This window comes from Odontesthes bonariensis, chromosome 16 (genome assembly GCF_027942865.1).
Source record: "Odontesthes bonariensis isolate fOdoBon6 chromosome 16, fOdoBon6.hap1, whole genome shotgun sequence".
Lineage (NCBI taxonomy): Eukaryota > Metazoa > Chordata > Actinopteri > Atheriniformes > Atherinopsidae > Odontesthes > Odontesthes bonariensis.
In genome coordinates, this window is record NC_134521.1 from 10,564,944 (window position 1) to 10,789,909 (window position 224,966).

The 224,966-nt window shown below is 43.7% G+C and overlaps 9 protein-coding genes across 21 annotated transcripts; 6 read left to right on the top strand and 3 right to left on the bottom strand.

The window, feature by feature from the left end:
* The first annotated feature begins 7,418 nt into the window (after positions 1–7,418).
* Positions 7,419–38,236, top strand: klhl13 (kelch-like family member 13). Of its 2 annotated transcripts, XM_075487793.1 has the most exons (8): positions 7,419–7,729; positions 14,849–14,920; positions 19,782–19,923; positions 21,047–21,179; positions 22,767–22,963; positions 23,240–24,035; positions 26,581–26,694; positions 37,173–38,236. In XM_075487793.1, exons 1-8 carry the CDS (start codon positions 7,632–7,634, stop codon positions 37,658–37,660), a joined length of 2,040 nt encoding a protein of 679 aa, XP_075343908.1. In that variant the 5' UTR covers positions 7,419–7,631; the 3' UTR covers positions 37,661–38,236. The 2 variants fall into 2 exon arrangements, with proteins under 2 accessions (XP_075343908.1, XP_075343909.1); XM_075487794.1 differs by lacking the exon at positions 14,849–14,920.
* Positions 38,237–47,110: 8,874 nt separating this feature from the next.
* Positions 47,111–69,456, top strand: LOC142402227 (uncharacterized). Of its 3 annotated transcripts, XM_075487797.1 has the most exons (3): positions 47,111–47,198; positions 61,720–64,749; positions 66,341–69,456. In XM_075487797.1, the coding sequence occupies exons 2-3, from the start codon at positions 64,023–64,025 to the stop codon at positions 67,273–67,275; spliced, it is 1,662 nt and encodes a 553-aa protein (XP_075343912.1). In that variant the 5' UTR covers positions 47,111–47,198; positions 61,720–64,022; the 3' UTR covers positions 67,276–69,456. The 3 variants fall into 3 exon arrangements, with proteins under 3 accessions (XP_075343912.1, XP_075343911.1, XP_075343913.1); XM_075487796.1 differs by lacking the exon at positions 47,111–47,198 and having other exon boundaries at positions 61,259–64,749; XM_075487798.1 differs by lacking the exon at positions 47,111–47,198 and having other exon boundaries at positions 61,260–64,734.
* On the top strand, positions 48,013–57,953 carry LOC142401926 (uncharacterized). Its single transcript, XM_075487377.1, has 3 exons — positions 48,013–48,186; positions 48,397–48,962; positions 49,156–57,953. The coding sequence occupies exons 1-3, from the start codon at positions 48,013–48,015 to the stop codon at positions 52,469–52,471; spliced, it is 4,056 nt and encodes a 1,351-aa protein (XP_075343492.1). The 3' UTR covers positions 52,472–57,953.
* LOC142402226 (LRRN4 C-terminal-like protein) lies at positions 54,338–56,640 on the bottom strand. Its single transcript, XM_075487795.1, has 2 exons — positions 56,525–56,640; positions 54,338–55,756 (listed from the first exon to the last, which is right to left on the bottom strand). The coding sequence occupies exon 2, from the start codon at positions 55,741–55,743 to the stop codon at positions 55,129–55,131; it is 615 nt and encodes a 204-aa protein (XP_075343910.1). The 5' UTR covers positions 55,744–55,756; positions 56,525–56,640; the 3' UTR covers positions 54,338–55,128.
* Positions 69,457–73,179: 3,723 nt separating the features above from the next.
* On the top strand, positions 73,180–120,297 carry ltbp3 (latent transforming growth factor beta binding protein 3). Of its 3 annotated transcripts, XM_075487799.1 has the most exons (29): positions 73,180–73,869; positions 92,494–92,772; positions 92,855–93,012; positions 93,092–93,197; positions 97,258–97,344; positions 97,497–97,613; positions 97,726–97,881; positions 99,799–99,906; positions 99,991–100,004; positions 100,082–100,148; positions 100,378–100,455; positions 101,288–101,416; positions 102,748–102,879; positions 102,972–103,100; positions 103,461–103,580; positions 103,845–103,967; positions 104,062–104,184; positions 105,889–106,008; positions 106,107–106,235; positions 108,773–108,943; positions 109,033–109,113; positions 109,300–109,428; positions 109,528–109,665; positions 109,761–109,901; positions 114,511–114,639; positions 117,343–117,504; positions 117,593–117,682; positions 117,797–117,925; positions 119,232–120,297. In XM_075487799.1, the coding sequence occupies exons 1-29, from the start codon at positions 73,632–73,634 to the stop codon at positions 119,381–119,383; spliced, it is 3,735 nt and encodes a 1,244-aa protein (XP_075343914.1). In that variant the 5' UTR covers positions 73,180–73,631; the 3' UTR covers positions 119,384–120,297. The 3 variants fall into 3 exon arrangements, with proteins under 3 accessions (XP_075343914.1, XP_075343916.1, XP_075343915.1); XM_075487801.1 differs by lacking the exon at positions 114,511–114,639; XM_075487800.1 differs by lacking the exon at positions 100,378–100,455.
* Positions 120,298–129,700: 9,403 nt separating this feature from the next.
* On the top strand, positions 129,701–176,496 carry sptbn2 (spectrin, beta, non-erythrocytic 2). Of its 5 annotated transcripts, none has more exons than XM_075487802.1 (40): positions 129,701–130,190; positions 137,483–137,670; positions 154,319–154,470; positions 154,709–154,882; positions 155,191–155,282; positions 155,420–155,500; positions 156,366–156,481; positions 156,938–157,050; positions 157,199–157,386; positions 157,476–157,593; positions 157,759–157,917; positions 158,010–158,312; positions 159,287–159,440; positions 159,534–159,928; positions 160,013–160,276; positions 160,359–160,570; positions 160,833–160,970; positions 161,085–161,304; positions 162,011–162,547; positions 163,172–163,374; positions 163,459–163,549; positions 163,630–163,776; positions 164,128–164,391; positions 164,525–164,749; positions 165,674–165,763; positions 165,931–166,209; positions 166,309–166,439; positions 167,050–167,254; positions 167,349–167,723; positions 167,813–168,057; positions 169,011–169,149; positions 169,248–169,332; positions 169,674–169,870; positions 169,948–170,075; positions 170,171–170,246; positions 171,266–171,343; positions 172,354–172,532; positions 172,802–172,975; positions 173,076–173,118; positions 173,227–176,496. In XM_075487802.1, exons 2-40 carry the CDS (start codon positions 137,514–137,516, stop codon positions 173,437–173,439), a joined length of 7,140 nt encoding a protein of 2,379 aa, XP_075343917.1. In that variant the 5' UTR covers positions 129,701–130,190; positions 137,483–137,513; the 3' UTR covers positions 173,440–176,496. The 5 variants fall into 5 exon arrangements, with proteins under 5 accessions (XP_075343917.1, XP_075343918.1, XP_075343920.1 ...); XM_075487803.1 differs by having other exon boundaries at positions 171,269–171,343; XM_075487805.1 differs by lacking the exon at positions 171,266–171,343.
* A 1,110-nt stretch (positions 176,497–177,606) lies between these two features.
* dpf2 (double PHD fingers 2) lies at positions 177,607–193,072 on the top strand. Of its 3 annotated transcripts, none has more exons than XM_075487809.1 (12): positions 177,607–177,685; positions 179,501–179,661; positions 179,999–180,106; positions 185,976–186,154; positions 186,242–186,334; positions 186,410–186,488; positions 186,942–186,983; positions 189,094–189,231; positions 189,335–189,466; positions 189,564–189,676; positions 190,779–190,860; positions 191,010–193,072. In XM_075487809.1, the coding sequence occupies exons 1-12, from the start codon at positions 177,654–177,656 to the stop codon at positions 191,090–191,092; spliced, it is 1,242 nt and encodes a 413-aa protein (XP_075343924.1). In that variant the 5' UTR covers positions 177,607–177,653; the 3' UTR covers positions 191,093–193,072. The 3 variants fall into 3 exon arrangements, with proteins under 3 accessions (XP_075343924.1, XP_075343926.1, XP_075343925.1); XM_075487810.1 differs by lacking the exon at positions 177,607–177,685 and adding an exon at positions 177,719–177,879; XM_075487811.1 differs by lacking the exon at positions 186,942–186,983.
* On the bottom strand, positions 180,234–185,126 carry LOC142402234 (uncharacterized). The gene is made up of 2 exons (XM_075487812.1): positions 183,787–185,126; positions 180,234–180,437 (listed from the first exon to the last, which is right to left on the bottom strand). Exons 1-2 carry the CDS (start codon positions 184,816–184,818, stop codon positions 180,435–180,437), a joined length of 1,035 nt encoding a protein of 344 aa, XP_075343927.1. The 5' UTR covers positions 184,819–185,126; the 3' UTR covers positions 180,234–180,434.
* Positions 193,073–193,143: 71 nt separating the features above from the next.
* Positions 193,144–222,571, bottom strand: LOC142402231 (sodium/potassium/calcium exchanger 3-like). 2 transcript variants are annotated; one of them, XM_075487807.1, is made up of 17 exons: positions 222,062–222,571; positions 214,686–214,796; positions 206,050–206,126; positions 205,845–205,919; positions 205,663–205,747; positions 204,457–204,560; positions 204,144–204,218; positions 204,028–204,053; positions 202,094–202,147; positions 201,837–201,979; positions 199,293–199,459; positions 198,985–199,222; positions 198,707–198,873; positions 198,475–198,589; positions 198,271–198,383; positions 198,113–198,178; positions 193,144–196,491 (listed from the first exon to the last, which is right to left on the bottom strand). In XM_075487807.1, the coding sequence occupies exons 1-17, from the start codon at positions 222,162–222,164 to the stop codon at positions 196,381–196,383; spliced, it is 1,830 nt and encodes a 609-aa protein (XP_075343922.1). In that variant the 5' UTR covers positions 222,165–222,571; the 3' UTR covers positions 193,144–196,380. The 2 variants fall into 2 exon arrangements, with proteins under 2 accessions (XP_075343922.1, XP_075343923.1); XM_075487808.1 differs by lacking the exons at positions 214,686–214,796; positions 222,062–222,571 and adding an exon at positions 206,236–206,436.
* Between the last annotated feature and the right edge of the window lie 2,395 nt (positions 222,572–224,966).

Here is a 224,966-nt window from a genome sequence, read left to right on the forward strand (position 1 = left end):
TAAAGTGATAGTTCGGAGTAGATTCATCCTGGGGTCATTTGAACTGTGACATCCAGCCAAGTAGCCCACCCGAAGTTTTTTCGATCTTGGCTGAACATCAGCTGAGTTACTGAGTTATCCCGAATAGCTTAGTAGCCTACAAGCGATAATGGAACCTGGCACTATCTCCAAAATTACCACACTAAAATCACATGTCATGACACCAAACTTCTACAGTAGTACAAATATGGTCTATACTCACAAAACGATGCATTTTGAAGTTTGTACATAGTCCAGGAGTTTATTATTATCAACACAAGCCTGATAGCTTCTCTGCTGCTAAAGCTGCGTCGACGTCACTTCCTTGATCTGGGAGTTTCAAAGTAAGATGAGGGTTGCTCTACTACTGTAGACAACAAAGTATATGCTATATTCTACATGTTTTTTTATGTTGTAGAGTTGTGCATTTATTTTATCAATTGAGAAATTGAGCAGCCTTGCTGCTCAACTCACTTTTTTTAATCAGTGCGCCTGTTGATCAATAAAGAGCTTGCATCAAACTGGTGACTGGATGGCATGAAAAGGTGAAGTTAGACGAGTTAGCAGTTCAAAGAGGCTCATTTTTAATGAATGGAGACTTCAGAGAGCCCACTCTCATCTGGACAACGCATGGCAGCGCTGAGAAGATCATATTCTTTTATTTATTTCTCCAGTCTAGTTTATAAACAATTTAAGAGTATTCTAGATGGATGTGATTGTCTTGAAATTGCCTACATAGACTGGTAGTTGGGTTTCATGTTGAACACTTTGTTCTTCTGCTGGAAAATGGATGTAGATTTTAGTTCTGGTATACAACAGGACTGGAGGGTAATAGTATTCTGGTACTCTCAGCTTTATATCTTCTCTTTAGCAGTTACTTGGTGAACACATTTCTTGTGACCCTGATGGCGTTGTAATGGTGCGTTTGCATTAATCGTACAAGTTCTACATTTCTTTACAAAAAAAAACTTCATAAAAAAATTCCACACTGTTAACAAAATTGACGGTCATGATTTATGCTAGTGTGACCATATTTTCATTACCGAATTGAATTATTACTATTATTATTATTATTATTATTATTATTATTATGCTTGAAGTTGTAGTAGTGGTTTTCCACCGATTTTTTTCAGGTATTGTTTTCTGCCCCCCCAGATGAGCTAACTGCCCACCCACACATGCCATTCTGGTCACACCTCTGTGAACGCCTCTACAATTCCCATGATTCTTGACTACCAGTCCAAAAAAGAAAGTCACAATTTGTGAGATTGAAGAGTTGCGAGTCACCCAAAATAAAGAATGGTTTGGGAAATCATTAAAGACCATTAATGCCACATCTACCCAGCTATTTATAAAAAAAAAAAAAAGCACTAAGGGAGAGACCATTTTGCTCAAAATGTATAATTATGCAGTTAAGTAACACGTGTTTGGGGTACAAAAAGTACCCTACAATAAACTGGGTCAAAAATGATGAGCATACCCACTTACCACTACATCACTGTAGTCTTCAGCCAACTCTGAAACCCAAAATCATGCTTATGGTTTAGGCTGCTTTTTGTGACAGGCAGTAACACTGAGGTTTCTATGTGGGTGCATTTGTCCAAATATAACTCCGCTATTACAAGGTCACCCAAACTAGGTTGTGGTTGAGGCTGTTAGATACCTCTCTTCATACAGCTGTGATAAAATCTTGTAGATCACATTAAGAGCACCAGGAGGAGCCAGAGGAACAAAGTTATTTATCACAGTTCATAAAAAATCAGCTTTATGGTGAGCGTAAGTCTCCAGGGACTGTCGCTGTAACGTCCTCCTATGAATACACAACTGGGTGTGTGTCCAAAAAAAAAAAAAATTTACACTAATGGGGTCTGACAAGTTTATGGGGCTCAACATATTGGACCATAAATGCTGAGGTTCTAACTAAATGTGTTACTTTTGAGTGAAATTTTCAAGCATTAATAGTTCCCCATTACCTCACTGAGAAATTTCTATTTCAATAATCCATGATTTCCTGCAGAAAATTCGCACTTTTGCATCATCATAGGTTCAGATAAAGAATTTAAAGAGTGACTTTGCTGTAAGTGCGTGTCCGTGAGAAACACGTCTTACCGTGTAAATGGAGGGTTTAGTTATAGGAGTCTATTGCCTCAATGATCCCAATACATGTTAATCACACTTATGTTAGATGGGACAGTTAAGTAAACTGTTTTAAGATGTTACTTTACTCCCTAACCTTAATTTATAATCATATGAAAAGCTAACTTAGTCGCTATCTCTTTTTCTCTCATTGAATTTTATGTACAGTAAGTTTTGTATGATATCATTATTCAACTTTAAAATGACAGATTATAGATTATAAATCTTCAACGTTTTAAAGCAAAATAGTACAGGGTGTCCGGTCGCTATATGCCTCATAGCAAAAGGACTCTTCTTAAAACCCCTTTATTTAGTAACGGAAGTTTTGAGCCAATGATAGAAGATTGCCATACTCTTCCACCAATGGGAAGTTTGGATACTTCCGGTGTCCTAGTAAGCGACAACGTCATTGGATAAAATGTGTGAGGGAAGGCGGCTTCAGGAGAGTAAGTGGATTTGTGGGCTTGGAAGGAAAACAAGGACGCTAGTTAACGTTATCGCGTTTTAAAAGGTATGGAATCTGCTATTAAAAAGTTTACAGAGTACATTTAAGACACCTAATCGGCTGAAATGGCTTTGTAGCACATTAGGCTAAACAAATACAAGGTTGATAAATAGTCACAGGCATCTGTTGGTGGTGGCATATCAACCAGTCAACCAGCCCAACTTATAACTAAACCGACTAACTAATATGTAGACCCCGCTCATTTATGCGGTTGTAAGTTACGCCAATTCATGTTTCAGGTTTTGGTTAAGAGTAACCAACCTGACAGCCACATAGTCGAGCAATGTAACGTTATTTTAAGCTAGCCACTGTGAACGTTAAGGTTAGCTTAGCTTGTTAGCTCGAGGCTGATCCCACTGGAGAATGTCAAGACAATGTGGAGTCAACATGGGCTGAGGAATCAGTTAAGCCCTGGTTTGACAGCGTTGCTTATTATAGCAGCACAGACGTTAGCCTCCCAGACGTTACCCTAAACAATTTGCTGCAATGAACAGCTAGTTTAAAGAAAAACAAATGCAGTAGGACCACTAAATTTTAAAAGAACACCGTTTCTGTCAGTGAGCTCATCGTACAGCACTTTGCGGAGACATACGTTTATCCTGCTTGTTTTGCTTGCCGAATTGTTACCTAAACAGGTGATAACAACATGAACCCAACTGTGATTGTGGGATGGATTTTTTTCCTTTAAACAAACAAACAAAAAAAAAAAATCATTGAAGTTTCGTGATCGTTGTTTTTTCACCATTTACGATTTAACCTGAAATTCGTGTAACTCGACACTTAATCGGTCGAGTTACACACACGCTGTCGCTATTTTTTTGTTTAAATTAGCTTCAAGAGCAACAAGTTAGAGTCATGATGCAGCTAAAAACATTTCGGGAGTGTGTGTTCACTTTTCGTCAACATTTGTGGGAGGTTTTACAGTAAAACTGGGCATGATAAGCATATTTTCACACTACTGAGCCCATTTTTCACATAGTGTAAAGTTGCTTTTAGTGTGACAGTTTTTAAAAACTTAAAACTTTTTACTTAACTAACTTGTAATCGCTTGTACAGAAACAAATATTTTAATGTTTTGAAATGATTGAGAGTCTTAATCTTGGTTGTTGTTTGGAGAAATCTACTTTGTGGAGGCACTGAGACGCCTCAGAAGGTGTTGTGTCCAGACTTTAAACATGAAAATGACCTCTGAAAGCCTCATTAAATCTCCTGGAGATGAGTGAGATTAAATTTTGATTGATCAATAACTGAAGATGGACTGTTGAAACGTTGAAAGCTTTTTTTTTTATTTGTTAAGGTGTGGTTTTGGTGAGGGTATGGAGCACCCTGCACACAGAGGGGAGACGATGCCCATCGGACTGCATGACAGGTAATATTACGTCCCTCATTTCTAAACTCATTGTGAATATATGTACTAGCTAATTTATGTCACGCCCTGAGATGGAAATGATCATACATGCTTTTATTTCACCACATATTTCATTCTATATTCACTTGTTGGAGTGTAAAATCAGTTGTACAGAACGCTGCAGGGAGGCTTCTAACAAAATGTTCAAAGTATTCTCATGTTGCTCTGTTGCTAATTCAACTGCACTGGCTCCCCCGTCCACTACAGAGTGCATTTAAGAGCTTTGGTTTTAACATTTAGAGCTTTACAAAGACGAGCACCAACTTACATCAGAGAATATGTCCCCAGCAGGTCCCTGAGGTCATGTGATCAGGGCTCCCGCTCTCTGGATCTCCCTTCCTCTCGGTCTGAGATCCGTTTAAAAAGCAGCTGAAAACCCATCTTTGTAAACTTGCTTTTGAGTAGCTTTTTGTATTTTTCACGTTTCCTGTATTTCATTGTGAAGCACTTTGTGAGTTTTATCTTGAAAGGTGAAATTTGACTTACTTTTCAGCTCAGAAAGCTTGTAATATATCAGGAATGGTTAACATACTGCTTTGAGAGCTTTTGGGAAATTTCTTTTCACTCTTTAGATAAATGGAACGAGGCAGAATTTCATTTTCTTTTTTTCTTTTTTTTTTTAAATGGCTCGCCATCCCTCCTGTGTTGGACTATAATGCAGCACTTAGCAGGCTTGGCATCAGCCCATGTTAGGACGTCGCTTTCACCTGGAATCACACGTGTTAAACGTGACAATCCCTGATTACGCTGCGAGAGAGAAAAGCAGAGGAGCTGTGCCACACATGGACCAGGGTTGACAGCTAATGCTAAGAGTCTTATTTAAGTGTTTCCCAATGACTTTGAAAGATACAGTGTTTGTGCTTCTGTAATTCACCCGTGGGAGCCTTCCATACTTGAAATGCCGCTGCATGATAATGGATAACTTGTCACCATTTGCTGGTAGTCGCTCCAGTGTTTGAACAGTGTTGCCGCAGCTCTTGACTTATTGCCACAACCCTTGCCACACAAAGACTGAATGGTGTTATTCAACTGGAGCCAATGTTGGTGATATCAGACGGACACTTTTTTCTTATAAGCTGTCGTCCTGTCTCTACCAGTTAGAGTCAAATGGCTCAACTTGATGTACCGCTACATATAAGTGAGGTCAATTAGGCGCTTTGCTCTCAAGTCCTAACAGACTGTTGGCAAACGCAGTAAGTGAACAGAATAAAAACACACTGGTCATCTTAATTTCTGAGTAGTGTACGGTTGCTTTGGGGGAATTTAGCGCATTGCCTTGTGATCGGAAGAGTTTTGTAGATTCACAGCTTAATGTCTTTAGTCACACATGGATAAATATTGTGTAGTCAGTCAAAGCCACATTTACAGAACATTATCCTGAGTTTAAAGTTATGTAGGTGTATGGTGAGGTCTTATTACCGTATAAGCTATCAACATCTGATCCAAGAATAATCTCCAGGCAGGTGTAAACGACTAAAAGAGACAGAAACCACCATGATGTCAGTTATCCTTCTGCTTTCGCATGACTGAGCTGCTTCCTGCGCATGAAGCTCGTTATTCACAGGATAGGTTTGGGGTTATTTAGGTTTATTTTTTGGCAATATTTGAAAAGGATGATTTTAAAAAAGGGGTTTTGCAAGTTTGGGAGGAGAGTCGTTTTGGAGATTTGAGGAGAAATGGTGTAGCTTTGAGTCTTTAGGCAAAGAAATGATGGAGTGCATCCCTGTGGTTTAGCTGCACTTTAAGACTGGAGGGAGAGGTTGTTAAGACAAGATAATTATGTAGATAATGCTGCAGGTGATTTTATATGGAGAAAAGGTTTGAAATGTTTATCAGCTTTCAAAATGTATGAGGAATACCTTTTTTCTTTCCAGATATAGATTAATATCCGTAGCCTACGTATTCAGTGACTCAGTAGCTGAGGCAACTGAGAAGTTCATGTAATATGCTGCTTTGTAGCAGACCTTTACAAAAAAGATGTGATTAGAGAAATGGGGTGCCTGTGCTCCAGAAGAGCTTTCTGTAGCTGCTGAGTGTGTGAGACTGCTTCATGCTCTTTTCTGCCAGCTTCTGTAATGCTTTCCATTGCTTGTCACAGTTGCTTGGCCATCTGTGTGACTTCATACATGGTGACTATGTGGGGGCATTACGATGATGATTCACCTTGTGATGCCTCCCAGGCATCAGCGATGGATGACGGCGTGGTCAGCCGGCCCGACCGTAATGTTCTGCCTCCTCTGCGCCATACCCAGGTGGTATTCCAGAGTATTCCAGAGGGGAAAACACTTTGCACCTGGAGAATCGCCTGCTGTGAAGTGCATGTATGAAAACTACTTGGCAGAAAAAATTCAGACATCCTCATATTTTCATGTAAGAATACAGTGGAAGTGGTTTAGAGGATTTTCCTATTCATGGTCTGGGAGTATTTCTGTGTACATTTTGGCAAACTTGTCCATTTAAGTGAGAAATGACCGTGTCTTTCTCACTTAAAATGTCTGGCTGCTTGGACGGAAGAGCTAGCTTACTGTCGTGCTACACAGGTTCTCTCATGTCTACAAAAGGAACTTTGGAACTCTTTCATGTTCAACAATTGGTTTATTGGTCAACTGCTTCACAAAAGCCCATAACCCACATATCCTCCGTTTGCCTGGGTGGTAAAGTCCTTGTGGTGATTTAAAAGTTCTTTCATTTTTAAAACGGTGCCAGCTACTCTGCTTTTGGGCTCTTCCAAAGCTGCAGAAACTGTCTGGTATCCTTCACACGACTGTCTCATAGGTGTGTGAACAACTTTGATTCTTTACTTTAACATACAAATATATATATGAGACCTTGTATTTGTCTTCCTTAATTGTGCCCAGTCATGTCCAGTCCATGGACAGTGTCTTCCTCACACCCATCAGCCCTCTTGAGCATCGTTTTTTGAATGATGGAAGGCAGAATTACTAAATGATCCGAGCCGAGTATGAAAAAACATTTGTTTACGTCCTCAAAATAGCTGCAGAACTACTTGTTGTGATGCAAAAACTTATACAGAAATGATCCTCCTTTTATCTATTTTTTTAAACACTCTGCATGAGTCATTAAATAAATGCTGTTTTTTTTGTGTGTTGTTAAACTGAACTGTGCCTATTTAATTATAGTATTTGTTTTCACTATAATGTCCCCTGTTTGCACAGCAGTCCCAGAGCTGTAATTCTCTTTTCTCCAACAAGGGGGCACTGTTGCTTAGCTACTGGGGCTATTCACAGATCCTGAAAGAGTGATGGGAAGGCAGGGCTTCTGCCCCCCCCCCCCCCCCCCCCCCCACCGCCTACCACGAGACAACTGTGAATGCAGTAGGGCAAGTAGTTGCGGTGGATGCACTCTATTGGCTTCTCATTGCTGCCCTGACTGTAGCCTGCGCCGTGTGTACCAGAGTATTTCTGTAGCTGCTGGTGTCGCCGCTGCCCTCCCTCCCCCTTTAATGGTGTGGGCAGAGTGGGATGGAAGACTGCATTGGGAACCTTTTCATGGAAATGGTCTTTGCTGTTGGTACTGCTATAGCACCATTCTGGTGACAACAACATGCCGTTGAAATGGAAAAGCGGTTCTCCCGTCAGCTGGAAATTCCCAGTGCCAGTTCTTAAGACATCCAGGTCCTCACCCCTTTCGCCAGCCTACATGTGAGTAACGGCTAAATGGCATTCATGGTATTTGGAGATTGTATTTGTGAGTTGTTGTTTTTTTTTTAGTTTCTCTATTTTTCATACATTTTTTTGTGAATCAGTGTAACTGTATTTTTATTGTACCTTCAGTCAGGCAGAATGGGACTGAGCCTCGTACTGTGTCATGAGAATTTCCTTGTCCAGCATGAATTTTATGGTTCCATGGCAGAATGCCTTTTCTTAGGCAAAAGGGCCGATTTATTTATTTATTTTTTCATTTATTTCTTTGGCTGGCCCGGACATGGCGAGCTCCACATCCCCGACTCTTGCCCCTCTCCCCTGTGGCTGTGTTTATTTGGGAGCTGAGACTCAGCAGCTTGGGAGGAGCCTGCCTTTGTCAGGATGTCTGGCGTGTCCTGGTTTAGAAGCTATTGTCATCCGCTACTGTTCAGGAAGGGGGAAGGGTAGAAAGGGTGTGCTTCACGCAGCTTCTCGCCATCCTCTTTTCACCCCTCTCCTCGGGCTCTCTTTGACTTTTGAACATGTCTTTTTCTTTCGGTGAAGGAGGAAGAAAAACCTCCTCGAGCTAAACTGAGCTTCCAGCCAACAGGAATTTTCACCGGCTAGATTTTTACTGAATGGGATCTCATCCTGTTATGTTATGTTGGGTTTTCTCTCTTTAATTGTACAGAAATGTGGATCACAGTAAGGGAAATTTATGCTCCCGCTGCTGTTTTTGCGAAATGGGAGATATCTACAATATCGTAAAATGCTACGTCAGTACAAACCTTCAGAAACTAGACACGTCTCGACTAAAAGGTCCCCCCCCCCCCGGTGGGTTTAAGATGCACAAAGTTGTCACTCTTGACACTATTCACTCAGTGATTAATAGATTATATATTTTCCTTCTTAACCATCCATCTCAGCTGGAGCAGCTTGGGGTTCAGAGTCTCGTCCAAGGTCGTCTCCGTGGTCGTTGCGTTTGATTCAATGATTGTTAATCACTGCTTTGGGTTCTTGGGTGAAGACGCCACTTCAAAACACAGCAACATAAAGTTAAATTAAACCTCCGGGGATCTCTAATCTTGATAATATGGATCATCTTCCATCTATTAATTTTGACTTGGAGGTGGTTTAATGTGGAGTAGCGTCCATTTCCTTGAAAATGAATAAACAACCTCGCCATGCTGGTGAATTAAAAGACGCTTTATTTACCCAACGCCGTCCAAGAGTTGCTGCCACAGAAATAATGAAGACCTTGTCAGAGCCTGTAAGGATTGTGTATACTCGGCATTCACATTCTTTTTTTATCACTTGACACTGAAGAAATGAATGGGCAGTCTGTAAAAACGCCTTCTATGAAGTCCACTGAAATACATCGAGCGGTTGCGTGTCTTTACAGCAGAGCTCACACACACACTCTGGAGTATACTCAAGCATGGAGACTCCACCTTACTCTGCCCACGGTTACTCAGCTCCACCAGACCACTTACTATTTTAAAGCACAAATATAGTAAGCTGTGTTTTTAAGCAGGCTGATATTGGGCCCCCAATTATAGGGCGGCCTGTGGTCAGGGAGAAGTCACTCTTTATAGGCTCGCTGTCCGTTTGGCTCAAGACATTTTTAACTTGGTTGGTAGGGTAATCTCTGTGTTTTCCCAAGCAGCACGACACAGAGGCGTACATTTTCAGAGCAGGTGACGTGCGCGATAACTTAAGATTTGTTTGCATAAGGTGGTTAGTCTGTTTTGAAACCGCACTAATCTATTATATTAACCCGTGAACTTCCTACACAACAGATGTCTGCACGCAGTGGTTAGTGTCCACTGCCAGCACGGCCCAATGGAGTAACCCATCGGCTTTGTTTTTTATCTATTTATTTTCCAAGATTCCACAGAAACGTTAACTGAAATGTCATTCCTGATAATGCCAAACACTTCATATATGTGCCCGCTGCCTTTGGCTGTCACCTCTCGGAGGCTTTGTGATGAGCCAGTAATCTGAAGGCAGTTTGATTCCTGTCAGGACCCTTTAGTACATGTCGTCTCCCTTTTCTCTCGCCATGAAATTGTCGCTCTTTGTCAACTATTGAATCCACGAAGAATGCAGCCTTCACTATGTACGTTATCTCCTGGTAAAATGGCTTTTTAAAGACAGTTTTACATATTTTATTGAGGAATATTTTGAATTCTAACGAGTGTTAAGAACACAGCGCTATCAGATTTAGTTCCACCGAGAGACTGTGCAGATATATGTGAAAGGGAGGCTTTGGAAGTCTGTTGAACAGATTGTTGTAAGTGAAGTTGCTTCATGTGACTGTAAAATCCTTCCACTGCTGATAAAATCTCCTGCGCTGCTGCTATGTGATGATCTTTGCCGTCTCTGAGGTAAACGGCTCAATAGTTCACGTGTACGCACTTCTTCGGAATGGGGTTCATTACCATCTGAAGTCATTTGTTTAATAACTTGGAGGATGAATCCATTTGAGGGTGATCGCAGCATATTTGATTTGACAACTGACATCGGATAAAAAAAAAACAACTGGGTTTTCTTCTTTTCATGGTTAGAAATACATTAAACGGGAGATTTTCTCAGGGTTCTCACCAGATATGGCACGCCATGTGTTAATTAGCATCAGTCAGGGTCAGGGATGAAATGCCTGCATTGAGATGGAATCTATTAAGCTTTTCATTAGCAGTGAGATTGTTCTCCAAAATGTCTAACTAAAAACAACAGATTATTATATATAATGTCTTGATTAAGAACTGCGTTTGGAGTTATGTTACTGAGCTTATTTGTTGGCTTCTCCGTGGAATAATAACACCCCGCACATAGAAAATGCCATTATGTGTGAATGATTAGTGTGCTTTCTTAAGCCTTACGAGATGAAATTCAATGATTTTCTCAAAGTACTTTAGATGAACCTGCGTGAAACCCACAGAATATTAAATGCTGCCCTCCTGAGGGAAGCATCTACCCCAGCTTTCAAAGGACGACAGTGTTGTTTTTGTAGTTTTGGTGCATACACATCGTCCTATTCCTTTTGTGCGTGCATTCAGTGCAGCTTTTAATGTACCTCGCCCTTTGGAACGGACATTAAGTTCCCGCTGACTTGTGGCCACTTTGCAGAAAAGGCAGCGGCCACCCAGGGATCGTTTTTTTTTTCAAATTTTTTATTATTGAAAGTCCAAGTGGGAGGCGCAGGCCGTCTGGCTGGCAAAGCACCAGGCGAGTTCACTCAGGTGAAACTGTCACATCTGTGCTCAACACACACACACACACACACAAAAGTCAGTATCTATCATTTCTGATGCGTTGCAGAAACCTTGTTACCTCAGATTCGCCATTTAGTTGTGTCAAAGCATGCAAAAACCTTTTAAACCCCCCAAAATAGTAGACTGAATAGTAGCACTGCCAGGCTGTAGGTAAAACAGTTTAGCCCTCTCAGAACATTTGGCCCTTTAGGTTCAAAGACTTCATTGGAAAACAAATCGGGAGCTAGTTCACAGCAGAGGTTCCCAAAATGCCCATCCAAGTAGAAAGCTCTAAGCCTCGACCCCATCAGCGGGTCAGCTCGTAGCTGCCTTAATGTTTGCCAGTTCCCGTCTTTTCACGCTTTGTTGCTCCGGTCTTTCACCAAGGTGTAAAGTTTCCACCAAAGATGACTCCTTTGGTGGCTAAGCTGCACCTGTAATGCATCTGGGATAATTAAATGTGGAAATAAACGATATTATTGCTGACTTCTGCGATTGTGGACGGATCTGCCATCCATCAGGCATCCGTGTAGGGATGGTGACGGATTAAGCTGATTTGTATTCGCAGCCATGCCTCCACTCATTTAAGTTGAAGCAGTATATTGCTGACGCTTCTAATTTCTTTATTGCTCTTACAAAATCTCTGGCCTTTTTGTCCAGAATCTGAGTTCAGCTCTTGAGGACACGTGCCTTGCTTGGGCCTACGTGCACTGAATGATATTACAGAACACAGCTCAACCTGTTTTTTTTTTAGGTATTCTTTAAAAAAATGATGCAAGCTTTCTGGAGAAAGTGCTGTAGTTTTCTTTTTGTCAGCACATCTTGCTGGGTCGTGCTCTTTTATTCGGCTTGACTGAGCATTTGTTACATGTTGACAAGGTGGCAGCTTCACCCACAGATTAACATGGAAAAATGAAGGTCGCTTGGTTTTACCACTTGTGGTTGAAAGTTTCTTTTTGTGCACGGTGACCTTTAAGTGCTTTGATTACCGACTCGTTTCTACACACAGAGACGGCTTATGGTATTTGGACTGAGTGGAACCATCATCTAAAGATTGTAGATAGTTTTCTTCTGGCAAAGTGAACAGCAAATAGCTATCAAAGGACCTAATGATTGATGCATTAAGTCTATTAATTTTCAGTTCTTATTTAATTACAGCCTTCAAATGCAGTGGCGTTTGTGTTCTTAAAATAAGTCCCATCTGATTTCAGATATTAAGAAGGTGTGACACCACATCGTAGAGATTTAATCTTTAGGTTATGGTGAATGGGCGAAGCTTGTTGGGCAGAGTAAAGAAGAAAACTGAGATTATATCCGCAGATTATAGATCATTTTCCTGTTTAAATCTATCCACCACATCCATTATTGCTATTTAGACCGACCTCAATAGGCTTTTGCTAAAGGTAAAGGAACAAAAACTGCACGATTTTCTTAGATGTAAAACTTTCTTGGTCGTTTTCGGTTTCAGATGAGCTCATATAAAATGACACAAGCTTGTAAGATCTACGGCAGCTGATCCAAGCCTGTTCGTATACAACATCCGGCCCGAGCTGTCCTCTTAAAGCTTACAAGACGACATATGCCTTGTTAGAAACCTTTAATGCTGTCCATGTGTCACTGTATCATTTCTACCAGCAGTGATGCTGCTCTGTGGTTACATTTAAAGGCATTTTGAAAACCATCTTGCTTTTTAGGACTGAAAATCAATCCAGCACTTAAGAAAGTGAAATGCTTTGCTTCATGCACTTTTCCCCCGGGACCAGGGGCCGATCAGCAGGCAGCTTTACTGCATTTCTCTGCTCAGTTATTGAGAAGTCTGTGAGATTTCCCCCTCACTGTCTCCAGAAGTTCTCACTTAATAATATTTCCTAGGATTTAGCTGCTGGATCGTGTGTTCTTGTGATCGCTTCATTGGGACGTGCATGTCCACAAACCCTCGCACAGTAATATGTGATACTTTCAGTTTTCAGAAGCTTTTCCTTTGTTTTTGATTTAATTTGGACACTCGGTAACTGTTTTGTTCCATGTAAAAACACTTTGTTTTATTTCTCCGGTTAAATTCCTCCGTACCTCAGCAGATTTCAGTATCTCAGTTTCACTCTATCATGCGGAGGGTTTGCATACAGTTTATTAGATGATTTCATGGTTGGTTCTAGTCCAAATGTGCCAGCTGAACTGTGCGGCCTTGACAAACAAACAGGAGTTTTTCTTTCAGAACGATGTCCAGTCAGTTTAGTTTGACGAAGATGGACTCAAACCGAGTCCTAGATGTATGACAACGACCTCAGGCAGTCACGATGATGCGTTGCTACAGCCGAGGAGCTGAATATTCGTGTAAATCTGCTGCTGCCGAGCTTCAGCTGCTTCTTTTGCTTAAGTATGTTGCCGTCAAACTAAAAGTTGAAAGGAATGAAACTTTATTTGTTTTATGCAGTTTGTAGAAGCATTAATCTGAAGGTGCTGCAGTCAATTCTCCATGAGCTGTGCATGTGAATTTTCTGGCTGCTTTTTACCTACCGACTGTGAGTAAAACTGTAAAACGTAAGCCAGGACTTTTCCCAGTAAAGACTCAACTGGATAGATGGTTTGATTTAAATTTTCTTCAATATTTACAGCGGATTAAATAGCTTGGGTGCTCGTTGTTATATTTTCATCGTGATAACATTGAAATATGTATCGTTTAGCATCTGTTTCAGCTGTATTTTGCTCAGGAAACCACGTCGTAGCCTTACAGAAGGTGAGAAGCTGAGTTGTTTAAGGTCTCCATCAGTTCATGGCTGAGCATAATGTAGCAGTAAAGCTATAGCAGCCAGTTATTTAAGACCCTTCCACTGTCATCTCTTGTAAAAATCCCTCTGGCTTTCTGAACTGTCACTTAAGATTTCCACCGACATGAAGCGACTTGAAGCGCTGCCACACTTCAACCCTTCAACTTCCTATGACTCGGCCCCACATAACTCGCATAAACTAATGAACCTGAAGGTATCATCGCAGCTCATCCAAATTGGATGTTTGAACCAGATTGTAGGGCAGAGTGGTTGCTGTCCGCACAGCATACGAAAGCAAAAGATTCCTTTTAACCAGTAATTGTGATTCTTCTCTAACTGAACTGGTGCCATCAAGCTGCTGGGGATGTTCTGGATTTAAGAAACAAGCAGATTTGAATTGAGTATAAGTTAAAGCATCGATCTCCTGATCACTTCAGACCCAGCATGGTGTATTAATAGAGAAGTTTAATGGAAAAACACAGTAAAATCCACCTAATTCAGGGCACCTGACTTCATGGTGGGCCTGTAAAAGTCGGGCAGTTTGTAGCAGAACCGGTGTTACGTCCTGAATTCATCGGTCCTCCAGTCCAAACTCGTTTTGTTGCGTTTGAATGTGCTTCAATATGCTGTTAAGTATTAAAATAAGCTATGAAATGTGTGTATCAATAAACTAATCACATAATAATCAATTGGACTTTGGTAACATGTATTTTACTGGCTTATAGTTTGATATAGGGATGATAAATGTTAATATTGTGATGACTTATAGTTGTTTATCAGATGTTCTACAGCTAAGTGAAATGCAGCCTTCACTGAAACCTCATTAATTGTCTGATTTCAAGCCAAAATGTCTTTACAATATTGATTTTTCTCCTGTGACGTCGACATTACGCAATAACGATACAATTTCTATGTACTGTCCAGCCCTGGTACGACACATTCTCTTGTGTTTTATAGGTCAGCGCTGAGCTGTGCTAATGCTTCATGATAATTAACTTGAACCTCTCACTGGTTTCTGATGCAACTCGACATTCAGTGTCTTTTCTCCTGAAGAAGAACAGAACCTTTTTATGTTGGATGCTGTAGCTGTTGTCTGCTTTGTTTCGTTCCGGCAGCCACCGACACTCCTTTATGGTTTGGACAACCCACTCTCTCCTGGCTGCCTGTCCGACTTACCACCTGACGGGGTAAATGTACAAGTACATTGCCTGTGCTCTGTGTCGGTGTGACTGTGAATGCTGTTCGAGCCATCAGTGTTATAGTGCTAATGGTGTTCACAAACTCCCGCTAGATGTGGTCCATTATCACCTCCTTGTAAATTGTGTCTTTTATTATCAATCCCACCCTTTTTGTCATTTCAAAAATGGTGTTTTATCATTTGAGGTTTGGTTTGTAACAGACCTTAATCACATGTAGTCCGGTTGTGTAGTTCTATTTAGTTTTCTTTACCTTCTGTGGTTGTAGAATCTCCATCTTTTTTTGCTTATTTTGTTTGCTCACAGTGTATCCTCTAACTGTTCCTCAGTTCAGCATGTGAGTGGAATGATGGGCAGATTCATCCCGATCTTCTCCCAGTGTTTACCCAAGTATCTTTTATCTGTTGATGCTTGAAGTCTTGAAGAAGTTGGCTCAAGTTTTCGCTTTGTGTCAAAGTGCAGAGATGTGATTATTCAGCACATGCAGGCTGTCCACAGTTCCTGGTCGTCCAACATTGATTGTAGAGATTTAGACTTAAAAGTTGACTCTGTTTCTTTATTTTTTAACATTTTGTAGAAGAGGCACGACTGATGTTTCTGTAGTTTATGAGTTAACTTTGCGGTTTTTTAACCTCCAGGTGATCTTAAACAACGGTTCCTCACATCGTGGTAAATTACCTATAATGCAGATCCAGCATGCTTCTCCATTAAAGGATCCCTGTTAAAGTTTTACATCATATATACAGTTAATCTTAAAGGGATAGTTTGCCTCTTTTGACATGAAGCTGTATGACATCCCATACTAGCAATATAATTTATGAACATTTTCTTACACCCTGCTGCGTCCTGAGCCGAGTTCCAGCCTCGTTTTGGCGTTGACGAAGGTAGTCCGGTTAGTTGGCTGGGGTTTAAGAAATAAAGCATTTTGCTTCTCAAAACAATATGCGTTCAAAAGAGTAATACATTTGCATCACAACATCGTTCTCCAGGAAAAAGTCAGACCTCACAATCGCTGTGTGCTGTGCAGACCGAGCAGTCCCCTGCTTCCGAGCAGCAAACACCGTAACAGGCGCGGCTGTCGGCAGGCGGCAGCGCGCAGTGATACGAAGGCAGAGAAAATAGCGCCAAGCGATTGTGAGGTCTGACTTTTTCCTGGAGAACGATTTTGTGATGCAAATGTATTACTCTTTTGAACGCATATTGTTTTGAGAAGCAAAACGCTTTATTTTTGTGGCCCCAGCCAACTAGCCGGACTACCTTCATCAACGCCAAAACGAGGCTGGAACTCGGCTCACAGGACGCAGAAGGGGGTAAGAAAATGTTCATAAATGATATTGCTAATATGGGATGTCATACAGCTTCATGTCAAAAGACGCGAACTATCCCTTTAAAGTTACTTTGATCCAACCAGCAGACAATGATAAGATAATAAGACGATGTACGAGAGGCATCATTGTGGGGAAAAAAATAATTTCTCAGCTTTTATTTACATTTGAGCAAAAAGTGGAATGGGGGTGTTTTCCAGCCGATGCACCCAATCACAGTAAAACGGCACCATGAAAATAAGAGCAATACATCAAGATTCTCAACAACAACATCAAGCAGTCTGCAGGGACACTTGTCCTTGGACATCAGTGGACATTTTCAGCACGACAGCAACCCAAAACACACAGAAAAAGTGGTGAAGAAACAAAAACGGGAACGTTTTGCAGCCAGAGTCCTGACTGAATCTGAGGATCTGTGGAGGGAGCTAAAGATCAGGGTGATGGAGAAGGAGACCCTCCAACCTGAAAGAGCTGCAGCTGAAGATGAATGGACAAAAAAACCAGTGGAGACATGCAAAAAGCTGGTCAGCAATTATAGGAAGCGTTTGATTGCCATTTTCTATTGATTACTGAGAAGGGTTTGAATAATTTTGGACATGCAACTTTTTGTTCAAATGTAAATAAAAGCTGAGAGGTATTATTTTCCACAATGGTGCCTCTTGTACATCGTCTTATCTTCTGGGAGACGCCTGTGTCATTTCCAATCAAGAAAAAAACGGTTGAATAAAAGTAACTTTTAAGTCAAAATTTGCCAGGGGTATGAATAATTTTGGGCTTATATATATCATAAAATACTTTCTTTTTTTTTTTTTTGCTCCTTTAGATTAGGTCTGTTCACAAACGATGCCGATTCAAGGGGGTTTAACTCCCATTTTGCTTACTTTATTTAATCCCACAGCAAAGTATAACAGAGACATTTGGAGAAATCAAACTTTTGTTTCATTTTGTGGGGAAGTAGGACGTAGTTATGAAGTAACAGGGTTGTAATGTGTTTAAAAGGGATTAAAAGATGAGAGTAGATGTGCACACCCCCACTTTTTATTCATTTGTATCTTGCTCTGTTTGGGAGGAAAGAATAAAGTGAAATAGATTGGAATACGGGATCATATTCTGCAACATTGGTAAAGAAATGCAGCTGAACTCTTAAGATTTAAACTAAAATCAGTTTTATTCAAAAAGAAGTTGAATAATATCCCTTCAAAGCTTACGGAAGTGTTGCATACAAATGATAAGCCGAGGAAGGGCTGCAATTTACTTCATTATATAAAAGGTCCATCCAACAAGCATCAGTTCCTCCACATCTGATGCGCCGCCCGCTCGCGTGTCCGTTTGAAGAGCAAATTTACTGCTGAGGCGGACATTTTTTTCTTGGAGAATATTTGTTAAAACCAGGCCAATCTTCACATGAAGATGAATGCTTTTTTTTATTATTTATTTATTTATTTATTTTAAGTATCCAGTTTTTAAGTATTCATTGACTGTTCTGTCGTCTGCTTGTTCCGTGGAGGATAGTCGTAGTAATTTAAGCCAAGTTTTCATTCAGTATTCATAGATCTCCTCCGTGAAAGCAGGCGGGTTAAGACTCTCTATGCCAAAGATCTCCACCCTCATCACTATTAACTACGTCTTACTGAACAGACTCGCCTACGAGCCTCGGCTCGTTTCCTTCTGCTTATAATGCTTTAAAACGTGGGTTATTTGAGATTCTTTTAACAGATTACACAGCTGTTTTCATTTCACAGACGCTTCGTTCTGTTTAAAATGGTCCACGAGGTTTATTATCTTATACCCAAATGAATTTCAATGTTTAATGTCAGTTTTGTCTGAACAAAATGTACATTTATACAGGGAGTTGTATCCATCTTTACACACTCGGTCTCTGTGGGGCAATTAGAGACTTTGCACCAGATTACATCACATAGTTGTGTGCTTGTGCTGTCTTAGAGGACGAGGATGTACGATTCAGATGCAGATAATGAGGAACGCAGTCCAGCGTTCTTGGTTTATTTTCCTAAAGTCGAGGCCGGTTTAAAGACTCGGACGCCTGGATTATAAAGTAGTTAAACCTTTTTGTTTACTTCAATTATTCTCAAGAATTTTTTTTAAGCTCGCTAGTCATTTCTCTCCGCGTTCTGGAAACTTGCTAATTACAATTCGTGTGATGCGGTTTTAGTCACGGAGATGCGAAAAGCTAATGATCTTTTCAACGCCATCTCAAGCTTGTTTCTCCATTTCATTTTCCCATTAACCTCGGAGATGGTTCATCAACACGATATGCGGTTTATTTCAGACGGGAAAACCTACACTCTCATTAGTTCCCTGCTTCAGTCGGAGCTCTCGCCACATATCTCTGTATTTATCGATGTGATATCTGCATATTTCATGCAAGACCAAAACTTTCTTTAAGCATCAACTTGAATCGGGCTGTTTCAGCTTCCTACTTTAATATGTTGGGTTTTTTTTTGTTTTTTTTCTGTCACGTACTTCAAGTCCTCGGCCATAAAACCTTGCTGGTGGGCCCTAGAGGTCCATCACAACTTTTAATATAAAGTTGTTTGATGTAGCAAATTAAAGTAAAAGGTGCCAAACTGTCCACGAGTGTCGAGTCAGATCTCTTCTCTTTGCAAAGTTTATGGAAAAATCTCTTTTATTATGTTGCACTGACAGATCTCTGGACCCCCGGATGAAAATGGTTTCCTAAAGGATGATTCCACCCTTTTTTTTTTTTACCCTGAAAATGATGGTTCTGTCCCATTTGGTGTGCCACCCAGTTCTGATCTGGTCAAAGGAAATCAGTCGCTTCATTTTACGCTCTTTAAACCATCCAAATGGAGGCACTGTCATTCGAATTGTTCAACGGTTTGTTTCCTTCCCTTTGAGAGGACTTCAACTCAAACCGTGGTAACAAAGTGGCAAAGCTCCAGGGTTCAGGTTTCACCTTTAATTTGTAGTTAAACATTAAATTACTCTCCCACAGCCACCTGAGTGGAAAGAGTCAAATTGTGCCTCAAATTTAATAATCAGACTTAATAAAATAATTGATTCTGAAGTGGATATGACAAGCAATCCACCACATCAGAGGTGATGGATTGCTTGTCATTTTCTTCCGTTCAGCTAAGTTGGATCACAGAGGCCACAGATATGTCACACAGGGTTTTATAAAATGTTATTAGAATTGGTAATTACTGATCTACAGCCTGGAAGGTTTGAATTGAGTCTCACATTTTTTTTAACCTGCTATATATTTAATATTAGCTTAGCTTTCATGTGCACTTCTTATGTGAGTGACCCTGGCAGACTGGAGTTCTGTTGGTAGCCCAGAGGGAATATATCATGGTTTCTACCTGCTGCTTCACTCTTGCAGACCTACAACTTTTTAGGACTTTTAGTTTGTCTTAGAATCAGGTTAGCACCACCTAAATGTCCCCGTGTGGTGTCACTTTGGAAACTTATTTGTCCTACTTTCTATAGACTAAACTTAGCAGGAACCAGGAGTGCTTATGGCCTTTTTTTTTTTTTTTATATAGATCCCTCGTGGAGGACGACGACGCTCACATGAAAGTCGCTCTGGGCTACGGTGATATGGGCATCTCCGCTCATCTTCAGGCATCGAAGACTGGAAACACCCGATTTTTCACAAGCAACACACACAGCTCAGTGGTTCTTCAGGTGAGAGTTTACCTTCTTCCTCTGTGGTTTTGTGAGGAGGCGCTCCGTCTGAACGGGCCGTTTCGCATCACGACGATGATTATTCATGAAAACATCAAGCTCCGCCCTGATCCTTGCCTTCAGCAACACTAAATCTAAAAGTTATTCCCCTCATTGTCAGTGGGGATTTAGTCTTTATTGAAGTTTGACACACACAGCAAAACCATAACAGCGTCTGAGAGCCCATAGCATGAATTATTGGTTAACATTTTTAATATGTTGATTAATATTTTAGTAGTTGAGTAAAAGCATTTGGGATTTGGTGTCTATTTAAGTTGTTTTAAAGCGCGAGCACAGCCTAAGAAGCAGAATACTCACTGTGACCACTTTTTTTTTTTAAAGAAAAAAAAAAAAGGGTCGACTTGCAAGTATTTACTGCTAATTTTATTCATTTGAGTTTCCTGCGGTCAGAAAGAAGCTGAAACGCTCGTGGTTGCTTTAGGATGTCGGCTCTGATTGGCACGCAGCAAGGATCGCCCTGAAAATGTGGCAGAGGGTGCAGCCTTTATGTTGTTTGTCCTGCCGTTGGCTGCTTTTGCTGCTCATTAATCTTTTGCTGTCGCAGCACAGTAACAGAACCGGAATGATTGATTTTTTTTTTTTATATTATTTATTTATTTATTTTTTTATTTCACATCCTGACTGAAGAATCTGTTCATCTGAGTTTTGTTTTCAAGCAGAACTCTGCTCTTGATACTGTCAGTTTGAGTTGTTGTTAACAGTAACAGCTTGTTGCTCTTTGTGTTTGGTCTGCATGTCATAACCTTTGTTAGACATCCGCTTTCTGTAAGCTGGAACTAACCGCCATGTTGCCATGCCTACAAGCGAACAATACAGCTGTTGCTCAGATGTATAATTTCGACCCAGACGGTCAAGAGAACCTGCAGGTACTAATCAGTCAGACGACTCAAGCACATAAGAGCGCTGTTGGATGTAATTTCAGGTCTATGAGGTCATTTCTGATGATACTTCAGATACCTCGTTTAAGATCTCCGGTGATCAAACACAGTCTCCTTACTCTCGGGGTGTCTTAAGCTTAAGCTTTCATGCTTGACTTCTGCCTTTGCTCCCTTTTTGAACTCAGGGATTTGACCAGCTGAGGATAGAAGGTTTGTTATGTGACGTCACGCTGGTGGCTGGGGATGGCGATGAAGCGTTCCCCGTGCACCGCGCCATGATGGCCTCCTCCTCCGACTACTTTAAAGCCATGTTCACAGGTGGGTCCACCAAGCCAGAATATCCACTCGTCTGCATAGTGGCATCAGTTAAACAGAGGAAATCTATTGATTTATCATCGATATATTAATCGCGCGTTGATTTACGATGGTGTGGTATGTGTGACAGATTTACATTGTGCCTACATCCTTCCAGTATTAGCCATTATTTTGCATTCGTCTTCATGGTCTTTTGTCCCCACATAGCAAATAAATGTAGGGGAGACTTAAAGGGAAGTTTTAGGAACAAGATACTATGAAAATGAACCCAATTCTGTGATCGATGCCACAAAAATGGAAGCAAAATTAACTTTATTGCTTTTAGTGGCTCTTGCATTAACCTGTGGCCTTAAATTAATTATATTTCTGAGCCCCATAAAAGACCTGCCGTCAGCTGTTTCTTCAGCTCGGTTGTGTGTGAGTAGCTGCGTATGTGACATATATTTCACAATACAGTGAACACGGCAGGTTAAATCAATGCTCAAAGCCCTTTTTTTGTGACAAGGGTCCTGATAATCCAGCTCACTAAAACTTCAGTATGTTCCTACAGATTAGCAGCTGCACCTTAAAGGGATAGTTCGTCTCTTTTGACATGAAGCTGTATGACATCCCATACGAGCAATATCGTTTATGGACATTTTCTTACCCCCTGCTGTGTCCTGTGAGCCGAGTTCCAGCCTCGTTTCGGCTAGTTGGCTGGGGTTTAAATAATAAAGCGTTTTGCTTCTCAAAACAATATGCGTTCAAAAGAGTAATACATTTGCATCACAAAATCGTTCTCCAGGAAACAGGACGCAGAACAGCAGGCAGTGATACGAAGGCAGAGAAAATAGCGCCAAGCGATTGTGAGGTCTGACTTTTTTCTGGGGAACGATTTTAAGATGCAAATGTATTTTTTAAACTCCAGCCAACTAGCCGGACTACTTTCATCAACGCCAAAACGAGGCTGGAACTCAGCTCACAGGACGCAGCAGGGGGTAAGAAAATGTTCATAAATGATATTGCTAATATGGGATGTCATACAGCTTCATGTCAAAAGAGGCGAACTATCCCTTTAATGCTTAGAGTTGGGTAAGATTGTAAATATTGGAAAATAAAGCAAGCATTATTACTTAGTTTGAGCATATTGGAGCTCTCAGGAGTTGTTTGAGATCTTTAATAACCATCAATTATTTTTGGATATCGCCCAGATAAAACATTTAGAGTAAAAAAAACTACAGTCATAAAGTCAAGACTGATATAAGAAATCAGTGTGTTCAGATGTCTGTAACTCAATTCTAGAAACACTTTGAGCTACTCTTACCAAAAGAATCCAAGAGAGACCGAAATCAAGGATTTACTGCTTGTGGTTCTGAAAAGACTCCAAATTTACTTTGGGTTTGTCATGGATTTGGCATTTTTGGCACATTTACTGGAATGGGAACGGCTTAACTACAGCTTCTGCGCCGTAATCGAGCGAGAGGAAAAAAAAGCTACTTTATTTTAGGCCAGAAAACGGGTGGTTAGTTGGTGGAAGAGAATGCAAGTTAACCGTGCGACCACGTGTAACCGTCGGCTCTCTGTCCTGTCACCCCCTCTTTCCTGATGCAGGTGGAATGAAAGAGCAGGATTTAATGTGCATCAAGCTTCATGGAGTAAACCGAATAGGCCTGAAGAAGATCATAGACTTTATCTACACAGCAAAGTTGTCACTCAACATGGAGAATCTGCAGGACACACTTGAAGCAGCAAGCTTTTTACAAATCCTCCCTGTGTTGGACTTTTGCAAGGTCTTTCTCATTTCTGGGGTAAGGAGGCAGAAGCATGGGGCAACGCTGCACATTACAGCACAGCTCTCCTTTAGTCCTCAGCAGCACTGCGGAGATCTGAATATCTAGTGGTGACTAAGGAGTGTGTTATCATCATCATCTTGACATTTTAAAGATCCAGCTTTATCTCCTTTATTATTTATTAATACACAAAGGTTTTGTAATGGGATATGATCCCTTGGCGCACGAGTTAAGAAGATGCAGTCTTTGTTCTTTGTTAGATTTCCAAGATTTTTGACCTCTTTTTCTTCGTAGGTTTCCCTCGATAACTGCGTGGAGGTGGGGCGTATCGCTAACACGTACAACCTGACTGAGGTGGACAAATACGTCAACAATTTTATCCTGAAGAACTTCCCCTCTTTGCTGGGCACGGGTGAGTTTGTCAAGCTCCCGTTCGAGCGCTTGGCTTTTGTGCTGTCCAGCAACAGCTTGAAACACTGCACCGAGCTGGACCTGTTTAAGGCTGCTTGTCGCTGGTTACGTTACGAAGACGGTCGAATGGACTACGCCCCAAAACTCATGAAGAACATCCGCTTTCCCCTCATGAACCCACAGGAACTCATCAATCACGTTCAGACGGTGGACTTCATGCGCACGGACAACACCTGCGTCAACCTCCTCCTGGAAGCTAGTAATTACCAAATGATGCCCTACATGCAGCCGGTTATGCAGTCGGAACGGACAGCCATCCGCTCGGATAGCGCCCACCTGGTCACGCTGGGCGGCGTTCTGCGCCAGCAGCTCGTTGTGAGCAAGGAGCTGCGTCTGTTTGACGAGAAGGCTCACGAGTGGAAGGCGCTGGCACCCATGGATGCGCCTCGCTACCAGCACGGCATCGCAGTCATCGGCAACTTCCTTTACGTCGTGGGTGGCCAAAGCAACTACGACACCAAAGGAAAGACGGCAGTGGACACGGTGTTCCGGTACGACCCTCGCTACAACAAATGGATCCAGGTGGCGTGCCTTAATGAGAAGCGTACCTTCTTCCACCTCAGTGCACTCAAGGGACACCTCTACGCTGTCGGTGGAAGGAATGCCGCCGGAGAGCTCGGTAAGAGTTTACGTCCTTTCCCTAAAAGCGGCAACAGGAGGTCCTCGGTGGTGTGTGAGATTTCACGCAGAAGAGTTTTAACATGTTGTTGAATTAAGCTTGGAGGACAGACACAGTCCCAAGCTGATGTGAGCCGTTACAGAAGCAGTTCGACACGTGCAAGTTCGGTTTCAGCTGTATGGAAGTTTCTCTGTGCCATGAGTTTGTATACGAATTTCTAATATTGAATTTTTACAGCATCAAAATCAGACTTTGAATTTAATTAACCAATGGTGTAAAAAAAAAAAAATTTTTTGAAGTTGAATTTTTTTAAGATGAATTTTTTTTCCACTGATTTTTGTTTTTGGAAATTTATTTATTTATTTTTTTTACTGATTTTTGTTTTTAGAAATTGATATATATATATTTTTTTACACTGTTGGTTTTTCAAATTCAAAGTCTGATTTTGATGCTGTAAAAATTCAATATTAGGAATTCGTAGTCAAACTCTGATGGCACAGAAAAACTTCCATACAGCTGCCGTTGTCTCAGGAGTATGATTTCACGTTGCGTGCAGCTTTGCAGCGAGTTGTACGTCCTGAGGACAGGAACAGTACCGAGCGCTGCAATTTTAACTTTTCATAAGGATGTCGTGTCATATCCCCCAGACTCGGTGATCTCATGCTCCTCATAGTAAAAACATCGTTTTACTACTCCTGAGTTCACAGTTCAGCCCTCTGATAAAACTCCAAACGGATGTATTATGTATTTCTATTTCTTCCTCGCAGTCTTTCCCTGTGAAGCTGACTTTCTGATCTGGAGTCTCCGCACCCGTAAACTGTAGACCGCATATAGGTGCCACCCGCTATTTAAATTCAGCCGTAAAACTCGAACAGACAGAAAAAAGGAGCCGTCTTCTCTTCGGGGTTATAATTAGCCTGAAGCACACAGCCCCAGTTCACCCGCCTGCCTGTTTCCAGCTTTACATCGGGCCGCCTGCTCACTGCATGTGGTTCCGTCCTCGTGTATTTCTGGACGTGCCCCGGCCCGCCATCGTGTTTATTTACTCTGGATGGGTCATACGGGTGTGGTTTTTTTTCCTTTATTGTCGCCTCAGATTTGAAAAGAAGAGCCCAGCAACGCTGAGACGTATATTTACAGAGGGGAGCTTTGAGTCTTTACGAGCCCATGCTGTGTGTTTCTGCCTGTGTAACCACTGTTACCCTCCAGGCTGGTTAATCTGCTCCAAACGAAACAACAAAGACGTGTGGGGAATGAACCGGTGCGATCAAAAGGCACTGAGGTTTGTTTTTAAGGCTGCGTGCCTCGTCATTGTTCACCGGTGAATAAAAGACTGCAGATTGGTCAGGGTTCTGTGTGTGTGTGTGATTGCTCGTGTGATTTTAGCTTTTTAAACTCCCCATTTTCTAACATCACCTGATGTCTTTTAACGCTGTATGAGCTATTTATTATTTTGTAATATTTGGCTCACTTATTATTTAGTTATCTTTTGTTGGGGGAATACACCTTTTTTGGTTTTTTATGATATTTAGTATTGTTTGAGTTAATTTGGGTATTTAATTATGCTTTTATTTTGAAAGCACTGGTTTAGCTGGGGCGCACTGGGAGAGTTTACTTAGATGGGCTGGCAGTCACAGGTGAGCAGGCACCTGGGAGGGCTAATGGTTTTTTACCAGGGCAAGAGAGGCGGCAAAGGCCATTGTTCTTTGTTCGTTTGCTTGGTTGGAGCAATAAACCTAAAGAAACCTCATTTTTTGCCTGGACAATGGACTCATTTTACCTGCGTAAACTCACTCCCTAGGTGTCTCAGTGGCCGTTTGATTTAATTTAGTTCATTATGGTTTTGACATTTTTTTTTTTTTTTTTTAGCTTTGATTATTGACACAAGAGGACGAACAGCCATTATAAACGCGTTTAAGCACCATTTATCATTTGGCTTTGGACAAAGAAAACAACATTTTGTGCATTACCTCATGTCCTGCTTGTGGTAAAGTAGGAAATAAAGTGCTTTCAATCCTGTAATTATAGGCTGCCGAACAACGGGAGTACAACTCGTGCGTGCAGCACAGCGTGTGCCCCTCCTTACGTTTAGCCACGGCGTTTGAAGTCTGTTTCTCTGACATGAAGAGCTGTTGATATCCATGTTTGTCCAACTTGCTTCGGGCCCAGTCACATCCTCATCCCGAGCATGTAATGAGCTCACGGAGCTGGTTCTGGGGTCTCTCAGCCACCATCCGCCCGTCTGTGATCATCACTCATGAATCCCAGAGTCCCTGTTCTTGGCTCTCTCGGATTTTTTTGCAAAACCATCCCTGGGCGTCTTAAAATAAAGGATGTAGCAGTCTCCAGTTTTTCCTGTGCAGTCGGCGCCATCGGGGGGTTGTGAGGATGCGAAGTCTGTATTAAAATCTCTGTTTTAGCTCCCACGCAGAGACCCTCCAAGGCCTCATTTGCTGCTGTTTGTCCTCCTTAGTTGTGTCTTGACCTACTTTCTTCTAATACAGTCTCTTCTCTTTTTTTTTTTTTCCATCTTTCTTTCTTGAAGCTACCGTGGAGTGCTACAACCCAAGAACAAATGAATGGACGTATGTTGCCAAGATGAACGAGCCCCATTACGGCCACGCTGGGACGGTGTACGGCGGTTACATGTATATTTCAGGTAAGCTGGTTCACGGTCAGCTGACATGAAGAGTGACTTTTAATGTTTAAAAGTTGCATTTGCTTATATTTATATATGTTTATATTATATATTTTATATTTATATAAACTTATATTTGCTGAACTTGCTAGATTATATTGAGTGAGAGCCTTTCACACTCCATACACTCTTCATTTATCCGTGCAGAGCGTGCTTCTGAAGCATGTTAGGGATCCGGTCCTTAAGGCCCACGGTAGACACTGAGATTGGACCGTTGGGCAGTCTCTATTCGCTCTTAAGACATCACATCAGCGCTTGTTCACTTCCTGCGATTGAAAACAAATCCTGCGGTATGGAGATGAGCCCTAGTTTCATAGCGTGACTAATCCAGAGGGATGCTACAAAGGAGGGGAAGGTTGGTGGTGGTGGAGGGGAATTGGAAGGATTGAGCAAAGTAGAGGACTGAAGTCTGTGTAGGAGGTGTAACACTGTTAATCCCTTCTGGCCATGGGCACAATCATCCTCCTGCAACACATGAGCAATAAACAGTGTTGTTCAAAAACACAGAAGAAGAAAAACAAGATCCTGAAAGTCTGCAGCAGAGGAGAGAAGAGGCAAGAAGCAGTTAATTTTTAGTCCTACTCTGAATTTGAAAACTGTACAGCAGTCATTGTGCGTGATTAAGTTGCCTCTAAGCACGTGGGCAGAATTTAAGCTTAATTGAATAAAATGGTAAACAGTTCTCTGCTGGTTTCTCAGTTCAAATCGATGTAAAAAATGGACAAAAACTGACATGTAGACACAAATATAGACTCAAAAAAATCATTAAGAGGCCCTCCAGGACAAAGTGCACACTCATGCAGTTTGTGAACTGTAACTTGGTTATAAGTAGGGCTGGGCAACGATTGAAATGTTTAATCTAATTAATCACATGATTTCCCTGATTAATCACGATTAATCGCATTTGTACGCAAAATCCAAAAATGAACTCAAAAGTAGTGTATAGCTTTTAGCATTTAGTTTTATTTTAAATGTGCTGCCATATGAATGAAAGTGCCATAACATTTGTTGTGCAAACACACTTTTAACATCAGCATCTTTCTGTAGTTTTTATGTAGAAGCCTCGCTCCACTGTCTGTTTCCTTGAATGACTTGCTGCTATCAGTTGTGTGTTTTGCCTTTAAGTGATATTTTAGACTGGAACTACTACGGTGAGAAGACAATTCAACTTGGCTGTGTTTACAGATGACTTTGGTTCTGTCGACTCCGCCGTCTGGAAGAACTTTAAAATGAAAATGGTCGAGTAAAAGTTCCGTACCCTTCTCCATGTTTGGTGGATCCGCCGATTACTTTCTTTTCCGGTTCCGCAGCAGACGGCAACAGATTTTTACAAAATAAAAGCCTGTGAGTAACATACTTTTACAATAATAAAATAAATAATAAAACCTGCGTTAATGCGCGATAAAATAATTAGAGTTAACGCGATAACAACGAGTTAACTCGCCCAGCCCTAGTTATTAGATTATTATTTATTAAATGATATAGCTGTGTTTTACATTCCTCTGTCAGCTTTCACTTGCTCTGAAAAGGTGGGCTGTCGAAGGGTATTAAGAAAGAAAGAAGCGGATGCTCCCGTGCATCGCCCTGAACGCCTCCTTTACCTCGCTGGAGAGCTTCATGAGGTCAAAGAGAGATTGCAAGAGGACCTCAGAGAGACTTAAGAAAAGACAAGCGCAGCGCTAAGATAATCTGCCTGTTCGTGAGCTCAGCAATGATGAAACAGCTGCTCCAACCTCGCCACAAAAGGCCTGTTGCTTATATGCGTTTTACGTGTCGATTAATGCAGGTAAGATAGCTGCGGACGTCCCTGGAAATGCTTTAAATCATTTCTAAGGTTTGTACTTTCAGTAAAAAAAGAATCTGATAAAGGATTCAAAGCCCAACAATGAGGATATTGTCGCATAGAGAGCAGCTTCTCACCCTCCTCTTTTCATTCTTTTACACGAATCCTAATTAGTCGAACTGCATGAAAATAATTGGTGTTGCGTTTAAGGTCGTGTGGGATTGTGGGAAGAAAGCAGTGAAGCATAGCACCTATGAAACTGACGCCTTACTTCCGAGTCATTTGGCTCAGCTGGAACATGTAAGAAAAAGGGATTTTAGATCTGTTCATACATTTAGGGAACAAAATCCGGCTTTTAACAATGAATTGTGTCCATAAACTGGACATTTGTACCGTTGTTAATATACTTTGGGATATTACTTTGGAGACTTTTGCAAAATGAATATAAAATATTCAAAAGCTGTTCGGCCGCAACATTCACGAATATATACCAGAAACCACCTGAACACATAATTGTCGTCATCGTTTATACAAACACTTTAAATTGGATCATTTCTGCACCACAAGCACAAGAGAAAGGGCGCATTTAGACCCCCAGAAACCCGATATTCCAGCAGAATGGAGATGAAACCGTATTTTCACATAATATTAACACAACTGCATTTATAAATGATGATGTAGACGCAGACTGAGCTGAGCTGAGCTGATATTTTTGCCTCGAGCTGCGATCAGCAGAACTGGGTGTTCGCTGCTTATTTTCTTTGCACTTCCTCGCTGAAAATGGTGCGACGTGCTTCCCTGACGCAGTCAGTTTTGCTTTTCTAACAGCTGTTTTCGCACCTGTGCCATCTAAAAATATCCAGGTGAAAATGAAGTGTTGTCGAGCAGTTTCTCTTTAGCATCAGAACCCACGCAGCTTACATGGAAAGTTAGCTTGAAGATGCTACAGGTACAGGAGCGTTGCAGCTCAGAGGAGTTTAGCTGCTGTGAGGGTTCGCTGTTCCCGCTCAGAGTCTCAGGGGTTACAGTCTGAGACGGTCTCGCTGTGCAAGGTGACCCGTGCTGGAGTGCACTTCTGTGTGCGTCTGTCACAGCACATCAGGTCAGTTTCTCCAGCCGAGCCGCTGCGCTGTCTGAAGGTATTCTCTCCGCTGGATGAACCTGACAAGTGCAGTCAGCCCACAGATCATCACAGCTGAAGTAGGGCAGCAGAGTTCAGACCCAAGAACCAGACCAGTGCAGAACCACACAGCCTCAGGCCCGCGGTCTTATCCAAGAGATAAAGACCCCTTAAACAGTATGAATTAATCTTAAATATTCCCCTGACATAACCACTCAGACCCATTTGTTGAATCATCTTTGGCAGCAGTTACAGTCTCGAACGTTCGTGGGTGTGACGTGACATGATGAGCTTTGAACAGCTGGATTTGGGGGTTCACTTCAGATCCTTTGAGCTTTGAACAGCTGGATTTGGGGGTTCACTTCAGATCCCTTTGAGCTTTGAACAGCTGGATTTGAGGGTTCACTTCAGATCCCTTTGAGCTTTGAACAGCTGGATTTGAGGGTTCACTTCAGATCCCTTTGAGCTTTGAACAGCTGGATTTGGGGGTTCACTTCAGATCCCTTTGAGCTTTGAACAGCTGGATTTGGGGGTTCACTTCAGATCCCTTTGAGCTTTGAACAGCTGGATTTGGGGGTTCACTTCAGATCCTTTGAGCTTTGAACAGCTGGATTTGGGGGTTCACTTCAGATCCTTTGAGCTTTGAACAGCTGGATTTGGGGGTTCACTTCAGATCCTTTGAGCTTTGAACAGCTGGATTTGAGGGTTCACTTCAGATCCCTTTGAGCTTTGAACAGCTGGATTTGGGGGTTCACTTCAGATCCCTTTGAGCTTTGAACAGCTGGATTTGGGGGTTCACTTCAGATCCCTTTGAGCTTTGAACAGCTGGATTTGGGGGTTCACTTCAGATCCTTTGAGCTTTGAACAGCTGGATTTGGGGGTTCACTTCAGATCCCTTTGAGCTTTGAACAGCTGGATTTGGGGGTTCACTTCAGATCCCTTTGAGCTTTGAACAGCTGGATTTGGGGGTTCACTTCAGATCCCTTTCAGCTTTGAACAGCTGGATTTGGGGGTTCACTTCAGATCCTTTGAGCTTTGAACAGCTGGATTTGGGGGTTCACTTCAATGTGTAACGGTGCTTTGGTTCCTCCACACATGATGTTGAGATTTAAGGAGAAACTCTTCAGCCACGTTTCATTTGCAGCGTATAATTTGATATTTGAATCTTGTGGCATAATTATAATCATGTTTTAGAGTTTAATTGGAGCTCATCGGGTTAAAGAAACATCTCGGAGGTTATATAGAGGAAGGGTGTTAAAGCGAAGGCTTTCATGTGGGCTGTGAATCGACATTTCCTTAAATTTAGCTCCATCATTGTTGGAAGTTGAGGGTAAAAGTCAGGTGATGGTAAAGGCTGCACAGCTGAGAATGTTTTTCAGAGTGAGACTCACTCAGTGCAGTTACATGGAACTGAAAGGATCAGATAATTGGCTAAATTACAATAAGAATGAGTTGATCGAGGGTAATTCTCCTTGGATATATGGCGGAGAATGAATCGGATCAGAGGCACAAAGCGTGTCATACTCCGGTATGATAGGTGGCGCTGTACCCATTTTAACTATTGCTAATAGAGCCACTTCCTGTTGACCTCTTCACCACCAACAACAACAACAAACTCAGGCATTGCAGAAAGATGGAGAACGAAGAGCAAGATGAAGCTACGTCCCTCTACATTTGGTCTGTGATGAGCTGCTTGTTGCACAAACGCGATGCACAACGGAGCATTCTCCATCGCGTTGTTTGTTTCTTTCTGACGGCGACAACAACAGGAATATCGTCTCCTTTGACTTCTGGGTCACGACCCCGGGAAAAAATCTCAAGCATGAACAGAACGCAAAGTCTAATTCAGTCTACAAGCAGGTTTAATTTGACTTTCAACCGAGTTATCTTGGGGTCTCAATCCGATACGATCCAATTTCTTGTCGGATTAAGGCAGTGCTTCTCAAAGTGTGGGGCGAGCCCCACTGGTGGGGAACAGAGACATGGCAAGTGGGGCGCACACAAACGGGAGGAAATTTTAAATGTTATGCCCATCTTAAATGCTTTTTTTTATTGACAATAAAGATAATTCACTAAACAAAACACCCACACACAAACAAAGTAATAATGAACAGCTAAAATTATGAGAGAGCATTGGGAGACGGGGAGAGAAACGTAACCTGGAACTAAAGGGCAAAAACAATGATTGACGTCGGGTTGTTAATTGCAGCGGGACAACAAGGTAGCAGGTAGCGTAACTGTGAGCAACATGTATACATTTGTGACTCGGACCAAAAAAGAGCACCAGCACCATCACAAACACACAAGACGGAGGGGCCAAGTCAACCAAAAACCCAACCGAAAAGAAAAGAAAATATGATGAAAGCTATCTTGGTCTAGGATTCACGGTTGCAATGGTCGGTGCAGAGGAGAGACCGATGTGTGCTCTGTTAGCAGCAGACAGCATGAGGCCGATCAAATTAAGGAGACACCTGGAGATGACACACCAGTGACGTGCGATTCGTGAGTCAATCGTTCAAAACTCGAGATTCTTTTTACTGACTCGGGAGTCATTGTCTCCATTAACTCGTTCACTGACTCACCGCTGCTACTGCCAGCTAACTGTAAAGAGGAGACATGCCACACAACAGTTATTCTAACTGCAATTGCGTAAATGTATAAAGCTAATTGCTGTATTAGCTCCGTGGCTGAAGCGGAGCAAATACAGCTCCCAGCTCGTAGAGCCCCTCCCATACCAGAGAAACTCGCCAGCTCTCTGCTCCGCATGATTCAGGACTCATGATTCAGGACTCATGATTCAGGACTCATGAATCAGGACTCATGATTCAGGACTCATGATTCAGGACTCATGATTCAGGACTCACGATTCAGGACTCACGAATCAGGACTCACGATTCAGGACTCACGATTCAGGACTCACGAATCAGGACTCACGAATCAGGACTCACGAATCAGGACTCACGAATCAGGACTCACGAATCAGGACTCATGAATCAGGACTCATGAATCAGGACTCATGATTCAGGACTCATGATTCAGGACTCATGATTAAGGACTCATGAATCAGGACTCATGAATCAGGACTCATGAATCAGGACTCATGATTCAGGACTCATGAATCAGGACTCATGATTCATGACTCATGATTCATGACTAACGATTCAGGACTCATGATTCATACCCGGCTCACAGCTCACTCTCCCTCCCGGCTTTATTTTGAAGGAAGCGGGAGTTCATTCATTCTGTACATAATTATTTTATTCTAATGGTGCAGTGTTGACGGTTAAAATATTATTATTTTTGCGCTATTGTTTAGTTTATTTAAATGTTCTATTTGTGCACAGTTTCATACATTTTATTATAATTTTGCACTGTTTCGCACTGAATGTTAATTTATTGGCTATTTGGGTTATTAGAATTTATTTAGAGAGAAAGAAAGAAAAATAAATGTTTGGAGACTTCTGGATTTTTAGCCTTCTTCACAATGATTTGGGACGTGGTTTTTACATTCCGTGGCGCACACTCTGGGTGATTGATTCAAGTGACTCGAAAACCCGATTCATTTTAGTGAGTGACTCATACAAACTCGAGTATCCCATCACTATAACACACCCCTGTCACGTTAACAAGCCACTGGATTTCTTTGAAAGAAAATCGACAGCAGGAGCAACGCATGGTAAAGGCTGCGTCGGTTAACAGTCAAGCACAAATGGCCTCATAAAAAGTTACATACAGAATCCCGCAATGCAACCACATGCTTTTCAGCTGTGGCGTCTCTGAAAACAAAACACAGATCTCAGCTCAACATTGAGCATGACTTTGAGTGGCAGTTTCAAGCCTGCAACCACGTTTTGAGAAGTTGTGCAGAGCAAAACAGGCTCATTGCAGCCACTAATGCAGGGATAAATTTGAGTTGTTTTTGTTTTTTGCACAGATTACAAATGAAACACTTTTATTTTCTCTTTTTGGACTTTGTGTTATTTGATGTAATTGATTTTGATTCATTATAAAATATGATGTTACTTGGTGTTAGTTCAATAAAGTTGAAATATAGTTTGTCAATATTTTTGTTGGGGCGACAGGGGCAGGTGGGGCTTGGAAATCCCCACTTGTTCAAAGTGGGGAATGACCAAAAAAGTTTGAGAACCACTGGATTAAGGTGACTACATGCACTTAATAACTCAATCTTATTGTAATTTAGCCAATTGTCTGATCCTTTCAGTGCCATGTAACCCCACTGACTGAGGATTAAATGTTCTACTGGATGGTAGTTCATCATCTTATTCCAGTCTAATGTGTCAGAACTCTGTAAACTGACAGTATGAGATGTGCAGGTTACTGCACCGCAACCCCAAAATGTTTGATTAGTCTGAACCGGTTCATGTAAAAGCAGAAATGTCCGATTCAAATGGACCACGCTTTGCTGAGTTTACCCTTCCAGCGCTTTAGTTTTAGGCCTGAGAAACAGCTGAATGTTCCCATGAGTGCGTAGAGCAGCTTATTCCCTGGATGATGGCGTGCGTGCTTATAGCGGTTGCTGCTTCCTCCTTCTTTCTCTGTGCTTCTAACTTGCTTTGCACCTGTTTGGCCGCGTTGCTTAGCGGCGCACGTACAGATACCGACAACAAAACGGTCATCATTGCAGATAATCCTTGGTGGTGCTGTGAACTGAAACATTTTCCCTTCTGCGCTCACCACCCAGGTGCCACTCTGGACCATTTCCAAGAGAGAGAACTCATTTCACACGTAGAATCTAATACCGGCTCGTGCATGTGTGAAGTGGCGACGTTAGGACCTGATTCTCCAGACGTTCTCCGGTGTGCATGTGTGAAAACTGCTTTCACGCTTCCTCCATGACAAGGGATCTGAGATGAGAGGCGCTTATGTTTTTATATTGCTCTGAACAGTGAAAAGCGTGTGTGGGGGAAAAATCGAATCCATATCCTTTTAGCTCCCTGCATATTAATGCTGATCCATATGTTCCCTGGTCATGCTATTGTGAAACTAATCAATATTTGGTGCGGATGGGTTGTGTGTCCCTGTGGAATTTAACTTCAAAGACTCGCTGTAATCGTTAGTGGGTTATAGTTATAAAGGATTTCGGCTCTCGGGCCTGAAACTTCAACGCTCTTAATCATTACGGGGTATTTGTAGAAAGTGCTGAGCTCCCTTTTTTTGGCTCACCCTGGTGTCTGTTCGTGGCCCCTCCAGGTCCCACATGATTCAACCAGGTCACTGGCTGCATGAGGCAAATCTGCTTTTATTTTGTGTCCACATGGCTGCTCGGGAAAAAAGTTAGGAAATAGACACATATGGCCACATGTATTAGAGGATCCAAACAATAACACAATGAAGGGCAAAGACTTTATCTCGGCTATAATCAGGCTGCTCTTAGTGTCCCACTAATGGCACGATTAGACTCTGAGATACTGGGATACCGATCAGACATCATTGTATCAGGGAAAGGCCAAAGCCCTTGAACTGAATCAGAATAGCCGCATGGCCCCGCGGGAGGGATTACAAGGACCCGCTTTGACCCCAGCACTGTTCTCTTGTCAGGATTTAAATAGCAGACTCGCTGCGTGCAGCTTTTGGATAAAGAAAACGGGCAGCCCGGCTATCTTTTGCGTTTGATGGGTTAAGGAGGTGCAGCATCGCAGATCTGAGTCATGGCGGCTGAATACACAGCTTAGGCTCCAACAATGAAGCGAGCGCACGATCACTGGGCACGAGCTAAAGAGGGATTCTGCCTGTATACGGCGCGCTCTGCAAATCTTCACTGCATTTGCTCCCAGTCACTCAGCCGTGGGGGGAGGGGTGTGCTGGCTGCCACCCAAATGCATGCTGGGATTGTGTTCCTCTTTATTTTAAGCCTTCCCTGTAGACATGTCCTGTTTTTTTTTTTTTCCCTCTCCACTTTTCCTCGGCTTTCTGTGTCCCACCGTCTGCAGTCTGTTTGTGCATATGTTAACAGAAGCTTTGTAATGGTATTCCACTTTGTAGCGAGTGCTCACAATCAGCATTATTTCCCTCTGTAGGGAAGCAGGCTGAGCAGCTGCTGATATCCCTCCACTTTGCATAGAGTGGCTCTAATCTCTGTATTTGGTGGTTGAATTCGTTTCAAATATGAGGATCAGGAGAAAAACGAGTTTTCAGAATGTCGAGCCTTGTATACATACAGTAAATGAGACAGTTGGCGCTCTGCACGGCCCGGATGAAGAGAAACGTTGACGTGGGCCAGTGATACTCACTATTTTTTTTCACAAGAGCCACATTGGCAGAGCAAAATCAAGGGAAGAGCCACTTTAACGACAACATACTAAGTCCCCTTTGCAAATATGCATTTCTACATATAAAACATCCCACAAAAAAAGAAACAACACAGCCAATACATTTTCAATTAAGACCATATTTACCTTAATACTGGGATGAGCGGAAGCTGGCATGCATGTCCTTGACTTTCTTCATGTTGTATTTGTAGTTTGTTGTTGTAATCATAGTGAGACATTCAAGATGAGCATGTTTTTGTGCTGGTTTTTACCCTTTTTTTTAAATTAAAAACCGATCCATTGTGCCTGCATCTCGCGCTGACTAAAGGAGCTAGCGTGCGCTGCGGTCAAGTGTGAGGTGGTTTAAGCGGGCTGCGTTGCCAGGTTTAACAAAGCCTTTAGGAAACACCATTAAGCCTTAATTAATACTTAATAAAAATACTTAATGTTGTGCAGTATTTGCTGTATATTATTTGAAAAAAAAATGTATTGTTATTGTTACCATATTGTTATAAGCTACTCTATGGGCTGTGTTCGAAACCGCATACTACATACTCATCGATCAGACAATATGCAAAGCGTTTACCCACAATGCATTTCGCTCCTACCCGAACCGAAATCAGCCGGCTTGAAGCTGATTTCGCTTAAGCTCTAAACTCTGTAAACTTTAGCAACATTTGAAACATTTTCAGGCGAGAAAGTAGTCGTTTAGATCCCCAACGTGTGGAAAATCTGACAAAATACCGGCTATTTACAATTTTGTTCCGACGAATTCGGCACTACTAAAGCTAGTCGTAGTAAGCAACGCACCCCCGGTTATTTTCACAAAATAAAATACCCGTTATCATAGGGAAAGCCGTTAAGATACAATTGGTGCTTTTGTTTTTAACACAGGAAGTGAACCTACCCTCGTTGTAGCTAGCTTGAAACTGCCGTTTTGACAGGAAATGACGATCGGTGACCTCACGTTACGTTGTATCTTGGGTAGTTTGAGAATGAGCAGTAACCTCATGATGCATACCCAACATTTAGGCGAATCTAGTATGCATCCAGGAAAAAAGTCAGTATGAGTAGTAGGAGAAGTATGCGGTTTCGAACACAGCCTATGCGAGTACGAGCCACCAATTAAAGCTTAAGGAGCCGCATGTGGCTCGCGAGCTGCGCAATGAGTATCTCTGACGTGGGTGAATAATTGACGAGTCCAAAGAGTGAATTGATCCGTTTCGAGGCTGATTTTCATCCTTTCTTTTCTCTCTTCTCGCCGCAGGGGGGATCACTCATGACACTTTTCAGAAGGAGCTGATGTGCTTCGACCCAGATGCGGATAAATGGACTCAGAAAGCGCCCATGACGACGGTGCGCGGCCTCCACTGCATGTGCACGGTGGGCGACCGCCTGTACGTGATCGGGGGCAATCACTTCCGCGGCACCAGCGACTACGACGACGTGCTCAGCTGCGAGTACTACTCCCCGGCCCTGGACTTGTGGACGCCCATCGCTGCTATGTTGCGAGGTCAGAGCGACGTGGGCGTGGCCGTGTTCGAGAATAAGATCTACGTGGTGGGCGGCTACTCGTGGAACAATCGATGCATGGTGGAAATAGTACAGAAGTACGACCCCGAGAAAGACGAGTGGCACAAAGTTTTTGACTTGCCCGAGTCGCTAGGCGGCATCCGAGCCTGCACACTCACAGTTTTCCCCCCCGAGGATATCTCGGGCTCGCCCTCCAGAGAGTCGCCACTCTCGGCACCTTGATGAGTAAACGGGGGGTTTGGCCCTATCTCGCTCATACCCCCTCGCCCCTTTACTCCCCCCAAACCTCCTTAACAAACACACCTTACAGACACTGTTTGCACTTCCTCTTTGGACAACCTCTGTACTGCATCCCCGAGCATCCCCGAGTCCTCGCCCCCCTAAAGCTGTGCAGAACCCCCTCCCTGAGTGATTAAACCACATAGCAACATGGTTGGCAACCTAATTACGTGTTAATGTTGCGTACTCGGTATATTTTAGCAGGAAATACCTTGACTTGAAACATGACTTTGCAAATCAACTTTTCTACCTGATGTCTACAAAGTTTTCTTACGTCTCGTTTCCTCCGGTGTTCCACCTTGAGATGTTGGCCACCGTGCGACTCTCTTTTAGTCTATGCCGGGTTAAACGCAGGTGACCCCAGAGAGACGGACGAGCTTGGAAACAGATGGCTTTTAACTCAGGGGTTGGCCCAGGCCCCATCTGCGTCTCTGACAGTTTCACTTCTTTCCTGCTGTTGGTATGAAACTGTTAACAAAATGGTGTTTTCTAAATTTAATAAACATGATTTTGAAAGTATTTGAAAGTTGTCCTTTCTCAGGCTGACCATCCGACCCCCTGAAAGTGGAGGTGAAGGCTGTGCATCCTGCAGAGGTTGGGCAGAGCTGCTTGGATGTGCTCTACGGTCCTTTAAATGACTGGATTCTTGTCACTGTGATGTCAAAGCCTTCTGACCCTGGTTCCAGATGCATGCTCGTTAATCAGCTGTGAGAGGGAGGTTGGCTTCCTTTATCTTTGTGAACATTTCTCTAATGAATGAGGTGAAGAGAAATCAATCAGCCCGAGCGCTGGGGAGCGGTTATTTTTGCTTAATTATTACAAACGACGCAGTATTTGATGAGCGTTTTCAGATCGATCCGTTTCCCACGGTCAGAGAACGTCCTCCTCGGTGCATTAAAGGTGCCGCTGCCCGGGAGCCGGCCCCCTCCCTCCGCTGTCACCGCAACAGACGGTAATGTTGCCCACAATCTGCCCACCTGCTCCCGGATGATTAAAGCCTTAATGGCAGCATATGGTGTCCGAGGCGCTCGCCTCACACCGCTACCACGAACAAAAGGGTTTGTGTAATCATCAGGTGAGCTCGGTCCTGGGCTTTAAATCCTCATTATTTTCTCATTATCCGCTGCTAATGAGATGCTGCAGAGGTGCTTCTGATTTCACATGTTAATGTGCGCTCCTCACCGCTGTTATTTCAGCTTGATGAGCTGGATGTTTTGATGCCTTTTTTGTTCAAGCACAGACTTTTTGAACTTCTTCTTGTCCTTTCTCTCGGTTTAATATTAGAACTGCGCGTCTACGGGCTGCGCTCGTTCTCGTCCATCTTTCCTCGCTCCTCCAGATTGTTTTTGTGAGGAGCTTTGTTAATAACCTGTGACATTTCAAAAGCTCCGGACGCGCAGGCGCTGTTTCTTGCTTCGCTTTTGATGGAGCGGCCTGCATCGGTCTTCTAATTTTAAAAGCAGGCACTTCGTGTAATCCTTTAATGGAAAGTCGCAAAATAAACTGAAGGGCTCGGACGGAATTGCCAGCTGCTGGCAGAGTCACACGTGAACGGAGGAGGCCAAAGAGTGCAAGTCCAGGGCAAATGTTGCCTGGACTTTCTGCTGAAAACAAATCCTGCTTTTTATTAACCGTCGCCTGAATCTGATGGGATTTGTTGGGATGAGGGACTCGGTTAAGACTGCAGAGTAAAATCCTCTAACGAGACCAATTTGTTTGTCTGATCTCTCTCCACAGACGGCTAACCTTATCCACATCATGCAATGATAGTATTTGCTGTAAGTAGTTACTTTCTGAAGGCTTTGCTCTGTAAGCACCTCTTAAAAAGAGACCATAAACCATAGTTGGAGCACAGCTTCATCAGTCTGTTGGTCTGCCACTGCAGATGTCCTTTATGGGACTTCAGAAAGCTACCAGGTGTGACACAGAGCAGCAGAATCTCACAAACACACTGACCACGCAGCCTCTGGTCTAATTCTTCTTTTAGATAAAGAACACATTGATTATTCAGACTCGTGCACCAACACACCAGCTCACATCTAATTGTTTCTCGGCCATTATTGGATTATCTTGCTGTGAAGGTTGGTGTAGATGTCCGTGGTCCTCGCAGGAGGAATCCTGCTCCACTTTATCGACGGTGCCACCAATGTGTTGGTGTTCGTCCTTCAGAATGAAGTCTGTCCCTGCGGTGCAGTCACACAGATGTTCATCGATCAGTCGGAGAATATTTACGGCTCATTTATCTCATTTTTGATGAATTAAACAATGTTTTCTTTTAAAATCCAGAGATTAAAGATGATTTTCTTTCATGTAGCAAGTCATTTTGGTTTATGACACACTGAGCAATGACGAGACGCTTGGTGAGCATTGCATCCACATGCTGGCGGTGCCACTCTGAGCATGACAGCATGCTGATGTCTGCGTTTGGCTCATCGAGCTGCTGGGTCGGCTTCAAATTCCTCGTCCTGCAGCAATGGAATACATTTAAATCCAGCTTTTAATTCAGTTTCTTTATGCTATGTTTTCATTTTTATCACAGTATAGAGCTACTCCTCTTGTGATGGAGGGTTTTCTCCACTTTGCTCAGGCTTGAACCGTGTTCCAGCAGTCAAACCTTAAGAGCACTCAGCTGCTCTTAGACGTGTCCTCAGGCATTGACCGACACAAAAAACATTCAGTTCTACATCTTTCAGCAGGAGTCAAAAGAGCACTTTAAAGACGGATTAAGAGGAGACTGAAATGGCGATGGAAATGCAGCACATTATGCTCCACATCCACGTTGTTTTTATTGTTTCCTTGTGTTCGTGTGAGCCGAAGCTTTGTGTGTCCTGAAGACCAAAGCCGTGGATATTAATGAGCAGTGAGAGAGAACTGGAGCAAGAAATTACAAGTGCTCGGCCTTCCTCCTGCTCCTCCTGCCCTCCTCCTGCTCCTCCTGCCCTTCGCCCCCTACCTGCGCTTCTCTGTGGATTCCATCACCACTGGAGGCATGTTCACTTGATTCATGAGGCAGATAAAAGTGTGTGGATTACGGACCGACTCTTGACTTATGAACACAGCACACATTTGTGGGTCTCCAGACATCTCATCTCCTCTCATCTCATCGCGGGCAGAGAGTGACCCAGTTTCCCCGGCTGCTGGCTGTGTTTACACACCCAGAGCACTGATGGCGTTGTCGGTGAGGGGGCATCTCCCTCAGCGACCGGGGGCGGGATGCAGCTACTGTATCTGAAGCTCCGGCCCACCTCCCGTAACCATGAAATGTTCTGCAGAGCTGCACATCCTGGCTGTTCTCTGACTGCACGTGTGATGGTGTTAATGGTTATTGATCCTTCGGCTGGCAGGCAGCCAACACATCCTGATGTTTTTTTATGTTGGATACATTTCTTTTTGCTGGCTTCTGTTGGACGCCACAAAGGTTTTAGGTCTTTAAAAAAAGGTGAACATCTCTCTTTTCTCTCTCGTCATGAATATTCAGAAAAGGTCAGGTCCTTGCTCCCCTTCTGAGCTTTCCATCCCCCGTGACTGTGTCCTGAATAATCTGTCCCTGATTCATCTCTTGTTCCACAGCTTGTTCCTGCCCCCGCAGGGGTGGGAGGGGCAGGCCTAATTGAAATGGGTTTAGTCCTGGATTTTAGCTTCTGGCATCAGTGACATCTCATATCTAAAAACATCCTCTATTCTCTTCTCTTTAAGCTGTTTATCTGTGCTGGATTACAGCGTGTATGACTCTTTTTCCTTCACTGAATCCGCTTCTTGGGTTTTAATGAACTCCCATTTCTGAGCTGTTCATTCTTCTGACTCTTCAGTTCAGTCTGCACCTTCTCTGACTTTTTCTTCAAAGTTTTTCTTGCAGACATGACACACGGGAAGCCTGTCAAAGTTGTACCTCCTCCTCCAACCCAGTGCTTGCTGGGAAATGCTCCACTGCCCCCCGACAATGAAAAGGAAACAGGTATTGAATAGAAATCGGTGGTTATTACAGACAGTTTGCATGCTGACAGCCTTCAGCTGTGGAAAATCTCCTGTCAAGCCACGAAAATCACATTATATAAAGTCTATTTATTATTGTTCTAACGTAGCCCAATGTAATAAGATCATCCACACGCAGAAATGATTTAAGAGCCGCCTCCTCTGGACCAGCTGACATTGGTCGTACTAGTAAATATTAGATCATTATCTAGTAAATATTCATGAAAAGATCAAATTTGGCAGTAGACAGCACAGTTTCAATGAGCAGCTAGTTGCAATACCTACTCTGGCCACCATTTTACACAGTGCACCTTTAACTAATGGGAATATTGTGAATATTGTATTTGGTTTATTTTTTGTATACATTACAAAGCGCACACACACAATAAATGGGCCCACTTGGAATGAAACAACATAATAACTTTGTATTCTTTGTAGACCTATGGTTGTGTCCCTTCACTGAATTTAAAACAAATATCATACATTTTGTATTTTAATATTTTCTTTTTGGTGCAATAATAATAATGAGCAATTCATGCATTATAAGATATTAATGAAAAATGTGACACTAGGCTGGCCTTACACCTTAAGTTCTGGAAAACAACCGAAAAACAACTAAGCATAACGTTGTTGGTTGGTAGCAGTGTAACTACTGGCTAACGTTTCATATGGGTGGTTCCCTAAAAGTCCAAGGAACGTCATCTTTTGTTTGGGTTTCACTGTACCCAAAGGGAACGTTTTTAAGTGGTAGATTTTGGTTTGGTTATAACCAAACCTTTAGAGAACCAAAGTCATACGTTTTATTTCCGTTCTCTGTTACTAGGGACAGAACTGGAGCAGTTCAGGCGCTCCGGGAAAACAACTCGACCTCGCAGGGTTAAATACAGCCGCGGCTTCACGTCCCAGCAGGTTTCTCAGCGTTAGAGATTCAGCTGACAGCACCTGAGCTGGAAGGAAAGCTTACTGGTCCAACAAGTAAAGCGCGCAGTGCGCACGCTGCAGGAATGCGCCAGTTGGATGAGGCGCGAGAATAATCTGTATGTCGGCTCTGAAACTTTAAATGCTGTTTATCATTAAGCATTATAACGAATTTACTGGGAAAACCCTCCAAGGGGGACATATAGAAAACATTCTGATACATCTTTGTATTCTAAACACAATGAAGGAGACAGAAAACGCATTCAAGCGAAGGATAAACCGAACAGCATTAGAAACATCCTGCAATCAAAAGGCTTCTAAAGTATAATGAGCTAAATCCAAGCATTGTGTGAGCAGTGCTGGGCTTTTATTGCCGTGTCCACTTATGGATTGTGTCGCAGTTAATCTGAGGGTTTGTTGGATGATTAATCAGAGACCAGTTTGATTGAATCATTTCTTCAGTTGAATCTAAAACATGAGGGGGGGGGGCTGGTAGCTTTGAAGGCTCTAAGAGTTTTAATCTTCTTAAATGATCTTAATTTGCAATTTAGCTGCTCGTTGTGTCTGTTAAGTGACTGATAAGGGCGAAGAAAAGCCTTTTTAAACTCTTTATTTGCTCTTTATTTTGTGTTTTAATGCGTCCGGATCTATGGGATGCTGTGCAATGACGGGATGGATTTGTTTTTGTTGTTCTCTGATGAAAACAATGAATGTGCGCGTGTGCGTGACGAGGCTGATGCCAAATTGATTGATAACCCTCCTCTCCAAGTTGAAGCGCAGTCCTCAGCTCAGTCCTGTGCCATGCCAGGTTGCCATGGTTATCCGAGGTCTTCATACAAGGAAGTGAGAGGTGGGGAAGCAGAAAGGTTCTCTCCTCCTGTCCTTTATGGGATGCTTTTGGACGGCCTTCCCGGTGAGTTTACAGCAGAGTGCTGACCCGCCTGTCGAGCAGAGGGTGAAAACATTTTTTTTGGAAATGTAGCAGACGCAGAAAGCAGCATGTAGCCGTCTCCTCAGACTCATCTGTGATGTGAAGCTGCAGCTGCACAGATTACCACTGCAAACTCATTTTCTTCCCTCTTACAGCTCCTAATTTCTATTTCCATGACATGATCAGTGACTGGATGCCAGGGCTGCCCACTGTGCTCTTTGCAATATTGACCTCTAGTGGCAGCTCTGACTCACGGTGCCTGAACCTGCTCTGAAAAGATGTCTGGATGGTGAAAGATGTCACACTCTTTTCTTCTTCATCTGTGACTCTGCCTGAAGAAGACGTGCGATCTCACATGCTGCATTAACATAAACCTAATCACCCTGCCGGTGACATCACACTTCCACTTTTATTTACAAGGTTGTGGTTTGAGCCAAGACAGACAGACAGACACAGGGGTAAACAGGATGAGATGGGTTTAAGCAGAGGGGGGGGGGTTCAGTTTCTACAGCCACCCACATAGTTTGCACTGTCGAAGGCTGCTTCAGGGCCCAGAGTCGCATCATAAAAAGCTGTTTATGAAGCTCAACTCGTCTGCACTTTGCACCTTTTCTTTTAATTCTCTGTACTGCCGATAAAGTGCCGTAAAGACCGAAGAAATGGAGACTTCTGTTTATCAAATAAGAGCGTCATGTGTTCTGGCTTTCATACTGCAGTTGGAATAATGGGCACTGATGGATGCCTGACCTACTTTGAACATTTTATGCCCCGTTAAAGCTGACCCCGGCAGGCAGAGAAAGCAGCCATTAGTGGTCCTGTTGGTTGGTTACCTAATCCAAATGAATTCTTTCCTGAATGATTAATCGCATGAAAATGAATGAATATCCGCCGGCATGATTTTACGAGTTAAATATAACAATAAAACCAACCAACCAACCAACCGACGGTTGCTTTCTATGCAGAAAACCTCTTAAAGTAAACACTGCTGTCGTGGAAATGAAGCAGCAAAAAGATCGAGACAGGAAATGAAACGGAGATGGTGGATTTAATCATGAAGAAGAGATTGAATTGGGCAAAAAGCTACTTGGTAAAAAAGGGAACTTCCTCTCCTTCCTCTCTTTTATCCATTAAGATCACAGATGCTCACCAGAGACGTATTGTATCCGGTCTTAATGGGATTATATGAGATGGAGCAAATATACAAATTAAACCTCAAGTTGATCTTTATTTGAGAATTTATCCCAAATGTGTTTTAGTTTGATTAAATACCAGAGCACTAACAACAATCACCTCATGTTAAATGTAACTGTGATGAGCATTTCCATCCTGAGACCAGAGGTCAGATACTGATTGAAATGGAAACGTTTCACCGAGGCAGTTTGCAAGAAGGACGGAGCAGACTGTACTCATTGAGTTCTTCGGTGTCAGCAGCAAGACGTTACATATCTCCTGTAAGTCTGTGGTGGAGGCCACAATCTGTTGGTGCAGCACCGTCAGAGCCAGTGACTCAAAGAAACTGAGCAAACTGATAAGGAAGGCCGGCTCTGTGCTGCACAACATCTCCATAATGTTCCATAATATTCCATAATGCTAATGAATGTCACGCCAGGTCATTCCTGCCCACAACAGCAGCCCTACATGATGTACTGGAAGTATATTATTTCCCTTCAAAGGGTTAATAAAGCAACATTCAATACAGTAAGAAAAAAAATCTAAATATGTTCATATCTTACAGAACAATGCTGCTTTACTGAGGCTGTTGTTACTGTTGGCAGCAAGAAGAAACGTATTCTTCATTTTCTTTTTTAAATGAAATGTTCTGTAAATCAGGCTGGAATGCTGTATGAGATAAACCCGTCAAAATGTTTCTTCTCTTCACTATTTCAAATAAAAGACACATCGTGCGACCTAATAGTCCCAGAAAGTTTTGCCCCTGTTCTTCCTCTTTGTCATTTCAGAGTGTTTTATTATATGTTGGCATCGTGTTCTCACTGACTCATTAAACAAGTTGGTGCGATGCTGGTCCTCCCGCAGTGTTTGAGAGCAGGTTAGATGAGGGTAACTTTGGTCCCATTTTCCTTTGAAACCTGACTTTTAGGCACTGAACTTAATGTGGTTTGGGTTTGCAAACAAGATTGGTATTTCAATAATGTTCCTTTTGCATTAATAACCTTCTCTGCCCTCCAAAGCAGACATGCGCGAGGCAGGTTTCAATGTGACCAGCAGAGGGCAATGGACTGACTTTGCTTGTCCGACCCTGAAGGCAGCTCAGGTTATTATAAGGGCTGCTTTATTTGGCCTCTGTATTTAATACTTAATACCTCTTCAGTCCTAATTAAATACTGTTAATATTGTTGTTTAATAAAATGAAAATCATGACGGAGGCAGAAAATATGACCACATTTCTGGATTTCCAGCTAAAGTTTGTATATGTGAGTATTATCCAGTGAGTCATTTTCATGCGTCACATTATGAAACCTGCAGGTAAAATCCCAAACTTCACAAAAATTACGCGCAGACGCCACAGAAACCTGCTCTGACCACATGGTTGTTAGTCACTCAGTAACTGTAACAGTTTGCAGATAGATGGACACAAAGTCTGTCCTCACTGAACACCACAGTCAGCCGATTCATCACTTTACATTCAACCACTGAACCGGAAAAGTTCCATGAGTCACCAGACCACCGAATGACCACATTACCGTGACTCGACGTGAGTTGTCTGCAGTCAGAAGCATCCTGTCAGCACGCATCCCTGCTGTGACCTGAAATTCACCTGCAGACCACAGCTCATCAGGGCTGTTTTCTTTTTGCCTGAAATACTGAAAATAAAAAGAACAACTCTGACAGAGAGATGACTTTCTCCTGCTTTTCTTTTCTAAATTATCCTCCACTTTGTTGCTGCTAACCTTAGAAATGTTCAGGAGACGTCCCGTCTGCCGTTCTGGGAGGTGAAAAATGTGGAGTCATCAATCAATAGCGCCAAATATGTAGACCAAAATCAACAAATGGTGTGAGTCTGTGTGTCAGAAGGCCGTTTGTACGTCTTGTGTTTTGCTTTGAGCAGAAAAAATAACAACTTCTTTATCTTCAGATTTATTTTTCTTCATACGAATCTTCCTTTGAGTGAGTCTGAAAGCAGCGGGAAGATTATTCAGTGCTGAAAATCAAATAACTAAATTCACAGCACAGCATTGTAATGTATTCACTTTGAAAAGCTTAAAGCACAGTACATCCTCTCTGAGATTTTTCTCCTTTTGTCAAAGGCCTCCATTGAAGAGAGTTCTCCTCTCCCACAGAACTCTGCCACCGAACTGCCCGAAATGGCTCATTTGTGGAGTTCTATTTCATCCTTACTGACCGCCAGAGGCGGTGCTTTCAAGCACTGGATGATACATCTTGCGCATGCGCAGGTCGAGTGTTAATACCAACAACGTCACTCGTGACCCCCTGCTGACCCCGGAGAGCCTATATACTTCCGGCAACATCAGCAGGTCAGTCCTTTTTCATCTTCTCGCTGCGCAAGGTAAGTACTGCGTTTGCATATGAGACGATTTCTGAAACCAATTCTACTTCATCGTTCGCTGCTGGTGGTCTCGCGACGTCCCGTCGAGGCTGCGAGCTGCTCGCCCTTCAGAGACCGCGGCGAACTGCCGAGAGGTATGTAACCTTTTTTTCCCTGGCTGATGAAGTTTACTGCCAGCTGTTACAAGCGCCGGTCTAGGTAGCATGCTCGCTCCTTCTCCCGGTGCTGTGCGCTGCACGTGAGTAACAGTCTGTTTACAGTTGCATTGTCGGTGAAGCTACATTGCTAGCCCTCTCCCGGCATCTGTAACCTACTTAAGCTAAACGGCCAACTCGGTTGTGCCGGTTCTTTGATTTTGTTGCTGCTATTGTTCTGCCCCTCTCCTGGTGCACGGCGGCGTGTGCGCCCCCCGCTCCCAGAACAGGTGGCCTATAGTGGTTGTCGGTGAAGGCACCGTTTGCGGCTCCCGCTCCCGGCATCCAGCTATAACTAATAGAACTTGCACTAGCCCCTCTCCTGGTGCACGGCGGCGTGTGCGCCCCCCGCTCCCAGAACAGGTGGCCTATAGTGGTTGTCGGCGAAGGCACCGTTTGCGGCTCCCGCTCCCGACATCCACCTATAGACGGTGTATAAATACAGCAATAGCCCCTCTCCTGGTGTATGGCGGCGTGTGCGCCCCCCGCTCCCAGAACAGGTGGCCTATAGTTGATTGTCGGTGAAGGCACCGTTTGCGGCTCCCGCTCCCAGCATTCAGCTATAAGTAAAGAATTTTCTTCTGAAAAAAAAAAAAAAAAAAAAGAAAGACGAAATATATAAATAAGAATTAGTACATACGTACTATCGGCAAATATACTGTGTGTATATATATATATATATATATATATATATATATATATATATATATATATATATATATATATATATATAGGAACCAGAGGTGGTCCCGACATGGATCACAACCACTCCTGCTCGGCCTGTATGACTCCTCTACAACTTGAGGATGGCCATGATCTGTGTCCTTCGTGCCTCGGCCTCGGACATCTGAGGCAGGGTCTCTCAGACGAGTCCTGCATGAATTGTGGCATCCTGCCTCACGCTGTCAGGGCTGCAAGGCTGGCCGAGGTACAGCGCCTGTTGGGCCCTCCCTTGTCTCCCCAGTTGACCCCTGACCAGCGGCTGGCCCCGTCTCGGTCTAGCCGACCACGGCGTCGGCCTGCTGAGACTGCAGGCCCCACCTCCGGGAAGAGGGCCAAGGGGTCCGGGCTTACCTCTAGAGTGGATCAGCTGACAGCAGAGCTTGACAGCATGAAGTCCCTCCTCCTGGCTCTCCAGCCTGGGGCTGGAGCAACCCAGCCGGGTGCCCTTGTTCCTCCAACGGCCTCCTTCGGTCCGGAGGAGGATGCGTTTTCCATAGCAGCTTCAGCTACTATGTTTCAGGACTACGCTTCGGACGTGCTCCTGGGAGACGAAGCCTCCCGTCCCTCTGCAGCGGGCTCCCTTTCTTCAGCCCGTAGCCCGGCGGGTGGCAGTGAGGAAGGCTCTGTGGGAGCCGCCATTCGTACGGCTCTAGCCAGGCTGCAGCTGGACGTGCCGCAGGCTCAGCCAGCTTCGGCCAGTGCCTTTTTCAGGCGCTCCTCAACCCCCGCTGAACTAACTGTACCTCCATCAGAGGAGTATCTGAGGGAATTACAGACGTTCTGGAGGGACCCTAGGGCCCCTGCCCGTCCGACAGCCGATGCTCGGACCCTGGCAGCCATGCAGGACGCATCCAAGTTCGGCCTGGACCGCATGCCAGCGGTTGAGCCCACTATAGCCGCCCTGATCGTGTCACCCGATGAGGCTCTGAGACGGGAGGCGAGGTGTCCTCGCCCCCAGTGCCGGGTAACGGATGACTTGCTGTCGAAGGCCTATGAGGCGGCAGCACGCATGGCTCGCATGGGTAATTCCATGTCCCACCTGCTGCTCGCCCTGTCATCATCCCTGCAGGAGACCGAACTGGACACTTCTGTCCACAGTGTTACTGACGCCTCTCTACAGGCCTTTGCATTGATGTCTAGAGAGTTGGGACGGGTAATGGCAACTCTCGTTCAGGCTCGCCGCCAGGTTTGGTTGGCGCAGTCCCCTCTCTCGGAGGCCTGCAGGAGAACCCTCCGCAGTGTTCCGGTGGAACCGGGGGAGCTGTTTGGCTCCGCGGCTCTGGAAGCCCTCGAGCGCACGGTCCAGGCTGGGAAGACCCGACAGCAGCTGTCTGAGCTTCACAGAAGCGCGCCGCCGCCTGGCGACCCTAGGGGCCGTCCAGCTGCCTCGCAGCGCGGCACCCACTCACGGGCCAGGGGCCTCCCTCGGCCCCAGTACTCACGCCCACAGCCTGCTCAGCGGCAGGCACAGTCCTTTCGGGCGCCTGAGCGACTGCCCCCTGGGCAACCTCAGGTCTCACATACTACCCGTCGTGCCCCTGGAGCCCCTAGAGGTCGGGGGGCCCGACGCTGAGGCCACGGGGCCGACCGTCGGCCTTTTTTCCCAGCAGCAGCTCAGCTACTGGGCTGCTTCCACCAGGGACCCGTGGGTTCTTTCCACCTTGACCCACGGGTACAAACTTCAGTTCCGACGTCGGCCCCCGACCCATGGCCGAGTCAGGATGACTGTCATCCGCGACCCGGCGAAAGCCCGAGCCCTCGCCCAGGGGCTGTTCGTCCTCCTGGGCAAGGGTGCCATCGAACCGGTAGACCCCCTGTTGCACCCCGGGGGGTTCTACTCGACTTACTTTCTGGTAGCAAAGAAAGATGGCGGATTTCGACCTATCCTCGACCTCAGGAACCTCAACAGGTTCCTGAAGGTCTTGAGGTTCCATATGTTGACCACTGCAGAGGTTCTGCGTACGGTCTCCAGAGGGGAGTGGTTTACCTCCATAGACCTGAAGGATGCCTACTTTCACGTTCCTGTGGCGCCACACCATCGGCAGTTTCTGCGATTCGCCTTTCAGGGGTGTCATTTCCAGTTCAGGGTGCTCCCGTTTGGTCTCTCCCTCTCCCCACGGGTGTTCACCAGATGTGTGACGGCAGCCCTCTCGCACCTACAGTCGCGGGGCATGAAGATCTTGCCATATCTGGACGACTGGCTCGTCTGTGCGCCATCCCAGTCTCAGGTGGCCCTCGACACGACGTGTCTTCTTTCCCATGTGGCCCGTTTGGGCCTCAGGGTGAATTCTACAAAGAGTGGCCTGGTCCCATCACAGAGCACAGTTTTTCTTGGGGTGACCCTCGATGCGGTCACCATGATGGCCTGCCCGTCGCCACGGCGGGTGAGCGACATCCTCCGCCACCTCCTCCCGTTTCGGGAAGGCAGGCGGTTCCACTACGTGGAGTTCTTACGCGTCCTGGGGAAACTGACAGCTGCGGCTGCTGTGGTCCCCTTAGGACTGCTGTCGCTGCGTCCCCTCCAGAGGTGGTTGCACAGCTTTCACCTGGACGCCAGGAGACACCGGCACAGGAGGCTTGCGGTGTCACACCGTTGCCTTCTTGCTCTGGCCCCGTGGAGGAAGCGTTCGTTTCTCCTCCAGGGCATGCCCATGGGCTCCATTGCATCCCGTCGCGAGGCAGTCACGACGGACGCCTCCCTCTCGGGGTGGGGCGCCGTGTGGCAGAACCGGACGGCTCAGGGGCTGTGGCCGGCGCGGGACCGCTCACAGCACATCAACGCACTAGAGCTGCGGGCTGTACACAGAGCGTTGCAGGCTTTCCTCCCTTTCTTGAGGGGCCGACATGTACTCGTGCGGTCGGACAATGTTTCGGCCGTCTCCCACATAAACCACCAAGGTGGCACCAGGTCTGCACTGCTACTGCAGGCATCCCGGGACCTCCTGCTGTGGGCAGCACCACGCTTAGCCAGCCTAAAGGCAATGTATTTGCCCGGGGAACGCAACCAGACGGCGGACTTGCTCTCCCGTGGCAAGCCTCCGCCGGGGGATTGGCAGCTCCATCCGGAGGTGGTGCTCAATATCTGGGCCACCTTCGGCAGAGCAAACGTGGACCTCTTTGCCTCAGAAGAGTCGACCCATTGCCCCCTCTGGTTCTCCCTGACAGAGGAGAGCAGTCCCCTGGGACAGGATGCTCTGGCCCACGACTGGCCAGAGGTTCTCCTCTATGCTTTCCCGCCGATCCCTCTGATAGCCCCTACGCTACAGAGGGTCCTCCAGCAGGGCCACAGGCTGCTGTTGGTAGCCCCCTTTTGGCCAGGGAGGACGTGGTTTCCACTGCTGCACAGGCTCTGCAGCGGTTCCCCATGGCGCCTCCCCGACAGGAGAGATCTCCTGTCTCAGTGGCAGGGTCAGATCTGGCATCCCGTCCCGCCTGCAGCTGTGGGTCTGGCCACTGCAGGGCCCGACCCGATGCTGACTGAGTGCTCTGGCGAGGTATGCCATACCATCCTAAACGCGAGGGCGCCTTCTACCCGGGCGCTTTATGAACAGAGGTGGCGGCTGTTCACTACATGGTGCTTGGACAGGGGTGAGGACCCTGTGCACTGTCCTGTCCCTAGGATTCTGGAGTTCCTCCAGTCACTCCTGGATGACGGCCGGTCCCCCGCTACCCTGAGGGTGTATGTGGCGGCCATTTCCTCCCGGCATGCTCGAGTGGATAACGGCACGGTGGGAAGCCACAGGTTGGTGTCCCTTTTTCTGAAAGGTGCGCGGCGGCTGCGCCCCCCACGAGTGCGGCGCACCCCGCCATGGGATCTGCACCTGGTGCTCAGCGCCTTGTGCGCGCCTCCCTTTGAACCCCTTGCTCAGGCAGGGCTGAGGTGGGTCTCCGCTAAGACCGCCTTTCTACTCGCTATCGCGTCAGCGAAGCGCGTCGGGGAGCTGCATGCTCTGTCGGTGAGCGACTCCTGCATGAGGTGGAACTCGGATGGCTCAGGGGTTTCCCTATGGCCGAACCCCGCTTTTCTCCCGAAGGTGCTGTCTTCATCTAACAGACCTATCCACCTGGCACAGTTTGTTCCCCCGGAGGGGGAGGACAGGTTACACCTACTGTGCCCTGTGCGGGCTCTGAGAGCCTACGTGGCCGCGACTGCCGGTATCAGGCAGTCGGACCAGCTCTTCCTCTGCTACGGTGGCCCTCGAAGAGGCTGTGCGCTCTCCAAACAGCGACTGTCTCACTGGGTGGTGGACGCCATCACCCAGGCATATGAGGGAAGTGGGCGCCCCCAGCCAGCTGGGGTGAGCTGCCACTCCACCAGAGCTGTCTCGACCTCATGGGCAGCCCTACGGGGCGTCCCCCTGGAAGACATCTGTGAGGCAGCGTCATGGGCGTCACCGAGTACCTTCTCCAGGTTCTATCGGGTGAATGTTGCCACTCCCAACCCGTTGGCTGTGGTCCTGCTGCCCGACTCGGCTGCTTCCTCTCAATAAAGTGAGTAAGGGCCGGATTCCTCGTGACTCTTCTGGTATTAGTCATCCAGTGCTTGAAAGCACCGCCTCTGGCGGTCAGTAAGGATGAAATAGAACGAAAGTTACGTATGTAACTACGGTTCTATGAATCCTGGATGACCGCCAGAGCGTTCTGTCACTCAGAATCCTCGTATACTCGCGAGAAGATTCTGTAAGGACTGACCTGCTGATGTTGCCGGAAGTATATAGGCTCTCCGGGGTCAGCAGGGGGTCACGAGTGACGTTGTTGGTATTAACACTCGACCTGCGCATGCGCAAGATGTATCATCCAGTGCTTGAAAGCACCGCCTCTGGCGGTCATCCAGGATTCATAGAACCGTAGTTACATACGTAACTTTCGTTTTTCCCTCTGTTTCATAACGACATAATGGGCTTAATGCTTGCAAAGCAGCTGATTTAGACCTGAAAGAATGAGTGTGTGATGCTCAGTGCACCGTCTGAGGATGTGTGATCGGGTCTGTCAGGAAGCAGGCCCTTTAAGGACCAGGGGCCCTGCTTTATTATCCTTCTTAGCAATTTATCCAAGCAGCAGGTGTGATAAGAGCTGTTTGAATTCCCAGAACATTAAGAAAAAGGAGCTTCTGTGCTTCCTTCATCATCTCCTCTTCTGTAAGAAAAGATGGCGAGTTTGAGCAGCCCTTTTTGTTGTTGTTGAACATCTGTAGTTTGACTGCTACAGACCCACATCTCAGCTTTGTGTGGGTGGATTCTCCCAAGTCCTTCAAAATCCCCCCCCATTATCTTCCCTTAACCTGATGTTTCCCCAGTGAGATCAAGAAAAAAGGGGGTTTTAATCTTTCTTTTGTAAAACGGGGATTAAATCTTCAGCTGCTTTTCAATTCAAGTTATTACCGACAATTTTTATGCTTTGGGAACAGATTTCATGGTTTTCTTTAAGAAGAAATGGTGGCTCACGCTCTCCAAAGCTCTCATTTGTGATATCGGTCTTTTAGATTTACATGCTTTTTGTTCTTGCTTTTAAAGTGCTCGGAGGCCTTTAACCTCTGCAGAGAAGATCCACACATCTGCTTCATCTCTCCATCAGCAAAATGACAGGACGCGGTGCTCATTTTAAACTTTTTAACTTGGATTTACACGATTTTTTTCAGTTTTTGTGTCTGGAAAAAGGCCTAATCGCGTCAGTTTTAAGATAAGATGCATCTTTGTATTTCTTCTTCTAAATTGAACATCTTGTATGCACCGCTAAGCTATCTTTATATTAGCTGAAGTACACAACATCCTGGCTTGTTTTAAAGCCACCTGACACCAACACTTGATACTGTTCACCCATGTGTTGTTTTCCCATCTCATTCCGTCTCAGTCATGCACAGATTTCCTCTGTTTCACTCTGAGAGCAATCTGTGTCATAAAAGCCACATCTTGAGACCATTTCAGCCAAATTCCAGGCGCTCTGCTTCCATAAAACCACTATGAGATGTCAGTGGTGCAGCTGGGATAAAAAGGAGTGGTGCAGCAGCACTATGATGGCAGGCAGAGCAAAGGGGAAGGGAAGCATTGCTGCCAAACATGCAGAAACTTGAATATGAGATAAACCGGCAGGATTAAGACATTAGACTTTCTTCTTTTTTCCATCGTGGCAGAATAGCCCGAGGCTCCTCGGCAGCCCGCTGCCACAGTGCTGACTGGATGTCTCAGCTGGAATAAGGCAGGCCTCAAACGATCTGTATCCTCTCAAAACAGCTATTGTGTGACAGCTGGAAAAACAGCATCTGACGCTACATCCGATACCAGAAGAGAAGGGAAAAACACACCCATTCAAAAGCTGTTACAAAGCGCCACCTTTGTATCACACCAGTGCAGCCGAGGCAACGTCTTACTTGAGTTTAATGAGAGTTTTTAACAAACATACACAGCTGCTCAGCTCATAAAAAGGGACAGTAGTTCCAGAAATACTGTCCAGGTGTCAAACTCAAAGGCAACAAACCATAAATATAGAAACTATCATTCACTTTTACTCTCCTAATGCCACAATCAAGCCGTCCACACAGGAATTAAATACAGAATGCAAACAACTCTCACAGAGAGTTTGAAAGAAAAAAAACCCTTTTGAATAAAATGTATTTTACAGCATCACCTCTGCGACGTCCGGCCTTCTGCCACCTGTCTTTGTGGCAGATTTTCTCACAATTTTCAGAAATATTTCAACTGGTTTTTGTTTCCATCTTCGTGTGGCCGTTATAAAAAACTTATATTCCGTAACAAGTAGTCATCAACAAGAATGTTTTAGCTCAGAATGAAGCACAAACTTTGAGTAGTTGTGCTTTGTGCTGCTCAGTTTAACAGTTTAATGTTGGGGCCTTATGCCGGGGTGTGTGAGAATTTGCTACTTTTTCGTTTGTCTGCTTGTTTTACTCGTTATTATTTTTTAGCTGATGGTTCCAGGAGCTTCCCTTGAAGACTCCGTGGGGTTGCACTTAAAGCAGCAAAAAACAAAACCAGTTCTATGTTATGATAAGTCGACGAACCCTGTTTCCTCCTTTTTTTTTTTTTGAGAAAGCCTCTGGGCGCAGACGTTATAATGAGGATGAAAAGTCTCTTTGAGCGTCCAGCCTTTGGAGTCTTTTCCTTTCGCCGTTGTTCGTAGAGATGCTGGCGTCCTATTTCCTTTGCCTCCTGCACCTCCACAGGAGGACGACCAGCAGAAGGAGCAGCAGGAAGCCCAGGGCCCCCCCGATGAGCCCCGCTGTCAGAGCCCAGTTATCCTTGGGCTGGTACATCATGCACGACCTGTCGCTTTCTCCAGCCTCGTTCACGGCCATCACACAAACCTCGGCGATATCGTCTATCTCGCCCACCGCACCGCTCCTCTGCTCTCTTGTGAATCTCTGCTTCTCTTGCCCTCCCACCGTCACAATGTAGGACGTGACGTGTGAGTATGGCTCGCACCACCGAAGCACAACATCCGACCCGTTCCAGGACACCGATTTAAGGTCGGGGGCCCCTGGCGGCTGGTGGTGTAAGGTGATCCCCGGACACAAGCAGCGGTCAGAGGCAGACAGCTCCTCACAAGGGATCTGACTCTCCCGACAAGGATTGTAGTCGCACCTCTGAAAGCTGCCTCCGCCTGGAGACAAAGGGGTGACTGTGTCCTCGTAGTCGTAGTAATCCCCCTTGGGATACGTCCCTGGGACTCCGGATGTTGTGGGCAGCGGACAGTAGCCTCTGATGGAAACCAGGCACATGATCACGAGGGGAAAGGGAAGATTCCTCATGACGGACGTTGCGCTGGAGATCATAAAAAGCAAAATTTCATCAATTAGGTGTAAAATCTGTTTGTTTTGGGGTTTTTTTTCCCCCCATATAAATGAAGTAAATCAGCCTCTTGGGATTCCAGTTGTATCTGTCTTGGATGAAAGAGGCCGTGTGAGGGCACGCTGTGCTGTTGTTCCTCCACTGACTGCATCACCAAATTACTCAGATATATTTGCTCCTTTTGCTTAATTGAAAACAAACTCCTGAACTCGGAGGCAACATTTTCTCCAAACCAGACCACGCCGCTTCAGAGTAAACAAATGACTAATTGTGGACACTTAATCAGCTGACATGCATTCCCCTGTGGCTTTTTGTCAATGATTTAGAGCCCTGTTTACAGAACTGCTTGGGATTATTCCTCGTTTGTTAGGATTTGGAGGTACTTCAGTCTGCACCAGCATTCCAGGCGGTATTGTGCAACAGGTCCAAATGCATACACACCCAAGACGGAGCCCAGCCCGGTCAGCTGGATCTAGTTACAGAGAAAATGCCTGAGTGATTTTTTTTTCTTGAGGATCCACGCAAATGAACCTGAAAGTGAGATCTGAGGTGAGCACACAGGGAGAAATCCCAATGAAGCCCATTCAAAGCAAGTGTCCCGTGTGTTTAAATTCCCTGAAAGCAGAGCAGGCGCCCTCTTGAACACTAACTCACTGGGATTTCTTTGTTTCCACCAGCCGAACTCTCTTAACGTGCACAAAAGCTGCAGCTTTAGTGAAACAGAAAAGGACGTAAACGTACCTGTTGCTTCAGTTTGTAATCTTTATCAGAGCGTCTCCTCGTCTTTCCTCTGCTTGCTCCCTCTTACTCTTTTACCCCCCTTTATATGTTTTCCTCCTGTCCAACAATCACCTCCTTCTTTCTGCCCTCCCACAACCACCCCCCCCCCTCATTCCCGACCTCTCTGCACCAGCTCCACCTCCCTCCCTGCTAAATGCTTAGGCAATGTGACTGTGACTGAGTGACACAGCGGTATTACTGCAGTTAGTTAGATCACCGCTATCCAATGCAGACCGAGTGAACCACATGAATTCTTGTTGCGTTCCTTCATAATGAGCAGGTTATTCAGAGTGTGTCTCACTTGTTAATGAGCACTTGTTCTTCCTTTTTAGGTGGTAAATGAGGTTTGGAAAATCCTGCCAGGGCCTTGGTGAGTTGAAACTTGTCATTTAGGTGAAAGGTTTCCCGGAATCAATTCAAGCAGCTAATGTCACAAAACTTTTCCTGAGAAGAGAGGAACTGAACCAGACAGCTGCAGCCGGGAATCCAGCTGTTCCCTCGCATGTCTCTTCAGAAAGAAGCAGTGATGACAGTCGTGTTCTCCTCAGCCCGAAGAACAGATGAAGCAACCGACTGAACGTCTCAATGCAATGTTCCTGTCTAACCGAACAAAAGAACTGACTTATTATTATTACTATTTTATTAAAAACTAAGCTAAAACGCTGAGAAAATGTGGAAAGCACTCCAATTCAGCAGCCACCATCAGCAGAAATGCCATCAAGCAATTGTTTTCTTGATGTTTTCAGTCTCTCACATCATAGAGAGACATGTTTTTTTCATTTTTATGGTCATTAGTGTGTGAACAGCTGTCTTCTGACAGCGCCCACCACAGCACTTCCACCAGGTCGAGCTCTGGACTTTGTCTGGACCTTTTTCAGCCATTCCCTTCTGTGCTTTGGGATTATCGTCCTGCTGCACGAACCAATTTGAGCCGAGCTTTAGCTGTCACGCAGATGGCCTCGCATTTGGTACGCAGAGGAGTTTATGGTTGATTCGATGACTGAAGGGTGTCCAGATCCTTTGGCTGCAGAATAAGCCCAAATCAATGGCCCTCCACCATCGTGTTTGACATCTGAATATGAGCTGTTTGTGCCGCTGACGTTTGGTTTTCTCCACATGTGCTGCTGTTTATTAAGGGTTTTTGTACCCAGAAGATGTGTTTATCTGATATAAGACCCAGTGTGGAACAGATCATTCTTTATGTGCCGATCCAGAAATAACTGGGTGTACCATGAACATCTCTTTCCCTTTCTATTCTCATGAAATTAGATCAAATTAGAATGTTTGTTCGTCACTGTAAGTGTGTCTGGCTGTGGGTTTTGCACATAAAGCAGGGACTATGTTTATCCGAGTGTAAAGAAGACGCACGTATTTGCAAGCAGGACATGTGTGGGCTTTGTCATATATTGTGTAATATGGATTTAGCTTATGTGGGCTACTTCATTTTACTGTAATACCTTTAAACAATATTTCCTCACCCGCTCGGTTCACGATTGCTTCACATTTCGCAGAGTGAGTCAGATGTGGGTTCGTGGAGACTTTACTCACAATGTAACCCAGGAAATATACTGCCAGGCACAGATGTTTATCTAACAAAGATTAAGTGACGGGTAAGTATGAGCTATTTAGAGACAGAGGTGATGTTACACAGCGAGAGATGTTTCTGTGGATCTGACACTTATTCAAGCAGATGGTAACTGTTAGACGGGTGGTTGCACAACACCACGCCGCACTGCCCCTCTCTGCCACAGACGCACCAACATCAGTTTTTCCCCTGATGCTGCAGCTGGTTGGGATCTTGGGACTGCTGTTCACATCAGAAATGAATTAATGAGGAGGCAGCTCCCCAAATGAACACCACAAGGTCCCTTTATGACACGACAAGAGGATCTTCAGAAGAAATGGGATGTCTGACTTGAGACGTAAGCTACAGTTACGACAGATTTTTGGCAGAATAACGCCGCCTCCTTCTCTTCCCTCACATGGTTGTTGGCCTACGGGAATGGGCGGTAAGCTGAGGCACCAGAAGGGCTCACTGACTCCTTGGATTGGGAAAAGGCAACCCATAAAACAAGAAAATGCCACTTACTGTAAAAGACATTTGTCCTTTTAGAAACAAGCAGTGTTCAGGCTCATATTCCTGATATTAATGTGATGAGTTTGCTTGCTCAGACAGTCGTCTGCGGTCGGATGCACCCAATGACTCGCCTCAACTTTGTGACCAATCTCTTATGAAATCATAACAGAAAATATCAATGGGATTAAGCATGAGAAGATACTCAGTGTTTCATGTTTGGAAGGAGCGTGATTCTGATGTGATTTGATAGATTTTATTTATTCTGAAACACTCCGCGGTGCCTCTGTGATGGCCACACACACCAACACTTTTTCATTCTGAGTTTACATATACACGTTTATTGTAGCACAAATATATGGGTTGTTTATTTTCATTTTGATGATATTGAAATACATTAGTTCTATTTGTAGCGCGCACATTTAGTTAGCTTTTGTATGTTTAATTTTGTCAAATATTTAATTTGTTGTGCTTTCTGGTTGGAACACTCCAATCCCAGATTGATTGGGTGATACCATCTAGAGTTCCATGGGGGAAGACCATGGATTCGTCGTTCTTTTTGCATTAGTTCTCTTTGCTTTTGTGATTTGCTTATTTTGTTAACTTTGTTTAGTTATTAGTCATTTTAGTTACTTTTGTTAGTTAAATTTGTGTAGATGTTTCCCTTCCCTCTTCCTCAGTTTGTCACTATGGTCTGATCAGCCAGTATTTAAGTCCCCTTTGTTTGTTCAATTCAATTCAAATTCAATTCAAAAATACTTTATTTATCCCAGAGGGAAATTAAATGTTGATGTAGCTCAATTAAATCAAGGAGTTATTATAGATGCTGATGGCTGTGGGCAGGAAAGATTTCCTGTAGCGGTCCGTTTTGCATCCAAACTGAAGAAGCCTTTGACTGAAGAGACTCTGTTTTCCGATAACAGTCTCATGGAGAGGATGTTCAGGGTTGTCCATAATTCTCTTGATTTTATGCAAAATCCTTCTTTGCATTATTGTCTCCAGAGGTTCCACAGTCGTCCCCAGAACAGAAGCAGCCTTCTTTATCAGGTTGTTGAGTCTTTTTAGGTCCCTGGTTCTGATGCTGCTGCCCCAACAGATGACGCAAGAGGAAATGACGCTCTCAACAACAGACTTGTAGAAGATCTGCAACATCTTGTTGCAAATCTTGAAGGACCTTAGCTTCCTCAAGAAGTACAGTCTGCTCTGTCCTTTCTTGTAGATGGTTTCACTGTTGTGTCTCCAGTCCAGTCTGTTGTCCACATGAACACCAAGGTATGTCAGTTTTGTTTGTTTTTGAACCGTTAGCTTAAGGTTATGTTAAAATCTTGATTTTTGGTTTTGAGTTTAGTTCTTCATTTGACCTCTTTTTTTTTGTTATTTTTGGGGAATAAACCCATTTTTCTTGAAAATTATTTCTGTGTCCTCGTGCTTGACCGGCTCGGTCCCTCACAGCCTCCAAAAAGGCATGAACGTAGTCACAGGCAGCAGTGGAAATAAGGGTGAATGTGGAAGACGTGCTCAATGTCTTTCAGCTGCACTGGGTGTGGAGGATCCTAATTAGGTTTCATGATGTATTGCACCGACGAAGGACGGGTCATCTGTGAACTATCAGAGTTTAAGATATGTTTGGCCAGTTTCCCCAACTTGAAATGTTGCTCTTAAAGCAAAGTCTGCGGCACATTGTGGAAGTGAGAAGAAGTGTTTATCTTCTTCCCAGAGTCTGCTCAAGCAAGAGGTCAATGTCTGGTGTAGAGTTTGAACCCTGAAAGCATCATATTGGAATATTTTTCTCCCCAAATGGCTGCTGCTGCTGCTGCACTGCCACATAAATGGAGCCAGCTTCTCCCTGAAGCTTGACTTTCAGGCTGACAATCGGGATCACTTTGACTCAGCCCTGGCTTTGTAAGAAACCCTTCTGGCAGACAAACTTGCATATACGAGACAAGTAACTACTTAGGTCAGCTCAAAGCTTCACTAATAATGTGTTACTGGCAGCCTGTTAACTAGCGGTGCAATTAAGGTGATGTTAATCTGATATCTACGTGTTCTTTTGCCTAAAATGGACATTGTAATATATCAGAAAACATCATTTTAAAAAAGCACAACATGAGGAATTATAGAGAGCGTGAAGTTGACATCAGTGTCTGTTTGTCTGAAGGCTGCGATGTATTCCTGCTTGTTCTGAGGCTGTCTTTTTTATGAATGAGCCCTGATTCCAACTTCAGGATATTGTTTTGCACAGTAGGATCAGCTTCTAACATCATGTCTGTCCATTTCCACTCCTCATAACAAATACTGAATGTAACTGTCTTCTATATATAACACATCTTTACTGTACATATAATGAGTCATAAAACTGCTGCGAATGTCTCTAAGAAATAAACTGACTGCTGAATATATCTGGAGGCTCCCTGCGGTGCAGACGCTCAGGGGGAATCCACCTGGCGGAGAGCGGACACACTCTCCGCCAGGTGGAGAGTGGAAATCTCGGCAGAGCGATCATCAAGGCTCTTGATGATCGCTCTGCCGGCTGATTTCAGGGCAACCATCCCGCGGTGTGTCCGCTCTCCGCCAGGTGGATTCCCCCTGAGTGTCCACACCGCAGGGAGCTGAACACGGCGGGATGGCTCCGGCTGATTTCACCAGAGAGGAGACAGGCGGACAGGGAGACACAGACACAAGACCGCGGGTCTCTCTGCTTCCTCTTCTCTGTGAGCTGCTGCTGCTGAGGGCAACACACGCACTTCGTACATCTACTCGCAATAAAAACTGCACTGAACCCAACGTTTTATTGCCTTCACCACTCAACAAGCATAGGCTACTAATAGCGGCAGCCAGGAAAACCCATGGCGCCTGTGACGTCACACGGAAGCCCCGCCCCCAGTCTGGAATTCCAGGAAGGATTTCCAAGCGGCAAATTCAAAATCGCAAATTTCATGCGTTTATGAAATGTTCTGGTCCAATGATCATTATTGTTCCTCTGTGTATGTATTATCATTATGTATTGGGTGTAGTGTCAGCTTTCTGTAGGCCTTTAAATTTCTCTATTAAAGGTCCATCTTCTTTTTTCTTTCTCCAGCAGATTCGACAGATTTTACGGTCGTAAACAGAGGTAACAGAAGATGGCGCTCCTGGCCCAGCATGCAACATGGCGAACGGGGGTCGGCTGAACTTGCATTCAGGGTTTGAGGGGAGTGATATGCTGAAGTCTGCCATGTGAATGACAGCAGAAAGTCCTTCTGTGTGTAAAAAATTGTCCCAAACATCCTCTATAAAGTAAAACATATACATATATTTTTTAAATACTTATGGGTAATCAGTGTCTTACTTGAAGTAGAAAGTGGTAAGATCACTCTGTTTGGAGAAAGAGATTTAGCTCAAAGCCTCTTTTCATCACTAAAATAACTCTTTTTTTTATGGTGGTTCAACTCACTGTTTCATGGTGGAGTTTTACAACTTGTCACTAAATGTGGAGAATGTCGCCACACGCTGTTGCAACTGAGGGACTGTTTAAAGAGTGTGGGGACTAAGTAAAGGCTGTTAGATGCTCAATGATCCACAATGAAGCATTTGCTCAAACCACTGTGAAATTTCTGAGGTTTTAGTTGTGTAAGGTTGCAAAAAATGTGGTCTTCTGTGACCCACATCTGAGTAGCTTTTAGCTTTAGCTCACCTTTCATGAAACTGAGTGGAGGTAAGACATATAAAAGTCAAAATGTAAGGATTTTTTGGGCACTGGTGGCCTTTAATTAAAAGGTGCTTGTCAGGTAAAGGGGATGACCAAAGACTGTAAAATGTATGCTGACAACCTGCAACAAAGGGACTCAAACTGAGCTGGTTGCATGAAGGAGCCTCAGTCTCTGTGCATGTTGTCCATCCATCCATTCTCTATACTCACTCAACCTATACCTGCTTAATCCAGTTCAGGGTCGCTGAGGGGACTGGATCTTATTCCAGGTGTCATTGGGCGAGAGGCGGGGTTCCTCCTGGAGAGGTTGCCAGTACATCACAGGGCCACACTGAGACAAATGGGATAAACAACCATGTACGCTCATTCCTGGGGTCAGTTTAGAATCACCAATTAACTTAAAATGCATGTTTCTGTTGGATGGTGGCAGGAGGGCGGTGTACCTGGAGAGAACTGTGAAGAATTTTGTATGGAGGGAGAGAAGCAAAAAAAAGAGAGCCACTTTAATGTCCCTGACTGCCTAAATCAGTGATACTCACTATTTTTTTCACAAGACGAGCCACATTGGCAGAGCAAAATCAAGGGAAGAGCCACTTTTACGACAACATACTAAAGTCCCCTTTTGCAAATATGCATTTCTACATATAAAACATCCCACAAAAAAAGAAACAACACAGCCAATACATTTACCATATTTACCTTAAAACTGGGATGAGCGGAAGCTGGCATGCATGTCCTTGACTTTCTTCATGTTTTATTTGTAGTTTGTTGTTGTAATCACAGTGAGACATTCGAGATGAGCATGGTTTTTGTGCTGGTTTTTACCCTTTTTTAATTAAAAACCGATCCATTGTGCCTGCATCTCGCGCCGGCTGAAGGAGCTAGCGTGCACTGCGGTCAAGTGTGAGGTGGTTTAAGCGGGCTGCGTTGCCAGGTTTAACAGAGCCCCCTTTAGGAAACACCATTAAACCTTAATTAATACTTATTAAAAATACTTAATACTACAAAAACGTTAAACTTAATAAAAATACATAATACTGTGCAGTATTTGCTGTATATTATTTGAAAAAAATGTATTGTTATTGTTACCATATTGCTATAAGCTACTCTATGCGAGTGCGAGCCACAAATTAAACCTTGAGGAGCCGCGCAATGAGTATTTCTAGTCTAAATGCATCTCGAAGACGCTTGAGTGCCTTCGAGTCTGAACCCAGGGTGAGGCGACAATTCGTTTAGCCTGTCTTTGACGTCATTTAAACGCGACAGGCCTCTGCGTTTACTGTGCAGCTCTGCAAAGGCGGCTGGATATGGGTGAGTCGCTGTGTAGGGTCGCGGTAATAGAGTTGTTGAAGAATAGATTAGAGGTTTAATTAACGCAGGTAAAGACCACCAAGTCGTTCCTCCTGCAGCGTTTGCAGGAAGACGTTTTTGACCGAGTGCCATTGTTGGTGTTCAGCAGGCTAATGTTGGCGAGCGGAGCCAGGCCCAGCAGAGAGTCGCAGCTCCCTGTGACCACTCTGTTTTTACCAGCAGCGTCCGTTACACGGCTAATCTGGCAATAAGTGACATTTCACATACTACAGAAACAAAAAACCCGCGTTGTATACACTTCCTCCAGACTGCGCACGGCTCACAGTGGCGCAATAAATAAATAAATCCGCTAACTGTGTCTCAGTTTGCAAACTCCAGCTTAAATAATGACTTCCAGACGAACTGGCTACGCAGGCGGCATGGACCCCGCTTCATCTAACAGTGGCAGCGGGGCAGTCCACGGTGGAAACCGGAAACAAAGCATAATCAATATTCCCGACAGGCTCGAGTCCTGCTACGACCGCAAAACGGACAAAGGTGGATACGGAGCGTCGCAGGGCAGCGTGACAGTCACATCCCTGAAGTCGCGCCTGGCTCCGACCATCCAGACCGCCATGTCCGCTGCAGTGGACACCCTGCTCGGCGAAGTGGTGCTCGTGCTCAACGAGACTCAGCAGGAGCTGCTGAATAAGGAGCAGGAGAACGAGAGGCTCAAAGTGCGGCTGGAGGTGTCCGAGAGGGAGCTGAAGACTCTGCAGGAGTGTCTGTGCAGCGCCCAGAAGCTCATAGACCAGCTCCAGGTGTCCTACACGGGTCCTCAGGCTGTCAGTCAGTCTGTTTTTGCCCCATCGCTGACCTCTATGGCGTCAATGGCTTCCGGCTTGGACCGAAATCACCAGAACCCCAGAAATGTGAATGGATCGGGCGTGGATTTGGGTCTGGGCGGCTCTGTGGAGGAATCTCTTCACGGTTTCGAACCAAGAGATGATTATAAAATGTGCCAGCTGTCAATCCAGCCGGATGGCTCTGTGACGAACCACGCTCTGGACTCCTTTGCATCCAACACGCCTCACATGTGCTCTGATTCCAGCAGACCAGGTAATAAGTTAATAAGTAAGTAATTAGTAAGCTGTTGATCCCTATTGTGCACTTTATGATTTTTTTGCCAGTGTATTTTGTCTATTTTTAAAATATTATGGTCTGTATATTACTTTTATCTGTCATATTTTACAATCTTAATCTGTTCGTACCTTACGTGCCCAGAGGGACTGCAGGTGGAAATTAGCAAATGTTGCTACAACCTGGCACAAGGCATCTCTTCTCTCAAGATTAATGCTTTTGTGCATTGTCCCTGTTTTAAATAAATAACAAAATGACAAGTTCAAAGAAACAAATTATTAAATAAGTTAATGACTGTGTTCGAAACCGCATACTTCTCCTACTACTCCTACTACTCGTACTAACTTTTTGAGTTAGTATGAGAGTTTGAGTAAGCGAGAAGTTCCCGGATGCATACTAGATTTGCCGAAATGTTGGGTATGCATCATGAGGTTACTGCTCATACTCAAACTACCCAAGATGCAACGTAACGTGACGTCGCCGATCGTCCTGTTTTCAAAACAAAAGCACCAATTGTATCGTAATGGCTTTCCCTATGATAAAAGGCAACGGGTATTTTATTTTGTGAAAATAACCAGAATTGCGTTGCTCACTGCGGCTAGCTTTAGTAGCGCCGAATTTGTGGGAACAAAATTGTAAACAGCCGGTATTTTGTCAGATTTTCAACACGTTGGGGATCTAAACGACTACTTTCTCGCCTGAAAATGTTTCAAATGTTGCTAAAGTTTACAGAGTTTAGAGCTTAAAGCTGCAGTCTGCAAGATTTGTTGTTGTCATACGTAAAGTCCTACTTTTTGGGATTTTAAGAGTTTACATGATCTATCAGAACGCTTGAAGTTGAAAACGGTGACCTCCGTAGTCGCAAAATGCAAGAAATGCTTATTTTTTAACCGAAAAATAAAAAGTTATTCAACTTCCTGTCCCGCCCCTTCAAAACACATGAGAACTCGTGCACGTCTACGGGCATGCCAGATGCGCTTACACGACTCCTCATTCATCAACTCACCTGTCATTTGCGATCATGGAAGACACAGTAGGTAGACTAGCCCGTAATGAAGTTCATTAGTCCAGATAAATAAGCGTGGGGACGAGCCTACCTTGTATCGCGCGTGCACAATCGGTGATTGACAGGCAGCAGAGCCCAGCTCGTAAACCTGATTGATTACCTTTTACCGGTCCGGTCTGCAATTTTGTAAACAAACCTGCTGGCTTTGGAGGGACCTAGCGGGACATATAGGGGACCTAGAGAACTCATTTTTTTTTGTATTGGGGTATTTAATGTACCACTTTCAGAATCCCCGGACAGTTCCAGGCATTATGCTTGAAAAAGAGTTGCAGACTGCAGCTTTAAGCAAAATCAGCTTCAGGCCGGCTGATTTCGGCTCGGGCAGGAGCAAAATGCATTGTGGGTAAACGCTCTGCATACTGTCTGATCGATGAGTATGCAGAATGGAAGTATGCAGTTTGCAAGTATGTAGTATGCGGTTTCGAACACAGCCAAAGTCTCGCTTTAACATCTACATTCATTTCGGTGTTTGAATACTATGAGTGAACTGTCTCTCTGTGTCTTTTATTCGGTCTTAAGATGAGCGGCAGCCTCAAGGACCAGGTGGAGGTTCCAGATTTGAGATCAAAGAGGAGCAGGGACAAGCGTCGGGCTCTGGTCAGCCCGGAAGGAAGGAACCTGGGTTGCGTAACGACAGCCAAGATGGGGAGAGACCATCCCATAATGTGGCGGACATTGGTTTTGGACAGTGTGGAGGGGAAGGAAGCTCCCAGCGTGCTTTCACCCACCCGCTGCGTCACCAAAGGCCGGGTGGGCTGGATGCACAGAAGCCTCTGCAGAGGACTTCAGGAGCGGGCAGAGGAGACACGGTTTCAGCGGGCCGAGCCGACGACTCAGCGGGACCTTCTGCCCCTGACGCGGCGGCCGAGCCCCCCGCGGATCGGCCCCACCACTGCTTGGAGTGCGGAAAGACTTTCCGACTCATCTCCAGCTTAAAGAAGCACATCCGCATCCACACGGGAGAGAAGCCGTACCCGTGCGGCGTCTGCGGCCGCCGCTTCCGCGAGTCTGGGGCGCTGAAAACGCACCTGCGCATTCACACCGGTGAGAAGCCGTACTCCTGCTCCGAGTGCGGAAACTGCTTCCGCCACCTGGACGGTCTGCGCAAACACCGGCGCACGCACACGGGGGAGAAACCCTACGTGTGCGCCATCTGCGGGAAGCGCCTGAGCCGCCTGCAGCACCTCAAACACCACCAGCTCATCCACACCGGGGAGCGGCCGTGCTGCTGCCCCTTCTGCAACCGCACCTTCAAAGAGCCCGCCGCGCTGCGGAAACACGTCCGCACGCACCGCGAGGAAGGCGGCCACATGGGGATCGGCCCCAGCGATGAAACGGACCCAGACGCCATGGATGACATCAACAACCTTCATCCTGCGGCGCCGTCTCCTCAGATGAGGTTCGGGGAGTGGGGGGCCGAGGAGGAGGACGGCTCGGTTGTGAACTGCGTGTAGGGGGCCACGTCTAACCCAGGCTGATTTTTAACCCCAGATTATTTAGTCTGAAACTTTTTAACGATCCACTCCACATTCTTTAGCAGCACATATTCGTCTTTTGGAGATTTATCCACAAGCAGAAACGGTGAATAAGTTCTCAGAGTTTCAGGTCAACTGCCCAAAAAGAAAGTTTGGAGAAGACCGGCTCACGCTTCATGTGGAAGATGAACCAACTGACTCGCTTATTATTTTTCTTTTTTTTCTGTCAAGTCAAATCACCTTTTTTTTCACGTTGCACATTTAAAAACGACAGAAATTGGCCCAAAGTGCTTCAGATTTGGGGAAATTTTAAACTTTTAACGGTGTAGTTTGTTAAAAAAAATCAAGAAAAAACATTGACGTTACCCCTCAAATGTTTAATAAATCAAATCAAATTTATTTGTATAGCACATTTCATGTACAAAACAATTCAAAGTGCTTCACATAAAATAAAAGCATTGCAGCAGGGAGTGGAAGAAGCATTAAAATACATAAAAGAATATAAAGAGAAACAAATAAAATAATTCAAATGAATTTACAAACAAGCAACAGTCCAGATAAGTTCAAAGATATCGTGCAGATTTCATGCATAGACACATGAGAAAAGAAATGTTTTTAACCTGGATTTAAAAATGTCTCCATTTGGTGAAAGTTTAATCTCCACTGGCAGTTTGTTCCACTTGTTTGCAGAATAACAGCTAAATGCTGCTTCTCCGTGTTTACTCTGGACTAAACACGGTATAATCAAATGTTAAAAGCCAACGCATTAATGTGACTCTTTAAATCTGCTTTAAACTCACCGGTGATAAAGAAAGATTTAATGTGTGAGAGAGAAATTTGCTCCAAAGAACGGTGAAGAAAAGTTCGTTCTGATGACGTCTGATGGACCAGATCTATTTATTTCAGTCTTACCTTCATTCATTTGAGAAATTACTTCTCAGACGGCCTTTAATGTCATCGGGACGGCTAAATGTTTAAGCACAGAGCTTTAACTTCTTAAACTAAATTAAACAATCTAAATCAGCTGTGAGTTGTTTTGTTTCCATGGACACGTGGATAAGTTTTATCCTCTGTTTCTCACAGTCTGTGCTCATTTTTAAACGATCCTTAAAGCTGTTAAAGCCTCTTTTTTTTTGCCGATGTCACCGTGCATCACTGTTCCTGTAACGCTGCCTCCTCTGTTTCCAAGTTGATGACACGTGTGAGTCATAAACCAGAAGAAGCACTTATTAAACCACATCAGAAACTGAAGCTTTGGGCCACATTTACACTGCTGTGCGTGAGAGAATGTGTGTGTCGGTCTTGAAGCATGAGCCAGCGTTACTCCGCCTTATCTCATCCTTTTCACTCGCAGAGCCCTATCAAGCTCGAGTTATCTATAACAAGGACTTCCTGCTTTAAGAATATCAACACGCACACGTGTTGGTGAACCAAAACAAGAAAGATTAGCTAAATAAAGAGCCGTTTCTCCCAGATCTGGACCAGATCTTAGCTTTTTTTTATTTGTATCCTTTAAAGCTGCTACTGTACGTCTAGAACGCCTTTCCTTTTCTAGACTGGTATTATTGTTGCTGGCCTGTTGCTAGCTGACGGACTTTGGTGCTTGCATGTGAATACCACCTCCCACACTGACCGTGTGTCATTTCTGTACAAAAGAATGTAGTTTTAGCTATTTTATTTTATTTAAAGGAGGTTATTATGTGTGGAAAAATGAGTGATGTGCTTTTGTATATAACCCTGTAACATTTCTTCCTAATGTTAAGATGTGCTGTCTGCCTCTGCAGAGCGTTATTCCTCTCAAACTGTCCGCCGCTACTTTCCACGTATACTGAAATATTGATCTCCGTGTAACTACTTCTGTAAGTGTACATTTTACAGGTGAATTTCTGTCGCTGTGTATATCCTGAAAACAGTTTGCCAAAGTACTTTTTTCCCCAGATAATCGTGTTTCTTATTACTTTTCTTTCTAATTCCACACTTTGGGGGGCCTCTGCATGTAGGTTCAAACACAAATGGCATTTACACGTTAGGAAGTTTATGTTAAATGTGAAATGAATTTCCTTTTTTTTTTTTTTAATGTTTCTGTGTTCCAAATGTAATCAAATTCATCCTGTTACCTACTGTAGACGTTACTATATTAAAGGGCCCTGTTTACACTTCCTCTCTTTGTGTGATTGGTTGTTTGTTTCCACCAGAGGCGTAAAACAGTTTTTAACTCGGATAAGGTCAGAGTTTAACTCAGTCGTCTGGATGCAGGACTTCCGGATTCTCCCTCTGAGGACAGTTTTCCACTCCACACAGATTGTGGTGACACGGTCACGCCTAAACATGGAGCCCAAATAACACGCTGTGATCGCTCTGTTCACACACTCAAACTACTATTTCAGGTGACTTTGGTATCGTTGCAGAAGCTTAAAGGGATAGTTTGCCTCTTTTGACATGAAGCTGTATGACATCCCGTATTAGTAATATCATTTATGAACATTTTCTTACCCCCTGCTGCGTCCTGTGAGCCGAGTTTCAGCCGAGTTTTGGCGTTGACAAATGTAGTCCGGCTAGTTGGCTGGGGTTTAAAAAAATAAAGCGTTTTGCTCCTCAAAACAATATGCGTTCAAAAGAGTAATACATTTGCATCACAAAATTTCTCCAGGAAAAAGTCAGACCTCACAATCGCTTGGCCCTATTTTCTCTCCCTTCGTATCACTGCCTGCTGTGCAGACCGAGCAGTCCCCTGCTTCCGAGCAGCAAACACCGTAACAGGTGCAGCTATCGGTAGGCGGCAGCAGGCAGTGATACAAAGGGAGAGAAAATAGCACCAAGCGATTGTGAGGTCTGACTTTTTCCTGGAGAACGATTTTGTGATGCAAATGTATTACTCTTTTGAACGCATATTGTTTTGAGGAGCAAAACGCTTTATTTTTTAAACCCCAGCCAACTATCCGGACTACCTTCATCAACGCCAAAACGAGGCTGGAACTCGGCTCACAGGACGCAGCAGGGGGTAAGAAAATGTTCATAAATGATATTGCTAATATGGGATGTCATACAACTTCATGTCAAAAGAGGCGAACTATCCCTTTAATGAATGAAGCGACACTTAAATGCAACAGAAGACTCGTTGGGACCCCTGGTTCGTCCCTCAATGTGTTTATGCCAGATATTGGGTCCATGCTCAGTGAGCTGGACAAGCCTTTGGTCCCAGGTAGTGCATCTAGAATGCGGCTGTTAAAATGATTATACTTAACACACTGTTCTGTACAGTGCACTGCTATTTCATGCGGGTAATTATACTTTTTCCCAAATGCAATTTTTAACCTCGATCCTGCTGTACAGACTTTAAAAAATGAAGTTGTCTACCAATGCAAGAGTCGAGGTGGAGGTTATCTGTTTGTTTGCTGTTTAAATGAAAGCTTATAAAAGGCACCGACTGGCAGAAGGTGACATGTGGACTTATAGCCGTAAATTGCATCCTGGTGGTCCTAAAGGATCATGACAATCCCATGAATTCGCCCTTCTGGAGACGACGTTCAAAATCAAAATGATGCTGAAATACTAATCTCTTAAGAATGTGCAGCCGGTGTTTTTGTAGATTGAAATAATTGCAGTCTTGGTGAGGAGACAGGGGCGGGCATGGGAAAACAAACACACCTAAAAACAAAGAAAAGATCAACGGAAAACACACAGACACACAAAGCTGCATAAAGCGTTTGGAAGGAAGATCCAGCCTCTTAAATCTCAGGGCCAGCGGCCCATCAGAAGCAGATTAAGCTGTTCTGCTGTTTCCCTTCAACATGGACACTGAACAGAAAACTGCAGCCAGTCGCCGTGGAAGCACAAACAGGAGGACGCAGTCCAATAAATAAAGGTTGTGTGATAATTACTGTTGTCGCTACTTTGCTCCGCCTTGTTGCGTTGCAACTTTTACTGGAGTAAAAGTTTGAACTTCTGCACAGAGCTGTCTTTATTTTTAGGTTTCGCTCCTTTTTTTCTTCTCTGTTTTTCTCATCACCCTGCGGTGCGTTGCGTAAGATTCAGGTCTCGGTTTCCATAAGGGAAGTAATTACATTGTACCAACAAATACTCAGGGATGGCTTTTGTATGACCTACAATGTGTTTACAGTTTTGTGTGTGCGTGTGTGCGCGTGTGCGTGCGCGTCTTGGCAGCCGATGACGCGCCTATGGCGAGCAGCTCGGGCGGAGAAATGTGAGAGCGGCCTGTGAACTCTCTGCAGGCCCATGCAGTCATATCCTCAGCGCCGGAAAGTAAACACACTCACTTTTTTTGCTGAGGTAGTGACTCAACTTTCATTCTGTCTTTTACTCTTTGTTGCTCTTTCACTTTCAGCCCACGTGACCCCCGGACTCTGACTCTTACGCGTCACTTTTTTTTATTACTCGTCCCAGACGAGAGTCACAGCTGAGCGGGTCAAGTCGGATGACGTGAGGCGTTAAAGCAGACAGTGTGGTGTCACGTTCACTGTCTGACTTTTACCGGCTTCAATGAGAGGATATGGCCGCGTGTTTGGTGTTATGTGGTCTCACGGGACTGTGTCGTAGTGGTTGGCAATGCCGCTACACCAAGAGGGTGTTTTTCATGTCCTCACTGTGCCTCTTTTTCCACGCGCCCAAGTTCCCTCCCTGTGCGTGTCTGCGTCTGTATTCTGGACTGGTGAAATGTCTGGGCTGCCTGTACCCTGGCTCCCACCCAGGGTCAGTAGGGACAGATTAGAGCTCCCACAACCCCGAGCAGGATAAAGAAAGATGGATGTCTGCAGAGAGATAAACCTCAAGATGCATAGAAAAATATAGATGCGCAATGATTTAGATAAAGAGATGAAAAGGTCGAACAAAAGGAACCATAAATAACTATACAGTGATTCAGAAAGTGAATAGGTAATAGATTTAATACAGGAACAAAAGGATACACAAAAAAGATTAACGCAAAGATAGAAAACAACAAGAGATGTAAATGAAAAAGGAGGCAAACAGACTCAAAGACACCGAAAAAAGGCAGCGAACCAATGCAAAATGGCCCCAAAGACACAGAAAATGAGACAGAAAGTGACTATATCAACAGAAACCCAACAAGGGGGCAGAAAACTACAGAGACAGAACAATTTTATGAAGACTAAAACCATCTACATAAGACAGAAAGACATCAAAGCGACAAAGTGATGAAAAAAGAAAATAAAACAGAGAGGTAGAAAATGGCTATTAAAGACCCTCTGTCTGCCCGCCTGTGCCAAGATGGACTTAAAACCCTTTATATTGTGTTTATTTTTCTCCAGGTTTCACATATTATATCATTTATGTGGATTAAAACTCAAATCTAAACCCTTGGATTCAACCTCATGTATCACGTGATTCCACAGCTTGTAGGCAAGACTAAAATATATTTAATTTGTGTAGCCTATTTGTTTAACCTTTATTAATCCAATAAAAGGGCAACTCTTTGCATATCTCCACTGATTCCGTGTTTGTGTGAAAAGTCAAATAGTCACCAATCCGAGAACAAAGGGAAGATAAGAACACCGCATCTGGAACTGCTGGTTCAGTCCAGCCTGAAACGCGACTTGCTGCTTATTGCTTCCATTCTCAATAATGTAAGGTTAGTTTATTTATCCCTGTCCACAGCTCAGCCGCATTCTTCATATCTCAGCAGACAGACACAAAGGTGTGTCGGGTCATACATTACAGGCCCCGGACGGTTTTTGTGCGTCGGAGTGACACGCACAGCTGTGCAGCTGTGATTTGCAGAGTGGGGTCTGTGGAGGGGGGCGCAGGGGAGGAATGACCAACAAGGAAACCACTCTCAGCTTTGCTCCTGCACCGCCTGGCTGGCCCGCAGCCAGGTTTTCTTTAGAGAGGGTTGGCTCACACCCCTTCTCCTCTCCTCCCTTCTTTCTCTCCCAAACCCACATACGCACCACTCTCTCCAACTCTCCAAAGCAACAGGCGAGAAGAAGGAAGAGAAGAGAACAGAAGAGAAGAGAACAGAAGAGAAGAGAACAGAAGAGAAGAGAACAGAAGAGAAGAGCGACTTAAGCGAGGACAACGAGAAACTCCCAAAGATGCCAAACGTGGCGCTTTCGCAGACGGATCATTCGGGCACGCGAAGGAAGTGAATATATATATTTTCCTGAAGGAGAAAAGTTGATGGTGGACGCGCTTCCCCCCCCCCACCCCCTTTTTTTTCCTCTTTTTTTTGTCCACCGTATGAGACGTCAAAGCTATCTCTCGGTTAACAAAGCAGGCGCCTTTGAGCTGGAGCTGAAGCCCTCCGCTTGTGATTTAATGTCCTCGGATCTCTGCAAAGGGCAGTGAAGGATGCCAGGATGCCCTCTATGATCTCCCATCTGCTTGTCATCTGGCTCAGCGTCCACAGGCTGGTGTGGTGCGCGGAGCGCTCCTCCACGCCGGAGCGCTTCAAGGTGGTCATCGCTCCGCTCATCTGCAAGCGGATCTGCCTGAAGGGCCAGTGCCAGGATAAGTGCGAGCAGGGCAACAACACCACGCTGATCGCGGAGAACGGGCAGGCGGCCGACACGCTCATCGGACCGGGCTTCAGGGTCGGTGAGTGACGGAAGCTGAAACAATGCGGTTTATTTATGCAGCGATATGAATAGGCCGCTGCGATCAGCGCTGCCCTGACCTCTGGGGTTTATAGGTTGTGGAGGGGCGAGGGAGGCCTGTTTGTTTGCTCATAAAACGAGTCTTTGTGGACAGTGAAATTGCTAATTACAGCATTGGAAGTCCATAAAATTAGGCTGGATGACAAACTCAGGCAGCCAATTTTTTAATGTTACTACAAGACTGTGGTGGAAAATGATCAGCTCCACAGTAGGTGGAGGGTTCCACTTGTGCTGCACTGCAAGGAAAACTTAGTTTTAGCAGTTTGGTGTCAGCAGAAAAGTAGAATGAGTGGTTCAGTGAGACCTTTCAGCTTCTACAAAACATGTGCGTCCGAGTGTGAATGACTAAAGTTAGGTTTAGAGAAAAATAAAAAGTATCTTAAAATGGATAAAGTCTGCCAGTGTAATGTATAATAAAAAATAGGGGTGGGCAAAAAAAAATCGATTAATTTACATATCGCAATTTTTTATGGGACGTTTTTAAAAATCGATTTTTTCTCCCCTGAATCATTATATTACGTCATTGTCCAGAAAAACTTCATCAATTCATTACATTAAGTTATGTTAAAACTAGCCCACATTTGTGCTGTGTGGACATTTCGATTCATTTGAAACTGTAAACTTTAAAAAAAATGTTAAGTTAATGTACATGTTAAGTACCTCTTTTTGTCTCGGTTGAAATAAATGTCAGCTGCTGGACTGACTGACACAGACTGATGTGCATTGTTTATGGGAACGACATTCATTCTAGAAGTGTATGATTCAACTTGTTTGTTTTTTAAGGAGGACGAAAATTGCAATTACTGATTATATCGAATCACAATACTTGTAGAATCGCAATTATCAAGAATCGTGATACAATCTAATCGTGACCAAAGCATATCGTCCCACCCCTAATAAAAAACAATTATCTCCTTATCTCCTGAGAGATTATCACCAGGGCTGCCTCAAAAAGATAAATGTTCCTTTTTAAAGGTTGAATCAAGCTCTTGTGATCAGATCTGAATGATTCCTAAAATCAGAGGTAATATGCAGCTCTTTTTATCGTTATAACCTGTGTACAGTATGTCAGCTCCATCAGATTCATTCATGGCTTCATTCCGTGAAAAGTCCTTTTCTTGTGTCTGACCTAATCCACAGTGAACCCATGTCAATAAGACCCCCTTAAACGAGGCGTGAAAGCTGCCAAAAAAATAGGTGTTTAAGATGAGGAGAGGTGGGGTTTACCCTGGAAAATAGTGCAGTGTTGCACTTTAATTAGTAAGGCATGGCTCATTACATAGCTCATAAATGCACTCCTACGATCTATACTTTTTCCCTCTTACTCCAGTGTCTGGTTGGCACAACTGGAGCCTTTTCAGTGCTGTATCAGATCAGCTGTGGTGAGACATGGAGCCTCGCAGTCTATGTTAGTATCCGGCCCAGAAATGGATATAACCGATCCTCTGAGCCCAGAGCAGAGCAGAGAGTGAGATGGTTGATAACAAGCAAACTCAAGTCCCTTTTTTTAGTTGATATTAATTTGTTGTGTCAATGTAATGAAGCATTGGTTGCTGCCATATTGGTGATAAAAAAGAAAAGGAAGCACAAGCCAGTAGGGACATTAGCTGTTATCATATTTCAGCAGACACACATTGACTCCGGATCTCTCTTCCATTCATTCCTCAAAACTCCCATCTTTCCCTCCTTAAACCCCACATTTTCCCTCCAAATTCTATGATTTTGTCCAAGGCTTTACGGCCCCCCTGGATGCGTACGCAGGAGAAGAAACTGCCTTTTAAAAAGTCAGCAGCATAGTCGGTAAGAATAAATCAGGTTTTCACAGAAAAGTTGTAGTTTTGAACGTGAGCATCCTGGACTTTGTTTCTTTTTTCCTGAATCCTGCTTTTATAGCGCCGTGACAGCGTTCTTCCTCTCTGACACCGCGTGGAGTCAGAGCTGGCTCAGACTCGAGTGTTCCCTCTTTTCTCTTAATTTCCATCTGGTGCGTCATGTTTTGGAACTTCTGTGTCAAATAATTCAAGAGAGGCATATTAGATTCCTGGAATACCTCACACTGCCTCACATTTGGTGTGGATCATGAAAACCGCCGTGCGCTCGGCTCACCTGCCTCCTGGGTTTCCCAGAAAAGGGTCTTCACTGAGGGTTCGACTTCAGCCTGGAGACGTGTGTTGTTCTGAGCGAGCGCTGGAATGTGGTGTGGACAAGTGGAAATTTCTCCCTCCTGTGTTAAAACAGCCATTGCTATAACAGCAACAATGAGGACTTTTCCATATTTGAGCAGTCGTGATGTCAGTGCGCAGCGAGTCTGAGGCTCAGAGTGAACAAACCCAACTAAACTTTTCCTCTGCTGGAATACATTTACTCTTTTATGACTCATAATGTACGAGGAATGTCAAAGTCGGATTGGTGAAGAAGCAGGTCGAGGACCGTGAAACACTCGAGTTTTACTCGTGAACCGGTTCAGGGACATCAGCCAGCAGAACATGTCTACCAGTTATAAGCAAAGCTCTGAAAGGAGCAAAGAAGTATGGATTTTTGTTCATCTCTGTTGGAGAAATAGGTGCGAGAAAGTGAGTGAAAGCAAGAGGACAGCAAGCTCAGGTTCTTGGTTCAAACAGCTGGAGGACATATCAGTGTTGGCAGAGGTTTTAGCTTCCATGGAGGAATGTTTTGAATCTTATAACTTTAAACAGTTAACGTTGGACACTTCTCTAGTTGGAGGTGTGGCTCCATGGATGTTGGTCAGTTTGCCGCCTTCCTGAGAAATTCATGCTCCTCTTGTTGTCAGACCAGAGTTAAATGTTACCATTCTTATAGGCAAGGCAAGGCACATTTATTTATATAGCGCATTTCATACCACAGGCAACTCAATGTGCTTTACATAAAGATAAGGCATTTAAAAGAACAGCATAAAGCAGCATAAAAACAAGCAATTTAAAGAGAAAAAAAAATTAAAACACAGTTAAAAGCAATCAAAGAAGAGGGGGGAAAGAAAAATATAAACTCAACCATAAGCACACGGAAAGAGAAATGTTTTAAACCTGGATTTAAAAGTGCTTACAGTTGGGGCTGATTTCAGTTCTGCTGGTAGTTTGTTCCAGTTGTGTGCAGCATAACAGCTAAAAGCTGCTTCACCGGGTCCAGTTTGAACTCTGGGCTCCACTATCTGACCTGAGTCAGCAGATCTCAGAGCTCTGCTGGGTTTATACTCTACCAGCATGTAATTCATGTATTCTGGACCTAAACCATTCCGTGATTTGTAGACGAGCAGCAGAACTTTAAAATCTATTCTGTATCTGACCGGGAGCCAATGTAAAGACTCTAGAACTGGGGTGATGTGATGTGATCTCTTTGTTCTGGTTAAAACTCGGGCTGCAGCGTTCTGAAGGAGCTGCAGCTGTTTGAGACTCTTTTGGGGGAGTCCAGTCAGAAGACCGCTACAGTAGTCAAGTCTGCTGGAGATGAAAGCATGAATCAGCTTCTCCTGATCTGTTTGGGACATGAAACCCTTCATTCTGGATATGTTCTTAAGTTGATAAAAGGCTGATTTGGTGACTGATACTGTATATACTATACTGTATCATTGAAATGGTTCTCAGCCCAAAGAGTTTCTCATCGCACAGCAACACAAAGGTTGTATTTAATGCCAAAGCATGATCTTTTCCTGTATGAATGAACCAAGTTATTAACTAAATGAGTGACAAAGTTTTTTTTTTTTAAAAAAGGCAGAAACAAAGCAATCAAATCACATGAGACTTGAACCACATAACAGTCTGGATCGGAATGACCCGACGCCGAACCAGTCAGCTGAAGGATGCCAAAGTGGTTTATAGAGCCGTGGGGGTCAGATGATGATTCACAGTTCATGTTCTCGCCAGATTAAAAATATCTGATCTCTTACTCGATAAATTTAACCTGACCATCACTGTAACTTCATTTCAGATATTTCAGATATGCTCCGGTCATGTTTCCCAGGAATCCACGTGTCATTCATGGATTCTATAATTCCTCCCGGGCTTGTTAGCAGGCAGACGAAACTTGACCCTTTTTTTCACAGAATTCACAAAAAAAAAGGGGGGTGAAGAAATTATATTTGACTTGTTGGTCGTTTTTAAAGCACAAAACGTTTGTATGCTGATCACATCTTCCACGTCTCTCCTGTTTATCGGTAGTTAAGTGTTTTCCTGACTCCTGAAATCTCCAACAACCAACTTGCTTTTGTGATTGTTCAAAACGAGAAGCGTTTTTCCAGCGAGAATTTAGTCCGAGTCTATTTTTCTCCGGGCCGTGGCTGCAGCCAGAGGCATCCCATACATCAGCCGTACCGACAGCAGCTGCGCGCCTCCCCCTGCGCGCGTCGCCTCTTCTCTTCATCTCAGTGGTATCTCGTCTTTATTCGAGCACCAGACATCCAAGCAGCGTTTCCCAAGATGCGGTGTTGTCATATTCAAGCCTGGGCTTGTCTCACCCTAAAATGGGCATCATGAGAAGTGGAAACTGCTATTCCACGCTTTCCCTCGTGGTTTCGTATTCAGAGTAAAGCGACAGTAGTAGCCTTGTGGTTTGTTTTGGTTTTTCCTTGGCGTGGGTCAGAGGTCCATGGGAGCCAGAGAATGAAGAAAAGTCAGTTAAATACAGCAGACGAGGTTCTGCTTTCTCTCTAAGTAGGGAGGTGAGTTTATTTTACCTTTCAAAGCCCTTTGCTCTTACCCACGCACTCCTCTTTCTCTCGTGCCAAACTTTTGGAGAAGGCGGTCTAACACAAGGCAACCAAAAACCTGCAGCCCTCCGGGCTTCTGCCACAGGTTGGACCGAACTCTGAGGCCAAGCTTGGCACGGCTCCCACGCTCGCAACTTCTCAAACACCCGCGGAGACTCCAGCACATTCATTTGCAGCTTATTAATCACAAAAAGGCTTCTTATCTGAGGCAAAATGTGGATCGTGCAGGTTTGCGGCCTGAACAGTTTTGATAAACATGGCTGCACATTCTGTCACCTCTCCCTGTCTATTTATGCCTGTTGAGAGGGCAACGCATGAGGTTATTTGAGGGCTGTACTCTCATGAATCTTTTAACACGGTTACACAAGCGGGATCGCTGTAGAAACACACACACATACACACACACAATGTCCAAGTTACGGTTGTAACAATCCCAACTGACTTCTTTTTCTTTTCTTTTTGCTGCTACCACTGAAAGAATGTCGGTCGTTAAAAGGGTTAAATCCACAGCCGGCTCTCTCTGTTTCTACTTTTGTAAGGATTGTACCACCCCATTTGTTCAGAGCCTAAATCCACATAATCTCAGCAGGAATTTCCCATGAAATTAGACTCTTGCATGTCATCAATTTCTCTGGAAAAAAAAAACAAAAAAAAACTCCAAAACAAACACTTTCTGCTGTGCACGTTGAAAAGCAGCATCACATTAAAAAATGAGTTTGGATAACAGAGCAGCAATCAGAGGCTTTCTTTTTGCACTCGTCACCGGGGGGAACAGTGTGTGTGCGCGTGTGTTTGCATGCGAGTGTGCGCGAGAGCAGAGTGCTGAACCCAACTCAAACAAACAACCCTCTTTACCATCTTTAACACTCTCCTCCCATTTGCGTAGCAAGGGAGAGAAACGCAGCAGTTATTTAAAGCCACTCGGAGGAATGCGAGCGCTCGGGACTGCACCCACAGCGTGCAGGACCCTGAAAGCTGCAGCGATTAGCCAGGGTAAACAGAAAAACACGGGCCCTGCCAGCACGGCTGTGACCGCGCAGCCTGCAGCCGTTACCTGCCACGCGCTCTGCTGCTGAGAGGCCTGCAGGTATCTGACATTATCCCCCCCAGAGCACCGTCAGCACTCCTCTACCTGCCTGCCCTCTGGTCCCTACAGCCGAGGCTTCTGGATTGTCATTATATGACATCATTTACGCCAGAGCCAAGATTCTGTCTGGCTCTCTTTTCATAAACATGTCTGCCAGAGAGGAGGGACAGATATGGAGCTTTGTAAAACACATTTTCATATTTCCATGATGCGTTAAAGTCACATCATGCAACACAGAGTCTGATTTAGATTTAGAAAACCCTCTTAGTTAGATCCCAGATAGCAAAACTCTTTTGGCCCATATCCGGCCCACATACAGCATGGAATGATGGCACTTGGGCGATCTGCTCATGTTTGCCAAAAGTGGGCCTCAACCAAGCCATCACAATGCCAGACGTCGACCAAATACAGACCAAATAAACCAGCACTCAACCGGATGTGGGCCACTGTGCATTTTAATTCTGTCCAGAACTGGTTTACACTCTATGGCCTTGACTAACTTGCACACTTAAGGGCGGATTATACTTCTGCGTCTATCGTCTTGACGTGTTGCTTTGCTCTGGTCGCGAACAACTTTTCATGTTATGGTTCTGCAACCTCAGTCTGGAATTTCTCGGGACGCACAGCAGTTTCCCCTCGCGAGAATTTCGGTGGGCGGTGACGAGAACTTCGGCGGCGCTGGCGGAAGTGTTTGTTTTTACAAAAAAGAAAAAGTGTATGCAAGATATGGATTTGGAGTTGCTCGACATCGAAGAAGAACAGCTTTTTTTTTTGGAGTTGGCGAAAATGCAAAGGTGGAAGCCACACAGACAACCGGAAAGGCACACCGAGGACCAATCACAGCCGCTTTTGTCTGCGCACTTCCGTTGGTGGTCTGCGTCCGTCCGACGTGTAGTCAGGATTTTTCTGAGGTGCACGACGACGCGCGCAGAGCCTCTGCGTGGGGGAGTGGTCAAGATTTTGACGCTCGCAGAGGCTCTGCGTCCGAGCGTCAGAGGCTTTGCGCCTGAAGCATAAATCAGGCTTTAGGGAGTCACGACCATGATAAAATGGTATGTCAAATATGAAAACATAGAATAATGGTCTGAATTACCCCCAGATACTGTTTGAATGGTGGCATGCAGTGGTCCAGTCTTGTTGAGACTCATCTTGCGGTCTAAGATGAGGAAACCTACTAAAAAAAATTGAAGAAATGACCAAAACGATGCTGGTGTGATTTTTTTATTTTTATAACTTGAAAAAGAAGATGGCAAAACAAAACAAACTCCAGGCCAAAGGAACAGAGTTGTTGACCTACAAAAATCCAAATCCGTCTTGTGGCCCTTTAAGAAATACACAAAAGAACAAATTTAGTTGACTCAGTAAAGCATTACTGTGGTTACTGTATCAGAATCAGAATCAGAATTACTTTATTAACCCCTTGCAGGAAATTCCTTTTCTGCAGTGCACTCGTTTACAGAAAAAAAGATTAAGTCAGGAAATACAATAGAGCAAAATAAATATAATACAATAAGACAAAATAAGATAAAGTAAAGAAAGATAAAGCAAAATTACAACCCCATACAGTAAAATAAAATTACACCTCTCCCATATTAACAGTGTAAAAATAAGATATAAGAAGATAAGGAAAATCTCAGTATATACAATAAACAGTATTTACAATGCTGCTCAGTACCTAATTATTATTATCATTGCACATGACAGGGTTATTGCACATAGTGAAGTAATGAAGTGCAAAACATAAAACCTCATCAGGAGACCAAATATCCGTCCGGACCTTAATGATGGCTGCCCCAACCTTTCTTGTTTCTCTCATGTTAACAAGCTGTTGTTTTATGTCGACAGTGAGAAATAATGAAGGCCTCAGGTGACGGTGCCAGACTCTGGCAAAGGCCAGTCCTGCTGTTTGGATAGAGTTTCTGGGGGTTGAGGTGGGGGTGTTTTCTAAAGCCACTGATGAAGTCATTTACTTCAACTTCAGACTTAAACCGACCTCATATGTGGCTTCTCACAGCCCATGTGGTGTGTGGCGTCACAGTCCCGGTTGAGGGTCGGTGTATTTGGGGACGTGGTTTCCTGCTTTGGAGCTGATGATGAAGGGAAGCGCGTAATGTGATGGTAATCTTTTCCTGCTCTCTTTTTATGGGACCCATCGTTGGCTCGTTGAGGCTCTCGCAGGTCATTTGAGTAGAATGAGACTTGGAAGACGAATATTCATGTAATGACTGTGAAAAGCCCGCAGTGCCCATACCCACTGAGAGTTAACATCTGTCCCTGGAGCTTTGTGCAGCTTTTAGCTGCTCGAGGGTTATTATTTTGGTTTCTCGCTGACCGTAAGTTGAACCTCACCGTTTTCTTATACAGTGCTGGTCAGAGTTACTGGAACGGTGTAGATATCTTTAGAAGTAACTGGTTAAACACCATCAGATTATGTCAATAAACTGTCTGGAGTCACTGAACAACAAAAACATGGCTCACGTGATTAGACCAGAAAAACAAAAACCATTGTAGGAGCAACAATTTCTTAAATCTGGACATTTTTTCTTTCAAGCACTTGGATGCAGGGTTGTCATAGTCCATCCATCTATTATCTATACCGCTGAATCTGTCGGTCGGGTCACGGGGGGGCTGGAGCCTATCCCAGCAGTCAATGGGCGAGAGGCGGGGTACACCCTGGACAGGCCGCCAGTGGGTTGTCATAGTGAAACTTCTAACTTTATTAGAAATGAATGCAGGGAGCATAACTATAACATAACATAACATAACGAAATATGTCTCTAAACAATACTTTCCTGAGGCGGTTAACTTCATCAAATGGTGGAGGACAACGTGTAAATGTGACACTTTTCAGTGTTTTTCCCAGCTGTTTTCGTCCAGGTGAATGAAGGCAGTTATGAAAGACCTTCAGATAAAGCCCAGTTATTGACACTGGGTGCACGATTAGCTCCCATTGTTCTTAATTCATTGTCCCTTTGCTACTTTCAGAGCCTTCAACACCAGAAGCAGCAAAGCGGCTCAGTCTGTGTTGCTGTAAATACGGTCGCGTCCAAAAGAAAGCATTCCTATTATTCTCTTCTAAGTTGTTCTTATCTGGACATAATGAGAAACCATCTCGTCTCTACCAGCTCTAGAAATGAAGTAAATACATCCTCAGATGACCAACAATACCTGACATATTAAACTGTGTATGAAAAACCAAGTACACCGCATGATTCAGTGTCCCGTACAGACACATTTAGTTTAAATAACCTGCAGTTATCAGTTTAATGTAAAACATTTTCAGTGTCTTTATAACATTGCTTCGGTTCATTGACCTTTGTGCATATATAGTTATATATATTATATAGAGTCATGTGAAAGGAAAGCAGTCTATTCTTTGGTTTTATGTATCAAGACATGTCGAAAAAAATCCCCTTGTCCTGCAGCATCTTAATTCTTTGCTGCTGTGTTTGGGATCATCGTCACTTTGCATGAGCCAGTTTCAGCCGAGCTTTAGCTCTCAGACAGACGGCCTCACCTCTGACTCTAGAATACTTTGGTATCCAGAGGAGTTCATGGTGGACTCAATAGCCTCGTTTCCACTATGCAGTCCGGTATGGGTCGGTTCCGAACGGTTCGCTTATTTCAGTGTTTCCACTATCACGAAAGCGTACCGGTCCCATGGTACCCGTCACCATTTTTGTAACCCTTCTGCTTGGGGTACCGAGCACACAGGACCGGTTCCAGGCTCTGCTCTCCGTTGTTGGTGAGGAGGCTGTGCAGCGGGAGCTCGATGGCGAAACGAAAAAGTTTTCTAGCTGATTGCCGCAAAAATGGCAGAGAGTGGTTTCAACCGGACCGGGAGCCAGTGTCGCATTAAGCTGAAGAAGCTTCGGAGCGATTACCGACGGATCAAGGACCACAACAGCAGGAGCGGCGTGGACCGAAAACACTGGAGGTGGTTCGAAATTATGGATGCTATTTACGCTTCGACACGCACTCCGCCCACCCCTGAGGGTCCCCTTTGTACAGTGGGAACGCAAAGATGACTCCAAAGCGACCCGACCCGTACCGTACCGATACGAAGTGACCCGAACCGCACAGACAGTGGAAACGAGGCTAAAGACTGCAAGGTGCCCAGGTCCTGTGACTGCAGAACAAGCCCAGATCATCAGCCCTCCACCACCGTGCTTGACAGCTGGTATGAGGTGTTTGGTTTCCTCCAAACGTGCTGCTGTGCATTATGAGCAAACATCTCCACTTTGGTCTGGTCTGTCCAAAGGACATTGTTCCAGAAGTCTAAGCTGTTCTTTTTAGAGAGAAGACACTTTCAAACAGGTCATACTTGTTCAACAGCCATGAACTTTAACTTTTAACATGCTAACTGAGGCCTGAGGAGTCTGAGATGTAGCTCTGTAGAGTTTTCAGTTTTCCTGACCTCGGGTTGAACTTTCTTGGAAGTCCACTCCCGTTGAAGATTGTCAGCTGTCTTGAATGTTTTCCACTTCCAATTGTTTTTTTGAAATTGCTTTATAACCCTTCAAAGTTTTGATGGGCATCAACAGTTTCTTCTCTAAGATCACTGCTGATGTCTTTCCTCCTTGGCATTGCGTTAACACACACCTGAATGCTGCAGACCGTAGAGGTGCTTACTCTTACTGATGATCAGTCGATCGAGTATATTTAATCAGCAGCACCTGGTGGCTTCTTACCCTCTTGATTCCTATAGAACCAGCAGGGGAGTACTTAGTTTTTCACTCACTGCTTCGACATTTTGCCTTAAAGGGGAACTCCGGGGCATTTGAAGCGCGTTTCCATTGCTAGAGGTTGTCAAATACTGATAGTAGGACACAGAGAGGTGCAAATCTGCGCTCCCTGTGTGGAGATCGCTCTGTTCGCACACCCTGTCATGCGAGGCTAATACGTGGTGGCTAAGGGGCAAGCGCTAACCCTTCCACGTAAAACAACAACTTGCACACTGCAGAAACGTCACACCACTTTATAACCCATCCGACAATAAAGTCACAAGCCTTACCATCAAAACCATATGCATGGTTCTCACATTACTGGCATGGGGACGTTACAAAACAACTTTATAAGCAGCATGTAACTCACCGGCTGGTTGTAGGCTCGCGCATGTGAAAGCCCAAAAGAGTCGATGGAGAATAATCCCATATACAAAACAATTATATTCTCTAGAAAAACTGCGTTCAAGTATTTAAAACATTACAACAATACATGCCCAGTAATATTGTTGTAATGTTTTAAATACTTGAACGCAGTTTTTCTAGAGAATATAATTGTTTTGTATATGGGATTATTCTCCATCGACTCTTTTGGGCTTTCACATGCGCGAGCCTACAACTACCCGGTGAGTTACATGCTGTTTATAAAGTTGTTTTGTAACGTCCCCATGCCAGTAATGTGAGAACCATGCATATGGTTTTGATGGTAAGGCTTGTGACTTTATTGTCGGATGGGTTATAAAGTGGTGTGACGTTTCTGCAGTGTGCAAGTTGTTGTTTTACGTGGAAGGGTTAGCGCTTGCCCCTAGCCACCACGTATTAGCCTCGCATGACAGGGTGTCCGAACAGTGCGATCTCCACACAGGGAGCGCAGATTTGCACCTCTCTGTGTCCTACTATCAGTATTTGACAACCTCTAGCAATGGAAACGCGCTTCAAATGCCCCGGAGTTCCCCTTTAAATTTCCCTAAATAACAACACTGTGTAATTTTAAAAGTATTATTGTTTATCTGAGGTTGTAAGTGTCTAAATTCAAGACCTGACAAGGACCCGATTGTGTTTCTTTTTGTAGCGTCCTGATATGTATTACCATAGAATTAAAAGAGGGCGTCCTTTTTTCTTACATCACCGTGAGGTTGTTCTTATGGTTTTATTTTGCCAGCCTACAGAAATAGAGCTCTCCTTTGTTTGCTCTGTCCATAGAGCGTTATACGGGGGCGACTGTGGCCTGTCTACGAAGTTTTTTCAGACATTTATCTTGGCTATTTTTGTCTTTCTTTTGATGGTGGTGTTCTCCTTGGTCTTCACTCATTCAACCCTACTTGGTCATGTCTGCAGTGAACCAGCTGAAGCTGCTACTCTGGATCTCCTACAAACTTCTCTGATTGGGTTTCTTCTCAGTGCCACACTGTGCACGCATCAAAATTATTATTATTATTAGCTGTTGGAGTTAAAGATTATTATTTTATTAAAAGAAAAGCATTCTTTTAATAATGATGTTTCTGATGCTCTCAGACAGCTTTCGTGTCTTTTCCTTTTGCTGGAAATAAACTGGAAAGAATCATCCCAATTTTTTTGTGCTTCGAAATGACAATTTACAGGTTGATTCGGGTCATTAAGATTAAACCATCAGTTAACTTGCTGTTATTGTCTAAGATGCTCCCAGTCAGGGATGCCAGTAGCTCTGTGCCATACCAGACCCTGCTTGGTGGAGCTGGTTAGAAATTTACAGTAATGACATCGTGAATGTGCTCAGCAGAAAAGATGCTTGTGGAAATATTTGGGAATCTACACCTTAAATTTAAATTTAATTTAATTTGTGATCATTTCTTCCACTGTAACGTAAGAAGTCTGCATTCGTGCCATGTATCACATTTGCATTATTGCAGTTGGAGAACCGCCGCAGTGGAAACACGACTCGCGGAGTAATCGCCCATCGAGATCATGGAAACTAATGAAAGTTGGCCCAAACATTCTGGCGTCTGAATCTTGCAGACTTGCTTTTTGTAGTGCTGCCAGAAGACTCCACTAAAAGAAAGGGACAGATCAGCCATCTGCATCATCTGTACGGTCGGAGATCATGAGCGCAGTGGCTTTTTGACTCCAGCGAGCTGTGATTTGTAGAACTGTAATTTGTTGTTTTTGTGCTGGGAGGGTGCGGCTGCGGCTGGAGGGACGATGTGACGAGGGAGGGGGCTGCCGATGTGTCATCTCCAGACAGACAGACACACAGCGGTGCGCGTGGGTGGGTGGATGTGCTCTCGCAGGGCGCTCAAAGGACAACTTTCATGCTTTTTTTTTTGTCTGTTTCTTTCTTTTATTTTCTGTTCAGCTTAAAAAAAAAAAAAGCACAAGTCTGTGTGAATGTCTCATTAGTTTTGACCTGTTATACCTTAAACATGGTTAAACATTTGAAGAATGCTGTATTCTTATGGACATACATGGCGTCCTTTTTGAGTGTTTCCTGTTAGTTCCACTAGGCTCTCTTGCTTGGCAGCTGAGGAATGCACATGTTTTTTTTTCTTAAAGGGGAAAAAAGTGTCAGAAATCATTATTCCAACAGAAACTCCTTCTTTAAAGCTTCGTGTTGCTTTGTTCCCCTTTTTAACCCAAATATGACGACAAATCTGTGTTCCCTCTGCCCTTTTGTACTGTGAGGAGATCTAGCATTTGAAGAAACAGCTCTCATTATGTCATGAGAAACACTGACGATAAGAGCTTGAAGACAAACAGACTCCCCTTCTCCCGTCTCTTTATCCACTTCCCTTCACTCTTCTTGTTGAATAAGTGCTACGTGGGAAGATTATATGTTTCCTCACTCTTGGAACATACCTGCATGCCAGCACTCACTTACTAAATTAGTCTCATCATTGAAAAGGAGAAAATATGGAACAAATATTTAGGTTTTCACGTCTTAATTCAGATTAATTGCAGTGAATAAAGACTCATGTAAAATGCCACAGATGCAAAAATAAGTCATTGTCCTGGATTGTTCCCAGCTTCCCTGAGCATGTGGAAAATTATGTTCATAATAGCTTAACTGTTTCACATCCCTCCTCCAAACTTCAGGCAGCCCTGTTCATACCTCACATTCATTTAGACCACCGAATAACTCTTAGGCACGTTTGATTATTTTAATAACATGCCACCTCTAGACTCAGGAATGTGTTAGAACTGCAAAGACAAAGGTGTGGTACAAAGCAGCCTGGCTGCACCTAAGACTCTCGGTGTGGGATTCAGGATTATAGATTTCCCTAATGAACTCCAAGGTGATGATTTGATAGGAGATTGTGCTGCAGAGCGAGATATTTATGATCTCAGCTTTTAATCTCTCTGCTCTTTTCAGCATATGATGTGGCGCAGTCAGCTAACCACAGCGGCTCTCGGGGAGACGGTACACCCTCCACTTAATGGCACACGCAGACACAAACACGCCCACTTACATGCAAGATCTGCTGAAAACATTAGCCTGTGCACTGCAGGCGTGACTCAAGCTCAAATGAGGGGCCAGAAGAGTGAAGGAGCGGTTTCACTGCGTGTTATTAGAACATACAAGTCATTCAGTCCTCCCGGGGCTCCGAAGACAAACAGACACAACACAGATTATTTCAACAGAATGGCATTCAGGGTATAGTTGTGAGGATATTGGTGTAAAGTGCAGCTGTAAATCCAGCTGTTGTTGCAAGCTCTGTCTTGATGCTGAAATGTGATTATCCAGGGACCTAATTCACCCCTATAATTAGAGCTTAGCTTGCCTTAATTATGATAACAATGCAGTCATTCAACTGCTACATAACACAACTGTAAACTGCTTGAAAACTGCACCATGATAAGATTTATTGTTCTTAGAATGTGTCACCGTCAAGGGATATTTTCCAATAAATGCAAACAGCAGCAAGGCCCATGTAGAGAGGATGAAAATACACAGGGGTGCAACACACACAGACAGGAAAAACCTAGCTTAACTAATGCAACTTATTGTTTCATAACATCTCCAAACAAAGTTTCCCCTGTTGTTGCTTTTAAGACACGTAAAGGGAGACTTTCAGGGTCAAACCTGTGTTTAGGATTTTTATACGACACCAAAGATTCGCAGGTTGTAAACTACTAAAAGCTGCCATCCCATTTTCAGACCCAAGTGGGGCGGAGTTTCATCCTGACACAAACAAGCAACCACATTTAGCCAAAACAGGTCTATCTGTCACACCACGGCTGCATAAAAATGGTATTTATGTATGCTGGGAATAGCACATTCTGTGTTTTTTCCTCTTCACCGTTTCCTGTTTGAGTTTAAAAATTTAAAATAGTATAAATCTGACCTGTCACACAGACGATAGGGATGACGTTGCAATGCTCCAAATTCACTTTCAGAGATCTCTCCATCCACTTTCACATCAGTGTTATTCTGAGAGTTCTAACAGGAAGTGTTGTCGTATGCCAGATATGTCCTAACTGATCATACCTCCAGGTCAGTTCTCGCTGTCATTTATCCCAGTTTTGCTTCCAGAATACATGAATGACATGCTAGCAGAGTATAAACCCAGCAGAGCTCTGAGATCTGCTGACTCAGGTCAGATAGTGGAGCCCAGAGTTCAAACTGGACCCGGTGAAGCAGCTTTTAGCTGTTATGCTGCACACAACTGGAACAAACTACCAGCAGAACTGAAATCAGCCCCAACTGTGAGCACTTTTAAATCCAGGTTTAAAACATTTCTCTTTCCATGTTCTTATGGTTAAGTTTATATTTTTCTTTTTCCCCTCTTCTTTTATGTTGTTTTAACTTTCATCCTATTTTTTTATTCTCTTTAAATTGCTTGTTTTTATGTTGCTTTATGTTGTTCTTTTAAATGTCTTTATGTAAAGCACATTGAGTTGCCTGTGGTATGAAATGCGCTATATAAATAAAGATGCCTTGCCTTGCCTTTCATGATACTGAACATAAAAGTTTTGGCTCTGCTGTTATTTACTTAATTTAAAGACACAATCTGTACGACTGCCCAACCTTAGGCCAAAACAGGAATCAGCTCTGGACCTGCTGTACCCTTCATGGCACAGCTGAGCAACACTGGACCCAGTTTTCAGTCCCTGATGTGAAGTGCACTTTCTCTTTAATCAGAACTGAGTGTGTCACATCACACTGGTCTTACTTTACAACTTCAAACGGTCTCATTCACATGACCCCCTGCCCTGTCTCCACCCAAGAAATGCAACCCAAAGTATGAAACAGGATCCCTCCCTTTCCTTTGTGTTCATTAGCGTAGCTCCAGCTACATCAGAGCGCTCGCTCTCAGTCAGACACTTTCGCAGCCAGAAGGAGCCTCGCTCCAGACTCTGCCTGCAGTATGTCATCTTCCCCGTCTTTGTTGGTTTAGATTGTGTAATAACATTTGGAAAGAGGTGCTTTTGCTTTCTCTCCATGTCTGTAATCTCACTTTTCCACCCCCACATCTTTCCCAGTTTTCTCACACTCTTAATTCAGAACTGAGACAAACTTTGAATCATGGAAACTTATGTCAGAGGGCGTCTGACGGAGTTGAGCAGGCGGTCTTCAGTTCAGTCTGTGCTGCTTTTTCCTTCCAGCTTGACTCTGCATGTTGTTGCCTGCGCTCAGTCGCTGTGGTTAAAGACCGCCGTCACATGTTGTTATAGGTAGTCAAAAGTTGCTCCAGAATTATCCATCATGCTTTCAGTTTCAACTAATTTCACTCGTCTGATGTTTGAGTGAGGCTCTTTCATTTTATCTGCCAGACTTTCACTATGTGTGATGTCCCAGCTGTGCTTAAATTGATCTTGTCCCCTAATTATGCTGCAGTTCAGACTCTTTGGCAGTCCCCATCTGATTGCTTCCATATGTAGAAACATGGCACATTGGAGGAAATGAGGCCCCCTCATCTCTCTTCTCCTGCCTCTCCTGGATAAAAACGGTGTTTTAATAAGTATTCGATTAAGACAAGCTGACCAAGGGGAGATGAAAAGCTTTGAGTCACATACCAGGTTTCCATTGCCTTGTTTGATGCCCATTTAGAAGGTATGCCAGGAAAGCTGAAGGTGGTTTTAGCCTCTTTTAAAGAAGAATTTATGCATATATTCAACTTTACAGTTTTGCCTCAGACTCCGATTCAAGTGACAGCGAAAAAAGAGATGAAATGAAAGGGGAACCAACACTAAATGTATAAAAGCCTTGATCTTGATCGGTCTATTTGATGTGGTACGGTTCAGAAAAGAGGCAGAGTAATCAAATACCTCCATGCCAACAACAGCCATGACTGGAGGCATCGTGTTTTCCAGTTATCCATCTGGCAAACTGTAGGATTTACATTAGGTGTGGCACAAAAATCCTCTTGATCTAAAGAATAAACTGGTCAAAGTTCACAGGTCTTCAGCTGTGAGTTATTTAGTTAATTCTCATAAATTAAGTCATTGCAGTTTTTATTGAAAGGTTAAATCTGATCCCTGACATAATGGAGTCCTCAGATTCAAATTTTTATTTTTTGGTGGGGGGTAGGCTACCACATTTCGCCAGTAAAATGCAGTGTTTTTCCTACATTTCCACAGCCCTGGTGAGCCAGAATAATCATTATTTTACTTTAAATTAGCAGTGAAGTCAGCCAAGTAACTTTGTTTTTAACACAAACTTCTTGGATAGTCCTCAGTTTTTCTGATACATATACACTGATACAAAATAACTGAAATTTTATTTTCAGTTAGTTTCAGTATTTCAGTTGTTTTACCCTTTTTACGCAAAATGAGCTTTGCATGCGCGTAGCGCTAATTGTTGAGGATGCGCACAAGGGATGCTCCAAACAAAGAGGCAGCCGGGATAAACACATGTATCCATAATCAAAAGCAGGTATATTTCTGGCCTAAGAATCAATTAATAGAATCCCTGGACAACAAGCAACTCTTTGCAGCCTTTTTCTAGGTTTACATGAAGCTTGTGACACAGTGAATCCTACAATGTTAAAAGTTATTCAGACCTATTGATGTAGGACTGTCTAAGGGCTCAATGCTGGGACCACTGCCATTCATCACATATAATCATTATACACTCACCAGCCACTTTATTAGGTTCACCCGTTCAGTTGCTCGTTAACACAAACAGCTAGGGCTAATACAAAACGGCTACAGCTAATACGCTTAATGCCTCTCATGATTCATTATTTGTAGGCTAATTGATTAACATCCTGCCGCTGAATATGTGTTAAAAACAATCAATCAGAAGGAAACCTGCAGAAGAAAGTCTTCTAACAGCTGTCTCTCTGTGTTTATTTGGATTTAGTGGTAACATTGATACATTAAGTGCTAACTGTTGTTCAGATGTTGTACATTTTGTTGCCGGTCATGCGTCTGCATACCCTTCAGAAAGTAGGTAGTTGCGCCCCTGACAGAGACACTGACACTGAACCGTCCACCATCCTTAATCTCTCTGGATGAATCTCTGCTTGCTGTTTTCCTCACAGTCCTGCTTTCTCCCTTTATCTCTTTCCTCTGATTGTTCCATTGTGCCCTTAAATAAGCACAACGGGAGACCCAACAGGACTGCAGTGCATAGAGTTTGTGCCACGAACCACCGTTTGGCCAGCAGCTTTCCCAGAAGATCTTCAAAACTTCTAGATCTTTCCCATATGTCAGAGTAAAGCCGTTACACAGATCAGTGACTTTACCTGCTGTACTGCTCGGCCGACTGGCTGGAGCAAGCGCTCGGTCCTTCATGCTGATGTGATCTTTACAGTTCTACAGTTCAAAGTGAATACTTTATGTGGCCCTGCTTAAGTCACAAGCCTTTCAGCCTGTCTGCCATATATATTGTATGTATATTTAATCAGACACTAAGTACTGGGTGCACTAAACCATATGCCCAATCATCAGGCTGTTCACATGAACATAAATATCAAATAAAAGTGTCTGAGGGGTTCTAAATCACTGGCTAAATGTCACTGGATTCAGAAACTCTTTTACAGCTTGTGTCTTGCTTGTCCCGGTGGTGTTTGTAATTCTAACTGTGTGGGAAATGTCTCTGGCTCTTTGCAGTTGTTTGTCCCCTGACGTGCATGAATGGAGGAGTGTGCAGCTCCAGGAAGCACTGCCTGTGCCCTCCCGGCTTCACCGGGCGACTCTGCCAGTTTCCACTCCAGCAGACGCAGCAACCTCAGGCAGCGCGCGGCAACGAGCAGCCCGTGTACCCCGTGGCCCTGAAACCAGACGGGCAGAAGTTTGTGGAGCATTCGGGCATAGGCCGCACCCAGCTGACACAAACGCACTCGATTTTCAGCCTGCCGATGTCGCAAGGGGGGCACCACTCATCAGAAGGTATCTATCGTTTGCTCCGTCGCGTTTCATTCTGTGATTGTGTGTCAGTCCTCTGATATGTCTACCTTCTCTCTGTACTCAGTGCAGATTAACGTACGTGTTCACCACACGCCGGACACCTCTGTGGTCTTTCAATCCATCGACCAATCAGATGCCAAGCCTCCTCACAAGACAGGGCCGCGTCTGATCCACCACAAACCGAAGGGGCGTTGCTTCCAGGAGACCACGCCGAAACAAGCTGTGAGTTTAGTCACGTCTGACCGCCGTCAGCACGAATCCTGCCGGACGTACCGACTGATGACGTTTCTCCATCTTTTAGTGCAACAGCACGCCACTTCCCGTTCTGACCAATCAGGAGGAATGCTGTGGCAGCGTGGGAAACTCGTGGGGACAAAACAAGTGTTATCAGTGCCCCAAATTACCAAGTGAGTTATAAAGTACCAAAAGGTTTTATTCCTGTTTTAAATGGCTCTAAATCCAGCTTTGCAGATGTCAACCATTTATTTATCAGTTAATTGCATCTAGTGCTAATTTTCATATGTGAAAGTGTGAAAAAAGGCTTTCTTACAGTGTTCTACAGTAAAATTTATATCCAGTCCTGGGAATTATTCAGCCAAAAATGTCAGGCTTCACACTGGAAAAAATCAAAGTCTTACCATTTGTCTCATTTCTAGTCAAAATATCTCATTACACTTAATATAAGACACAACTGCCTAACAAGTACTATTTCAGCCAGATATAGGGACTTGTTTGAAGACAATACATCTGGAATGTCTTGTTAAATGAAAAAATCTTGAAAACAAATAGTTTTGAGTCGGATTTCATATGAAGCATTTGAAGAGGTTTTTAAGCTAATTTCAAGATCACTTTTATCTCAAAAGTCCTAAATATCACATCTTATTTCAAGAAATCTTAAGCCGATTTTCACTTGTTCCATTGGCAGATATTTTTTTTTATTTCAAGCAAAAACGTCTTGTATTTGCTGTTTTTCTTACTTATTTTTGGAGGGGCATTTTTTCCAGTGCATATTTATATCTTCTACAGTCCTATAAAACAGTTTGAATGTGTGCATGAAAGTTAGCAGCGAGGATTGTGCTGGGAAAGGAGAAAATGTAAGAAATGATGTGACAGTGAGACAGAGAGAGAAAAAGTGGAAAATAACCCTCGACTTGAGCGTGTTCCTATGGGCCTGCCCAGTGCAGGACTGTCATGAAGATTGAATTTCATGAAAAATCTTGGCTACTCACATTTTTCCACTCTGCTATTATTCCATCTTTCAGTTCTGGCTCAGACAATACAGCCTTTGACTAAACTTGATACTGTACGTCTGGTTAGTCTGTAGAAGACAAGGTCCTTGCCTGTCAGTTTTCTTACACATGTGTCTGTTGTGAAGCTCCTCCTATTTTCATGAAAATAGCAAAGATAATCCCTTTTTTTTTCTCCTTTCTTTTTTTTTGTCTGAACCTGCTTTCACGATGTGTAGCGTTCCCACAGCTCTGTAATAAAGCTGCCTCACGTGTTTTCACTCCCTCGTGGAGGACAAAGCGCTCCTCTGGGTTAGGGGTTCAGAATAGGACCAAAAAAATGTAGAGTTTGAGTCAACTTTTCTGGTCTTTCGTTTGTTCAAACCTCATGAAAGACGTCATCGTGGCATTGAACTAAATCTGCGGTTAGAGTTATAAAGGAAAAAGCTGAGAAGGCAAGGCAAGTTTATTTGTATAGCACAATTCAACAACAAGGCGATTCAAAGTGCTTTACAGATACATTAAAACAGTAGAAATAAAAAGCATGATTTAAATTTTAAACAAAAAAGGAAGAAATAAGAACAATAGATAAAATCAGAAGTTAAAATGTGATTAAGTTTTGAAACTCATGCTTCAGTTTTGGAGCTTTATTCAAACGCAGCTGAAAATAGGTGTGCCTTCAACCTGGAGTTAAATACACTGAGTGTTTCAGCTGATCTGAGGCTTTCTGGGAGTTTGTTCCAGACATGTGGAGCACAGAAGCTGAATGCAGCTCCTCCATGTCTGGTTCTTACTCTGGGAACTGATAAAAGACCGGATCCAGATGACCTGAGGGGTCTGGAAGGTTCATACTGGGTCAGGAGGTCCTAGACCATTCAGAGCTTTATAGAGCAGCATCAGAACTTTAAAGTCTATCCTCTGATGGACAGGCAGCCAGTGTAAAGACCTCAGAGCTGGACTGATGTGGTCCACTTCTTTGGTCTTAGTGAGGACTCGAGCAGCAGAGTTCTGAATGAGCTGCAGTTGTCTAACTGACTTTTTAGGTAGACCTGTAAAGATGCTGTTACAGTAGTCAAGCCGACTGAAGATGAATGCATGGACTAGTTTTTCCAGGTCCTGCTGAGACATCAGATCTTTTAACCTTGATATATTCTTAAGGTGATAGCAGGCTGACTTTGTTTCTGCCCTAATGTGTTTTTCCAAATTTAGGTCTGAGTCCATCACCACACCCAGATTTCTGGCCTGGTTGGTAGTTTCTAGGTGTATAGATTGAAGTTCTGTGGTGACCTGTAATCGTTTCTCTTTGGCTCCAAAGACAATTCCCTCAGTTTTGCTTTTGTTTAGCTGGAGAAGGATGAAAATAAAAATCCGACTTTGTTCAATCCTAAAACTGGGTCAAAACAGTATTATTTTTATATTATTAGAACACGTTATTTAGTTTTAGGTTGTGGGAAATTAAAACAGCAGGTAATATGACACAGAAACGCCTAAAATAGGTTTGTTTTGTAATAAGGAATAAATTGGTGAGCCTCCAAAAGATTTGCATCCAAAAGATTTTTGAGGGTTCATGTTATTTCCATGATGAATTCTTTAGCAGGTAACTTGAACCCATCACATTGCTGCAACACTTCCTGTCCCTCTCTGTATGAAATGCTGTGTTTTAGTTCCTGTCTCTTTAACGCGCATCGATCAGACGATGGATCAGAAACGGTGAAGTGCCAGGCAGCTGCTCATCGTTTTCTTTAAGGCATTTCAAACTGATATTATGCACATTTGTTCTGTGGAAATATAGATGATTTACGGAAGACAAAAGGCTGGACTATGAACAACCCATTTCATCCCGTGTCTTTGTAAACGAACAGATGTTTTAGATGCGCAGAAAGCCATAAAACACACCGAAGGGAAAAACCCAAAAGCACAATATGAATGTTAACTTTGGACAGAATTAGCTAGCTTAATGCTAAGTTCTCTCTTGGTACTCTGTGTACTGACATAAGAGAGTTAGAAGTGTTTCCATTTAAAGGAAAATGCATTTAATTTAGTCTAAGTGGGGTTGTGTGTGGTACTTATGAGTAATCATTGTCTTATCTTAAGCAGACAACGGTCAGAGCATTCAGAGATCGGAGAATAAGAGGGTTCCTTGGTGGGTGAGCACCATTTTGCCTCACATTGTTCTCCAGTTGAGAAATTATAGCGACAAAGTGAACAGCTGTCTGATGCAGAACCCATCAGTGTAAAAAATATCACAGTGTAGCGTTTGCACAGATCAGAAGGACATTTTGTAGGTTTAAGTTGTTTTTGTTTGCAAAGCCGTTCTGAGTGCTGCCGACTGCAGGTAAAACTCACAAGTGCTACACACAGCCCTGCTTAGAAATAAGAAATAAAAGGATAAAAGGAACTATTTCTGACAAAGTACTCCCTGAGGTTCACCTCGTCATGCTTCAGATGAGATCAAAAGCAGAACTGTCATGCTGCATTTCAATGTACAAATCAAAAAATCTGATATTCCCACTTCTGCTCAGGCTTATCCCCCGAAGCTTTGATAAAATCAGGGGAAAAGTGCTGGATGCAGATGTGCATGAGAAAGAGAAAAGTTCAAACCTCACTAAGTTTTTACACCTCAACTCTCAGCCAGCAGCTGTATGACTTACATGTAGAAAACATTCAAAAACTGCAGCGTTTGTGGATTCAGGAAGCATTTTGTGACTCTTAAAGGTTGTTGTTGAACACGTTTCCACATGCTTTTAACATTTCTGCTTGAAATGATTCCCTTTTCACAGCCTAAATTGTCACCAGTCAATGTTCTACAAGGTGTTTGAATTAATGTGATTATGCTGCGCTCCTTCTGCCGTGGAAGTTGGTACTCTGAGGTGGGAATGAAGGCGTAAACAGGCTAACAATTAGCTTTAAATGTTGATAACATGAGATTTATACACATACAAACACAGCAGCAACACAGGCACTGATGGAGGTTGGAAAGAACTCTGCATACAACTGATTTAATGAGACACAAACTGATTGGAGTTGCTCAGAAGCAGTTTATTACTGCAGCTGTCACCACTTTTATTTCTCTGGACAGCCATGTTTTTAAGGTCAGGGCTGCCGAGGTTCCTCTGAATCTCAGTGAGAAATCTGGCCTCCAGGTTAAGATGGAATGCAAATTTAAAACAGATTTACGCTAAAGATTTTTTACAGTTTTATTTTATTTTGTTTCATTCCCCTGTCTCTCCACTCCCCTCAGATGCATCAGTCAAACAGACCATTGTGGAGGAGTACGGCTCCACCTGTCCTCAAGGCTATAAAAGATTCAACACCACTCACTGTCAAGGTAGCACTGGACAAGACTCAGCTCAGCTTTTTTTTGTTGTTTTGACCATTATTCAGCTTTAGATAAAAGTTTTTATCTTAAAAAAAAAAGCATCCCTTGTGTTTTAGCTGCTCTATTGCAATCTTTTTATCCTTTTTCATCCAACCTTGAAGACATCAACGAGTGCTCCATGCAGGGCGTCTGTCAGAACGGAGATTGCCTCAACACACTGGGCAGTTTCAAATGTTCCTGCAAGTCCGGTTTTGTCTTGGAGAGGAACCGATGTGTCGGTGAGTGAAAAATGCTCTTCATTGCATGTCCAGTGAAATTGAAGGCTGTTTTTCCTTCCAAACTCAGACATTTCTTTTGGTCAAATTAAACCCTGATGCGTCCTGTGTTAAGATTCTCCGGCTGAGCAGGCTCAGTGCTTCCGGTTGGTATCCGAAGCCAGGGGCTGCGAGCACCCTCTGTCAACCAGAATCACCCAGGAGATGTGCTGCTGCACGGTGGGAAAAGCCTGGGGCCACAGTTGTGAAAGATGTCCTCAGGTGGGCACAGGTGAGTGATTTTCAAAGAACAAATCATTCAGTTCTAACATGCTTCAACTCATCCTGCCTTGGACATTATGTTCTGTTATGTAACAGGGACGTTTATCTGCATGTAAGCACATTTTGTGACTCATATAACTTGGGATTTCTTAAGTTCATATTCAGTCATCAGTCTGATCATTAATCCAGTTTGATATGTTCCTAAGATCTTTATATTGTTCCTCATGTGAAGAGCTGCTGGCTTTTCATTTCTAATGACCGTCCACTGACAAACAAGAAATGCTTTCGCTATAGACCGAAGATTTTGTAAACACGTTGCACAATAGTTATGCAGAGTTTATCAGTAATTCATGTGTGCTGCTGTTGGAAGGTGTTTCCAGTGAATCGATCTTTTTCAAATGGAAACTTTTCCTGATTCCAGCTTCTCAAAATGTGAAGATTTGCTGCTTTTGCTCACTCTGATGCGATAACAAACTAAAAACTCTTTAACCGTTGTGTTGAAATGGCAAATAACATATTGAACAAGCAGTTAGTTAATCAAGTAAACAGTCAACTGATTTGTTTGCAAAAACATTTCTCCTGACAGTGCTTACAGCCACACTGTCAACATGATCGGATCACGTTGCCACGGTGACAGGGCCCAGCTAAACTTGACCTCCTTTGTGCTTCTTGCTGCTTTTTTTTCATAACATAATTTGACAGTTTGTTAGGCAGGATGAAGGTAAATATATTTCACAAGCTATTCTTTTTTTATATATGCAGTCATGGGAAAAAGAAACCAGTCAATTCTTTGGTTTTATGTATGTAAGACATGATGAAAAAAAATCACTTTGTATGAGCCAGTTTCAGCCAAGCTCTTGTGGCTGCAGAACGAGCCCAGATCATCAGCCCTCCACCACCGTGCTTGACAGCTGGTATGAGGTGTTTGTGCTGATATGCTGTGTTTGGTTTTCCTCCAAACGTGCTGCTGTGCATTATGAGCAAACATCTCCACTTTGGTCTGCTCTGTCCAAAGGACATTGTTCCAGAAGTCTTGTGGTTTGTTCAGATGCAGCTTTGCAAACCTGAGCTGTGCTGCCATGTTCTTTTTAGAGAGAAGAGGCTTTCTCCTGCAGCCCTTCCAAATAAGCCATCCTTCTTCAGTCTGTTTCTAACTGTGCTGTCATGTTCTAAAATAGAAGACTTTCTCAATTCAGGTTTTCTCCTGAAACTCTTCCAAACAAGCCATACTTGTTCAGCCTTTTCTTATCTTTACTATGATGAACTTTAACATTCCACATACTAACTGAGGCCTGCAGAGTCTGAGATGTAGCCCTGTGGTCATTTTTGAGCATTGCACAGTTCATTTGGTATCCACAGAGTTAAAGTTTCCCACTTGTGAATCATTCTCGCTGCAGAACGATGGAAGCGTCCGTTTAAATCTTCCCAGATTGATATGTAGCAACATTTTCAGACCCCTGTTGATGTCTTTCCTCCTTGGCATCGTGTTAACGCACACCTGAATGCTGCAGAGCAGCAAACTGCCAAAACTTGTGCTTTTATAGAGCTGCTCACACTTGACGATCAAGTGGAATGAATTAGCAGCACCTGGCTGCTACTAAGCCGCTTCATTTCTATGGAAATAGTGAGGGAGCACTTAGTTTTCCACAAACTGCTTCTACATTTAGGCTTAGTCCTTTTGTTGGATAGATAATAATGCAGTGCAATATGTCATGTGTTGTTGTTCATCTGTGGTTGTGTTTACTTAAATTTAAAAGCTATCAAAGTCTAGATTCTTTTTTAAATAACATCCTGATACGTAAACATTTTCACATGTTTTTATGGCCCTTTAGATAGAAATAAAGTTGTTTCTGCAGCATGTTGGACACTAACAAAGTTAAATAAAGTAACAATAAGATCATCTTCTCTTTTTCCGTGTGGTATTGAGTGGCCTTCACTCAGATCTGTCCTGCTGGGAAAGGATACTTTCTTCAAAGTATAACTGAGACCGTGGCTTTCCCTCCCATCATCTTTTCCCAAAGTTATGGCAAAGAAGGTGAGTCCTCGAACACTTCCATTTGTGAGTCTTTAGCACTGATCGCACGAGTTACTAATTCCTTTCTATCATTTTGCTTTTCAGAACAAGAGAGGGTGGTAAGACTCTTCTTCTGTTTATGGTAATATCTGTTCCTTTTTGTTGCTGTGAGATCATTTTTTTTGCTTTAACCCAGGAGAAGCCTGCAGAGACATACACTGTGAAGCAGACTCACTCCAACACCAGCCGTCCTCGTGTGCCTGGTAAAAAACGCACCTTCTCTCGCACTCACAAATAACCCCAAATGATCATTTAATCCCTAGTGTTACTAAATGTTCTTCAGAAGGCACAATAAAAGGGAAAATTTCCCTTTTTTGCTGCTGACTGGCAGAAAAGTGTGGGGTGAAGACTAAAACATCAGGACTAAAGTTCAACATGTCATAGTTCCTCCTGAAGTCTGTCCACTTCATTTCTCCTCTGTTGGATCCACAGTTGTTAAACCCACCCCTCCAACAATCATCCGAATGAACCCAGGCAATGACCCCCTCGAAACACAGATAAAAGTCTTCCGTGAGTTTCACACAAATTTTGTTTTTCACCTCGCAAAAAGAGTTGCATTTGTAAATGCTGGTTCATGTTTCATGCGCCTCCGAAACGGTAAATCCAGCTCCGCACATATCCCAGTGAGAGAGGATTTTGTCACGAGCTTTGGGTCCACCTCTCGTAAAATGACATGTTGACTTTCTCCACGGAGTAACCGGCAGTTTTGACTGCTTGCATAAGAGTGACGACACGTTTTTTTCAACACTTTGGGGCAATTCATGATAGTAGAAAACACTAAATCAAATCTTTTGCATGCTTTTATTGTCTTTTAAATGATTAACTGATGCTTTTGGGCACCGTGCATGTCGTGTGCAATCAACCGTGAAGCATGAACCAGCCTTAAGGCTATGTTCACACTCATTCTTCTTTTCTTTTTTTTTTATGGAAGTTGCTGCATTTATTGATTTATTCTTTTGTAGCACTGCAATTCCATAAAAAGAAAAAAGGTTTTTCCAAAGACATCAGCAACCAGATTTAAGTGATAAAGCATAGATGAGACCTCCTCTTTGACTCTGATTCTGTCTTGTTTGATTGTTTTCCCTAAGATGTTCAGTACACCTTCTCTCCCATAGCAGTGTTTCCTTTCTGACATGTTTGGACAGTAAAAGGTGGAAAGCATTTTAAAAATCTAAAGTGGTGTAAACATGGCCAAGACAGATTATTTATGCCATCGCATGCCAGTGGTCCTGCATATATTTTAACTGATACATATACTGCAGAGGCACTTTATATATCTCTATATAGAGGCGTGTGTATATATAAGTGTGACACCGGTGTCCTGTTTATTCCCTCCTTGAAGCGGAGACAGATGAATGTGGGCTGAGCAGAAACATTTGTGGTCACGGAGAGTGTGAGAACAGCCCGAATGGCCGCATCTGTCACTGTCACCCTGGCTACCATCTCAGCTCACTGAGGAACATCTGTGAAGGTAAGAGACGGGGGCAGAGACAGCATTTATATGTATATATTTCATATAGTTTCTTTCATTTTGGGCAAACTTTTCCCCTCATTGTGATGAAAACCTGCCTTATGCCACTGAATGTTCTCATTATGACACAAAAACAATGTTAATGGATGAGTTTGGCACTGAAACAGTGATAATAAGCGATCAAATCGTTCTTTATGGCTCATTTTATGACCCCAACTCAGCAAAAGTTGTGCCAATATGGAACATTTTAAACAAAAACGGAGCGAATCTTCCATTTACTTTGACTTTTATTTCACTGTAAACAGCACAAACAAGATATTTCTTGTTTAACCTCATGTACTGTTTTTCATTTGTTGATATGCATCTATTCTGTGCCTGCAGCACATTTAAAGACAAGTTGGGACAGTACAGCTATTTCCACTTTTTGTTTTTTTTCTCATATTGAGTTGTTATTTTTGTCCCATTCCTCCTGCAAACACACACATTCTGTACTGGAGGCGGGTTGGCAGTGCAGGCGGACCAGTCCAGTGCCTGTACCCTCTTTTTTTACTCATTCATGCAGTAAAATGGCTGCACAGGGTTTTGCATCGTCTTGTTTAAAAATGCACGGATGTTCCTGGAAAAGATGACGTCTTGAGGGCAACATATATTGGTGTTAAATCTCAACGAACCTTTCTGCATTAATGCTGCCATCGCTGGTGGAAATGAGCTTTTTTATTATTTTCCTTTTTGGAAAAAATATAACAGTTTTGAAGATATCAAGTAACATTTACTTAATTACATCTAAGTTTTAAGTTATATTTATTTAAACAAATTAAGTAAAGTCTACTTGTTTTTCATAGGCAGGAACATCATTTTACTCAAAATTTTAAGTAAATTTCATATATCTGTAGTATTTGCTGTTATGAAGTAACTTAGTAGATTTTAACGATACATTTTCAGAGTAAAGTTTATGTAGTATTTCTAGGTTTATGTACATACAACTATTAAACATTTAAATTATATGAGGAAACTTAAGTAAAACTTACTCTTCCCCATAATTCATGTATTACGTTCATAAAATGTTTAATTTTACTTAAGAAGCTCTAGTTCTTACTGAATCTTAAAAATACAAGGTAGAAATTACTCTAATAGAAATAGAAAAGTTACTCTAATAGAGTTTACTTCACCAAAAAGTCACTTTTTGCAGGGATGTGGGCGTCGTTTTTTATAGAGAAAGTTGTGACATTAGTTTGTAAGACCTAAGACGTGACACATGACCCAAACTGACACTGATCTATAGCCTTTGGCACTAATCAGCACTGTTTTCATCGTGTGACTTTATTGAACAGATGATAACGAGTGTGAGTCGGAGCCATGCGGCCACGGCAGAGGCCGCTGCATCAACACAGAAGGAGCGTACAAATGCTTCTGTCGCCCGGGCTATAAACACATGGTGCAGCATGGAAGACTCAAGTGCGTAGGTGAGTTGGACTGAGTGATTGCTAGGTTGAAATGTTTTCTTCTCCCACAGGTTATCAGACGCAGCATTTCCTCTCATCTCTGTGTTTTGCAGATATGAACGAGTGCGCCGAGCCAGACATATGCGGCGTGGGAGGCATCTGTCGAAACTTGCCCGGTTCTTATAAATGTGAATGCCACAGTGGCTTTAGGAGCAAATCCCACCGTCATCCCGCCTGTGAAGGTACAAAGACACTGATTATTATGACTTTAGCCCACTTAGACCGAAGGCTTTGTTTAAAACAGCCTTGTAAAACCTGAGGGTTTTCTGGAAAAACTCTAAACTGTCCTAAAACCTTTTATTTCTCAGCCCCAGAAGATACTAGAAACATTCAATAAAAACTATTTGAAAGGTTAAACATCCGATTTTTATTGTTTATCATGTTTATCAAAGATGCAACGGGTTGAAAGAGTGAAACAAAGATATATATGTTGCTCCAGGTCATAATGGGTTGAAGATACAAGTGTTTCCATGGACTTTGTGAATATATCTATAAATCCGAGCATTCAGCAGCCATATGAAACTTTCACTTGTCCATTCCAGACATCAATGAGTGCTTGAATCCCGACACTTGTCCCAATGAGCAGTGTGAAAACACACCAGGCTCTTATGAGTGTGTTCCCTGCCTGCCCGGCCATGAGGCCCATGCTGGAACCTGCTACGGTGAGTAAAACACAAGTTTATTAGCTTTACTTCCAAAAGAAAGGCAAGTGGATTTGTTACGGTGAGGAGATATATTAGGTAAGTACTTTGGAATCATGTTGTTGTTGTGAATCTGTCCTGTGTTGATGATAAAAACAGATGTCAAAGAGAGCTGCAGCTAAAGTTAGTTTCTGGGGGGAAAAAAGCACTTGGAGACAGTTCATGTGAGTTGGGTCCAAATAACAAATCTTGCATGTGTTTAATCTCTCCTTCATTTATAACCAGATGTTAATGAATGTCAGAAACCCGGCATCTGTCCAAACGGCCGCTGTGAGAACCTTCCTGGTACTTACCGTTGCCTGTGCAACGAGGGCTTCCTCCATTCTGCAGACAGCAAAAGTTGCAGGGGTAAAAAATGATCACCTCCCAACATCACATACACATGGATGGATGTATTTTTGCAGATTTGAATTATTACATTCAAGCAATATCTTTCAAACAGACATTGACGAGTGTGCGGACGTTCGGCTGTGCGCTTATGGCCGCTGCATCAACACGGATGGCTCCTTTAAGTGCCAGTGCTACCCGGGATACCAGCGCACACAGGAGGGCAGCCACTGTGAAGGTGGGAAGGCCTCAGGAAGCCATTTATTTCCAAAGTCGGTTTTAGGTGTTTCCCTGCTTAAACAAACCTGATTCAGATGAATTGGATCTCTTTAAAAGATTGTTAAAGGGATAGTTCGCCTGTTTTGACATGAAGCTGTATGAAATCCCATACTAGCAATATCGTGCATGAACATTGACTTCATTTTGGTATTGAGAAAGTAGTCCGGCAAGTTGGCTGGGGCTACAAAAATAAAGCGTTTTGCTTCTCAAAAAATGCGGCAGCACGCAGTGATACGAAGGGAGAGAAAATAGGGCCAAGCGATTGTGAGGTCTGACTTTTTCCTGGAGAACGATTTTGTGATGCAAATGTATTACTCTTTTGAACGCATATTGTTTTGAGAAGCAAAACGCTTTATTTTTTAAACCCCAGCCAACTAGCCGGACTACCTTCGTCAACGCCAAAACGAGGCTGGAACTCGGCTCACAGGACGCAGCAGGGGGTAAGAAAATGTTCATAAATGATATTGCTAATATGGGATGTCATACAGCTTCATGTCAAAAGAGGCGAACTATCCCTTTAAGTTCTGCACAAGCCTGCTAATGATGCATTGATCTGAATCAGGTGAGTTGAAGCAGGGAAACATGAAGCAGGACAGCGGCCCTCCAGGACCGAATGTGGACATCCCTTATTTAAAGGCCCATATGCAGCTATCACCTGGGAATATAAACGCACCACTTCTCACAGAAAACTGTTGCAATTACAAATTTACTGAGGATGGAGGAGTAAAAGAAGAGCAGAAAGTTCGAGAAACCAAAGGCTAATCTCCCTGGATGTGGGCAAAAGAGAGAAATTGATGAAAGATTGCGACAAAGAATTGTCCAAATGGTGGAGGAACACCATCGATCAACTAACTTCCAAACAAATTCAAGCTGACTTGCAGGCACACGATGTCAGTTTTCTCTATATGTCGCCATCAGAATGAAAAGGAAAGCTATGGCAGAGGAACCATTGCGACCGAGCCACAGAAAAGCCAGTTCAGGGTCTGGCACAACGCACCTTAGGAAGCCAAAAAAATCCTTCTGGGAGAATCTCCTGTGTTCAGATTAAACTAAAACACAGCTTTTTGGGTAAAGCACGATCGCTACAGTCAAACATGGTGGAATTTCTCTGATGTTGAGGGATTGCTTTGTTGTTTCAGGCACTGGACGTCTTGATGAGGTCTGAAGACTACCAAATATTTTAGGGATCTCCATCAGAAATCATGGCTCTGACAGCAGAACAGTGACCCAAAGCGTACCTCCTACCCAGTGATAGTCAGACAGAGGTATAAGAAGAGTAGTTTTAGGGTGGGCTACCAAATATTAAGCTGATGGCATCAACCTCATACTTGTTCTCATGAATAAGCATGATAGCATCAGTTTTCTGGAGGAAGTGGTGTGTTATCTGACAAAAATACAAGATCTTTGGCCTGGACTCTGTACTTTGAACCGTGTTTTTTGGTTCTTTGTTGAGCTTCCATGCGTTAATTACTCTATATTACATCATATTGTTATTTATAATTTAATAAACCCTGAGACTGATGGAAAAAATGTGATTAACACATTACACTCACTGGATGGTCAGTTTAATTTAGGTTAATGTTAGTTAAGCTTTGACCCGTTCAGGGATAATTCAGAGCTGCAATTTCTCACTAGAGTCTTTACATTTTTTCCTTCCATTTAGATATCAATGAGTGTAAGACACCATCGAACTGTGTGAGGGGCCGTTGTATTAACAACATGGGCTCATACCACTGTGAGTGCCAGAAGGGGTACACACTGGTCGGAGGCAGGGAATGCCAAGGTCAGTGGCCTGTGACATCATTCCCATATGTTTTTTTTTAATCATTTTTTGTTCATTAATTCTCTTCTGATTCATTGACTGTGTGCTCTCCCTTTCAGACATAGACGAATGTGCCACCGACAGAAGTCTCTGCCAACCCTACGGCTTTTGTGAGAACAGACCGGGCTCGTATGTGTGTGTCTGCAATCACGGTTTTGTCCTCTCAGAGGACGGACACTACTGCGAGGGTAAGGCCCACTGTGGTGTCAAACAACACGTATTCCAGTGCATTCGATGCCCTTATGTCTCACCTGGAGCCCTGTGAAGGCGCTGCATTCGAATGGTTCGGGTCATGTCAGAAGCTTTTCCGTCAGCCTGGCTGACTCAGTTTCTTCCTCAGTCCCCATCTCTCGTGGAGTCCCCCAGGGTTCTGTACTCGGGGCCAGTACTAGTCTCCCTTTACACGCTCCCCCTCAGCCCTCTTGTTTGGTTAACATAGTGGTAAAAAAAGTCCTCTGTATTTGTGTCCCTTCAGCAGCTCCCTGTACTTTTTAGGATTGATTTTAAGGTTTTAATATTAGTTATAAGGCACTTTATGGGGTTTGTACCATCCATCCATCCATCATCTTCCGTTTGTCCGGGGATCGAGTCGCGGGGGCAGCAGCTTGAGCAGAGAAACCCAGACGTCCCTGTCCCCGGCCACTTCCTCCAGCTCTTCTGGGGGGACCCCGAGGCGTTCCCAGGCCAGCCGAGAGACATAGTCTCTCCAGCCTGTCCTGGGTCTTCCCCGGGGCCTCCTCCCAGTGGGACGGGCCCGGAACACCTCACCAGGGAGGCGTCCAGGAGGCATCCTAACCAGATGCCCGAGCCACCTCATCTGACTGCAGCTAAGCCTGCAGTGGCAGTTTTTCTAAATGGGTGCCAGCCTGATCCATGCTGCCTGTTTTTAGATCTTTTTTGTTCCTTGGCTTTTAGTTCTGTATCAGTGTTGTTGTCACGCCTCTGCAAGGAACCCAAATGTGACACCAACTGACAAAGAACAAGTTTATTGATAACAGGATGGTGTGGGAAGCTGGGGCTCTGGTCCAAGGGGGTATGGGTTGGAGAGGGGGTCCAGGGGCAGGCGAGCTGGCAGGCTGGATTGCAAGCAGGCTGGCAGGCAGACTGGTGGGCTGACAGGCAGGTACACAGGTAGATCCGGAAATTGAACAAAACAGATTTATATTAGCAACAGATATTGTACTAGACTGTGCTTGGCTAGAAGTCACGTCGACAAACCGTGAGACAGAATGTCTATCCGGCAGAGACTGAAGGTAGGACAGGCACTAAATACAGACTGGGTGATGAGCTGATGGGCACCAAGGTGGCTTGATTGAAGCAGCAGGGCAGGTGTGGAGTGGCAGGTAAGCAGATCCAGAGGTGACAGTGCAAGGGGAAGGAAAAGGTAACAAACATACAAGAGACAAAGACAAAACAGTACAAACAAGCACAAAAACTGTCACGACACTGGCCTTGTGACAGTTGTTATTTTATTAGGGATTCATTTCTGTGTTTATTGGTCTTTAATCTGCAGCTCTTTGGTCGACGGCAGTTGTACTTAAATGTGTTTCATACATACTTTAAACTTGACTTCAATGTTTAAGCCTTGTGTGCTGCAAAACTACAAAAGGCCTGAATCCAGCCCATCATCATTATGAGTAACATATGACCATACTCTGTATTTCTATTAAACAGGGCACACACGTTAGAGCATTAAGATTAGCAGTCATGGGATGGGCACATTAAGCCCTTTTGTTATGTGGCAAAGAGCGGAGTAAAGGATGAAATTGTTAGAGCCAACAACGCCACCTGGGGACTTGCACCCCAGGATATGACAACTGAAACCCAAGTGCTGTAAGGACACAGAGTTGTGACTGAGGAGGCAGAGATAGTAGAGTAAACAAAATCTATTTATTGAAAATAATATTTATGAATAAAACTTAAGTAAACCTGCTGCTGCGAGGAAATGAGAGAAAAAGGGTTAAAGACCAGACGAATTTAGTAAAGTATTTTTTTTAACAGAAGGCTAAAAGGCCGGCTATAACAATACTAAGAGCCAAATGACAGGAAATTAAAATCAGTGGGCCGAGGCCTCAGTGGAAGGCATACTACTGGATGTGTGTCCCTCCTTAAGCTGGGGTACAACACTACAAATGAAAAGCCACCACAAACACACTAAAAAGTGCCCAAGTGTACTTGCATGCCAAAACGGAAGTGAGGTCCTCACCACAGTGCCTCGCCTCCCACCTGATGACACCCAGGACACACTGAAACTCAAAGAGGAATGACAAAAGGTTAACAAACCTAACACTTAATCAAATAATCAAACTAAAAGACAAAGAACTACACAAGCAAAATAAAAGTAGAACGAACCAAACAAAACTGCACAGCAGAACTGTACAAACAAACTAATAAAAAAACAGCACAGCAGCAAGTAAACCTAAAAACGTTTTAGGTTTACTTGCTGCTGTGCTATTTTTTTATTAGTTTGTTTGTGCAGTAAAAAGACAAAAACACATGTTAGTAGGAACCAAGGGTTGCAAGACACATGCAGATTGAAACTGGGACCCTCTTCACCACCTGGATTAGGTGACCAGCTCAGCAAGAGGCTGAAGGGAGCCATTTTGAGGCTTTATATACAGCATGGGGAGGAGCTAAAGGAGGTGCTTACAGGTTGACTACCTGGGTTATGTTCAAGACCTATAGGTCCACTACAATCACATCTTCACTTGGGTTTGTCCTGCAGCAGTTCGAGTGCCGACAGATGAGAAGAAAGAGTGCTACCTGAACCTCGATGACACTGTGTTCTGCGACAGCGTCCTGGCCATCAACGTCACCAAGCAGGAGTGCTGCTGCTCCATTGGAGTGGGCTGGGGAGATCACTGTGAGATCTACCCCTGCCCCGTCTCTCACTCAGGTACGTCTGCACCGTGTCGTGAATACAAATGGAAGTTCTCCTGTCCTTTTTATGTACCGTTTATTGAACTCCTTTCTTCTCTAACCCAGCTGAGTTCCACTCGCTGTGTCCAAACGGCCAAGGCCTCTACTATGAGGAAGGATTCCAGTACAGCCTGCCTGCCTACCACGGTACACATCGTGTAACTTCTCCAAAGATGCTGCACAGTGATAAAAGACAACATCTATCATCTATACTCAGATTTTAAACCAACCTAAAGTTGCAGTAGCACCTTCAAAACATTTGTACTTATCCGAAGGTATTGATATTACCTCATGCTTACAAAAAGAGTTTGTCCTTTTCTTTGTTCTTTGCAGATATCGACGAGTGCTCTTTGTTTGCCGAGGAGATCTGTAAGAAGGGTCGCTGTGAGAATACGATGCCAGGCTACGAGTGCTACTGCCAACAAGGCTTCTACTACGATGGCAACCTTCTCGAGTGCATCGGTGAGCGCTACGGTACACGGCTCAAAATGGCACCTCAAAAAAAGAGATGTTTGGTAACAGATTAGTGTCGTTGTTTTGTGGTCGCACGCTCTCCCTCAGATGTGAACGAATGCCACGACGAGTCCCTGTGCACTAATGGTCAGTGCGTCAACACTGAAGGGTCCTTCTACTGCATCTGTAACCGGCCCTGGACCCCGGACTCCAACAAGAAGAAGTGTGTGATGGCCACAGTAGCAGGTCTGTCAGCTCTTTTCTCTGAGCTTGAAGCGCTCGCTCATACGGCCGCTGCTGGTGGGGATTTAATCATGAACACTGATGTTTTTGTTACACAGATGTGAATGAATGCGAGGACCCAGAGAACTGTAAAAATGGTTTATGTGTGGACACTTTCGGGTCATACTACTGCGTTTGCACTCCACCCTGGACCCTGGCCATTGACCGAAACAGTTGCATAACTCCGGAGGAGCAGGCCGGTGAGTGCAGACCCTCGACAACAGTTACACCTGACAGCCAGTTCGGGGGGCAATTTGACAAGTTTGATACTCGGCTAACAGCAGACGCATTTAGACCATTAGTACCCACAACTTAATACAGGGAATATTGTCAAGAATACACTTGATATGTTGATATGATACCCATTAAAGCTGCTCTCATTCGTTTCATTTGTCAGCCGATAAACACTACAGAAGAACTTGTGGTCGCTTAAAGTATTTCCAGACTCTGATAAAATCCTGTTTTTTATAACCGCAGCGTCATCTGACAAAAATCCCCGTTAACTTAAAGGCAACGTCTATGCAGTGGATTTAGCCAAACTTACATGCACGATGATCTTCCACAGAGGCAGCAGAGAGTCTTTACTCTCACATACCCGAGCATCAAAGCTGTGAACATAGCGCTTTCCCCTCCTGAACACGTGTTCTGGGACAAGGATGGTGGTCCAACTCAGTGGCCTAACCACACCTCAACCTAACTGTGCACATTATCATTGTGACCGGAGTCTAAAACGAAGATTAGCCATTTAGTTTTCTTAAGTGTGAAAAATCAACATCCCTTTTTAGCTTCTGTATCAGGGCTAATCCTCAGACACTGAGCAGTGAAAAAAGGAAGTGAGCTTCAGCTGCATTTACTCAAAATCTGTAGTGTGACAGCTTGAGCTGTGAGTTTTTTTAGAGTGTAACGGCTGTGAAACAAGCATTTTATTTCTCCGATTCACTACTTTGTCGTTACTATCTTGTACGTGTCTCTCTGTCGACACCCACAGCTATCGCTATCTCTTCCGTACCTATTGAAGTGGCCAAGTTTAAATGTTTTATACTGTAAATTAAACAGATTTTACAACTTTTTCATCAGGGTTTGAATGTGAGATGATTGAGACAGAAAAGCAGAAATGAGATGCTGTAAATAAACCATCAATCAGACATGTTAGGTGCTCAAAGTCCCACCCTGAGAGTACTGGTCCTCTCAAAAGCGCTGCCTTCAGACCCAGGCTTTTATATAGGATGAAAAACCCCCAAAGCTATGTTTAGCCCCTGGTTACTGTGGTGGAAATGCAAAACTCAGGACAAGGACTCTCTCTAAAAGTCCCCCGATCCCTCAGGAAAGTTTCTGTGGTTGAGCTGTGGCTAAAAATAGCCCAGCAACAATGTTTTATCAACCTATCTGAGCTTAACCACACAAAGAATCGTGTCTTTTTGCACTGTGAGGAAAACCAACTGGAAGCTTGGATTCTTAATCAAGTTGCAGATAGTAAATGGACAAACTGTTCACATGGAAGTTACAGTATCCATTCATACAGGATATCAAATGTGATGGGGAAAAAAACAGTTATAGTCTGGTTTAAGAAGGCTCCTACAGGAGAAAATCTGCACTGTTGTGAAGACGTCAGACAGTGTTGTTTTTCACATGTTGTTCGAATTCAAGCTCATAAGAAATGTGATCATTTTCATCTCATCAGTTTATGTTTATGTTATGTTTATGCATTTAGCAGACGCTTTTTATCCAAAGCGACTTACAAATGAGGATATAACATTACAGCTAGCATCAAAGCTACATACAGTAAGCTACATAGAAGTGTAGAGATAGAGTGCAGGTATAGAGGCAGGTACAGGGTAGGAGATGCTTTTGCAAGAGTTTCTTGAAGATATTCAGGTAGCGCTCTGTAGGTCATCCCACCATCGTGGAACACATGAAAAGATTGTCTTGAGCGTGGTGTAGGCACCGCTAGACGACAATCCTTTGCTGACCGGAGTGACCGAGTCATGACGTCAGCCTTTGCGAGAGCATTGAAGTAGATGGGAGCCGTTCCATTTAGCACTATGTAGGCTAACATCAGTGTCTTGAAGTTTACGCATAATTCTCCACATAACTGCTCCAAAGCAAAATCAAGTTATTGGACTCTTTTGTAGATTTGAAAAGGACTTGCATTCAAGTTAAACCCCAAACTTTGTCACAACTCATTTCTGATGTGCTCAACCTGTGGTGCTTGCTTTTATAAGCTGACCGAATTCACTGGACATGCCATAGTTAGTGTAGTATTGACAATACTCCTGTATTACTGTAAAAGTTTCACAGATGTTGGGGTTAGACAAGGCACAGCAGCATCCATCATTTTAAAATGGAAGAAGTTTGAAACCACAAACACACGTCCTTTAACTGGCTTCCCAGACCAAATTAGGTACAGGGGACAAAGACCTTGTTCAGACAGGTAACCATGTGTGAGGGACTATAGTTACATACCATAATTTACAGCAAACTCAGAGCTGAGCATCACCTCAGTAACACCATCGGTGGAGTAAAACACGGTGATGGCAGCATCATTCTGTGGGATGTTTTTCTGCGACAGGTGCTGGTAGAGTCGTCAGGATAGAGGGGAAAGTGGATCCATAGAAATATGAAGTAATCTTGAGTTTTCAGGATCTCGGGCTGGGACTAAGGTTCTTATTCATACTGTGACCATCAGCATACTGCTTAGAAAACACAGAATCTCTCCGGGAAAACTCTATGGAAGTCATGAAGTGGCCCAGCTAGAGTCTGGACCTCACTTTTAATTTGCCATCATGGGGATTTGTGTGCAGATTCCTGTAAAAAAGATCCATGTTCTGTTCTGCTTGTTAGCCTCACTTCAGGAGGTCACAACTGTATAGTTCCTGAAGTGAAAGGATCAAAAAGAAAGAATTGGGCTTTCAGCTGGTCTTGATACTGAATCTAAGCTGTCTAATATCTGGTTGAGAGCTCTGCTAAACCTGGTTGTTCATACAGTTAAATTGCAACAGTACTCACAAACCGGCACATAGTCTATGATTGTTTACATATAAACACAATCAACGTAATAATAAATTATTATATAATTACCTCAAGCTTGGGCCTGTGATTCTGTCCTGCAAAAGGGAGGATTACACCTTTTAAGGGGCAGAGGGCTCAAAGGGATAGTTCGCCTCGTTTGACATGAAGCTGGATGACATCCCATATTAGTAATATCATTTATGAACATTTTCTTACCCCCTGCTGCGTCCTGTGAGCCGAGTTCCAGCCTCGTTTTAGCGTTGACGAAAGTAGTCTGGCTAGTTGGCTGGGGCCACAAAAAATAAAGCGTTTTGCTTCTCAAAACAACATGTGTTCAAAAGAGTAAAACATTTGCATCACAAAATCGTTCATCCAGAAAAAGTCAGACCTCACAATCGCTTGGCGCTATTTTCTCTTCCTTCGTATCACTGCGTGCTGCCGCCTGCCGACAGCCGCACCTGTTACAGTGTTTGCTGCTCGGTCTGCACTTCGGTCTGCACGGCCTACACAGCACACAGTGATACAAAGGGAGAGAAAATAGGGCCAAGCGATTGTGAGGTCTGACTTTTTCCTGGAGAAAAAGAGGGCTTTGGGTAACTGGATCTTAATCAGAATCGTGGCGTTGCTCTCTGTTTGGGGCACTGGCTGTTGTAAACTCTTTACAAAAGACACAAGTGCTGGTAAATCTTCGTTTACGTTCACTAGCTTTTGGCTGGGACTCATATCACAAGCAGAAATAATGGACTTAATGGTGTTTTGCCACAGTGAAAGCATCTTTATATGAAACTGCTGCATGAGGGCTCTGAAACCAGCTACTTGCAGCTTCTGTAGAGTCTCTGCAGTTAGTCAATGACTGACATAGAGGAGATCAGAACAGAGAAAAGCTTCCATGACATGAGTAGATGACATGGAAATGGATGGATACTGTCAACCTTGTAAGAAGCATGGATGCATGCTTTCAGTTTGAGCCTGGAACTGTCACTCTTGTTTTAAATTAGCTCAGTTCTGAGGAATGAATGAATGTTGTACAGCTTGTATTGTAATTGATATCTATTTTCAGCTTATTCTGCTGCTCAATAGACCCTCATTCTCCTTGTTTCTCTATATTTTGGTTTAATTCAACCTTTAAGAGAAAAGCAGAGAGCATAAAGAAAGCAACATATATAGACTTTATCCACACAACACAACTACTAACAGCTCATACTGGCCTACACAGCAGCTTCTCTTTCCTTTTAAGATGCTTGCAAACATGTCGGAAGCCTGAAGTCCAGCTGAAACCAAGCTTCTTATTTAACTTTAAGACACAATGTAGTGTGTTGTCACTGGAAACCAGCTGCGGTACTGTGCATGGCTGAATAGTGTCATAAGCAGAACGTTGATGGTTGAACAGAACAAAGAGGCAGCCTCAGCAACACTGTCACTTTATGACTCATATATACATCACTGTATAAATCAGTAGGGTATCACTGCAATGAATGCTACATTTTAAGCTAAAAATGTTCAGTTTTTGATGGGACTGTCAGAGTTATCAATATTCAACGCCCTGTTACACGATGAGGTGAACTGAAAAATTTAAAGGACACCTCGCCACGACTTTAACAAATTAACTGGCACGGCATTGAACAAAAAACATCTGTCACACAGAATCACACAGAAACTCAAAGCTGTGCAGGAAACATCCCAAATTGAGCATTTATAGCAGGACTGAATTATTCTGAATTTCATGATGCAATATAAAACTAAGCGCTGGCCCCAAGCAGATGTTCATACTGTAACCAGTGTCTGTGGTGCCCTTTGCAGATGTGAATGAGTGCCAGGACCCCTCGTACTGTAAGAATGGGAGGTGTGAGAACACGCCCGGCTCCTTTCACTGTTTTTGCGACCCTCCCCTCACCTTCAGTGCAGCGCTGAAACAGTGCGTCTATGACGGTGGGTAAAATCAGCTCGCCTCAGCCTGAATGCTCAAATTTAGCTTTGGCTTCCCTCCACATCTGCCAGTAATGTTGCCCTTTATGATTCCTCCCAATGTGTGTCCCGTCTGGCCTGTATTGGCTTTATGGTAAAAATATTTCCCCTTTTGCCCGCTTTATAGAGACATTTTTATAGTTTTTTTTTTGGACATACAACATTTTTGTAGTTCAGTGGGAGGAAAAACTAATCACTTTTTGGTAGTTTCTCCTGCATGTTTATTTTCCAAAAGCAATTCATGTCTCCTTTGTGTGTTTAATTGATAAAACTGACTCAGACAGCATCTGAAAACTGCTCATTTTAGTGGAGATTGTTACTACTGATAATGATAATGTATGTAAAGTATATAGTTTACGGTAATTCTTATGTTTAGGAGTTACGGATATAAGTGATATGGCTGGTGTCATGTCTTTATTTAATGCAACAGGACAACTGTGACACATTTCAGACACTGTAATGTTCATTTATTCATAATTATATTCGATATGGAAGCATACTGACACAAATGAGCTAATCATACTCAACTGCAAACATTATTTACTATCAAGTACAATCTGTGCAGTTTGGATAGTAGTAACCATAAGTAATGCAGTGAACTTCCTAAAGCACATTGATGTCGTAACCAAACCTCTCTCTGATGTGAAATTGATCCTATCTGTAAGCAAAGAGATACGAAACGTTGGTGTGCATGAAGTGTGACGAACTTTGCTTTAGTTAAAGATGAAAAAGACGTATTTATGGAAAGAAAGCAGACGCTCTTTCATGTATCAGGACACAATAGGAGAAAATGTCTGGTCCCTACAGGGTCTTAAAATGAAGGAAATACAACCTCAGATGAACAACAAGAAGTGACATATTCCTCCGTGCCATTATTCATTCACCAAAGCTAAAACTCAGAAGCAGTGTGTAAAAAAATAATAAACACACCCATGATTCAGGCGCTTGTTGAATATTCTTTGATAACATTTACTTGAAGTGTTTGTTTTCCGTATGATGTTATCAGTCCCTTGCTTCTTTCCAGCGCTGCTTCAGCTCATTGGGGTTTGCAGCATTGGTTCATGCACAGCTCTCTGAAGGTCCCACCACAGAGTTTCAGTCGGGCTGAGCTCTGGACTTTGGCTGGACCATTGCAGCACCTTGATTCTCTTCTCTATCAGACATTCTGTTGCAGATCTGCAGCTGTGCTCGGGATCATGTTCCCGTTGCAGCCTTTTTCTAACTGTGCCGTCATGAACTTTAACGTTTAACGTGCAAACTGAGGCCTGCAGAGTCTGAGATGGAGCAAATTCTCTTAGTGTTGCACAGTCTGAACTGGGGGTGAACCTGCTCAGACGTCCACTTCTTGAAGATTATCGGCTGTCTTTGTGAACATTTCTCACTTTAGAATGATTGATTAGAAATAGTGTTTGGAAATTATAACCTTATAACCCTTCTCAGATTGATGGGCAGCAACAGTTGCTTCTCTCAGATCATTGCTGATGTCTTTCCTCCTTGGCATTGTGTTAACACACACCTGAAACTGACCAAACTTCTGCTTTTATGGAGGTGTTTACAGTACTTTGATGATTGACATCATCTTTGGACTGTACAGCACTTTGGGCAACTGGAGTTGTTGTAAATGTGCTATAAACACAGACTTGACCTCAACAATGCAAGTGTAACATGTACTTTGTTGTTGTTCATCTGAAGTTGTATTTACCTTCTTTTAATACCTGGTAGGATAAAATATGTCCTGATACATAAAACTGTAGAATTAAAAAATGACAATACGTTGAAACGCATGACTTTAGAAGACTATCAGTCACTATCCTCCACCACGAAATGGTGCCGTCAGATTTAATTGATTTGAGAGTCACAGTGTAAACCCACAGACACATCATGGAAATCTGTGACCCTGCTTTAGCAAGGTTTTTATGCTCAGCATCTTTTATGACCTAAATGACAGCATTTAATCCATTCATGTGATGCTATTTAAGGATACATTTAAGAAATATTTTCAGACCCCAGATGTTAACATTTTACAAACAGCCCTCTTGGTTTAATTCTGATGCATGTTGTACTGAACAGAGGGAATAAACTGCATGTCACAGCGAGCTGAAAAATGTATAAACTCTCTGTAATATGACACCGACTCATTTGTGTCTGATGGTTGATTCTGTAGACGCTTGGACAGGCTTCCTAACTTCGTCACTCCCAACCGTGGTCTGTGCTGATTTTAACATGGACTCTGAAACACTGGGAACTGATCATTTCCCTCGCAGACTAAGATATATGCAAGATGTACATGTTTGAGGTTTTATATTATAATGAAGTGATGTTTCTTAAAAAAAGAGAACCCAGAAGACAACAGTATCACATAGTTTCTCTTATTTACTGAGGTGAACGATTGAAAGTTACAAATCCATCATTTGCTAAATTATTATCGCAAACCGGACCCAAACATGATGAGGCTTAGGTCCTTTTTTTTACACCCAAATATGAACTATTCCACAGGGTTCAAAGACTTTGAAGCACCATTATGAATATCAGATATAATCACTAAATCTGTTATCAAACATTCGAATCGTGGTTCTCTGATGACTTGTGATGCTTCAGTGCAAATGAAGGGAACCTGTAATAGAATCGTTCTCATGTCTGTTTCTCTTCTGTTTTCTTCTGTTCTAGATCGCACGGCAGCACACAAGGATGTGTGTTTTGTGCAGGTCGATGAGGGCCTCATCTGCAGTGATCCTGTGAAGGACCTGGTGGCGACCTACTCGGAGTGCTGCTGTCACTTCGGTCGCGGCTGGGGACCCGAGTGCAACACCTGCCCGTCCAGAAACTCGGGTGAGCTGAATGTTGACTCGCAGCTTCGTCGCCCTTCGCCACTTTGCTTTTCTTCTGAGCTAAAAAGAAGTGTATTTCTTGTGTTTAGAGATGTTCAGTCGTCTGTGTGAGATGCATCTTGACACAGAGTCTGATGGGGAACCGGATTTCCTGCCAGCTTTCGCCAACTACAACCCAGGTGAAACCATGCACTTAGTTGTCATTATACGGCCATGCCAGACACACGTCTGTGAGCCTTCAACCGAGCGTTATTTGCACCCTCATTTTCTCTTTTCCGTCCGTTTATAAAAAGGTGACAGTTCAGAAGAGGATTCAGACGAATGCAGCTGTGCAAATGGCCGCTGTGTACGCTCCTATCTGGGCACCATGTGTGAATGTAACCCAGGCTTTAGGTTAGACCACTCCCGTGCCCGCTGTACAGGTTTGTATCCTTTAAGTTTACAGAAATATATATCTTTTAATAGATGTACTTGCATACTTGTATTAATAGAGTCGTGTGAAAAAAGTGTACCGTCTTTCAGTTCTAAGGTTTTAAATATCAAGACATAGTAATAAAAAACATCTGGTTCCTACCAGCTCTTAAGGTTATGCAAATAAAACCTCAGACTGACAATGATGCGTGGCTTTTGAACAGGGAAAACTAAGTACATCTTCCTGCTTCTAGAGGAATTAAGAGAGTAGCAGCCAGGAGCTGCTGATCAAATACAGTTGATTAACTGATCATCAGTCTGTGTGAGTAGCTCTAAAGAAGCAGAAGTTTGGTCAGTTTGCTGGTCTGGAACATTCAGGTGTGTGTTAGCACAATGCCAAGGAGGAAAGACATCAACAAATTGTTGCTGCCCATTAATCTGGGAAGGGTTATAAGGCCATTTCCAAACTATCTGGAGTCCATCATTCTACAGAGAGAAAGATTATTCATCCATTTTCTATAACCGCTACACCTCATGACAGCACAGTTAGAAACAGACTGAACAGGTATGGCTTGTTTGGAAGGGCTGCAGGAGAAAGCCTCTTCTCTCTAAAAAGAACATGTCAGCACAGCTTAGGTTTGCAAAGCTGCATCTGAACAAACTACAAGACTTCTGGAACAATGTCCTTTGGACAGACCAGACCAAAATGGAGATGTTGGCTCATAATGAACAGCAGCACGTTTAGAGGAAACCAAACACAGCATATCAACACAAACACCTCAAACCAACTGTCAAGCACGGTGGTGGAGGGCTGATGATCTGGGCTTGATCTGCAGCCACAGGACCTGGGCACCTTGCAGTCATTGAGTCCACCATGAGTCCACCAGCTCGATTCAAATTGGGCTCTGCAACAGGCCAATGATCCCGAGCACAGCAGCAGATCTACAGCAGAATGACACGAAATGGTCCAGCCAACCTGTGGTGGAACCTTCACAGAGCTGTGCATAAACAACTGCCTGCAAACCTCAATGAACTGAACAAAAGCTGTAAAGAAGAGTGGTCCTAAATCCTTCCACAACGACGTGTCGGACCGATGCTTCATGCTATCGCTGCTACAGGTGGCACTACAAGCTAGTGAATCATGTTGTAATATCAGAAGCATTGTGGGACAGCACGGGTGCATAAATAATGACACTATTACCTTCCTCTGAGACATGATACGTAAAATCTAAGGATTGTATGTGGATTTTTTCATGTTTCCTGTGTTTTTACAGCTCACACTAACAAATAAGTGTTTGTGTTTTGGATTTTTTTCAGACATTGATGAGTGTGCAGAGCGAGGCGCCCGCGTCAATCCCTGCAAGAATGCTCGCTGTGTGAACACACTGGGTTCATATAAGTGCTTCTGCAAACACGGCTTCGTGGCCACGCGCAGGCCAAATGTGTGTGCCCGTCGCAGGTCTCGGTAACCTCTGTGCGCCGCCGTGTTTATCCCTATCTGTGCAGCACACACCACCAAACATGCCGTACGCACACTTCTCTCTCACAGTACAAAGGTGGGGCTGTGTGAGTTTGCAGCGGACCTAAGATCCCGGTTCAGCAGCCACGTCATAGCAGTGGCTCACACAGAATCCACAGAACACATTATGGTCCGCTCATCTTTCAGCTGCCATTCACCTTTAAAAAGCAGTCGGAACGGACAAGAAGATGTCTGTTCATTAGTTAAACATTATTGTAATTATTGTTTTTTTAATCTGTTTTTGTGGTTTAACTTTAAATTATAAATTGTTGTGATTTTTTTTCATTGATATCCCCGATGCATTGATCTTAATTTGAACCTCTGGTCCCAAAGCAACTTCTTCTTTTTTTTTTTCTGTTTGCTTTAATAAGGGAGTGTGTTTCAAACATCTCAATGGTATTACTGTTGAATCTGTGTGTACTGTTGGAATGCCATGAGAACTTTTACAAGAACTGGTATTCCCCTTTACATTCCCATTTAAATCCACATTATGTCATGTTTAATTTTACATCATCTTAAGTATGTTTTTTACAGTAATCACACATTATTGACTTTGTTTAATTGTACAGTTTGTTCAGTGGAGTGGTCCCTATGCCACCCCTGTTTATTTGTTCATGTAAAGTATGAGAAAACTGAGGTTTTTGTACCATTTGACATGTGCACCTATGTGGACTTAGTGGACAAAGAAAAAAAAAGTTCATGCACTAAGTAGTGAATACAGTGGGAATATTTGCTAAATGTTGCTTCTTCTGGAAATACCCGGAAAGTCGACTGTTTTCATAATTGCTACGTTGAAGTATTTAGGAAAAACCAGAGATGCTGTTGTGATGAGACGAAATGAAATAAAAAAAGGATTTAAAAATTCATGCTTTTGTGTTTGGGTGAAAGCACAGGTGAAATAGTTTGAGCTGGAACTGTTGGAAGAGGTCGTGATGACTGTACCTGGCAGCATTAGGGCTTTTGTTTACCACAGACGACACAGGCTGTTCCTTGATTGCAATATTGAGTTTGGGATCTTACTACTCAATTAAATTAAATTAAGTTCAGTTTATTTATAATTCTCCTCTCAAAGCACTTCAATGATACAGTCCAAATCTATCTATCTATCTATCTATCTATCTATCTATCTATCTATCTATCTATCTATCTATCTATCTATCTATCTATCTATCTATCTATCTATCTATCTATCTATCTATCTATCAATCTATCTATCTTGCAAAGCAAAGACTATTTGTGATTATAAGGGATTATCTTATTCTGCTCTTAATTAATCTTGATAGATCTGCGTTTAAGCAACCGATGATCCACACATCTAGAAAACCGATCCGATTGTTATGATGTTTGTGAATAGTGAAAGACAAAAACTATGAAAATTATTTGAAAAATTATTCCATTTAGTTCGGAAAACCTAAAAATATGCTCATTCAAGCCTTAATTCGATTAGTTAAATGAATAAATACAATTTTTAGAAAACGTACTGGCTGTTGCATTTAATCAGTTCAAGGAGAAAGTGCCTTGAAGGATCCCTGAATAGTTTTCTTTTGAAAGGATGTAATCTAAGGCCTCAATACCTCCATCGTGTGGTACAGATGTTTACATGCCATTTACACCCCAGGAAACTAAATATAGTTCCTCCTCATCTAAAAGAGTGTCAGCAGATTCTTTTATGCGTCCTGTATGCTTTGTAAAAGAAGGAAGATTTTTCTGCTTCTGGTCTGATGAATAAAACTTCAAAAGCAGACAGTTCAGAGGTCAGAGAACCAGTGTTTGTGACAGCAGGTCGACCTGCAGGATGTTTCAAGGCTTTTTCTTTCTCTGATGTACAAAATGTTGGGATTTAAGGGTTTATTTTCAGAAAATCCTGTTCTCTTTTAGGTTGTCTGTCAGAGCTGGAGCTGGAACATGTTGTGCCCTCCCAGGTTAGGCTCCACAGAGCCTCATACAGTGTGTCCGTCTCCACCTGCATAGACCAACAGTGGAGTCGGTGACAGTAACAGTAAGAGTAAAACAGCTGTGAAATGTGCCTCCTGACTAGTGGAATGGACACCACACGAGTAGTTTAAATGCCTGCAGTCTGTTTGGAGGTCGTATTTCCCGCATGTTGCTGATTTAACCTAGTGGCTTGTGATCGGGATGAAATTCCCCAGATTGTCGATGAAAATGCCCACACTTGGATCTCTTAGAAAAAAAGCTTTCATTTGCACATCCGTCTGCAGCCATCAGCCATTAAAAGGAAAAGCAGGATAGCTTTAAGTTGACTTTTACACGCACAACTGTGTCCTCAGAGCATGTGATTTATATCGATCTAAATTCAACTTAACATAGCAGTCGTCAAAGGGCATTGTTGATTTCAGAGGTTTTGTTGCTTTCGATGCACTTTAAACTGAATGAATTATTAAAAAGCCTGTTCTGTGTCACATTCATTCTTCCCCCGCACTCACAGTGGATTTGGCAAGCTCGAAAAAGCAGGCTTCCACTAGAGAGAGCTGCTGGTACATAAGTGGACCACTGAATATGTGCACTATCGATGGAGGGGTCTGTTGTAATGGGGTAGTAGTAGATTTAGTCGTATGATGGCAAAATGGAAAGGTTACAATGATTATGGGGTGCTGTATGCGATAGATCAAAGGGATAAGCATCGGTGTATAGACTCTCTCTGTCCCTGTGTTACAGTGAATGATTTTAGTTTTTCTTTATTTCTGAATAAAGTTCTGAAGAAAATATATTGTAGACGTTGTATTAACCTTACTGTCACTACTACTCTCTCTTATCAAAATGGATATTTTCAATGCATCATTTCTGGTTTTATTGTAAAATGTTTCCAGAATTATGATGTTTTAATCCTCACAAAAGAGGCAGCTTTCTCTTATGCAATGAATCCTACTGTTTTATCACATGATTCACCTCGGTTTGCTGCCTGTAAGACAGCTTGTCTTCTGATTTGTGCACTGAAAAACGATGGGTGTCATGTTCCCTCTTTACCCAGACCCACGGATGATCCTCATTTTGTGAGCTCAGTGAGTCACGTTGCACGAGAGTGGCACCACAAGCTCCTCGCTGTCCTGGTTTCATTCTGTCTAATAATTATATCATTTCAAACTGGAGCAGCGGGGTGACCTCCAGCAACTAGTTTAGGGAGAGACGGAGATAAGAATCGGGACATGGGAGGCAGGGGATGAGCAAGAAGCGAAACAGAAATAGTACGGTTGTCCTTGGGAGACGACTCAGAACCTGGTGTTGGGGATATAAATACATAAAAAGTAGGTCACACTGACCGGAGCATAACCCACTGGGTAATGGTGGCTGCAGACTGCAACTACTAAACTTTACTCCAAACACAACCCGTGTTGGATCGGGATGATGACAACGTTTGAAAAATAGAGTAACGTTCAAATGCTGACATGTGCTGCCTCATAACGACTGCACAACCCTCTGCTGATAAATCAGATTAAGCCAGTCAATTAGTCACTTCAGGATGGCTCAGACATCAGTAATGATGTATTCACAGTGGCTGATTTATACGTAGTGGAGAGAAAAGGGGGAGATGTTGCATGTAGAAGAAGGTTTTTATGACCTTTATGATCATATCTTCAGAATAAGTTTTCTACAAAGGGAGCTAATACTGAAGAAATATAAATCTGGTGGGAGGGGAAACTCATTTAAATTTTAAAATAAATAAATGATGACCGAAAGCGAAAAGATTTACATACTTGGCCAAATTTGGAAGAAGAATTGCTGTCGGAGCATCAGAGCTGTTGCTGATAAAGAAAAATAAAAGGTGGCAGCCTTATAAGGAGGCAGTGCATGTGCAAGCATGAACTGTGCGTACGACTCAGGATGATCTGCTCAGCCGTGTCGTTAAAATGCCGTCAACTAATGACGTAAAAGCTGTAAAAGTGCAGGTTCGGGCGCCTACTTCTGTTAACCTGAAACGGTTTCGCGTTCAGTCGCAAAGTTTCAAACACGTTGTGAATATGAGAAGCAGATATATCCTCTGTGATCTTTGTCTTAGAGTAAACCCCCCACTCTTTTTCCTTCTGTGTCCCTGCCACAGACACTTGATTCAAGGGCAGCGCAGAGACCCCCTCCATTAGTCAGGATTGGAGTCATATGATTCAGCTTTAAGGTTGGGAATATCAGTCAAACTCGTGCAATGTGCCGGAGAAAAAAAAGAAAAAACAGAAAATACAGATGGTATCCACCCACCACTGAAGATATATAACCAAAGCAGCTCTACCAAACACCATCCCCCAGCTCCATCCTGGTCCCTGCATGCATCAATGATGACCCCACCCGCCATGTCCCATCTATAGTGAGCGGACAGAGGGGGGTTTAGCTCAAACTGCTGCAATCTGCAGAAATCACTGTGCTGGACTCACTCTGGCAGCCAGTGGCAGCCTTATGTCCTGCGCTCAGCTCTTTCCCTTTGTCATTGTGGATTGAGGATGAGCCCTCTGGCTGGGTGTGGGGTCTGTGAGCAGAGCTGGGAACGGGGGACGGGGACAGGGGCCGGGGGCGTAAACAGGTTCCTGCGCCTGTGTGCTATCAGTGCTGACACACATGCATGCAGCTTGGATAACTGATTTTTTGAAGATTGAGGGCTTTCTTTCATCTGTAAACATGAATGCATTGCGTCTGGACAGAGTTTCACCGTCATGAAACGCAAAAATCCACCTGAAATCCCCCCGTTTCAAATGTTGTTTCAGTGACTTTTATCTAGAGCACACGCTGTATGATGTAGTTACCGAATGTGGAAATCCCTGCAACAAACTCACCAAATACAAAATGTTGAGAACGTGTGCATTCAGATGATCTGAACTCATAACATTGCACCTCCACCGTTTAAAGAAAAGGAAAAAGGCCAGCTTTGCTCAGAGCGGATCGCACGTGGAAGCTTTATTATATGTAAATGTAAATGTACTTTATTTCTACAGCCCTTTACAGACAATCCTTATGGTGTACCAAAGTGCTTTACAGCAGGTAATAAATAAAGAGAAGAATAACTAAAAACAATAAAAGAACAGTGAAAGCAATAAAATACAACAAAATCGAAAAAGATAAAATAAGATAAAAGTGTCATCATACCACTGGGTATTAAAAGCAATCCTAAATAAGTAGTTTTTTAGCCTAGATCTGAAGAGGCCCAGGTCAGAAATAAGACGCAGCTGGGCGGGGAGCTTATTCCAGAGCCTGGGGGCAGCTTTGGGAAAAGGCTCGGTCACCCCAGGGTTTGTATTCTGACCTGGGCACTTCCAGAAGAAACTGATCTGTTGACCTCAGAGCTCTACCAGGACTGTTAAAAGCTCAGATAAATACGATGGGGCGAGGCCGTTAAGAGCTTTAAAAACAAACATTAAAAGTTTAAAATCAGTTCTACAAAGGACAGGAAGCCAATGGAGGGAGTTAAGAACAGGAGTGATGTGCACACGTCTGTTGGTGTTGGTTAAAAGACGGGCAGCAGCGTTCTGCACCAGCTGAAGGCGGCTGAGAGAAGACTGAGAGACGCCAACATAAAGTGCATTGCAATAGTCTAACCTTGAACTTATTAGGGCATGGATGGCTTTCTCATTGTCATGACGACTTAAAAACATTTTAACTTTGGCCAGGAGACGCAACTGGAAAAAACTGGTCATGACGACATTGTTAATTTGTTTGTCCGACCTCAGATGACTGTCAAAGGTCACTCCCAGATTTCTGACGGTTGAACTAAGCTTTAAAGACAAGGTGCCAAAGCCAGCCCTCACAGTATCCCCAAACACAATGCATGTGTTTTAGAGTTGTCTGTCTGTGCTTGTTCAAATTGCATCTCATATATACTTCTGTGTTTACTCGCCTCGGCTCCACAAATGGATGATAGCCAGTGGCTTCATTGCTTCATTTGGACGATGCATGTCTTATGAAATTAATGTTCTTGTGCACGGCCACTGACTAACTTTAGCTTGGAAAGCAAAATGCAAATTTTTGCACAGTGTAGCATTTCAGCTGCTCAACTGGGGCCTCGTTTGTTGTGTCTTTTGGTGTCATAAAGCACCAAATATTTTAAGTGGGGGCATAGATCCGGACGGCAGGCAGGCCAGTTTAGTAGCTGGACTCTTTTACCACAGAGCCATTCGGTTTTAATTTGAGCACAATGCAGTTTGGTGTTATATAGCTGAAATAAGCAAAACTTTCTCTGGAACAGAAGAAGCATTTGTTACTCAAAAGATGGCATTAATGGGGCCTTCATCAATGTACAAGTTGGGCCAAAAACTCTACTTTTATTCATTCGCATGCTTATTTGTGATGGCCGTTGTGTATCCTGTGTTTTTTTTGGGGTTGTCCTCTGAAATAAACACTACGCTTCTGCAAGAAGCAATATTTTCATTACCCCCTACCCGAACCAGGGTTTGTATCCCCACTCCGCTGTGACTGGTCTGCAGTTGGTGAGAAGCTGGGGTATCTTGTGGCTGTGGAAAAAAGAAAAGATGTTTGTTGTGGTGTGAGGAGCAGTGATGGCTGGCATTAGGGGGGTGACTCTGGGACGCCAGTGATCACTGTCTAGCCTCCTGGAGGTGTCGTGGGCCCAACTAGACGAAACACTGATGAAAGGAGGTTCCCACCTGATGACCCCAATAACATGTTGGTCAGCACTGCTCACTGGTCTATATAGGGAGTATAGGGAATTATTCACTGAGTCTGGTCCATTTTAAGTTTGTGCACAAAGCAGTTTGGTGTTATATTGCTGAAATAAGCAAAACCTTCTCTGGAAAAGAAGAAGCATATGTTACTCAAAAGATGGCATTAATGGGGCCTTCACCAATGTGCAATTTGGGCCAAAAACTATACTTTCATTCATTCGCATTGCTTGTTTGGGATGGCCGTCGTGTATCCAGTGTTTTTTTTTGGGTTGTCCTCTGAAATAAACACTACGCTTGTGCAAGAAGCAATATAAAGGTGGCCTGTAGGGGCAGTATAGGAAGGAAAAGTGACCAGATGTTTTATATGTCTTAACATTAACCAAATACTAACCTTCCTTAATGTGGCCATGTTTATCGTTTACATCCTGATAATACAAAAGTTCAACAGTGTGGATTTGTGCGAGTCACAAAACATCATCCAAACCATCACAGATGCTGTGTTATGAACTGTGTTCTGATGCCAGGTGGACCCTCAGTTCTTCAGCCTCAGGATCACGATGTCAAAGATTTTTTAAATTCAGATTTATCAGACCACAGGACAGACTTCTACCTTTACTCAGTCCTTCTTAAATACGTGTGGGGCAAGAGATGAAGTCCCAAAATGTCCTATTTTGTGTCTTTTCAGAGTGGCGAATCCTCCCCCATCTTTACTTCTGAAAGGCCCAGCATCTGTGTGATGCTCTTTTCACACCAAATCATGATACTGACCTTTTGCCAATCAACCTAATTAACTGGGAAAGGCTGTGCCAAGTGTTCTTTTCAAGTGCCAATAAAGGATTCAAGATTCCCAATAAAGTCAGGCGGGTGCTGAACCCCCAGCGATCAAAACAAAATGGCAAATTAAGTCAGAATGTTCCCATTAAGTATGCAATATCAAATGTTGCACAGCAGCAGAAATGAAAGGACTCTTTCAGGTCAAAAGGATTTCCTGAACACTATCAAAGTGTAAATATCCAGGGCCATTTTGATTACCTAAAAATAACTGCCTCCACTCCTCCGATGGCTTTTGCTGACAGTGTTTTCTTTGACGTACAAACCAGAAGCACGTTGTATCACCTTAACTGTCCTTCAGCGCCTGCTGAAACGAGTCCGTCGAGTCAATTTGTCGAGAGCGCAAATCTATAACCGCCACTGACGCTACAACAGCTGCTGGGAGAAAAAAAAGGAAGCCTGCCCACTTAAAGAGCTCCAACTACAATAATACATTCACAAGAAAAATGCAAAACACTAGAACCACACCGACAACACAGTGGAACTTTCTCACGACCACTAAATGCTGAGAATGAGCAGCATGCTATTTTCTGAATCGCTCAGCCCTCCTTAAGACACCCATCATCCCATAAAGCCTCCACCACTACCACTTTGTTGGCCGAGCTACACCCATACACACAGATACAGCCCACACCCTTCAAAACGCAGACAAAAAAAATGCAGATGGAACTCCTGTAGAGCTCCTTAAAGCCATTCAGGCTGTCAGAGTTTGCCTTGTCAACAGTGTGCTGACATGGATGAGTCACTTTCAAGAGTGTGGATCTTCTCCAACTCAGCTGCTGTAACCACCATAATTCCTTCTCTAAGGTGCGGTCGAAAAAGCACTATTTCCAGTCTCGAGGACCCTCTGGGGCTTTATGAATAACCCAGATCTCGATGACTTGCTTTGTGGTGCACGCCGGCCAGGTGCTGCATAGTGGCTCAGGAATAATTTAGTGCAATCGCTGGCTCCAACAAGACAAACCGCTCAAATTAATGGTGTGAAGAGATGGTCGAGATTGGGAAGTTGGGGGGTTTGGGTTTTGATGTTTCACCCTGCCACTCTGTAGTTTTAATGAAGCACAAAGAGGATATTGGAATATGTGGATGTGAACATGAATTTAAGATTCTTCTCCTCACATATAAAGCTCTTCATGACCGAGCTCCATCATATCTTAAAGATTTCATTATAAGATATTTTCCCAACAGAGCACTTCGTTCCCAAACTGCAGGTTTACTTGTGGTTCCCAGAGTTTCTAAAAGTAGAATGGGAGGCAGAGCCTTCAGTTATCAGGCCCCTCTCTTGTGGAATAAGCTGCCAGTAAATGTCCGGGAAGCAGACACTCTTTCCACTTTTAAGACCAGGCTTAAAACTTTCCTTTTTGATAAAGTTTATAGTTAGGGATGGCTCAGGTGGGCCCTGTGATGGACTGGCGGCCTGTCCAGGGTGCACCCCGCCTCTCGCCCATTGACTGCTGGGATAGGCTCCAGCCCCCCTGTGACCCGACCGACGGATTCAGTGGTATAGAAAATGGATGGATGGATGGATGGCTCAGGTGATCCTGAAACATCCCATAGTTAAGCTGCTATAGGCCCAGCCTGCTCGGGGCCTCATCTGTCACACCTTTCCTCACTTTACTCTCTTTTCCCCCCGTTTAATTTCTCAAATGATATTATGTACATGTGACATTATTGTGGTCATTAACTTGTGTTTCCCTGTTCCAACAGGTATACTTTGAATGGTGTTACAGTGGTTTTTTCCCCTCTTTTCTGTCTTCTCAAACCCCAGCTGGTGGAGGCGGATGGCCACCCTTCCTGGTTCTGGTTCTGCCAGAGGTTTCTTCCTGTTCAAAGGGAGTCGTTCCTCTCCACAGTCGCCTCAGGCACGCTCAGGACGGGAGATTGGACTGAAGACAAGTTTCGTTGCAATCTGTTGGTTTCCTTAGCTAGGGAATTGTTTTTGAATTGGCTCTATATGAATGAATTGGATTATTTTATAAATAATTAACCCATAAGAACCCACCGTGACACACGCCCTTTAAATGTTCTGGAAAATTCCATGAAAAACTTTATCCTTGATTTCAACTTGTGAATTTCCAGAGTGACCCATACTTAACATCCTGGTGGGTCATGTGACAGGGGATTTAGTCTTCCCATAATAACATTTCCAAGATGTCTGTGTGCCAGGTTACCACAATGGGCAGAGCTAGCTAAATTTAAATCACTTGTTTTTGGTTGCTAAAGGAAAGATTCAAACCATTTAAACTATTTAACAACCATTGACACATCTTTGACACTAGGGAGTGTTATTTTGAGAAAAATGTCAGAAATGTGTTCTATATAGTCTGTTAAGTCTGTTTTATGTCCCCCATAATTTTCCTTGATGGAGAAATTATCCAGGTTCTTAAGGCCCAATGTGACATATATGTCACATTACAGATGTGTCTGTATTGTAATGTCAGAATGACCCCCTTAATTTTCATTTAAGTACAAATGGGTCCGGGTTCTTATGAGTTATGATTACAATGAATTGAATTCCAATTGGCTTGAATTTGACTTTATTATTTAAGTGCCTTGAGATGATATTTGTTGTATTTGGCGCTATATAAATAATAAAAAAAAGAAAAATGAAAAGAAAAATGAAGGCTTTCAGTTTTAGCACCAGGGACAGCACCAGGCTTAAGGTTGGATCATCTCCTTGTTGGGAAGAACACTGAAAAGTGTGCGTTTGGCTGGTGGCTGTGGAGGATCTGAAACCCACCCACACATCCACCCACCCAAACACCTACCCACCACCCCCCTAACTACCACGAGCACGTCCACTATTTTTTTCCCTTCTCCGTGTTGAACGGGGGCACAGGGAGCTGGAGTCAGTGAGGTACGGACGGCCCCTCGGATGCTCGGCCGAAGAGGAGGGGGGGGAAGAAGCTGCTGCGGATATCCGTCTCATACCTGCCACAAAACGGGGTCCTCTCTCCCTTTGCTTATATTTTCGTCTTTTTCCCCCCCGATGACCGTTTTGTGTGAAGGCTACAGTAGCTAACAGAGGGTGGTTTTGTAACGCGCTGCTACCGGTGCAGCTCGGAGGAAAGATTCCTTTTTTTTTTTCTTCCGAGGATGCGGATATAAAGGAAAGACGTTATCGGTGGCACCTGGGATTTTTTTTAATTTTTTTTTTTAACCGTTAAAATTCGAATTAGCATAGCCGCGCGCGTGGTAGCGAAGGAAGATATTTTTCCATGTCTGGTGAAATTTAACGTATAGTGTCCACTAAATATAATTTTTTTTTATCGACAACCTGTTTACCAGAGGACAAAAAAATAAGGGGTAAGTGGGAGTCTTTTTTTTTTTTTGTCCTTTTCCTCTCCACTACAAGCAGCCTCCCCACAATAACAAAGCTAATGAGTGAGGAGTCTGATATTCAGGTGACTGCTGTTAGCTTGCCCCTGCTATTAGCTCTCCAAGGCAGTGGGCAAAACGTTATTGTATCGCATTTTCAGCGTCTTTGCGAAGGATAAAGACGCATACGTTTCGGAAATATTAGCTGCCAATTATAGAAACGTGTGACAGCATCACCCATCACGTTAGTTATTGGGAGCCATCTCTCTGTGTGTCTGTCTCTTCTCGCCTTTGTTTGAAATCGATGTCAAACGCAGCCACATTTTTATCTGCGTGTTCTGTGCATCCAGTCTGTGGATGTTTGATCCAGCATCTGCCGCTAAACCCACCAAAGCCCAGTTGCTTGCCTGGTTATTTTTTTTTTGCATCACGCCGAGATGTGCTACAGTGATGGCATTTTTATAGAAACTGCGTTTTTTTTAAATCATTCTTTTCACGCTGTAGCTAGTTCTGTGTGGTTATGATGTTGTGATGGGACCGAGATTTATACTGCGTGCCCGGCCTAGGCTGTGAGTCATAGCAGGGATGCATCAGGTAAAAGTATCTGAAAACGGTGCCTTTTATCAGCTAAAACGACTGTAAACAGACTAGGAAAATGTGTTGTTCTGAATAGTGCAAGTTTGCCACATTCCCATTAACAATTCAAGCCTCCAAATCCAGACATCCCACGAGCTGACGTGTACTGACCACCACGTGTAGAAGCACGTATCATAGTCAGAAACAAAAAAAAACAATGGAAAAATGGTTAAAGAATAAAAACACACGGGCTGTTTGACTTTTTTGTAGAGGTTATTATGATATACAGTGTATTTAAAGATGGTTTGATGGGATAAACCGGAGCGATTGAACTGAAAAGACGCACCGATGTAAGACAAAAGTGCAGTTTTTCTTTCAAGAGCACCACAGTGGCACTGAAAGCCGTTTTGGATCAAAACAGTTGAGTGTCCTTGAAGGACTCTGAAAAGAGCTGTGGATGTTTTGTGAAACCAAGTCTGATGTCTGTCTATCATGGGATGGTCACATTGCTCAGTGATGGTGGGTCTTAATGCAACACTTCCGGTTTTTCATGAGCCTCATATTCATTGACTGGTTTTTAGTAGATATGTAATTGCTTTTGACCTTAAAACTGGTCCATGTTGAACACTTAACTGGATGGAAATTTATCTATGAAATAGATTGTAAAATACAGATATTTCTAATCCTACTCGTCAAGAAAGTAACATGAGATAAAAGCAAATAACTTAATTTATGCGCTTGTGTTTTTATGGTCATTCTTTTACTTGTGTCTGTTTGAAATGAATATATGACATGATGTGATTGCAACTGAGCAGAAACGTTACGCACAGTATATGGTATATTTAACACGAGGGCTTTGGTGTGGTTCTTTTTCTAGAAGATGGAGCAAACAAGCCTAGTTGTGATCAAATTTACTGAGTAACTTTGAGGTCACCATCCTAGTGCAGGCGTGCTTATGCTACAGCATGAGGAGCATCTTCTGAATTCAGCTTCTCATGGACAAAACGAGCAGAGTAAAAGACAAATATGATATTGTCTCGATTTGTATTGAGCTGCATCTCCATCCCTTCTTGTCTTGCAGCTTTCAGCATCTCCAAATCAAATTGCAAGTTTTATCTTTCTTCCCTTCGTGTGTGAGATATGAGCTCAGACAGCTCAGTAAGTCAGCGTGATTTAAGGAATGAACAGGCCATTCAGTTTTAGTTGGAATTAAATATGTACTGTGCTTACATTTGTGTGTATGTAAACTGGAATTGTGCCACCAGGGGGCAACATGAGGGGTTTTCCTTGGTGCTGTTCACCTGTCTGTATGAGTTAGCTTCAGGTGGTGGGTTGGAGCGCAGCCCATACAGCATGCTTAATAATTTATGATATCCCTTTGGACTTGTGGCTGACATCTCGCCTGTATGGCCTGCTGTGACATGACACAACATAATATGAAGGAGAATAACGCTGTGTAATTGTGCATCAAAAACGCACCAGCGTATAATTCATTGGCCATGATAAATTTCTTCCACCCTTGTCAAGGCTGATTGCTTCTTTGTAAACAGCCTTGAGTGGGCTTCCTTCAGGCGTTAATGGTCAAACATTAATTCATTTTAAAGCACTCAATATACATGCATAGATTTGCAGAAATATCCCATTTGTTGGCAGGTTTTTACAGGATCTGTGCGAGCAAATCTTCCTTTTTTCCTGTTGAACTTAGTCTGATAAGACCAGAAGTTTCTTTATTTGTATTTATCAGCTGAAACAGTTTTTAAAAATCTGTCTATTTGAACGTAGAAGGTAAGGGCATATTGTGCATATGTGATAAAAGTCATCTCTCAGCCATTGTATGGAATTAGTGATATTTTTAGCACTTCATGTTCTCTGTTCCCTGGAAACCTGCCACATAGACAGCATGTGTTCCTTTTATGCGTTTCTAATTATTTCCTGAAACTATCCTACCCATGTTAACAAGTTGACGTATCTGTGGAGCCTTTTTAAGGGAGAGACGGACACGATTAGATAAAAGATGGATTAGAAATGGCTGTTACCCGGCTGAAAGGCTGGCTAAACATTGTGATTGTGAACCCCCTGTAGAGCTAATTCTCAAAAATTACCCTGGTACAAGCCCCCCCCCCCCCTATTTGTGCCATTAACACTTGAAATTTCTGTGCACCATATCACTAAATGCATACAGAAACAGTTCAAGTTGCTTTAGTCAAAGGAAAATAATGTCTAAACTTAGGATGATCTCCTAGTTATATAGTATTTTTAGTATTTGTAGGTCTCATTAGTATTAATCAAATTAGGCTACATGATCATGTGATGTTAGTGAAACAGGAACCAGCTGATACTGATCTGGGTGAATGATATGAATAATTATGTTAATGTGATGTCAGCGGTCCGCTTACGTAAAGTGAATTTAATAATGCTCCACTGGAAATATTAGCTTTACTCGTCCTGTCTGGTATGAGTCTGACCCCCATTAACTCCAAACCTGGAGTGCAGACTCCAAAAATGGAAAAGAGTGACAGTATGATAATGATGATAAAATGTTTCATTCTCAAACCCGGTCCACAGCACAAGACCTCAGAAAGTGGCCCATCGAGTTAGAAGAAAGTGTCACCATGACCATCTAAACATAATTATTTTGAGAATTAACGGATAAGTATCCTTTTTGAAGAGCAGGTTGTTGGAGGGACTTTGCTCAGTTCACCTTGTTGGTGCATCTTTCTTATGGAGATGTATTTTAGGAAGTTTCTGTAACTATGCTGCACAGAGTCATGCAGCTGAGCACTAGCTGCCTGATTGTAAACTACACAAAACTACATTACATTTAGAAATCCCACGGTGCTACCCTGTTTTACCCAAAATCAGACCAAACAATGGTTTATTTCTGATGTGAAAGCATTTTAAAGACAGTTTAGACAGGAGTTGTGACAGGTTTTCCAAACCAAATAGGGAGAATATCAGGCTTAGCATTTAGTGAGAGGACACCAGGTTTATTTTATCCTCTGAAAGACTCTTTTCAACACCTACAGGACAGCTCGCAGTCTCTGTGGTTTCCTGTTTGCGAGCGTGCATGCTGAGCAGAGAAGAGGCCCAATAAGAGAGAGGTAGATGGCTTCAGGGAGACCCAGGGATGGGTATCAATGATTAGTTATCGGCTCCAGAAACCCTGATACAGTCAAATTAAAAAAGCATGATCTGTATGATTTTTAGTTTGGGTATATGGCTGAGATATGACTTAAAGCTATGTTTTAGAAGCCCAGTACACTTTCAGCAGCAATAGCAGCATGACAGGCACAGTAAATGCTATAATTTCTTGTTTGTTAGTGGTGCTAATAATAGGCTGTGCAATAGATGGCTCTGAGTTGCCATCGTGTCACTTGCTAACTTGTGATTATCTGGATTCTCAAGAGAGTCGCAAGACCAGGAAACATTTTGTTATTGTGCTGGGTTCAGTGCTGGGTGTCGAAAACTCAAATAGCACGTCTACATCGGTGTGTTCAGGACATGCCGGTCGTTTGAGTGTTTGACGAATGTGATGCTACAGCTCAACAAAGGGCCTCTGCTGTCCTATTCAGCGGTGCATTCAGGCTAAGATCAACAGCCTGTGGAGGGGCCCCTGATGCATATGCGCCTCTGGCTGCCTCATCTTTGCAAACAGGAAAGGGCCCCAGCTCTGTGCTGACTCCTTCATTGTGCGGGGCCGGGCTCGGTGTGGCAGGCTTTGTGTGCCGCATGTTGGAGTCCATCTCTCCACGCTCCAGCCACATGAGCACCACGGGCAGGTTGATTCAGGGGCAATGCAGAGTTGGAATAATTACATTTAGCTTGTGTGAAGCTTATTGCTGTTTTATGCTCATAAAGCTATTTTATTTAGTTTTATTGACCCCCCCCTCCCGAGGTATATTCACAAAAATATGATATTTTCAGTTAAATATTGGAGATTTTTGTGCTGTTGGGAAGCAGCTGTACGGCAAAACCTGGAGCGCCTTTGTTTGGCATTACAGGGAGTGGTTTTGTGTGTTTGTTGTGTGTCCGTCTGCCCCGTTCCCTCGGTGCACGTTGGCAGTGTGGCTGGCTAATGTGCACAGGCCTAATTCCCTGCGGGTGTGTGATTGTGGGCTCTATTTCTCTTTTCCTCTCTCGCTTATTAAAGGGTGCAGTGACAAACAGACCAGCTGGGCGACGGGAGGAGGGATAACGGCGAGGGGAACAGAAAGAGGTGGCGGCGCTGCCCATCATGCCGCTGGCTTCGCCTTGCTTTCTTAACCAGTGTCGCTCTGTTGTGAGAGATGGCTTAATGTGTGTCTGTGCAGTCAGGAGCTGGGCTTTAGCCTCGGGACATTCCTCTGTGCCCTACTTTAATTCTTCCCTTTCTCAGAACTGTCCCCAATCGCGACAGATGGTCCTGCTTTCACATTTTAAAGTTGTTAAACCGATGCCTCGCCTTGTTACCCAGCTTCAGGGTATTTCATAACAATCCTCCACTCAGTCTATTATTAAATCTGTTTAGTTTTCATTTGGTTTTTACACCCGTCTTTTATTGTTTAGACATTAGGAGTACATGACAGATTTTTTTGTGTGTTTTGTGACTTCAGGCGGATTTTCTCTGCCCTTATTTTGTGCCACATCTGTCTTCCTACCTCTCTCTGGCGTCTTGTTCTTGACCTGCTGGAAGTTGAATTGTGGAAGTTATGGGGCTAACATGTGAGGGTTTTGTAAGTAGTAGTAATTTAGCTCAAAAATTTTCATGTTAGGTTATATTACTGTTTAGGGGGTTCTTTGATTTGGTTTCTGTCCTCCAAGGGGAGGCGATTGCACATCACTCAAGCTAGAATAATTATAAGTGCTGAGCCGTTTTGTCTGCTGAATGCTAACATGCTAACATGCTACATGGGTACACGCTGAGTGGGTGGATTCATATGTGTGGCTTTAAGAGGCAAAAAGTAAGTGTGTAAGAATGTGGCGGGGTGTGATTGGTCAACTCAGCCTGCATGTCTGTGTTTTTTTTACATGTTTGTTCCACAGCGTGTTGTGTGTGGGAGGATGAGAACGGTATCATAGTAGGTCAGGGGATTGTTTGTCTGATCCACTGAGGAGTGATTAGTGCAGACACAGAGCTGAGCCCCTTCCCACCCATAACGAGGGGACCAGACTACTGGTCCCACTCCGGACCAACCCCCCACCACGAACCACTCCCACAAATATGTTGTCATTATCGTCTTTGTGGCTCTCCGCTTCCATTTAACTTCTCTCCAGTGTGGAGATTATTTAGGATTCAAGATATGATCAGAAAACACAGCAACACACACTTTCACAACCAAGTCCTGGGGTCCCGGTGAGCGGAGAGGTGACAGGTCAGGGGGACAATGTGGAGGCGTTGTTCTGCCTTCCTCTCTAATCCCTGCATTTAGTTTCTATTCCCAGCCACTTCTTAATCTACCACTAATTGGATTCGGAAGCTTTTTTTTTTCTTTCTTTTTTAATAGCTCCAAGTTGTGGGATTCGTTTCACTTGTCCCAACAATTGTACTTCCTTGACTGGTGTTGATGGAAAAGAATGATCCAGGCATCATTCGATGGATGCGTCCAACACTGGACCCTGCAGACGGGCTGCAGCAGCAGCTCTGAGTCACACCCCTGCCAACAGCCCACCAGTTTCCCACTTGATTTAGTTTTTATATCTCGTCTCCCTGAGCCACAGCGATGAGACACAGCAAAGGATAAAATAAAGGTATTACCAAACTGACTTCTCAGCCACATCTATTAATCTGGTCAATGCTTTTAAGCAGAGGGTCTCAGTTGGTTAATCGGTCTCTTCGGCAGGGGGTTTAATCGCACAGTAGAGCTCCCCATTGTGTGTAATGGTAAGAACATGTATCTGGTTGTTTGTAATTGGCTGCTGGTCAGTTAAATAAAGGAGTAAATAAATGGCACACTGTTGCTAAAATCAAACAGCTGGAACATCTGTAGAGCGCTCACCATGGGTTGTTTTACATTTTTGATTTGGGATTATGACTTTCCAACCTGCTGCTGTCAGTGTGATGTTGAGGATATACTGAAGTTAAACAATGAGATATGAGTATTGATGTAATAAAATGAGACTCTATGCTTTTAGTTTGTTCAATGTGAGTATTTATCAAAGATGGCACAAAAATGTCAGCCTGACTGACCTCCTTTCTGTTAAGGATCGGTTGCTGTGATATTAGCTACCCTTGATATGATAACTAGATGCTGAATTCATACAGACAGCAGGGTAGCACACAGCATCGACTTATTCTGTGGCTTTTTGACCACTGCGATGGTTGCCTGTTTGTGTCACTTCCTGTTTTATTTGTGTGTCTTTTTGTAGTTGAGATATATAGGGTAGTCGTTGGTGTAGCTTTGCAAAGCTACAAGCTTGAATTAAACGTCTGGGTCTTCCAGCTTTTATGTTGAATTATTGTTTGACTAACTGACCTACTGACACCTGCTGAACTTATCTCAAAGTCTGGCAGTTGCAGTGTCCAAGCCTTCATTTGCATATGACTATCATTTGAGCACTTAAAGCTAACGTGCAGCTGGAGAGTGTGTGATGTTCATCATTTTGCTTTTGATTCTCAGCTAGAATTTTACAAACGTTTGCAACGAGAACTTGAGGCTCAGTCGATGCCGTGTCCTCCTCCAGCTGTACTTTAACTGCATTTTGCGTCTTGTGTTTCTACTCTGTAGGTTGAATGAGTTTTCCTTCTGCCTCGACACCATGAGCACAATCTCGCCGACGGACTTTGACAGCTTGGAGATCCAGCAGCAGTATAATGACATCAACAACCGCTGGGACCTGGCAGCAGAGACTGACTGGGACAATGAAAACAGTTCAGCGCGTCTCTTTGAGCGCTCCCGCATTAAAGCTCTCGCAGGTACGCTCCACTTGTAGACGCCTCGCACCGCTTTCATCATCGGCTCACACCATTTCCAGTTGTGATGTTTTATCAGGGACATCTGTGCAAGTCAACAGAACCGCACCATGATCACGGGGTGGCTTTAGCTCAGGAGAAAGAGTGGTCGTCTGCCAGTTGGAAGGTTTCCTGAAGCACGCGTTGAAGTGTCCTCAGGCCCATAAGTGCGCAGAGTAGCCTGTAGAGACGAAGACGTGCAGTATGAGTGTGTATGTGACTGGGTGAATGTGGTTCATAGTGTAAAAGAGCTGCAAATTGAATAAGTTTGGGCTTCAACACGTTTCTGTTAATATTGTAGTTGGATTTAGAACATCTTCAAGGGTTTGCCCTTCAAAGTAAAAAATGATTTATATGTCAGTGCTCTAAGGATAACAAGCTAAAGTTAGTATTTTGTTACATACACCGTCACATCCGTCTGAGAAGCTTCATCGCTTTGTTCCGTCTATTCTCATCACGGCTGCGGCAAGAAAACATGAACTACAAGTGGTATTTAGGCTTGAAACACTGCACTATAAAACCTAAAAAGTACCATTCTGGCTTTGTAACATGAATTTACACCAATCATACAAAGCATCTACGGCTGATTTTCATCATTTGGGTCAGTAGGTAACAGCTTTTTAAGTGATTGTGTCAGATATGCAACAGGGCTTTTAGACACAGATGTCAGATTAGACAAAAACACAGAGCTACTGGTAATGTGCAAAAATCTAATTAGGTTCTGTAGACGGGGGAGCAGATGTGGTTCTTTTCTTTCCCAAAAGGCACAAGTCTCTTTTATAGGCCAAGACAGAAATACCTCAAAAAGGAGGACAAAGCCTGTCGGCTGTACAGTTGGTCCATCATGAAGCAAAATCTGCCAGCTGTACCCGTGTTCAGGTGTTGAACTGCACCTGGCTTCACATTTTACAGCTCAAAACTATTATTAGTCCAAAACAAGTTGCAGTATCATAAAGAATCCAGCAGAGGGAAGCAGCAGGTAGCCACCAACACACACACACACACACACACACACACACACACACACACACACACCAACACGCTGAGCAAAAACCACATAGAGCCATGATGTTTGCACACAGCTTCAGCCGACAGATTTCTTAAAGATAAACCTCATTTCACTAACAAATGAAGTCCGACTTGTTCCTTCATGCCAACATGGATCTTTATCCGTATTATTTATATTGTATTCATTTCAACTTCTCAATGTGCAATATTATTTATGCTAGGTCACTTTACTTTTTAGTACTTGCTTTTTCTCTTTTTTTAAAATTTCTCTTTTTTTTTAATTTCTTGTTCATGTCTGTTGGAAAGTGAATTTCCCCGTTGTGGGATAAATAAACTACAATCTAATCTAACAGAAAAGTTGCATTCATGGCAATTTCATACATGTTGTATTTAAAACATGTTGTTATAATGAGTCTTATTAGAGTAACGTGTGTGTGTGTGTTTCTATGTGGGTGAACACTCCAGTGTGAATGCCTGTTATACCAACTCAGTACAACAAGTGTGGACTTGATGTGCACATTCTTTTACATGCTGAAACCACCCCCCCAGGCTAAGCTCCTGCCCACCTTTTACAACTAATCCCCAAATGTCAAGGCCTTCTTCATTCTGCAAGGTGCCTCCGACTTACGCTTTTCTTACACTCTCTTTCTCTCTTTCTGCTTTCTCACAAAGCGCGATGATCGCCTCGTTCCCCAGTTTACACCTCCCACTCATCATATGTATCTGAATCGCTTTACTCGTTCGGTGACGGCGGTACGTGCCACATGGTTCACATCCGAGAAACTCTCCTATGTCAGGATCATTGTAATTTGCATTGATAACAGCTAATCTCACACCTGCGTGGGTAGCGTGGCTCTACATAACTTTGCATATTTTCAAGCAACGGCGTGTTATACGGTCAAACACTGAATTTACATGTTGGAAAGAGCAAGACTTTCAGAAAATTTTGAAACACTTTTGCAACGTATTCACATCAAATATAAAAGCAGTTTGGTCTTTCGATGTTACAACCTTGTGTATAGAGTTCACTGAACTAGAAAATAAGCACGAGTTTGTGTGTGTGTTTACTCTGCGTCTCTCACGATAAATCAACTTGCATCACACCGAGAGGGTTTTCCTTCCACGCCACATATTTACTGACAGTGTTTGGAGTGTGGTCCAGCCTTTTGTCCTCCCCTGGGCCCTCAGAAGGGTGTCTGCTGAATTTATGATTAAACAAACACGCCTTGCGATAGAGCTTCCCTTTTTCTCCCCTTCTGATAGTACTCACTCCCCCAGCTGCTTCTGTCTTTTCTCTCTCCTTGCGGGGGTTCATTCACCATGCCAGGACATCATTAATAATCATTAATTCCAGCTCGTTCAATGGGAAAGTTTCTCCCATATTTCATTTTTGGGAGGTTCTCGCTGTTTCTTTGAGTTGTTTACAATATTCATCATAACCTTGTTCATTGTGTTTATTTATTTATATCTCAAAATGTCTCCTTGTTAGTATATGAAGATACTCATGTTAAGAAGCATATGGCTGACACACAGACCTGCTAAACTATTACATCTGCGTCTGGCGTTAAATGGGATTGTGTTTGATATATGCTGCAGACTGTGACTCGCTAGTTTTCTCGCTGCATGTGTCCACAGCGTAGCCTCTGTTCCTCAGAAGGAAGGGTGTCCTCCTCAGATCTCATTAGTCCAGTCTCCTTCCATAAACAAGGCTGTCACAGAAGGCCCGAGGCATTCAGTCCTCTAATGAGACGCATCCAGCTGCTGCCATCTCATCAGATCTGAAAATAATGAGTTTTACTGCTGCCCCATGACCAGATCAAAAAGCCACCAACTTATATGAGAGGCTATGACCTTAGTCCTGACTGTTTATAGCTCTGTGTGATTCTTGCACTGACTTTTACTAAATCAGTACCTTAAAGTTTCAAAATATATTTCTAATCTGCCCCTGACAGTGCTTGCTTCTGTTGTTCTCAGATGCAGAGAAGAATGTTTTATTCTGTAGTCAAGTGTTTTTCTTATTTATTAAGGCATGAAATGTGTCAGAAATGCATATTTCTATTTGTGCTTTAGACGTATAATGACTCACTGCCCGCTTAAAACATCTGCCAGGCAAACGGATGCACAGAGTTCACAGTTTCAAATCTCGTCATGCAGGGAAGTGCTCGATGTATTTCTGAAACTTTCTCAACAACTTCCTTCCTGCCTCGATGCCTTTATCTTGAGGCATTTTCCACGTACAAAGAGGGGAAGATCAGATGCTACCCTGTGTGATTAGAAGGAAGGAGATAACGACGGTGATAACTTTGTGCACACTGATGAACCCTTTAGGTAGGCCACACCCTGCTGCCTGCTGGAATTAAGGTGGAGTTTGATAATCCACCTCAAGCTACATTACGCAAAAGGCTGTAATGGTTCAGTCCACCTCTACACCTCCTCCCCTTTCTCCTCCACCATGTTCTATCTTTGTCATTTGCATAAGGTGTGTTTGAAGGAGGAGCACACAGTTTTCAGGCAGCACAGCGGGCTTTGTTTACACAGCTTTCCAACCACAGCCAGTTAGCTTGCTCTGCAGTGCTGTGCTTCAACGAATGCACGTTCAGAATTTGGAGGGAAGGAATACGCAAAAAGTTTCTTTGCTCAAACCCACAAGAGAGTGCAACAGGAGGCTTTTACTTTGCCCAGAGGCCACCAGTGAAGAGAAAAGAAAAAAAAGAGGACATTTTGTTCCTCACTTTTTTTTTTAAATGATTCTTTGATAAAGAAAAAAATCTCACTGCTGTGCTTTCGTTCGACGAGGTGGGATATACGATAGATGAAGAGAAGAGTGGTGTGTTCCAGCTTTTTTGTGCCTTACTGAGGAGCAACTGAAAATTTAAAAGAGGGAGGATAAACCAAGACATTCTGGATATACAAAAATGATCCTCTGGAAAAGCCTCCAAAGGATTTGATGCATTTTTGTGGTTGCCTCTGCTGTGCTATGCAGGAAAACTTTTATTTTAAGTGTTCCTGAGAAGAATTTTTAGCCAAAAACTCAAGGGAAACTACAATGGAGTGGGAGCACAGGGACCGAGACCCTTGCTTGTCCCCGGCAGCTTTTGTTAACCAGGTGCAATATTCTAATATCCTGGAAGGAAGATTTAAACAGCTGCAAGGTAAGAGTCACGCTAGTCTGTCATTGTGGTTGAAAGGGATACTCCATTTTAATTGGTAACTTGTTGTAGATGTTTATCCACCAGTTTAGGTAGCTGAAATGTGAACACACACTCCTCTTTCTAAAGTGTTTCTTATGAAAACAATAGTAGATATGTAGGTAAGGCTGTTCTAGATCCTGCAGTAAACATATCCCGTGTGCTTAAAGAGGACATGTTAGGTCTGAATGGTTAGGGCTACTATTACAGCAGGTGCTTTTGGGTTGTTCTGCTCCCAGAAATTGCTCATAAATGATTACCTCTCGGAGTTTGCAGAATTTCCTCTCACATTTCTGAGCTGTGTGGGGAGAAATGAGGCTGCTCACAGTGGGCTTCAGCTCAGATCTAAGCAGGCAGGCAGGCAGTCTGGCACCTGATCACTTGGCCACCTGTCCGCTCTTATCTTCTTACAATACGCCGCTCTGTCTTTGGCCAAAGCCTGAGAAGACCGAGGTTCTCCCCACAGAAATCACAGAGGCCGTCGGTTGTGACACACGAAAATAAATTTCAGACTAAAACTTAGTGGATTCATCTTTTTTTTTTTTTTTTTTTTTTTTGAGGGATTTATGCAGTAAAGTTCAGTTTTTCTTTGATTTACCAATAAGTTAATCTTTATGTTGGTGCTTTTCAAATCTTTTCAAATTCTTTCAAATCCTTTCAAATCCTTCAAATCTTAACTAGTTCAGCATACTTTCAGCTAGAGACACCATTCAAATTTTAAAATGTTCATAAGACATTCAGCTATTACCAATTGTTTCATCTTTTAAAAATATTCAGCCAATTTTGAAATATGACAGTTTCAACTTTGTAAAGCTTTTTGTCTGATACACGTCACCCGAACTTTCTTTTTTTTTTAATTATCACGTCACCTGCTTCTTTGAACTTGTTTGCCACAGGCCACAAGTCTTTAGGTCAAGTATTTGCTGTGGCTTAATGCGTGCTGGGTGTGTGCGTGCGGCAGTGTATGAAACTCCCATGTCAGTGTGCATGAAGATTAGTTTTTCGTTTAAACAAGATTACGAATTCTCGTAGTTGCGAAACAACATTTCACACCTCTTTTTGAAGCGATACCTTCAGTTATCACGGCACTGCTCTGCTGATAGGATCTATATGTCAGTCAAGTGAAAGAACATACCTAAAGTTTCCCACTGTAAGCCCCTTTCATTTGACAGGAGATGAGATCCACAGAGGATGGTATCTTTCTCTTGAAAGAATCTGCAGGTTTTACAACATTGTCGGAGTTGTTGTTGCAGCCTTGTGCACCCTAAACTCGCTGCTTAATGTTGGCGGTCAGAGATCGGTCACTCAATTAGTCCTGACGTAAATATTCTGAAATTAAGCGGTGGTCATCTCTGGTTACGGGTAAGTTGTGGAAGAAGTTTGCTGTAAATACACACACATACCAGACGCACACACACACACATGTTGGCAACACCCACTCGTCTTTCCAGTTTGACTGACCCTCGTCTCTTTCTTTGTCACTCCCTCCTGTTAAATTGTGATGTCTACAGGAAGTATGAGGTATAGTAGAAAAAAACTCAGTTTGTTATTTCTCTCCCGTTGCACACACATGAAAGCATTCACAAGATGGTTTTGCATAGAAAAAAACATGCACTGAGTCGACATTTATTCAGATATTTCTCAGTTCACATGCAGTTTGTGCAAAGATGACGGTTCTCACCTACCGTTTACAATACGCTGATGTGAAGATTCAAAGTTCTTACAGAAAGTAACACTGTACATATCTAGCATTTCTTGATGGTGAAACATTAAACTGAGCCACTAGATTACCATCACCAAAAGAAGACGGGTGGAATGGAACATCGGGCCATGTGGGTTGTGTCACATCCCTCTGTCAATAGTCCCTGTTGACAGATGAAAGTGGATTTGCTGTTTTCTGAAAGGCTTCTCTCGATGCGCTCTAACATGACCATTTAGTTGTTATTCGTATGATTTTATGTGGTATTTCCGTCCCTCTTGGACACGAGATGCAATAGAAATTCCATGTGAAAGTTGATATTGAACCGCTGTATATTTAAGTCGTAGTTAATGCCAAAGTAAATACATTGAGAGATTGGTTTTATGTCTCAGTCCATACATAAATACACTGTGAGAGTTATCTTGGACTACAGGGCTTTTGTCCAAAGGGTCACTGTCCTGCCTACAAAGCCAGTTGCTTTGGACTTTAGTTGGATTGCCACTCAGCAGGCATCAACAGCATGGTGTTGTTCAAATAGAGAGAACAAACTAAACCACAGGTTTGCCTTTCTTTTTCCTTTCAAGGCCTTTAAACATACAAAAAGTGCTGCTTTGGCACCAAGTTTCAGTGTTGGATGTTAATCAGGTTTCAAGTCTAGCAGCACTGTGACTTGAGCCTTGTAACATTATATTATTAAAACCATTAGTAATAGCTCAGACTCTTGTGGCCTCCAGCTGTAACTGTCACATTACTCCGGTAAATGTTTGCCATCGGCACAACCATGATATGCTCATACACAGTGTTAGGAAAACAGCTTTTTGTTCTTGGTAAAGTAAGAGTGGCCGTTTGAGACATTTCATGCTCTTTGTGTGCAGCTGTTATTCCTCTGAGGTGCTTGATTCTGTCTGTGTTCTCATGGGATTGACCTTGGGACAGTCCCTTCCTCCCTTATCTTCCCCTTTTCCACCTGCAGCTGCAGTTTGCACAGAGTTTGAAAGGCATGTTCGCTGCCATCTGAAAAGAAAAAAATACACCGCGCTGTCAAAGAAGTCTCCATCTTACTTGCATCATCTGTTCTTCTTATTGTAGTAGCAAACGTGTAACTGTTAGGTAAATTAAGCACTTGCGACATTAAACTGTTAAAGTGTGAAAATAGTTAATCCCACATGTGGCAAGGCTGCGGTTTGACCACAGTCCTACTTTCAAAGTCATAAACAGAGGAAGGGCAGTTCTGCTTTTGCAGGAGGGGTGAAAACATGCGCATCTGCTTGTTTTGCTCACACATTTCCCCACAGTTCCCCTCCAGAAATGTGTCAATTTAGGGTGAAAAATGGCCCAGTTTGGACAAACGGTGGCAGATCCGTACACAACTCAACCGCCTGTGGCTGTTGGGCAGCTGCTGATTTATTTTTGTAAATTAAATGAGGAGACTCAACTTCACCTTGAACTTGTTGTAGATATTCCAACATTCCTTAAAGGTTTGACAAACTCTGAAAGTTAGGAATGCTATTTAAAGATAACTTGTGTCGAGACGGTTTGAGTTTGAAAGTGACGCTGTCCTCTGTGTCGGGGTCAGGGCCGAGATTTGGAGTCTGTCCATCCTTTGTAGGGATTTAATTCCTATTTTAGAAGCTAATAGTTGCTTTGAGTACCACAAGTATCGTGTAACGCCTTCATTTCAGCTGCTGCCATCTTGTTTAGAAACCTTTTCTTGGATAGTTTGTCCCTGTTGGCTGCATTGGTTATGGCTCCCTGAACCATAGTTTTATTTGACTCTGCTTCCACCACCCACTGGTGTCACTAAAGAACGGTTATCACAGCAGTATGTGACATGAGTTTATGGTGTTTATTTATTAAAATATCTTATCTGGTCTATTACAGCAAAACAGTTCAAGGCCAATGACTTGTTTCTGGAGCCTTGGGGGACTTCCAAATGATCTGTTCTGCGACCCATTAAGATTCTCTTTTGTGGGTCTGAGGCATTCATAATGCGAGTGAGGGCTGGCTAACAGACAGGATATTAAGGGTTTACAGAGTCAAAGTCATTTAAAGTGACCGAGAAAGGAAACCAGGGAGATATGACCGAGGCAGCGCATAAAACGAGGGGAAATTGTTCAGCGCGTAATGAATACCAGCCTGTGCTGAGGCCAGAACTTTGCTTAAGGCCGCTGCTATTTTCCTATGAGAGCTTTTTATATATTGAGGAGATAATCATGTGCGTTCGACTGTGAAAAGTTTAGCAAAAGAAACCTGGGGAAGACATGATGCTACAGTGTGTCTGTCCTTGTGTGATGTACAAAACCAGTTTGGTCAGTATGAATGAGCAACAAAACTTGTGATGTTCTAGTGTAACCTGTACATGAAAAGAGTCTTTATCTCTGTGATGTACAAACAGGATTTAATCAGTCACGGGCCACGGTCAGTGGTGGCGGCACCTCGTACTGTCCCATTGTCTGTTATGGATACAGCAGCTCACATTAAACAAGGCTTTATTTGTAAAGATTGAAAGTCTTAATCAGTTAGTAATCAGTAATCGTTAGAGCTGTTCAGGCCTGATCAACGATATAAGTGGCGAGCCACCGTGTTTGTGCTGTGACAGGAGGGTTAGTGACTGTCCAAGATGATTTGTTTGTCTTGTGCTTTGCTTTGCTTGCTGGAAACTAGTGACCAAATTAGGACAAATGGGTTCTGGCATCTTATTAGCCAAGTTCCAGACAATCTTGACTCTGACTAAAACATTTTCACGACTTTCTTTTTATCTAAATTGACTGTTTATGGCCTTTTTTTATTTTATTTTTGAGTGTGTGTCATTTTTAAAAAGCTGAGACATCGACAGAGGTCGCAGGTTATTGATGGGAACCAATCATTAAGGGCTCTGGTCATTGTCCAGGTACCCACAGATGATCATCTTATCATTAAATTACCTCAGCACAAAGCAATGGTTGATGAAGGCTTAATCTTTGTCCTGAACATCCTAGAGATCACTGTGAAGCATTGAGACGTGATTCAACCACACAACATTCTGCGAGTTGCTTCTGTCTACATGTTATCACTAAACATGATCGCAGGAACCATGAGTCACACAGATGGGATTAAGTCTGGCGGCATGTTTGCTCAGATTACCTGCAGATAATCATCATTATCAACCGGCCTCCGAGTTTGTTTGAGGTTAAATTTTTGTAAAGAGGACGCTGGCTGAGACAGGCCCTGATTCTAGTCCTGCTCCGACATATACTTAAAGGTTATTACCAGATGCAGCATGTTCAAAGTGCCTGGACGTGCCCAAAAATGCTTTGAAACATTTAGAAATGCCTCTAACTAGAGCCATAGAGTAATACAGAGTTGCGACACGCTTTGAAGTCGCCGCTAGGGCTGTCACGTGGTTGATGTGAGCCTACGGAGTTTCAAACTTCACAGCGCTGTCAGTCAGTTTGAACGGGTCTTAGCGGGACGGAGCACAAAAACGATAACTTTAACGTTTACGACGCAATTTTCGGTAAATATTGACCCATAATGTGCATTGATCACTTCACCGACGATGCATTTTATCAACGTTTTTCTTTTTTGGAGCGGCAGAGACACATTTATCACTGTTTTAAATCGTAGAGGGTACCCCTGCATGCTAGCAGGAGGCAGCTATAGGCCTACCTTGTCCTCCTTTATACTGAATCATGCCAGTGGTCCAGCTTACCTTCAGATCTACATCCTTCAACAGAGCCTGATGTTACTGTCTGTTTCCAGGACTTACTCCTGTTGTCCCAAACACTCCATCTGTATGTCATTCGGTCTGTCTGTTCTCTCTGGTGTCAGATGGACAATGAACCCCCTCGCGACCCGATCGACGGATTCAGCGGGTATAATGGATGGATTAAAATATGAATTTAACTTTTTTCTGGTTAAAACCATATTAATGACAAAATAAATGTGTCAGTTGTGAAAAAAAAATAAACAAAACAGATTTAAACCAAACATTTTATTATAAAATGTCATCATGGAAAATGTAAAACAAGCCTTAATAAAGAAGTTAATTTACTGCTATTTATACTGTAGATTAATCTGCAACAATGAACTGTATTTGATCAAATTCAAGGGTTTGGACATTGTAGAAATCGGCTGAAGCCCTAATAAGGGTTGATCAATGGCAGCATGACAGCAGCGAGCACCACATCTGCTGACCACCCTGACAACAACAATAGAGAAATTAATAAATTCATTATCACAGCTGCAAAGTCATGCTGATTAAAACTTACTTAATTAAAGACCAGTCAGCTAATGCCTCACTATGCCAAAAATGTTGTAATTTAATAGCCTGGAAAACCAGCGCCAACTGCTGGACGGCAAAATGTTTTGCCTGCGGTTGGGTCTGGCTTCGAACCACTTTTCATTTTGAAAATACTGCCCTGAATCTGGCAGATGGCAACTAAACCAATCACAACGCAGAGATGTGTTTTGAATCAACGCGGGCGGGGCAGAGGGTTCTGGGGCGGGGTTTTGAGGGAGTGACGACAGAGCAGTGCGACGTTGGGCAGTGGAAGCGAAAGCACAACAAGAAAGATGGCGGCGGCAATGGAACAGCGCTCGTTTGATTCAGCCTTGCGGAAGTTGCTTCACTTGTTTACATACAGTCCCCTCCCACCAAAGCTTTCTGTCGCGCTTACTACGTACATCACAGTCAGTTGCGCTGATTGGTCAGAGCGTTGGCCTATAGGCACAGACACGGTTTGAAAGACAACGGGTTGTGCTCATCAACAATGTTCCGTTGTATCCATTCATCGGAGCCAGACTAAATTAGACATCCAATCCATTTAGGCTGGTTTATCAGGCTAGTAATTTAAAGCAATACAATGTAACTTCTCAAAAAGCCCATTATGGAGCTCCCCCTACAGGCTGTTCCGAGAGCAACTCTAGTCCGGTCTCTTGCTTTGTCGGCCTCTCTCCTTGCTTCATCAGTCAACGTCTTCTTCTGTTTCTTCTGCCATGATGATCGTACTGACAATGTTGCGCTAGCTTAGCCTTATACCTGGGAGCGTGAGAGGGGTCTATTTGTTTTTGCGTTAGGTGTGCCAGAAAGCAAGTCGAAGTACTTCCGCCAGAGAGTCTCTATTATGAGGAGAGGGAAAACTGGCGGCTATTTCCGGGTGGTACTGCACTCTAGGGGCGCCAACGAAGCAGTGCAGAGCACGCCGAACTCTATGGTGGTACTATGAAATCCACCTTAGATGCAGCCATTGCTTTTGATAGAATTTTTTATATTTTTTCATTTTAATTTTCCTAAAGGCAGGATAAATTATCCTTTCAAACGGCACTTGGTTTGATTTTTTTAGACTCACTAGATTTGTTTAAAATACACATTTATTGTCAGTATTGCATCCCGAGTGACGTCACGCATGTGGCATCACTTTACGGCATGGTCAGTCCTAGCGCTGAGCTGGTAGAGAGGGGTTAGCTCAAATAGTTACAGATTTCAGCACAGCTCTTTTACATACTCTCTGACTAGCCTCTGGTTTAGCTTTGGTTGTTGTTAGCGGCACCAGGTTAGCACTCTGGCACAGTGGACGAGTGCCGTAAAGCAGCCGGTCGTAATCAGCCGTGCGTTCTTCAGATTCCATTAGCTAGATGCTAGCGGATACTGACTCGCAAATGCCAGACCTGTAAGAAAACAGAAAGCTATAACTCCCAGGTTATTGTACTTTCGATATAAATCCACATCCCTCTGTCAGAAATCACAGTAATATTTTCAGGTTTCAGTCGCTAGCGGGGACATTTTTTGAGTTATTAGCGCCAGCCCTATGGAAAATGGTCATTCTGCACTCGCTCGCCAGCGCCCCCAGAGAAAATCAACTGAACTGCAGCCAAATTTTTTATAATGGGGCGAATAGGAAGTGGAACGGCTGTCTGTAAAAGGGCTGTGCTTCCGCTCAGCTCCCGGGCCGGTCCAGCAAAGTTACATAGCGCAGTTATTCCAACTCAGACCCCGAAGGGCATAGGAGACAGGCCAATCGTAATATCAAAACTCATTCTAGCCGCACAATTTTTTTCAAACTATTATTTTAAGGTAGAAATGTTACATGGTATTGCTTTAATCAATTTACCGGAGAAAATACGGCAGAAATACCAAAAATTTATTAAATGTATTATTACTATAGGCATAGTATTTTGGTAATGTTTTAAAACCTAACAATCAAAACAACTTTACATAATGTAACCTGACAATAAAAAGTTAATGGACTTTAGTGAAATGATCACGTTAATTACCTCACGTTAGCCTCCTTTACCAAGCTATAGGTCCATAAATCATCATTACATCATTACATTTTTAACATCAACATCGACGTTTCATGCTAACCAAATGTAAAAATAACTATATCTAAGAGTATACTTCTGATAGATAATGCTTAAAAATGTAAAAAAACGTTTAAAATGCTGTTATTTTATTAACTTACCAGTAATTGTTCTTGACGAGTAATTGAGGTTAACGGAGCTGCGCCCCTTGTTTGGAACTCTGGCGTCTCCGTGACCCACGTGACTTCCGCATTCCTTTCTTTCTTTAGAAGTCTATGGGAGTGTCGCCACTCTCTTTTTACACCACTCTGCCTCTAACCACCGGTTTTAATCTGTTATTAGTAAACAATGCCACTGAAAATCTGAATGACTTGTTTTTTGCTAGCTTACACTCAGAGGTCGAGCTCCACGATAGCCAGAAGTGTTTTAAAATGGTTTATACACACATGTTTCAGTTGTTTGGTCCTCAAACTGGAAGGTTGCTGGTTTGATCCTCAGCTCCGATACGTAAAATACCCCCAAAAATGTATCTGTCCATTTTCTATACCTGCTGAATCCAATTTAGGGTCACCGGGTGAATCAAAAATTGGCCCAAATATTCCCATTTCTGTGTGATTGTATATTGGAAAAGTATTCCCGTAAATATATTCATATATATCCATCCATTATCTTCCGCTGCTCCGGGGATCGGGTCGCGGGGGCAGCAGCTTAAGCAGAGAAACCCAGACGTCCCTGTCCCCGGCAACTTCCTCCAGCTCTTCTGGGGGGACCCCGAGGCGTTCCCTGGCCAGCCGAGAAACATAATATCTCCAACGTGTCCTGGGTCTTCCCCGGGGCCTCTTCCCAGTGGGACGGGCCCGGAACACCTCACCAAGGAGGCGTCCAGGAGGCATTCTCACCAGATGCCTGAGCCACCTTTTATTTATTTATATATATATATATATATAAGGGCTGGGACTTTAGCGCGTTAATTTCGATTAATTAACTACACACATATTGGCGCGTTAAAAAAAATAACAGATCAGCTGGTATTTATTTTGGGCGTTACTGTTCGGGCAACGAAACCGAGATTAAAATGAGCAGAATTATCACATCTGTACTGTGAAACATCTGTTAGTTCAAAAGCTTTCTTTCTTTTTTGTGCAGAACATCTCAAAGTTACGGGCGGTTGGGCAGGAAGATATTCCAGTAATTTGTGGTATTTTGTTTCCCGTCACTCTCACTCATCGTCTTTTGTAATCGTCTAATTGTAATTTGTTTGGCAGGCTCTGCAGGTGTTTCACATGAGGTGAGACGTCTGGCATCTCAAGAGAAAGCATAGTTTTTGTCTTCCGTCACCTCCATCCAACAGTGTTTAAAACGAACAGCTGTTATTGAGTCTGAGCATTCATACCGGCTCGTAGAGGAAAGGTCACCATGTAGGTGCCAGCATGCACTTACCAAACCGGAGCTTCATCGGGGTTATTGGCTATTGTTGCAACAGTGACTGTGACAAAAGACTAGTTTGGTCAGATCATGTGAATATTGTACAAACTCTGTAGTTTACCTTTGATAGATTTAGCCTTTTTTAGAGCAAGTACAGGTTTTTCAAAGCAAGAAGCCCCGGCCAACGCTGAAGGAAGCTAAAATACGTTAAGGACACCTGTAAGCGATCACAAAAAGGAGCATCAGAGCCTGTTTATGTGTTATTTAGGAGTGCAGGACTAGGGAGATGGCCCCTAAATTTACCCTATGCCCGCCTCGATGCCGGGTGCTGTCACAACATGACTGAGCCACGGGAGGAATGTGGACTGCTCCGCAGTATTTCACCTGTCGGTGCATTTCCCCCGTGCTGGTTCATTTAATGTTAATGGCCCTTCAGTAATTAAGCAATCTGTTTGTGTGGTATTTAAGGAAGGCAAACAAGGCAGGTTTACCTCGGGCTTACACGTTGGACCGTGTAACCATGTTTAAAACGACGTCCCTAAACCAACCAGTGCATCCCATCATAGTAGGAAGCAAACAAGCCTGGTAATAAGCTAAAGCTAAAGCAGTCCCTTCTGACTGAGTGGCTGTTTGATTCTGATGATACCATATTATTTTAGATATTTAGAAATGCTTAGAACAACAGGGGTGAGGTATCTGTCGGCCGTGTCTGTAGGCAGCCTGGTCACCTGCTTTGAGTTAATTTTCTCTCTGTACTTGTCTTAAAAAGTTTTATATTTGTATTTGTTAAAAATCAAGAGCTAAAATCTCTTTAATTTCAGTGTTTAGTCGAAGGCCCGTTGGCAGCAAAGGTCCTATCTTCTTTGGAGGGTCACTGAAGGCTTTGCAGACCTGGATTTGGGCACTTTATCCCATTCTTCCCGGCAGATCTTGTCCAGCTTTGTCAGATTGAATGGGGAGTGCTGGTGTGCTGCTGTCTAAAGGTTGCATTATAGATTTCATATTGAGTTTAAATCGAGGCTTGGACAGACGCTTGCCTTTTAAAGTACTTGTCTTGGCTGGATGCTGTGATTCACTGCTTTTCTGGCAGGTGAACTATTGCCCCAGCCTCTTGTCACATGCTCCCTTGAGGAGGTTTTCTTCATGTTTCCTCTTTATCAGGCTGAAATCATTCGGCCTTGAATTCTTCTGAGTCTTCCTGACTCACTGATAAGCTCTCACACAGCAGCACCTACCACTATGGGGATAACAATGACCTGTTGATCACAAAGTCACGTTACTTTAGCTAAAAGGCAGATGTTGTTAGAAAAGTTTAATTTTTTTTTACCCACAAATGTGAATGAACCCGAAAGTGTTTGGAGAAATCACGGCACCGGCATTTAAATGGAGCAGCCACTCTACGGGATACTTTAAATAAGATCGTATTAACATTTATTTTAGAGTTGTTGACTTTAAGCCCAACCTCACTAGAACACGAGTAAAGACGTTTCTGTGATATAGATGGAGAGGAAGCCTCTTTTTAGCCTGCGGCTAAACGTTATGAACCAAGGCATTTACTCCACCCTTGAAGGCATGTGTGAGATTACAAAATATGTTCTTTCCGCTTTCTTTTTATAGTCGACTGTTGGCAAAGAGGCTCTCTGGGCCTTAGTCATTTCATCCTGGAACACGATCTGGTTGGATGAGAAGACCTGACACGGCATACAACAATTAGCTTTCTTTGTGCGTTAGCATGTTTGACAGATCAACACATGTACGGGCTTATTTCAAGAGTTTATTTCAAGTTTGTGGACTTCTACAGCACACAGGCCTCTCTGTTAGGATGCAGTGAAAGGGACCAAAGATGGAACAGAATTGTTCTCAGTCTGGTGTAGGTTGTTGGAAACGTGAAGACAGATTATTGCTGAGTTGCATTTCGATGTTTGCTTTAGATTTTTTGGCAACATCGGAGGTACATTTGGAGTTGTATTTCACAAAGAGGGTACGCACTAACTACATAAACTACATTAAGTCTGTTAAACCCTTAAAATGCAGCCTTATTTATGTGGTTCATTGTGGTAAGGGTTAGATTTAATGCTGTTTCACAGTGGCTGTTGCGAGTCTCTTTAAGTTCAGTTGAACTTCTCCTCAGATCAGATTAGCTTCAGGGTTGCTCTGCGTGGGTATGTGCTGGGTGCAGTGTTTTCAAAAAGCAGGGAGACCTTATGTCCCAGAAATTAGGTCACCTTGTTAGGTGGCGGAGCAGGATTAGCCTCTTACTCCTGCGGTCCATATGTCTGAGCTGCTGTCACAGCTTACTTTGATTGTCATTCTTTTTTCAGCCCTGTTTTCAAAGTTGGAAGGAAAAAAAGCAATGTTATGCAATGTTGTTGGAATTTTAAGGAAATTTTATTTAGTCGCTTTTTTTTTCTCTCTTTAAACTTAATTGAATTAATTAAATACACCGACGAGTCATCAGTCAATGTTGGTCTAAAGAGGCAGAAGCTCTCACTAAGCCGTCAGTGTAGAGATCTGAGACTTAATAGCATAGCTTACCTATGAAATGAACTGCTATAAGACTGGGGTTTAAGTCCTGATGGCCAACGGTTAGCTGTCTGCACGCAGAAATAATCAGAGCTCTGAACCTCATTGGTGCTCATTACCAACTAAACTGATTCCCTGCATGTGTTTATTTCCCACAGACTAATGCAGTCGAGGCCACATCCCAGGTAGCCTGGGAGCAGATTATTCTCAGAGCTCTGAATAAACGTCTCTGGCTTCCCTCCCTTCAAACTACCTTCCACTTGGCCTCGCTCGGGCTTGGCCAGTCATCACAATTATCTAATGTGGGGCGCGTCAGATATGATAAAACTGAGCAGATGTCACATGTTCCGTCGCTCTGATTAGTTGCATTGAGATGCGTTTGGGTCCCTGATGCCAGACTAGCTCCGTGGTGTCTCAGAGAGCTGACCCTGTTCATTAAGTTGGTGTAATGTGAGCTCACCCCCCTTCTCTTTTCCCACATTTGCAGATGAGCGTGAAGCAGTACAGAAGAAGACCTTCACCAAATGGGTAAACTCTCATTTAGGCCGAGTAACCTGTCGCATTGGTGACTTGTACACAGACCTGCGGGATGGCCGTATGTTAATTCGCCTTCTGGAAGTGCTCTCGGGAGAGCAGCTGGTCAGTACTGTTGAGAAACTACTCTTCTCTATTCTAACTCTGAGCCCCTCAGCGTGACCCTGAACATGCACCTCAAGTCAGGGTGAAGAAATCCCGTGTGCTTCTTTTAGAATGACTTACTTCTCCTTCTTTTACTTGTTTTTTCCTTCCAGCCCTTTCCCCTTGGTGCATTTTTAGGATTGCTGTGTTTTAAAGATGTCAACCTAAGACTTCCTTGTTTTTCCTCTGCTCCCCGTAGCCAAAGCCCACCAAGGGTCGCATGCGTATCCACTGCCTTGAGAATGTCGACAAAGCGCTGCAGTTTCTAAAAGAGCAAAAGGTCCATCTGGAAAACATGGGCTCACATGACATCGTGGATGGGAATCACCGTCTCACTCTGGGCCTCATCTGGACTATCATCCTTCGTTTCCAGGTAACGCATAAAGTTTCCCGGTTTACACTCTGTTACTCTCTGCTTTACTTCTTTCAAAGGGAAAACTCCGCTTTGGGTCATCGGGTGTCTTCATGTGATCTCGTACTTCCTCAAACTCATAAAAATGCTTTTACACGCTGCTGGTTGTGGTTTCACACATGCCGTCAGTGTTTGTTTTGAACTCTTTTATGGTATGCAACCAGTTAATTGTTGTCATTTATAATAACAGGATGTCTAATGGTGTAGGAATTGTGTGAAATTACGTTGGTACAGTCTAAACTAAATGAACACTTAAAAAAAAAAAACAGATCCAGGACATCAGTGTGGAGACGGAAGACAACAAGGAGAAGAAATCGGCCAAAGATGCCCTGCTACTTTGGTGCCAAATGAAAACTGCTGGGTGAGAAAGTAACAGTATAAGACTCTACTCATATGTCCACTGTATATTTGAACAATTATGCTAGCCCTGTTACTGGAGGGGTTATAGATGAATTTCATGGGGCTAATGATTAATGACTTCTAATCTCGCCTCTGCAGTTATCCCAATGTCAACATCCACAACTTCACAACCAGCTGGAGGGATGGACTGGCGTTCAATGCCATTGTGCACAAACACAGGTCAATGACTTCTCCCTGTACCTGTTACAACCCTCTTCATTTATTGTACATGTATTGTTTTCTTTTAGGTGATTATAGATTGTTCTGTGCCCTCTAAGGACCACGAGTTTAGCACTTTAGTTGCCTTTCTTTAGGGCGTCCTCATCCCATTTTCTATTTGGGTCTCCTTCCATTCTTCAGTCTGCAATACGGCTAAAAGGGTGGAAATAAAATAAAGAGTGAGATGACCTAGATCGCAGAAATAATACCCTAGTTGTCTTAGTGCTTGGCACCTCAGTTGGACGCTCTGCTGTTAACGGAGCCACTAATACTGCGAGTTTAATTGAAGAAGTCAACTGAAAGCCAGAGGTGTGGCCTAAACAGAGACTATTGATGAATTGGTTAATAATTAATTACAGTGAACACGTAAGAGGAAGGGGAAAAATAAAACATTCTTTTAGCCTCTGGCTGATTATCTAAACCATAAACGCTGCCATTCATGCTATCAGTCAAGCAGTGATGATATGCTGAATGTAGTTAATCTTTCTTTTTATTGTGTCTGCTTGTGATTAATCAGGTTTCACCACCATTGTGTGATTTTAAATGTCCCCATTTCATTAGTTTGAGAATAAGTTTTTATTAATAGTTGTATTCACACCCCTCTGAGAGCCAAGTGAACTCTAAATGAGAACATAGGTCACCCAGCAGTTATTCACTGGGGCGGCTCGCTTAATCCACAAATTAAAAACCTGTTTGCATGCAGACGACTAATTCCAGTGGAATTTACACAGCTGCTGAGGAGATGCTGTCTGGTAGCCTCAATGTTTTGCACCATGGTCCACAATCTGCCCTTAACGAAGCTACAATTGTTACCCATCTTCTGCAGACCCGACGTGATTGAGTTTGACAACCTGAAGAGGTCCAACGCTCACTACAATCTCCAGAATGCTTTCAATGTGGCTGAGAAGGAACTGGGACTTACCAAGCTGCTGGACCCAGAGGGTGAGTGGTTGAGCCTCGCATTGATAACCCGATGCTGTCCAATAAGCCGTGAGGCTTTTCCCTAAAACAGGGTGACGCGTTTGGCTGTGGAGGAGTCCTGCAGGTTACTGTAGCTGACGCAGCATGACATCACATTTCAGCTACAGGGACATAAAAAGCACGTTGAAAGATGGAAGCAGCTCGGCACTAAATCAATTTGAGTCAAATTACAGAGTGCAAGTAGAAGAGAAACAGCAGTGCAAGTGAGTCCAGGTTAAGTTGTTAGGAAGGAGGAGATAAGTCTTTAAGAGATGATTAAAACATCAGAACATCTGGATTCAGACTCTTATGCAAAGGATGGTAGTACAGGTGGGGTTCCTGAGAGAAATAAGGAGTATAAGCCTGTATGAGTAAGTTTATATAGCTGGGAAATTGTAATTAAGATACATGTGGAATTTGCTTTCTTCTTTTTTCTAGATGTTAATGTTGACCAGCCTGATGAAAAGTCCATCATTACCTACGTGGCAACCTACTACCATTACTTCTCCAAGATGAAAGCACTGGCAGTGGAGGGCAAACGAATTGGCAAGGTTAGCTTTGTGTTTGTCTGGCTTTACCAGTGTCTAAGTGTACAGTACATTCACCTGTGAGCAAAATAACATAAACTATTTGTGTTATGGGGAATTTCAAACTTATTTGCCCCCCAGTTGGCTTAATTAAACATTTCTCTGACTGCAGGTACTTGACTATGCTATTGAAGCTGACCAGCTGATAGAGAAATACGAGACCCTGGCATCAGAGCTTCTGCAGTGGATCGAGCAGACCATAGGCACGCTCAATGATCGGCAGCTAGCTAACTCGCTAAATGCTGTGCAGAACCAGCTTCAGGCGTTCAACTCCTACAGGACTGTGGAGAAGCCCCCGAAGTGAGTACCGGCTGGCTTAACTGAACCCAGTGAAAGAGTTGATCAGAAATTTGAGCTAGCTAAACAGAAATGGTGCCTCTTCTCCACAGATTTACGGAGAAAGGGAACTTGGAGGTTCTCCTCTTCACAATCCAAAGCAAGATGAGGGCAAACAATCAGAAAGTGTACATGCCAAGAGAGGGGAAACTCATCTCTGACATCAATAAGGTCAGTTCTTCCAAAAAAAAACAACTCTTTATTTGGAAATGTATAAAAAAGGCACATATGACTATTTAAATATAGATGAATAAGATTGACAACATCACGTATGAAGTGTTAGTATCCCATCTGCTGATTGATACAGGTCTGCTGTGTTTTCCTTTAAATTTGCAGGCTTGGGAACGACTGGAGAAGGCAGAACATGAACGGGAGCTGGCTCTGAGAAATGAGTTGATTCGCCAAGAGAAGCTGGAGATGCTCGCTGCTCGCTTTGACCGGAAAGCTGCTATGCGGGAGACATGGCTGAGTGAAAACCAGAGGCTGGTGTCTCAGGTAGAAAATATCACTTCGATATTAGGAGCTGATAATAAAGTCGTGTGGCTTTAGTTGCATTTGAACGCTTAAAACTTTTGCTCTGTTCTCAGGATAACTTTGGAACGGACTTGGGAGCAGTGGAAGCCGCCACCCGTAAACATGAAGCCATTGAGACAGACATTGGGGCATATTGGGAACGTGTGGCTGCTGTGGAGTCGGTCGCCAAAGAGCTGGAAGCAGAGGGCTATCACGATGTGCGGCGTGTGCTCGCACGAAGGGATAACGTGCTCCGACTCTGGGAATATCTTAAAGAGCTCCTAGCTGCTCGCAGAGAACGTCTGAATTCTCATCGGGACCTTCAGAGACTATTTCAAGAAATGCGCTACATCATGGACTGGATGGCAGAAGAGAAGGTAGAAACGGACACAAGGACACATGTTTAAACAACTTTAACGGCGCTGACACCATCTCAACATGCAATAAATGTTTGCTTTTATTCCTAATTTCAGTGACTATAGTTTCTAATTACCTGAAGGACGTTTCCTAATCCACTCATTAAAGATGGATGCTGTTCAGGCGTATCCCTGGCGGCTTTAGTGTTGGCACTCAACTGCAGTAATTAGCCTTTTTCAGGACTAGCCTGATTGGTGATGCCTGTCACTGTTGGCTTCACTGAGGTTGACCGAGGTAGACTTAGGTCTGGTTATTCCTTTTCTTTATGCTGTGATCCTGATCAAGTTTGATGGTGCGCTGTGGCTCTGTTTAGGTTCTCCAAACTGTTAAGCTTGTAGTTTCTTTTACTTTAAACCTGTGAGTGTCTGTCATAGACACATCTGACTAATAATCAACTCAGTTCGGTCTCTCCTTCTCATACCTCCTCCTCGTCAGCCTCTCCCAACCATTGAATAAATATTGCATCATTTTCTGCCTTTGAGCTTTGACTCGTGCTAAAGTTAGCGCTCTGTGTTTTCTTTACATTCATCTCTCTTTCTTTCATTTGGGTTAGAGTTTCATCATTTACTTGTCTACTTTTCAGTGGTAGCTGGAACCATATGATTGATGTCTCGATGGTATATCACCCATTAATGTATAATTTTAGCAGTTGTCAGTTCTTTAAAGGCCCTTTTCTGCCAGATGCTGCCCTTTGGTTGAAGCTGATCTTAGTGAAATTATGTTTTTAATCTACTGATGTTGTATTTTGATAATTTAAAGCACCACCACTTAAAATCTACTCATAGAGTATAGATATGTGTAATATGTAGAATAATCTATTGAGGAATATGTACCAAGCCCCTTTTTCCACCCTTATTGGTGCTGTTGCAGAGTTTGTATGCTTTGATTAAAAGATGGACAGATGTCCTACTGAACTGTGCTTCCTCTCTTTAAGGGTCGCCTGCAGTCTCAGGACAGTGGTAAACATTTGCACGACGTGTTAGACCTACTACAGAAACACAATCTGGTGGAGGCTGACATTTCAGCACAGGCAGAAAGAATCAAGGCAGTGCAGGGAGCCGCCAAGCGCTTCACCTCCTATGAACAGAGTAAGTCCTGCAACTCGGTTTCAAACATTGTCCTGTCCTTTTTGTGGGCGATATATAAATGCATTTCCTCCTGTTTTTTTTTTTTTTTTTCAGCTTACAAGCCTTGCGAACCTGGACTAGTTAGTGAAAAGGTCGACCAGCTGGGTCAGGCCTATGAGGAACTTGGTCAGCTTGCTGCGACGCGCAGAGAGCGCCTCGCGGACTCGCGTCGTCTGTGGCAGTTCCTGTGGGATCTCGGAGAGGAAGGAGCCTGGATCAGAGAGCAGGAGCAGATCTTGGCGAGTGGAGACTGTGGCCGTGACCTCACCTCGGCCCTTCATCTACTCAGTAAACACGAGGCTTTCAGGGATGAGATGGCAGCCCGCTACGGCCCCCTGTGTAACAGCATCGCTGCTGGAGAAACTTTGGTAGATGAGGGACACTACGGAGCTTCAGAGGTCACCGAGAGGATTCACGACATCCGTGCACAGTGGACTCATCTGGAGGAGGTGAGCGTTCTTTTTGCATGATTTTAAAGTTACTCTAAATATTGCGTTCATGCTGATAATTTTCTTTGTTTCTTCTCTCTTCAGACAACTAGGTTCAGAGAGCAGAGCCTCAAGGAAGCAGTGGCGCTGCATCAGTTTCAAACGGATGCCAACGACATGGATGCGTGGATTATGGAGACATTCAGACAAGTATCCAGTCAAGAGGTTGGCCACGATGAGTTTTCCACCCAAACTCTGGCTCGCAAGCAGAGGGAAATAGATGAGGAGATCCAAAGCCACCGCCCCCTTATAGAGTCCCTGCATGAGCAGGCCGAACAACTTCCACAGGCCTACATGTCTTCTCCACAAGTACGTGCGCTTTGTTTTTCATCGTTCCTCCATGACGACACGCTCTTTGTAGTGGTAAATGATTGGTTATCGTTGACTGCAGGTGGATGGTCGTCTGCCTGGTATTGAGCAACGCTACGAGGAGCTGGAGTCTCTGTCAGCAGCCCGGCGCCAGGCTCTGGAAGGTGCCCTGGCCCTCTATCGCATGTTCAGCGAGGCTGACGCCTGCCAGCTGTGGGTGGAGGAAAAGGAACAGTGGTTACACGGCATGGAGATCCCTACCAAACTGGAGGACTTGGAGGTGGTACAGCAGAGGTCAGTGTGTTGGTGAGGGAGGGGAAGCTGAATTATTGTCCTTCCAAACCTCTTCAGGTTGCAAAGAACAACACTTTCTGTTGTAGTTGTAAAAGAAAAGGCAGTTAACTGTCGGTGAAATGTGAAAATAGTGGAATTAGTACATCTTTCTGTGGCTTGCCACAACTTTCAGTTTTACCGCTTTTATTATATCTGGAAATAAATGAGAGAATACCTTTGAGAATCGGTGAAATGATGCTTGTCTGTTATTTCCCGAATGCAGATTTGAGACACTGGAACCTGAGATGAAGAACCTAGGAACTCGTGTCATTGACGTGCACCAGGTGGCCGCGCAGCTGCTGAGCTCAGACAACAGCAGCAAGGACCAGATCCACCATACAAGAGACCAGCTGAACAACAGGTCAGAGCCAACACTGAGGACCTAAAACTTTTCACTGCTTTAAACTCTGAGGTATCTGTGCTTAATCTGCACTTTGGTTAGTGTTTTTAGCCTTGTGTTTGATGTCATTGTTAGATGGACAGAGTTCGAGCAACTGGCTGGTCAGAAGAAACAAGCCCTCGAGTCGGCTCTTGACATCCAGAACTACCACCTCGAGTGTAATGAGATCCAGTCTTGGATGAAGGAGAAGACCAAAGTGATTGAATCTACTCAGGGCCTGGGCAATGACTTGGCTGGAGTGATGGCTCTGCAACGGAAGCTCACTGGAATGGAGAGGGACCTTGAGGCTATCCAAGTACGAAGGGCTCAGATAGTTGTGGGTGGGAGACGGGAACAGAACAATATAGATCGGTGATACTCACTATTTTTTTCACTAGAGCCACATTGGCAGAGCAAAACCAAGGGAAGAGCCACTTTTACGAGTCCCCTTTTGCAAATATGCATTTCTACAGATAAAACATCCCACAAAAAAAGAAACAACACAGCCAATACATTTTCAATTAAGACCACATTTACCTTAATACTGGGATGAGCGGAAGCTGGCATGCATGTCCTTGACTTTCTTCATGTTATATTTGTAGTTTGTTGTTGTAATCATAGTGAGACATTCAAGATGAGCATGTTTTTGTGCTGGTTTTTGCCCTTTTTTAAATTAAAAACCGATCCATTGTGCCTGCATCTTGCGCCGGCTAAAGGAGCTAGCGTGCTCTGCGGTTAAGTGTGACGGTGGTTTAAGGGGGCTGCGTTGCCAGGTTTAACAGTAGCCCCCCTTTAGGAAACACCATTAAGCCTTAATTAATACTTAATAAACAATACTTAATACTACAAAAACATTAAACTTAATAAAAATACTTAATACTGTGCAGTATTTGCTGTATATGATTTGAAAAAATGCATTGTTATTGTTACCATATTGTTATAAGCTACCTTATGTATCTCTGATATAGACACACTGCAAAATTATTGTGGGATTAATTTTTGCTTTTAAAATTCTATTTTAGGGTAAATTGGATGACCTGAGAGGTGAGGCTGAAAAGCTGGCCAGTGAGCATCAAGATCAGGCCGAAGAGATCCAAGGACATTTGGCCGAGATTCAAGAAGTGTGGGAGGATTTGAATGAAACCATGAGGCGACGGGAGGAGTCGCTGGGAGAGGCCAGCAAACTCCAGGGCTTCCTCAGGGATCTGGATGACTTCCAGTCCTGGCTGTCCCGCACTCAGACAGCCGTGGCCTCGGAAGACATTCCTACTTCTCTGCCCGAGGCGGAGAGTTTGCTCACCCAACACGAGAGCATCAAGAACGAGGTTGACAACTACAAGGAAGACTATGAGAAGATGCGGGCCGTCGGCGAGGAGGTGACCCAGGGCCAGACGGATGCCCAGCACATGTTCTTGGCCCAGAGGCTTCAGGCGCTGGACACTGGCTGGCATGAGTTGCGTCGCATGTGGGAGAATCGTCACAATCTTTTGGCCCAAGCCTTTGACTTCCAGACCTTCCTGAGAGATGCAAAGCAGGCGGAGGCTTTCCTCAACAGCCAGGTGAGCAGACGGCACTATCAAAATGAGGCTTGTGCCAGTGAGCTGTGTCTTTTGGTCCCATTTGCTCTATTTACAGACCAGCAATAGGTGCCAAATAAACAAGTAAAAAAAAAAATACATACATGAATAAAATCCTACAGAATGTGTAAATAAGTTGGACATTATTCAGATTTCTTACTGGGCCATCGTACCTTTTTCCCTGTGTTATCTGAGGGGACCGTCTTTTATTGCTTGAATTGTTTCTAAGGTAATGAGACGGATACTTCTACTCCTGTTCAGACTCTACGGGTCTGTGGGTTGTTTACATCGGTTACTAACTGTGCATTTTCACACACCTTGCTCTGAAATCAAACCAGCTCGAAAGTAGAGACGTAAGCCTCCGTATGACCCCGTAATTATAAGATAAACCAACATATCAGGTTTATTTTCATGTCATAAAGTAACATGAAGTGTAAGAACTGTTTAAAACTGTTAAACCACGAGTTTAAAATGTCTTTATCTCTAAACATCACTTAATGTTCATGTTCTTTAACAGGCTTTAAAAAAAAAAAGAAGCTATGATTTCCATCATTACAGCTCAGCGCTCCATGCACAGCATAATCTGAACTTTGCCTCTGTGTGTAGGAGTATGTGCTGTCCCACACGGAGATGCCCACCAGTCTTCAGGCGGCCGAGGAGGCCATTAAGAAGCATGAGGATTTCCTCACCACCACAGAGGCCAGTGAGGAGAAGATAACTGGTGTTGTGGAGGCTGGACGGCGCCTCATTAATGACTCCAATGCAAACTCTGATAAGATCCAGGAAAAAGTCGATTCAATCCAGGAAAGGTTAGAGCTGAAGTAAAAAGATAAGAGAGGAAAAAAAAGTTTTCTTCTTCCGTAGATATTAAATATTCTGCTTATCTCCCCCAGACATTGTAAGAATAAGGAGGCTGCAAATGAGCTGCTGACTAAACTTAAGGATAACCGTGAACTTCAACACTTCCTCCAAGACGGGCAAGAGGTAACAATACAGACAGAAGTTTTAATAATCAGCATTTTATAATGGTATATAAACCAGCTCCGTGATCTGTTGTTCTGTAGCTGACGCTGTGGATCAACGAGAAGATGCTGACAGCTCAGGACATGTCTTATGATGAAGCCAGAAATCTTCACAGCAAGTGGCAGAAACACCAGGCTTTCATGGCAGAGCTGGCCTCCAACAAAGACTGGCTGGACAAGATTGATAAGGTGTGACCATAAAAGACAAAATCTTTTTACATGTAGCATTTAGACATTTTTAAATCTAGGCTAAAAACATTTATTTTCTCATGTGTCTATGCATGAATTCTGCACGGTATCCTTTCGTTTATCTGGACTGTTGCTTGTTTTTAAATTCATTTTAATTATTTTATTTGTTTCTCTTTATATTCTTTTATGTATTTTTAAATGCTTCTTCCACTCCCTGCTGCAATGCTTTTATTTTATCTGAAGCACTTTGAATTGTTTCGCACATGAAATGTGCTATACAAATAAATTAGATTTGATTTAATTTACGTTGCCAAAGCAGCACTTTGATGCACTCTGTCTCGTCTCCAAAAGGAGGGCCAAGCGCTGGTGGCAGAGAAGCCCGAGTTGAAACCTGTTGTCCAGCAGACTCTGGAGGACCTGCAGCGTCAGTGGGAGGAGCTGGAGGGCACCACTCGCACCAAGGCCCAGTGCTTGTTTGATGCTAACAGGGCAGAGCTCTTCACACAGAGCTGCTCTGCTCTGGATGTCTGGTTGAAAAACATCGAGTGTCAGCTGCATAGTGACGACTACGGAAAAGATTTGACCAGTGTCAACATCCTCCTCAAAAAGCACCAGGTGGACTGCAAATCTCTGCCTTGAAGACAGATTTAATAGTGTTATAATAGCTCAGAATGCTATTTAATTCCTGACCTAGTGGAGGAAAATGATGTACCTTCTTGTTTTTAATTTCTACACTGTCCCTGTGCAGATGATGGAGCATCAGATGGAGGTCAGAGAGAAGGAGGTGCAGTCTCTGCAGTCTCAGGCTCTCGCTCTGTCCCAGGAAGACGCTGGGCTGACTGAAATAGACGGTCAGCAGAGGCACGTCACTGAGAGCTTCTCAGGCCTTCAGGACCCTCTCAAACTGAGGAGGCAGCAACTGCTCGCCTCTAAGGAAGCGCATCAGTTCAACAGAGACCTGGAGGATGAAATTGTGAGCGTGACTGCCCCTAAATGGGAGTGTCTGAATCAATGTTCCCTCTAAGCTGCTCGCACATTCTCAGCGCACAAGAAAATCTATGCAGCGCATAAAATAAAATTCACCATAAACGTATTAATTAATATCTAATACTAGACCTAATCTAATCTAAATAATTAGACCAATGACGTGTTTTTCTGTACCATTTTTCAATGTAACGCAGTGAGTGACGGGTGTTCAGCCAAGGATACGGTTTACTTATGCTATGCAGCCAATCAGAGCATTGATAGTGCTTGCATATGTGCCCTGCCCATACGCGCCGTGCAGGTTAGCTAGCTAACAACAGTGCGGCGGAGTTAGGAGTTAAGAGACGCCCCTTATAATGGCGAAACGAACGGGCAGCGCCAGCGACACATCCACTCACCAAGCCAAAGTAAAAAAGAAATGCGGTTCTTTTAGGATGGAATGGCTGTCTGAGTATGTGCAAATAGAAGAACAAGCGGTGAAACTGGGTGAGATTTTTTTTTTTTTTTCTTTTTCGAGTGAGAAAGGTCTAATCTGCGAAACACGCAGGCTGCAAGCATGACTCTCACATATAACATACTACACATCTAATAAACCACAACATTTTTGTCTTTTTCATTTTAAGTGGGCAAAATCAATTATATTAAAATTAAACTAATAAAAATTGCTGCTGTGATTTGATTATTTTAATAAGCCGTGTAACTTGCTATGATCCAAGGTTTTGAACAGGTGTGAAACTGGTGTGTTGCCACAGCGTGCACATCTGATGTTGCTCACAGTGGTCCTCAGTGTGCTCAGGGAGCTTGTGTGTATGGCCAGACACATGAAAAATTAGAGGGAACATTGGTCTGAATGTTACTGTTGCATCCTGTTTTGTGTGATGCTTAGATTTAATTCACGGTGTTTTTCTCTCAGCTTTGGGTGAAGGAGAGAATGCCCCTGGCCACTTCCATCGACCATGGAAAAGACCTGCCCACCGTGCAGATGCTCATCAAGAAGAACCAGGTACAATCATGAATGTAGAAATGTTTTACGTGAACATAACTATGAATTAAGAACATATTTAAGTGTTGTAATGAAGTCAAATAAAGGTGACTTACTTATCTGTTAATCTGAGTAGCTTTAAACTAGTGTAGATGGTAAAGAATTGAATGTCTCTGGCTGTAAATCAGACTTTGCAGAAGGAGATCCAGGGCCATCAACCTCGCATCGATGACATCCACAGACGAGGCCAGACTCAGAGCCAGGTTGATGGGGAGCGACAGTCTGTGTTAGAGGAGCGCCTCGTTGAGCTGAAGGACCTCTGGGACCAACTGATTGCAGAGACGGACAAGCGCCTTGCCCGTTTGGTAGAGGCCAACCGTGCCCAGCAGTTCTACGCTGATGGAGCTGAGGCGGAGGCCTGGATGGGAGAGCAGGAGCTGCACATGATGTCGGAAGAAAAAGCAAAGGTGACTTGAGACGAACGCAGACGGCGGATCTTTGTGCAGCTCTTTCACAATCTTTTTGTCTTGAGCAGACTTTATAATTTCCCATGTTTTTTTTCCCAGGATGAGCAAAGCGCCTTAACGATGGTCAAAAAGCATCAGATCCTGGAACAGGCACTTGAAGACTATGCCCAGACCATTCACCAGCTGGCCAACAGCAGTCGCCTCATGGTCAACAGTGAGCACCCAGAGAGGTCGGAGCCCCAGCTGTTTTTAATCCTCAAGAGTCTGGTGTAGCACAAACTCTTATCAAATCAAATTTATTTGTATAGCACATTTCATGTACAAAACAATTCAAAGTGTTTTACATAAAATAAAAGCATTGCAGCAGGGAGTGGAAGAAGCATTACAAATACATAAAAGAATATAAAGAGAAACAAATAAAATAATTAAAAGGAATTTAAAAACAAGCAACAGTCCAGATAAAGTAAAAGATATCGTGCAGATTTCATGCATAGACACATGAGAAAATAAATGTTTTTAACCTGGATTTAAAAATGTCTACATTTGGTGAAAGTTTAATCTCCACTGGCAGTTTGTTCCACTTGTTTGCAGCGTAACAGCTAAATGCTGCTTCTCCATGTTTAGTCTGGACTCTGGACTGGACCAGCTGACCTGAGTCCTTGGATCTAAGAGCTCTGCTGGGTTTATATTCTCTGAACATATCACAGATGTATTTTGGGCCTAAACTGTTCTGGGATTTGTAAACCATCAGCAGGCTTTTAAAATCTATTCTGTGACTGACTGGGACTCTTATGAGCAAGCTTGGGCCCTCACAATGACATGTTTTTGTCCTTTAAACAGTGAAAGAATCACCCTACGACAAGCCCAAGTTGACAAGCTGTACGCGGGCCTCAAAGACCTTGCTGAGGAGCGGCGTGGGCGGCTTCAGGAAAGACTGCGGCTGACCCAGCTGAAGCGGGAGGTGGACGACCTGGAACAGTGGATCGCTGAGAGGGAAGTGGTCGCTGGCTCCCATGAACTGGGACAAGATTACGAACACGTCACAGTGAGTTATTTTCACATTCCTGAACTTAAACTGGGAAATCGAACTGAATTAATTGCGGCGCTCCCTTTTTTTGTCCTGATTTTTATTTCTGCAGATGCTGAGGGACAAGTTCCGCGAGTTCGCTCGTGACACCAGCACCATCGGCCAAGAGCGCGTGGATGGCGTGAACGCGTTGGCAGATGATCTCATCGAGTCGGGTCACCCTGAGAATGCCAGCGTGGCCGAGTGGAAGGACGGCTTGAACGACGCCTGGGCCGACCTGCTGGAGCTCATCGACACACGCACACAAATGTTAGCGGCCTCCTATGAGCTGCACCGCTTCCATCAAGACGCCATGGAGGTGCTGGGGCGTGTAAAGGAGAAGAGGGAGGCTTTGGCTTCAGACCTCGGCCGCGACCTGAACACAGTTCAGCATCTACACAGACAGCACAACACGTTTGAAAATGACATCCAGGCCCTGAGCGGACAGGTCGGTCATCGCCTCAAAGAGCTCTCGTGCCCAACTCCCCTGAGAGTAGAACACTGAAGAAAGTCTCTTCTTCCTTTTTGAACTCTCAGGTGAACCAGGTGCAGGATGATGCGGCACGGCTGCAGAAGGCCTACGCTGGCGAGAAGGCAGACGACATTCAGAGGAGCGAACACGCTGTGACTTCTGCCTGGGAGGGCCTGCTGGAGGCGGGCCAGGCCCGCAGGCTCCTCCTGGAGGACACGGTGGAGAAATTCCGCTTCTTCAATATGGTGCGAGACCTCATGCTGTGGATGGATGGCGTCAACCTGCAGATCGATGCACACGACAGCCCCAGGTGGGTGCTCTATGTTCCAGTTACAAGGATTGTAGGAGCTATTTGTTATTTTGTAATATTTGGCTCACTTATTATTTAGTTATCTTTTGGGGGTTTAGTTTGGGGAATACAGTTTTTTTGGTTGTTTATGATATTTAGTATTGTTTGAGTTAATTTGGGTATTTAATTATGCTTTTATTTTGAAAGCACTGGTTTAGCTGGGGCGCACTGGGACAGTTTACTTAGGCTACGGCTACACGAAAACGAAACAAGGTTTTTTTTTTTTTGAAAACGGGTACGAAAATTCTTGCGACCACACGGCAAAGCTGCTGTAAAGACTCAGGTCCAGACGAAAACGGATGAAAACGATGAAACGATGCAGTACACACGCCACTGTGTCACGCCACGCTGTGAGACAATAGAGAAGTCTCACAGCGTCAACGTTTGACTGACGCAAAAACGTTTTCGCTGTAACAATGGAAACGAAACGAGGCCGTTTTCAAATCTTCCCACTCTGGAACCCGTTCTCAAAAACTATCGTTTTGGGGTAGTGGGAACACCGGCTCCGTGTGGCCGCGACAGCGAAACGATAAGAAAAAGTATCGTTTACAGTGAAAAACGTTTTCGTGTAGCCGCAGCCTCAGATGGGCAGGCAGTCACAGGTGAGCAGGCACCTGGGAGGGCTAATGGTTTTTTACCAGGGCAAGAGAGGCGGCAAAGGCCATTGTTCTTTGTTCGTTTGCTGGTTTGGAGCAATAAACCTAAAGAAACGTAATTTTTTGCCTGGACTCATTTTACCTGCGTAAATTCACTCCCTAGGTCTCTCAGTGGCCATTTGATTTAATTTAGTTTATTATGGTTTTGACATTTTTTAGTTTTGATTATTGACACTGAGGACGAATAGCCATTACAAGGATGAATAGAGCTATGATGACGTGTATATTTATGTGAAGTCTTTCTGTTTTCTTTCGAAGGGACGTCTCCTCGGCAGGGTTGGTCATTGCCAATCATCAGGACATCAAGTCGGAGATCGAGACCAGAGTAGACAGCTTTACTGCTACTACTGAGATGGGAAATACTCTCATCAACAATAACCACTATGCTGCTGATGAGGTATTTCGGTTGAAAATGGTTGAAATAAACCTGAGAACTGATTTTCAGTGTCTACGAACTTCTAATCGTCTCCTTTCTGAATGCTCCTTGATTCACAGATCCGAGAGAAACTCACTCAGCTCCAGGAAAAGAGAGACAAGATTAACAAAAAGTGGCAAGACAAGATGGACCATTTACAAATCGGTAGGCATACTTAACATATTTTACAGTTTATGAAGGTTCATTCAGTGTAACAGGGCTGTGGGAAATTGTGTGCTGTGAAATGTTGATCGGGTTTGTGGAATGAGCCCAAGTACAATCAGAGCAACACTGCGGTTCGTCTGCAGTTCCTCGATTGTTTGTTTTGTGGCTTTGCCAGTCCTCCCTGCCCCGACATGATGGTCTTACTGAAGTGTGTTGGCTGTGTTGGCTGTGATGCTGCAGCTGGTATAAATGTACCCTCAGGAAGTTAGTGGCTGTGAACCTGAGCCTAATAGTTTTTATTTGCAGCTTATAATGTCTCGCCCCGTTTCTCGTCATCTCAGTGCTTGAAGTGCTGCAGTTTGGACGCGACGCTTATGTGGCAGAGTCGTGGCTGGCAGGGCAAGAACCTCTGGTGCGAGCCGCGGAGCTCGGCGCAAACGTAGACGAGGTGGAAAGCCTGATCAAGCGCCACGAAGCCTTTGAGAAACTCGCTGCAGCCTGGGAAGATCGCTTTGTGCTGCTGGAGAAACTCACTACAGTAAGTGGAAAGATTTGGTTGGCTCTGGAGTGACCCGCTCGATTACAAGCGTCAATCCGTCGTCATCTTTCTTTCAGCTCGAGGAACAGGAGATACTGAGGAGGCAAGAAGAAGAAGAGCGAGCGAGGCGACCTCCTACGCCGCCACCAGCACAAGAAGTGGCGCGCTTTGAGACGGAAAGTCAAGCACACGATTCTGCTGCCAGGTAAAGTAGAGCGGAGATCAGGAAGAGCTGTGTGTGTAGGCCAAACCACCTTTTTTCTATTTTTGTAACCCGCCGCCTCCTCCTCTCACGCACAGAACCAGTCTGGACCAGACCACACTGAATCAGTCGGTGTCGGTGAACGGAGTTCACAGTGATAACGACACATCTCAGGTGAGCTTTGGACCTTCTCCACGTTAATTTAGCATGGATTGCTCATCTATTGTAACATGTTCCTCCAATCAGATGGATGGATTTGTAGAATGATTATTTTCTTAACTTCATTTGAGAAGTCGAAGAAAGTTAAAAATGGATGTTTACACTTTACTGCATCCATTATTTTAATAACAATCGCATCATTTTTCATAATTACGGAAGCCCAGAACGGACGTGGTACGTATAAACTTTACTCTGATCGTTTTCTCGAGATAACGAGTTAATTTACCAATGGTTTTCGAGGCCACTTTATCTCCCCAGTCCGCCCCTGTTTATTTGTGTTTAGATGTATTTCTGGCAAAAATGATGCACGAGAGGTGCCGTTATCGAGATAACGAGATAAATAACTCGTTATCTCGAGAAAACGAAATGCTCGTCACACCAGCGGGATTTACTTTGTGCATGTTCACAGCAGAATTGTTACAGAAACGCTCCACATTCCATGTTTGATTCATAGGCTACTTTATTCAGTTTTCAATGAAAGGGGGGTAAAAATGGGTACAGCTTTGCCAGAAATACATATAAACACACATAAACAGGGGTGGACTGGGCAGAAAAAGTGGCCTCGAAAACCATTGGTAAATTATCTCGTTATCACGGGAAAACGGATGGAATAAAATGTATGTACCTATGGCCATTTAGGACTTCCGTACATAATGAACATGTTCTGATACTGTGTTTCTGTCCAGTCGAGCATGATGACAAATATTATCGTTGAAACAACACAAGCTGTGTTTCTTTCTTTCTTCCTTTTTTTTTTTAAAGAAATCTCAGATGATGGTTCTTAAGGAGGTGGGCGGGTAGAAAAACAGTCCCTTTCCACGCATGTCATACGATCTAACTGAATCTCCTCACTGGCAGATGAAAGCTCACCCTGTCACCGATGATGAACTAAAAGATTTAAGGCCTGAACTAACGTTCCAACTTTCTGCCACTGACAGAGACTCCTTAACAATTTTTCATTGCGTTTTTACCAGCAGTCATTATCGCTATCGTTGTCAGTGGGAAAGAAATCAGAGCCTAAACGTGTCTGTAAGCCAAAGCAGCCGGAGCGTGTGAGTACTAAGCCATGGTCAGCTTTGTAGCTTCCCCCCTCGCTCTCCTCACAGCCTCCACTCAGCTCCTGGTCAACCGCAGTGCCTCTTTTTCCTTTATTAAGAAGCCACCGCCATTGCTTTATTTATTCATGAGCCACACGGTTTCATTAATGAGCCTCATTGCAATTTAAAAAAGCATGATGCAGATTCATGAGCAGATTGTTTTCATGGATCAAACACATGGCAGCCTGCTGCTGCGTAAGTGCTCGTATTGACCAGGACAGGAGTGACTGTAAACGTGGAGCTGTTCAGTGGTATTTTATATGTAGCTGGTTGTAGTCTTTCCTTCTATGTGTGTGTTTCCTTTGAGTGTCAAAGTGAAGCAGTCGTGTGACAACTGTTTGTAGAAAAGGGTTTATTGAGGAAAAGACGGACCCAAGTCGTCAATTTTTACACTTGAGTACTTTAAAGGGATTCATATGGTAAATAAGAGCCCAAATAGTTGGAAGTAAGAGCTTAAATTTTTACTAAATCCTTGTAGCTGAACTGTGACTGAGTGGACTTCTGTCTGTGCTTTGTGCTGCAGAATAAAACTGGTGTTTATTAGCTTACGGTAGTTTACTGTTTACATTACAAAATGACTGAAATTAGACCGAAGAAGAAAAGATATGATGATAATTATGTCCTTTTGTACTAGATGTTAATTTAAAAATAAGATAAAAGTCAGACAGCAAGTCTGATTTTCTGAAATTATCTGAAATTATCCCTGGTCCCTGTCGTTTGTATGTTTCCTGTTATTCATGTCTCAGCCGTGTGAAACTGTAATCGCATGAGTAATGGCAGTGTATTGTGCGATGATATGGATTCTGTCAACCCACACTGTCGGTGTAACACGTACTGAAGCAGTGCATCATTATGGCTTTTCATGTATGGCTGTAAACGGCTGCTTTGCTACTCCTTTACATTCATCCGGTTCTGTTATTTTTCCACCTTTTCACCACCCGTCGTGTCCTGGTTTTTAACCACAGGGCTCAGAGTCTGAGTCTGTTAACGGGCCGGGGAGAGACAGTGGCCTGGCTTCTTCTCGCCTGGATCCATCGGCCACTTTACCGAGCAGAGGCGGAGCGGACTCTGACCCGGAAACCATGGAGGGGATGCTCTGTCGAAAACAGGAGATGGAGTCCCACAGCAAAAAGGCAGCTACAAGGTGAGGATTTGGTGTGACAAAGAGAGGCTGCACAGTTTAAACTGGAGCTTGCACGACCCATACTGAGGCTAATCCTCACTTTATACCTGTTGAATAAAGGCTAAACTCAGTTAGTCTGTCTGTAAGGCCTGCACGGCGCTAAACTGCCGCCTTTTGTTTAGTTTGTTGGCTCAGACTCGCAGTGTTTTATGGCAGCTGGTCACATATAAGCTGAGGAAAAGGCGGAGTAGCACCATCCTACGCTCACCATGATTTATTTCCTCTCGTAGATCCTGGCAGAATGTGTACTGTGTCCTAAGAAAAGGAAGTCTCGGGTTCTATAAAGACAATAAAAGCGCTGCCAACGGCATCCCGTACCACGGCGAGGTGCCCATCAGCTTGGGAGAGGCTGTGTGTGAAATAGCCCACGATTATAAAAAGAGGAAATATGTGTTCAAGCTAAGGTGAGAAAACAGCAAGTTTGCAGAATCGTAAAGTAGTGAGACGTCTCGTTTTATAGTTCATCTCTGCCATGCGGTTCATTTCTCCACCTTGTGTCTGCAGACTAGGAGACGGGAAAGAGTATCTATTCCAAGCCAAGGATGAGGTGAGAGCTACACAACAGAGTTATGCTGCTAAAATGAGTCCGTACGAACCGAATGTGTTTGCAGAAAACGAATGCCGAAGCCTAATGACACTGTTGTCTGTTTTTAAGGCGGAAATGAGCTCCTGGATTCGCTCCATCATGAGCTCCATTCCAACGGGATCGGGAGACTCGCCCGGAGGTCCGCGGGCCCTCAGCCGAGCCATGACCATGCCTCCCATCTCCCCGAGCTCAGGCGACACCGGAGGCGTCACCATGCGCAACAAAGACGGGAAAGACAAGGATCGCGAGAAGAGGTTCAGCTTCTTCGGCAAGAAGAAATAGAACACTTGTAAAATAATCACCGAAAACTACATTAATCGAAACAATCGAACAGACTGTGGCAGACTGAAAGAAAAGAACACGCAGGTCTCACACATTTACTGCTCTCAGAGCGAGCCCCAACCGCCCCAACCCCCCACCCCCCCACCCCCCCATCTCCGAATCTCACAGGTTTTATCCGTCGTCTCACTTTTTGTTTCACATCCAACAATGAAACCTTTTGTAGTCTGAGGAAGTGACAGGTGCAGCAGGCATCTGGGCTCAGTGCAGCTCTGCTCCACCAGAACAGGACCGACAGGAGTATTTTCTCTCCGGTGAGTCTTGGCGAGCAGAGCTGTTGTGACGCCACGTTAAAGAAAACAACAACAACGGGCCGGTTTCCTCTCCCCGCGCTCTCTTCTGGGAGCCATCACTTTAGTCTCTTTTTACGTTCCTGGTATTGATGTTATTATTAACCTGATCAATATTATTGATATTGTTATTATTATTACTATTTATCTTTTTTGCAATTGCTGGTTTGAAAAAAAAAAAAAAAAACAACAACTTAATTAGTAGATAATTTTTGATTTATGTTGTGGAGAGAAAAACGAATTTTGGTTCCACTAGTGCAGGATGTCGGGCTCGCCCCTCGTACGTTTTCTTCTTTTTTTTAGGAATTAAATTTTCTGAGATGTGTTTTGCAGCAACAAATATGAGCTCAAATTTTAGCTGTTTGCAGTAAGTGCTAACGAGTTTCATCGGGAAAAAATTATCTATATTTAATAAGTGGTTTTTATTTTGTTTTAATCTCTGATTTCTGCCTGTATTTGAGTTCTTTTGAGTGATCTTTTCTGCTTGATTTTCAACTTTCTTTCTTTTTTTCTGTACAAAGCAGAGAAGATTAGTTTTCTAGTGCGCGTGCGTGCGTGCGTGTGTGTGTGTGCGTGTGTGTGTGTGTGCGAGTTGTGGTGCTGTGGATTTTGCATGTTTATTTGTTCCTGATCAAACATGTCCAGATGGTCGACGCCACTTTTCAGCGCTCAAATGCAGACGAAACCAGACGAACGAATATTACCGGAATGATTTCTCATCCGTTTTGGTTTTTAAACACACGTAAGCTGGCATTACCGTCGATGTTTTCCTCGAGACTCTTTTGCTTTCCGTTTCTAATATCTGTTTCCCTTCTCTCTCTGTGTGCTGGTGTGAAGGCACCAGGGGAGGGGGGGTGTTATTTGTAGATAAAAAGCTGAAGCACATCTTTTTTTGTGGCAGACTGCAGGGAAAAAGCAAGACATACGGACAGCTGACAGATCTCATGACAGGTGAAGCGAGGAGTGTGAACATTAGAGGCTTTCTGACAGATGGAAGCCTGAGCTTTACTTGAACCCATTACATTTACTCTGAGCCCCTTTTTTTAACGCACTCACCCTCCATTCAAACAGCCTAAAAAGAAGGTTTTCTTAATACAAAGATGTGAATGTTAAAAATGTGCCCTGTGGCAATGACCTAATGTATGTCGGTGGATTATAAATGCAGATGCAATGTGCGACTACTGCTCACAAGTGGTGGCAGAGAGGGAAAAAGTCAGAAATTTTCTATTATATGTGGCATGATTTAATGTAGGTTTATACGTGTGTGTGTGTACTGAATTATTGCCATTTATTCTCCTCTGTGTCGATGTACTCTGAAAACACGAGATCATCTTATAGTCGGGATTGGAGACCAACCAATTGAATCAATGAAGACGAGATCGTTTCGATCTGGTCTCAGATGATGGGGAAACAAACGAGAGGTGATAGGTATGTTAGTTTCCTCAATGATGTAAATGTTTAGAGCAAAAAAAGGGGCGTTTGCAGTATCCGGTGAATGTAGCTCAGTGAAAGTCCAACGTAGTCTCATCAGAACTTTGCTGCAATTTGTGATTTTTACCACATCAGAAGCAACACTCCGAAGCTGGTAAATTCAGCTTGAAGCGTTAGGACAGCTTGGCCTTAATTCCTCCCTCCGAATGAACAGATCAGAGACCCTCTGAATCAGGGAAGACAAATTTCTGAACCGGGTTCAGTAAAAAAAAAAGCACGCAGACTTGCCTTTGTCTCTGTCGGTGGGACTCAGCATCCTTCGTCTGTGTCAGAGCTCCTGGTTTCAGGAAAGTTTCAATCTCGTGAAACCCATCTGGGAACCACTCAGCATACATGAAGCGAGCCGATACAGTTTGCGTACGTCGTGCACGGTTTTGGATGGAGGAGCCATTCCTCCCCGATGGATGAGCTGCTTTTAGTTACTTACTGATTCTTTTTCTCCGCTCCGAAACATCTGGACACGGCATCAACGGCTCAGAGGTCACACACGGTGTATTTTTTCCCATTAGCTCATTTGAATGTGAATGATTCAAATTACTTTGGCCAAATTGGTCACGTGAAGCAGAAACGGCTCTTAATACTTGACATCCTGTACACAAGCTCGCTCGACATCCTTTTAAAAATAACATCGTGCTGCTGGTGAGCTTCCACCAGAACATTGGAAAGTTACGCATTATTGATGTCAAACAGATTCTTGGTTCTATGAGTTCTTGTAACAACCAAGTGCTTAATTAAGAAAAAAACAGCTTTTACATGTTGAGTATTAGATATGAGCAAATACAGACTGATGACAGTTTGAGCTTCCTCTTTTTGGGAAAAGTTAGGATATTTGCTGTCCAGCGGGAGCTTGTATTTTTTTCATCCAGTGGTCTGTCTTGCTGCATTTGATAAGCCTGTCCTCCTCCTTTCATTTCTCATTACTTTTGACGAATGTTCCTTCCTCTGTATTCCAGAGTTGTTAATACCACTACTATTATTAATTGCTATTATGATCATTATTGCTACTGTTGTTACTATTAATACTACTGTTACTAATGCAACTTATTGCAAAAATTACAACTGCTGTCCATTTTCAGGTACGTGTCTGTAATACCAGACCCTTCCACACGATGTCAGTGTGCTGTGGAGCATTTTCATTACAAATCGAAAATACTGTTTGTTGACTTGTTGTATCTCTACATCCGATATTAGGAATAATAAAACATGGTTTAATCAAGAATGTTTTTGGAGGATCTTTTCTTCTTTTTTTTTTTCCTCAATGGATAACAAGTTGAATATTTTTACGTTTATCTATGTCACATCATATGTAACACAAGTACTGTATTTATCTTCAGTTCGAGCCCCTGCATGTGATGTCAAAGCGAGAATAAATTCAATTAATGTTCAGATCAAGTCATTCTAAACTCTCTTTTTGGTAACGATTCTTCTTCTGTAGGTGTCTCGTGTATTGCACGAGTCCATTTGAACTCAGGATTGATTAATTTCCCGTCATCTTTAAGGCGTTAACAGCACTAATTATATTATTTTCTAAGGTAAAACTGGACAAAACAGGAATCGGGTACAACTTTTGCACTCTTGTCCCAGGATCTGTGGCCAGCCTACCCACTGAACCCGGTCTTATTTTTTCTCGCTGTTTTGTTCAAAATAGACCTGATATTTAGCTACAGTAGTTTTATATTTAATTGCTTACAGGTGAATTTAATTTTCTTTCAAGGTGAATTTCCTTCAAAGGTGCAAAACGAGACCTCAAATGTGTCATTTTCGTCTCCAGTGTATAAAAACGGTGTGGAAAAAAATTATCGTGGCTTTATTTTGTGGCTTTCCTGTGACCTACAAACGTTCTTCGACAGACATGTAGTTTTATATACCGTGTGAAAAAACGTGCAGTATTTTAGGGAAAATTACGTAAAAATTCGTGAAATTGGAGCTGAAAAACGTCACCGGAATTACTGACCTGAAAATGTGAGTTTAGATTGCTTTTTAAATTTTTTTTTTGTCTTTTTGGATCCTCCCCCCCTAATATGTCCTTGTGTGATATCGGGAAATTCCGAGTTTCTAGTGGTCTACAAACGCAGTATTAGCTTTTTTTTTTTTTTAATAACCTGTCATAGAAGAAGATGCCACAAAACAGTTGTTCCGTCGTAATATAAGTGTTTATCTACTGGAAAAGAAGAGGAATCCGTACCTGACATGCAAACGATAACGTTTTTTTTTGTTATTATTGAAATAACAAGCCGAGAGTTGCCTTCAATCCGCCTACAATAGCACGTTGCAACCAGTAGGGGGCGCTTGGACCTACGTTCCCGTTCCTGCCTACAAGTACGGATAGAGGGCACTCATTACCCGTCAAGCACTTTACTCATTTATCAAAGCAAGATGGCAGCTGTTGTTGAGAATGTTGTCAAACTGTAAGTGCCGGACTCCTTTACATACCTTACACCTGGGCAGGTGACACACACCGCGGTCACACAGAAACGGCTGTTTGACCACACCGTCACTGACTCTTTAGTTGGTTAGCTTAACAACATTCAAACTGACGTAGTACGGTTAGCCAACGGTAACGGAGCGTCGTGTCTGTGTGTTCACATCCTGGAATGGAAGTGTAAGTTAGCAGACACGCAGCTGACCCTTTTGAAGCACAAATCATCGGGCGGTGCTGGTAGAAAATGTGTAAAATCTGGCTGTATGTGTACTTATTGGGAAATTATGGTTACTCGTTGTGTGTTTACACTGAAACGGCTAACGTGCCGCTAACGTCCGATGAGTGGAGCAGCTAGGTGGCTCACGCGCTAACAAGCTAAAGAGACTGTTGTGTCCAACGCTGTTTACGGCGACCGGTTGACTAGGTTGAAATGAATTAAAAGGCTGTGAAAGAAGGTCAGCGTTTTCATTTTGAAAGCCCAACCCGAGTAATCGCTTTAGCTGTCAAGTTTAAGATCCGCTTACAGCAACTTTTGGAAGGTGTAAAGTTTAACGCTTTGATGACTCGAGCCGTCTGTGCTCAAACGTGCTTCCATTTCCGTTGCCTCTGCGTGCGTCGGTGCGACCGCACTGCTTAGAATAGTAATACATATTTAAATCTTTAAACGACACATACACTCATCATTCTCTGGTATTATTTATTTTTTTTACAAGTAATGATTTGATTTTATATTTAAAACCCACTGACTTGTGCACAACTTAATAAATGAGCAGTCTGAGATCACTTTTAAAGACAATTTGAGTAGTTCCCTTTCACCTCTTTGAAAACAGCTTAAAACTAAAAGAATAAGCCAGTATAATGGGTGTTTCTTTAGCTCTGAAGAGTGCTTGTGACAGCTACAGGAGTTGGATGATAAGACCTTTTGTTTTCATTTCCTCCTCATGTCTTGGAAATGAGTGGTTTGAACAAACAGTGAGATGTCTGTCAGGAGTTTGGAGTGCATTCAGCCTTAGCTTTCCTAATGGGAAATAAGTATGCAGCTCATTTATGCTGATTTAAAAAAAAAAACACGGGCGGGGTGGTGCTGACTACCAAGTCTTAAAGGATAAGACCGGTTTTTTGACATTGGGCCCTTGATTTCACATTATAACATGATGTTCTACTCACCCCTGCGTGTTGTTGAACATTTGGAGCTGTTCCGAAGATATTCGCGAGGCGTCTGGCTGCTCTCTAGAGATATTCGGCCATGAAACGGTTTCCTATGGGCAAGCTTATACAGGCACAAACAATGCTGTTTATAATTTATTAATTACTGTACACTAGCACTGATAACGTGGAGGTGCGTCGCTTACTTAAAAAAATCCGGGTTACTAATTTTGAATTTTAGCCGAATGAATAAATAGGCAGCAGGTCTGTGGGCTGTCTGTGGCAGTAGCACGACGAGGACGTCAGTAACACCCACTTTACGACAAAAAAATCAAAATTACAATAACCCGGATTTTTTTAAGTAAGCGACGCACCTCCACGTTATCAGTGCTAGTGTAGAGTAATTAATAAATTATAAACAGCATTGTTTGTGCCTGTATAAGCTTGCCCATAGGAAACCGTATCATGGCCGAATATCTCAAGAGAGCAGCCAGACGCCTCGCGAATATCTTCGGAACAGCTCCAAATGTTCAACAACAAGCAGGGGTGAGTAGAACATCATGTTATAATGTGAAATCAAGGGCCCAATGTCAAAAAACCGATCTTATCCTTTAAGCTGTTTTTGACTCATCTTTCTCTGGTTTTGTTTCGTCAGGCTGGGAGAGCAGTACTACAGAGACGCCTTGGAGCAGTGTCACAACTACAATGCCAGGCTCTGTGCCGAGAGGAGCGTTCGAATGCCCTTCCTCGACTCTCAGACCGGTGTTGCTCAGAGCAACTGCTACATATGGATGGAGAAGAGACACAGGGGACCAGGTGAGGTGTAAGCATGCTCCCTGAAACGCTTCCCAGAGCTAAACGTGAGATTTCTTTAAAAGAAGCTTTGGGGAATAAGTTATGAGGGGCAAATTGAACAAGTCTTACAAGAGTTGGTCGCCGTCTGTCAGTTTTACAACATTTTATATAGAAATAACAACATCACTAGCAAAGCAAACTGCTACTGAGTCGGATATCTTATACTGACTCTCTGCTTTCAGTGAGAACACTAAAAGTGCTTCAGGAAAGTATGATGGATGGACGTTTTTCTGTTGGTCGTGGTTTTGTATGAGTGAGGTTAGTGTGATGCTGATGGATGGGCTCTTTCAATTCCAAGGCATGGCTCCTGGGCAGCTTTACACTTATCCAGCCAGGAGGTGGAGGAAGAAACGGAAATCTCATCCTCCAGAGGACCCCCGACTTATCTTCCCTCCTGTAAAGTCAGGTACCTCAGCTCAGCTCGGTCTCCATTTTAACCGTTAGAAGAGATTTAGAAGGGATAGTTTGTCTCTTTTGACATGAAGCTGTATGACATCCCATATTAGCAATATCATTGTGACACGTCTGTTTGCCACCGTGGGTTCACCCAACACACACGCAGAGCCCGTTGTCTGGTTTGCAATGACTTTTATTACTTTTATCTCCTGATCGAGGTTCTCAGCCCAACGGCAAGACGAACACCCGCTCTCCTGCTCTGCTCGTCTTTTGCTTCTCCGTTCTCTTGGCCCCGTCCTCGATCTCTCATCCCTCTCCCCTCCGCCTGGACCAGCACGCTACTGATAAAGGGGAGAATGATTAGCCGACGATGTACAGGTGTGCCAATCATCTCCCCTCCCACCGTCCTCCGAGCTCTTCCCACCTCTCCACCTCTCCTCTGCACCTGATGCACCACGCCCCCCTCCACATACCTCCACCGCCTGACTTAGGCCGGGGAGCTGTCCGGCCTAACCTACTCCCCCCCCCCACCTCCTTGTGGGAGCGGGAAAGGAAGTCGGCCACGACCATCTGCGTCCCCGGCCTATGGACCACCTTAAATTTGAAAGGCTGCATGGCCAGATACCATCGGGTGATCCGGCCATTCGTGTCTTTCATGCGGTGGAGCCACTGGAGGGGGGCATGGTCCGAACAGAGGGTGAATGGCCGCCCCAACAGGTAGTACCGCAGAGCATCGACCGCCCACCGGATGGCCAGGCACTCCTTCTCCACCGTGCTGTACCTGGCCTCCCTCTCGGACAGCTTCCTGCTGATGTATAGCACTGGGCGGTCGACACCCCGCACCTGCTGGGACAGCACGGCTCCCAGCCCTCTGTTCGATGCATCAGTCTGCAGAGTAAACGGGAGAGAGAAGTTAGGAGTGTGAAGAAGAGGCTCCCCACAGAGGGTCTGTTTTACCCTCTCAAGCGACACCTGGCACAGATCCGTCCACTGGACCGGATCTGAGGCACCCTTTCGGGTGAGGTCGGTCAAGGGGCTGGTCAGCTCGGCGAAGTTGGGAATAAAACGCCGGTAGTAACCGGCCAGCCCCAAAAACCGCCTCACCTCCTTTTTCGTCTTGGGCCGCGGGCAGGCTGCAATCGCTGCTGTCTTGTCAACCTGCGGACGCACCTGCCCGCCGCCCAAGTGGTACCCCAGATACCGTACCTCCCTCCGTCCAACTGCACACTTCTTCGGGTTGGCCGTGAGCCCCGCCTGCCTCAGTGACTCGAGCACCGCGGCCACCTGCCGCACATGCTCCGCCCAGCTGTTGCTGTGGATGATCACATCATCCAGGTAGGCGGCAGCATATGCAACGTGCGGCCGCAGCACCCGGTCCATGAGGCGTTGGAACGTGGCTGGGGCCCCGAACAACCCGAACGGAAGTGTGACAAATTGGTACAAACCGTACGGAGTGGAGAAGGCCGATTTTTCCTTGGACTCTGGAGATAGGGGAATCTGCCAGTACCCCTTGGTCAAATCCAGCGTCGTAAAAAATCGAGCTGTGCCAAGGCGATCCAGGAGCTCGTCGACCCGGGGCATAGGATAGGCGTCAAACTGTGAAACATCATTCACCTTGCGATAGTCCACACAGAACCGAATAGACCCATCCTTCTTGACTACAAGAACAATGGGACTACACCAGGCGCTGTGGGACTCTTCTATCACACCCATTTCCAACATGGCCTTCAATTCTGCCTGAACCACTTTTCTCTTGTGTTCAGGCAACCGATAGGGTCGTGAACGCACTGTCACGCCCGGGTGAGTCTCCACGTGGTGTTGAATAAGGCTTGTGCGTCCTGGCAGGGGGGAAAACACATCAGCGTACTGCTGCTGCAACTTGGCTACATCTGCTTTCTGTGACGGAGAGAGGTGGTTCTCACAAAGGAGCGAGGCGGGATTGGTTGATTTTGGCACCTCAGGCCCCAACTCATCTCTCTCTGCAATTGTCGTCACCAGAGAAACCGACTCTGCCTCCCTCCATGCTTTGAGGAGGTTGAGGTGGTAAATCTGTGTCGCACCTCCCCTGTCAGATCGCACAAGCTCATAGTCAACGTCACCCACTTGCCGTGTGACCACAAAGGGCCCTTGCCACTTGGCGAGTAATTTAGAGTTATGAGATGGGAGTAATACAAGCACTTTATCTCCCGGTGTAAATTGTCTCAGCCTAGATCCTCTGTTGTACAGCCGCTGCTGACGTTCCTGGGCCCGGAGCAAATTCTCACGTGATAACTGACCCAGTGTGTGGAGTTTTGCTCTCAGGTCCAGGACGTACTGAACTTCATTTTTACTGGGGCTCGGACCTTCCTCCCAGCTTTCTTTTACCAGGTCCAAAACCCCGCGTGGTTTCCTGCCAAACAGCAGTTCAAAGGGAGAAAATCCCGTGGAGGCCTGGGGAACCTCGCGCACTGCAAACAGCAGAGGATCTAGCCACTTATCCCAATTTGGCTTATCATCGTGCACAAACTTACGGACCATGGACTTCAAAGTCTTGTTCAGGCGCTCGACGAGGCCGTCAGTTTGCGGGTGGTAAACACTGGTACGAATAGACTTGATGCCCAATAATCCGTAAAGTTCCCTCAGTGTTCGTGACATAAACTGGGTGCCTTGGTCAGTCAGGATCTCTTTCGGGATCCCGACTCGGGAGATAACCTGGAACAGCGCTTGCGCCACACTCTTTGCGGAGATGGTGCGCAGGGGCACTGCCTCTGGATATCGAGTTGCGTAATCCACCAGGACTAACACAAATCGGAATCCACGTGTGCTCCGGTGAAATGGCCCGATGAGGTCCATCCCGATCCGTTCAAACGGGACCTCGATCAGTGGTAACGGGCGCAACGGCGCTCTCGGGATGGCCGGTTGGTTAACCAACTGGCATTCAGCGCAGGACGCACACCAGCGGCGAACGTCTGCTCTAATGCCAGGCCAATAGAAACGGGCCATTACACGGTTCAGTGTTTTTTCGTACCCCATATGCCCAGCCATCGGGTTGTAGTGAGCCGCCTGGAAAACCATTTCCCGGCGGCTTTTTGGTACCAGCAACTGGGTAATTATCTCTTCAGTCTGAGTGTCACGACTCACTCGGTATAACCTGTCCCTCCGTAATGAGAAGTGTGGATATGATACCGCTGCGTCAGGGCGCACCATCTGACCATCAATTCGTATCACTTGGTCAAAGGCAAAGCGTAGAGTATCATCACGAGACTGTTCAAGTGGAAAATCTTCCATGGAGTCAAACACGGGAACCTGCGGAGCCTCCTGTGGAGGCGCTGCCGGCTCCCCCTCCCCGTCTGCAGCGTCGGACAACCTCGCGTCACCGCTGAGCACAGCGCACATATCCGCTAATCCTGTTGGTCGTGAGCGCACCCCCACACACTGCCCCACTAGCTTATCAAACCCCGGCCAATCAGTACCCAGAATAAGAGGGTGCGCCAGGCGGGAGCTAACCGCAGCCTTCACTCTATGCTTTTTCCCCTTATATCGAATTTCCACTGAAGCAACAGGGTATCTGTGAATATCCCCATGCACACACTTAATTTCCACCCAGCTCGCCTCCATCAAAGCCCCGGGCCGAATCAGATTCTGGTGAACCATGGACTGCATGCAGCCTGAGTCCACCATCGCCTGATGTGTACCCCCCTGAATCCTTACCGGAACGCTGTACGTCCCTCCCGGACCGGCGGAGGGTGCTGCAGGGCCGACGACCCGGATCACCTGACCGACCTCCATGAGCGGACACTCCCGGCGAAAGTGCCCGGGTCGTCCGCACCTCCAGCACTCCTGCACTGCCGCTTGAGGGACCGTCTGTGGGCTGAGAACAGTGTCCGTAGCGCGCTGGCCCTGTGGCGGGAGAAAAGGAGAAGGCTGGTTAGACCGGGGAAGCGGGGTGGGTCGGGTGGCTGTACTGTACGGTGGTCCGGGTGGCTGTGGAGGTCTCCTGCGGGGTGCCGGTGTGGGACGGGTAAAAGGCTCTGGCCGAACCACCGGCGCCTGGTTACGGGAGTGGACGGCCAGGTGGTCCTCCGCCAGCGTGATGGCCGTCGCCAGGTCCGCCGGGCGATGGCACCGCACCCAGGCCGAGGTGTCGTTCGGGAGCCCCTCTGTGAACTGCTCCAGGACCACCGTCTCCAGCATCAGCTCCTCCCCCGCCGACCCCCCTGGCTGCAGCCACCTGGTTGCAGCGTCTTTCAGCTGTTGGGCGAAAACAAACGGGCGGTCGTTGGGCCCCAGCTTTATCTCTCGGAACCTCCGCCGGTGGTCCTCCCTGGAGAAGCCGAGGCGGTCCAGGACAGCCCGCCTCACGTCCCGGTACCGCCCTCGGCTGGAGGCTGGCAGGCAGAGCGCTGCCGTCTGCGCCTCCCCTGACAGCAGCGGTAGCAGCCGCACCGCCCACTCCGCCGCGGGCCAGCCACACGCCGTTGCTGTTGCCTCGAACATGTCCAGGAATGACTGTGCGTCATCCTCAGCTGTCATCCTGTGCACAGTCATTCCTGCGAGTGAGGGGCCCGGTGTGCTTGCCCCTGCCCGAGCCAACATTGCCTCCAGCAGCCGCGTCTGTTTTTCCGCCTGCGTGTGCAGCGCTGACAGGTGTTGTCTGCTCGCGGCGGCTTGGTCCTGGCCCATCCTGGCGAGTTCTGTGAGCATTCCTGCCAATGCGTGCACGGGCTGTTCCGGCTCTGACATCCTGTGTCGGGATCAGTTGGGCGCCAGTGTGACACGTCTGTTTGCCACCGTGGGTTCACCCAACACACACGCAGAGCCCGTTGTCTGGTTTGCAATGACTTTTATTACTTTTATCTCCTGATCGAGGTTCTCAGCCCAACGGCAAGACGAACACCCGCTCTCCTGCTCTGCTCGTCTTTTGCTTCTCCGTTCTCTTGGCCCCGTCCTCGATCTCTCATCCCTCTCCCCTCCGCCTGGACCAGCACGCTACTGATAAAGGGGAGAATGATTAGCCGACGATGTACAGGTGTGCCAATCATCTCCCCTCCCACCGTCCTCCGAGCTCTTCCCACCTCTCCACCTCTCCTCTGCACCTGATGCACCACGCCCCCCTCCACAATCATTTATGAAATTTGACTTGCCCCCTGCTGCATCCTGTGAGCCGAGTTCCAGCCTCGTTTTGGCGTTGACAAAAGTAGTCCGGCTAGTTGGCTGGGGCCACAAAAATAAAGTGTTTTGCTTCTCAGAACAATATGCGTTCAAAAGAGTAATACATTTGCATCACAAAATTGTTCTCCAGGAAAAAGTCAGACCTCACAATCGCTTGGCGCTATTTTCTCTCCCTTCGTATCACTGCGTGCTGTGCAGACCGAAGTGCAGACCGAGCAGTCCCCTGCTTCCGAGCAGCAAACACTGTAACAGGTGCGGCTGTCGGCAGCACGCAGTGATACGAAGGGAGAGAAAATAGCGCCAAGCGATTGTGAGGTCTGACTTTTCCCTGGAGAACAATTTTGTGATGCAAATGTATTACTCTTTTGAACGCATATTGTTCTGAGAAGTAAAACACTTTATTTTTGTGGCCCCAGCCAACTAGCCGGACTACTTTCGTCAACTCCAAAACGAGGCTGGAACTCGGCTCACAGGACGCAGCAGGGGGTAAGAAAATGTTCATAAATGATATTGCTAATATGGGATGTCATACAGCTTCATGTCAAAAGAGGCGAACTATCCCTTTAAGACTTTGAAGAAAAATGTGGATTTCTCATTCTGCTGTAATTTGATCACTAATGAGAGGTTTTTCCATTTGGATTCAGTTTGTTGTGTTATATTTCTTCAGTGTGAATCTACATGTGCATCAGAAGGAGGTGAAACATACTGTAGAGTGTTTTTTATCACAGAGGTTGATATAGGACTGAAGAAGGATGCTGTGGTGTCGTCGGACGGCAGCAGCCTGGAGGCCCTGCTGAAGGGCGACTCCTTGGACAAACGGACGGCCGCAGACCTCCGGGGATCAGAGGAGGATTCAAACCAGAGTGATTACACTGGGAGCTTGAACCCCGCTGCCCGAATTAGAAAGGTTCTTGTTTTTAGTGTTAAACGTCGAAGTCGTTTAGGCTAGAGATGAGTTCTAAGACGTGTCTGTCTTCATTTTGCTTCATTGAAGCGAATCCTCGAGCCAGATGACTTCCTGGATGACCTCGATGATGAGGACTATGAGGAGGACACGCCCAAAAGAAGAGGCAAAGGGAAAGGGAAAGTAAGGACTTGTTCATTCTCATCGACACGTGTTTTTTCACCCCGGTCCGTCTGTTGACCTGAGTAATGTCCACAGGGTCGAGGAGTCGGCAGCAGCCGGAAGAAGCTGGACACGGCGGCTCTGGAGGACAGAGACAAGCCCTACGCCTGTGACAGTGAGTCCTGATAGGCCAGAACAGAGCATGTGAGCTCAGGTTGGGGTCGAGGGTCTCTGCTGATCTTGGTAGCAGTTACATTCGCAGTCCTTTCCTCTCAACCTCCTCCCTTCGTCTTAATGTTCTGTGCTCCATCTTCTCTCTGTTCTTTGTCAGACTTCTTAAATCTGTTATTTCTGAACCTAGTTTAGACTTTTTTTTTTGCCATTATGATGTCATACTTTCCTTTAACCTGCATTTTAAATCTTTCTCTGGGAAGCTGTAAGTGTTCCTGACACTTCTTTGGTATTGTCAGACTCCAGATCTGTACTGCTGAATGTGTTTTTTTTTTTTTTTCCTCTTTTGTGAAGCAGTTTGACTTTCAGCAGCGGGGCGTTGCTGACTGACTCTGTCAGTCTTTGAGCCTGTTTCTGAGCCTCTGTCAGTGCTCTCTCCTTCTCTTCTCTCTTTCAGACACTATCAAACAAAAGCATATTTCAAAACCTTCTGAAAGAGGTATATTTCTCTTCATTACTTTTCCCTCCAGTCTGCCTTGTCTTTTGTCTTGACTGCCTGTTTTTAATTTCCTATCTGTGTTACCGAGTAGATTTACGCTTTGTGTAGTTCAGCTCATCGTAGACGTTCTGTCCCTCTCAGGTTACTTAGATGTAGAACAACACATCCCCAGACATCAGTCACAGTGGAGCTGGATGCTGCTGCTGTTTTCCCCTCTTTTGTGTTTTTTCTTACGTCTAAATACTTAAAGGGATAGTTCGCCTCTTTTGACATGAAGCTGTATGACATCCCATATTAGCAATATCGTTTATGAACATTTTCTTACCCCCTGCTGCGTCCTGTGAGCCGAGTTCCAGCCTCGTTTTGGCGTTGACTGAAGGTAGTCCGGTTAGTTGGCTGGGGCCACAAAAATAAAGCGTTTTGCTTCTCAAAACAATATGCGTTCAAAAGAGAAATACATTTGCATCACAAAATTGTTCTCCAGGAAAAAGTCAGACCTCACAATCGCTTGGCCCTATTTTCTCTCCCTTCATATGAATGCGTTCAGCCGCCTGCCGACAGCCGCGCCTGTTACAGTGTTTGCTGCTCGGAAGCAGGGGACTGCTCGGTCTGCACGGTCTACACAGCAGGCAGTGATACGAAGGGAGAGAAAATAGGGCCAAGCGATTGTGAGGTCTGACTTTTTCCTGGAGAACGATTTTGTGATGCAAATGTATTACTCTTTTGAACGCATATTGTTTTGAGAAGCAAAACGCTTCATTTTTGTGGCCCCAGCCAACTAACCGGACTACCTTCAGTCAACGCCAAAACGAGGCTGGAACTCGGCTCACAGGACGCAGCAGGGGGTAAGAAAATGTCCATAAACGATATTGCTAATATGGGATGTCATACAGCTTCATGTCAAAAGAGGCGAACTATCCCTTTAATACCAACAAGTTGATTTTGTATGTGTTTTGTCTTGTTTTTTTCCCCTTTTCAACACCTCTGCATCCTGTAAATTTTCATTTCACAACTGTCTGCTTGACCTTTTGAAGGACTTTTCGTGTCTCTTCTGCCACACAACTGTCTTTAGTCTCTGAGATGCTTTCCAAACAGTCGACTTTCTTTTAAAATGACACATCAGGAAGCAGGGTAACTTACATTTTGAGGAAATGAAAACCAGCGCTTATATGGATGTGAAAGAGGGAAGTATCGTCTTCGAGCGTTATGACAACCGTCACACAGCCTCTTATCTTTAAAGCCTTTAAAGTCGATCCTCCTCACACAACCACGCTGGCTTCTCTTAGTTGAAATGAAAATAATAATGTTTATAGCCTCAAAGATTATTAATGTCAAAGTAAAGTGAAATGAGACGAGTCACTGGTGTCTCTTAGCTGGTGTAATTTAGGCGTTAAACACTATCGGTGCGTCTCAGGAACTTGAATTGAAGATGAAGGCAGTTTTAGGAAGAAGCCACAAGTTTAATTTACTAACTGCAGATGTGTGACGGCACATTAAGATGTTATCTTAACCCATTAAGATCGGATGTTCCGCTTTTTCTGTTATGATTTGCAGTGAAAGCAGAAAGTCGGCTGGTTTTTAAAGATTTGTTTGTAATTTGTTGGGAAATGAAAGTTCGACTGGACAGTTTTTTATCCTTTTTAACGGCTGTTTTGTGCTGAGCATGCGTTTTTTAAAAGGGGCCTCAGTTCTGAGTGGCTCGTGGCTGTGAAGAAGCTTTCATGCTCGTCCCAAAGTATTTATCTTTCAGCCCAGTTTCATTGCCCGTGTGTCATTCATTCTGCCTGTTCTGATACCTTAACACATTATCGCTGATCACCACATTAATGCCGTCACACTGAATTCAATCCAACCACCACACAAGAGCCTTAAAGGAAGCTGCACAGGTGTTGTTTTCCATCTAATTCTGGTCCTTTAAGTCTCTTTGTCTCCCACAGACTGTTAAACAGGGTTTTATTTATCTTTAACTCCCTCATTTAGTCTCAGAAGGTACCTTTAAAAGACATTTTAAACTGTCTGATACCCTTTCATCACCTTTTACATTAAAGCACTGAATGCTTTTCCCTGTTTTCATATTCATGCACGTTGTTTTTTCTCATTTTGGTGGCAGTCTGCGGGAAACGCTACAAGAACCGTCCTGGCCTGAGCTACCACTACGCCCACTCCCACCTGGCTGAGGAGGAGGGCGAGGAGAAGGAAGACCTGGAAATCAATGAGTCCTCCCTGCCGCTGCCCGAGGAGCCAAAAAGTAAGAGACCGGCAACAGAAGTGGAATGGGATACAGTGTCTGTGTGCAGCTGGCTGGATTTGTGAGGAACTGATAATCAGATTGTTTTCCTTTTGCCAACTAGCTCCTAAGAAAGGGCCAGATGGGCTCGCTTTGCCTAATAATTACTGTGATTTCTGCCTGGGAGACTCCAAAACCAACCACAAGACGGGCCAGTCGGAGGAGCTGGTGTCCTGCTCTGACTGTGGACGCTCAGGTACTTTCTGCTTGTATCGATGATATATATATATATAAAAATAAAAAACTGCCCATGTAGCTGTGACGGTGAGAACAAACTGTTTCCCTCGATGCAGGCCACCCCTCCTGCCTGCAGTTCACTCCTGTAATGATGGCCGCCGTGAAGACGTACCGCTGGCAGTGCATAGAGTGCAAGTGCTGCAACATGTGCGGCACGTCGGAGAACGATGTGAGTGTATTGGATGAACCGTCTGATGTGTCCACTTCTGTCCACTCACACACTTTAATGATAACAGCGGCAGCACTGAGGTCTATGCTAACGATGAAGTGAGAGGTTCAAGTGTCATTCAGAGCATTTAGACCTTTGATTTTTTTATATTTTTTAAAGATTTAAAAAGTAGGGCTGGGAAACGATAAAAATTTTTAATCTAATTAATCACGATTAATCGCATTTGTACGCAAAATCCAAAAATGAATTCAAAAGTAGTGTATAGCTTTTAGCATTTAGTTTTATTTTAAATGTGCTGCCATATGAATGAAAGTGCCATAACATTTGTTGTGCAAACACACTTTTAACATCAGCATTTTGATGTAGTTTTTATGTAGAAGCCTCGCTCCACTGTCTGTTTCCTTGAATGACTAGCTGCTATCAGTTGTGTGTTTTGCCTTTAAGTGATATTTTAGACTGGAACTACTACGCTGAGAAGACAATTCAACTTGGCAGTGTTTACAGATGACTGTGGTTCTGTCGACTCTGCCGTCTGGAAGAACTTTAAAATGAAAATGGCCGAGTAAAAGTTCTGTACCCTTCTCCATGTTTAATGGGTCCGCCGATTACTTTCTTTTCCTGTTCCCCAGCAGACAGCAACAGACTTTTACAATAATAAAATAAAATAAATAATAAAACCGGATTGGTTTGTGGCTCAGTGGGTTGAGCAGGCGCCCCATGTACAGAGGCTATAGTCCTCGCTACAGCTGGCCCCGGTTAGAGTCCCGTATCGGACGGCCCTGTGCTGCGTGTCGTTCCCCCTCTCTTGGCCTCCTGCTTCCTGTCTCTCTGAACTTTCCTATCCATTAAAGGCATAAAATCCCTCAAATTTTTAATTTTTTATAAAAGAAAAACAAAAACATGCGTTAATGTGCGATAAAATATGTATCGGCGTTAAGTAACTAATGAGTTAACGCGATAATAACGAGTTAATTCGCCCAGCGCTATTAAAAAGGAAAAAAACAACACAGATTGTCTATGAAAGCTGAATATTACATGCTAACCACTTAGTGAAGCAGGATTGTTCAGGAGTTTTTCTTTGTTTCTGAACGTTTGTCCCCAGGATCAGCTTTTGTTCTGCGATGACTGCGATCGAGGCTATCACATGTACTGTCTCAACCCGCCCATGTCTGAACCTCCAGAAGGTAAATCCACCACGAGAACAGTCATTAAACCATGAGTGGTTCACACGTGTTGATCCAAAAGCATTTTCATTGCACTGAAGTTCCCAAACATGCAGGATAAAGTTGGACAGCTGATTGTAACACGAAGCTTTTCTCTGTGTGGCGTTCAGGGAGCTGGAGCTGTCATCTATGTCTGGACCTTTTGAAAGACAAGGCATCCATATACCAGAACCAGAACGCCCCCTCGTCGTGATGGCGACTCCAGCCGGCTCTCACTCGTCACCCAACCGTCCCACATATGGTTCCCCCCTGAAGACGCACGATAAACTGCCCGGCAGGGTCACCTCAGAGGGACTCGGGTGTCCTGGGCCGACTAATTGTGAAAAGGGAAGTATACCCGGCGAGCCTGGCCTCACTTAGCGTCAGATATGACTGTTACACAGTTCCAACCTCAGATTCAGTCCGATAGGTTTTTATTATCACCTGCTTAGTGTAACATGGCAGCACTCGTGTCAGAGATGCAGCATTAACAGCCAAATTATCACGTCCTGCTCAGCTTTTCTACATAGTGTTGCTGAAGCCTCGTCACTGTCTGCAATGTAATCGTTTCATGACTCGAGCAGAATCATGAAAATTAAACGGCATGCCCATGCTTGCTAATGGAGAAAAGACATTTTATAATATTTATATATTTCTATAGTCTATAATAGTGTTAAGTATGTGTAAATTGGAGGAAAAGGAAAGGGTCTTTTATTATCGGCGCCCTTCTGAAAATCAACGACCAAATGTTCTTCAATGATCCGACTGATGCGGTCAAAGGGATTTTTGCTGAGATTGCTGTTTTTGGTTTCTTTTTCCCATCTCATCCGCTGCCACCAGCCAAACACCAGCTCACAGAAACAAACTACCAACCCTTAGTTTCTGGTCAGTGGCTCCAAAAGCTGCAGGATTTCCATGTTGGCGGGTTAGACGGCGTGCTGCTGGCTGACTGAGCTGCACTTAACGTGCACGTTTCATCCATTTAAAAAAATTTTTTGTCAGAATGCAGCAACACAAAGCCGACCTGCCGGTGATAAATGACTGTTCTGCACACCCGCCGCCTGTGTGACGGATGTGAAAATGTAACGGTGACGCTTCCAGATCCGGGAAAGGGAATAATATCGCTGTGTTCTAGCAGTTCGCCAATCGTTGCCCTGGAAACCGGCGTCCATTAGATTGTAATGCAACGGAAGCGCGAGTTATCTCACAGGTTGTCACTTCCTCACTGTGGAAAAGCAATATTCGAGCTCCTGTATGATGCTGCCATGACGGGGACTCGCGTAACGTGCGATACTGTAAATTTAAAGAGAAAAACGTTATCACAGGTAGACTGTGGCAGCGGCTACGGATTGTAGAGGAGAGCTTTTTCGTCTGTTTGCTCAGTCCTGGGGACGCTGCTGTTTCTGTCGCTGCTTTTAGGGGCTTTATTATGCAATAGTTTCCTTCTGTGGCAGGTCTATAGAAAGTCTGTCTGAACGGCTGCTGCGGCGGCTACTTTACCTCAAACAGAAACAGTATTTAAAGGGTTGAAACGTGCCGGAGCCGCAGTGTCCGTGTTCAATAACTGCCTATTTTACAGTGAAACAAAGTGCGTGTTCGGTGATTGTCTGCACTCTCATATGCTACATAGTCGTTTCAGAATTAGGTCGTTCAAGGTGTTGGGGAAGTGGTGTAATATAAATTAATCACGCTATCATGTTCCAATAACCAACTAACAAATACTAAAGCATTACACGAGTGTCATTCGGTTTCTTTTCACATGTTTTAAACTTACTGTTTTTATCTAGAGACACGGTGGCTACTAGAATATTTATCTGTTGTTTTTGTATTCATCGATAACTTTGGCGTACCTGATGTGTGGGACGTTTTTTTTTTTTTCGCCCTCCAGTTATAATCCTGTGATCCAGGTCTCGGCTGAGCCGCTCTCTTCCAAAGCTCGAAACAAGCAGCAAAGTAATCCGTAATGGGATTAAGAGGCAAACGCTGACCGGCTTAGTTTCCCGCGAACCCACGAGCAAGAAGATTGCTTTCGAGCTGTGGGAGAGAATCGCTCCATAAGTAATATTTAAATCAAGATCATAGATTTACGTAGTAGGTGAATTCTCTTTGGGTGGACTTTTTATTTGCATTGTGATGGAATGTTTTATTGTATAAAAAAATGTCTTCAGGAAAATAAAATACTAAGCACTATAAACTGGGTTTCTCTTTGATGTCCCATGTGCACACGCAGAGATGCCAGATCATGCAGGTGATCTGTGTGACTCCGACTCGGTAACAGAGGTTCAAAACAGCCGTCGTTATTGCACAATTTTTTTTTTTTTTTATTGCACTCAAAATACAACAGTCTTCTAGGATCCAATACAATCTCTAAAGCAGTAAAGTTTTACTCTAAGATATCATCTACCTCCAACATCACAACAGAATGAACAGAATATTCTTTGGAGAACTGAGTTCAGCTGTTTGGATTAATATGATCGTTATTATCGGAGCTGGATCAGGAGCGCGCGGGCCGGTCGGTGGGAGTCGACCGAGGACGGAGATGATGAGGGTGCGAAAAGACCCTGAACTAGAACACGTTTAATTCCAGAAGGAAACGCTTTTACAGTCACTACTTACTCTCAATTTAATCATTTAAGTTGATGGTTCCTCACGTTTGACAAACCGAAGGAGTGAAAATGGAAGATCCGTTTTGTTTAAAACGTCTTCAGGAAGTTCGCCTTCTCTCTAAACCTCGCTTAAACCTGCATTTCGGGAGCTCAATTTTCCACGATAAGGTCGAGCGTGTCGGTGGATGAAAACGGAGACGAAAGATGGCGTTAAGGATGGAGGACGAGAGGAGCGCGCGTGTGATTTTTAAAGCCTTCACAGTCCATTAAACACACAAATATGCATTCATTCTCTTACAATAATTCACAAATAGGCTTTACATTATGTATCTTTTTAAAAAATATCAAAATACAACAAAACAAGTCTCTTTCAGACATTCAGTCTTGTAAAACTAGGTAAGTAATTTAACATTTAAAAACAGTCTAAAGTACTGGTGGACGGTGATAATTATTGTACAATCATTTGAAAAAAACAACAACTAATAAATCGATCGGATTCACAGAGATAAAGAACCAAAAAATTACCAAATACTGAAAGTTCCTCCGTAAAGTTAAACCGTAACGTGCCCAGATTGAGGAACACTCAGTAGAAATGAAAAATGAACAAACAGCATCTTTTTAAGTCGTTTAAAAAGGAAAGAAAGAACGTCGGCTTTCAGTTCTCAGGTTTTACATGTCAGGACACGATAAAAGAAGATGATTTAGATGTTACAGATGGACAACTACACGTCATATATTCCACTGTCGACTAAAAACTGAAAAATGCAGAAAATGATCCATGATTGGCTGAAATATGTCACAAACTTTAAACATTTAACAGAGTTTCTGCATCTTCTGTTGAATAAAATGTGGCTGTAAAACCCTTTAAAGACCCAGCAAGGATCAGATGGTTTAAAAGTCCTCAGACATAAAACCGCAGAACTGACAGACGCGCGCGTTCTATCGTCACGTGACTGCTCGCGTTGCGTTTGAGTCCGTCCCGGCTGTTGAGTGTTTGCCAAACTTAAAAAAATCTCGTAAAATGTGCAAGAAACATTACAAAACATCGATTGTCGTACCTAAACATGAAGTATATTACTAACCTGCACTCGGTCATCAAAGTTTGTGACACTCAGAAGTACATCATATATATATATATATATATATTAGATTTCATATTCATAAGACTTAAAAATACGGTAATACTAAGTTTATCTCTTTACTTGTGCTGTAGCCTACTCGTGCTCGCTGTTTTGAAGTAGTTAGACAAAGTATTGTCACGATAATGTGCATTTTTGTTTTTAACATCGACTAATCTAAAAGTCTCCTTTTTATTAGCGTTTCAGAGATTGTTTGCTGTAATTCAGTGCCACCTGCTACATTTGAATGCATCTTATACTGTCACACTAACGCTGTACATTCAGAACATAGCTCGAAAAATAGTCGCAAGCAGGGGCGAGGCTAGGGTATTTTTCGTGGTGCCAAGGCACCACCGTGAGATAGCTCGGCACCCCCTGGCTCAGCACATTTTTAAAATATTATATTATGCAAAAACAATTTTTTTTTTGCTCAAGGATGCATTAATTTAGTGACCATTTTATTTATTTTCTAGCATTTGTTTTTGTTTTAACTCTTTACTCCCAAAATAAATGTTGAGTTATCTTCAGTATTTGTCTCAGGCTCTCTGTTATCCCTGTCGAGCCCACAGTCTTTTGAAATGAAGAGGTCCAAATTGAATGTTGATGGGGAAAACACTACTCAAAGCAAAACTAATACGGCTCCAAAATTTATAAATGTACTAGTTCGCCTCAATTAGTGAGAAAAAATGTGCCTCTGTGAGCACTGGGGGCTGGGCACCCCTAAAGACCAGATCCTAAAATCGCCCCTGGTCGCAAGCATGACACAGCAGTATGAATCGTCTTTGATTTCAGCCTTTTTTTGACGCGTCTAGAAGCCTCTGGACATTTATTTCCTTACGGAAGGTTGTTTTTAACCCTTAAGTTCCCCCTTCCTGTAAAAGCGCAACTGTGCAAAACCCGCTAGAACTGTTTGATAAGTGCTGCCAGATAAAAAACAAAATATTCCAAAAAGAGGCAGTGTAGCCAGCACCAGGTGGAAGCTTGTAAAGTTACTCTATCAGCAATGACTTGTGCTTGCAGTGAGCTTTCACAGCTCAAACACTAAAAAAACAGAAATAAATAGGAAATTATATGTAATTATTCCGAGTTGAAACTTCTATCGGCTTATTGCTTTAATAAGATAGCTACAGCGTGAGATTTGTTCGATAAATTTTCGAGCGAAAGCGGTTCAGATCTGTATTTGTCAGCTGATTGGCTGGTTGTTTTTGTAAAGTATCCTGGAGCTTTAGCTGGAAAAATGGAGCTTTATAAGAAGGTGTGAGCTGAAAAAAAAAAAAAAGGCCGGGAGAACTTAAAGAGGCATGAAATTTGTTACAAGATGCAGAATTTCCGCTCAGTTTTTGGTTTCTATACTATTATAATGTTTGCCGTTAAATAGCAACAGTGCAAAAAACTGAGAAGTAGAAAAATTCCAAGGATCATGTCGTCAGTGTCGCTTCCTTTTTTTTAAACGATAATAAAGACCTACAAACACTGCTGCTTCCATCTGTTGCCTCGCGATATATTTTTGGCTAAGTCACCCTACCAAAACACTGTAATCAAACACAGCACTGTACAAAAAGGACAAAAAAAACGTGCTAAAAGACGCGTATGTTAGTGTAGTCGAACGTTATCACCGCGGTGACTCCTACAGAAGAGCACAGAAGTTTTTACAAGAAACACAACAGCACTGTCACTCGTTTTTTTTTTTGTGTTTTTTTTTTTGGCTTCGGGTTAAAAGACGGTCTGGTAAAAAGGTCGACTGACAAGGTGGACGTTTGACATTTGACCCCGAGGCCTTACATCTGCCCGAAGAGGATGGAGAAGAGAAGGAAGATGGCGTAGAGGAATATCAGACCCAGACCCAGCCGGCGGTCCAGCCTCCAGTGGTTCAGATGAACGCTCGTGACCTGAGAGCAGATGGGGACCGAAGCAGAGTCAAAGGGCAGGGAAAAGATTCACCTTAAAGGGATAGTTTGCCTCTTTTGACATGAAGCTATATGACATCCCATACTAGAAATATCATTTATGAACATTTTCTTACCCCCTGCTGCGTCCTGTGAGCCGAGTTCCAGCCTCGTTTTGGCGATGATGAAGGTAGTCCGGCTAGTTGGCTGGGGCTTAAAAAATTAAAGCGTTTTGCTTCTCAAAACAATATGCGTTCAAAAGAGTAATACATTTGCATCACAAAATCATTCATCCAGGAAAAAGTCAGACCTCACAATCGCTTGGCCCTATTTTCTCTCCCTTCGTATCACTGCCTGCTGCCGCCTGCAGACAGCAGTGCCTGTTTGCCTGTTTCCTGGAGAACGATTTTGTGATGCAAATGTATTACTCTTTTGAACGCATATTGTTTTGAGAAGCAAAACGCTTTAATTTTATAAACCCCAGCCAACTAGCTGGACTACCTTCGTCAACGCCAAAACTCAGCTGGAACTCGGCTCACAGGATGCAGCAGGGGGTAAGAAAATGTTCATAAATGATATTACTAATATGGGATGTCATACAGCTTCATGTCAAAAGAGGCGAACTATCCCTTTAACTACAGTTTTTCTTTGCTAAAACCTTTGTTTGGGCACTCAGATCTGTTCAAATCGGACACATGTCTGACACTCGATGTCTTTTTACTGAGGTATGCCGTTAAACTTGGGCTGGGCAACAACAAGAAGCGACCCCACGCTGACATAAAGGTTTCACAGATTTACTCTCCTCCAGATCCACTGCAGTAGGAGGAGCCAGATCTGCTGGGATGACTCCCTAAAAACACGTTTCAACCTTTTCTAATCTATAAAACTAATTCATCTACTTGTACGTCACATTGTTACAGCTGAAAGGTGTCAGGAGAAGAGAAGTGTCCCAGCTGTGTAAGCTGTGCTTAGAGGAGATTCTGTGGAGCGTCAGCAGCGTCTGATGCCAAACAACCGACGCCAACCACCACCCACCCGTTCACGAGCCACTCTGCCGTGAGCTACGAAACAAAGCGGGATGGCGTGCATGCGAAACAAACTTGTTGAGGAAATAAAAGGATAAAAATAAAGGTGATGAGCTGAAATATAGAGCGGTGAATTATCACTTCAGGAACACGGCCTAAATAAAGGGTGGACTGGCGCTGCCTGGTGTTCTGAAGGCAGAAAAAAAAATCAAGTCTCGCACCTCCTCCTTGCTGTAAATGTACCAGTTAGGTGTTGGGAATGATAAAGAGAAGCCAACTCTTTTTCAATTCACATTCACGTGTTTTTAGCTGCTAGTTATTTTTCCAGAAATAATTCGCTGTCGTATCTTTTCTGCCAACAGAAGCATTGGACGGCACCGACTCGCTGGAGATAATTTTGATCTAAAACAAATGTGAGGTCTGAAACACACAGCTCATGACATATGGTCTTTAAAAGCATCTAATAAATCTCCTGTTTCACACTGAACTGCTTTACCGTTTAAAAACACAACAAAGAAAATAAGAAGAGCGCTTCGACTTCAGTTCAATGCCGAACACGCAAACAGCTGCGCAACATCTGGCACTTAGTGTTTACTCACCGTCAGAAACACTGATGCTAGCAGCAGGACCACTGAATATACAAGTCCTTTATTATTTATGGAGACCTGGGGGGGGGAAATTAAGTTGTTAAGATCAGCACCCCAGAGTCATTTCATCCAAAAGGAAATGAGAATGCGGCGATAAAGCGTGCGCATACTATAGATCCGTTGTCCACCACAAGGGTACGCAAAGCCCAAGGGAAGCCCAAACCCAGCAGGATGTCGAAGATATTGCTGCCGATGGAGTTAGACACCGCCATGTCCCCCATGCCTGGAAAAAGAAAGGCGGAACTGACACCAACACCATAAAGAGAGGCGGCAGAAAATGAATGGAGATTCAGGGGGACACTCGTTTTCGTTACCTTGTCGAGCTACAATCAGACTCGCCATGCAGTCGGGCACACTGGTCCCTGCTGCCAGGAAGGTTATGCCCATGATGTAGTCTGGGATGTCTAGTGTGAAGCTGATGATGGTGACCTGACGATCACACGAGCGCAAATCAGATCAAATCCCAAAACCCGGAAAGGAAAGAAAACAAGCAGCACGAGTATATTTAACAGTAAACATCTTGCGTAGTTTCTGTCGCCATCTTACCATCCACACCATGAGGTAGGAGAAAATAGCGATCCACAGGGTGGAGGCCACGAAGGTGACCATGAACCAGCGGTGCCAGCGTGGCCGAATGCAGTTAGGAACGGTGCAGAAGAGCAGCAAGCCCAGAGGCCAGGTGATCACCCACTTCACCCGCGCACAGCAGCTGCCTGGTGAAACAATGGAGGATTTCAGGTTTCCAGCAGCTTACACCGGACACACAGTAAGTTAAGATAAAAGAAGAGCTTTAAAAAAACCTCGCTGGTTGAGGCTAACCTCACCTGGTATGCGCACCGGACTAAAGATCCCATCCTCGTCATCTTCTTCCTCATCTGGCTGGCACACCTCAACCCCGGGTTTGTCTCCTGACTCTGCGTCTTTTAAGCCGGGTCTCCCGCCTCCGTTCTCCAGGCTGCAGGAGCCTGTCCTCTTCAGGCTGTTGCTGGATGAGCCGCCTCTTGAGCCGGGCCCGGCGTCGCCGTCCCGCTGGTGCTTCGAACTCCTGATCAGTCTCTGTCTCTGTTGGGGAAGAGTGATGAGTTTTTTGTTGCGTCTGTGCTCTATAACGTCTGCCAAGGGTGTCAAATACCTCACTGATGAGCACGCGTCCCGCCATGGAGAGCCTGGTGCGGGGCGAGAAATGGGGGGTTATCATGATACGCAGGCCGGCTTCTGAGAAGGACAGTTTGTGGGGGTTGAGGATGAGGAGCTCGTCCACCATGACGACCGGAGGATTCTCCTGGCCATGGGCTTGCCCTGTGAGCGGTGATAGTCACTAACATAAGAACACGCTTTAAAGACTTCGCAGGCGTGTTTAAAGGGATAGTTCGCCTCTTTTGACATGAAGCTGTATGACATCCCATATTAGCAATATCATTTATGAACGTTTTCTTACCCCCTGCTGCGTCCTGTCAACACCAGCCTCGTTTTGGTGTTGACAAAAGTAGTCCGGTTAGTTGGCTGGGGCCACGAAAATAAAGCGTTTTGCTTCCCAAAACAATATGCGGTCAAAAGAGTAATACATTTGCATCACAAAATCGTTCTCCAGGAGAAAGTCAGACCTCACAATCGCTTGGCCCTATTTTCTCTCCCTTAGTATCACTGCGTGCTGCCGTCGGATTTATGGTCGTCTTCGGAGACTCTCCCGGAGACGCTCTCCGTTGATGGCGTGCATCGGCTGTGTTCGAAACAGCATACTTCTCCTACTACTCATACTAACTTTTTGAGTTAGTATGCGAGTTTGAGTAAGCGAGAAGTTCCCGGATGCATACTAGATTCGCCGAAATGTTGGGTATGCATCATGAGGTTACTACTCATACTTAAACTACCCAAGATGCAACGTAACGTGACGTCGTCGATCGTCATTTCCTGTCAAAACGGCAGTTTCAAGCTAGCTACAACGAGGATAGGTTCACTTCCTGTTTTCAAAACAAAAGCACCAATTGTATCGTAATGGCTTTCCCTATGATAAAAGGCAACGGGTATTTTATTTTTGTGAAAATAACCGGAAGTGTGTTGCTCACTGCGGCTACCTTTAGTAGCGCCGAATTCGTCGGAACAATATTGTAAATAGCCGGTATTTTGTCAGATTTTCAACACGTTGGGGATCTAAACGACTACTTTCTCGCCTGAAAATGTTTCAAATGTTGCTCAAGTTTACAGAGTTTAGAGCTTAAAGGCGGGGTAGGGGATCTTTTTCTGGAACATTTATTTACATATTGCTTGAAATACTCTTCACACCCCCATTGCAACCAATTAATTAAAAGTTTTGACACAAATATGAAAAGTTTTAGTGGCCTCTAGAACGTACAATCTAGGAAAAACATGATGCCGTCTATCAAACTGCAATCTGCTCCTCCCTCCCCCTCCTTCTCCCTGTGCGCGTACCCTGCTCCGTGAACGTCCAGAAGCTTGGCAGGAAGCTAAACTAGAGCCAGCTTGGCTAGCACCTAGCATTATTAAACGTATAGTTAGCATATACTAAATACGGCAACGATCGATGCTTGCTGTCAGAACAGCGCTTGTGCACCTTCGTGCTCGTGCGCGTTCATGTACTCTAGAGGCGTGCCTTCGGGGGAAAAGTGAAGAAAAGGGTTGGGACTTTTTACCGGTGTATTTTCAAAATGCAGCTTCGCTGGACTCAAAATCCAGGATCTCCTACCCTACCTTTAAGCGAAATCAGCTTCAGGCCGGCTGATTTCGGCTCGGGCAGGAGTGAAGTGCATTGTGGGTAAACGCTCTGCATACTGTCTGATCGATGAGTATGCAGTATGCAGAATGGAAGTATGCAGTTTGCAAGTGTGTAGTATGCGGTTTCGAACACAGCCGGAGACTCGCGGAGACCGCAAGGGTTGTGATTGGTCGGCTAACAACATTATTTCCGGAATCACTTTTCCGGTTTAGCTCCTTCCTCTCAGAACAACAAAACTGCCATTTTTGAAAGAGTTTACTGTGTGCCGGTCAACATTTGGTCAGAATTATTTGCATTTCAACATCAACAAGCTCCAACTCCAACAACAGTCTTTCTCTCTCGGTCGCCATCGTTCACTGTGAGGAGTGGAACGGAGCTGGAAGGTGAACAATCAATCAACGACTTTAGCGATAGACGTCGCAAGATTGTGTTGTTTAAAGTAGCGACGCCTACTGATCGGGAGGTGAATTGCCTTGCGTATCCGACATCCCGACTGAGAACTTCGATAGGTTTAGTGACCACGGAGTCGGATTGACGGATAGCGACGGAGAAGCATACCGAGGCCTTTACGGTGTTTACGGCTCGGTTTGCACTTCGGTCTGCACAGTCTACACAGCACGCAGTGATATGTAGGGAGAGAAAATGGGGCCAAGCGATAGTGAGGTCTGACTTTTTCCTGGAGAACCATTTTGTGATGCAAATGTATTACTCTTTTGAATGCATATTGTTTTGAGAAGCAAAACGCTTTAATTTTTTAAGCCCCAGCCAACCAGCCGGACTACCTTCGTCAACGCCAAAACGAGGCTGGAACTCGGCTCACAGGACGCAGCAGGGGGTAAGAAAATGTTCATAAATGATATTACTAGTATGGGATGTCATACAGCTTCATGTCAAAAGAGGCGAACTATCCCTTTAACAGCTTGAGCAGGGAAGTTGTCCAACCTTTGTTGAGAAGAACCAAGGAGGTGTTGCAGGCCGACGCATCTTCTCCCATTTTATTGTCTCGGTGCTCCTCTGATCGGCGGCAGCACGACCCGCCGCCCCTGAACTGACGCGTCACCAACACCGAGATCTGAGAGTTGAACCTGCCACCAAACAAACACTGTCGTCTGATATCTGTGCACAGGCTGAGCGAGGTTTCTCCTCACAGTCCACACATGCAGCAGCCGAACTGGTGGCTCGGTGTTGGTCTAACTTACTTCATGATGATGATGTAGACTCCGTACATGGTCATCAGCATCAAGGACTCCCACCTGCACAGCGAGCAGCACACAAAAGCTGTCTCAGAATGTAGATTCACCTTCACAAACTGCCTTCCCCTGTTTTATACCAAAACATGGCTCTAAGAGCGTGTTACCATTCTGGTTTTGAGCAACGAGAAAGAACAACAGCACCTGTTGTTGTGAGTTTCCCTTCACATTTAAAATGAAAGATTTCTTACAGGCACAGGTATCATTTTAGAGCTGGTTTTAGGCTCTGATGTTACAATATGAAGCTTTTTCTGGTCTGTTTCCTCTAACAACACTTTACTTTCTTTCCAATGATCACATAGACCTAAAGTACTGTGTAAATCTTATCATTTTCCTCACAAGGGGTCAGACTTTTTTGTAATATTTTAAATTGATCTTGAGAAATAGTTTCTGTCAGTTTGTTTTTCTTTGGACATTGGCTGCTGTTTCACTCATTTTCAGTCCAGCTGTTGTCTGTTTTTGGTTTGTTAACCCACTAAACTCTGATCTATGAATCATTCAAGCATAAAAAGGCATCAAAGTCATGGGATGAACCTGTGTTGCATCTACACATCATTAGTTCACATTTTTGTTGTAGCATCTAATAAAAACACAGATAATGATGATGGCACAGTTTGATCAGCTGACATCTCAACATGGTCTGAGGTGTGTCCTTAAAAAGAACGTAGGAAACAGGACAAGTGGAGGACTAAAAAACTATCTACAGCAGATGAACAGGATCTGAAAGTGGTTGCCAAAAATCCAGCAAAGACGTGACACAGGAGCTGAGAGATGCATCTGGACCTTCAGCTGATCCATCTGCTGTTGGCCCAAGCCTCATCAGAAATGGGCTCCATGGAAGGGTGGCTGTCAAGAAGCCGTTCTTAAGGAAGGGAAACAGGGAGAAAAGGCTGAGCTGTGCCAAAGGACACAAGAAGTGGACTGAAAATCAGTGGCAGCAGGTCTGATGGAGGGATGAATCCTCCCCAGAGCCCGGAGCTCAACATCATTCAAGCAGTGTGGGGTCATGTTGGCAGAGAATGGAACAAAAGGCAGCCCACATCCAAAGGGATGTTCTTCAAGAAGCCTGGAGAACTATTCCTGAAGACTTAAAGAGAGGACAAAAAGCTCGTCTAAGAGGGTTCAGACTGTGTTGGAGAATAAAGGAGCTCAGAGCAGTGTTGAATTGTATTAACTCCCTGCTTCTATTTCCCATTTCCCTGTCAGTCCAGGATCAAAATAAAACTCCACAACACCTCAACTTCATCAGCGTCTCCAACAAACAAGCTGTGAACTCGTGCAAACCGCCGGTGCAGAGACGCCGCATGCAGCACAGCGGCGTGTGTGAGGATTTAAGGCTTGCCATTCTGAAACTGATTTTTGGCAAAGTCAGCTAAAACACAAATCTGCCAAACCGGTGTTCAGAGGCACAGTGGAGAGGTGAAACACAGCCGGGCGGCCTCAGGCTGTGAATCCATAAAGAGTCTTTGCGACGACAAATAAATCCACTCTTTCATTAAAGCACTCTGGTAAAGTCAGGACATAAAGCTCAGCAGGATGGGAGCCAACTAAATGCAAATGTCGGAGGAACAGCTTCCCTAAAGAAGACGAGTGAAGCGGCTGCTGTGGCTGAAACGCATCAGGAAGTTCCCCCCGTCCACTCTCTGATTGAGGCCACCAACACCGTCATCAGAGGAGGAGGTTGTGACAAGAAACAGAAAACCATGAGAACTGTGACAGAAACCCGAGCAGGAAAACTTCAGCGGAAAAAATGTGCTCACACTGCGAGCGCCGCTCGCTCTTTTAATAAATACGTGTGAAATATTAGTATAAAACACCGTCTCATGCTCCAAAAAGGGAGCGGAGCGGTTCCTAAATCAAGCAAAAGTACAAACACAACTCACCAGACAACTCTGGCGTCGTAGATGACCTAAAGAGAGAGGAGAGAATGGGGGGTTTCTTTATCATGCAGCCAGGAGGACATGAAACAAAGCAAAACTGTAAAAATGTACAATCTCACCATGATGAGGGCCAGTACAGACAGGATGTAGTAGGAAGAATCTCTGAAAAGTGACCACCACGTCAGAACCACTGTCTGTGGAGGAAAGGTTACAGCGATTCCTCCATCATTCAGATTCAGAAGTATTTTACTATGCAGCGCTTCTCCGGAGCAGAAACACCGGCTGTAAGTGAGTGATGCATTTTAATACGTAATAAATAACGCTTAAACAACCCAAGTAGCTTCTCAAGCAGCAGATCAAATGGACATGTGCTTAAAGTCCATTTTTAGACCTGAAAAAGTCCCTCAGAGCATCAAAAAAAGTTTGCACTACCTGTCCTGCAAAGATGCCACACAGGCCGATGATGACCAGGATGTTGAAGACAGCTGAGCCCACGATGGTGCCGACCCCGACGTCACCTTTAGTGATGAAGACACCTGAAGACCAGAGGGTTCAGTTTAAGTTCAGCTTAGATAGAGAACTGCCACTGTGCGTTTTTTCTGTTTCTGTTCTGTTAAAGGGATAGTTCGCCTCTTTTGATATGAAGCTGTATGACATCCCATATCAGCAATATCATTTATGAACATTTTCTTACCCCCTGCTGCGTCCTGTGAGCCGAGTTCCAGCCTCGTTTTGGCGTTGACTGAAGGTAGTCCGGCTAGTTGGCTGGGGCCACAGAAATAAAGCGTTTTGCTTCTCAGAACAATTTGCGTTCAAAAGAGTAATACATTTGCATCTTAAAATCCTTCTCCAGGAAAAAGTCAGACCTCACAATCGCTTGGCCCTATTTTCTCTCCCTTCGTATCACTGCCTGCTGTGTAGACCGTGCAGACCGAAGTGCAGACCGAGCAGTCCCCTGCTTCCGAGCAGCAAACACTGTAACAGGCGCAGCTATCGGCAAGCGGCAGCAGGCAGTGATACGAAGGGAGAGAAAATAGCGCCAAGCGATTGTAAGGTCTGACGTTTTCCTGGAGAAGGATTTTGTGATGCAAATGTATTACTCTTTTGAAAGCATATTGTTTTGGGAAGCAAAACGCTTTATTTTCGTGGCCCCAGCCAACTAGCCGGACTACTTTTGTCAACACCAAAACGAGGCTGGAACTCGGCTCACAGGACCAAGCAGGGGGTAAGAAAATGTTCATAAATGATATTGCTAGTATGGGATGTCATACAGCTTCATGTCAAAAGAGGCGAACTATCCCTTTAATTTCTGTTACATTTTACAGAGAAAATGGACATTTATTGACAGCTGACACAGGAGAGTCAACTGTAACTCTTATTCTAAGAGGCACATCTGTTTGTAAGGGATTATTCGTGATTTGATCTACTATTCAACCCCTCAATAAGTCCCTCTTTTGGTGCTTTTTACTGAACTCTGCTGACATCTACTGGAGGACTATGACATGTGCAGAACCCAGAGCCTCTTATCTCTAATTCAGACTTAGTTAAAATGTTGAGAACACATCAGAAAAAGGTGTAGATATGCCTCCTAAAAACCGGCACCGCTGTTGTTTGGTCGAGATTGGCTGAGCTACCAACCGATGAGAGAGGTGAAAAGCTCTGGGGCGGAGCTTCCCGCAGCCATAAACGTTGCCCCGGCCACATCCTCGCTGAGCTGCAGGTTCTGCAAGATGAAGGCCAGAATGCAACATCATCACAGTGACCTAGTTAAGCAGGACAGAAATGCATGTGATGCCAGTTTGGGTGCTGGTTTTCTTCACCTCGGATATTTTCTCCAGGGAAGGGACAAAGTAGTCATCACAGACTAAAGCCAGAGCGTAGAACATGTAGATGGCCTGGGAAGCACAGTTGAGCACAGATAAGAGAGCTTTTTTCATCAGATAAACCAGCTCGGGTTTGGTTGATTTATGCCATAATGAGTCAAAGATAGAAATAAATGGGTAAAACATCATCAGAAACACTCACGCAGAGCACATGCAGGAGCACAGCCCCGTTCTTTCTCTGCTCCTTGGTAAAGATGTCCTCTGGAAACTCATGGATGGCTGTGGGGGGGGGGGGGGCGGGGAATCAACATCGTGATGAACATGTTAGCTTGGTAATTCATCATTTAGAAGCGTGAAATCTACAAACAAGGACATTTTATTATCTTACATTAATACAAAGGTTTAGGTCAGAGTGTTGTTATCCTGTGTGCCAACAGACATGGTGCAAAACCCACAACAGCACGATGCAGACGCAGCATTCATCCTGCACCGAGGAACAAGACAGGAAGTGAAACTGACAGCTGCTTCCTGTCTTCTTCGGAGTGCAAAAAGCAAAAAAAGAAACTCTTTAATGGCAGCTGCTCCCTAACTGTTGCGAAAGAGAGACGGGAGAGCGTGTGCTACAGCTCCGATTCACAACTCTGAGCCGAGCTGGATGAATTTAAACTACAGGGGAGCGTGCAGCTATTAATAGCTCCGCTGCTGTGTGAGACAACAATGGGTCGACAGGCACAAAATAAGCAGAGTGTAGCTGTCACGATGCACAGAAACTGAAGAGCAGACTGGGTGGATTAAGAGAGGGTCCCTTGTGAGATAAGAGATGTGCTGGTTGGTAGCGCAGCAGCACAGGGTCGGAGGCCATATGGTCCAGAGGAGGGGACTTTGGTTTGATCCCGTTCGGATGGGAAACATAAACGCTTCTTTTTTTTTAAAGACCTGGAGTTGAAATGAGTGTCTGAGGGGTGGCTGTGTCTCTGCCTCTTGCTCTCTTAGGACTTGAGGAAAAAAAGCTAATTTTCGCTGTGTGCCAGCTGTTGCTGCGGCACAATGATTCACTGAGGCTTAGCACGTAAACTTTCTGTCATCTCATCACACGGAGGACGGGGCTTAGATGAGAGGCTGCACTCTGTGTGTCTTCTGCAGCGGCCTGTCGAGCTGATCAGCTGTCGGACATCTGTGCTCTCTGTGTGGCTTTGTATCATTTTCATCTCTCCTTTTCTCATCCTGGAGGCCTTCCAGTCTCCTTTCCGCCCGACACACAAACTCTCATGGTTTTTTGTTTTTTTTCTGCTGTGGGTGGAAACGCAGGACTACTACGAGTGGCTTCAGACGGACGCTTTCATAGGTTGCTCTGGTGAAGGCAGTTGCCATGGTGACCTTCTCCCTTGGGGCAGCTTTTTCTTTTTTTCTTTCTCTTTTTGATGGGTGGCAGTAGGAAGCCAAAGGCTAGGCGACTGCGTGAACAGTGAAAAAGGGGGAGGTGAATATGTGTTTTCCCATGGTAAGGGTTTATGAAAAATGAGTAAAAAAAAAGAGTAAAAGTGACAGCAGCTCTGGACTGTAATGTCTAAAAATATTTATTTTTCCTCACAAACCCTCAGGAGAGGTCTGAGAGAGCGAGGGGGGGGGGGGGGGGGGGGGGACGGCACAGAGACACTAAGTTGGTTTACTGAAGGCTGCTGAGCTTTGCCAAGACTCCTATGCTGTGGCCTCACAGAGCAAGGCACCCACCGGAAGCACCGGGGTTGATCTGCAGCGCCACAAATCATGGGCCGAGACGAGACCATCTCCATAAAGTTACACGCTTCCTCGCAACAAGGGAATATTGGCATCCAGCATCACATCTCTGTTTAATTTGTGACTTTTGCTGCCAGAATCCCAAGATACTCCTTTTCAAGTCATTTACCTCCGATCCCATTCTGCCCGTCACAGCCTTCACGGCAGCTAACGTGTCTTTGTTTCACTCCCACACGAGCTGAGGTGCTCAACAAGGAGCGTGTGAAACCTCCAGAAAGCTTTCAGAAAGAGGCTCATCTGAAGTATGCAAGCAAAGTGTGTTTGTTTAGCCACTTTCTCAGATAAAGAATCACAAAACGCTTCACAATGAAACAGGAAAAAACACAAATATCGCATCAAACCACTCTCTGAATGACATCATTCGGTGTTTTTAGGTGTTTGCTCTCAATGCAAAGTAATTGCTTGAAAGGAACTTTTGTTTTAAATCTGGTGTCAGGGGGGGGACCACCAATAATCTGCCCTTAAATGCCCTAAAAGTTTCACCAAGACTTTAAAATCTATTGTACATTTTACCCATGAAGACATGCTAAAACAAGAGTCATGAGTGCTGCTCGGTCGGTTCCAGTTATCAGTCTCGCTGCAGCCCAATCTGAAGACCATCAAAGGCTTTTTTGTTAAGACAAGTCAACAAGTGCATTGTTACAGCAGCAGAAAACATGCAACAGAGACATAAAAGCAGGGATTATCATCTCCAATTCAGTCTTCAGACACCAGCTTTCTAAGTGATGAAATACGAGATCAGCTGCTTGGAATGAAAGTCAAACACAACACCTAAATGTCCGGGTTTAACTGTAGTTTAGTTACTGCATCTATATGTGCAACATCTATATAAATCTATCAACACAACATAAGTGAAACTTCAGAGTCCTTGCATGAGCAGTACAGCTGGTCAATATCAGACCAGAGGAGAATATATAGAAAGAACAGCAAAGGACCCAGAACAGAACCCGGAGGGACCCCAGGTAACAGACCAACAGTCTCTGACATGATCTGATTCCCACAAACACTGAAATTTCTGTAATTCCTTCTAAAACAGATCCAGAAATCCCAACCAAGTCATGAAAGGGGCTGCGATCAACGGTGCCAAAGGCAGAGGAAAGGTACAACCCACTTTTGGACTCTCCAGAGTCTATTTGAAGTGGATTACCATTCGGGATAAGGAGGGTAAATTTAAAAATAAACCATTCCAGCTGGAAAACAGTTCACTTCACCCCACAGAATCAAATAAAACAGTTAAAACGGATCCGGTTGAAGGTGAAACATTGTAATAATGATAATAATAATTAATATAATAACAATATTTAGGCAGCTAAATATTCCGATAAGGTTTAATTATCCAATAACATGTTTTTAATCATATAAACACGTGATAGAATAAAACTGTGAAAAAGAACGTGATAGCTTTATAGCTCATTATGTATTCTACAAGCCAGTTAGCCACTTATTATGGAGACACTGTGATGGAAACTGCAGCAGACTGAATTAGAGCTCAACAAACCAAGGGAAGGATCTACTTCTAAATGGCCTCATGCAGCTTTTTATGCAGAAAAAAGAAGAAAAATACATCTTTTCTTAGGTAGACATAAAGTAAATAGCAGTTCAGATAAATCTGTGATGGTCTAGCATCAACTTATCTTGAATTTAATGGCAGAAACCGGCCCTGATCACCACTCTGTGTCACCCTGCCTTCTTTTAACAGTCTGTAAACGTGGCACCTTTAATGTTAAAGGAACAATGCATTATCATGGCTCCAGATGTACTGTGAAAGAAAATGGGTGCACCTACATTTTGTAGCCGTTAGGGGCCATAAAAAGGTACTCTGAAGCCCTGTGTGAGCTACTATAAGGACGATAAAACCAGTAGATGCGTGTTAGAATGAGACACTGCCTGTTTCTGACACTGAACACAAAGAGTGTCCTGTTCACAACTGCGAGGAGGCATCATTCCTTTTGGTGTTCTTCAGATGGTGTAATAATGATGAATAAAACAGATCTGTTGTTTATGAGGTGGTGATGACATAATCCTGCAAAAACAAGCATTTTGTCTGACTCTAAATCAATAAAGCTTTCGCAATAGATTAGATCTTTCAGCGTACGTCAAAGCAAATTCTTCTCAAGGCATGAAAAGAGGAAGCAGCGCCGATGCGAGCAGCTGAGCTGAATTATAGGTGAGCGACAGGCAGTGGGCGGTACGAGATACCGTTATCGATCGGGGAGTCTGCAGGAAGTCCTGGAGTCAAGCTAAGGTTCTGACTGCCACACAGAGGAGAGGCGTATCGTGCACGAAGCAAACCGCAAACATCAGAAACACGGCTGCATTTTTTATGAGGAATCAAAAAAAATAAATATTTCATCCAGGTGTGTAATATAAATTCAATTATGCATTTGTTCTTTGATTTACTCTCCTTTGAGGTGGTTTGAATGCAAGACTGATGAGCCGACAGCAGCAGGGCTTCAAACCACACCAGCCAACTCCCTTATCCAGAAGAACAGCAAGTCCAACCAAAGGAATAAAACAAATGCTTGTGGCCGGCTTTACCCAATCAGACAGCGTCATCCATGGTCACCCTGTTTGGCAGGGAAATAACCACAAACCCAGAGACAAAACAGATTCTCATCGATGACAATCGCAACTTTTAAGAGAAAGTTTATGACAAACCTTTGGCTCAGAGGATTTCTAGTTTTCCAATTTTCGTGGCCAGAGGGAGAAAACATGCAAACATATCTGCTTCGAATGTCCCGAAGCGTTTCGAGCCTAAAAAGCTATTAGATAACCTGCCAGTTTCTCTTTCTCAACACTTTTTGTCCCCAAAAAGCATGGCTGTGGAAAAATACTATTCTCAGCTGAATATCTCTGGCCAAAATAAACATCATAATAAAGCTCAACGCCGTTTACTTCATTTGCATGGTTGGGATTCTTTGAACTCCACCCCCCTCCACCCCCCGAAAAAAACAAAAACCCTCGTCTATTTTTAGCTCTTCGCTTTGCACTTTTAATGCTTGAAAGACAGAATTGTCTGGGTTTCAAAATTTAGCATTCAGTTGCCTAGCAACAGCGGTCTCCGAAGGCTTGTCAGCTGAAGCCGGATCACACCGTCTCCATCTTGTTAAGCAGCTGAGAGATAAAAAAAAAAAGAGAGAAAGAGAGTCTGAGGCTGGACGTTACTGTGCAATCCTCAAGATAATATCCCCAAAGACCCGGGGTAGGCTTTTTAATCACAGCACAGATTACACAACCGCTGTCAGGCGGCCCGCTGAGGGAAGAGGGAGGCGACCCGAGGCTGGAGCCGTGCTCGCTGCTGAGTCTAACACTACCTGTCCAGCCTTTTGTTCGCCTCCTGCTCCCCAGTGTTTTGCACCAATGAAGTATCTGCCCGCACCAGGCTTGTGTCTTTGTTAGAGATAATGATGGAGGTCTGTTTGCAACCAGGAACTCAATAAAAGGTTAAGTGTGTTATCAGGTAGCAGAATACAAATGGCTGCACAGAGCAAATTGAGCACTCGCAGAGAGACACTCCGACAGAAGCACAGCTCGTGTCATATCAGAGTGTCACTGTGGAGCAGTGAAGTGGTGAGATGAGTTGTTCCTGATGGCCATGCACACCTCAAATACAAGCTTTTTGTTTTTAATGATGTTGCAAAAAGGTTATTTGTGATGTGGCTGGAACCCTATTTCTGCTAAAAAACTGAAACAAAGTTAAATCTACAATATGATGAAAAGAGGCGACTCACAACGTGTGCAGGCTACAATATTCTGATCAAACCATTTGCATCTGAACTCAGGAAGGGGATCAATAAGATTTTATAAACGCCAGAGCCGTTATGGATGCTGCTTATCACTAAACTTTAGTGTCTCTGTAAAACTCATACAGATAACGTGTAGAAAGTAAACCGATTAGCACAAACATGCAGTTTGACAAAGCAATATCATTTCAGCCCCTTATCTCACACTTCATTTTATACTGGATTACAGAAGACTATGCAACCTGAAGAATGAGTCCTCCACTGTTGATTAAGGGTGCAAAACCTGGCACCAAAGCATGGTGCTGAGGTTATCTTTGGTTAGAGATTATGTGTAAACTGATACTGCACATGCGTTAAGCATCATATACAGTACATGGCACTCCTGAAAGTGAATCTCATGTTGTATTAAAGGAGCTTTCACGTGTTACTAGTGAAATAATCAGTTTTCCCCCTTTGTTTAATGAAATGTAGCCATGCTTTGGACTGCTTCGTCCATCCTTTCTTACAGCTGCACAGAGACACGTGCACGATGTTGTTGACCTACAATCAGTGCACAGTGATAAGAGATCGATAAGCATAGAATTCCAATGCTTCCCAAATCCCATCTCTAATCTCAACACGAGACAAGTAGAATAAAGGTTAAAGCACCAAAGTCCCCACCGAGGGGAATGCCTTCCTACTCCTGCTACTCATCCACATCACTATGATGCAACACGTTTAAATAATGCTGGTTGTTTGAGACAACTAAAACAAAGGAAGAGCATTTTAGACCAATCAGAGTACTTTCTGGGGGGGGGGGGGGGGGGGGGGGGGCTGGGGGCTGGGGGCTGAACAGAGCAGATGATGGGAGATACTGCAGCAATGTACAAAAGAAGGAGAAAAAAAGTTGATAAAACATGAAATTACATAAACCTCTTCAGCAACACCGACCCGATGAAACAACGATGCCATAAATACGCATAAAATGGGCTCTTTAAAGCGCCGGGGAGGCTTCACGCTCCCTGATTTTGTATATTTTGTAAATGTGCGTACACACCTGCATGCAGATGACGTCATCGAAGAAGAAAGTTTCACTCAAATTCATCACGACGCAGCTCGACTTTGTACACCGAGTAAACATTTCTCAGGTTGCACATCCTCTGTAGGCGGCGGTTTTTAGTTGGAGTGTGATCCGAGCAATCCGAGCATGGTTTACTATTAGCATAACTCAATTTGCATACATCTCCGTAAAGACTGTGCCTGACATTTTGTTGCCGGGCTTCGACAATAATTGCGTAATTTGCATATTTTGCTGCATTGTGACAGACAGGCTTATATTAGCACAGCTGTAGTGTAAATGCAAATAATATGAAGACACGGTTATTTTCTGTTAGTACAGCCAAAGATTTCTCATTGTGCTGCCGTATCATTTTACCTGCTCTGCAGTGTTTCCCCCTGCACAACAATACAGAGATCTCCTCTTCGATCTAAATCTTTCATAATAAAACTGTCAGCTCTGATGAATGCAGCTCATATCAGCCAGCAGCCCTAATCAGCCTGGGAGCCACAGAAACAGAGGTCTGGTTAAGGCTGCATGTCTCAGTAATGGCTTCCCGAGCAGAAGTTTGAGTCCACCCTAATTATTCAGCAAGCACCAGAAATTTAGGAAGCCAAAGTAAAGTAACCGAGCATCCGTTAAAATCAGATCACCTCAGAAAATCTCATCTGGCAGCCTCCTCTGACGCGCTTCATCTGTGTCCCGGAATATCTCGGCGCACACAGACTGCACACAAATGCAACGTCTGGTCCGCGTGACCTTTCAGTTCACCTGCAGGGGAGATGCAGAGATGTCTGCTCCACTGGCTCCATGTATTAACACACAACAGAAAAATCACGTCACCGAACCTTCGACTCCAGGTTCATTTTCAAAATTCAAAGCGGTCGAAAGAATTTTTGCGCACAGATTTTATGGTCAAGATGGCGACTTGTGATTCCAAAACTGTGAGAAAGAAGTGAAGACGCCTCTCCGAAGAGGTTCTACTAGGCTGTGGTTGTTTTCTTTGGTCCTGACACACCAAACCGGCAGAGTGGAAAGGTCCCACTGCTGCGTCTGGGCAGAAACAGGTCGCACTTGAGCACACCGCAGGGTTCGAGGCCTCAAGCATTAAAAAAATAACAGTTATCGAACGCATGAACACAGACAATAGACAGAGTGATCGCTTTCACTGACAGGCCCACATGTGTACATAAAAAAATAGGGATGCACCGATACCGATACTGGTATTGGGTATCGGGCTGATACTATTCTAATATACTCGTAGTCGTTAAAGTTAACAGAGCATGAACCGATACCAATTTATGGCATGAAGACCGCAAGCAGAGGGGGGCTTGTCATTTTTGTTGTATTTTTTTTTAGATTGGCAGCTCAGGGAGATGTCGAGCTAATCAGGAACAGTGTGGTTAGGCTAGTGAAACCGAAACCTGTCTTCCAATTCATTGCATTTTTTTTGTGGTGGAAGTATCGGCAAGTAATCAGATCCAAGTATCGTATCATATCGGTTTGAACAAAAGTGGTATTGCTGCATCCCTATAAAAAAACATCAGGCTGACAGACGTTCACCAAACTCTGGAGAGGTTTTCTTCATCCGGACAAGTCTTCCAGCCCGAGTCAGTGACAGAATGATGCCGCCACCACCGTGTTTTAACTGTAGTGATGGTCTCCATGAGGCCATTTGAGCCTGATGCTTCCTGGTGATGGATTACTGTAGGATGGTTGTCCATCCGTCAGGTTCTCTCAACTAGAGAACTCTGACTGGTTACCTGTAAGATCAGGGGCCTTAACACTAAACCCTTCAGGTATCCTCTCAAAGATCTGAGCCTGGACACAGTCCTGTCAGAGGAATCTTAGCCTCATGAACTGGTTTGCACTGGCATGCATCATCAAATGTGAGACGTTATGTTGACAGGTATGTGGCCTCTTAATCATGGCCAGTGAATTCCATGAAGCAAATGTTTACTGCAGTTGAGGACTGATTTCTCTCTGGTTGTATTAGCTCGACTAAGCAGCTTTGTTACATCAACGTGTTGAGATGTTTCGATCCGCCAGGAGCTGCAAACCATGGAGAAGTTGTAAAATCACATATTCTTGTTTAGTTAGTTTTATTGGCTTTGAGAATACGTACAATATTCATGCCAGTGTCAATATATCTGAAGAAAAACAGTTAATTGATGATAGTGTATGATCCATGATGTCTTCTGAAGCCTGCAGGTGTGTCCTGGGGGACCAGAAGGCATCTATCCAGGGAAAGGAGTGACTCACCTGCCCGAGGCTCATCCAGGCTCTGGTTGTCTGACTTCTCCTGCATCAACCTGCGCGTCCATCGCAGCAGCTCACCATTCACGCCTGGCTGAAGCCCGGAGGACTCTGCGTCTGTTAAAAACAACGGCAGTCATTTCGGATCAAAGCCAGGCCAACACAGACTCTGCGAGGTAAAAAAACTACGGTATTTTTCAGTATTTACCACAGAAACCTTGGTCACTTTTTATTTAATTAGTCAATAAATTGATTAATTGAACATCTTTGAGCTAAACAACTGAACAGAAGAGAATTCATAAGCCTCAGTTGTGAGAATTTTGTGATTTTTCTCCAGTTATGTTCAAAGAAAGGAACTTTAAAACTAGAAGTCTGTAATAAAACGCCCATCATAATGTTTTAAATCCTAAAATAATCTAATATTTATGTCATACTGACCAGCTTCAACAGAATCAGCTTCATAAGATGGACTCAGCAGTTGGTTTGGATCTTTTCTCTCTATTTTCTTATTTAATTTTTTGTAAAAGGCTAAAATGATTAACACACTCGGTCATTCTCATGTGACTCTGAGCCTCTGACTAGCACACATTCAGCAGAGAAACGATCTATGAAGGATTGAAGCATGCAGTAACCAGTGTTCCTGGTTATCCCGAGCCTTCAACAGTGAAATGTCAACAGCTCGTATTTTTCTCTTCCTTCTTAAATACTTAATCCGCGAGTAGGTTTGACTTTTTGCAGCTTTTCGAGGGCGACAGCTGAGGAACTCCCATCAGGTATATCTGTCTCATCAACTCTATTATAAGAAAAGAAAACATATCCCTCTCCCCCCACCCACAGAGATCTTTCCACCGGGGACCATAAAGACAGTGAGCCATTTATCCCACTCTCTGTACACGTTGTAGCATCAATATGAGGCAGCTCGGTGCCTGTGTCTGATGCATTTGGTGATTGCTGCAGATTCTCTTTGTACCTCACAGCTCAATGAGCCCATTTCAGGAGGGGGCAGCGGTCGTGCCTGAGAAGAGCCACGAGGGCTTTCATGTTGAGGCATCAAGAGGCGCTCCACTCGTATGAAATTCAAATGGGTTTTTTCCTGCCGCAGATGGCTCTGCAGCATTTTCACACTTCTAACTGGGACGAGTCACCTAAACAAACATGTTGTCTCCGAGTCTATGAAGAATGTGGATGTTTGTTTGTTTTCTAGATTCTGATTTCATGAACTCGAGACAATCTGAACTCAGTGTGGAGAGCTGACAGCGACTTTATGAACAGACTTTTATGGACCGGACATTTGATAATCGTACCAAACATTTGGCTAAAAACAAACATCCTTTTCATATCACTTTAGTTCATTTAAAACTGATTAATAAGGGGATTTTTTGCTATTTTAAGACATCCCACAGGGAACTTGTGGTATGAAATAATTCATTTTAAACAACTGATATATTGTATATTCCTTCATGTGAAACTATCATGAAAAGCAGCCTTCATACTAAGAGAATGTCCAGCAGGAAAATGATGCATCACAGAATAACACACCTCAAAAGCGCAAACAGCGTTTATTGTGTGATTGTGTTAAAGACAGATTAAAGGAGTTCAGGTGATAGATGTGTCATGGAAAACTCCTTCACGTCTTAGATTGTTAGGTTTGATTGTGCTGCTGTTGCTAACAGGGTTTCCCTCAAGGGACTTGTTGTTAAGCGCCTCTCATCTTGTGACCACTTCACTTATTAGATTACATTCTCTATATGGCTTTCTAGGCCAAATATCCCATTTGTCTCATTTATTTCCCTAATTGCCACAACAACAACAACAAAAAAAAGGTACAACTAAAAACGGAGGGAGAAGCTTGCCTGGGGATTGAAACATTTGGACAACTGCTCCAACTCCTCAAAGCACAAAGCAACACTGTGTTCACTCTGACTTTTGCCTTTGAAGTGTAACTTTGGTGATTTATAGTGTTGCATCTAACGGGATTGTTAGAGGATTTGGTGGAGTAGATAAGACTGAAGCCCTAGAATGTAAATACAGGGAAGAGGTTATGGAACAATCAGTGATAAAGCCTGAAAAATGGCGTTTGTATGGAAATAAGTTAATCCTGATGGCAGATTCCTGAACATACAGACGAAAACTGCAGTAATAACAGGATTCATCCGTTAGCTGTGCAAACTGGGAGGAATCCTCCAGCTGAAGCTGGCAGACTAAGACACTGTTGTGCAGTTAATTGATTTATTTCGCAGTAAAGAAGTCAGAAATCCAGGGAATATGCTTTATCTAAATAAATGCCGAACCTCGGTTAAACGGTGGGACCGCTGCAAACCTTTAAACAGCACCGTTCAACCTCGTTTTATCTTTTATTTGCAAAACATTTGGACATGACATTTAACAGGACAAGACAAAGAAACAGTTACAAACACAGCAAGTGTTAACGGTAGTTTTTTCATTTGATTTCTGCAGGACTTTAAAGAACAAGCTGTAATTAAGGATATGAGACTCCAAATAATCATCTGTTATGCCCTGAAAAGACAAACCACTTTTGTCTACTATTTTAGCAAGAAACAAGACATTCGAAGCCGTCAGTCACACATCGACCGGTCAGACCGGCTTCCTCGGGTCTAATCCCAAACAGATCCACTGCAGAAGGGAAAAAAAGAAAGGCTGCAGTGGTTGTAAATGTGTCCGACTGTGAGCATGGCTGCACATAAAACCAGATATTTCTTTATAAGAATAACATTCATATATCAGCCCAGCTCTCCCAGCTTCAGCGCTGCAGCCTCCACTGACGTCCACTGTGACATTTACACTGAACATTCAGTAAGTGTCGAGGCGAAATAAACACACCTTTGATTCCGCCTTAAACTTTGGTTTCATAAATATCAAACTAAAAAGCATGTATTTCCATTTTAAAATAAGCTGATACTGACTGTAGTTTAATACGTTTCTCCCAGTTCTCTCATTATGAAGCGGCTTTTTTGGGAAATGACAACTCTGACTTGAGTTACTTTGTACTTTCTGATACATGCTGACGGAGAGAAAATACAATTTTACCTCCTCTCTGAAGCCACAAAGTGAACCTCCATCAGACTGCATCACTTTACCCGTCTGACATCATGCGACGCCTGCGTTTGTAGAAAAATTATTCAAATTGGTGCAGTTCACTTAAGTGTGCTGAAGACAGAAATGTTTCAAATCTACAAAGAGGAAGTTAATAGTGCCTGTGACATATATTTCTATCGTAGCAGGAGATCAAAACATAACTTGTACACAGTTAGAAATTTTCAGGAACAAATTCTAAGAAACAAAGAATTCTAAAAACAAGACTTTTGTATTTTCTTCCCCGTTGTTAAGGGTCCATGTTGAGTATAGCTGCCACTAAATGCCATCAAACTTCACTTTTATCATTCAAAGGTTTTAGTTGAGATCTGAACTGCAACCCTTTGAATTCCAGATGTACAACCTATAATCGCCTTGTGATCCTCCACAGATGATCACTACGCTGATATTTGGTAGTCTTTTTAGCTTATGAAGGTTCCTAACTGAGATAACTCTTCTGGAAGTAACTGAGTGTAAAGACACAATAAAAGATGTTTGATTTCTCTAAAATACTAAAGAAAGGAGCTCCCATACTTCCTTTGCTATCTCATTTAGCATAAGAAACAATAGATAATCATTTACTAGAGAAAGAACGCACATCCATCCCATAATTTTCTATGGCTGTGACTTTTAAACCAACGCAAAATTAGATTCATCCAGTTGTCCTGACTGGGATTTATCTGCATTAATAGTGTGAGTCTGGGCAGCCTTAGTTATCAGTATCTTTCACTTTTTAGCCCATTTCTGTTTAATTCCGTTAATTACCAACCTTGATAATAATGTGATATCTTATATTTGTGCAGGTTTTATGTAACAATGAGATGAGCTTGCATCAGACGAGGCACCCTAAAGAACTCTTTGTAGGATATTCAATGTGGTTGCAGTGCTGCAGAAACCACATCACAGCTCAGTCTGAGTGTGGTCGGATTCTCATCTTCCTAATCCTTAAGAATTTCTCCTAACACCTTTCCTTAACCCCATGACGTTTTGCATCAAAGTCAAGGAAAAGCGCTTAAAATTCGGCACAGTCAGCTTGAGCAGGACTCCGTCCTCGTTAGCAGGTAATATTCAAATAAAAAGAGTCCATTCTTTAAACCTGATAGACTGATGATGTGCTGCAGGTGGGAGTTCATGAATAAATTCATCTGAAAGCATTGTGACATATTAGATTTGTCCAACCTTGATTTTTTTTTTTTTTTAAGCAAAAGGAGGCTCAGCAGCAAGTCTGCGGTTACTTTGGGAAAATGTGAGACATTTTGGATTCGAGTCAGAAAAGTAGGAACGAATAACACACAACAACACAACCAGGAGGCAGACTTTGTCACGGAGCTATTTGGAACTAAAGTAGGACACACCCTGCTCTACCTGATCAAAGTCTCCGTATGTGAAATCTTCAAAGGTTAACGGCACATAAGGTGTGCTACTTGTACTGGATTACACACAAGAAATCTTAAAAATGCCTCCAACAGCCTAGAGATGGCTCACTGTGCAGCTTGCCGTCTTTTTAAGACTTTCGGTATTATTTTGGCTGTAGCTGTGAAACCTTTTATGCTTGCCTGACACCAGTAAGACAGCAGCTCACATCAGGAAGTGATGTGTCATGACAACATGTTGTCAAGTGTTTGCAACTGGAATTGTCAGTGATACTGTGTTTCGAGAATTTAAACAAGGTTAAATCTATGCTCTGCCTTTGGCTGTTTGAGGCTAACACAGATAGCTGAGAGTGAGCAAGGTGTTCACTAGGTGTTTCATTGACTCTCACTGCTCTTATTGACTATGTTTCCTGCCAGATATCAGACAGGAGGATTAATGAAAAAAACCATTGATAAAGCTGTCGTTCATCACATATTCGGCCCCACATGAAAGAAAAGCAAGCAAGCTGTTGAGCGAGCATTGAGGAGTCATACATTTCCCTGAGTAACGCATCTATAAAGGAGATATAAATAAGTCAAATTCATCAGGAAGACACAGATGTTGCTTTGTGTCTGCTGGAAATATAACTAGGTTACTGTTTGATACATGTATCAGCTTTGACAGCTAAGAAGTTTCCATTTTATTTCCACAGCTGCAGAGCGAGCAAAAGATATTTGGTATTTTTATTTAACATAAAACCAAATGATCCAGTTGCTCATGAAGCTGAATGGATTCTGCATGTGATTGTGTAGAATCTGTGGACGAAGGGACGAGCTTTCTTATTTCCTTCTATCGTCCATCAGTAGCCCAGGTCTGACAAACTGTATCGCTTTGCTTTATTTTCTACTGTTAGCGCAGAGATAATCACGATTCGGCTCCTAACCAGTTACATAAGATCTTTTTAAATTAGCATTTGCTGCCTTTTCTCTCCATACATAAATCTTTTTTGTAATTAATTCAGGGCTTCTTTGTAAGGATGAGGCCCGGACATCTTGGACATGATACTTTGCTTTACTTGAGCAAACTACTTTGTATCTTTGCAGCCGTTTGGCTGACCAAAGGTTGTTTTGCACACTTCTTCATCATATGCGAAGGGTTTAAGTACGTCCTCCTCTCACAAGCAATTTTACTATCAGGGATATCCACATGACTCACTGTTGGACATGGACATCCATAAATGGTGCAGTGTTACTCAGGATGCTACAGTATGTGTAATATTTTCCAAGTATTGGGTGAGTATCCTGCCTGTCACCATTACAAACAGCAGAGCATGAGCTTTGCCCAGCGCTTCCAAGCCGAGCAGCCTCGGGCTCCGTCCCGAAAACCTCTCCAGGTTGATGGCACACTCATAATTTAAAGGTGAAGTATAAATATTAATGACGCCGCTCATTCAAAAGGACACTCTTCCACAAAGGACAGTGCGTAATAGCAGGATGAAGCCCAAATGTAAATCAAACACTCCAAACTGAACAAAAAGTTCACCTTTTAAAATCTTTGCACTGCACGCAGGACGGAGGAGGAAAATGGTGCTGAAGCATCCGCTGAATGTGTGTGTGCGAGACAGTGTGTGACAGCAGCAGCAAAGGTGATGAGAGGATGACGAGCTGGAGGCGGAGGAGGAGAGTGGGTGGGTGGGGTGATGCCTGATTTGACACTGAAGCGTTATTTTCTCCAGTGGGTGTATGTGCCCAAAAGAAAATGCATCGCATCAGACTATTTCCATGTCTACGTGTATTTTTATAGATGCGTTGCACTCAGCGTGTGAAGTTTATTTTACCCCGAGGCACGCGGGAAAAATCGCTCCGTGGGGAAATCAGGATTATGACCATCTGATCTGTGTGTGTCATGTTGGATTATGTTTGGAATTAAATGGCATTCACTGCAAGAAATCATGGCTCTCCAAATTAATTTGTCTTATACTGTAATGTAAATCACATAGTATTTATTTAGTGGTGTAAACATGTTCAACACCCTGAGAAAAACTATAGATATGCAGTTTATTTGAGGATAAAGCAAATATATACCCCAAAAAAATTAGACCTTAATGTGCAGACTCGTATCTCGTATATATCCCCTGAGATGAAGATAATGCCTCACCTACACAGTAACTGTCCTCACTCCCAGTGATTGGATTTGTAGATGCCACGATTTGCACTTGCTTTGTGTGATCAACAATCTGTCACCTCCCTGCAGGGTGAGCAGAGTCAATCATCCCAAGAAGAGGCAGAGGCTGGGAGACGGTTAGCGGGCATGTTAGGAAATGCTGAAATATCCGCCATGAAGCACCATTTGCCACTTTTGGTGGTTTATAAATGGCATTCTGCTGTGAAATAAACCTGATCAACGCAGGTTCAGCTCGCTTTCCAGCCCGAATCAGTCAGTCCCAGATAATAATAGGCAGTTTTAACTCCATCATAAGACATTTTGATGGAGAATGTGGTATGTGCTGCTGTGACATGTGAGCACTTCTAAAGAAGGTGTGGATTCATATGGCTTGTGCCACATACATACAAAGGAGACATGATATTATTTAACTAAATATACTACAGGACTTTAAATGATGCCGCTCTTTGTTTACAGCAATAGTAATACAGTAGTTTAATAAGGGCGTGATTTAGTCATATTCTTATGCTTAGAGTATATTTGTTCATTCACCAGGATAAATATAGGCTATATCTGGCACAAAGTGAGCTCATCTTTTCTCATTCATCAGTGCTAACAGACACTTTCATATAAACCCTAACAACCATGAATGTTCTTAATATCAAAACAAAAAAAATAGATATTTAATTTCCAGTGAAATCGGTTGATTGAGTGCTGGATTGTAGTAATTGTGTACGCGCACGCGGCGCTGTACGTCTATATTAAGGTCTCACCTGGAGTCTGGATGACCTGCGCGAGCCAAATGACGGCGACCAGCCCGACTCCACAGCAGCAGAACCGCTGGAAGGGCCGCCGGTGCCTCGCTGCTGCTCTCATTCCTCAGCCGGCTGCATATCCACGAAAAACATCTGTTGCTCTCTTTCTTGACACTTGTTTCACACTTTGTCCGCAAAGAGCTCCGAACAAACAGCCACCTCCGGGAGCAGCAGCTGCAGCAGCAGGCGACTTCTCTGACAACTTGTGTCAAAAAATCCCCTCAACGACGAGCCCGGTTTTCCCCTCCGGACTCCGAGCAGCAGGCGCCGCCGAGCTGGTAAACCCCTTTAACCGTCCTGGTCGCTCATAGCGCGGAGACGCGTAAAATAGCTTTCTGCGTTCATGTGTGTAGCCTGAATGGTCGACAGCAGATCCCACAGTGAGCTGCAGCAACAGGAGGCGATGTGCTCCGAGCACTGTGTTCCTTCACTCTTGTCTGCTCACACTATCGCTTTCTCTTTGTGGCCACCAGGCGACGACAAACACGGGGCGGCTCTGCAGATCCAATGCACAAAGAGGTATGTGACACATGCACGCCTCTGAGCTGCTGGACCCCTTCTCATAATGATATGCAAAGGCGAGACTAAACTTTTGGGGGCCTCAGGCAACGAAGTCCACTACGTTCAGTTCATATTCACAGTACCAAATCACAACAAATGCCATATCAAGGCACTTCAGTCCAAATACAAGCCGATTATAATATACTAAACTGCAATACAATCAAATTAATTAAAATAAAAACGAGTCCAGTTCATACACTACCAATTTAAAAAAAGCTGCGTAGCCAAAGAAACCAACAGATTGCATCCTAACAATTCAGTCTCCCATCCTGAGCATGCACACAGTGACAGTGGAAAGAAAAAACTCCCTTTTAACAGGAAGAAACCTCTACCAGAACCAGGAGGGTGGCCATCTTCCTCAACCTTCTTCATCCAAGAAGCAGTCTGGGCCAATAGCATCTTAACGATGGGATGTTTCAGGATAACCTGAGCCGTCCCTAACTATAGGTTTTATCAATAGGAAGGTTTTAAACCTAATCCTAAAGGTAGAGAGGGTATCTGGCAGCTTGTTCATCAGAGAGGGAACTGATAACTGAAGGCTCTGCCTTCCATTCTACTTTTAGAAACTCTAGAAACCACAAAATGACCTGTAGTGTGAGAGCAAAGTGCTCTGTTGGGAAAATATCCAACAATGAGAGAGCTTTAAGATGTGATGGAGCTCAGTCATTAAGAGCTTTATATGTGAGGAGAAGAATTTTAAATGATATTCTGAATTTAACAGGGAGCCAATGGAGAGAAGCTAAAACTGGAGAAATATCCAATATTTTGGATCAGTTGGAGGCTTTTCAGAGAATTCGGGGACAGCCCAATAATAAAGAATTACAGTAGTTCAATATTGAAGTAACAAATGCATGGACACTTTGAGACAGGGTGTTCCGAATATGCCAATATTATGAAGGAGCAAGTTATATATCGGATTCGAAGGACAGATCCTGGTCAAAAATGACTCCAAGGTTCCTCACAGTAGTGCAAGAAACCAAGGAAATACCATCTATAGTAACTATATCTATATAGTTGTTTCCTGAGGTGCTCAGGTCCAAAGACAACAACTTCAGTTTAGTTTGAATTTAGTCAAATCAGTCAAATTTTCAAAAGTATAAAGTATCTATTTATGTATGTATCAGTGAAACTTTCAACATTTTTTATATATTTACAATGATTGTATGTTAGACAACAACAATGAAAAAATCTGCAGTATGCATGCATGTATGTTTGTATGTGTGAAATTTTCAAAAATATAATTTTTGTTTTTAGATATTTACGTATGTATGTATGTATATATATATATATATATATATATATATACATACATTTATGTATGAGAGAAATTTTAAAAAATAATGAAAGATCATAGATATGAATGGAAGTCTTACCTAAGGACCCCTACTGGTGGTAATTTCTTGTATAGATGGGAATTTTTTTTACATATGTATGTGGGAAATTTTCAAAAATGAAAAAATATCAACAATTTTTCATTTTTACGTATGTATGTATGCATGCATGTATGTGGGAAATTTATGTATATATATATATATATATATATATATGTGTGTGTGTATATATATATATATATATATATGTGTGTGTATATATATATATATATATATATATATATGTGTGTATATATATATATATATATATATATATATATATATATATATATATATATGTATGTATGTGTGAAATTTTCAAAATTCAAAAATATCAAAATTTTAGATATTTAGGAATGTATGTATGTGTGTGTGTATACATCATATGTGTGAAATTTTGTCTTAGTCTGCTTACGTGCAAACTGCAACTGTACCTTGGAAGTGGGGGCTCAAAATTTCCTCTTCTGTGTGTTTGATGCACAAAGTGGATATAAGCATGGTTTGGAGTGCCATTAACAATGCTTCATCAGCAGTTAACAGAAGAAACAGATGAGTTAAAACACACTAAAAGGAGAAGAAAGATCTAGTCTTTAAAAAGTCTTTGGGATCACCATGTTATTGCAGCTCTGCAGGAGTAATGCTCGCTGTGCTTCTGTAACCTATTTGTCTGCAATGTCTCAGAGTGGGAAGTGTGATTTTTCTCCCGAGGTGATTCTCTGAATCTCTGGAGTTACTTCTCTTCTTCTGCGCTGTAAATGGGAAATTGTACACCAGGTGGATTCCCACAGGAGTGCTCGCTTTGTGTTGTATTTCCATGATTCAGAAGATCCAGCAGGTGCATTACAGCTTCAGCTGTGGGTAGCTGCTGTGCACTGGTGTTGTTGTGTCCCTTCACCGTCACTCTGTGTTTTTGTGGTCCTCAGAATTAGGCT

What these genes read in the sequence shown, in the direction of transcription:
- ltbp3 (XM_075487799.1), top strand. Translation starts at nt 73,632, where the DNA reads ATGCCCTCTATGATCTCCCATCTGCTTGTCATCTGGCTCAGCGTCCAC. An exon ending in CGGACCGGGCTTCAGGGTCG is followed by an intron (nt 73,870 to 92,493) that starts GTGAGTGACGGA and finishes GGCTCTTTGCAG; the next exon opens with TTGTTTGTCCCCTGACGTGC. An exon ending in GGAGAGGAACCGATGTGTCG is followed by an intron (nt 97,614 to 97,725) that starts GTGAGTGAAAAA and finishes TCCTGTGTTAAG; the next exon opens with ATTCTCCGGCTGAGCAGGCT.
- klhl13 (XM_075487793.1), top strand. Translation starts at nt 7,632, where the DNA reads ATGCCGTTGAAATGGAAAAGCGGTTCTCCCGTCAGCTGGAAATTCCCA. An exon ending in CCCCTTTCGCCAGCCTACAT is followed by an intron (nt 7,730 to 14,848) that starts GTGAGTAACGGC and finishes TCGTTCCGGCAG; the next exon opens with CCACCGACACTCCTTTATGG. An exon ending in CGGTTACATGTATATTTCAG is followed by an intron (nt 26,695 to 37,172) that starts GTAAGCTGGTTC and finishes TTCTCGCCGCAG; the next exon opens with GGGGGATCACTCATGACACT.
- LOC142401926 (XM_075487377.1), top strand. Translation starts at nt 48,013, where the DNA reads ATGGATCACAACCACTCCTGCTCGGCCTGTATGACTCCTCTACAACTT. An exon ending in GGGCTGCAAGGCTGGCCGAG is followed by an intron (nt 48,187 to 48,396) that starts GTACAGCGCCTG and finishes CTGGCTCTCCAG; the next exon opens with CCTGGGGCTGGAGCAACCCA. An exon ending in CGGGTAACGGATGACTTGCT is followed by an intron (nt 48,963 to 49,155) that starts GTCGAAGGCCTA and finishes ACTCTCGTTCAG; the next exon opens with GCTCGCCGCCAGGTTTGGTT.
- LOC142402231 (XM_075487807.1), bottom strand. Translation starts at nt 222,164, where the DNA reads ATGAGAGCAGCAGCGAGGCACCGGCGGCCCTTCCAGCGGTTCTGCTGC. An exon ending in GTGGCATCTTTGCAGGACAG is followed by an intron (nt 204,219 to 204,456) that starts GTAGTGCAAACT and finishes TTTCCTCCACAG; the next exon opens with ACAGTGGTTCTGACGTGGTG. An exon ending in GACGCGTGCTCATCAGTGAG is followed by an intron (nt 199,223 to 199,292) that starts GTATTTGACACC and finishes CTTCCCCAACAG; the next exon opens with AGACAGAGACTGATCAGGAG.
- sptbn2 (XM_075487802.1), top strand. Translation starts at nt 137,514, where the DNA reads ATGAGCACAATCTCGCCGACGGACTTTGACAGCTTGGAGATCCAGCAG. An exon ending in CTTCACCTCCTATGAACAGA is followed by an intron (nt 159,441 to 159,533) that starts GTAAGTCCTGCA and finishes TTTTTTTTTCAG; the next exon opens with CTTACAAGCCTTGCGAACCT. An exon ending in GATGGACCATTTACAAATCG is followed by an intron (nt 169,333 to 169,673) that starts GTAGGCATACTT and finishes TCGTCATCTCAG; the next exon opens with TGCTTGAAGTGCTGCAGTTT.
- LOC142402227 (XM_075487797.1), top strand. Translation starts at nt 64,023, where the DNA reads ATGACTTCCAGACGAACTGGCTACGCAGGCGGCATGGACCCCGCTTCA. An exon ending in ACCAGGTAATAAGTTAATAA is followed by an intron (nt 64,750 to 66,340) that starts GTAAGTAATTAG and finishes TTCGGTCTTAAG; the next exon opens with ATGAGCGGCAGCCTCAAGGA.
- dpf2 (XM_075487809.1), top strand. Translation starts at nt 177,654, where the DNA reads ATGGCAGCTGTTGTTGAGAATGTTGTCAAACT. An exon ending in GCTGCCCGAGGAGCCAAAAA is followed by an intron (nt 189,232 to 189,334) that starts GTAAGAGACCGG and finishes TTTGCCAACTAG; the next exon opens with CTCCTAAGAAAGGGCCAGAT. An exon ending in CATGTCTGAACCTCCAGAAG is followed by an intron (nt 190,861 to 191,009) that starts GTAAATCCACCA and finishes TGTGGCGTTCAG; the next exon opens with GGAGCTGGAGCTGTCATCTA.
- LOC142402234 (XM_075487812.1), bottom strand. Translation starts at nt 184,818, where the DNA reads ATGTCAGAGCCGGAACAGCCCGTGCACGCATTGGCAGGAATGCTCACA.
- LOC142402226 (XM_075487795.1), bottom strand. Translation starts at nt 55,743, where the DNA reads ATGAGGAATCTTCCCTTTCCCCTCGTGATCATGTGCCTGGTTTCCATC.